The 288358-nt window shown below is 56.0% G+C and overlaps 6 protein-coding genes across 10 annotated transcripts in view; 3 read left to right on the top strand and 3 right to left on the bottom strand.

Annotated features, from left to right (window-relative positions):
* Positions 1-53917, top strand: part of LOC133345335 (uncharacterized) — a 58409-nt gene extending 4492 nt beyond the window's left edge. The window contains exons 2-13 of the mRNA XM_061556012.1: positions 1344-1429; positions 6047-6171; positions 13793-13918; positions 18532-18620; positions 33829-34036; positions 40829-40971; positions 41158-41290; positions 43679-43755; positions 44748-44826; positions 46368-46495; positions 48412-48514; positions 51145-53917. Coding sequence (XP_061411996.1) covers positions 1350-1429; positions 6047-6171; positions 13793-13918; positions 18532-18620; positions 33829-34036; positions 40829-40971; positions 41158-41290; positions 43679-43755; positions 44748-44826; positions 46368-46495; positions 48412-48510 — 1287 coding nt within the window. The 5' untranslated portion in view covers positions 1344-1349 and the 3' untranslated portion in view covers positions 48511-48514; positions 51145-53917. The remainder of the gene's footprint in view (positions 1-1343; positions 1430-6046; positions 6172-13792; positions 13919-18531; positions 18621-33828; positions 34037-40828; positions 40972-41157; positions 41291-43678; positions 43756-44747; positions 44827-46367; positions 46496-48411; positions 48515-51144) is intronic.
* A 7843-nt stretch (positions 53918-61760) lies between these two features.
* On the bottom strand, positions 61761-87632 carry LOC133345326 (zinc transporter ZIP10-like). 2 transcript variants are annotated; one of them, XM_061555997.1, is made up of 11 exons: positions 86877-87632; positions 83312-83407; positions 76204-77011; positions 74279-74456; positions 73571-73749; positions 72952-73137; positions 72118-72199; positions 71198-71410; positions 70669-70749; positions 70109-70299; positions 61761-62054 (listed from the first exon to the last, which is right to left on the bottom strand). In XM_061555997.1, the coding sequence occupies exons 3-11, from the start codon at positions 76999-77001 to the stop codon at positions 61911-61913; spliced, it is 2052 nt and encodes a 683-aa protein (XP_061411981.1). In that variant the 5' UTR covers positions 77002-77011; positions 83312-83407; positions 86877-87632; the 3' UTR covers positions 61761-61910. The 2 variants fall into 2 exon arrangements, with proteins under 2 accessions (XP_061411981.1, XP_061411982.1); XM_061555998.1 differs by lacking the exon at positions 86877-87632 and having other exon boundaries at positions 72964-73137; positions 83312-83413.
* Positions 87633-89861: 2229 nt separating this feature from the next.
* Positions 89862-202311, bottom strand: LOC133345319 (V-type proton ATPase 116 kDa subunit a 1-like). Of its 3 annotated transcripts, none has more exons than XM_061555980.1 (21): positions 120493-120628; positions 114292-114427; positions 113788-113866; positions 107450-107547; positions 105621-105749; positions 104812-104915; positions 103449-103575; positions 102789-102871; positions 101949-102042; positions 101269-101481; positions 100840-100990; positions 99313-99452; positions 98782-98939; positions 98110-98203; positions 97175-97293; positions 96475-96691; positions 93759-93866; positions 92541-92660; positions 92122-92239; positions 91642-91813; positions 89862-91139 (listed from the first exon to the last, which is right to left on the bottom strand). In XM_061555980.1, the coding sequence occupies exons 2-21, from the start codon at positions 114409-114411 to the stop codon at positions 91034-91036; spliced, it is 2550 nt and encodes an 849-aa protein (XP_061411964.1). In that variant the 5' UTR covers positions 114412-114427; positions 120493-120628; the 3' UTR covers positions 89862-91033. The 3 variants fall into 3 exon arrangements, with proteins under 3 accessions (XP_061411964.1, XP_061411965.1, XP_061411966.1); XM_061555981.1 differs by lacking the exons at positions 89862-91139; positions 91642-91813; positions 92122-92239; ... (16 more) ...; positions 114292-114427; positions 120493-120628 and adding exons at positions 132664-134670; positions 153647-153818; positions 164405-164522; ... (16 more) ...; positions 194428-194619; positions 202169-202311; XM_061555982.1 differs by lacking the exons at positions 89862-91139; positions 91642-91813; positions 92122-92239; ... (16 more) ...; positions 114292-114427; positions 120493-120628 and adding exons at positions 132664-134670; positions 153647-153818; positions 164405-164522; ... (16 more) ...; positions 194428-194619; positions 202169-202310.
* A 33216-nt stretch (positions 202312-235527) lies between these two features.
* LOC133345336 (tomoregulin-1-like) lies at positions 235528-259112 on the top strand. The gene is given in 11 exon segments (XM_061556013.1): positions 235528-236564; positions 240730-240848; positions 246273-246402; positions 248095-248124; positions 249453-249549; positions 252753-252828; positions 252830-252902; positions 255788-255844; positions 257084-257210; positions 258422-258581; positions 258937-259112. Coding segments are annotated over 11 exon segments (1257 nt in total). The 5' UTR covers positions 235528-236269; the 3' UTR covers positions 259030-259112.
* Positions 259113-266465: 7353 nt separating this feature from the next.
* On the top strand, positions 266466-276201 carry LOC133345329 (caveolae-associated protein 2-like). Its single transcript, XM_061556001.1, has 2 exons — positions 266466-267100; positions 274238-276201. Exons 1-2 carry the CDS (start codon positions 266633-266635, stop codon positions 275465-275467), a joined length of 1698 nt encoding a protein of 565 aa, XP_061411985.1. The 5' UTR covers positions 266466-266632; the 3' UTR covers positions 275468-276201.
* An 11604-nt stretch (positions 276202-287805) lies between these two features.
* The window catches only part of DPY19L1 (dpy-19 like C-mannosyltransferase 1), a 17430-nt gene continuing 16877 nt past the window's right edge, over positions 287806-288358 (bottom strand). For both annotated transcript variants that reach the window (XM_061555987.1, XM_061555988.1), the window contains exon 24: positions 287806-288358. This exon is cut by the window's right edge and continues 2725 nt beyond it. The gene's annotated coding sequence lies outside the window, so the exon portion shown is untranslated.

Genomic DNA, 288358 nt, shown 5'->3' with positions numbered 1-288358 from the left:
TATTTAACTCATGAGTAGTAAAGTAGTGAGTAGTTAAGTGGTGAGTAGTTAAGTAGTGAGTGAGTTAATTAGTGAGTAGTTAATTAGTGAGTGCTTGAGTGGAGTGGCCTCGCGTCTCACGCGGTCACGTGACGCTCGGAATTCCCCCACCACGAGGCGACCAATCGGAGCGAAGGAGAAATGATGACAGCCAATCGCGGCGAGGCACGGGGCTCGTCCCGCGCCCTGATTGGTGGCCTGGTGCAGGGGGTTTCCAGCGCGTTTGGCGCAGAAGCTGCACGGAGCCAGCCGGCAAAACGTGTCTCTCTCCTCCTTCCTGCTGCCTGTGCTGCACACACAAAGTGTCTCTCTCCTCCTTCCTGCTGCCTGTGCTGCACACACAACGTGTCTCTCTCCTCCTTCCTGCTGCCTGTGCTGCACACACAACGTGTCTCGTCTCCGTCTGTCTCTCACTTCCTCTGCCCCCTCTCCTCCCTCCACTGCACCTCACCCACGCCTCTCCCCCACCTCCCTGTGGGTCTCTCACCCTCGCTCTCATCACAGGGCGCAGGGACAGGTGAACTCATCAAACTTTATTTATGTATTCAGCCAAGTAGACTGTGCACATTCCACTCGTGGGGAATTAATTAAACACAAATCACTGCGCTCATCTCTCATTTCCCCTCCTCACTTGAGCTGCTGTGGCAAAGTCACGAAATGAGTCCGATGGCCGCGCTGCCCACGAGACGTGTTCTGGGTGAGATCACGTGACTTGACGCTCACCCAGAACACCTCCATGACGGGTCACGTTGGTCACCACAGGCTGCGTGTTACACTGGCCTAGAGGGGGTCTAGAGGGGCGTCTAGAGGGGGGCCTAGAGGGGGGGGGTCTAGAGGGGGGTCTAGAGGGGGTCTAGAGGGGCGTCTAGAGGGGGGCCTAGAGGGGGGGGGTCTAGAGGGGGGTCTAGAGGGGGTCTAGAGGGGATCTAGAGGGGGGTCTAGAGGGGGGTCTAGTGGAGGGCCTAGAGGAGGGTCTAGAGGAGGGTCTAGAGGGGGTCTAGAGGGGGTCTAGAGGGGGTCTAGAGGGGGTCTAGAGGGGGTCTAGAGGGGGGTCTAGAGGGGGTCTAGAGGGGGTCTAGAGGGGGTCTAGAGGGGGCCTACAGGGGGGTCTAGTGGAGGGCCTAGAGGAGGGTCTAGAGGAGGGTCTAGAGGGGGTCTAGAGGGGGGTCTAGAGGGGGTCTAGAGGGGGGTCTAGAGGGGGGTCTAGAGGGGGGTCTAGAGGGGGGTCTAGAGGGGGTCTAGAGGGGGTCTAGAGGGGGTCTAGAGGGGGTCTAGAGCTGTCCGTGGTGTCGCTTGTGCCTCAGGAGACGATGGCGGCGGAAGTGGAGGCCCACAAGCTGCTGGTGCGGCGATGCGTCGACGACCTCAAGAAGCTCGACGGCGCCAGCAGGTGTGTCACTGTGCACCACCACACAGTGTGTCACTGTGCACCACCACACAGTGTGTCACTGTGCACCACCACACAGTGTGTCACTGTGCACCACCACACAGTGTGTCACTGTGCACCACCACACAGTGTGTCACTGTGCACCACCACACAGCGTGTCACTGTGCACCACCACAGAGTGTGTCACTGTGCACCACCACACAGTGTGTCACTGTGCACCACCACACAGTGTGTCACTGTGCACCACCACACAGTGTGTCACTGTGCACCACCACGCAGTGTGTCACTGTGCACCACCACGCAGTGTGTCACTGTGCACCACCACGCAGTGTGTCACTGTGCACCACCACACAGTGTGTCACTGTGCACCACCACACAGTGTGTCACTGTGCACCACCACACAGTGTGTCACTGTGCACCACCACACAGTGTGTCACTGTGCACCACCACGCAGTGTGTCACTGTGCACCACCACGCAGTGTGTCACTGTGCACCACCACGCAGTGTGTCACTGTGCACCACCACGCAGTGTGTCACTGTGCACCACCACACAGTGTGTCACTGTGCACCACCACACTGTGTGTCACTGTGCACCACCACACAGCGTGTCACTGTGCACCACCACGCAGTGTGTCACTGTGCACCACCACGCAGTGTGTCACTGTGCACCACCACGCAGTGTGTCACTGTGCACCACCACGCAGTGTGTCACTGTGCACCACCACACAGTGTGTCACTGTGCACCACCACACAGTGTGTCACTGTGCACCACCACACAGCGTGTCACTGTGCACCACCACGCAGTGTGTCACTGTGCACCACCACGCAGTGTGTCACTGTGCACCACCACGCAGTGTGTCACTGTGCACCGCCACGCAGTGTCTCACTGTGCACCACCACGCAGTGTGTCACTGTGCACCGCCACGCAGTGTGTCACTGTGCACCACCACACAGTGTGTCACTGTGCACCACCACACAGTGTGTCACTGTGCACCGCCACACAGTGTCTCACTGTGCACCACCACACAGTGTGTCACTGTGCGCCACCACGCAGTGTGTCACTGTGCACCACCACACAGTGTGTCACTGTGCACCACCACGCAGTGTGTCACTGTGCACCACCACACAGTGTGTCACTGTGCACCACCACACAGTGTGTCACTGTGCACCACCACGCAGTGTGTCACTGTGCACCACCACACAGCGTGTCACTGTGCACCACCACACAGTGTGTCACTGTGCACCACCACACAGCGTGTCACTGTGCACCACCACGCAGTGTGTCACTGTGCACCACCACACAGTGTGTCACTGTGCACCACCACACAGTGTGTCACTGTGCACCACCACACAGTGTGTCACTGTGCACCACCACACAGTGTGTCACTGTGCACCACCACACAGTGTGTCACTGTGCACCACCACACAGTGTGTCACTGTGCACCACCACACAGCGTGTCACTGTGCACCACCACACAGTGTGTCACTGTGCACCACCACACAGTGTGTCACTGTGCACCACCACACAGTGTGTCACTGTGCACCACCACGCAGTGTGTCACTGTGCACCACCACGCAGTGTGTCACTGTGCACCACCACGCAGTGTGTCACTGTGCACCACCACGCAGTGTGTCACTGTGCACCACCACGCAGTGTGTCACTGTGCACCACCACGCAGTGTGTCACTGTGCACCACCACACAGTGTGTCACTGTGCACCACCACACAGTGTGTCACTGTGCACCACCACACGGTGTGTCACTGTGCACCACCACGCAGTGTGTCACTGTGCACCACCACACAGTGTGTCACTGTGCACCACCACACAGTGTGTCACTGTGCACCACCACACGGTGTGTCACTGTGCACCACCACACAGTGTGTCACTGTGCACGCCGCTGGGGTAGTGGAGTTCGATTCCCGACCACGGCCAACGCCGCTGACGATTATCTGAACCGGTCATGGGCCTCCCCTAGGTCGATTCGGCCTCAAAATTAGTACCTGGTGCGGTGTGTAAACCACCCCCCACCACCACCCCCCTCCACCACTACCCCCTTTACCCCCATCATGATATCAGAGGTAACAGCGATGACCTAGGAGTTAGAGATAACAGCGGGTTACAATTGTGTGAGAGTTAACAACAGTTACCATGGTGTGAGAGTTAACAGTTACCATGGTGTGAGAGTTAACAACAGTTACCATGGTGTGAGAGTTAACAGTTACCATGGTGTGAGAGTTAACAACAGTTACCATGGTGTGAGAGTTAACAACAGTTACCATGGTGTGAGAGGTAACAACAGTTACAATGGTGTGAGAGGTAACAACAGTTACAATGGTGTGAGAGTAAACAACAGTTACCATGGTGTGAGAGTGAACAACAGTTACCATGGTGTGAGAGTTAACAACAGTTACCATGGTGTGAGAGTTAACAACAGTTACCATGGTGTGAGAGTGAACAACAGTTACCATGGTGTGAGAGGTAACAACAGTTACCATGGTGTGAGAGTTAACATCAGTTACCATGGTGTGAGAGTTAACAACAGTTACCATGGTGTGAGAGTGAACAACAGTTACCATGGTGTGAGAGGTAACAACAGTTACCATGGTGTGAGAGTTAACATCAGTTACCTAGGTGTGAGAGTTAACAACAGTTACCATGGTGTGAGAGGTAACAACAGTTACCATGGTGTGAGAGTTAACAGTTACCATGGTGTGAGAGTTAACAGTTACCATGGAGTGAGAGTTAACAACAGTTACCATGGAGTGAGAGTTAACAGTTACCATGGTGTGAGAGTTAACAGTTACCATGGTGTGAGAGTTAACAACAGTTACCATGGTGTGAGAGTTAACAGCAGTTACCATGGTGTGAGAGTTAACATCAGTTACCATGGTGTGAGAGTTAACAACAGTTACCATGGTGTGAGAGTTAACAACAGTTACCATGGTGTGAGAGTTAACAGTTACCATGGAGTGAGAGTTAACAACAGTTACCATGGTGTGAGAGTTAACAACAGTTACCATGGTGTGAGAGTTAACAGTTACCATGGTGTGAGAGTTAACAACAGTTACCATGGTGTGAGAGTTAACAGCAGTTACCATGGTGTGAGAGTTAACATCAGTTACCATGGTGTGAGAGTTAACAGTTACCATGGTGTGAGAGTTAACAACAGTTACCATGGTGTGAGAGTTAACAACAGTTACCATGGTGTGAGAGTTAACATCAGTTACCATGGTGTGAGAGTTAACAGTTACCATGGTGTGAGAGTTAACAACAGTTACCATGGAGTGAGAGTTAACAACAGTTACCATGGTGTGAGAGTTAACAACAGTTACCATGGAGTGAGAGTTAACAACAGTTACCATGGTGTGAGAGTTAACAACAGTTACCATGGTGTGAGAGGTAACAACAGTTACCATGGAGTGAGAGTTAACAACAGTTACCATGGAGTGAGAGTTAACAACAGTTACCATGGTGTGAGAGTTAACAACAGTTACCATGGAGTGAGAGTTAACAACAGTTACCATGGTGTGAGAGTTAACAACAGTTACCATGGTGTGAGAGTTAACAACAGTTACCATGGTGTGAGAGTTAACAGCAGTTACCATGGTGTGAGAGTTAACATCAGTTACCATGGTGTGAGAGTTAACAGTTACCATGGTGTGAGAGTTAACAACAGTTACCATGGTGTGAGAGTTAACAACAGTTACCATGGAGTGAGAGTTAACAACAGTTACCATGGTGTGAGAGTTAACAGTTACCATGGTGTGAGAGTTAACAACAGTTACCATGGTGTGAGAGTTAACAGCAGTTACCATGGTGTGAGAGTTAACATCAGTTACCATGGTGTGAGAGTTAACAGTTACCATGGTGTGAGAGTTAACAACAGTTACCATGGTGTGAGAGCTAACAACAGTTACCATGGTGTGAGAGTTAACATCAGTTACCATGGTGTGAGAGTTAACAGTTACCATGGTGTGAGAGTTAACAACAGTTACCATGGAGTGAGAGTTAACAACAGTTACCATGGTGTGAGAGTTAACAACAGTTACCATGGAGTGAGAGTTAACAACAGTTACCATGGTGTGAGAGTTAACAAAAGTTACCATGGTGTGAGAGGTAACAACAGTTACCATGGAGTGAGAGTTAACAACAGTTACCATGGAGTGAGAGTTAACAACAGTTACCATGGTGTGAGAGTTAACAACAGTTACCATGGAGTGAGAGTTAACAACAGTTACCATGGTGTGAGAGTTAACAACAGTTACCATGGTGTGAGAGTTAACAGTTACCATGGCGTGAGAGTTAACAACAGTTACCATGGTGTGAGAGGTAACAACAGTTGCCATGGTGTGAGAGTTAACATCAGTTACCATGGTGTGAGAGTTAACAACAGTTACCATGGTGTGAGAGATAACAGCAGTTACCATGGTGTGAGAGGTAACAACAGTTGCCATGGTGTGAGAGTTAACAACAGTTACCATGGTGTGAGAGTTAACAACAGTTACCATGGCGTGAGAGTTAACAGTTACCATGGTGTGAGAGTTAACAACAGTTACCATGGCGTGAGAGTTAACAGTTACCATGGTGTGAGAGTTAACAACAGTTACCATGGTGTGCAGGTACCAGGTGGCCACCTTCATCCCTTCAATCCAGAAGCTCGGTGATCTGAATCTCAAGCTCCTGAGGCTGCCCAAGAGCCTCAGTGAGGATGTGGCGGACGTGATGGCACAGCAGGGAGCAGCTGGTCAGTGATACAGCTCACAGCTCACTCTCACTCACAGCTCACTCTCACACACAGCTCACTCTCACTCATAGCTCACTCTCACTCACAGCTCACTCACTCACAGCTCACTCTCACTCACAGCTCACTCTCACACACAGCTCACTCTCACTCACAGCTCACTCACTCACAGCTCACTCTCACTCACAGCTCACTCTCACTCACAGCTCACTCTCACTCACAGCTCACTCTCACACACAGCTCACTCATAGCTCACTCTCACACACAGCTCACTCTCACTCACAGCTCACTCTCACTCACAGCTCACTCTCACTCACAGCTCACTCTCACTCACAGCTCACTCTCACTCACAGCTCACTCTCACACACAGCTCACACTCACTCACAGCTCACTCTCACACACAGCTCACTCTCACTCACAGCTCACTCACTCACAGCTCACTCACAGCTCACTCTCACTCACAGCTCACTCTCACAGCTCACTCTCACTCACACACACAGCTCACTCTCACTCGCAGCTCACTCATACACAGCTCACACTCACACACAGCTCACTCACAGCTCACTCTCACACATAGCTCACTCTCACTCACAGCTCACTCTCACTCACAGCTCACTCTCACACACAGCTCACTCACAGCTCACTCTCACTCACAGCTCACTCTCACTCACAGCTCACTCTCACTCACAGCTCACTCTCACACACAGCTCACTCTCACTCACAGCTCACTCACACACACAGCTCACTCACAGCTCACTCACACTCACTCACAGCTCACTCACACTCACTCACAGCTCACTCTCACACACAGCTCACTCTCACACACAGCTCACTCTCACACACAGCTCACTCTCACACACAGCTCACTCTCATACACAGCTCACTCTCACACACAGCTCACTCTCACACACAGCTCACTCTCACTCATAGCTCACTCTCACACACAGCTCACTCTCACTCACAGCTCACTCTTCCAGACAGCTCACTCTCACTCACAGCTCACTCTCACACACAGCTCACTCTCACTCACAGCTCACTTTCACACACAGCTCACTCTCACTCACAGCTCACTCACACACACAGCTCACTCTCACACACAGCTCACTCTCACTCACAGCTCACTCTCACTCACAGCTCACTCTCACTCACAGCTCACTCTCACACACAGCTCACTCTCAGCTCACTCTCACTCATAGCTCACTCTCACTCACAGCTCACTCTCACTCATAGCTCACTCTCATTCACAGCTCACTCTCACTCACAGCTCACTCTCACACACAGCTCACTCTCACACACAGCTCACTCTCACTCACAGCTCACTCACACACAGCTCACTCTCACTCACAGCTCACTCACAGCTCACTCTCACTCACAGATCACTCTCACTCACAGATCACTCTCACTCACAGCTCACTCTCACTCACAGCTCACTCACACTCACAGCTCACTCACACTCACTCACAGCTCACTCACACTCACAGCTCACTCACAGCTCACTCACACACACAGCTCACTCTTATACACAGCTCACTTTCACACACAGCTCACTCTCACTCATAGCTCACTCTCACACACAGCTCACTCTCACTCATAGCTCACTCTCACACACAGCTCACTCTCACTCACAGCTCACTCTCACTCACAGCTCACTCTCACTCACAGCTCACTTTCACTCATAGCTCACTCTCACTCACAGCTCACTCTCACACACAGCTCACTCTCACTCATAGCTCACTCACAGCTCACTCTCACTCATAGCTCACTCTCACACACAGCTCACTCTCACTCACAGCTCACTCTTCCAGACAGCTCACTCACACACAGCTCAATCTCACTCACAGCTCACTCTCACTCACAGCTCACTCTCACACACAGCTCACTCTCACACACAGCTCACTCACACACACAGCTCACTCTCACACACAGCTCACTCTCACTCACAGCTCACTCACACACACAGCTCACTCTCACTCATAGCTCACTCTCACTCATAGCTCACTCTCACAGCTCACTCTCACACACAGCTCACTCTCACTCACAGCTCACTTTCACTCTCACACACAGCTCACTCTCACTCACAGCTCACTCACAGCTCACTCTCACTCACAGCTCACTCTCACTCACAGCTCACTCTCACTCACAGCTCGCTCTCACACACAGCTCACTCTCACAGCTCACTCTCACTCATAGCTCACTCTCACTCACAGCTCACTCTCACTCATAGCTCACTCTCACTCACAGCTCACTCAAACACAGCTCACTCATAGGTCACACACACAGCTCACTCTCACTCACAGCTTACTCTCACACACAGCTCACTCTCACACACAGCTCACTCTCACACACAGCTCACTCTCACATACAGCTCACTCATACACACAGCTCACTCACACTCACAGCTCACTCACAGCTCACTCTCACACAGCTCACTCTCACTCACAGCTCACTCACACACAGCTCACTCTCACTCACAGCTCACTCACAGCTCACTCTCACTCACAGATCACTCTCACTCACAGCTCACTCTCACTCACAGCTCACTCACACTCACAGCTCATTCACAGCTCACTCTCACACAGTTCACTCTCACTCACAGCTCACTCACACACAGCTCACTCTCACTCACAGCTCACTCACAGCTCACTCTCACTCACAGATCACTCTCACTCACAGCTCACTCTCACTCACAGCTCACTCACACTCACAGCTCATTCACAACTCACTCTCACTCACAGATCACTCACACACACAGCTCACTCTCATACACAGCTCACTCTCACTCACAGTTCACTCACACACACAGCTCACTCTCACACACAGCTCACTCTCACTCACAGCTCACTCTCACTCACAGCTCACTCTCACTCACAGCTCACTCACAGCTCACTCACACACACAGCTCACTCACACACAGCTCACTCTCACTCACAGCTCACTCTCACTCACAGCTCACTCTCACTCACAGCTCACTCACAGCTCACTCACACACACAGCTCACTCTCACTCACAGCTCACTCACAGCTCACTCTCACACACAGCTCACTCTCACTTACAGCTCACTCTCACTCACAGCTCACTCACAGCTCACTCTCACTCACAGCTCACTCTCACTCACAGCTCACTCACAGCTCACTCTCACACACAGCTCACTCTCACTTACAGCTCACTCTCACTCACAGCTCACTCTCACCCACAGCTCACTCTCACTCACCGCTCACTCACACACAGCTCAATCTCACTCACAGCTCACTCTCACACACAGCTCACTCACACTCACAGCTCACTGTCACAGCTCACTCTCACTCACAGCTCACTCACACACAGCTCAATCTCACTCACAGCTCACTCTCACTCACAGCTCACTCTCACACACAGCTCACTCTCACACACAGCTCACTCTCACTCACAGCTCACTCACACACAGCTCACTCTCACTCACAGCTCACTCACAGCTCACTCTCACACACAGCTCAATCTCACTCACAGCTCACTCTCACTCACAGCTCACTCTCACACACAGCTCACTCTCACACACAGCTCACTCTCACTCACAGCTCACTCTCACACACAGCTCACTCTCACACACAGCTCACTCTCACTCACAGCTCACTCTTACTCACAGCTCACTCTCACATACAGCTCACTCTCACTCACAGCTCAATCTCACTCACAGCTCACTCACAGCTCACTCACAGCTCACTCTCACTCACAGCTCACTCACAGTTCACTCTCACACACAGCTCACTCTCACTCACAGCTCGCTCACTCACAGCTCACTCTCACTCACAGCTCACTCACAGCTCACTCTCACTCACAGCTCACTCTCACTCACAGCTCACTCTCACTCACAGCTCACTCTCACACACAGCTCACTCTCACTCACAGCTCACTCTCACTCACAGCTCACTCACACAACTCACTCACACACACAGCTCACTCACAGCTCACTCTCACTCACAGCTCACTCTCACTCACAGCTCACTCTCACTCACAGCTCACTCTCACACACAGCTCACACACACACACAGCTCACTCTCACTCACAGCTCACTCTCACACACAGCTCACTCACAGCTCACTCTCACTCACAGCTCACACACAGCTCACTCTCACACACAGCTCACTCTCACACACAGCTCACTCTCACTCACAGCTCACTCTCACTCACAGCTCACTCTCACACACAGCTCACTCTCACACACAGCTCACTCTCACTCACAGCTCACTCTCACACACAGCTCACTCTCACTCACAGCTCACTCACAGCTCACTCACACACAGCTCACTCTCACACACAGCTCACTCTCACTCACAGCTCACTCTCACTCATAGCTCACTCTCACTCACAGCTCACTCTCACTCACAGCTCACTCTCACTCACAGCTCACTCTCACTCACAGCTCACTCTCACTCACAGCTCACTCACACTCACAGCTCATTCACAGCTCACTCTCACACAGCTCACTCTCACTCACAGCTCACTCACACACAGCTCACTCTCACTCACAGCTCACTCACAGCTCACTCTCACTCACAGATCACTCTCACTCACAGCTCACTCTCACTCACAGCTCACTCTCACTCACAGTTCACTCACACACACAGCTCACTCTCATACACAGCTCACTCTCACTCACAGTTCACTCACACACACAGCTCACTCTCACACACAGCTCACTCTCACTCACAGCTCACTCTCACTCACAGCTCACTCTCACTCACAGCTCACTCACAGCTCACTCACACACACAGCTCACTCACACACAGCTCACTCTCACTCACAGCTCACTCTCACTCACAGCTCACTCTCACTCACAGCTCACTCACAGCTCACTCACACACACAGCTCACCATCACACACAGCTCACTCTCACTCACAGCTCACTCTCACTCACAGCTCACTCACACAACTCACTCACACACACAGCTCACTCACAGCTCACTCTCACTCACAGCTCACTCTCACTCACAGCTCACTCTCACTCACAGCTCACTCTCACACACAGCTCACACACACACACAGCTCACTCTCACTCACAGCTCACTCTCACACACAGCTCACTCACAGCTCACTCTCACTCACAGCTCACACACAGCTCACTCTCACACACAGCTCACTCTCACTCACAGCTCACTCTCACTCACAGCTCACTCTCACTCACAGCTCACTCTCACACACAGCTCACTCTCACACACAGCTCACTCTCACTCACAGCTCACTCTCACACACAGCTCACTCTCACTCACAGCTCACTCACAGCTCACTCACACACAGCTCACTCTCACACACAGCTCACTCTCACTCACAGCTCACTCTCACTCATAGCTCACTCTCACTCACAGCTCACTCTCACTCACAGCTCACTCTCACTCACAGCTCACTCTCACTCACAGCTCACTCTCACTCACAGCTCACTCACACTCACAGCTCATTCACAGCTCACTCTCACACAGCTCACTCTCACTCACAGCTCACTCACACACAGCTCACTCTCACTCACAGCTCACTCACAGCTCACTCTCACTCACAGATCACTCTCACTCACAGCTCACTCTCACTCACAGCTCACTCTCACTCACAGTTCACTCACACACACAGCTCACTCTCATACACAGCTCACTCTCACTCACAGTTCACTCACACACACAGCTCACTCTCACACACAGCTCACTCTCACTCACAGCTCACTCTCACTCACAGCTCACTCTCACTCACAGCTCACTCACAGCTCACTCACACACACAGCTCACTCACACACAGCTCACTCTCACTCACAGCTCACTCTCACTCACAGCTCACTCTCACTCACAGCTCACTCACAGCTCACTCACACACACAGCTCACTCACACACACAGCTCACTCTCACTTACAGCTCACTCTCACCCACAGCTCACTCTCACTCACCGCTCACTCACACACAGCTCAATCTCACTCACAGCTCACTCTCACTCACAGCTCACTCTCACACACAGCTCACTCTTACTCACAGCTCACTCTCACTCACAGCTCACTCTCACTCACAGCTCACTCTCACTCTCACATACAGCTCACTCTCACACACAGCTCACTCTTACTCACAGCTCACTCTCACTCTCACATACAGCTCAATCTCACTCACAGCTCACTCTCACTCACAGCTCACTCACAGCTCACTCTCACTCACAGCTCACTCACAGTTCACTCTCACACACAGCTCGCTCACTCACTCTCACTCTCACACACAGCTCACTCTCACTCACAGCTCACTCTCACTCACAGCTCGCTCACTCACAGCTCACTCTCACTCACAGCTCACTCTCACTCACAGCTCACTCTCACTCACAGCTCACTCTCACACACAGCTCACTCTCACTCACAGCTCACTCTCACTCACAGCTCACTCACACAACTCACTCACACACACAGCTCACTCACAGCTCACTCTCACTCACAGCTCACTCTCACTCACAGCTCACTCTCACTCACAGCTCACTCTCACACACAGCTCACACACACACACAGCTCACTCTCACTCACAGCTCACTCTCACACACAGCTCACTCACAGCTCACTCTCACTCACAGCTCACTCTCACACACAGCTCACTCTCACACACAGCTCACTCACAGCTCACTCTCACTCACAGCTCACTCTCACTCACAGCTCACTCTCACTCATAGCTCACTCTCACAGCTCACTCACACAGCTCACTCTCACTCACAGCTCACTCTCACACACAGCTCACTCATAGCTCACTCTCACTCACAGCTCACTCTCACTCACAGCTCACTCTCACTCACAGCTCACTCTCACACACAGCTCACTCTCACACACAGCTCACTCTCACTCACAGCTCACTCTCACACACAGCTCACTCTCACTCACAGCTCACTCTCACACACAGCTCACTCTCACTCACAGCTCACTCTCACACACAGCTCACTCACAGCTCTCTCACACACAGCTCACTCTCACACACAGCTCACTCTCACTTACAGCTCACTCTCACTCACAGCTCACTCTCACTCACAGCTCACTCTCACTCACAGCTCACTCTCACTCACAGCTCACTCTCACTCAACTCACTCTCACACAGCCCACACGTAGAGCACATTCACATCGACGTCAGTCTCAGCTGCAACACAAGCAGATGGGTGGTCAGCTTACACAGACACCAAATTAACGCGCACAAACATGCACGCACACGCAACGCACGTGCAGGCACACACAGGCACCTACAGTCACGTACACAGCGGCTTGCCTCCACACGTGGTGCTCTCGTGTCCGTGTGTCTGTGTGTCTGTGTGTCCGTGAGTCTGTGTGTCTGTGTGTCTACGAGTGGGTGTGTCCGTGTGTCTGTGTGTCTGTGTGTCTGTGTGTCTACGAGTGGGTGTGTCCGTGTGTCTGTGTGTCCGTGTGTCTGTGTGTCTGTGTGTCTACGAGTGGGTGTGTCTGTGTGTCTGTGAGTCTATGTGTCTGTATGTCCGTGAGTCTGTGAGTGGGTGTGTCTGTGAGATGGTGTGTCTGTGTGTCTGTGTGTCTGTGTGTCTACGAGTGGGTGTGTCTGTGAGATGGTGTGTCTGTGTGTCTGTGTGTCTGTGTGTCTATGTCTGCACGTCTGCGTGTGTCTCTGTCTCCACACAGAGCTGCTGGCCCAGGCTCTCACGTCTCTGTCTGACAAGGACTCCCCGGTGCCCGACGCAAACACCAGACTCATCAACGCCACTGTGAGCATTCTGATGAGCTACACGGACTTCAGCCCAGCATTGGGTGAGCAACACGGAGCGAGTAGAGAGTGGTGGTAGTGGTGGTAGAGTAGAGTAGAGAGTGGTGGTGGTGGTGGTAGAGTAGTGTAGAGAGTGGTGGTAGTGGTGGTAGAGTAGAGTAGAGAGTGGTGGTAGTGGTGGTAGAGTAGAGTAGAGAGTGGTGGTAGTAGAGAGTGGTGGGGTAGAGTAGAGTAGAGAGTGGTGGTAGTGATGGTAGAGTAGAGTAGAGAGTGGTGGTTGTTGTGGTAGAGTAGAGTAGAGAGTGGTGGTAGTGGTGGTAGAGTAGAGTAGAGAGTGGTGGTAGTGGTGGTAGAGTAGAGTAGAGAGTGGTGGTAGTGGTGGTAGAGTAGAGTGGAGAGTGGTGGTAGTGGTGGTAGAGTAGAGTAGAGAGTGGTGGTAGTGGTGGTAGAGTAGAGTAGAGAGTGGTGGTAGTGGTGGTAGAGTAGAGTAGAGAGTGGTGGTAGTGGTGGTAGAGTAGAGTAGAGAGTGGTGGTAGTGGTGGTAGAGTAGAGTAGAGAGTGGTGGTAGTGGTGGTAGAGTAGAGTAGAGAGTGGTGGTAGTGGTGGTAGAGTAGAGTGGAGAGTGGTGGTAGTGGTGGTAGAGTAGAGTAGAGAGTGGTGGTAGTGGTGGTAGAGTAGTGTAGAGAGTGGTGGTAGTGGTGGTAGAGTAGAGTAGAGAGTGGTGGTAGTGGTGGTAGAGTAGAGTAGAGAGTGGTGGTGGTGGTGGTAGAGTAGTGTAGAGAGTGGTGGTAGTGGTGGTAGAGTAGAGTAGAGAGTGGTGGTAGTGGTGGTAGAGTAGAGTAGAGTGTGGTGGTAGTGGTGGTAGAGTAGAGTGGAGAGTGGTGGTAGTGGTGGTAGAGTAGAGTAGAGAGTGGTGGTAGTGGTGGTAGAGTAGAGTGGAGAGTGGTTGTAGTGGTGGTAGAGTAGAGTGGAGAGTGGTGGTAGTGGTGGTAGAGTAGAGTAGAGAGTGGTGGTAGTGGTGGTAGAGTAGAGTAGAGAGTGGTGGTAGTGGTGGTAGAGTAGAGTGGAGAGTGGTGGTAGTGGTGGTAGAGTAGAGTAGAGAGTGGTGGTAGTGGTGGTAGAGTAGAGTAGAGAGTGGTGGTAGTGGTGGTAGAGTAGAGTAGAGAGTGGTGGTAGTGGTGGTAGAGTAGAGTAGAGAGTGGTGGTAGTGGTGGTAGAGTAGAGTAGAGAGTGGTGGTAGTGGTGGTAGAGTAGAGTAGAGAGTGGTGGTAGTGGTGGTAGAGTAGAGTGGAGAGTGGTGGTAGTGGTGGTAGAGTAGAGTAGAGAGTGGTGGTAGTGGTGGTAGAGTAGAGTAGAGAGTGGTGGTAGTGGTGGTAGAGTAGAGTAGAGAGTGGTGGTAGTGGTGGTAGAGTAGAGTAGAGAGTGGTGGTAGTGGTGGTAGAGTAGAGTAGAGAGTGGTGGTAGTGATGGTAGAGTAGAGTAGAGAGTGGTGGTTGTTGTGGTAGAGTAGAGTAGAGAGTGGTGGTAGTGGTGGTAGAGTAGAGTGGAGAGTGGTGGTAGTGGTGGTAGAGTAGAGTGGAGAGTGGTGGTAGTGGTGGTAGAGTAGAGTAGAGAGTGGTGGTAGTGGTGGTAGAGTAGAGTAGAGAGTGGTGGTAGAGTAGAGTAGAGTGTGGTGGTAGTGGTGGTAGAGTAGAGTAGAGAGTGGTGGTAGTGGTGGTAGAGTAGAGTGGAGAGTGGTGGTAGTGGTGGTAGAGTAGAGTAGAGAGTGGTGGTTGTTGTGGTAGAGTAGAGTAGAGAGTGGTGGTAGTGGTGGTAGAGTAGAGTAGAGAGTGGTGATAGTGGTGGTAGAGTAGAGTAGAGAGTGGTGGTAGTGGTGGTAGAGTAGAGTGGAGAGTGGTGGTAGTGGTGGTAGAGTAGAGTAGAGAGTGGTGATAGTGGTGGTAGAGTAGAGTAGAGAGTGGTGGTGGTGGTGGTAGAGTAGAGGAGAGAGTGGTGGTAGTGGTGGTAGAGTAGAGTAGAGAGTGGTGGTGGTGGTGGTAGAGTAGAGTAGAGAGTGGTGGTTGTTGTGGTAGAGTAGAGTAGAGAGTGGTGGTAGAGTAGAGTAGAGTGTGGTGGTAGTGGTGGTAGAGTAGAGTGGAGAGTGGTGGTAGTGGTGGTAGAGTAGAGTAGAGAGTGGTGGTAGTGGTGGTAGAGTAGAGTGGAGAGTGGTTGTAGTGGTGGTAGAGTAGAGTGGAGAGTGGTGGTAGTGGTGGTAGAGTAGAGTAGAGAGTGGTGGTAGTGGTGGTAGAGTAGAGTAGAGAGTGGTGGTTGTTGTGGTAGAGTAGAGTGGAGAGTGGTGGTGGTGGTGGTAGAGTAGAGTGGAGAGTGGTGGTGGTGGTGGTAGAGTAGAGTGGAGAGTGGTTGTAGTGGTGGTAGAGTAGAGTAGAGAGTGGTGGTAGTGGTGGTAGAGTAGAGTAGAGAGTGGTGGTAGTGGTGGTAGAGTAGAGTAGAGAGTGGTGGTAGTGGTGGTAGAGTAGAGTAGAGAGTGGTGGTTGTTGTGGTAGAGTAGAGTGGAGAGTGGTGGTGGTGGTGGTAGAGTAGAGTGGAGAGTGGTTGTAGTGGTGGTAGAGTAGAGTAGAGAGTGGTGGTAGTGGTGGTAGAGTAGAGTAGAGAGTGGTGGTAGTGGTGGTAGAGTAGAGTAGAGAGTGGTGATAGTGGTGGTAGAGTAGAGTAGAGAGTGGTGGTGGTGGTGGTAGAGTAGAGTAGAGAGTGGTGGTAGTGGTGGTAGAGTAGAGTAGAGAGTGGTGGTGGTGGTGGTAGAGTAGAGTAGAGAGTGGTGGTTGTTGTGGTAGAGTAGAGTAGAGAGTGGTGGTAGAGTAGAGTAGAGTGTGGTGGTAGTGGTGGTAGAGTAGAGTGGAGAGTGGTGGTAGTGGTGGTAGAGTAGAGTAGAGAGTGGTGGTAGTGGTGGTAGAGTAGAGTGGAGAGTGGTTGTAGTGGTGGTAGAGTAGAGTGGAGAGTGGTGGTAGTGGTGGTAGAGTAGAGTAGAGAGTGGTGGTAGTGGTGGTAGAGTAGAGTAGAGAGTGGTGGTTGTTGTGGTAGAGTAGAGTGGAGAGTGGTGGTGGTGGTGGTAGAGTAGAGTGGAGAGTGGTGGTGGTGGTGGTAGAGTAGAGTGGAGAGTGGTTGTAGTGGTGGTAGAGTAGAGTAGAGAGTGGTGGTAGTGGTGGTAGAGTAGAGTAGAGAGTGGTGGTAGTGGTGGTAGAGTAGAGTAGAGAGTGGTGGTAGTGGTGGTAGAGTAGAGTAGAGAGTGGTGGTTGTTGTGGTAGAGTAGAGTGGAGAGTGGTGGTGGTGGTGGTAGAGTAGAGTGGAGAGTGGTTGTAGTGGTGGTAGAGTAGAGTAGAGAGTGGTGGTAGTGGTGGTAGAGTAGAGTAGAGAGTGGTGGTAGTGGTGGTAGAGTAGTGCAGAGAGTGGTGATAGTGGTGGTAGAGTAGAGTAGAGAGTGGTGATAGTGGTGGTAGAGTAGAGTAGAGAGTGGTGGTGGTAGAGTAGAGTAGAGAGTGGTGGTTGTGGTGGTAGAGTAGAGTACAGAGTGGTGGTAGTGGTGGTAGAGTAGAGTGGAGAGTGGTGGTAGTGGTGGTAGAGTAGAGTAGAGAGTGGTGGTGGTGGTGGTAGAGTAGAGTAGAGAGTGGTGGTAGTGGTGGTAGTGGTGGTAGAGTAGAGTAGAGAGTGGTGGTGGTGGTGGTAGAGTAGAGTAGAGAGTGGTTGTAGTGGTGGTAGAGTAGAGTAGAGAGTGGTGGTGGTTGTGGTAGAGTAGAGAGTGGTGGTGGTGGTGGTAGAGTAGAGTAGAGAGTGGTGGTTGTGGTGGTAGAGTAGAGTAGAGAGTGGTGGTAGTGGTGGTAGAGTAGAGTAGAGAGTGGTGGTGGTGGTGGTAGAGTAGAGTAGAGAGTGGTGGTTGTGGTGGTAGAGTAGAGTAGAGAGTGGTGGTGGTGGTGGTAGAGTAGAGTAGAGTGTGGTGGTAGTGGTGGTAGAGTAGAGTAGAGAGTGGTGGTAGTGGTGGTAGAGTAGAGTAGAGAGTGGTGGTAGTGGTGGTAGAGTAGAGTAGAGAGTGGTGGTAGTGGTGGTAGAGTAGAGTAGAGAGTGGTGGTAGTGGTGGTAGAGTAGAGTAGAGAGTGGTGGTGGTTGTTGTGGTGGTGCTGTGGGGAGTGGTGGTGTAGTTGTTAGCGCTACGCTGCACTACGAACCTGGTGACCTGAGTTCGATTCCCGCTCACGGCCAGTACCCAGTGACGATAATCTGAAACGGTCCTGGGCCTCCCGTAGGTCGACTCAGCCTCAACTGAGTACCTGGTGCGGTGTGTAAATATCGCCACTGGAGAGACAAAGGCGGTCGGGCGTGGTGCTGGTAGCCACCCCCTCGTGAGCTGTTCCGGCCTTCATAGGTGCTCGCTAACAGCACTTGCCCCGACAGTCTGTTACAGGCTACACGGGGGTCTTTGTCTTTGGTGCTTAGTGGTGGTGGTGGTGTTAGTGGTGCTGGTGGTGTTAGTGGAGGTGGTGGTTGGTGTTGGTGGTGTTTGTGGTTGTTGATGTGGTTGTTGTTGTGGTTGTTGACGTGGTTGTTGACGTGGTTGTTGACGTGGTTGTTGACGTGGTTGTTGACGTGGTTGTTGTGGTTGTGTCAGGCCGTGCTGTGGGTCAGTGCGGCACCATCAAACATCTCCTGGACATCCTGAAGCACCAGCCGCTGTGGGAGCGCAGCAAGACTGAGCCGGTACGGGGACACGTGGGGAGACACGGGGAGACGTGGGGAGACACGGGGAGACGCGGGGAGACACGCGGGGAGACACGGGGAGACACGGGGACACGCGGGGAGACGTGGGGCGATACGTGGGGAGACTCGGGGGGAGACACGGGGACACACGGGGAGATGTTGGGAGACTCGGGGGGAGACGTGGGGAGACGTGGGGAGACACGGGGAGACGTGGGGAGACACGGGGCGATACGTGGGGAGACACGGGGAGACGCGGGGAGATACGGGGAGACACGGGGAGACACGAGGAGACGTGGGGAGACATGAGGAGACACGGGGAGACACGGGGAGACGCGGGGAGACGTGGGGAGATGCGGGGAGACGCGGGGAGACGCGGGGAGACATGGGGTGAGTAGTAGATGATGGTGAGTAGTAGATGATGGTGAGTAGTAGATGATGGTGGGTAGTAGATGATGGTGAGTAGTAGATGATGGTGGCGAGTAGTAGATGATGGTGAGTAGTAGATGATGGAGGGTAGTAGATGATGGTGGCGAGTAGTAGATGATGGTGAGTAGTAGATGATGGAGGGTAGTAGATGATGGTGAGTAGTAGATGATGGTGAGGCGTCTGCATGTTTCATACTTAACGTCGTCATTGTTTACAACACACGCACACAGGTGAGTTACGTCAACAATTCACGTTTTATAGGCGAATGCAGTTCCACTATTCGTACTCATTCAACACAAATGATAATGGATGTTGCGTGGTCTTACCTTCACTTGTAGATGAAGTCCATTCGCCACTCCTTCTGGACAAAGATGTCAGTGACTTTGTTGTAGAAGTCCTCTTTGTTCTCTTTGAGTTGTTAAAGTCTCTCCGTCTCAGTCGAGGTGATTGCCAGGGATGAAAGTCGTCCTTGGTCAGTCCGATTCCCACTGTTTTGAGTCGTTTCACAGCAGAGAACCACGACCTCCAGCGGCCGCTGTTGCAGCTGGCGCAGCGAGCGCTGCCAGCAGCAGCTGAGTGACTCTGTCTCCTCACGAGCCGTCGGCATCAGATCATTGTGGGCCACAAAGCTGAGGAGCCGTTCGGGTGGTTTGCTTCGTTCCTCACCATTTGTGAACTATTCACTCCGACGAGGTCAGCCTTGAGTCTAACAAAGTCAGAGTTCCTCCACATTGTGATTGGCTCTGCAGTTTGGTGTCATCCAAATGTTGAGACATTTCATGAAATTTCCTGCAATCAACCAAACCGAGGAAAGTTAGCTCACCGGAATGATCAAACCTCGCTCTCACGTGAGCACTGATGTTGTCCACAATGTCATCAAACATTCTGTTCCTCTCATCTCTGATGGGCTGTCGACTTTGGGCAATGTCTGTCAGGCCACGTGCGACGCATTTCTGCTCCAATCGATCACAGAAGCTGTCAAACTCTTGTCTCTGGCGTCCCACAACTCCCATCGTGTCGCGGATTCGCTCACAGCAGAATCAGTGTCCACCACTTTGTTCTGCAGCACGCGACAGAGTGCATCGGGCTCGTTGAAAGTGCCCTCGTGTGCCACCGTGAAGAAGCAGGTTGATGCTTTTGACAGCCAGACGTCACGTCCGGCGGCCATCATGAGGGTGTCGTTGTCCCAGCCATCACCTGGAGCACGGCACGCAGATCGGACTGGTAGCTGCCGACCGTGAGAACGAGTCTAGAATCTGAGCTCCATCTGGTGGACGCTGCTCGTGGTGAACGTCACTTCACGACGTCGCCCAGGAGGTGGGGTGCACGTGGTCGACTCAGGAGGTGGGGGCACGTGGTCGACTCAGGAGGTGGGTGCACGTGGTCACTCAGGAGGGGGGTGCACGTGGTCACTCAGGAGGGGGGTGCACGTGGTCGACTCAGGAGGTGGGGGCACGTGGTCGACTCAGGAGGTGGGTGCACGTGGTCACTCAGGAGGGGGGTGCACGTGGTCACTCAGGAGGGGGGTGCACGTGGTCACTCAGGAGGGGGGTGCACGTGGTCGACTCAGGAGGTGGGTGCACGTGGTCACTCAGGAGGGGGGTGCACGTGGTCACTCAGGAGGGGGGTGCACGTGGTCACTCAGGAGGGGGGTGCACGTGGTCGACTCAGGAGGTGGGTGCACGTGGTCGACTCAGGAGGTGGGGGCACGTGGTCGACTCAGGAGGTGGGTGCACGTGGTCGACTCAGGAGGTGGGGGCACGTGGTCACTCAGGAGGGGGGTGCACGTGGTCGACTCAGGAGGGGGGTGCACGTGGTCGACTCAGGAGGTGGGTGCACGTGGTCGACTCAGGAGGTGGGTGCACGTGGTCGACTCAGGAGGTGGGTGCACGTGGTCGACTCAGGAGGTGGGTGCACGTGGTCGACTCAGGAGGTGGGGGCACGTGGTCGACTCAGGAGGTGGGGGCACGTGGTCGACTCAGGAGGTGGGGGCACGTGGTCGACTCAGGAGGTGGGGGCACGTGGTCGACTCAGGAGGTGGGGGCACGTGGTCGACTCAGGAGGTGGGTGCACGTGGTCGACTCAGTGAAGACGTCGCGAGCCCTTCGACTGTTTTAAACACGTTGACACTCAGGTGCGCATCTTGCTGAGAGCGAGATGAGCGCCAGCTTCAACTTGTGTGCGTAGCAATGTGTGAGCCTGGCTTCAGGCACCTTGTCTGTAGCCTTGGCCTGCACCCCACGAAGACCTGATGCCGTCACAGTCTGAGCTCCCAGCTCTTCAACGCAGTTTCCCCAACACTCACGAAACATCACCAGCCATAGCCGGTGCTGCTCTGTCATCACCGACGTCACCAAATCCCAAGAACGCCTCCCCCAGCTCACAAGTCGTCACCGCGCTTGTAGCCACAACGACGCAGCACCACAGAGGCCTGGGCCTTGTCTGTGACAGCCGTGGCCTCGTCCACTTGGAGCGCAACCAGTGGGGCTGTGTTCATCTCCTCGCTGATGTCACTGCTAACGACGTCACCGGCTGCTTCCATTAAGTCGTTCTGTGTTCTGTGTGAGGAGCCATGACACACAGCGGATGTCTCCACATGTCTCGCTAACTTTCATCCTTCTCAGCAAGAGCGTGAAACAGCTCCTCCACATCGTCACCACGACATGCTGATGGTTCCTGTCTGGCTAGGCAGCAGGTCGCATTGATGAGGCCTTTCACAACCTCGCGGTTTTCCTTTAGCTCAGCGTCGTGGAGGCTGATGTTTAATCTCCGCCGTTCATTCAAAGCCAGATCTATCCTTGAAGCTCCAGACGTTTTTACAGCAATTTGGCTTTGAATGTGAGTTGTCGATTGTTCACGTTTGTTGAGGCTCCTTGGTAGATGTTCAAGTCACAGAATCCCGCCTGAGTCCAAGCGTCGTCGGCAGTGGAGAACAGAAGTCAGGGGCAGCAGTGAAGGAGATTCACTTGGTAGCACTGCCACACGCAGCAGGGGCAGCAGTGAAGGCGATTCACTTGGTAGCACTGCCACACGCAGCAGCAGCAGCAGTGAAGGTGATTCACTTGGTAGCACTGCCACACGCAGCAGGTGCAGCAGTGAAGGTGATTCACTTGGTAGCACTGCCACACGCAGCAGGTGCAGCAGTGAAGACGATTCACTTGGTAGCACTGGCACACGCAGCAGGTGCAGCAGTGAAGGTGATTCACTTGGTAGCACTGCCACACGCAGCAGGTGCAGCAGTGAAGACGATTCACTTGGTAGCACTGCCACACGCAGCAGGTGCAGCAGTGAAGGTGATTCACTTGGTAGCACTGCCACACGCAGCAGGTGCAGCAGTGAAGACGATTCACTTGGTAGCACTGCCACATGCAGCAGCAGCAGCAGTGAAGACGATTCACTTGGTAGCACTGCCACACGCAGCAGCAGCAGCAGTGAAGGCGATTCACTTGGTAGCACTGCCACACGCAGCAGGTGCAGCAGTGAAGGTGATTCACTTGGTAGCACTGCCACATGCAGCAGCAGCAGCAGTGAAGGTGATTCACTTGGTAGCACTGCCACACGCAGCAGCAGCAGCAGTGAAGGCGATTCACTTGGTAGCACTGCCACATGCAGCAGCAGCAGCAGTGAAGGTGATTCACTTGGTAGCACTGCCACACGCAGCAGCAGCAGCAGTGAAGGTGATTCACTTGGTAGCACTGCCACATGCAGCAGCAGCAGCAGTGAAGGCGATTCACTTGGTAGCACTGCCACACGCAGCAGGTGCAGCAGTGAAGGTGATTCACTTGGTAGCACTGCCACACGCAGCAGCAGCAGCAGTGAAGGCGATTCACTTGGTAGCACTGCCACACGCAGCAGCAGCAGCAGTGAAGGTGATTCACTTGGTAGCACTGCCACACGCAGCAGCAGCAGCAGTGAAGGTGATTCACTTGGTAGCACTGCCACATGCAGCAGGGGCAGCAGTGAAGGTGATTCACTTGGTAGCACTGCCACACGCAGCAGCAGCAGCAGCAGTGAAGGTGATTCACTTGGTAGCACTGCCACACGCAGCAGCAGCAGCAGCAGTGAAGGTGATTCACTTGGTAGCACTGCCACACGCAGCAGGTGCAGCAGCAGCAGCAGTCTGGGTGCTGGTGCCACTGCACGTGACACGTGGCCGTGTTCACTTCTGGGCCTTCGTTAGAAGTCGGCCCTCAAGCTCTGACATTGCTGATCACGCTCCGTTCAGATTGAAACTCCAATTGTGAGGAATGTTTAAGGCTACAGACATAACTTCTAGATTTGAAGTTTAGAGATGAAACCTTTTACATTTTTGCAGCCGCTGGACATTGTTTTGCTCGAGCTGGCTGACGTGGAGGGAGAGCGTCAATGACGTGGGCTCAAGACACGCCCCCCTCAGGGAGGCAGATGTGATCGCTGCCTCCCGTGGTGCTTTTTCATTGCAGTTTCATGACGAGACCAGCGAGACTAAATATCTGTGTAGTTTATACACACACGTGAAGTAAGTTAGCTGGAGTATGGAAGGCGAGGACACGAGATGAAGGGGTCTACAAACATCACATTGGTGACACACACAGAGATAGTAACAGGCACGCGCTTAGTGCCCGCGCTCCATCCAGTTACTGAGGGGTTGCGCAATCACAGGGGAGGCTGAGCTCGTCGCTGCCTCACCCCTAGTCTCTTCCTGCGTTTGCAGCGGAGCTCCGCAGGTTTGGCGATTTTGACAAAAAAATGATTGGAATCGTAGAGATATTACATTTATATCATAGATGGTGAGTAGTAGATGATGGTGCGTAGTAGATTATGGTGAGTAGTAGATGATGGTGAGTAGTAGATGATGGCGAGTAGTAGATGATGGTGGGTAGTAGATGATGGTGAGTAGTAGATGATGGTGGGTAGTAGATGATGGTGGGTAGTAGACGATGGCGAGTAGTAGATGATGGTGAGTAGTAGATGATGGTGAGTAGTAGATGATGGTGGGTAGTAGATGATGGTGGGTAGTAGATGATGGTGAGTAGTAGATGATGGTGGGTAGTAGATGATGGTGAGTAGTAGATGATGGTGGGTAGTAGATGATGGTGAGTAGTAGATGATGGTGAGTAGTAGATGATGGTGGGTAGTAGATGATGGTGGGTAGTAGATGATGGTGGGTAGTAGATAATGGTGAGTAGTAGATGATGGTGAGTAGTAGATGATGGTGAGTAGTAGATGATGGTGAGTAGTAGATGATGGTGGGTAGTAGATGATGGCGAGTAGTAGATGATGGTGAGTAGTAGACGATGGCGGGTAGTAGATGATGGTGAGTTAGTAGTAGATGATGGTGAGTAGTAGATGATGGCGGGTAGTAGATGATGGTGAGTAGTAGATGATGGTGGGTAGTAAAAGATGGCGAGTAGTAGATGATGGTGAGTAGTAGATGATGGTAGATGACGGCGGGTAGTAGATGATGGCGGGTAGTAGATGATGGTGAGTAGTAGATGATGGCGGGTAGTAGATGATGGCGGGTAGTAGATGATGGTGAGTAGTAGATGATGGCGGGTAGTAGATGATGGTGAGTAGTAGATGATGGTGAGTAGTAGATGATGGTGAGTAGTAGATGATGGCGAGTAGTAGATGACGGTGGGTAGTAGATGACGGTGGGTAGTAGATGATGGCGGGTAGTAGATGATGGCGAGTAGTAGATGATGGCGAGTAGTAGATGATGGCGGGTAGTAGATGATGGCGAGTAGTAGATGATGGCGAGTAGTAGATGATGGCGGGTAGTAGATGATGGCGGGTAGTAGATGATGGCGGGTAGTAGATGATGGTGGGTAGTAGATGATGGTGAGTAGTAGATGATGGTGAGGAGTAGATGATGGCGAGTAGTAGATGATGGCGGGTAGTAGATGACGGTGGGTAGTAGATGACGGTGGGTAGTAGATGATGGCGGGTAGTAGATGATGGCGAGTAGTAGATGATGGCGAGTAGTAGATGATGGCGGGTAGTAGATGATGGCGAGTAGTAGATGATGGCGAGTAGTAGATGATGGCGGGTAGTAGATGATGGCGGGTAGTAGATGATGGCGGGTAGTAGATGATGGTGAGTAGTAGATGATGGTGAGTAGTAGATGATGGTGAGGAGTAGATGATGGCGGGTAGTAGATGATGGCGGGTAGTAGATGATGGCGGGTAGTAGATGATGGCGGGTAGTAGATGATGGCGGGTAGTAGATGATGGCGGGTAGTAGATGATGGTGAGTAGTAGATGATGGTGAGTAGTAGATGATGGTGGGTAGTAGATGATGGTGAGTAGTAGATGATGGTGAGTAGTAGATGATGGTGAGTAGTAGATGATGGCGGGTAGTAGATGATGGCGAGTAGTAGATGATGGCGAGTAGTAGATGATGGCGAGTAGTAGATGATGGCGGGTAGTAGATGATGGCGGGTAGTAGATGATGGTGAGTAGTAGATGATGGCGAGTAGTAGATGATGGCGAGTAGTAGATGATGGCGAGTAGTAGATGATGGCGGGTAGTAGATGATGGCGGGTAGTAGATGATGGTGAGTAGTAGATGATGGTGGGTAGTAGATGATGGTGAGTAGTAGATGATGGTGAGGAGTAGATGATGGTGATTAGTAGATGATGGTGAGTAGTAGATGATGGTGAGTAGTAGATGATGGTGGGTTGTAGATGATGGTGAGGAGTAGATGATGGTGGGTAGTAGATGATGGTGATTAGTAGATGATGGTGAGTAGTAGATGATGGTGAGGAGTAGATGATGGTGGGTAGTAGATGATGGTGAGGAGTAGATGATGGTGGGTAGTAGATGATGGTGATTAGTAGATGATGGTGAGTAGTAGATGATGGTGATTAGTAGATGATGGTGGGTAGTAGATGATGGTGAGGAGTAGATGATGGTGGGTAGTAGATGATGGTGATTAGTAGATGATGGTGAGTAGTAGATGATGGTGGGTAGTAGATGATGGTGGGTAGTAGATGATGGCGAGTAGTAGATGATGGTGAGTAGTAGATGATGGCGAGGAGTAGATGATGGCGAGTAGTAGATGTTGGCGAGTAGTAGATGATGGTGAGTAGTAGATGATGGTGAGTAGTAGATGATGGTGAGTAGTAGATGGTGGCGGGTAGTAGATGATGGTGAGTAGTAGATGATGGCGGGTAGTAGATGATGGCGAGTAGTAGATGTTGGCGAGTAGTAGATGATGGCGAGTAGTAGATGATGGTGGGTAGTAGATGATGGCGAGGAGTAGATGATGGCGAGTAGTAGATGATGGCGAGTAGTAGATGATGGCGAGTAGTAGATGATGGCGAGGAGTAGATGATGGCGAGTAGTAGATGATGGCGAGGAGTAGATGATGGCGAGTAGTAGATGATGGCGAGTAGTGGATGTTGGCGAGTAGTAGATGATGGCGAGTAGTGGATGATGGCGAGTAGTGGATGATGGCGAGTAGTAGATGATGGCGAGTAGTAGATGATGGCGAGTAGTAGATGATGGCGGGTAGTAGATGATGGCGAGTAGTAGATGGTGGCGGGTAGTAGATGATGGTGGGTAGTAGATGATGGCGGGTAGTAGATGATGGCGAGTAGTAGATGATGGCGGGTAGTAGATGATGGCGAGTAGTAGATGGTGGCGGGTAGTAGATGATGGCGAGTAGTAGATGATGGCGAGTAGTAGATGATGGCGGGTAGTAGATGATGGCGGGTAGTAGATGATGGCGAGTAGTAGATGGTGGCGGGTAGTAGATGATGGCGGGTAGTAGATGATGGCGAGTAGTAGATGGTAGCGGGTAGTAGATGATGGCGAGTAGTAGATGATGGCGGGTAGTATATGGTGGCGGGTAGTAGATGATGGCGAGTAGTAGATGATGGCGGGTAGTAGATGATGGCGGGTAGTAGATGATGGCGGGTAGTAGATGGTGGTGGGTAGTATATGGTGGTGAGTAGTAGATGATGGTGATTAGTAGATGATGGTGGGTAGTAGATGATGGTGGGTAGTAGATGATGGCGGGTAGTAGATGATGGCTGGTAGTAGATGATGGCGGGTAGTAGATGGTGGCCGGTAGTAGATGATGGCGAGTAGTGGATAATGGCGAGTAGTAGATGATGGCGAGTAGTGGATGATGGCGAGTAGTGGATGATGGCGAGTAGTAGATGATGGCGAGTAGTGGATGATGGTGAGTAGTAGATGATGGCGGGTAGTAGATGATGGCGAGTAGTGGATGATGGCGAGTAGTGGATGATGGCGAGTAGTAGATGATGGCGAGTAGTGGATGATGGCGAGTAGTGGATGATCGTGAGTAGTAGATGATGGCGGGTAGTAGATGATGGCGAGTAGTAGATGATGGCGAGTAGTGGATGATGGCGAGAAGTAGATGATGGTGAGTAGTAGATGATGGCGGGTAGTAGATGATGGCGAGTAGTAGATGATGGCGGGTAGTAGATGATGGCGGGTAGTAGATGATGGCGAGTAGTAGATGATGGCGAGTAGTAGATGATGGCGAGAAGTAGATGATGGCGAGTAGTGGATGATGGCGAGTAGTAGATGATGGCGAGTAGTGGATGATGGCGAGAAGTAGATGATGGCGAGTAGTAGATAATGGCGAGAAGTAGATGATGGCGAGTAGTGGATGATGGCGAGTAGTAGATGATGGCGAGTAGTAGATGATGGCGAGTAGTAGATGATGGCGGGTAGTAGATGATGGCGAGTAGTGGATGATGGCGAGTAGTGGATGATGGCGGGTAGTAGATGATGGCGGGTAGTAGATGATGGTGAGTAGTAGATGATGGTGGGTAGTAGATGATGGCGAGTAGTGGATGATGGTGGGTAGTAGATGATGGTGGGTAGTGGATGATGGTGGGTAGTGGATGATGGCGAGTAGTGGATGATGGCGGGTAGTAGATGATGGCGAGTAGTGGATGATGGTGGGTAGTAGATGATGGTGGGTAGTAGATGATGGTGGGTAGTGGATGATGGCGAGTAGTGGATGATGGCGGGTAGTAGATGATGGCGAGTAGTAGATGATGGTGGGTAGTAGATGATGGCGGGTAGTGGATGATGGCGAGTAGTGGATGATGGCGAGTAGTAGATGATGGCGGGTAGTAGATGATGGTGGGTAGTAGATGATGGTGGGTAGTAGATGATGGCGGGTAGTAGATGATGGCGAGTAGTGGCTGATGGCGGGTAGTAGATGATGGTGGGTAGTAGATGATGGCGGGTAGTAGATGATGGCGGGTAGTAGATGATGGCGGGTAGTGGATGATGGCGAGTAGTGGATGATGGCGAGTAGTAGATGATGGCGGGTAGTAGATGATGGCGGGTAGTAGATGATGGCGGGTAGTAGATGATGGCGGGTAGTAGATGATGGCGAGTAGTGGATGATGGCGAGTAGTGGATGATGGCGAGTAGTAGATGATGGCGAGTAGTAGATGATGGCGGGTAGTAGATGATGGCGGGTAGTAGATGATGGTGGGTAGTAGATGGTGGCGGGTAGTAGATGGTGGCGGGTAGTAGATGATGGTGGGTAGTAGATGATGGCGGGTAGTAGATGATGGTGGGTAGTAGATGATGGCGGGTAGTAGATGATGGCGAGTAGTAGATGATGGTGGGTAGTAGATGGTGGCGAGTAGTAGATGGTGGCGAGTAGTAGATGATGGCGGGTAGTAGATGATGGCGAGTAGTAGATGATGGCGAGTAGTAGATGGTGGCGAGTAGTAGATGATGGCGAGTAGTAGATGATGGCGAGTAGTGGATGATGGCGAGTAGTAGATGATGGCGGGTAGTAGATGATGGCGAGTAGTAGATGATGGCGGGTAGTAGATGATGGCGAGTAGTAGATGGTGGCGGGTAGTAGATGGTGGTGGGTAGTAGATGATGGCGGGTAGTAGATGATGGCGGGTAGTAGATGATGGCGAGTAGTAGATGATGGCGGGTAGTAGATGGTGGCGAGTAGTAGATGGTGGCGAGTAGTAGATGATGGCGGGTAGTAGATGATGGCGAGTAGTAGATGATGGCGAGTAGTAGATGGTGGTGAGTAGTAGATGGTGGCGAGTAGTAGATGATGGTGGGTAGTAGATGATGGTGGGTAGTAGATGGTGGCGAGTAGTAGATGGTGGCGAGTAGTAGATGATGGCGGGTAGTAGATGATGGCGAGTAGTAGATGATGGCGAGTAGTAGATGGTGGTGAGTAGTAGATGATGGCGAGTAGTAGATGATGGCGAGTAGTGGATGATGGCGAGTAGTAGATGATGGCGGGTAGTAGATGATGGTGGGTAGTAGATGATGGCGGGTAGTAGATGATGGCGAGTAGTAGATGATGGCGGGTAGTAGATGATGGCGGGTAGTAGATGATGGCGAGTAGTAGATGATGGCGAGTAGTAGATGATGGTGGGTAGTAGATGATGGCGGGTAGTAGATGATGGTGGGTAGTAGATGATGGTGGGTAGTAGATGATGGCGAGTAGTAGATGATGGTGGGTAGTAGATGATGGCGGGTAGTAGATGATGGCGAGTAGTAGATGATGGCGGGTAGTAGATGGTGGCGAGTAGTAGATGGTGGCGGGTAGTAGATGATGGCGAGTAGTAGATGGTGGTGAGTAGTAGATGGTGGTGAGTAGTAGATGATGGTGGGTAGTAGATGATGGTGGGTAGTAGATGATGGCGAGTAGTAGATGGTGGTGAGTAGTAGATGATGGTGAGTAGTAGATGATGGTGGGTAGTAGATGATGGTGAGTAGTAGATGATGGCGAGTAGTAGATGATGGCGGGTAGTAGATGGTGGTGAGTAGTAGATGATGGCGAGTAGTAGATGATGGCGAGTAGTAGATGATGGCGAGTAGTAGATGATGGCGAGTAGTAGATGGTGGCGAGTAGTAGATGATGGCGAGTAGTAGATGATGGCGAGTAGTAGATGGTGGCGAGTAGTAGATGATGCCGGGTAGTAGATGATGGGTAGTATGTGATGGTGGGTAGTAGATGATGGTGAGTAGTAGATGATGGTGAGTAGTAGATGATGGCGAGTAGTAGATGGTGGCGAGTAGTAGATGGTGGCGAGTAGTAGATGATGGCAGGTAGTAGATGATGGGTAGTATGTGATGGTGGGTAGTAGATGATGGTGAGTAGTAGATGATGGCGAGTAGTAGATGGTGGCGAGTAGTAGATGATGGCGAGTAGTAGATGGTGGCGAGTAGTAGATGATGGCGAGTAGTAGATGGTGGCGAGTAGTAGATGATGGCGAGTAGTAGATGATGGTGAAGTAGTAGATGATGGTGAGTAGTAGATGATGGCGAGTAGTAGATGATGGCGAGTAGTAGATGATGGTGAAGTAGTAGATGATGGTGAGTAGTAGATGGTGGCGAGTAGTAGATGATGGCGAGTAGTAGATGATGGTGAAGTAGTAGATGATGGTGAGTAGTAGATGATGGCGAGTAGTAGATGATGGCGGGTAGTAGATGATGGCGAGTAGTAGATGATGGCGAGTAGTAGATGATGGCGAGTAGTAGATGGTGGCGAGTAGTAGATGATGGCGAGTAGTAGATTGTGGCGAGTAGTAGATGGTGGCGAGTAGTAGATGGTGGCGAGTAGTAGATGGTGGCGAGTAGTAGATGATGGCGAGTAGTAGATGGTGGCGAGTAGTAGATGGTGGCGAGTAGTAGATGGTGGCGAGTAGTAGATGATGGCGAGTAGTAGATGGTGGCGAGTAGTAGATGGTGGCGAGTAGTAGATGATGGTGAGTAGTAGATGATGGTGAGTAGTAGATGATGGTGAGTAGTAGATGATGGTGAGTAGTAGATGATGGTGGGTAGTAGACAGAGGTGTGGACTCGAGTCATGTGACTTGGACTCGAGTCAGACTCGAGTCATGAATTTGATGACTTCAGACTCGACTTGGACTTGCATAACAATGACTTTGTCCCACCTCTGGTAGTAGATGATGGTGAGTAGTAGATGATGGCGAGTAGTAGATGATGGCGAGTAGTAGATGATGGCGGGTAGTAGATGATGGTGAGTAGTAGATGATGGTGAGTAGTAGATGATGGCGAGTAGTAGATGGTGGTGAGTAGTAGATGATGGCGAGTAGTAGATGATGGCGAGTAGTAGATGATGGTGGCGAGTAGTTTGCAAGAGCTCCGCTTTAATCTCACTAGGTGCTCATTCAGCACTGGATCACATTTTGAAAGCATCTCAACCATCTCAAGGAAGTCCCCTTCTTTCCGTGAAGATTCATCTTCCTTGTGGCCACGGAATGCCAGATTCTGCTTGGCAAGAAACAGCGTGAGATAGGAAGCGATCTGTGCAAGATGTCCCTCCACGTCTTCTTCTACGTCTCCATCACAGCAGTCGTTTCGGCGTCAATGGTTTTGCGCAGCCTCAGTCCCGCTGCCCACGTTTTACACTGTTTAAGGCGACGTCGGCGCTTTTGGGACGTCTCGTGGTTACGCACTTTCGGGCTCAGTCTCCACCGCTTGTGAGACCCCCAGTCACACGTGACGATGTCGTCGTCTCTGTGGCGCTCAGGCAAGCAGCCGGCAGCACAAACAGTGAGAATCCTCGCTGAGCGAGCGAGTAAACCAGCCATGGGCGCAGCAAGTTCTCGCCATTTGGCAGCGCCTCGTGAGACCACTCTTCATGAGGCTGGCGCACAGCTCCGTCTCGGCTTCTGCATCTCGCCTTGCCGCAACACCGCAAGAGGCCCGTCTCTGTTCTGTAAAGAAGCACTTCGCCTTTCCATGATCTCAACCCGAAAATGATCTGGAACTGGTATCTCCCAGAAAGAAACATCACGTAAAGTTAGCAAATATTTCTCCTTCACGTCACTCATCTCAGTTACAGTATCATGGCTCTGGTCACTCTCAGCACTCCTCGCTCTGCTGCAGAATGCTTGAAAGCTTTATAGGAATCGGCTTGGCCAACTGCAGGCTGACGAGCAGTGTCCTCTGGTGAGCCCTGGCCATCGTGCGGCCTTCTGGCATGTTGAAGCGTGGACACAGCAGCAAGTGTGCCGAGAGGTTTAATTCTTGCCTCTTTTGCTCTCCGTTGCTGGCAGCCACTTGGCCTCTCTGATCTGTGCACTACTCCACGTGGCGTGATAGAATATCCCTGCACAATACAACAAATAGACAAATTAGCAATATTTGAAAAAAACCAAAAAGAAAATGTAAAATGTAAATCTATTGGATATGTTAGTTCTATCAAATGTGTTTACGTGTCAACACACGTAAACACACGCGTGCGTTCATGAGAATGGTGAGGAATCAGCCCAGAACTACACGGGAGGATCTTGTCAATGATCTCAAGGCAGCTGGGACCATAGTCACCAAGAAAACAGTTGGTAACACACTACGCCGTGAAGGACTGACATCCTGCAGCGCCCGCAAGGTCCCCTGCTCAAGAAAGCACATATACATGCCCGTCTGAAGTTTGCCAATGAACATCTGAATTATTCAGAGGACAACTGGGTGAAAGTGTTGTGGTCAGATGAGACCAAAATGGAGCTCTTTGGCATCAACTCAACTCGTCGTGTTTGGAGGAGGAGGAATGCTGCCTATGACCCCAAGAACACCATCCCCACCTTCAAATATGGAGGTGGAAACATGCTTTGGGGGTGTTTTTCTGCTAAGGGGACAGGACAACTTCACCGCATCAAAGGAACGATGGACGGGGCCATGTACCGTGAAATCTTGGGTGAGAACCTCCTTCCCTCAGCCTGGGCATTGAAAATGGGTCATGGATGGGTATTCCAGCATGACAATGACCCAAAACACACGGCCAAGGCAACAAAGGAGTGGCTCAAGAAGAAGCACATTAAGGTCCTGGAGTGGCCTAGCCAGTCTCCAGACCTTAATCCCATAGAAAATCTGTGGAGGGAGCTGAAGGTTCGAGTTGCCAAACGTCAGCCTCGAAACCTTAATGACTTGGAGAAGATCTGCAAAGAGGAGTGGGACAAAATCCCTCCTGAGATGTGTGCAAACCTGGTGGCCAACTACAAGAAACGTCTGACCTCTGTGATTGCCAACAAGGGTTTTGCCACCAAGTACTAAGTCATGTTTTGCAGAGGGGTCATGTACTTATTTCCCTCATTATCCTGCAAATCAATTTATGACATTTTTGACATGCGTTTTTCTGGATTTATGTGTTGTTATTCTGTCTCTCACTGTTCAAATAAACCTACCATTAAAATTATAGACTGATCATTTCTTTGTCAGTGGGCAAACGTACAAAATCAGCAGGGGATCAAATACTTTTTTCCCTCATTGTATTTCATAAATCTTGTGTTCGGTAATTTCGGTTATATACCTTTCTGTTTCGGTCTCGGTCGAAAGTGTAGTTAAACTTTCGGTCTGGTTTCGGTTTCAGCCGAAACCAAAAATTCAGTTTTGGTCGGCCTTCTACTGTGCACAGACCACCGACGCACGGCCGCTCACCGCACTGGGAGACATTCGCACCGACAACAACAATAACAAGCAGCCTGACGCACCGACAACAACAATAACAAGCAGCCTGACGCATCGTCAACAACAATAACAAGCAGCCTGACGCACCGTCATGTGCACCTCCATCGGTGTTTACGTGTCAACACACGTAAACACAAGCGTCAACAAGCATGAAAACACACGCAAACAAGCGTGTAAACAAGCATGTAAACACATGTAAGTAAGCATGTAAACACATGTAAACAAGCATGTAAACACACGAGCGTGTCCCCATGGCAGCGTGGAGCGCTGGTTGATGAAGGGATATGAAGGCGGTGACGTCTCCGTGTCTCTCCCCGTGTCTCTCTCCCCGTGTGTCTCCAGGCCATACTCAGGCTGCTGGTGAACACCGTCTCTCTGCTGGGGAACCTCTCCCGCGAGCCAGAGAACCGCGCCTGCTTCCGCCAGAGCAACGCGGTGCCCGTGATGCAGGAGATGCTCAAGAAGGACAACGTGGAGGTCAGGTTGGCTGCCCTGCAGGTCATCGCCCTCGTGCTGGAGGAGAGCGACTGCGACCCCCTGGGAGAGACGAGTAAGCACCTCTCAACGCACGAGCCGACCGTTCCTCGCCCGGCGCACGCACCCCGCACGGACCGCTCCTCGCCTGCAGGACTCGGCCCTCGCTCGCCCGCCGCTCGCCTCCCTTGCGCAGCTTTATTCAGATGTCAGATGAGGGGTGTCAACGCGACCGTTTCCGCCTTGTTCAGGATCGAGAGGGATTCATACAAATCTCCTGGAACGATTGGGTGGGTTGTGTTCCAGGATAAGTGATGGTGAGTGACGGCTATTTTCGTGATGCCAGTCTCACTGAAGTGTACAGAGTCTGAAGAATAGTAGAGGTACTATATTCTCGTCAAGGAGCATAAACCATCACACAAACTCCGGCCATCCTCGCAGCGGCTTTTGCTTTAACACGTAGGCTTTCGCAGCTTTTGGCTCACCATCGAACAAAGACGGTGGTGACTGCATCGCGCACTTTCAGATGTGCTTTTTTGGCCGTCTGGAATGCTCTTCCCATATTAGAAAGCCACTGGAGCTATGCAATTCTAAATCATCATCTAGATTTAAACTTATTTCTTGAGAACTGCTTTTGTGTTGAGTTTGTTGTCCTTCCCCCGCACCTCCGATTAGCACGGTTGGCTACGTACGGAAAGAACTTCAGCATACATAAAGGGTTAAAGATTGTGTGTGGAAGCAGCTTTAGGCCTGAGAGTCATCAGGCTGCATCAGTAGGTGTGTGCTTGTATTCCCGTGTGTGCCCACAGAGCTACACAAGTAGTGTAAACACAATGGAGCATAGCTAGCACAACGTCTCTACACGTATACCACCATGTGTACACTCGGTCCTAGTCATTAAGCCACGCGTTTGTGTGATCACTGTCACGTTCCTGTGTGTGTGTGTGAGATCACTGTTATGTTCCTGTGTGTGAGAGATCACTGTTATGTTCCTGTGTGTGTTTTGTTGTATATGTCGGGTTATGAAATTTCTATATATAAAAAAAATTAATAAAAATTAAAAGAAGATTCGAAAAATACGCAAATCTAGGAAATGTGGCTAATGTATGTAGTTATACGCATCAATTATGATAATCATAGAGATAATCGTATTAATTTATGCGAATGCTTGCGATTATGTTAATGTGGGTAGTTATGATAATTAGGCTTAGCTTCGCTGCCCAGTGTCGTATCAATCAGGATAAAACAATTATTCTTGCTTAAAAATGTATTATCTCTTGGTGTGCTTATGTTATGTTAGGTCTCCAAATTCATATCTAAACGCAGGATACAGTTCTCATAATTAAGATAGTTATGCATGGACTTGGAAAGAAACACTCAAACACTTCTGTGTTAAGCAATTTTAATTGTAAACAAAAATATGACACTCTAATATGCGAACTCTCATGCTTGGAATTATCCACGGTACCATCGGGGAGATTTCTCTCAGTGAGCAACACTCTTAACCATCAATGCTGGTTTCCCTTTGGCAACCGCACATCTCATTAATTCCACCGCGCAACGAGCACATCCGGCGACAGGTAGAGTCTTTAAAACAGGCAAGCAACGATAGTCATACGAAAGGCAATAAGCAAATTATTATATCCCGAAGGCAAAAGCATACGTCAATAGATTCGTCGGCAAGATTACATTTTTTACGAAATGTTTTGGAACAATGGTGTGCGAGGGCGTGCGTGTGTACTTTATGGGAGAGCGTATCTCTGGCTCATCTTCAATTAATTCTTAAGCGAGATTTAATGACAAAGGAACAGGTTTGACACGATATTCTCTCTCTGTAAACGTGTAGATTCGTGATGAGGATTTCAAGAGTTTAGTTTGCATCGACGAATCTATTGGTCGTATATGCGATAAAAAAACGAAAGAAAACTAAATTTAAAAAAACTAAGGCACTTATAAACGCCGTATTCTAATCACGCGATGAGCCGCGATGCCTTCATGGCCAGCTGATGATTCATACTTTTATAATTAGTCTTCTTATGATTGGCTAGGGTTGATTCCATTGTGTGGGTGTGTGGGATTGTCTCCTTGGTAAATTGTTGCGTGAGTAACGCCGCGTGTTTCGTGGATTTGTAACTCTGTTTCACACAACTTCCACGTTTTTCCGTTTCTGTTTAGAAGTTAAAATGAGACTCACTTTAATTATAATATTGCTTATAATTTTGATTGTAAGTGATTCAAGGTATGTTGTGGCCGTGCTCCCAGTATTTCCGTCGGGTTTGATTTCTTTATGGGGAGATGCTTCCTTTGTGTGTGCAAATCTCGCCATCCGTGCTACGGGAAGACAAAGGCGGTCGGGGGCTCCGTCTCCACAGAGCACACTCCATCCTGCACCCCGAGCTTGCTATCTGCTCTCGAGACATTATTGTTATATATATATCCCAAAGTTCGGGAATTCGCTTTGGCCTAGGAACGACCCTGACTGCCATAGTTATTATTGTTGTTTTTTTTGATCAGGTCGCGTAGAGAATTACTAAGGTAACCATACATTAGTATTGAATTAATAATTGAGGAGTCACGACCCACTGGTGCAGACTGTAGCCTGGTCTTCAATTGGAGTGAGAATCAATAATGTGCGCTTAATCTTTGTCGCTAAGTTTCGGTTTTTCGTTATTAGAGGAAACGTGAAAAAGTTAATCAAAGCGAAACGCCTGTGTTCTCTCTCGTCGGGGGGGGGGGGCGTGTGTTTTTTTTACGACTGCCTCTTCCCTTGGCGGGAGGGGTGGGTGTGATTTTTTTATGGTTCATCTCCTGCCCTCTGGTCTCGAGTGTTAAGGGCAGCTGCTCCAGGAGGGTTGGGTGTTACATCTTTGTTTGCGCTTCCGAGTGACTACGTGAACCAAAAAAAATTATTGGCAGAATTATTCTTAATATTAATTTTGGAAAAAGGGGTACATATTCAACAGTGTGATCACTGTTATGTTCCTGTGTGTGTGAGATCACTGTTATGTTCCTGTGTGTGTGTGATCACTGTTATGTTCCTGTGTGTGTGTGAGATCACTGTTACGTTCCTGTGTGTGTGTGAGATCACTGTTACGTTCCTGTGTGTGTGAGATCACTGTTATGTTCCTGTGTGTGTGTGTGAGATCACTGTTATGTTCCTGTGTGTGTGAGATCACTGTTATGTTCCTGTGTGTGTGAGATCACTGTTATGTTCCTGTGTGTGTGTGAGATCACTGTTACGTTCCTGTGTGTGTGAGATCACTGTTACGTTCCTGTGTGTGTGAGATCACTGTTACGTTCCTGTGTGTGTGTGTGATTACTGTTACGTTCCTGTGTGTGTGAGATCACTGTTACGTTCCTGTGTGTGTGAGATCACTGTTACGTTCCTGTGTGTGTGTGTGTGATCACTGTTACGTTCCTGTGTGTGTGTGAGATTACTGTTACGTTCCTGTGTGTGTGAGATCACTGTTATGTTCCTGTGTGTGTGTGTGTGAGATCACTGTTACGTTCCTGTGTGTGTGTGTGTGTGATCACTGTTACGTTCCTGTGTATGTGAGATCACTGTTATGTTCCTGTGTGTGTGTGATCACTGTTATGTTCCTGTGTGTGTGTGAGATCACTGTTACGTTCCTGTGTGTGTGAGATCACTGTTACGTTCCTGTGTGTGTGTGTGAGATCACTGTTACGTTCCTGTGTGTGTGTGTGTGTGAGATCACTGTTATGTTCCTGTGTGTGTGTGTGAGATCACTGTTATGTTCCTGTGTGTGTGTGATCACTGTTATGTTCCTGTGTGTGTGTGTGATCACTGTTACGTTCCTGTGTTTGTGAGATCACTGTTACGTTCCTGTGTGTGTTTGTGAGATCACTGTTATGTTCCTGTGTGTGTGTGTGTGAGATCACTGTTATGTTCCTGTGTGTGTGAGATCACTGTTATGTTCCTGTGTGTGTGTGTGTGAGATCACTGTTACGTTCCTGTGTGTGTGTGTGAGATCACTGTTATGTTCGTGTGTGTGAGATCACTGTTATGTTCCTGTGTGTGTGTGTGAGATCACTGTTATGTTCCTGTGTGTGTGTGATCACTGTTATGTTCCTGTGTGTGTGTGTGTGTGAGATCACTGTTATGTTCCTGTGTGTGTGTGATCACTGTTATGTTCCTGTGTGTGTGTGTGATCACTGTTACGTTCCTGTGTTTGTGAGATCACTGTTACGTTCCTGTGTGTGTTTGTGAGATCACTGTTATGTTCCTGTGTGTGTGTGTGAGATCACTGTTATGTTCCTGTGTGTGTGAGATCACTGTTATGTTCCTGTGTGTGTGTGTGTGATCACTGTTATGTTCCTGTGTGTGTGTGTGTGATCACTGTTATGTTCCTGTGTGTGTGAGATCACTGTTATGTTCCTGTGTGTGTGTGTGTGATCACTGTTATGTTCCTGTGTGTGTGAGATCACTGTTATGTTCCTGTGTGTGTGTGTGTGAGATCACTGTTATGTTCCTGTGTGTGTGTGTGTGAGATCACTGTTATGTTCCTGTGTGTGTGTGTGATCACTGTTATGTTCCTGTGTGTGTGAGATCACTGTTATGTTCCTGTGTGTGTGAGATCACTTTTATGTTCCTGTGTGTGTGTGAGATCACTGTTATGTTCCTGTGTGTGTGTGTGTGAGATCACTGTTATGTTCCTGTGTGTGTGTGTGATCACTGTTATGTTCCTGTGTGTGTGTGATCACTGTTATGTTCCTGTGTGTGTGAGATCACTGTTATGTTCCTGTGTGTGTGTGAGATCACTGTTATGTTCCTGTGTGTGTGTGAGATCACTGTTATGTTCCTGTGTGTGTGTGTGAGATCACTGTTATGTTCCTGTGTGTGTGTGATCACTGTTATGTTCCTGTGTGTGTGTGTGATCACTGTTACGTTCCTGTGTTTGTGAGATCACTGTTACGTTCCTGTGTGTGTTTGTGAGATCACTGTTATGTTCCTGTGTGTGTGTGTGTGAGATCACTGTTATGTTCCTGTGTGTGTGAGATCACTGTTATGTTCCTGTGTGTGTGTGTGTGTGAGATCACTGTTATGTTCCTGTGTGTGTGTGTGTGATCACTGTTATGTTCCTGTGTGTGTGAGATCACTGTTATGTTCCTGTGTGTGTGAGATCACTGTTATGTTCCTGTGTGTGTGTGATCACTGTTATGTTCCTGTGTGTGTGAGATCACTGTTATGTTCCTGTGTGTGTGTGTGTGAGATCACTGTTATGTTCCTGTGTGTGTGTGTGATCACTGTTATGTTCCTGTGTGTGTGTGATCACTGTTATGTTCCTGTGTGTGTGAGATCACTGTTATGTTCCTGTGTGTGTGTGTGTGTGAGATCACTGTTATGTTCCTGTGTGTGATCACTGTCACGTTCCTGTGTGTGTGTGTGAGATCACTGTTATGTTACTCTTTGGTTCTTTCGGTAAAGTCACGTATAAAGATAAAATAATAAATTAAATACTAGCATACGACGTTTCGATTGCAACACAAGCAATCATCATCAGGTATAAATGAAATAGAAACACAAATCTAGTATACTTAGAAATGTATTACAACAGAGAGTCGGATAACATAACAGTCAACACCCTACCTGGTTTATTACATTCTTCCTGAGAATGCTAAATTTGAGAGAGAGATAAAACACAGAACCAGAGACATATAGACAGACATATAAGCAGACAGATATCACAGAGATACATAGAGAGAGAACAAACATAGGCACACAGAGAAACCACGCCTCTGTGTCGAGGCCTTAAATAGAGAGAGGGCGGGGGCGGAGAGAGAGGGAGGGGTTAGAGAAATTAGCATGTCCATGAGTGGCACGGTGAGTGGCACGGTGCAAAAGCTTGAGAGAGGGGGCGGGGGCGGAGAGAGAGGGAGGGGTTAGAGAAATTTTCTAATTTCTCACTGTTTCTAATTTCTCTAACCGAATCAGTCGAGCGGAAATATCTTTCATCGGTTATGTAACGCTATGTGGAAGCTACCTGGTCTCTCACTCCGCACGAAGCTTCAGGTCTTCTCGGCCATGGTCATTCCCTCCCTTCTCTACGCTTGCGAAACGTGGACCCCCCTAATGGAGCATCTTCGCCAGTTAGAAACATTTATGCTGGCCTGCCTATGATCCATCCTGGGTTTAACCAGGCTGGATTGTGTGAGGAGCTCACAAATCCTTGAAAGATCTGGGCAAAGTCCCATCGGTGAGCTCCTCCGGCAGGCAAGGATGCGTTGGCTGGGTCATGTAGCCCGCATGCCCAGCCACCGCATGCCTAAACAGCTTTTGTTCGGCCGGATCGAGGGGGCTAAACGGGCGCGGCACGGGCTAGAGAAGAGATGGAGTGATGTGGTACAGGAGGACGTGGAGCTGAGTGGACTTGCCGATGACTGGTACCAGCGGTGTCAAGATCGGCCTCTGTGGAGGAGGCTCGTGAAGGACGCTACTGGGCAGTTGGAGGCAGTCGCCCTCCAACAACAACGGAGGGCGGAGGAGCGACGCTCACAACAACGAGCGGAGCGCCGGGTGGCTAAAGCACAGCAAGTTGGCACAGTAGGGGGCACAGGTGGTGCATCAGCCAGTCATCTCGGTCATCTCAGTCAGTCGACCCGTGGCACCTGGGTCTGCCCCTTGACCTCCTGCCAGCGGGCGTTCCACACTTCACGTGGCCTCAAGGTGCACATGGCCTGGCACAAGCGTCGTGGTGACGTCACCGCCACTTAGTGGCGAATGGCGGTTGTTGTTGTTGTTCCGTTCCTGTGTGTGTGTGTGTGAGATCACTGTTAGGCAGGCCTCTCATGATGCCGGTGTGGGTAACAGAGTATGGTCCTATTTGATGGGCTGCGCGTCTCATTACAGACACCACTAACGAGCTGCTCCAGGCCATCAGTCGGCCCAGCGTGTACGGCCGATACAAGTCGGTGGGTGTGATCATATACCTGACGGAGGAGCTGCTGGAGATGCTGGCCATGCTGTCCGTGTGCTGGCCGGTGCGCAGGAAGGTGAGCACTCGCACCGCACCACCCACGAGGCACCGCACCACCCACGAGGCGCCGCACCACCCACGAGGCACCGAGTCGGCCCTCGGCGCCGTGCCGGGCGTCGCGCGCCGCCATCGTCGCTTCCCCGTCGGGACGTCGTCGCTTGGTCGTGAATCCGTGACGCTTCTCGTCCGCTTCTGTCGTCAGATCTACGAGGCGGGCGCCGTGGCTCCGCTGGTGCAGAGCCTGAGGCAGGGCCGCTCCGTGGAGAAGCTCCACGCGGTGACGACGCTCAGCAGACTCAGCCGCGACCCCGGCACCTGCTCCCAGATGAGGCAGGGTGAGGAGCAGGAGGGGGAGGGCGGCTCTCCCTGCACACTCAGCAGCACGTCACACACACACACTACATATATAAAAAAACACACGCATATATACCCTTACTAGCTTTACTACCCGGCTTCGCCCACGACTTGGATTCTTGTCTTGGATTAATACACGGCCTACATGGAGGGTGGGGGGGGGGGATGCGTGATGTCAGCAGGCACACTGCCGTGCAAAATATATCCATTATTGCGCCCCCCCCCCCCCCCCCAAATACAAAAGTATTTTAATAATTTCGTATTTTGTACAGTTTGGAAACTACCCACATGCCAAATTTCAAGTTTGTTGCGGGAAGTATGCTAAACATTTCGAACAGACACACATATTCACAAATTTCCCTTTTATATATATAGATATATACTATATATACACTATATACACACACACTACGTATACTATATACACTACGTACATACACTACGCATATGTGTGCGGTGAGTGTGGAGTGTGAGTGGTGAGTGAGTGAGAGGTGAGTGTGTAGTGAGTGAGTAGTGAGTGTGTAGTGAGTGAGTGGTGAGTGGTGAGTGAGTGGTGAGTGAGTGAGTGGTGAGTGAGTGAGTGTGTATAGTGAGTGAGTGGTGAGTGGTGAGTGACTGGTGAGTGAGTGGTGAGTAGTGAGTGAGTGGTGAGTGTGGTGTGAGTGAGTGGTGAGTGAGTGATGAGTGAGTGGTGAGTGGTCAGTGAGTGAGTGGTGGGTGAGTGGTGAGTGAGTAGTGAGTGGTGAGTGAGTGGTGAGTAGTGAGTGAGTAGTGAGTGAGTGGTGAGTGTGTGGTGTGAGTGTGTAGTGAGTGAGTGGTGAGTGAGTGGTGAGTGTGTAGTGAGTGAGTAGTGAGTGAGTGTGTATAGTGAGTGGTGAGTGAGTGGTGAGTGAGTGGTGAGTGAGTGAGTGAGTGGTGAGTAGTGAGTGGTGAGTTAGTGAGTGGTGAGTGAGTGAGTGAGTGGTGAGTGAGTGGTGAGTGAGTGAGTGAGTGGTGAGTGAGGAGTGGTGAGTGAGTGAGTGGTGAGTAGTGAGTGGTGAGTTAGTGAGTGGTGAGTGTGTGGTGTGAGTGTGTAGTGAGTGAGTGGTGAGTGAGTGGTGAGTGTGTAGTGAGTGAGTAGTGAGTGAGTAGTGAGAGAGTGTGTAGAGTGAGTGAGTGAGTGGTGAGTGAGTGGTGAGTGAGTGGTGTGTGAGTGAGTGATGAGTGAGTGGTCAGTGAGTGAGTGGTGGGTGAGTGGTGAGTGAGTAGTGAGTGGTGAGTGAGTGGTGAGTAGTGAGTGAGTAGTGAGTGAGTGGTGAGTGTGTGGTGTGAGTGTGTAGTGAGTGAGTGGTGAGTGAGTGGTGAGTGTGTAGTGAGTGAGTGGTGAGTGAGTGTGTATAGTGAGTGGTGAGTGAGTGGTGAGTGAGTGGTGAGTGAGTGAGTGAGTGGTGAGTAGTGAGTGGTGAGTTAGTGAGTGGTGAGTGAGTGAGTGAGTGGTGAGTGAGTGGTGAGTGAGTGAGTGAGTGGTGAGTGAGGAGTGGTGAGTGAGTGAGTGGTGAGTGAGTGGTGAGTAGTGAGTGGTGAGTTAGTGAGTGGTGAGTGTGTGGTGTGAGTGTGTAGTGAGTGAGTGGTGAGTGAGTGGTGAGTGTGTAGTGAGTGAGTAGTGAGTGAGTAGTGAGAGAGTGTGTATAGTGAGTGAGTGAGTGGTGAGTGAGTGGTGTGTGAGTGAGTGGTGAGTAGTGAGTGGTGAGTGTGTGGTGTGAGTGTGTAGTGAGTGAGTGGTGAGTGAGTGGTGAGTGAGTGGTGAGTGTGTGTGTGTTGAGTGTGTGTAGTGAGTGAGTGGTGAGTGAGTGGTGAGTGAGTGAGTGGTGAGTGAGTGGTGAGTGAGTGGTGTGTGTACTGAGTGAGTGGTGAGTGAGTGGTGAGTGAGTGAGTGGTGAGTGAGTGAGTGGTGTGTGTAGTGAGTGAGTGGTGAGTGAGTGGTGAGTGAGTAGTGAGTGAGTGAGTAAGTGGTGAGAGAGTGGTGAGTGAGTGAGTGAGTGGTGAGAGTGAGTGAGTGGTGAGTGTGAGTGAGTGAGTGGTGAGTGGTGAGTGTGAGTGAGTGGTGAGTGTGAGTGAGTGGTGAGTGTGAGTGAGTGGTGAGTGTGAGTGAGTGTGTATAGTGAGTGAGTGAGTGGTGAGTGAGTGGTGAGTGGTGAGTGTGAGTGAGTGGTGAGTGTGAGTGAGTGGTGAGTGTGAGTGAGTGGTGAGTGTGAGTGAGTGGTGAGTGTGAGTGAGTGGTGAGTGAGTGAGTGGTGAGTGAGTGGTGAGTGTGTATAGTGAGTGAGTGAGTGGTGAGTGAGTGGTGAGTGAGTGAATGGTGAGTGACTCTGAGTGTTTGTGTGTCTCAGAGGGACAACTCCACTGCCCCATATGGAGCACGAACCAGAACCAGCTGAGGGAGAGAGCGGCCGTCTCCTGGGGCAGCGTGAGCACCTCCACCTCCTCCTCCTCTACACCTCCTCCTCTACACCTCCTCCTCTACACCTCCTCCTCCTCTACACCTCCTCCTCTACACCTCCTCCTCCTCCTCTACACCTCCTCCTCCTCTACACCTCGTCCTCCTCTACACCTCCTCCTCTACACCTCCTCCTCTACACCTCCTCCTCCTCTACCACCTCCTCCTCTACACCTCCTCCTCTACACCTCCTCCTCTACACCTCCTCCTCCTCTACCACCTCCTCCTCTACACCTCCTCCTCTACACCTCCTCCTCTACACCTCCTCCTCTACACCTCCTCCTCTACACCTCCTCCTCCTCTACACCTCCTCCTCTACCACCTCCTCCTCTACACCTCCTCCTCTACACCTCCTCCTCTACACCTCCTCCTCCTCTACACCTCCTCCTCCTCTACACCTCCTCCTCCTCTACACCTCCTCCTCCTCTACACCTCCTCCTCTACACCTCCTCCTCCTCTACACCTCCTCCTCCTCTACACCTCCTCCTCCTCTACACCTCCTCCTCCTCTACACCTCCTCCTCCTCTACACCTCCTCCTCCTCCTCTACACCACCTCCTCTACACCTCCCCCTCCTCTACACCTCCTCCTCCTCTACACCTCCTCCTCTACCACCTCCTCCTCTACACCTCCTCCTCTACACCTCCTCCTCTACACCTCCTCCACCTCTACACCTCCTCCTCCTCTACACCTCCTCCTCCTCTACACCTCCTCCTCCTCTACACCTCCTCCTCTACACCTCCTCCTCCTCTACACCTCCTCCTCCTCTACACCTCCTCCTCTACACCTCCTCCTCCTCTACACCTCCTCCTCCTCTACACCTCCTCCTCCTCTACACCTCCTCCTCCTCCTCTACACCACCTCCTCTACACCTCCCCCTTCTCTACACCTCCTCCTCCTCTACACCACCTCCTCTACACTTCAGTGCTCGTGTAGTGACACCCCCCCCCCCCTGTGCCTCAGGTCGTGCTCCGCGCCGTCAAGGGCTTCATCTCGTGCTGCTCCTCCTCCAGGTCCAAGGAGGTGCAGGCTCGCCTCGCAGGTAACGGCATCCCCTAGGCAACAGCAGCCCCTAGGCAACAGCAGCCCCTAGGCAACGGCAGCCCCTAGGCAACAGTAACCTGGCAACGGCAGCCCCTAGGCAACGGCAGCCCCTAGGCAACAGCAGCCCCTAGGCAACGGCAGTTCAGGGGACATGAGAAGAGACACGGGGCAGCTGGGTGTTTGTGGCACCGAGTTGCAGGATCCCCGTCAAGTTGCTCGTCTTGCTCACGCCGAGTCCCCCGTGGTTGCCCACGTCTGTTGCCCACGTCTGTTGCCCGCGTCTGTTGCCCACGTGTGTTGCCCACGTGTGTTGCCCACGTCTGTTGCCCGCGTCTGTTGCCCATGTGTGTTGCCCACGTGTGTTGCCCACGTCTGTTGCCCGCGTCTGTTGCCCACGTGTGTTGCCCACGTGTGTTGCCCACGTCTGTTGCCCACGTGTGTTGCCCACGTGTGTTGCCCGCGTCTGTTGCCCACGTCTGTTGCCCACGTGTGTTGCCCACGTGTGTTGCCCGCGTCTGTTGCCCGCGTCTGTTGCCCGCGTCTGTTGCCCACGTGTGTTGCCCACGTCTGTTGCCCACGTGTGTTGCCCGCGTCTGTTGCCCACGTGTGTTGCCCACGTGTGTTGCCCACGTGTGTTGCCCGCGTCTGTTGCCCGCGTGTGTTGCCCACGTGTGTTGCCCGCGTCTGTTGCCCGCGTCTGTTGCCCACGTCTGTTGCCCACGTGTGTTGCCCACGTGTGTTGCCCGCGTCTGTTGCCCACGTGTGTTGCCCACGTCTGTTGCCCACGTGTGTTGCCCACGTCTGTTGCCCACGTCTGTTGCCCACGTGTGTTGCCCACGTGTGTTGCCCGCGTCTGTTGCCCACGTGTGTTGCCCACGTCTGTTGCCCACGTCTGTTGCCCGCGTCTGTTGCCCACGTCTGTTGCCCACGTGTGTTGCCCACGTGTGTTGCCCGCGTCTGTTGCCCACGTGTGTTGCCCACGTCTGTTGCCCACGTCTGTTGCCCACGTGTGTTGCCCACGTGTGTTGCCCGCGTCTGTTGCCCACGTGTGTTGCCCACGTCTGTTGCCCACGTGTGTTGCCCACGTGTGTTGCCCACGTGTGTTGCCCACGTGTGTTGCCCACGTGTGTTGCCCGCGTCTGTTGCCCGCGTCTGTTGCCCACGTGTGTTGCCCACGTCTGTTGCCCACGTGTGTTGCCCACGTGTGTTGCCCGCGTCTGTTGCCCGCGTCTGTTGCCCGCGTCTGTTGCCCGCGTCTGTTGCCCGCGTCTGTTGCCCGCGTCTGTTGCCCGCGTCTGTTGCCCGCGTCTGTTGCCCGCGTCTGTTGCCCACGTGTGTTGCGCGCGTCTGTTGCCCGCGTCTGTTGCCCGCGTCTGTTGCCCACGTGTGTTGCCCACGTGTGTTGCCCACGTCTGTTGCCCACGTGTGTTGCCCACGTGTGTTGCCCACGTGTGTTGCCCGCTTCTGTTGTCCACGTGTGTTGCCCGCGTCTGTTGCCCACGTGTGTTTCCCCGCGTGCGCCGCTCGCCGTGCCCCCAGGCGTCCCCAAGTGGCAGGAGGGTGACGTGCAGGCCTGGCTGGAGGAGAGCAGCCTGGGCGCCTACTGCCCCAACTTCACGCAGATCGACGGCCGCATCCTCCACTCGCTCCTGGAGATCCGCCAGCAGGTGGCACGGGGACACCACGTGGGGACACCACGTGGGGGACACCACGTGGGGGACACCACGTGGGGGACACCACGTGGGGCACCACACAGCACCACGTGGTGTCACCACACAGCACCACGTGGGGGACACCACACACAGCACCACGTGGTGTCACCACACAGCACCACGTGGTGTCACCACACAGCACCACGTGGTGTCACCACACACAGCACCACGTAGTGTCACCACACACAGTACCACGTGGTGTCACCACATAGCTCCTCCCCTCCTCACCCAGCTCCTCCCCTCCTCACCCAGCTCCTCCCCTCCTCACCCACCTCCTCCCCTCCTCACCCAGCTCCTCACCTCCTCACCCAGCTCCTCACCTCCTCACCCAGCTCCTCACCTCCTCACCCAGCTCCTCACCTCCTCACCCAGCTCCTCCCCTCCTCACCTCCTCACCCAGCTCCTCCCCTCCTCACCTCCTCACCCAGCTCCTCCCCTCCTCACCCAGCTCCTCACCTCCTCACCCAGCTCCTCACCTCCTCACCCAGCTCCTCACCCAGCTCCTCCCCTCCTCACCTCCTCACCCAGCTCCTCCCCTCCTCACCCAGCTCCTCACCTCCTCACCCAGCTCCTCCCCTCCTCACCTCCTCACCCAGCTCCTCCCCTCCTCACCTCCTCACCCAGCTCCTCCCCTCCTCACCCAGCTCCTCACCCAGCTCCTCCCCTCCTCACCCAGCTCCTCACCTCCTCACCCAGCTCCTCCCCTCCTCACCTCCTCACCCAGCTCCTCACCTCCTCACCAGCTCCTCACCTCCTCACCCAGCTCCTCACCTCCTCACCCAGCTCCTCACCTCCTCACCCACTCCTCCCCTCCTCACCTCCTCACCCAGCTCCTCCCCTCCTCACCCAGCTCCTCACCTCCTCACCCAGCTCCTCACCTCCTCACCCAGCTCCTCACCTCCTCACCCAGCTCCTCACCCAGCTCCTCCCCTCCTCACCTCCTCACCCAGCTCCTCCCCTCCTCACCCAGCTCCTCACCTCCTCACCCAGCTCCTCCCCTCCTCACCTCCTCACCCAGCTCCTCCCCTCCTCACCTCCTCACCCAGCTCCTCCCCTCCTCACCCAGCTCCTCACCCAGCTCCTCCCCTCCTCACCTCCTCACCCAGCTCCTCCCCTCCTCCCCTCCTCACCCAGCTCCTCCCCTCCTCACCTCCTCACCCAGCTCCTCCCCTCCTCACCTCCTCACCCAGCTCCTCCCCTCCTCACCCAGCTCCTCCCCTCCTCACCTCCTCACCCAGCTCCTCCCCTCCTCACCTCCTCACCCAGCTCCTCCCCTCCTCACCTCCTCACCCAGCTCCTCCCTCCTCACCCAGCTCCTCACCCAGCTCCTCCCCTCCTCACCCAGCTCCTCACCTCCTCACCCAGCTCCTCCCCTCCTCACCCAGCTCCTCACCCAGCTCCTCACCCAGCTCCTCCCCTCCTCACCTCCTCACCCAGCTCCTCACCTCCTCACCCAGCTCCTCCCCTCCTCACCCAGCTCCTCACCCAGCTCCTCACCTCCTCACGCAGCTCCTCCCCTCCTCACCCAGCTCCTCCCCTCCTCACCCAGCTCCTCATCCAGCTCCTCACCCAGCTCCTCACCTCCTCACCCAGCTCCTCACCCAGCTCCTCACCCAGCTCCTCACCTCCTCACCCAGCTCCTCACCCAGCTCCTCACCCAGCTCCTCACCTCCTCACCCAGCTCCTCACCCAGCTCCTCACCCAGCTCCTCACCTCCTCACCCAGCTCCTCACCTCCTCACCCAGCTCCTCCCCTCCTCACCTCCTCACCCAGCTCCTCACCTCCTCACCCAGCTCCTCCCCTCCTCACCCAGCTCCTCACGCAGCTCCTCCTCGATGTCTTTGTCTCACATCTCCTCTTCCTGCTCTCAGGCCCCGGAGTTCTTCGCCATGGTGGCACGGGAAGTGGGCGGCTTCCACCGCCTGGAGGACTTCCTCAAGTTCCTGGATGCTGTGGAGAAGCTGCACTGATGAGGTTCACTGTCCACTCACCATGCACTACCACACACTCACCATGCACTACCGCACACTCACCACACTCACCATGCACTACCACACACTCACCACACTCACCATGCACTACCACACACTCACCACACTCACCATGCACTACCACACTCACCACACTCACCATGCACTACCACACTCACCACACTCACCATGCACTACCACACACTCACCACACTCACCATGCACTACCACACACTCACCACACTCACCATGCACTACCACACATTCACCACACTCACCATGCACTACCACACATTCACCACACTCACCATGCACTACCACACATTCACCACACTCACCATGCACTACCACACACTCACCACACTCACCATGCACTACCACACATTCACCACACTCACCATGCACTACCACACACTCACCACACTCACCATGCACTACCACACATTCACCACACTCACACTCACCATGCACTACCACACACTCACCACACTCACCATGCACTACCACACACTCACCACACTCACCATGCACTACCACACATTCACCACACTCACACTCACCATGCACTACCACACATTCACCACACTCACCATGCACTACCACACATTCACCACACTCACACTCACCATGCACTACCACACACTCACCACACTCACCATGCACTACCACAAATTCACCACACTCACACTCACCATGCACTACCACACACTCACCACACTCACCATGCACTACCACACACTCACCACACTCACCATGCACTACCACACATTCACCACACTCACACTCACCATGCACTACCACACACTCACCACACTCACCATGCACTACCACACATTCACCACACTCACCATGCACTACCACACATTCACCACACAGTGAACACCACCACACTCACACTCACCACACTCACCATGCACTACCACACACTCACCACACTCACGATGCACTACCACACATTCACCACACTCACACTCACCACACTGTGCACTCACCACCGTCACCATCACCACTCTCACACTCACCACACTGTGCACTCACCACCGTCACCCATCACCACTCTCACACTCACCACACTGTGCACTCACCACCGTCACCCATCACCACTCTCACACTCACCACACTGTGCACTCACCACCACCACCCATCACCACTCTCACACTCACCACAATGTGCACTCACCACCGTCACCCATCACCACTCTCACACTCACCACACTGTGCACTCACCATCACCACCCATCACCACTCTCACACTCACCACACTGTGCACTCACCATCACCACCCATCACCACTCTCACACTCACCACACTGTGCACTCACCACCGTCACCCATCACCACTCTCACACTCACCACAATGTGCACTCACCACCGCCACCCATCACCACTCTCACACTCACCACACTGTGCACTCACCACCGCCACCCATCACCACTCTCACACTCACCACACTGTGCACTCACCACCACCACCCATCACCACTCTCACACTCACCACACTGTGCACTCACCACCACCACCATCACCACTCTCACACTCACCACACTGTGCACTCACCACCACCACCCATCACCACTCTCACACTCACCACACTGTGCACTCACCACCGTCACCCATCACCACTCTCACACTCACCACACTGTGCACTCACCACCACCACCCATCACCACTCTCACACTCACCACACTGTGCACTCACCACCACCACCCATCACCACTCTCACACTCACCACACTGTGCACTCACCACCACCACCCATCACCACTCTCACACTCACCACACTGTGCACTCACCACCGTCACCCATCACCACTCTCACACTCACCACACTGTGCACTCACCATCACCACCTATCACCACTCTCACACTCACCACACTGTGCACTCACCACCACCACCCATCACCACTCTCACACTCACCACACTGTGCACTCACCACCGTCACCATCACCACTCTCACACTCACCACACTGTGCACTCACCACCGTCACCATCACCACTCTCACACTCACCACACTGTGCACTCACCATCACCACCCATCACCACTCTCACACTCACCACACTGTGCACTCACCACCACCACCATCACCACTCTCACACTCACCACATTGTGCACTCACCACCGTCACCCATCACCACTCTCACACTCACCACACTGTGCACTCACCACCGTCACCATCACCACTCTCACACTCACCACACTGTGCACTCACCACCGTCACCCATCACCACTCTCACACTCACCACACTGTGCACTCACCATCACCACCCATCACCACTCTCACACTCACCACACTGTGCACTCACCATCACCACCCATCACCACTCTCACACTCACCACACTGTGCACTCACCACCGTCACCATCACCACTCTCACACTCACCACACTGTGCACTCACCACCGCCACCCATCACCACTCTCACACTCACCACACTGTGCACTCACCACCACCACCCATCACCACTCTCACACTCACCACACTGTGCACTCACCACCACCACCCATCACCACTCTCACGCGCTGCCCTGTGTTGTGGTCTCACAGGACGTTCCGCTGCACCTTTCTCTGCTGCTGCTGTTGCTGCTGCTCCTGCTGCTGCTACTGCTGCTGTTGCTGCTGTTGCTGCTGCTGTTGCAGGTGGCAGAGTCGAGGACAGAGCAGCTGATTGGAGCTCAACCACACAAACACAGCACAACCACACACGTGACGACAACCACACACATGACAACCACATGCCGTACAACCAGACACGCCGGGACTGCACCTACATGCAGCCGAGCACCAGTGACTGCCATGCGCACTTGAACACCAAACCTCGAACTCTACGCTGATAACTCCATGCCACGCCATTTCTACCACAGCATAACTGCAATCTCTGACAGCCACTCACGCCACACAGGTGACACAGGTGACGCAGGTGACACAGGTGACGCAGGTGACGCAGGTGACACAGGTGACACAGGTGACACACACCCAGCACAGCCTACTGGGCTCGCTGACGACCGTGGGTACTGGACCCTGAACAGGGCTTGGGCCCACGGCCGCACTCACTCACACACTCACTCACTCACACACTCACTCACTCACACACACACTCACTCACACACTCACTCACACACACACTCACTCACACACTCACTCACTCACACACACACTCACTCACACACTCACTCACTCACACACACACTCACACACTCACTCACACACTCACTCACTCACACACTCACACACTCACTCACACACTCACACACTCACTCACACACTCACTCTACACTCACTCACACTCACTCTACACTCACTCACTCACACACTCACTCACACACTCACTCACACATACACTCACTCACACACACACACTCACTCACTCACACACTCACTCACACATACACTCACTCACACACACACACTCACTCACTGACACACTCACTCACTCACACACTCACTCACACACTCACTCACACACTCACTCACACACACGCTCACGCACTCACACACACACACTCACTCACACACACACTCACTCACACACACTCTACACTCACTCACACACTCACACACTCACTCACACACTCACTCACACACACGCTCACGCACTCACTCACACACACACTCACTCACACACACTCTACACTCACTCACACTCACTCACACACTCACTCACTCATGCACGGCCATTCACACTGCATGCCCGCAGACGATGACGGTGGCTTCTTTGAGGCCTACAGAGGCCAGCACGGCGCTCACACTGGCACAGGCTCTGTGATGCTGCTGCTGCTGCTTGCAGGCAACACCGAATGCTCTCAGACGCCCGTGGCCCATGGCCACCTGTGGACGTGAAGAGGCCATCCACTGCCCCAATCAGCTTCTTGTCTCTGGGTCTCCGGGTTTCTTCTCTTTGTTATCATGATTCTGTTTAACACGCAGCAGCAGCAGCGGTATTAGTAGTAGTAGGAGGAGGCTTTCGTGACCAATATTATCCATGAGAGGCTTTTGGGTTAAATTGCGTGAATATAAAAGTGTCGTTAAACCCCCCACCACCCAACAGCTAATTAGTCGGGTTTGTCACGTAAACAAAACATTCCAATTAGTGACGAGTACAGCACTAAGCGGCTGTGTGTTGAGAGTAAACCCACTACAACATCTACAACTCGAGTACGCCGTTTCGCCGGTAATTACACCCGGCCTGATGTCCATGTCAGGTGGTGGCGGGTTTGACGACACATCTACACAATCTAACCCACAACAAGCCTCTATTGTCGATGTCACGATCCTCCTCGTCAATCGCAGTTAATCCGATGGGTGTCGTTGGACCGGGCACCTCGTAGTGACCGAGCGAGGTGCCCGGCTGGGATTCGCGTGAACGCAGCGGCGGCTCCGTGTGCACGTCAACGCCGGCAGCAGCGGCAGGGACGCGGCCAGGTGGGGGTGGCGGTGTGGGAATGTGCAGCGAGGGCGGGAGACGGCTCCACTGGCGCGGCGTGCGTGGTAGCCGGCAGGGCCCCGCCTGGAGGGGAGAGGCCCCGTCGCGGGGCGGTGGGCCCCTGGGTCCGGGTTGGGCAGCAGGAGGAGGGGCAGTGCCGTGGACGTGGGCACTCGTGGCAAGTGCAGCGAGTGGAGACGGAGCCTGGTGGAGGCGGCATTTCATCTCGTAATCTTTTGCTTTAATTTTAACATTTTACACGATAAAGTAGATTCTAGTGCAACCGTTAGGGTTTGGTTACGATGGTCCGAGTGCGATTCCATCCGGCAGAGCGGCCCTGGCCGCTGTTCACGGTGGGGGTTCTCCACTGTAGCTGTGCTGCAGGTGCCTACGAGCGAGGCCGTGGATAGCAGCGCGGTGCGGAGACGACCAACGAGTCGGCGTGGAAGAGCCATCGGCTCCAAGGGCCACGAAGCCCTGGCGAGTCGTGATGAGGAGTGCAGCAGCAGCAGCAGCAGCTGCAGCAGCAGCAGCAGTAGCAGCAGCAGCTGCAACTGCAGCAGTTGTAGCTGCAATAGCTGCAGTAGTAGCAACAGCGAGACCATCGGGGCTGCAGACCCCAGAAGGCCGAGAGCGTCTCTGCTCCTCGTCACCTGCCTGCCGTGGTGGACTCGATTAGCACCATCGCAATCAAACACAAAGTAGAACCTGGGCTCGTGCTCATGAACAGTAGAAGACGGCGTTAGGTTCTAGTTGAGCGTTGGGGTGAGGTCGTCCCGCCAGCTCTACCGCTCGCCTGGGAGGAGCCATAATCCCACTCCGCAAGAGCCTCCCAGGTGCTGCTGTAGACTTGGCGGCTAAGGGATGAGGTTATTAAAAGGCATTCTGCATTTTCTTCACGGTGATCATTAACCATTATAAGTCGACGTGATTGTCATGTAAAACCCGCTGCTTGCTGATTGCTCCATTAAACATCTACTGCAGCCCTTGCCCGAGTCTGTTGGCAGTGCCTCGTGCTGTGGGTGGTCTCCGTGACCACTTGGTGACGACAGCAATGAGGTCACCGCGTGTTTGTCCACGCCCCGCCCCCTGGAGGCTCCGCCTCTGGTGACGACAACAATGAGGCCCATAATCTTTGTCTTTTTTTTGGTAAAGTGACGTCGGTAAAAAAAGGAAAATGAATTAAATGACGACGTTTCGGAGGCAACACAAGCTCCGTCTTCAGGTGGAACCGTCACAGCAAAATTGCTGTATCAAGTGAAGAGAGCTCTAAGAGACACGAGATTATATATACAGGTTCAGGAGGGGGAGGAGCCAGGATGGGCCGTGGGGGGGCTAAGTTAACCCGCCTTTAGTGATGCCGCAGGGGATGAGGGGGACGGAGAGAGCGCCGTGTGCAGGCGGTGACAAGTGGTTGAACAAAGTGAGACACATGAACAGGAGGCAGTATCTAAGCTGACAAACTGGTTGCCTTGCAGTATACTGCAGTAAGCTATAAGGCTGCTAAAGTTTAACTTGGTTTAACTTGGTTACAAAAGGGGCTAATCAAGCTGGGAATAGAAAACAACTGGAAGAAATGGAAACGGCTGTACAATTATAAGGCAGCTCATGTTTGACTTGGTTGATGACATCTTTCCAATGATTGCTTAATTTGAAACCATCCTCTCGGTTGAAGTTGTGTCTATGTTTGTATATCTGGATGGCTTCATGGACAAATCTTTGGTAGTATCCGGGAGGTTTGCAGAGTACTTTGGTATCGGAGAAAATGAGAACCCGCTGTGTTGAAACAATGAGCAGCTACGGCCGAAGAATTCGTTCTGCCGTGTTTCAAATCTGACTTGTGCTCGCGAATTCGGTCAGAAACGTGTCGTTTCGTCTCCCCGATGTAGCAGTCACCGCAGGTACAACTCAATTTGTAAACACCGAGCTACTGTAAGTCAGGAATGACATCCTTTACGGATGGGATCAGATCACGGATTTTGTGTACTGTATTGAACCGGACCTGGATCTTAGAAGACAGTGGGCCTCACCCGTAGACGTTTGGAACTTTGAGATCACTCCAGTCTTAGTCTCGGGTGGCTGAGGTGGGCGCCCAAGGAAGCATGGAGAGAGCTGCTCACGTGCAATGGCAGCGAGGGACGTCAAGAGGAGCACGTGGAAGTCGAGGGCTCCAGACGCACGCGGCGAAGAGCTGCGGGCACGTGCGCAGCGTCTTGCCCGGTGCCGAATCAAAGTCGTCCAACCACACATTTGAAACTGCCGCATTTCCACGAGACTCTTCAACTTTATCTTCTTGGTTCTTTCGGTAAAGTCACGTAGAAGGGAAATAATAAAATAATAAAATTTAAACATAATAAAATACAATTCTCACGACGTTTCAGCCACAACGCAAGCAGCCGTTGTGGCCGAAACGTCGTGAGAATTGTATTTTATTATGTTTTATTTGTATTTCCCTTCTACGTGACTTTACCGAAAGAACCAAGAAGACGAATCCCTGCAGTCACGAAAGCTTTAAATCAAAACTTCAACTTTACTGAATATATATGTTGAATGATGCCTCTGCCGTGACCGCTGCGGTCAATTGACGAGTATCTTGACTCCAAGCTTTCGTCACTGCAGGAATTCATATTCTTTGGATCTTTCGGTAAAGTGACGTAGATGGGTTCAAAAAAGTAAATAAAATAAAAAAAGTATGCCCCCCCCCCTTTTTTCCACCTGATAACGGTCGCTTGTGTTGCGATCGAAACGTTTTTATTTTTTGTCCCCATCTACGTGACTTTACCGAAAGACCCAAAGCAGATGGATGAGTCTCGTTGATCGAGACGCGCACACGGCAGCCGCGGGCTCACGGCGGGAGGGAGCGCCGCCAACCACCAACACACCCCCGCGTCTCACCGTGGCAGAGCCGAGCAAATGTCCAGCCCCTTCTGTGACATTCGCCCCGAGTCTCAAGTGGCTGCGCGAACACGTACACTCGAGATACAAACACTGTACCGAAGCTCTGTGCTGTCTTTATTCGCATCGCAAAAACTCTGCACTACCCGCAGGAAATATTCTGCGAGCAGAGCCTATCCTGTCAGTATCCAATTCCCCAAATATGTACGCGCCCTGTTATGTACCTCGCAGCCGTTCTCACGGCGTCGCATGGACGCGGAGGGACGGAGACGGGAGAGAACCTCGCCCATCGCTGTCTCGTAGCGGCACTCGCTCGCGTCTCACGGACAATGCGAATGGCTCGAGGAGGCAGGCAGGGGGAGTCGGTCCCTACCGCCAAGCGGCTGGAGATCAAAGACCCTTGAACCGTTCCGGGTTCCCCCTGTTTATGCCCTGGGATTTCGAAAATCCAGGGTTACATGACGTTATCCTGCGCAGCCAATCGTGCACCTACCTTTTGATTTTCAAAAGTTTCGCTGCCGTTACCTCGGGCATCACGCTACGCTATCCCCCGTACCGTTGTCTCCACGCCCACATTCCTTACCCCTGACTCAGCCGGTTTACCCTGAGCGGCCGCCCGGCTGCCGAATACAAACCCGCGGTGTGCGCAGGGATTTCCTTCCCACCACCTCGTTTGTGCTGCTCGCGTGAGCTTCTGTGCACCCAGACAATTTTAAGCCAATTTGGGGGCCGCAATGTAAATTGTCCTGGGGGGGGGGGGGGGCGGCCAATCTCCTGGCACCGGGAAACCGTGGGACTTCCCCTCTAGGGGCTCTTTGGATGAAAACCCGCGGTGCCAGGCGATCCCCCACCGGGACACTACGTATGTGGGCGGCGTGTGTGCGGTGTGTGTGTGCGGCGTGTGTGTGTGTGTGCGGCGTGTGTGTGCGCGGCGTGTGTGCGTTCAGGGCGGGGTTAGGGGGGGAATCGCCTCTGCACGTGTGGTGTCACACGTGCAGAGGAATGTGCGGCCCGCACGCAAACCACCCTTGCACCCACGCAAACCACCCCTGCACCCACACAAACCATCCCGCTCGAAGTGTCGCTCAGCGATTCCCCCAACTGTGTCCACTCTGGTGCACGACCACCACGGAATCGCACCCAGCACGGGCTGGGTTCTAGTATCACAGGCTGGGTTCTAGTATCACAGGCTGGGTTCTAGTATCACAGGCTGGGTTATAGTGTCACAGGCTGGGTTGTAACATCACAGCCTAGGTTCTAGTATCACAGACTGGGTTCTAACATCACAGCCTAGGTTCTAGTGTCACAGGCTGGGTTCTAACATCACAGGCTGGGTTCTAGTGTCACAGGCTGGGTTCTAGTAACACAGGCTGGGTTCTAGTATCACAGGCTGGGTTCTAGTATCACAGGCTGGGTTCTAATGTCACAGGCTGGGTTCTAGTATCACAGGCTGGGTTCTAGTATCACAGGCTGGGTTCTAGTGTCACAGGCTGGGTTCTAGTATCACAGGCTGGGTTCTAGTATCACAGGCTGGGTTCTAGTGTCACAGGCTGGGTTCTAGTGTCACAGGCTGGGTTCTAGTATCACAGGCTGGGTTCTAGTATCACAGGCTGGGTTCTAGTGTCACAGGCTGGGTTCTAGTGTCACAGGCTGGGTTCTAGTATCACAGGCTGGGTTCTAGTAACACAGGCTGGGTTCTAGTAACACAGGCTGGGTTCTAGTATCACAGGCTGGGTTCTAGTATCACAGGCTGGGTTCTAGTATCACAGGCTGGGTTCTAACATCACAGGCTGGGTTCTAGTATCACAGGCTGGGTTCTAGTATCACAGGCTGGGTTCTAGTAACACAGGCTGGGTTCTAGTAACACAGGCTGGGTTCTAGTAACACAGGCTGGGTTCTAGTATCACAGGCTGGGTTCTAGTATCACAGGCTGGGTTCTAGTAACACAGGCTGGGTTCTAGTGTCACAGGCTGGGTTCTAGTGTCACAGGCTGGGTTCTAGTATCACAGGCTGGGTTCTAGTGTCACAGGCTGGGTTCTAGTATCACAGGCTGGGATCTAGTATCACAGGCTGGTTCTAGTGTCACAGGCTGGGTTCTAACATCACAGGCTGGGTTCTAGTATCACAGGCTGGTTCTAGTGTCACAGGCTGGGTTCTAGTATCACAGGCTGGGTTCTAGTGTCACAGGCTGGGTTCTAGTATCACAGGCTGGTTCTAGTGTCACAGGCTGGGTTCTAGTATCACAGGCTGGTTCTAGTGTCACAGGCTGGGTTCTAGTATCACAGGCTGGGTTCTAGTATCACAGGCTGGGTTCTAGTGTCACAGGCTGGGTTCTAACATCACAGGCTGGGTTCAAGTATCACAGGCTGGGTTCTAGTATCACGGGCTGGGTTCTAACATCACGGGCTGGGTTCTAGTATCACAGGCTGGGTTCTAGTAACACAGGCTGGGTTCTAGTAACACAGGCTGGGTTCTAGTAACACAGGCTGGGTTCTAGTATCACAGGCTGGGTTCTAGTATCACAGGCTGGGTTCTAGTATCACAGGCTGGGTTCTAACATCACAGGCTGGGTTCTAGTATCACAGGCTGGGTTCTAGTATCACAGGCTGGGTTCTAGTAACACAGGCTGGGTTCTAGTAACACAGGCTGGGTTCTAGTAACACAGGCTGGGTTCTAGTATCACAGGCTGGGTTCTAGTATCACAGGCTGGGTTCTAGTAACACAGGCTGGGTTCTAGTGTCACAGGCTGGGTTCTAGTGTCACAGGCTGGGTTCTAGTATCACAGGCTGGGTTCTAGTATCACAGGCTGGGTTCTAGTGTCACAGGCTGGGTTCTAGTATCACAGGCTGGGTTCTAGTGTCACAGGCTGGGTTCTAGTGTCACAGGCTGGGTTCTAGTATCACAGGCTGGGTTCTAGTGTCACAGGCTGGGTTCTAGTATCACAGGCTGGGATCTAGTATCACAGGCTGGTTCTAGTGTCACAGGCTGGGTTCTAACATCACAGGCTGGGTTCTAGTATCACAGGCTGGTTCTAGTGTCACAGGCTGGGTTCTAGTATCACAGGCTGGGTTCTAGTGTCACAGGCTGGGTTCTAGTATCACAGGCTGGTTCTAGTGTCACAGGCTGGGTTCTAGTATCACAGGCTGGTTCTAGTGTCACAGGCTGGGTTCTAGTATCACAGGCTGGGTTCTAGTATCACAGGCTGGGTTCTAGTGTCACAGGCTGGGTTCTAACATCACAGGCTGGGTTCAAGTATCACAGGCTGGGTTCTAGTATCACGGGCTGGGTTCTAACATCACGGGCTGGGTTCTAGTATCACAGGCTGGGTTCTAGTAACACAGGCTGGGTTCTAGTAACACAGGCTGGGTTCTAGTAACACAGGCTGGGTTCTAGTATCACAGGCTGGGTTCTAGTATCACAGGCTGGGTTCTAGTATCACAGGCTGGGTTCTAACATCACAGGCTGGGTTCTAGTATCACAGGCTGGGTTCTAGTATCACAGGCTGGGTTCTAGTAACACAGGCTGGGTTCTAGTAACACAGGCTGGGTTCTAGTAACACAGGCTGGGTTCTAGTATCACAGGCTGGGTTCTAGTATCACAGGCTGGGTTCTAGTAACACAGGCTGGGTTCTAGTGTCACAGGCTGGGTTCTAGTGTCACAGGCTGGGTTCTAGTATCACAGGCTGGGTTCTAGTGTCACAGGCTGGGTTCTAGTGTCACAGGCTGGGTTCTAGTATCACAGGCTGGTTCTAGTGTCACAGGCTGGGTTCTAACATCACAGGCTGGGTTCTAGTATCACAGGCTGGTTCTAGTGTCACAGGCTGGGTTCTAGTATCACAGGCTGGGTTCTAGTGTCACAGGCTGGGTTCTAGTATCACAGGCTGGTTCTAGTGTCACAGGCTGGGTTCTAGTATCACAGGCTGGTTCTAGTGTCACAGGCTGGGTTCTAGTATCACAGGCTGGGTTCTAGTATCACAGGCTGGGTTCTAGTGTCACAGGCTGGGTTCTAACATCACAGGCTGGGTTCTAACATCACAGGCTGGGTTCTAGTGTCACAGGCTGGGTTCTAGTGTCACAGGCTGGGTTCTAGTATCATGGGCTGGGTTCTCGTGTCACGGGCTGGGTTCTAGTATCACAGGCTGGGTTCTAACATCACAGGCTGGTTCTAGTGTCACAGGCTGGGTTCTAGTATCACAGGCTGGGTTCTAGTATCACAGGCTGGGTTCTAGTGTCACGGGCTGGGTTCTAGTATCACGGGCTGGGTTCTAGTGTCACAGGCTGGGTTCTAACATCACAGGCTGGGTTCTAACATCACAGGCTGGGTTCTAGTGTCACGGGCTGGGTTCTAACATCACAGGCTGGGTTCTAACATCACAGGCTGGGTTCTAGTGTCACGGGCTGGGTTCTAACATCACAGGCTGGGTTCTAGTGTCACGGGCTGGGTTCTAACATCACAGGCTGGGTTCTAGTGTCACGGGCTGGGTTCTAACATCACAGGCTGGGTTCTAACATCACAGGCTGGGTTCTGGTATCACGGGCTGGTTTCTAGTGTCACAGGCTGGGTTCTAGTATCACAGGCTGGGTTCTAGTATCACAGGCTGGGTTCTAACATCACAGGCTGGGTTCTAGTATCACAGGCTGGTTCTAGTAACACAGGCTGGGTTCTAACATCACAGGCTGGGTTCTAGTATCACAGGCTGGGTTCTAGTATCACGGTGTGTTCGTTACGCGATGGTGGAGTAGCACACACAGCGCGTGGATACGTGACGCGTCATTGAGTTTTAATTGTCTTAGGCATCAGGCCCAGGTACATATCCGCTGCATCTGAAAGACGGCAATGACTCATTATAATCAGCGTAACGTAGACGGTAAACATTGTGAATTGAATTATTTTGAATTGAATTAAGGACAATATAAAAACACCATGGCTTTTCTGTTTGTGTGTAAATCTCACGACCACAATCTTGGAATAGCAATGTTAACATTAATACTTAACAAGTGATGGCATCATTAAGCTAAATTAAACGTGATACTTCACCATTATCTTCAATATAATGACATTGCTCAGCTGCATAAAATGTTACGTAAACAATTTTCTCGGCGAGGCTAAAAGGAACGGGTTGCCGCGATTTGACAGCAACTGCAGCACCCGAAATACTGTCAGGTGCACACACAAGAAAGAGACACAGATGCCCGTACAGCCTTTCACAGACTGCTGGGGCAAATGCTGTTAGCGAGCACCTATTAAAGCCGGATCGGCACGCAAGGAGGTGGTGAGGCCAGCACCAGTGCTGATGTTTACACACCGCACCGGGTTTTCGTTTAAAGTTGAGTCGACCTAGGGGAGGCCCAGGACGGACAAAATTTTCACCACCGTTGTCGGTCGTGAGCGAGAATCGTGCTCGAGTCGCCGGGATCGTAGCGCAGCGCGCTAACCACTGCGCCACCGCTCTCCACGTGGGCACATATTCACATGCGCGCTCACACGCTCGTGCACGTGCTCACGCACTCACTCACGCACTCACACTCACGCACTCACACTCACACACGTGGACGCGCAGTCACACTCACACACTTTCACGCGCTCACAGACCTCCAAGGGAACACAGGGTTCAAAGGTCAGGTGGTTGGGCTCAGCCGGTGAGATGAAGGGCAACAGAGATGGCAGCACGTGGCGCGCCGCTCCCCCCCCCCCCCCCCCCGTGAGCGAGCGAGCCCCACTCTCTCGCCGCGTGCCGCACCAATCGCTCCCTCAAGTTGCTCTTGAGCGTCCACCGCGATCTCGCCGCGAGGCGGCGGCGCCTCGTGCCGCTGGGACGCCGACGGAGTCACGCGCCGGTCGCCCGCGTCCCACAGGCGTCACGTGACACTCGCGTCCCACAGGCGTCACGTGACGCCTTCTGCGTCCGAGGCTCGAACGGGGCTCGGCCATTCGGATACCGCCGGGGTGCGGTCGATGGGATGTGTAACACCCGACAACAACAACCACGACAACAACCGCAACAACCACGACAACAACCACAACAACCACAACGTGCGTTGCCGATGTGCAAGCGAAGGCGCTCCCCGGCCCCTGCTGCCGCTGCGGCCTAGAAGCTGAGGCTGAGCGCGATGCTGTCCTCGAAGAGGGCGATGAGGAACATGATGGCGAAGCCGAGGAGGAGGCCGGCGTTCTGCAGCAGGAAGTGGCCGAGGCCCCTGGGCCCGCGGCCGTCGGCGCGAAGCTCCGGGAGCTGCGGGCGGCGGAAACGAGAGGGGGGGGGGGGTGAGGGGGGGTAGCAGCGGCGGCAGCGTCAGGGCGGATGACCTCTCGCTGCAGCGAGGAGCTGCCGTGGGCGTCGTCGTGCAGAATAAAAGCCACAACATTCACGAGCAGGCAAGACGCCCCCCCCCCCTTCCACGCGGCCTTCTGGGAGCGCGTCGGTGCAATGCAAACTACGAGCCGGTGTCGACATTCGGTCTCTCAGCATCAGCATCAGAGTCGGCCTTTGCCGGGGCCATCGCGCCTCAGTCACGAGCCGTAGACCCTCTCTGCGACCTCACCAATAACTGACCCCCCCTGTCCCACAGCGGGGCCTCAGCTGTGGCGCTGGTGGGAACTACAAGGTCCCCAGGTGGCATCGCCCACTCGGGGTTCCGGGGTCACCCCCCGGCACGGGGCGCCGCGTCCTTGAGGCGGTCGCTCCGACACGAGGAGAGTGGCAGGCGGAGCTCCGTCCGACGCGCGAGTCACCGCCGGCGTCTCGGCGAGGACGACGCGACACAAGAAGCAGCAGCAGCAGCAGCTGGGAACATCCTGCAGTTGATCAAAACTAGGGAGCACAACTTGAAAGCAACAAAAACAATCTTCTTCATCACAGAGTTTGTCAAGGCCTTGTTATACACACACACACGAATGTGATGGAAGCACGTGGTGCTTGCTGGAAAAAGAGATCCAGCCCCTAGGGCTCATTACAGCCGAGTCCAAGCAATGCGCATTCATTGTACAAGAGAACGCGCCATTCCGCTCACCGTCGCGAGATCCGAAGACCTGGACCGGAGTGGACGACTCCCTAGGCAGAGGGGGGAACCACTGAGTGGCACGCAGGGGGAGCGGGAGCTGTGGGTACACGGTGCAGCCCTCCCCAGAGACCCTGGCTGACAGAGGAGGTGGTCAAGCTTCCTGAGAAAAAGCGACAGGCCCACTCTCATCGGCTACAGCATCCCACGTCGGAGAATGAGGATGCTTACCGCAGCCTTCGCTCGGAGGTTCGGAGAGCCATGAGGCGCTACAAGGATGGGTGGTAGTCGCGGGTTGCTGAGGACATGGAGTCTGCCTCAGTGGCCCGTGATCACAAATCGCTCTTTAATTCCATCAAAAAAGTAACCTGCAGCGCCACACCTATTACCATCATGAGGGGAAAGAACGGTTATCCAATCTCCGACCTCCAGGAATAGGTTTGCAGATTTCCTGAGCATTTCTGTGAGGTCCTGAGGGAGGGGAAAAACCTCAGCCAGGAAAACAACATGGGACAAAGTGGGGATGACCCTGCTGAGGCTGCGTTGCCTCAAATATTGGAGGAGGAAGTCACCATCTGTGAGTGGCTGGCTGAGGTGCCATCTGTTGAGGAAATACTGAAGGCGATCCAGAGTCTGAGACCAGGAAAGGCACCGGGCAGAGATGATCTCCCAAGCGAAATGCTGAGGGAGGGTGGCGTTTGTGTACAGACTGCCCTACATGACATCATAACAACAGTCTGGACCACTGGACAGGTTCCACAGGATTGGAAGGATGCCCTGTAACAACTACAGGGGCTTCTTACTCCTCAGTGTGCCGGGAAAGCTCCTGGCAAGGATTATTCAACATCGCCTTGCTAGCCACGCTGAGGAGAGGCTTGCGGAGCCCCAATGCGGTTTCAGGAAAGGGTGGTCCTGCACAGATGCCATATTTTCTGTCCGTCTGCTACAGCAGAGGTGTAGGGAATTCCAACAAGACCTACATCTCTGCTTTATTGACCTGGTCAAGGCCTATGATACCATCAATAGGCCTGGGCTCTGGGTTGTTCTTCATGCTTTCGGAGTCCCTGACCCTCTGCTCACGATCATTAAGGACCTTCATGATGGTGAGCGGGCCTGGGTAAAACTACATGGCCGGGAGTCAGAGCCATTCCCTGTACACCTTGGGGTGTGACAGGGATGTCCTCTGGCTCCCACATTATTTAACATCTATTTTTACCACGTAGTTCGTGAAGCCTTTAATAGCTGTAACAGAGGAATTTCCATTTGGTACAGATACAATGGGAGGCTGATCGATGCCCGGGTGTGGTCAAGGGATGGCTCCCTGCAGCTCAACCACGTTATGTATGCTGATGATCTGGTAATTGCTGCTCACTCAGAGGATGAGTTGGAAGCGCTGCTGCTGAACCTGGAGCTTGCCACCAAGAGGTGGGGCCTTACCATCAGCCCCACCAAAACTAAGCACCTGCCTCGGTATTTTGTACCATCGGACACTCCACCCCCACAACTCCCAATTGCTGATAGGGCAGTTGTGGAGAGAGTGCAGAGTTTCCCATACCTGGGCAGTGTGCTCATGACCGGCTCCGGTTTAACAGCAGAGGTCTCACTCCGAATCAGTCGAGCGGCATTATCTTTTCATTGGTTGCGTAACGCTGTGTGGAAGCTACCTGGTCTATCACTCTGCACGAAGCTTCAGGTCTTCTCGGCCACGGTCATTCCCTCCCTTCTCTACGCTTGCGAAACGTGGACCCCCCTAATGGAAGATCTTCGCCGGTTAGAAACATTTAGGCTGGCCTGCCTACTATCCATCCTGGGTTTAACCAGGCGCGGCACGGGCTAGAGGAGAGATGGAGTGATGTGGTACAGGAGGATGTGGAGTGGACTTGCCGATGACTGGTACCAGCGGTGTCAAGATCGGCCTCTGTGGAGGAGGCTCGTGAAGGATGCTACTGGGCAGTTGGAGGCAGTCGCCCTCCAACAACAACGGAGGGCGGAGGAGTGACGCTCACAACAAAGAGCGGAGCGCCGGGTGGCTAAAGCACAGCAAGTTGGCACAGTAGGGGGCACAGGTGGTGCATCAGCCAGTTATCTCAGTCAGTCGACCTGTGGCATCTGGGTCTGCCCCGTGACCTCCTGCCAGCGGGCGTTCGACACTTCACATGGCCTCAAGGTGCACATAGCCTGCACAAGCGTCGTGGTGACTACACCCGCTACTTAGTGGCGAATGGCGGTTGATGTTGTTGCATGTGCGTGTTTGCGTGTGTGCGAGAATGTGTGTGCGTGTGTGCAAGAATGTGTGTGCGCGTGTGAGAATGTGTGTGCGTGCACATCCGTGCGTGCGTATGAGAGCATGTGAGTGTGTGTGTGAGAGCATGTGTGTGTGCGTGCGCGTGCGTGAGAGAGCGTGTGTATGAGTGTGTGTGTGTGCGAGAGCGTGTATGTGTCTGTGTGTGCGTGTATGAGTGTGGGGAGCGGTAGTGTAGTGTTTAGCGCGCTGCGCTATCATTGTACAATAATTGTACAATCATTGTTCAATCATTGTTCTCACGTGGAGTTACATTTTCCGACTGGGGTTCCAAGTTCGTTGCAATAATAATAAAACAATCTCCCGAGCACGCGGCTGATCTTGCGCAATGACATCACCTTTCCGCTCGCGAAACTGTCGCCACCTGTAAACACAACTCGGGAGAACACGCGGCGAGTTTCCCATTCTTAGTGTCCCGGCGGGGACCACCTCAAGCAAAACAAACAACGCGGACATCGCAACCCCCCCCCCCTCACCAACCCCCCACACCCCCCCCTCACCAACCCCCCACACCCCCCCCCCCTCACCAACCCCTCACACCCCTCACCCCTCCCTCACCAACCCCCCTCACCCCCCCCTCACCAACCCCCCACACCCCCCCTCACCAACCCCCCACACCCCCCCCCCTCACCAACCCCCCACACCCCCCCCTCACCAACCCCTCACACCCCTCACCCCTCCCTCACCAACCCCCCTCACCCCTCCCTCACAAACCCCCCACACCCCTCCCTCACCAACTCCCCACACCCCCCCCTTACCAACCCCTCACCAACCCCCCTCACCCCCCCCTCACCAACCCCTCTAACCCATCCCTCCCTCATCCAAACCCCCTCACCCCTCCCTCACCAACCCCCCACACCCCCCCCTCACCAACCCCTCACCAACCCCCCTCACCCCCCCCTCACCAACCCCTCACACCCATCCCTCCCTCACCAACCCCCCTCACCCCTCCCTCACCAACCCCCACACCCCTCCCTCACCAACCCCCACACCCCTCCCTCACCAACCCCCCACACCCCTCACCAACCCCTCACACCCATCCCTCCCTCACCAACCCCCCTCACCCCTCCCTCACCAACCCCCACACCCCTCCCTCCAACCCACCTCCTCAACTCCCCAAGCAGCCCCCGCCAACCCCTCCCCCACCACCCCTCCCCCTGCACCCCCCCTGACCCCGGGGCGAGCCGCGAGGGCCAGGGGGAGGGGGCGGCTCTGCTTGGGGTGGGGGGGCTCAGTGGGGGGGGGGCTCAGTGGGGGGGCTCAGTGGGGGGGCTCAGTTGGGGGGGGGGCTCAGTGGTGGGGGGGCTCAGTGGGGGGGCTCAGTGGGGGGGCTCAGTGGGGGGAATTCAGTAGGGGGGGGGACTCAGTAGGGGGGGGGACTCAGTAGGGGGGGGGGGCTCAGGGTGAAAGTGGCAGCAAGGCGGGAGGAGGCTGGCAAGGGTTGGGCAACTCGTGGTGCGCACCTCCCTGCCACCGTCACCCGCCACGAGCCGGGGGTAACCCCCAGCGAGGTGAGCGTGAGAAGGGCGAGGCGAGCGTGAGAAGGGCGAGGTGAGTGGCAGAGTGGACATGGGAAGGCCCACACCCCCAGTCTGTGTTCGAGGCGGGTCTCGCTGCGGCTGAGATGTGTGGCCATCACCGCCGCCAAAAATTGCGCGTTTCTAGCCGCGGGTGGGAGACAAGCGGAGAACCCGGAGAGAACCCCCCACTCGGAACAGGGGGCGGAGAGAGACAGAGAGAGACAGAGAGAGACAGAGAGAGACAGAGACAGACGTCCATGCTGTGGCACCGACTCTTCTCCCTGCACCCCCCCCCCCCCATGAGCCTCGTCAACGCGCTTCAGAAGCGAGTCCTCGACTTCTTCTGGTCGGGCGGAGGACACCGGGTCGCGGCTGGGGTCCTGGCGCTGCCACTGGACGAGGGCGGTCACGGGCCGCTGTGCGTGCGGAGTCAGCTTGCCACCTTCCGACTGCAGGCCGCACACAAGTTCCTGCACGCCGCCCCTGCGCCGGCCTGGAGCGTCACGGCCTCCTTCCTCCTGAAACAGCTGGGGGGTCTGCAGTGCTCCAAACAACTATTCTACTTGGACCTGCAGGGCCTCCCACTGGGACAGCTGCCATCTTTCTACAGGAGCGTCCTGCAGACATGGAGCTCCCTCGCCGTCAGGAGGCTGAACCAACCGCGATCGGCCGAAGATCTGGTCTTCGAACCGATCCTCAGGAACCCGCAGACAAAGCTGCCATCCACCACCGCCACCCCCGGCATGGAGAGGCGCCTCAGCAATGCGCGGCTCACCAGGATGGGAGATCTGGTGGAGCCTGGAACACGGGGCCGGTGGCTCGGACCAGCAGACATGGCCGCAAAGACGGGGGGCTGCAGTCACTCCGGGTGGCTGCCCGGATCCTGGCCGAAGCCAAGGGAGCCTTCTCAGCGGCAGCGGGGAGAACACCCCCCATCGGCGTTGGGGATGACGAGGCCCCTCTCGGTCCCCCTCCACCGGAGCTCTCCATTGTGCCACTGCATCGCCAATGCCGACAAGCGAAGGCGGATCACAACCTGTGCCGGCTGAGAGACCTACTGGAGGTGGCCTTCGCAAATGTAAAGAGAAAGGTGCTCTACTCCTACATGGTCCGGTTTCACCAACAGGACACCCTGAGGAACCACAAGGACCATGCCTGGAGGAAAGCCCTGCCCTGCATCTCTCCGGAGAGGCCTCGCTGGAGGCAACTCTACTCAAGCCCGACGTACAACCGCATCGGTGACCTCAGCTGGAGCATTGCCCACGGCACCGTCACCATCAACGCCTCCCTGGCGCGCTTCACCGACACGTCCCCGGAGTGCCGGTTCTGCGGTAAAGTGGAGACGGTGGCGCACCAATACGTGGAGTGCAAGAGCCTGGACTTGTTGTTCAAGGTCCTCAAAAACATCCTCCTAAGGTTCAGCCTCCACTTCTCCCCGACGGTCCTCATCTTGGGATACCAAAAGGGCGACGGACCCCAACATCTTCAGGGGCTGGTCAACGTGCTCGTCGGCTATGCCAAGCTCGCCGTATACAGGGTGAGGAAGGTGGCCCTGGAGGGGAAACGACCGGCCAGCAGCCTGGGCACCTTCTGCGCTCTGGTCGGAGCCAGGGTGTGGCTGGAGTTCCGCCATGCGCGGCTGACCCACGCCGTGCCGGACTTCAAGGAGCAGTGGGCGATGGAGGAGGCCATGTGCTCGGTGGCAGATGATGGGGAGCTCTGCATGCTGACATGAGCTACCCATCGGAGGCCGTTGGACTGCGAGAAGGGCTGCGTGCAGAACGAGAGAATGAGCGAGAGAGTGAGCGAGAGAGTGAGCGAGAGAGTGAGCGAGAGAGTAAGCGAGAGGTGGGGGTTTACATAAAGCAAAGCTATAAAAAAAAAAATTACGAAATGATGAACGAAGCAAAGTGCCGACTACACCGAGCATCTTCTTGTTTCCACTGATCGTAAAAAGAAAGAGAGAGAGACACAGAGAGAGAGACAGAGAGAGAGAGACAGAGAGAGAGAGACAGAGAGAGAGAGACAGAGAGAGAACGCACAAACTCCGCAGCGAGACATTCGCCCGAGTGGGGGGTGGGGGGGGGGTGAGCGATCTCTGCACCGCGCCCCCCCCCCAAGCTCCGCGTTTCTCGGCAAATATTTCAGCGCGACGGATTCGCGGCACCGTCTCACGGCGGTGGAATCTCACAGGGTGGGGGTGGCCGTGAGAGCGGGGGGGGGGGGCAGGGATTTGTTGCAGCTGGGGTTGCCACGGAGGGGGCCACGGGAAAGGGAGAGCCAGGGGTGGGAGGGCTGGGAGCGGGGGGGGTGGGAGTGGGGGGGAGAGATCCGTGGGGCCGCGTTGGATCTAAGCCGACGGAGAATTCGCAGGGCAGCCGGCAAAGAAAACAGGAGATGACACGCGCCGATTCCACCAAAGTCACGCTAGGAATGCTGTTTTGTACCAACAGGGCGCTGTGTTTTGTACCAACAGGGCGCTGTGTTGTGCTCGCGCGAGACGTTAGATGGCGCTGGAGGTTCACAGTTGATGGAACGGGGCCCGCTCCCCCCTTTGCGGCTCTCCCTCACGTCCACGCCGAGGGCGCGTGGTGTATCCACGATGAACCGTACATAGCCATACGTGTTCTCCTCTTCCGCACGGGTCTCTCCTCTGCTTCCCTACCCCCACAGCCAAAGCATGCCAGCTGCACTAGAATGTTTGACCAGGTAAATAGGTCATTGTTGTTGCCGTTATTGTTGTTGTTATCAAGTGAACGGCGTTTTTCCATTTTGGCCTCTCTCGGGGTGGTGGCCCGGCAGCGTGGCCCAGCGGCGTGGCCCTGCGGCCACCGCCTCGCGACGGCCGCCACGGCACGAGCCGCAGTCCTGCCGGTCTGGCTACGGGGGCGGCACTTCACTGCCGCCTTCGATCGTCGTCATTCGTGCGGCGACGATATGACGGCGGTGCGACGACGATAGGAGCAGTGACAACGCCGTCGTCCCCTTCCCACACGGCGGCGCGGGAGCAGGCGGCGACCGACCACAGCAACAGCTCGCTCCGCGCCAACCAGGCGGTGGCAGGAGCTCCTGCTCGCGCTGCCCTGCCGGTCCCACGACAGGACCCCTGCTGCACCGGGGTCGGGGTGGGGGGGTATCCCTGCTCAGGGTCCAGACATTGGCGCTCATCTCCTGCTTTACAGCCCTGCAGACCCAGTGGTGGGAACTCCACGTTGCTATGGCAGAGGCGAGTCTCTCCGTGGGACGACCGCTCTCCACGACGTGGTGCTCTCTGACCAGGCGAGAGCTCGAGAGAGACCGGAGAAGTCTCTGGCGAGGGTGACGCGGGGGACGACGATCGACCGAGTCACCCCGCCCCCCCTCCCCCCGGCCAGGATGCGAACTCACGACCTTCCGACCTCGAGCCGCTCGCTCTGCCGCCGCGAGCCGCCCGGCCACCGCCCCCCCCCCCCCCCCGAGCCCGTACCATGCTGACGAGCGCCACGTAGAGGAAGCAGCCCGCGGTGAGCGCGAAGATCCAGAGGGTGAAGGAGTGGAGGTGGCGGCCCACGGCCACGCCGATGGCCATGCCCAGGTAGCCGAGCAGCGCCGACAGGAGGTTGTAGGAGACCGCCCGGCGCAGAGACATCCCGGCCCGCAGCAGCACCGCAAAGTCACCTGGGGGGGGGGGGGGGGGTGATGACGAGGGGGGGGGTGATAACGAGGGGGGGGCACATAGACAAAGAAGGTGGAGGAGGGAGTTCCACGCTCCGTGAGCGGCTCAAGGACGCCGGGGCCTGCAGGGAGAGAGGCGCGAGAGGGCCGAGGAGCCCTGCTGGGGGGGCTCGAGTTGGGGTGACGAGGTGGGGAGTGGGGGGGGTGGGGGGGTGGAGAGTGCGGGGAGTGGAGGGGGTGTGGGAGGGTGGGAGGGTGGGGGGGGCGTGAGAGGGTGGGAGGGTGGGGGGGGCGTGGGAGGGTGGGGGGGCGTGGGAGGGTGGGAGGGTGGGGGGGGCGTGAGAGGGTGGGAGGGTGGGGGGGTTGTCTCACCGAGCTCGTGGGGGACCTCGTGGCAGAGCACGGCGATGGAGGTGCTGAGCCCCACCGTGACGCTGCTGCTGAACGCCGCCCCTGCCAAGGTGCGGGCACCACGTCAGCCACTCGCACAGCAACGACGACGACAACAACGACAACAACGACAACAACGAAGACAACGACAACAACGACGACAACGACGACGATGACGACGACAACAATGACGACAACAAGGACGACGCCAAGGACGACGACGATGGTCGCCATTTGCCATCGAGCCGTGGCGAAGTCACCACGGCGCTAGTGCCAGGCTAGGTGCGCTTAGAGGTCACGTGAAGTGTCGAAGGCTTCGCTGGCAGGAGGTCACGGGACAGACCCAGGTGCCGTGGGTTGACCGAGTTGACTGGCAGATGCACACACCCACGTAAGTATGAAGGGTTTACCCTTTATGGGAATAAAACAGCAGGTGTTAAGATATTCAAACACCAAATAACATGTTCAAACACTCACGTGCACACACACGCACACACACGCGCGGACGTACCGATTGCGAGGCCGTCGGTGAAGTTGTGGAGGCCGTCGCCCATGATGACCATCCAGGCGATGTTGCCGACGTGTCCCGCCCCGCCGGGGGGCGCGTGCGAGTGCCCGCGGTGCTGACCGAGGCCCCCGCCGTGGGCACGGCCCTCGTGGCGACGGTCCGGGTCCCGGTCCTCTCGCGACACCTCCTCCGCGTGGCCGCCGCCCGACTGGTGCGCTGGGAGATGCGCCGGGGATCAGAGGTGGCCGCGTGCGTGGCGCAGGGCCGAGAGCGGCGCCCGGCGCAGGACGGAAGCGACGGAGCCACAAATGGAATGACCGCAATGCAGTTCTTGCGCAGCGGTGGCTTTGCGCACGGCCGAGAGCCGTCGCCACGTGCAAGGGGGGCATCTCTGCGTGTTGGTAATCTGATCGGCCGCGGGGACGTTTTCGTTGCTCAGCGGGACCTGAATACAATTCATAATTGGTTTCTTTTCGATCAGATCCGGTCCGCACTACGCCTATTCGTAACCCTGACCCTCACCTCCAGCGCCCCACACAGCCCAGTGAACCGAAACGTCACGCGGGCACAAGCGCCCGTTGCATATTTCCCGGTGTGTTTGCAATCACCGGCGTGAAATGAAAGGGAATATTTCTGATTTAAAACACCTGGCTGCAGATCCAAAGGCCCAAAACGTCAGGCCACCAGCGACAATCGGCACCGTCAAAGTCGTACGTGGATGAGGGGCATAACGCTTTGTTGAACCGAGCAAGAAACTCGCCCACCGCCACCATCACCAGCCCACCACCCGCCCACCACCCGCCCACCACCCGCCCACCATCACCCGCCCACCACCCGCCCACCATCACCCGCCAGCCGCGGTACCGGCCACCGCCATCATTCCCCGCTCACCACCATTGGCAGCCTCCAACAACTCTCCTCACCTGCGTCAACTTTGAGCTCCAACTCCTCGCAGGGCGGCGCCTCCTTCTCTCCTCCCTCGCACGCCTCCCGGGCCTCTCTCTTCTGCAAGGACACAGCGGCGGCGTCATCGCCACGACGTCATCACCACGACGTCATCACCACGACGTCATCACCACCGCGTCATCACTACCGCATCATCACCACGACGTCATCACCACGTCGTCATCACCACGACATCATCGCCACGACGTCATTATCACGACGTCATCACCACGACGTCATCACCACGTCGTCATCACCACGGCGTCATCGCCACGGCATCATCACCACGACGTCATCACCACGACGTCATCACCACGACGACATCACCATGACGTCATCACCACGGCGTCACGTCATTACCGTGCAACCCGGCTGTCTACACGTTCCCTGCCGCCAGGCAGGGGTGAACTCCGGTGCCATTATTCACGACAACATAAATAGTGTCACCTTGTAAAAAAGCAAACTTGAGCAACACGCCGCCTCGGCACAGGGGCCTCTCCACGAGGACCCACATCCACTCGAGAGAGCGTCCTCGCCTATCAGCAGCACTGGTTCAGGCAAGCCTGACTGCTGATGAGACGCCGAATGTTGAAACTGGTCCCGACTTGAACCAATGCTGCTGAAAAATGTCACTCCCAGGAGGCCATGTGGCTGACGGGATGCAGGGCCCCCCTGAAAATAACCTCTGGACTCGGCGTGGGTACATAAGTAATTATTATTATTGCAACAGGCGTGTCCCCAAACATGCACGCACGTGGGACAGACACGCGGCACGGACCCGCGGGACGGACCCGCACGACGGACGCGCGCACCGGGTGGCTTGCCTTCTGTCCACGCCGGACGCGCAGCAGGGGCAGCAGACTCTCGAGGAGGAACATAAGGTAGACGCCTCCGAGCGCCACCATCCCCTTGCCCAGCGGCAGCAGCCGCTCGACCAGGCCGCTCGCCCAGTCCCCGCCGGCGCCTCCCGGCTCGTGGCCGTGTCCTCCGCCCTGCGCCTGCAGCCCCGCAGCACCGCGACGCGCCGCCTTCAGGGAGGCGCTCGGCTCGGTGCGCGACGGCGTCGGGGAGGAAGGGACGCCGGCGTTTTGCCAAGCCCCAGTCGGGGATTCGAAGCCCCGAGCCAGGATGGTGGCCGGGCGACTCGCAGCTAAGTGCTCCGAGCCGGTCGTGCTCGGAGCTCGCAGGAGGGACTTGGCCTGGGTTAGGCCGTGACCCGGGCGACGTTAAGCCTTGATCGCAGCTACCGACGATCACGGCTGCGGAAGGTCATCGATGCGATGCGACCGTCGGTGGGGACTGTGTACGTGGAGAGGAGAGAGGGATAGGGGGGTAGGGGGGGCGGGGGTGGGGTAGGGGGAGTAGGGGAGGTGGGGAGGGGTGGGGGGGCAGGGGGGGTGGGGGGGGGTAGGGAGGGGGGGGGGCCCTCACGTGGGGGAGCAGGTGCAGCAGGGCGTCGCCGCTCAAGGTCCCGACGGCCAGTGCCACCAGGAAGCCCAGGATGCTGGACAGCGCGTCGGGTGACAGGGCCGGGATGAAGGCGGCGGCCAGCAGGGAGAGCAGCGAGATGGCCGTGATGGCCAAGAAGCCCCAGCCCCAGGCGGCCGCACCTGCCCCACCGAGCGGACGTCAAACGCGGACGCGTCGCTCTCCCCACTGCTCTCCCACCGCTCTCTCCACCGCTCTCCCCACCGCACTCTCCACCGCTCTCCCCACCGACCGCTCTCCCCACCACTCTCCCCACCGCTCTCCCCACCGCTCTCCCCACCGCTCTCCCCACCATGCTCACATCGCACCGTCGCCCATGACCGCGTCGACTCCTCGTTCCACTTGAGCAGCACCCGAAAGCCTCGCGTTGCCTTGTAAGCGACGCTCACGCCGGCACCGTGCCAGCGGAGTGCGCCCGGAAGCCAAGCAGGCCCGGGCCTGGCCGGCGTGTGGACGGGCGGCCGCCAGCCATGAACACGCACACACTGGAGGCCGGCGCCGCTGCGCTATCTTGTCAGGAGTGGGGAGCGCAGTAAAACTGCACGCCGTTGTACTGTTCTATGCACCGACAGCTATGCTCCCCACCTTCACCGACACCAGCGTGAAGCACGGTCAAATAAGAATCTCTTCCCGTAACGCGCCGCTCCTCACCAGTGTCGGGCGCGGTGGCGGCGCCGCTCGTGCCGTGGCGGTCGTGCTGCTGCTTGACGCAGACGCGGCTGTCGATCTGGTACAGCATCGCCGGGCACAGGAAGATGAACTGGTCCTGGTTGACGCCGGAAGCCGACGACATGCCGTAGTTCCACAGCAGCGTGGTGATGTTCATGCACTGCAGGCGCACGCGAGATGCCATGGCGAGGCCGGGTCACGTGAGACACCACGGCGAGGCCGGGTCACGTGAGACACTGTGGTGAGGCCGGGTCACGCGAGACACCACGGCGAGGCCGGGTCACGTGAGACGCCGCGGCGAGGCCGGGTCACGCGAGACACCACGGCGCGCACCGGTGGGAGGCGGTGGCGGCGGCGTGAGAGCCGCCCTCCGACTCGACGGCACGCGACCTCGACCGACGATGGGCGAGCGCGACCTCACTTTAGTTAAATACTTAAAGATAATTTTGTAAGGTACTCTACGTAACGCGATTTGCTGCCGCTTGTTTTCCTGCATTATGTATTTCCTTTAGTTATATTTTTCTCGCGACCTGTTATGTACGTTACGTTTGCCGGGGAAGCAATGCTTTTGTTGGTGAAACACCGATTCAAGAGCTTCTTCTTAGCTCACAGGGTACTTCACAATAAGCTGAACTGAAACTCAACTGACCCATCACGACCACGACGGAGCCACGCGCGCTCGTACGCCACGTGACCGCGTGCTCGGTCTGCCCGTGTCGGGCGGTGAAGGGTCTACCCGACAGACATCGTCTTGGCCGGATCATTACGTGGCCCAACCCAGAGATCAATTCCGAACGATAACGACGAGTCGCACGCGAGTGACGAGTCGCACGCGAGTGGCGAGCGGTGAATAAACAACAGCAACGGGAAGCTTGAGGGCGTGAGTTCGGTACGCGTACCAGGAGCCCGATCGAGGGTGCCTCGCCGTAGTACACGCAAGCACGTGTGTGCATGTGTGGGAATTTGGGAAGCGGTAGCGTAGCGGTGAGCGCGCTGCGCTACAAAGCCGGCGACCCGAGTTCGATTCCCGCTTACGGCCAACACCGGCGACGATTAGCTGAACCGGTCCTGGGCCTCCACTAAGTCGATTCAGCCTTAATTGAGTACCTGGTGCGATGTGTAAAAATATTGCCACTGGGGAGACAAAGGCGGGCGGGCGTGGTGCTGGCCACTCACCACCTCGTGTGCCGTTCCAGCCTTTGTAGGTGCTGCTACTCGCCAACAGCACTTGCCCCTACGGTCTGTAACAGGCTATACGAGGGATCTTTGTTATCTTTGTGGGAATGAAGCGTCTCCATAGCAGTCGGGCTCTGAAATGCATGACCCTGACCCATGAACTCGGGACGCGGCAACTCATGAGACCACGCGGAGATCATGTGAGAGCATCGCGACCGCCGCGTGACGCGTGGCCTCTGTGGGAATGCGTGCTGGCCAGCGTTGGTTCGGTACTCGGTGGCCGCGAGCTTGCGGGAAAACAAAGCTTCGCCCTCACTCGAATTCTTTGTTGTTGATTGCAGGAGCAGTGTCCACAGCCTGCACAGAAAGCCTCTCTGTTCTGCGTTCCCCAGCAGCCAGGCAGCGGAGGCTCACCATGATGAACTCGTGTGGCTCACGGACTCATTGACTCGTTGACTCGTGTGACTCGCGGACTCGTGTGACTCACTCACGACAAACTGCGAAGGGTAAAGGCGCAACCTCGTAGTAACTCGATCGCTCCACTGCTGGTGGGGGGAGCCCTGGAGAGCCCCTCTGGGGAAAACAAAATGGTGGGCCTCCTCTTCCACGCTGGCCAGATGTGTTGGAAGAGGTGGGAGTACCCACACGTTACCCCGCCACGTGCGACCTGCCGACACACTAACTGCGGTCTACCCCTTTGTGTGGCGGGGGAGGAGGGGATTCAATCTCACCTCTTCGTGAATGTGGCCGTGATCTCCCGACAAGCCCAGCGACGCGAGGTAGTCCTGGACCGCCGTCCGGCTTTGCCTCTCCGCGGCTCCCCACGCCCCGCGGCCGTGGGGCACCTCCCGGGCGCTGCGGGCGCCTCCCGGCGCGCCTCCCGGCGCGCCTCTCGGGGGCCCTCGCCAATCCCCGGCGCCGCCCGTGGGGGCCGCGGTCCGTGGCCCGACGTCCCCCGCGCCGTCGGCGGAGCTCGACGAGCCGCCCCTGCGGCGGCCTACCGGCCCGGGGAGGCGGTCGTGGCCAGCTCGATGCCCGGCGTCGCCCTCGTCCCGATCGCGGTCGTGATCGCGGTCGTGGTCCTGATCGCGGTCGTGGTCCTGATCGTGGTCGTGGTCCTGATCGTGGTCATGGTCCTGATCGTTGTCCTGATCGTCGTCCTGATCGTGGTCCTGATCGTGATCTTCATCGTGATCGTGATCTTCATCCTGATCTTCGAGCACCCGGATCTCACCGATGCCCAGGTTGACGAGCAGCTTCTGCAGGGCGTCGAGGGAGAGGTGCCCCTCCTGGCCGTAGCGCGTGAACAGTCTCTGCAGGTAGTACTTCTGCTCGTACACGGCCATGGGCAGCTCCGGCGCTGCGGCGGCGGCGATGGTGCCGACCTCCCCTGGGCCTCCCGCGCCCACCGAGGACGTGGGCCGCTCGCGCGGAGCGGCGCAGCGTGCCGGCACGCCCTGCAGCAGCAGCAGCAACAGCAACGGCGGCACGACCACGGAGCGGAAGCCGCTGGCCGGAGTCTCCTCCATGTTCGCGGCACTGAAAGCAAAACACAGGGCGGGGGGAGAGACGGCGGGGCGAGAGACGGCGGTGGATACGAGGGAGATGGGCGAGAGGCAGCTGCGACTGCAGACTGAACACCTGTGAACCGTGGCCCCTACAACGCACGCGTGCGATGTAGGGGCCACGGTTCTCCGTTTTTCTCGTCAAGGAGCATTAACCCATCGTCGTGCAAACTCCGGTCATCCTCGCAGCAGCAGCGGCTCCTGGCTGGCCATCAAACTAAGATGGTCGCCGCGTCGCGCGATTTTAGATGCCCTTCTGCGGCCGTCTGGAACGTTCTTCCTTCCGATATTAGGAAGCCACTGGAGCTGTGCACTTTTATATGATTGTCTAGATTAAAAACTAATTTCTGTAGAACTCTATTTGTGTTTAGTGTTGTTCTCCTTCCCCCGCGCCCACGATTAGCACGGTTAGCTGCGTAAGGTGCAAAAGAAGTTCAACACACACACAGAGAGAGAGAGAGAGAGACGACTCTGCGGGAAAGGAAGGCACGTTGCCAGGCCAAGTGTTTAGTCGTCTGGTGGTGAGAGGTTTCCTCTCAGTCGCACTCCTTCGTTGTGCACCGCAAGGCCGTCACTGCCGACCCGGGTGGGTTTTCAATCGCAGATAAAAGTGTCCGTCCAGCGGCGTGCCGCTCAGCACGGGCTGCCCGCGCGCGCGCGCCCTAGTAGCCCGTCCACGCGGGCACGGTTCACCCGCAGTTCACCCGCGGTTCACTCGCGGTTCACCCACGGTTCACCCGCGGTTCACCCACGGTTCACCCGCGGTTCACCCACGGTTCACTCGCGGTTCACCCACGGTTCACCCACGGTTCACTCACGGTTCACCCGCGGTTCACCCACGGTTCACCCACGGTTCACCCGCGGTTCACCCACGGTTCACCCGCGGTTCACTCACGGTTCACCCGCGGTTCACCCGCGGTTCACTCGCGGTTCACCCACGGTTCACCCGCGGTTCACTCGCGGTTCACCCGCGGTTCACCCGCGGTTCACCCGCGGTTCACCCACGGTTCACCCGCGGTTCACCCACGGTTCACTCACGGTTCACCCACGGTTCACCCGCGGTTCACTCGCGGTTCACCCGCGGTTCACCCACGGTTCACCCGCGGTTCACCCGCGGTTCACCCGCGGTTCACCCGCGGTTCACCTGCGGTTCACTCGCGGTTCACCCGCAGTTCACCCGCGGTTCACTCACGGTTCACTCACGGTTCACCCACGGTTCACCCGCGGTTCACCCGCGGTTCACCCACGGTTCACTCACGGTTCACCCGCGGTTCACCCACGGTTCACTCACGGTTCACCCGCGGTTCACCCGCAGTTCACTCACGGTTCACCCGCGGTTCACCCGCAGTTCACCCACGGTTCACTCACGGTTCACCCACGGTTCACCCGCGGTTCACTCACGGTTCACCCACGGTTCACCCACGGTTCACCCGCGGTTCACCCGCGGTTCACCCGCCGCACGATCCGCTAGTCGATACTCCTGGGACTCCCAGATGGGGCCGCGTGTGCGGCCGATGGGTTGTCTCGGAAACCCTTGGTAATGATTTGTGCACGCGGAGAGAGGGATTTGTGAATGAGACGACGAATTATTTGGCGAGGCTAATTAAGACATTTATTGTTTTGTTGGGGTAAAGCAAATTGGACATTTTTGCCAAATCAGGATATAATTAAGTGAGTATAATTACGCACTTTAGCGTGGGCAAAGCGCAGAGAAGTGGCAGAGTGGGGAGCACAGTCGGTGCATCTGCCAGCCAGTCAACCCAGGGCACCTGGGTCTGTCCCCGTGACCTCCAGCGTGGCCTCAAAGTACACCGAGCGTGCCCCCCCCTCCCCCACGTTAACAATGGGCAATCAGTCTCACAGTCCACGGTAAACGCACTCAGTCCTACAGTCCACGGTAAGCACAAGGTAAACACACGCTGTCTTACAGTCCAAGGTAAACACAGTCTTACAGTCCAAGGTAAACACACTGTCTTACAGTCCAGGGTAAACACACTCAGTGTTACAGTCCAAGGTAAACACACTGTCCTACAGTCCAAGGTAAACACACTCAGTCCTACAGTCCAAGGCAAACACACTGTCCTACACTCCAAGGTAAACACACTGTCCTACAGTCCAATGTAAACACACTCAGTCTTACAGTCCAAGGTAAACACACTGTCCTACAGTCCAAGGTAAACACATTCAGTGTTACAGTCCAAGGTAAACACACTCAGTCGTACAGTCCAAGGTAAACACACAGTGTTACAGTCCAAGGTAAACACAGTTTCACAGTCCAAGGTAAACACACTGTCCTACAGTCCAAGGTAAACACAGTCCTACAGTCCAAGGTAAACACACTCAGTCCTACATTCCAAGGTAAACACACTGTCCTACAGTCCAAGGTAAACACACTGTCCTACAGTCCAAGGTAAACACACTGTCCTACAGTCCAAGGTAAACACATTCAGTCTTACAGTCCAGGGTAAACACACTCAGTGTTACAGTCCAGGTAAACACAAGGTAAACACAGTCTCACAGTCCAAGGTAAACACACACTGTCTTACAGTCCAAGGTAAACACAAGGTAAACACAGTGTTAAAGTCCAAAGTAAACACAAGGTAAACATAGTCTCACAGTCCAAGGTAAACACACTCAGTCTTAGAGCCGTAAATAAGGTGCAGGGGTGGCGGGCCCGAGTAATCTACACTGACCAATGTGCGGAATGTTGGGAATGTTGTCCGGCGAAGTCTTCAATTAAAAACACAAACAACACGTCTTTTGTTTTTTGCTCTAAACGCAGCCTCCGCCGGTGTCCATTCCCGCCCTCTTACCGAGCATCAAGAGACCGCGCGAGACTGAAGCACTTCGAGGCAGCTCTTGGCATTGCGCAGAGGGGCGATTGATAAATGCTGACGACGAGAGGCATCAAGTCGGGCTGACGATGGGCAAAGTCGTCTCTCACGCACGGCAGTCACCGTCTTTATTGGGGTGGCTGGCTCCTCGCACCCACCGCACACGTGGTCCCACAGACACTCATTCACAGACACTCATTCACAGACAGGCCAATCCACGACCAGGTGGGTGTCCACTGCACAATGTTCGTCTTTTGTTTCCACTTTCCGCTGTCTTGTGCCAATATTCTCAAGCGGTGGCCACAGCTCTCTGGCACCAATCACTGCTGACGTCGTCGTCAAGCCATTCTCTGTGAGGTCTTCCTCTCTTTACGGTTTCTTACTTTTTTGTGAGCAAGTTAGTTGGCCGCTAACACCTGCATACAGAGAGGACGCCAGACCTTGGGGGCACCGGCTGCCCGCCTGGCCGCTGCCTTTCCGCCCGCCTGCGGTTCCACCGCGCGCCTCTGGGCCATTCTCGTACGTACGGTGAACTTCTTTCGCACCGTACGTAGCCAACCGTGCACATCGGAGGTTCTCGCTCTGGCACAGCGAGCGAGTGCGGTGCGGTGGTGGAGGTGGCGCATCCCAAGTTGGCGTGCTTGTTGATGGGTGGTTGTGAGCCTCGTGGTGCCCCCCCACCCCCCAACACACGCGGCTACTACGCCACACACTCGCCGTTCCACCCGGCTTGAGTGGGGGGGAATGGCTCGCACAGCGGACACAGCGGGCACAGCGGGCATGGCAGGCACGTTGGGCACGTTGGGCACAGCGTGCACGGCGGCCACGCGTGTCTTCCGCCTCTTGCCCCCTTCTCACCGCTGTCAGAATCAGAGAGAGTTCGTCTGCCTTCAACGGTTTCCCGAACGGTGCTGGTGTAATTATATGTATGTATTCATGCTCGTTGACCCAGGAAAGCCTCCAGACTTTTTCACGAGGGCCCTGCCAAGCTCTTGCAATCGGTGGGGCAATTCTACTGCTGCTGCTGTTGCGCGTGATCCCAATGGAGCAATTTGCAGGTAAATCTTCAGCTTTGGGATGTGTGGCCACTGGCGCTCACACTATGCGTGTTCCATTAGCTATGGGAGGAGCACATGGAGAAACAGGAGAAAGTCCATGCAGGGGGCAGGGGGAGAGAACACACAAACCCCACGCAGAAAGGTGCCCGAGCCGGGAATCGAACGCAGCATGTTTTTGGTGCGAGGCACGAGCGTTACCACGGGGGGTCACCCACCCTGACGCCCAGAGGTCCCTGCCCCGTGGCCGAGGTGGGCGGTGGAACGGAGCGGCTGCCACGCATTTCGTTTCAAAGTAAAACGCTGCGAGAGGCGCGGAGGGTCCCCCCCCCGCTCACGCCGGGGCCCGCAAGAGCCGCAGAGTTCATCCTGGAAGCTCAAATCCGGCTCGCGGGAGGACGGCGGCTCGCGGGAGAGGGGCGAGCGCCACGGCCAACGTGGCCTCGCGCCCTGTCTCCAGCAGGGACTTTGACTTGACTCGGATTTGGGTTGAGAGTTCCACAAACCGCAAAGAGCCGGGGCGCGTCACGGCGGCCCGGTGCCAGCACGCCAGGCGCCCTGGGCTCGCTCCTCGTGAAACCCGCCCGGTCTGCCTCTCTCGCCGGGCCTTGGACAAGTCTCGGGCCAATGTGAACACGACACAGAATTAGCTACATATTTATCGGGCGTCTCACCGTCGGGGACAATATCTGTTTGCCTCTATGTCCTCGGCGCTCAAAGTGCAAGAACTATCATTTATAATCACGTGAAAGCCAAACAGCATGGATTCCTGCAGTCACGAAAGCTTCAAATCAGGAAGTGAAAGCCAACTGCGATAGTGTCGGCCTTGTAAGGGAGACAGATAACGACACTGGAGATGTACACGCTACGGCCGTGTTCGTAGCGATAAGAGTGCGAACAGGAGAAGACTGGCCTAGATCTCCCCCAGGTGAAGGAACCCTAAATAGGTCATCGCTGGCGCGCATTGTCTGTACGGCTCGTCATGCCCAAAACTCTTGGTGCTTTCTCGTCGCCGCGGGAGGGAGGGTGCAGGTCACTCACTGCGGTCTCAGGCCAGTGTGGGACAATCTTGATTTGAATCTTTCGTGACTACAGGGATCCATACTCTTTGGTTCTTTCGGTAAAGTCACGTAGGTGGAAAATAACAGATCACGACGTTTCGATCGCATTAGCGCGGTCAAGTCTGGGCCAAACACCCGCAGCGCCTCGCGGTAGAAGCTCGCATCCAGCAGCGGATTGCCAAGGCGGCTGCACGGTGGGTTTTTTTGGTCGTTTTACCGACCAGTGGCGCAAGACGTCCACGCAATCCGAGTTGTAAATCAACGACGTCAAACCCACTGGAGTGGCTCGCCAAGGGCACTTTACCCGTGGGTGGTGATGGCCAGAATGAGCGAGGGAGGTGTGGTGTTTATTAACTGTAAGTTTGTTTTGCCGTGCGTGCAGATCTAGTTGTAATTCGGTGAAGGCGGCGAGCGTCTCGGTGGCAACGCAGAGACCGCCCATCGCTGCCGCCAGCCTTGGCCACGTAGAGGAACAGCTCAGGGCCGCGGTCGACGCGATCCCAACTCGCAATCCCACCAGGCGACCCCACGTCTCAATCACACCTCGCAATCCCACCGGGCAATCCCACCGGGCAATCCCAGCGTGCAATCCCAACGTGCAATCACACCTCGCGATCCCACGGTGCAATCCCACGGTGCAATCCTCCACTCTCCATCCCCCCTCACAATCTTCCCCTCTCAATCCTGCCTTGTAATCCCACCTCTCAACCCCCCCCCGCCCTCTCCATCTCACCTCGCAATCCCATCCCCACCCACTCCCTCTCCTGCATCAAGCCATGGCTCTATCATTTTCGCGTGTTCCCCAAACCGTCTGAACGATGACCGCGAGTCTCCGGGTGCGCGTGTGATGTGGGTAGCGGTAAGAGGAGTGGGCCCAGCGACCCGTGTGGGATTCCCGCTCACAAACAACGAGTGACGGCGATCTGAACCGGTCCGGGGCCTCCCCCTTGGTCGACTCAGCCTTAAAACCAGAGTGCGGTGGTGGTGGTGGTGTGTGCGGACAGCAGCACTTTGGAGACGAACGTGTCCGGACGGGCGCCGGTGCACGAGTGTCTACCACGCGTCCCTTCGCGCGCCGCCCCGGCCCGACTACACACAGGTGGCCCGCTAACAGCACTTGCCCCGGCGAGCCTGTGTGGACTACCGGGGGATCTTTGTCTTTTGTGTGTGAGCGGGGTACCTCGTGGTGGGTGTGTTCGTAGTCGGGCGCGGTGTGCGCGTAACGTCGGACATGGCGCCGAACAATAAAAAGCACGCGGGCATCGACGCAGAAACCCGCACGCGCCGGCGAGCGGCATGCGGGCGCTCGGTGGGCCGTCTCTACCTGTCGGCGTTCACTTGTCCTGGCACGGCCGCCACCACCTTCACCTGGGCACCTCACCTGGGCACCTCACCTGGGCACCTCACCTGGGCACCTCACCTGGGCGGCAGCGGAGACAGAGAGACGACGACGCGGTTAGCGCACGGGAGGAGCGAGTCGGCGTGCACGTGGAGACACGGAGAGCACGAGAGGAGGAGCGAGTCGGAATGCACGTGGAGACACGGAGAGGCTCTTCTTGGGAGTCGTCTCTCGTCAGAGCCGTCGCTCGCGAGATACGCAACAGGTCGGAGCAGCCTGCAGCAGCAATAGCAGCAGCAGCATGCATGCCTGCTGCAGCAGCAGCAGCTTGCTGCAGCAGCAGCCTGTATGCCTGCAGCAACAGCAGTAGCCTGCAGCAGCAGCAGCCTGTATGCCTGCAGCAACAGCCTGTATATCAGCAGCAGCAGCAGCCTGTATGCCTGCAGCAGCAGCCTGTATATCTGCAGCAGCAGCAGCCTGTATATCTGCAGCAGCAGCAGCCTGCATGTTGACTCTACCCCCCGCGGGTCACGTGCACGGTGTCCGGCACCGTCTACGGTCGCAAACCACCAAACTCCCCCTCCCCCCGCCACCACCACCACTCGTCATTGCAAGCAGACCGACGTTTCGCGCGACGCCCCTGGGTGAGGGAACAGCGCAGGGGTCCGAGACGGAGTGCGATAAGTTCCTGGGCTGCTCTGGACGGAGCTCCCCTCCCCCCGACCCCGAGCGCACCCCGAGAGCGACGTCGCTGCGACGTTCACGTGGTGCTTGAGGGTCGATGCGAGCGGCAGCGGTGGAGAGTCGCGCCGCTTGTGGCCCCGCGGCCTCCTCTGGGACATCGCCGGGGGCCGCTCGCGAGGCCACGAGAGGCGAGGGCCTCGAGAGGCGAGGCCGTGCGCCCAGACTCGGACGAGGCGCGGGCAGGGGGGGGGGCTTCAGTCCAGCAGTGGATAGACAATGGCTGCTGATGAGTGGTAGGGATTGTTGGTGGTGGTGATGTTGAGAATGGTGGTGGTGATGGCGGTGATTGTTGATGGTCGTGATGTTGATAGTGGTGGTGGTGATGGTGGTGGTGATGTTGGGAGTTGTGGTGATGGTGGTGATGTTGATGGTGATGTTGGTGGTGATGATGATAGTGGTGGTGATGTTAAGAGTAGTGATAGTGGTGGTGATGTTGATAGTGGTGGTGATGTTGATAGTTGTGGTGATGGTGATGTATGGTGGTGATGTTGGTGGTGATGTTGGTGGTGATGTTGATAGTTGTGGTGATGGTGGTGATGTTGGTGGTGATGGCGAAGTGGAACTTTGCGAGACGCCACAGAACGCCGCGCAGCGCCCCGACGGCCGCGTGGACTCTGAACCCCGCGACTCGAACAGCGGTGGCGGCGGCAGCAGCGGGGTCCCGTGACGATGACGATGGTGACGGATGGTGATGGATGATGATGATGACGATGGATGATGGTGACGATGACGATGATGATGGACGATGATGATGATGGATGATGGATGCCGATGACGATGGTGACGATGGATGATGATGATGATGATGGATGATGATGATGGATGATGGTGACGATGATGATGATGATGATGGATGATGATGGATGACGATGATGATGATGGTGACGATGATGATGATGATGGTGACGATGATGATGACGATGGATGAGGATGGATGATGGATGATGATGGTGACGATGATGATGATGATGGATGATGATGATGGATGATGAATGATGATGGTGACGATGATGATGGTGACGATGATAATGGATGATGATGATGGATGATGATGATGATGATGGTGATGACGATGATGGACGATGGATGAAGATGATGATGGACGATGATGATGTGGCTCGTCCCCGCACTGCCCCCTGCCGCTCCACTGCTGGACGAGGGCGACCACCCCAGCGCGCACCGCGCTGCTCTGCGTGGGTCGCTGGGCACGGGCCGACCGGGGCCGGTTCGTCACTGCGCTCGCCACTGACGTTAGCCGGGAGTGGGGGGGGCTAGGGGGGGGTCGATGTCGGCTTTGCGCACCCAAATCGCCGCGCCGCCGCTCCCCGTGAGGACGCGGCCACGGCACGGGACGCAGGATGCTGCTGCTGTTGTTGTTGCTGCTGCGGCTGCTGCTGCTGCGGCTGCTGCTGTGGCTGCTGCAGGTGATGAAGCTGCTGCTGTTGCTGCTGCAGCTGCTGTTGTTGCTGCAGCTGCTGTTGCTGCTGCTGCGGCTGCACCGCGCTTCTCCGTGTACGAGGCGGTGGCTGCCGCCCAGGCGGCGTGCGAGGGAGTCGCGGGACAAACGCGACAGGTGACACGTTGCAGGACGCGGCTCCCGCAAACTGCGGCGCTTCCACTTGGCCGGGACAGCGGCGACCTCAGGCAAAGGCCCCGCCCGGGGAGCCTCGACAGACTACACACACACACACACACGTGTGTCTAGAACACACGTGTGTGTGTGTGTTCTAGACACACGTGTGTATTCTAGACCACACACGTGTGTGTGTATTCTAGACACGTGTGTGGTCTAGAACACACACGTGTGTGTGTGTATTCTAGACACGTGTGTGGTCTAGAACACACACACGTGTGTGTGTGTGTGTTCTAGACACACGTGTGTATTCTAGACCGCACACGTGTGTGTGTATTCTAGACACGTGTGTGGTCTAAAACACACACACACACACGTGTGTGTCTAGAATACACACACGTGTGTGTGTTCTAGACACGTGTGTGTATTCTAGACACACGTGTGTGTGTGTATTCTAGACCACACACGTTTGTATTCTAGACCACACGTGTGTGTGTGTGTATTCTAGACCACACGTGTGTGTGTGTGTATTCTAGACCACATGTGTGTATTCTAGACCACGTGTGTGTGTGTATTCTCGACACACGCCATCGTCAACACGGCTCCCTGGCAGTTCATTAATTTCCACTGCCTTTAAACAAAGGGGCACGCGTGCTATGAAGAAGGGACATTGCCCGAAACGTCGCCGACTACATTTACATATTAAAGGCGGCACATTCTCAGCAGCATTGCACGACCGCTGCGTGTACACGGGGCGATCCGTATCCAGACGGTCCCCGAGAGAGCAGAGAGAGAGAAGAGATTGTGAGCGCCCTCGGGGCGTGCGTGTCCACACGTCCCGCACCGCCCCCAGGGCGCCCCATCCCCCAGGTCGCCACCAACCCCCAGGGCGCCCGGAGGGTCGCGAGACACCGGTGGGGTGTCTGTTCATGGATCGCCCCCTCGCTCTTCCTACAGAGCCCCCCCCCAGCCCCTTCTAGGCCGTGAGTTCAGAGGTCGGCAGGCTGCGGGGGGGGGGCAGCGCGCAGGGGGGGGGGTGGCCCGAGGCCACGTCTTGGCCGCCTTTGTCTCCCCACCAGTGCTGATGGTAACACACCGCACCACGTGCTCAGTCGACCTATGGGTCGGACAGGTGTGTGTGTATACAGATACACACAATGTTTGTGTATACACAACCAGGCGCAAGCAGCTTGGGGTGGCACAGTAGCAGCAGCTCCATCTCCCCGTGTTTACCTGCGGGGGGGGGGGCGCGTAGGGGGGGGTCCAGGTGTGTGCCGGGGGGGGGGGGGGTCCAGGTGTGTGCCGGGCAGCGCCACTCGCGACGACACCCGCGGCACAATCCCGGGGCCGCGGCAGCAACTCTGAGACGCAGCTCCGAGCGTGGACCCTGGCCCCCCTCCTCCTCCTGCTGCTCCTGCTGCTGCTCCTGCTGCTGCTCCTGCTGCTGCTCCTGCTGCTGCTCCTGCTGCTGTCCTCTAGCAGGGCTGGGGGCCACCACGTCGTGGGCTCGCCCTCGCAGGCGGCCACCCAAAGCCTGGGCGCTGCTTCTTTGTGTCGCTGTCGCGCCCGCCGCCTTCGCCGGGCTGAGCAAGCAGGAGAAACGCGCAGAGCGGAGTGCTCGAGCCCGTCCGCGCGCGTCCACCCCGCCGCCTCTTATAGCCGCGGCCTCCCACGGAGAGCCGCGCGGGGCCCCGGCACAACGCGCCAGTGGCGAGCGGTGCCATCCGCGGGTCACTACAGAACACGCGCGTGTCCGTGTGTATGTCCGTGTGTGTGTCCGTGTGTGTGTCTCCGTGTGTGTGTCTCCATGTGTGTGTGCGCATGTCCGAGTTCTCTATCCAAAAGAGAAGACAAAACGATCTGTCTCGCGCACAGTGGACGCCAGTGTTGTTCGCCACGGGGCACGGTGCAGAGGTCGCGACTCGCAGCGAAATCACGAGTGGCGAGATCGTCACCACCACCACCACCGCCACCACCCGGGCCCCGGTCCCGGCTCTCCACAGCGGAGTCCGCGCGACTCCTTCCCCAGCGGTCGAGAGGCGCTGGGCAGCTCCAGGGCCGCACCGCCACGTGCCCCCCCCCCCCCCCGCGTTCATTGGGGGGATTCGCGTCTTCATATAGACGGGCACTGCCTACTGGCTACCAGCGGACGGGATGCCCACGCGCGTCTCCACGGAACGGAAGGGCCCCGGGAAGGGAGGGGAGCCCCCCCCCCATGAGGAGCCACCATGAGCCCCCCCCCCCCCGAGCTCTCCCCCCCCCCCCCCGAGCCCCCCTGCCGAGCTGCGGGTGTCCTCTGCCAACTCTTCGCTCTCTCTGGCTCATCAAAGCCTCGCGGCAGCAGCAAGCGGCGGGGTTCCGTGGGTTTCCAATTGCAAGTTGAGTTTCGCGGAAAGTACAAACTACTCAAATAAACTCGGAAATCACAGTCAGTGAACATCTCTGCATGGATCAATTAGTCGCCGTTGCAAAACCTCCACGGGTTTTTTTTGTAAATTAAATTGCTGTTTAAGAATCACAAAGCAACGTTGCCATTTTTGGGTTTACGAAACGCAGAGATCGTGTGGCCGTGCAATGTTGAACAGCCCACGTGGTTGAGCGGTTTGCATTGCGTTCTCTAAATAAAGACGACATCCGGGCTCCAGCAGGGGTGCAGGCATTGGGTGTGCAGGCGGTGCAACTGCACAAGGGCCCACGAGGCGGATCGGGGACCCGAGGCCCCAAAGTTGACGTTCATGGGACATCTTTGCCCGTATCAAAGTACGAATAATAAGACGAGGTTTTACCCGTTCTGGCAATAACAACAGGAGGTGTTAAGATATCTAAACAACAAATAGAAACCTTTTTTTGCAAGGAATCAAGTCGGCATGAACCACGCGTACTTGTGGCGAACATGTCAACGGAGATGCTTTGATGATAATCACTCACAGGGTGCTTCAAACAAACGTCGACACTTGAGACAATTTGCAACAACACCACAAGAAGCGTGGCTCACGGTTCTGGAGACCACCTGGGGAAGATGCCAGCCTACTTGACGACCACGACGGCGAACAAGTGGAGACTCGATGACTTCCGGAAGCTATTACCATTACATCTGTCATCATGTTACAATGTATTATCCGGTTTTTCCCATTAAAAACGATAGTCCCATAATAAGCGTTAACATTTGTTTGAAGCACCCTCCATATGCATCGTCTCTGATGGAGGCCAATCAGTTAGCGAGCACCTCCGAAGGCCAACTCCCAGGCACACGAGGGGGTGGACGGCCAGCACCACCACGCCCGACCCCGCTTCGTCTCCCCAGTGGGGATGTGTTTACACACCGCACCGGGTATTTATCTGAGGCCGAGTCGACCTAAGGGAAGCCCAGTACTGGTTCTGAAACCCGTCATTGGTGTTGACCGTGAGCGGGAATCGAACTCGGGTCTCCGGGGTCGTAGTGCAGCGTGCTAACCGCTACACTAACATGTTCCGGACACACGTGTACACACGCACACGCGCACGTGTACACGCGCACGTGTACACGCGCGCACACACACACACACACACGTGTGCATACACACACACGTGTGTGTATGCATACACACACACGTGTGCACTGCTGTAGAGATTACCCTGCACCACACACCGCGGGGGGGGGGGGGTGCGCCGGGGGGGGGGGTGCGCCGGGCTCCCAAGGGGGGCGGAACGGGGGGTGGGGGGGTGGAGCCATCAGTCCCCCCCGTGTCCCCGGTGCAACGCGAGGAGCATCGAGGGTGCATCGTGCACCCCCCCCCCACCCCCTCCCTGCCTGCAAGCTGCACAAACCAAACTCCTGATGGGGCCCCCCCCCGTGCCCGCATCGACGGCGCCCCCCTCGCACTCCCCCCTCGCACTCCACCCGAGGGGGGAGTCTCACCCGCTCCGTCCTCACGGCGCACGAGGCGAGGAGCCGAGGGACTGCGGCGGCGCCCCCCTCCCGACGAGGAGCTGCGCGCTCGTGGACTGCGCCTGGCAGCGCCAGCGCGCCCCCGTGACTCGAGCTTGGTGGGCGACGTAGGGTGCGAAAGAAGTTCAACGCGTGCAGCGTGCACAGCTCACACGGCACGAGGTGCAGTCATCCGGTTTATTCAAAATCCATCGACCAATTTACAGTCGCAGAACTCGCTTCAACCTTTGAGCAACTTGTGATATCCCACGCCCCGCGCCCCCCCCCCCCCCCCCGCGTTCACTGTTCCCCGAGGCCGACAACTGCGGGTTTATGGCAACAGTTGCTCGCGACGGCACAGCCTCGTACAGCGCCGTGACCCGAGCGGTGGGGTCCCAGTCGATGCCATCGGAGAGACGGCAACGGGAGGCACGGGGCACGGGGCACGGGGCACGTGGCACGTGGCACGTGGCACAGGGCACGAGGCACAGGGGGTACGAGGCACGGGGCGCGTGACAACGCAGCCGGCGCCGAGGGTACCGGCGATGCACCGGTGCCGGCCCTCATCGGAAATGCAGTCGGACCACCGACTCCAACGCTCACGGAACAACCGAAAGCCTCAAGGAGGATTTTCTTTTCAAAGAAAAATAATTTCACAAAAGCGCGGCCACTTGCGAGTAGGAGTCACGCATCCTCTTTGGTTCTTTCGGTAAAGTCACGGAGTTAGAAATAAAATAAAACAAAATAGTGATTTGTTTTATTTATTTCTACCTACGTGACTTTACCGAAAGAACCAAAGAGTATGGATTCCTGCAGTCACGAAAGCTTCACATCAAGATAGGAGCGACACACGCGGAGAGCGGCGCGCCGTGGGACGCGGCAAGCCCTGCTCGGGGCTGCGGCCGGGAAGGTGCCCAATGCGTTCAAGGCGTCTGGTCAACGGGGGAAGAGGAGACCACGAGCCTCAAGGTCTCTGCGGCGGAGGAGGCAGCAGAGCGGAGTGGGGACCGACACGACTGCGATCGCCCCCATCAATCCGCGTCGTCTTCAACTTCGTTTCACTACAAACGCTTTTTTTGTAATACATTTTTAGTGATTTTACCGAAGACAAATTTCGTTGCGGGAAATCAACTTCAATCGACGTTGATCTACGTTTGTGACCCGTCCGGAATTTCTTCCCCCAACGCCGCTTGCGTTTTCACGCCGACGTCTATTGGCTTCATTGCTCACGTTGTGGCTTTTGTCGCTTCCGTGACCTAGGCCGCTCTGGCATCATGACACTCTCACCACCTGGTTAAACACAAAACAAAAACACTCACTTTGAACTTTTTACGATTATCTCCGCAAAGCGGCCTACGCGAAACGGGGCCTTGAAACGCAGCGACGCCGCGGAGCGCCGGGGGTGGCGCGACCGCTGGGCCGCAGCAGGGAGGCCGCTGCGTAGAAGGCCCCGGGACAGGCCCCGTCAGAGGCTCCCCCGGGCCTAGCTCTCAGAGTCCCCGCCGCCGCCGTCCTCCAGCATGCTCTCGAAGGAGTACGGCGTGAACTTGACGCCCGTGCCGTGGTAGAACTTGTTCTGGAACTCCACCCTGGCGCACGACGGGAGGGGTGGAAGAAATAACCGGAGGTTGACTCGCGGCCACGGCCGTGGTGCGGGCGGCTCGCGACCGGCGAGCCGGGTGTAGTTGTTAGCGCTACGCTGCGCTATGAACCCGACGATCCAGGTTCGATTCACGCTCACGGCCAACACCAGTGACGATTATCTGAACCGGTCCTAGGCCTCCCCTAGGTCAACTCAGCCTCGAATGAGTACCGAGTGCGGTGTGTAGTAAACATCGCCACTGGGGAGATAAAGGCGGTCGGGCGTGGTGCTGGCCACCCACCCCCTCGTGTACCGTTCCGGCCTTCGTAGGTGCTCGCTAACAGCACTTGCCCCTACAGTCTGTCAAGGCTATATGGGGGTGTCTTTTGTATGTGTGTGTATCTGTGTGTGTGCGTGTCTGTGTGTGTGCCTGTGTGCGTGCGTGCCTGTGTGCGTGTCTGTGCTCGTGTGTCTGTGCGCGTGTGTCTGTGCCGGTGTGTGTGCGTTACCAGTGCAGGCGCAGCGCATGCAGGAAGGCCGAGAGGCCCTCCATCACGAGCAAGATGGCCACCGTGAGGACGGCGAAGGCGGCGAAGATGAAGAAGACGATGACGAGGCCGGACCACTGCCCGTTCTTGAGGCTCATCTTGAGCACCATGGTCCACAGCACCTCGGACAGCTCTGCTCCAGGGGACGGCAGAACGCGTCAACCCCACGCGAAGAGTCAACCGCACGTGGCGTGTCAACGGCGCGCGGCGCTCTCTGAGGCGACCGAGCGGGTTTCGGCAAAAACGCAGCGCGCCCCGACAGGTGTCCGTCAAAGCTCGGCTATCGGCAATCGGCGACCCTCCCCGCCCCGCGAGAGACCCCAACGGATTCTTCTTCTCGTGACGACGACGCGACGCCGACAGCGGGACCCAGATATAAACACCGTGGGGAGATCGCAGCTACGACAAAGGGGGGGGGGGGGTTGGGGGGGGTGAACTCACGGGCGTGGGCCAGGCTGAGGGCCCAGAGGCGCAGGTAGGAGGCCGTGTTGGAGATGCAGCCCAGGCAGTACTCGATGGTGTGGATGGCTTGGTGCACAAACACGTCCCCAAAGTCAAACTGAAAACGGCCACGAACAACACAAATTCGACCGTCAGGGACTCGTTGCGAGGGACCGAGGAGACGCTCGTGAGAAAGTCCACTATTTTTCGATTTAAAGCTTTCGTGACTGCAGGGATTCATCTTCTTGGTTCTGTCGGTAAAATCACCTAGAAGGGAAATAATTAAATAACACAAATAAAACATAATAAAATAATTCTCACAATTATTTTATTATCCTTTATTTGTATTATTTTATGAGTCCACTATTTGTGGAGAGTTTTTTTTATTATAATTTTTATTATTTTCTGCCCCCGGTCACCTCTCCGTGGTCTCCGTGGTCACCGTGAGCTCCGCCGCCGTGATCCGCCGGCTCAGGCGGCGGCTCCCTCGCGACCTCCGCGTCGTCCGTGGAGCCGCCGTTGACGTACGAGTTCTGGAGCTGCGGCGGCACGAGAGCGGCTCCCAAGTCACACCCCCCGCGCACGACGTCGCCTCCTTCCCACATCACATCGTCCACCCCCTGCGAGTGCATCATCTCAGCGGCGGTCGTTAAACACAAGCAATGTGGTTGAGGGGTTTTGTAGTCGGGCTTGACCCAATCCAATGCTGGCGACCCGCCCGGTGTTTAAAGGCGAGAGCCCTCCCCGTGATAGATCCCCATCGTACCTCGATCCCTCTTACACGCACTGTCACCCCCTGCCCTGTTTAGACTCCCCGCACCGCTCATTCAGTCTCATCGCCACCACCACCACCATCACCGCTGCCATCACCGCTGCCATCACCAACACCGCCACCAACCCCGCCGCCATCACCACCGCCACCGCCACCTCCACCGCCATCACCGCCGCCACCACCACCTCTGCCTTGTTGGCTTCGGGGCTTCCCCTGTGATGCCGACCTCTGGGAGCCTCTGCCGTGCCCGGATCTTCCGACATCACAAACACTCAGCACCTCCGCCATTTACCCCGTGTCCCTGAGAGGAAATACGTCTCCAATAGTTGACACTGGGCAATGGCTCTTGTTGGTGGCACGCGGTCCGTTGGCCACAATGGGGCCTGTTCTATATATATATTTATAATGTGTTATGCTCTGTGGTGGTGTAATTGACGAAGGTGTTGAGTTCTTCGTCGTGCACCACTGCAAACGCAGCAGCAGCAAATAAAATGTTTAATCTCCACCCCCCCCCCCCCCACGTGGCTTACGCGCATCCAGTGGCCTTGCCGTGCATCAGTAGCGTGGAGGTTTATAACAACGTTAGCACACACACACACGCGCGTTCTTACGTCATCACAGAGGGATTCCACCTTCGGCGAGCCACACGGCTGCGAAATTCATCTCAGGTGTTCATCTCGGTGTTCATCTCGGTGCGTGCCCAGCAATGGCAGCACACACGCACGCACGCGAGCACATGCACGCTTGCGCACCCACCCACACACACACACGCGAGCGCACACGCACGCGGGGCACTGTGTACTAGGGTGGCGATGTGTGGAGCGCAGGGCGCAGGGCAGGCGGCCGCGTGGGTCCCGGAGCTCACCAGGCGCTGCGAGCGGCGGTGCTTGGAGCGCAGAACGAAGGGCTTGAAGAAGAGCATCCAGGGCACGGCGATGAGGGCGAAGATCACCAGGAAGGTCTGCAGGTCTTGCTGCGGTGGAGACACAACATGGCACGTCAAGCGGTGCATCATCATCATCGTTGTTTATTGTCGCTGTCGTCCTGCGCTCGTTTACCCAGGAAAGCCTCGCCGAGTCTCACGACTATTCTCCAGGAGGGCCCTGCTGAGTGTCCGCAGTGGGGGGGGGGGGGGGGGGGGGGGGGTCGATGATCGCTACGTCTTCATCCCAGTCGAGGTCACTTGGAGGCGATTGTTCAAATTTAAACCGCGATGGTGGCGCACGACGGCCGACTCGAGGGGATATTTTAGGTCCACTGCGAATCAGTCGGCGTGGAGTAGAAATAGTTTTATTTTCACGGTTAACGCACCGGCAGTGTTCATTTGGGGTGGCTGCGAGGCCGCGTCACTGCGCCCCAGTGGTGGCGCGTTACCAACGCTCGTGGTTCAGATCCAGAAGCCCACCCCTGGTTAATAGCGCAGGCGCGATAACATCAAATACTACACGCCCCGTGCTTCTCAGTGGACGTTAAAGCACCCACGAGGCGAATCGAAGAAGAGATGGCAATTATCTGCCGGAGTTCCTGGTCAAAACTTGCCAAATTTCAAAAAAAAAATCTCAAATTTGGAAAGTTTGGAGAAGTTTACGAAATTTGACTTTGTTAAGAAACGAACAGCCACCGTGTCCCCCTACGGAAAAACGTGGCAGGGCCCAAAAAAGTCTCGATACTCGGTGGCGCTCTCCTGGGTGAGTGAAGGCACAACGATGACATCACGAGCCAACGATGACATCACGAGCCCTTCCCATTCGCGGAGACGCCGAGAGCGCTGCCGGGCACCACGGAGAGAGGACGCTCGCAGAGCGCAGGCGGTGCAGCTGCGCCGGGGCCCACAGGCCGGGGCAGGCCAAGCCCAGCGCCGCTAAGCGGGGGCAAGGCGAACACAGGGCCCTCTTATCGGAGAGAGACGGCACGGCCACACAGCGAGGAGGTGAAGGAAATGGCCACAACCTCCAACGGCTCTGAAGGCGGCGGGGACGAGGAGGAGGACCAGGGGCTCGTGCCGGCCACGCCAAGCCACGCCGGGCCACGCCGGGCCACGGCGGCCCCCGCCGGCTCCACCGCAAGCGACCGCGCGAGCGCCGCAGTGGCCGTGAGGGTCGCGCTGCCGAGAGACGCGGCGGCGTTCGCCATCGGCCGTGGCCACCGACGCCCTGATCTCGCACTTAGTCTGCCTCGCGCGGTGTCAAGGCGCCATCATCGTGAGAGGCAGAACTTTGGTGGATCCGAGCGACGCTGCTGCACTGCGGTAAAAACGCCTGCCGGGCAAACTCCGGGCGTTTGTTTTATTTTGCGTGCGGTGGTTTTACTGCGGGCCCGCCGATTGCCTCCAACCTGGACTGATCACAGCTCCACTGCCAGACTGCCCACGGCCGCGTTGAACAACTGCCCTCGCCGCCTAACACACCGGCGACGCAGCTGCGGGTGTCGTGCAGGCTGCACGCTCGATGAGAATGCCGGCTCCCCCGCGGCGCGCACAATGAACGCTTTCTGCCTGTCGGCGATGCACGTCGGGACAGCTGTGATCAGGGAGCGAGTGCTTGGGCACACATGTAAACTGCATCGTACACGCATGAAGCCATACACACCTCGTGCTAATTGTTAACGATAATCAGCGGTAGAGCGAGCGGCTCACGTCCAGGAGCGCGCGAGTTCAAATCCTTTTTTGGGGTTGACTCAGCCTATCATCATCCCGCCAGGGTCGTTAAATTACTACCACTTTGTGGACAAGTTCTATGGAGAGACTCACCCCTACCCTAGGAATGTGGAATTTCTACCACTGGCACAGAATGGCTCTAAACTAATTTGAGCAGCAGGAACTCACCTTGACTTTTATAAGAGGACGACATTTTATGGAGGCAATTCCCACAACCTTTAAAGCCATAAACCCCACGGTGCGCGCCGAGGGGGTGCGGCACGGGGAAGGTGGCACCCACCCCCCCCCCCCCCATGGCAGCACGGCACGAGGGGGCCGCTACGACCTCCGTGGACTTTGGATTCGGTGAACTTTGCGCACGGCGATCAGAGGCGAGATTAACTCCGACAGTGTTACAGCCGCGCACACGCACACGCGTGCATGCAAACCCACAATACAGTTCTGCGTGTCCGTTGCTTTTGCCGGATCGGCGCGTGGGTGGCGGAGACGCGGTAACGCGTTTGCTGCTCGTCGCAGAGGTCCGCCCCCGGTCACTACGGCGGTCCGCCCCGGTTCGATACGGAGGTCCGCCCCGGTTCACTTGGCGGTTTGTATTCACCCAAACGTCGCGAGCGCCGTCTGCCTCGCGGCGGACGTTCAAGATCTCGTGGCCGCGTCACAAACGGATTTGGCCATCGTGTGCCCACGTCAAAGTCAAAAACGTCGCCGCATTTGCCAAACGACCTCGTCGGGAAAGGCGTAGCCATCGCCGCAGCCTCCTGCGGGACGGAGCCGGCCCCTCCTACGCAGAGCAATGGCGGCGGCGCTTGAACTCCCCGATTTAAATCCCAGCCCAACGCTCGCACCCCACCCCCCCGAGCCGCGGCCACCTCGGAGAGGCCCCCCTCTTGAACCGACGGCGGACTGGGGGCGGGCAGGCGGTTACCTGGAAGCTGTAGAGCGGCGCGTTGGTTTTGTCGCCGTAGTTGAAGAGGAACATGTTGATGAAGTGGATGAGGATGCTGGGCGCGTGCCAGGAGGTGGCGGCCGTGTACATGACCCACTTGTAGATGATCATGACCACCAGGTAGCCGAAGAGGCACAGGATGAAGATCAGCTGAGGGATGAACTCCAGGAAGATGCTCTCCGGCTCGTGGAAGTACCTGCACACCACCCCCGCGTGAACGCCGCGTGAACGTGGATTGGCGACGCGAGCCGGCCGCACCTCTGGGCCCCGCACGGTGCGAGGACGCGGATACAGACAGCCCCCCGCTGGGCGAGGGCCTCCCCACGCCCAGTGGGGGGGCCGGGGGTTGTCTAACCATACTTCACCGTGCCGGCGAGCGCCGGCTGCGCTTGGTGCAGCTCACAGCCGCAGCCTGTAGCACCTGTGATGCACGAGGCATCGCAGGCGCTACAGGCTGCCATTCTCGTGTGGATATAAATTTAGACGGGATTTGTTTGTTGTTCATGTACAGCATGTTGAGATGTTTCGATCAGGCGCTGTACCACTAAATCATCATCATCATCATTATTATTATTATTAAACACGAGCACCGGGCGAGGATGGGAGCCGGAACGCCGAGCTCGTCGATTCATCAATGAGCATCCGAGTCGGTGACGTGCGGCGGACGGCGTGAACGTACGTGTGGTTGAATATGCCCAAGATGACCCCGAAGATCATGTGGATGATGCCCACGGTGACGGACATCTTCATCTTGTACGAGTTGAGGAAGGTCAGCTTGTTTCCCGCTATGTTCCAAATCTGGGGGTGGGGGAGGGCAGAACGAGAGTGGAACCTCCATGTATACAGCAGGCATCGTCAGGGTCGGGATCGAACCCACGACCTCCTGCATACCAGGGGAGGGAGTAAGCATCTCGTAGTCACCGCAGCGCCCCTAAACGTGTAAAACGTGGAGCGTGCGCACAACGTCGGCGCCTCACGCCGCCCTCTCCACGGAGCGCTCCTCTCCGCCGTAGGGGGCAGCTGCTGCCACCGCACTTTGCTTCCGTTCACCGTGAGATCGGTAACGAGCACGCGGTGCACCGCAAGGGGGGGGCACGTTGGGCTGCGACGCAGCGTAATCCGCCTCGGGAGGCATCAAGAAGCCTGGGTTTTGTTTTCGGTGCCAACCCGTCTGCAGCTCTGAACAATCGTCGCTGCTGCTGCTGTGCACGGAGCGGGGGGTGGACTCCTGCCGCCGCTGCCAGCGCTGCTGCTGCTGCTAACGCTGCTGCTGCTGCTAACGCTGCCACCGCTGCTGCTGCTGCTAACGCTGCTGCCACTGCTGCTGCCACTGCTGCTCAATCACCCACCCACTCACCCGCTCGCCACACTGCAGATCACTTCTCTTTCCGCTGCTTCCCTTGCACGGCTCCACTTTGGAATTCCCTCTCCCATCACCGTCTTCTCGTCTCCCCGACTTCATCTAAGATCCCTGCTCAATTCAAGGGCGGCGTGAACCCCGTGCCCACTGCGGCATTGACGGTGCCGTCCGTTGCCGGCCCCTTGACGCCCGGGGCCTGCGAGCCGGAGCTCGGCACGTGCCGCTCGGCAAGGGCGCCGGGTGGCGCTGCTTACGGGGTCGATGCCGAAGGGGTAGGGGTTCCCCGAGAAGACCCCCGTCACGTTGGGGTCTAGCTGCAGCAGCGAGTTGAGCTGCAGCGTTTCAGCGCTGAGGAACGGAGAGAGGCACACAGGGGAGAGCGAGAACACAAACAGAGAGAGAGAGAGAGAGGGAGAGAGAGTGAGAGAGAGTTGCTTTGGGTTTCACACACATTCATCCCCCGTCAGAACATTCCCACGACCATCATCCCGCACCTCCCATTATCAAGGTTGGCTACGTACGGTGCGAAAGAAGTTCAACACACATACATTGTCATCTTCTTTGGGTCTTTCGGTAAAGTCTCGTAGTTAGGTTCAAAGAAAATAACATCGTCAGCCACGGTCAATCCACACCGCTGGACGGAGGCCTCCCCAACCGCCGGCACCACCACCGCCAGGTCGTGCCACGGCAACGACCCGTCCAGCGACCGCACAACGCGGATCGGTTCCACCGCTCCGTCTCCCACGCGACGTCACGACGCCACTTCCGTTCCGCCACGGAGCGGTGGAGGGACGCTCGCTCGCACGCGGACTGCCGCACCCTCACAGACACGGCCCTCCTCTCCACCAATGTCTCTCTTGGCAGAGGTTCCGCGCGGTGGGCCACATGGCCGCGGATCGCAAGTCGCCCCAAAGCCGCGGCCTCACCTCCACACGCCCTGCTGGAACATGGCGCGCACGTGCCACGACGAGCCGAAGATGTTGACCGACTTGGAGAAGCAGTCGTTGTAGATGAGGCCCGTGTAGATGGAGAACATGGCCATGAGCAGGATGATGTAGCGCCCGCCGAAGAACGTGTTCCAGATCTGCCAGCGCACGCACGGCACAGCTCCATGGAGGGAACGATTTCACGGTGGGAACGATTTCACGATGAAAATGATTTCACGATGAAAATGATTTCACGATGGGAATGATGTCACGATGGGAATGATGTCACGATGGGAATGATTTCATGATGGGAATGATTTCACGATGGGAATGATGTCACAATGGGAATTATTTCACAATGGGAATGATTTCACGATGGGAATGATTCCACAATGAAAATTATTTCACAAATAAAACAATGTCATGATGAGAACGAATTGGCTCGGAGCTCTGGCACGCCATCATCGACAAGGGCGCGTTTGTAAAAGGAGGAGCGAGTGGCGGCGCTGTGGTCGTCATGGTGGTGGTCACCTCGTTGTCGCTCTTGCTGGCCAGGAGCTCCCTCTCCTTGAGCACCATCCACACGGCGAAGCAGAGCATCACCAAGCCGTGGCCCCAGTCGCCGAACATGACGGCGAAGAGGAACGGGAAGGTGACGATCGTGTACGGGGCTGCGGTCAGCACACACGCACACGCGCACACACGCACACGCGCGCACACACAAGACAAAGGCTTGTGAATTGACCATGGCCCATGGTGATAAACCCCATGGGTAAGTTTGCAACTAAAGCCACGCCCCCCCTGTGCATTGCTAGCGGCCGGCAACAACGAGGGCCAATCACAGTGCAGCGCTCGGCATTGTGGGGTGCGGGCAAGGGTGACACGGCCGAGGGAAGGAGCCGACCTAAAGGGCTTCACCGAATTCATGCCGGGGCCACTGGAGCACGGAGGAGAGTTGTACGCCGCTCGTAGCCACGGCCACGGAGCGAGACGCATCCTGGATGTGGTGTGCCGGGTCACGACACACAATCTGGGGTTGCCGGGAGACCAGGAGGCGGCACGCGACTCGTTGCCGTGGCTACGGAGGGCGATGTGTACTGGATGTGGCGCGCTGGGCGCCGAAATAATCACCCAGAGGCCGAAAGTATGCCGTGGACCTCTACGCAGGAGGTGCGGGAGGTGCGGGGGGCGGCCAAACTTGACAATCTCGCGGCCCCGTCTCGTCAATGAGCCAGGGGAGGAGAGTCCACAGTGCACTCACTGGGGTTCATCTCGCGGTATCTCCCCACGCCGTGTGGTGCTACTCACTGGGGTTCATCTCACGGCATCTCCCCATGCCGTGTGGTGCTACTCACTAGGGTTCATCTCACGGCATCTCCCCATGCCGTGTGGTGCTACTCACTGGGGTTCATCTCACGGTATCTCCCCATGCCGTGTGGTGCTACTCACTGGGGTTCATCTCACGGTATCTCCCCACGCCGTGTGGTGCTACTCACTAGGGTTCATCTCACGGCATCTCCCCATGCCGTGTGGTGCTACTCACTGGGGTTCATCTCACGGCATCTCCCCATGCCGTGTGGTGCTACTCACTAGGGTTCATCTCACGGCATCTCCCCATGCCGTGTGGTGCTACTCACTAGGGTTCATCTCACGGCATCTCCCCATGCCGTGTGGTGCTACTCACTGGGGTTCATCTCACGGTATCTCCCCATGCCGTGTGGTGCTACTCACTGGGGTTCATCTCACGGTATCTCCCCACGCCGTGTGGTGCTACTCACTGGGGTTCATCTCACGGTATCTCCCCATGCCGTGTGGTGCTACTCACTGGGGTTCATCTCACGGTATCTCCCCATGCCGTGTGGTGCTACTCACTGGGGTTCATCTCACGGTATCTCCCCATGCCGTGTGGTGCTACTCACTGGGGTTCATCTCACGGTATCTCCCCACGCCGTGTTGCCACTCACTAGGGTTCATCTCACGGCATCTCCCCACGCCGTGTGGTGCCACTCACTGGGGTTCATCTCACGGCATCTCCCCACGCCGTGTGGTGCCACTCACTGGGGTTCATCTCGCGGTATTTCCCCACGCCGTAGGCGTCCACGATGTTCTGGAAGCCCGACGTGAACTTGTTGGTGCGGTTGAAGGTGGGCGGCGGCAGCGTGGTGAACGTGCGGTTGAGGATGGGCGGCACCGTGGAGTCGCTCTTGAGCTGCAGGGAGGGACACGGCACAAGTGGTGGACGCTACAGGTGGTGGACGCTACAAGTGGTGGACAACGCGAGAACGCCGCGATGCTCGTGCACTACAAAACACGACGGTGACAATTTACATCGCTTTGTCATTTTCCCACCATACCGAGCGTGGGGGACGTTTCACCTTACTTGACCACGCTGGTCAGCGCAGGTTGGCAAAGGGTGGTGGGGGGGTGGGGGGAAACGGTAACAAAATGGCTTGGGGCACCGCGCCGGATGCAACCCTCGCGGCTCACCGTGCCGCGGTGGAGGGCGCGCTGGATGGAGTCCATGTCCTCCACGGGGCACCACACCTCGGCGATGAGGCACTTCTGCGTGACGTCCACGTTGCACAGGTTGAGCGCGTGGTAGATGGCCTTCATCTTGCGCACCCTGACGGACCAGGCGGCCGAGCTGAGCGCCGCGTTGGCCAGCACCCGCCGCTGGTGCTCCTCCGTCTCGCCCAGCACCTGCGTGCGGAGCGGAGCGCCGGCGGTGTCGGGAGGGAGGGAGGGGACGCGACCGGAGTGGGTGTGAGCGAAAGGGCCGCCATTGGAGACGTCGCCAGGGCTCCTCCGGTGGCGCGCCGATGCTACCGGCCGTTGCCCTGGTTCGCTTGGGGCCCCTCTCCTCCCTCCCTCTCCGCCTTCAGCGCAGCGCCTGGGCCCCTCTGGCCCTTGGCTCCCAGTGCGGTTGCACCGCTTACACCGCTATTATCTGGGCAGACCGAGCCCAAAGGGTGTTTCTGCCTGGGTACCGAGCGCAGGCGTGATTCTCTTTGGAGTCAAGCCACCACGTGCGGACCCTCCAGCTCAGAGCAAACCCGGGTCCGAGCCACCAAAAAGATTGTTTTGTTATGGATATTTGCCCGACTCTGGTGGAGCGGCGGTGGAAGGGAGTCGTGGAGCGCGGGGAACTAGCGGCGCCGGCCGCGTACCGTCTGGATGTCCTCCAGACGCGTGGTCACGCCCTCCATCGTCTCCCTGCGCTCCTTCGGGGACTCCGGGCACGGGTAGACGGTGGCGCGGAACCTGGCGGTGAAGACCACAGCCAATCACACACGAGAGGAGCCCACGAGCCGGATCGCATGTCTGGATCCCACGACGGAATCCCACGAGCCGAGGTGCAGCCCTGCAAATGCTCGTTCAGGCCACTGCCGGTCGGAGCGTTCGTCGGCCAACTCGTCCACGCTTTGCCAGATGTATTAAGGAAAGGGGACGGCACGACGGCAAGAGACGCGACGAGAAAAAGGCCTCCTCAGCGCCGTGGAATAAAGAAATGTGATGCACGAGGACACCTGTGCTGTGCAGCACATCACGCAGCGGAAAATATACCGATAACAGGTGGATGAGCGGACGGTTGGATGGGCGGGCGGTTGAATGGGTGCGTGGGCGGGAATGTGAGCGGGCGCGTGGGTGGGTGGGCGCGTTGGTGGGTGGGTGGGTGGGTGGCTGGGTGGGCGGGCGCGTGGGTGGGCGGGCGCCCGGGTGGGCGGGCGGGCGTGCGGGCAGACGTGGGTAGGTGGGTAGGTGGGCGTGTGGGTGGGTGGGTGGGCGTGTGGGTGGGCATGTGGGCAGGCGGTTGGGTAGGGGCGTGGGTGGGCGGGCGCGTGGGCAGACATGTAGGTGGGCGTGTAGGCGTGTGGGTGGGTGGGTGGGTGGGCGGGCGCGTGGGTGGGCGGGCGCCCGGGTGGGCGGGCGGGCGTGCGGGCAGACGTGGGTAGGTGGGTAGGTGGGCGTGTGGGCACGTGGATGCGGAGGACTGTCTCACGTCTCACCCCTCGCAGATCTTCTGGACCTTGCTCTTCAGTTGATCTCCTTGGAAAAACACGATGAAGACATCTTTCTTGAGAGGGTCACCCTGAAGGATAAAAATTAAAAAAGCATTACACCGCCATCATCACCATCACAACATCACCAACATCACCAACATCATCAACGTCGTCAGCCATGGCCATCCACTGCCGGATGAAGGCCTCCCCAAGCCAATCGAATGTAGCTGCTACACACGAGCCGATTCTGGCACTCCGTCTCCACGGCGGACGCCCCACACGTCCCGCCCCCTCGCTCGCCCTGCCGCTCGGCGTCTCCCCCAGCGTCTCCCCCCGCGTCTATCCCACCACCTCTCCCACTGTGTCCCCCACCGCGTCTCCCCCCGCATCTCCCCCCGTGTCCGCCACCGCGTCTCCCCCCGCATCTCCCCCCGTGTCTACCCCCGTGTCCGCCACCGCGTCTCCCCCCGCATCTCCCCCCGTGTCCCCCACCGCGTCTCCCCTCACGCTTCTCGACACTTTACACAAGAGCGAGGAGCGGGCGCACAGCGCGGCGCAGCGCGGGCCCCACGCGGGGCCGTGGGCCATGAGGCCGTGGGGTTATGGACGGTGGGGCCCGCGCTGGGTGGCGGGGCCACTGGGCCGCTGGGCCCGTGTGAGGCCTACCGAGACAGGGTCCTCCAACTCCTGTTCGATCTCCGAGTGGCGCAGGAAGACGTTTCCCCGGCAAACGCGCCACAGCATTCGCTCAAACGGCGGCAGCCGCTCGCGGTTGATGACGCCCGCCACCGAGCTGCGGCCCGGAATTGGTGGGGGTTGGGAGCAGAGCGGAGAGTGGGGAGCAGAGAGCGGGGAGCGGAGAGCGGAGAGTGGGGAGCAGAGAGCGGGGAGCAATTTATGGATTAAAACAACAACTGTGCATTGTGGCCTCCGGGTGCAAGGTGCGATGTTTATATGTTGAACTTCTTTCACACCATGCGCAGCTAATCCGAAGTGCGGGGAAAAGGATAACAAACTAAACAGAAGTGTAAATGATCATTATTATTAGCCCTTAACCATCAGTGTTCTAATTATTAAAACAACTCCTGCAACAGCACAAAACATCAACATCAGCACCACCGTTTTGACACCCTCTATTTATTTTGCGCGCTGTTGCAATTTACTCTCAGTCGGTGCGAGCCGCTGAGGGCGTGACGCGTCACTGTCTCCATTGCTGTGACCACACCGTTCCTGTTCTGCTGTAATGTACACCGATGCGAACTTTATTGAGGGCGATATTGGCACGTAAAATAAAGATCGATCGACCGACCCTGGACGCCCTTGCTAACGAGTTGTTTCCATCCCATGGAGCTATGCAGGCGAGGAAGTTTGAGAAGTAGAAAACTGTCCAACGCCTCGCTTGATGAGCCCGGTGACCGATGAAAGGAGATCGTCTGCCTAGACCGAAAGCTGGGATCTAAGAACAGCAGCAGCAGCACGGAGCCCTGGGCAGAGAGCGATCATTCACCCCGGACAGCCTCACCCAGTCCCGAGACTTATTGCCAGGTGCTCGCAGGAGGGGCCGTGCGCCTCCCAACCGAGTCATCGGCAGTGTCAAATTGCAAATGTATCAAAATATCACTCCAGCCGATATATCATCGCACGTGTGAAAGGGCACTCCCGGCGGCGGCGGTCTCGAGGTGATGTAGCACGTGACCTACAATCGGGCAGGAGTCGGCCAGCCGGGGACGATGATCGCCGCTCTGTGCGTCATCCCCAACAGTCGTTCGGGAGCGTTGACTTTTGTTATTTTGGCCATGACGCCGGTCGGTCGTTGCGGTGCCTTGAACCCGTCTTCGAATGCCATCTCGGGATCTTTAACGGCCGCCGAGAAGTGGCCGGCGTTTGATGACGTCACGGTGCCTGCCGCACCGCAGCATCCACCAGGGCACTCCGTGCAACGGGCCGCGAGCGACGAGCGTGACACCGTTGAACGCGAACGAGCGATTTTGCCGAGAGAAGGAAGCGACGGCTCTCGGGGGCCTCCTACCCGAGTTTGAGTCCCGGGGCGGCAGCTGCGGCGGCGGCGGCGTTGGCGTTAGCCGGGTCGATGAGCATCAGCGTGTCGCCCGACAGGAAGTCCCTGGACTCCCCCTGGCGCACACCATGACCCCTTCATGATTAGTGACCCTGGAGGAATCCGACGAGCTCCGAAGCTCTTTTTTCCAAGAGGTCCACCGCCGTCCAGCCCCGTGTGGGAGCACCATCGCGGCGATCCGTTTACAGATACCCCACATACCGCCAACGACCCCCGTCCCCGTCCCAACGGGGCGATCAAGCGTCGTCAGCGGGGAGGGGCAGAAGGAAGGCGGTGGGAGGGGTGGCGAACGTGGGGAAGAAGCGTGGCCGATTCCAACGTCGTTTTCTCCGAGGAGTTTCCCCGACGAGCGTGGTGGGGTATCTATAAATGGGTCACCGGAGCCTCCACGCGGCTGTGTACAAAGTCGCCCGTTTCGAGAGCTTGCAAAGACGTCGTTTTCATCACGTAATAATGATGATATTGTCATTGCACGCATCTAAAAAATGTTTTACTTAAATTATGATTCATTCTTCCCAAATGTCCCTTATAAAAACAAGCTCAGCAATGGTCGTCGAGCGGCCACCGGCACGAACTCGCTCGCTGACCCCCAACCTCATGGGGCCGCGTGGCTCGGCGGGAGAGCTCGGGGTCAGTGGGGGGTCGCCCTCGGGGTCAATGGGGTCGCCCTCGGGGTCAGTCTCGGGGTCAGTGGGGTCACCCTCGGGGTCAGTGGGGGGGTCGTTATTAGGGTTGGTTCGTGGGAAGTGTTGCTGGCTCACCGAGGCGAAGTACGGCTCCGTGTGGTGAAGCATGTGCCGCAGCTCGGTGAGCTCCAGGAAGTTCCGGCGCAGCGTCACCTTGTTGGTGCCGATCTCCTTGAGCTCCGTCTCCAGGCGCTCGAACGTCACCTGCGCCCAGGCACCGCGGCGCACGCTTTGCCTAAGGCAAAGCTCCCAGGGTAGCCCGCACGGACCGATGGGGCGAGTGCCGCTTGCGAGCGACGGCACCCACGGAGGCCGGCACGGTGTATGCACACCGCACGGTGTATGCACACCGCACGGTGTATGCACACCGCACGGTGTATGCACACCGCACGGTGTATGCACACCGCACGGTGTATGCACACCGCACGGTGTATGCACACCGCACGGTGTATGCACACCGCACGGTGTATGCACACCGCACGGTGTATGCACACCGCACGGTGTATGCACACCGCGGTAGATACTCATCTGAGGCCGAGTCAACCTCGGGGAGTACCGCGAGTGGTTCACGAATTCATCGGTGGTATTGGCCGCGAGCGGGAATCGAAGGCGAGTCAATGGCGCAGTGCGCCAACCTATCACTAGTATTATTGCTGCTGCTGCTGCGAGGCTGTGCCGAGTGGCCCTCGCTTAGCTGGGACATGCAAACTGTTTTGCCCACGGACACAATTGAAGTCATTTGCAGAATAATTTAGACAATTTGCCAAATTTTTACCTTCTCATCTTGTTTTCATTTAAGACGCGCCTTGACCAAGGTGCTGAACAGAGAATGAACTATTTGTACAGCAGAATAGTGTGATGGGATGATGGGACGATGAGAAGGATGGGAGTTCGTGATGAATATGAGTGGTTAATGACGAGTGAGTGTGATGATGAATAGGTAGGGGAGTTGGGAATCGGGATGGAGATGGAGAAGGGGAGTTTGGGGAAGCGAGGAAGGAATTGGTGCTTTAAGAAAAGAACTAAAAACAGATGCCCATTGTTTAATGAGTACTACCACTCGACCACTCACCCCAGGCGCGCCTCACCCCAGGCGCGCCTCACCCCACGCTCCGAGCGGCAGCGACCGCAGACGAAGGCGAGAAGAAGAAATAAAGAGGAAGAGCTGCTCGAGAGCGAAACCCGGACTCGTTTGTCATTTTAAGCTTTTCTTTCGCCGTTCTTTCATTTCCCTCTTTTACTCTGAAGAAAATTGCGCAGCTGCGTTCACTCGAAAACGCCAAGCCGGGCGGAGAAGAGAGAGAGAACGAGAGAGAGAGAGGGAGAGAGAGGGAGAGCTGATGGCCCAAATGTGGGCTAATTGAAAAGAACTGCGAGCCGTGGTTGCGTTAAGGTCCGCGTGTGTGTGTGCGCGTGCGCTGCGATGTACAAACTATTGTTGACAACCCGTGCCGTGTCTTCTCTCCGCGGCAAGTTAAAACAATCGTTCCTTAAAAATCCCGTGCCGCCACACAACCTGCGCGGCTCTTCAAAGCGTAGGAGTGCAATAGTTTAATCGCCATCGGCACCGCACACATTGGAGATGTGGCGTTTACCCCGTAGGGTTAGGGTTTTGTCGGTGAACATTAGGCTTTATCATCGCGTTTTGAGTTTGGACACATTTTGAGCCGGACCGAATATGTGTCGTCAAAGTCCCTCCACCGCCCGACACAGCCGATCAGATTAAACTGACACGTGCACGAGCGTTTAACAAAGCGACAATTTGTCCTGACGATGAACGATGCAGTTTAAGCGGGAGACGCAATCGTTGCGAACCGTGGTCACGAGACTCGCCCACCAGGGCTCACAGAGTATCACGAGGCCTCGCGCAAGGCCCACGGCAGGCCTGAGCAGTGCAAGCTCACCTCCAAGTCAATCATGACCTTGGGGAGAGGGGCTTCCTGGTCCTGGTCATCGGGCACCGCCTTCACGCCCGCGGCGGACATCTGCTTGTCCAGGAAGCCTGTCACGTACGGTCAGAGCACAAACGTCGCACGTGGAGACGTCGCGCCTGGCGACGAGGGCCACGCTCCCTGCCGCTCGCCGCCCTGCTCGGTACGACGGGCAATAAGCCATCGTCAGTGCGAGGGCCTCCACACGTTTGAAACCATTGGGGGTTTGACAGCAGCACGACGACGATGATGGGGGGGGGGGGGGGGTGTTTCACTTGTTGAGTTGTCAGGGGCTGTACATCAGGGGCCGCACTAAAGGCCACTGGGCTACGGCATCGGGCGGCCAAGGCGACCCCCTCCCCCAGCGGACCCCTGCGGCGACCGTGCACCGAGGATGCGTCGTTCCTTTCCTCGCGCCCCAACCTCACATTTACACTGCCCCGCTACTCCTGCCCAAGTGCAACACACCCAGCGTGCCCGTGTTGACACACGCACACAACAACAACAACCGCCATTCGCCACTAAGTGGCGGTGACGTCACCACGAGGCTTGTGCCAGGCCATGTGCACCTTGAGGACACGTGAAGTGTCAAACGCCCGCTGGCAGGAGGTCACGGGGCAGACCCAGGTGCCACGGGTCGACTGACCGAGATGACCGAGATGACTGGCTGATGCGCCACCTGTGCTCCCTACTGTGCCAACTTGCTGTGCTTTAGCCACCCGGCGCTCCGCTCGTTGTGAGCGTCGCTCCTCCGCCCTCCGTTGTTGTTGGAGGGCGACTGCCTCCAACTGCCCAGTAGCGTCCTTCACGAGCCTCCTCCACTGAGGCCGATCTTGACACCGCTGGTACCAGTCATCGGCAAGTCCACTCAGCTCCACGTCCTCCTGTACCACATCACTCCATCTCTTTTCTAGCCCGTGCCGCGCCCGTTTAGCCCCCTCGATCCGGCCGAACAAAAGCTGTTTAGGCATGCGGTGGCTGGGCATGCGGGCTACATGACCCAGCCAACGCAGCCTTGCCTGCCGGAGGAGCTCACTGATGGGACTTTGCCCAGATCTTTCAAGGACTTGTGAGCTCCTCACACAATCCAGCCTGGTTAAACCCAGGATGGATCGTAGGCAGGCCAGCCTAAATGTTTCCAACCGGCGAAGATGCTCCACTAGGGGGGTCCACACGCACACACACATGCGCGCACACACACACACGCACACACACACACACACGCTGCTGCGGTTTACAGTGAGCCGTGCTTAATATCATCATCGTCAGCCAGGGTCAACCCGCTGCTGGATGGTGGCCTGCACAATCCGCCGCCGCCGCCGCCCGTTTACGATCTCGCGACGCAATCATCCACCCAGCGCCACTCTGTGGGGCAGGTCACCAGGGGTTGTCCTACGGATGACCTCGCCCAGCTACAGGAATGTGGAATTTCCACCGCCAGCTCGGGCCTGAGGACAGTTTACCAGCACCACCTCCATGCTCCTCGAGCAAAACAATCATTTTGACTGGACCGGCACACAAGCGGATTTCATCGCTCCATCTCCCCAGTGGACGTAGGTACTAAGAACTGGGGTACTCATTTAAAATTGTGCCGTGACGGTCGCCGTTAATGTATTTTACTTGAAGGGTCTTTGTTTTCTTTGGGTCTTTCGGTAAACATCTACACTATGGGAACCTCATTTGCCAGTAAAAATATGATAATTGGTTTTTTACCCTTCTATCTGGCAACAAAACTGACACCTTTTTACAAGGAGTCATGTTTGCATAGACCGCAATACCTGCAGTCATAATACAAACAAAAGAACATAACTCTGATAATGTGCACTGTCCTTGAAGTTGATTGGTCCACACCCGAGACAGCTTTCCTTCGAGCCTAGTCTCACATGGGTTGGACCAGATGACGCCAAAAGGCGCACAACTCAAAGACAATGCACCATCAGAGTATGAGAGCTCGGGGCAAGCATCTACACTATGGGAACCTCATTTGCCAGTAAAAATATGATAATTGGTTTTTTACCCTTCTATCTGGCAACAAAACTGACACCTTTTTACAAGGAGTCATGTTTGCATAGACCGCAATACCTGCAGTCATAATACAAACAAAAGAACATAACTCTGATAATGTGCACTGTCCTTGAAGTTGATTGGTCCACACCCGAGACAGCTTTCCTTCGAGCCTAGTCTCACATGGGTTGGACCAGATGACGCCAAAAGGCGCACAACTCAAAGACAATGCACCATCAGAGTATGAGAGCTCGGGGCAAGCATCTACACTATGGGAACCTCATTTGCCAGTAAAAATATGATAATTGGTTTTTTACCCTTCTATCTGGCAACAAAACTGACACCTTTTTACAAGGAGTCATGTTTGCATAGACCGCAATACCTGCAGTCATAATACAAACAAAAGAACATAACTCTGATAATGTGCACTGTCCTTGAAGTTGATTGGTCCACACCCGAGACAGCTTTCCTTCGAGCCTAGTCTCACATGGGTTGGACCAGATGACGCCAAAAGGCGCACAACTCAAAGACAATGCACCATCAGAGTATGAGAGCTCGGGGCAAGCATCTACACTATGGGAACCTCATTTGCCAGTAAAAATATGATAATTGGTTTTTTACCCTTCTATCTGGCAACAAAACTGACACCTTTTTACAAGGAGTCATGTTTGCATAGACCGCAATACCTGCAGTCATAATACAAACAAAAGAACATAACTCTGATAATGTGCACTGTCCTTGAAGTTGATTGGTCCACACCCGAGACAGCTTTCCTTCGAGCCTAGTCTCACATGGGTTGGACCAGATGACGCCAAAAGGCGCACAACTCAAAGACAATGCACCATCAGAGTATGAGAGCTCGGGGCAAGCATCTACACTATGGGAACCTCATTTGCCAGTAAAAATATGATAATTGGTTTTTTACCCTTCTATCTGGCAACAAAACTGACACCTTTTTACAAGGAGTCATGTTTGCATAGACCGCAATACCTGCAGTCATAATACAAACAAAAGAACATAACTCTGATAATGTGCACTGTCCTTGAAGTTGATTGGTCCACACCCGAGACAGCTTTCCTTCGAGCCTAGTCTCACATGGGTTGGACCAGATGACGCCAAAAAGCGCACAACTCAAAGACAATGCACCATCAGAGTATGAGAGCTCGGGGCAAGCATCTACACTATGGGAACCTCATTTGCCAGTAAAAATATGATAATTGGTTTTTTACCCTTCTATCTGGCAACAAAACTGACACCTTTTTACAAGGAGTCATGTTTGCATAGACCGCAATACCTGCAGTCATAATACAAACAAAAGAACATAACTCTGATAATGTGCACTGTCCTTGAAGTTGATTGGTCCACACCCGAGACAGCTTTCCTTCGAGCCTAGTCTCACATGGGTTGGACCAGATGACGCCAAAAGGCGCACAACTCAAAGACAATGCACCATCAGAGTATGAGAGCTCGGGGCAAGCATCTACACCAGGGGTCGGCAACCAAAATAACAAGAAGAGCCATTTCTTTCCAATTCGGTACAAAATTCAGTATTTCAAGAGCCGCAATGCATCTGAGTACATATGTACATATCGTCAAGAAGCAGCCCGCAAAGAGCCGCATGCGGCTCCGGAGCCGTAGGTTGCCGACCCCTGATCTACACTATGGGGGTAAAAAACCAATTATCATATTTTTACTGGCAAATGAGGTTCCCATAGTGTAGATGCTTGCCCCGAGCTCTCATACTCTGATGGTGCATTGTCTTTGAGTTGTGCGCCTTTTGGCGTCATCTGGTCCAACCCATGTGAGACTAGGCTCGAAGGAAAGCTGTCTCGGGTGTGGACCAATCAACTTCAAGGACAGTGCACATTATCAGAGTTATGTTCTTTTGTTTGTATTATGACTGCAGGTATTGCGGTCTATGCAAACATGACTCCTTGTAAAAAGGTGTCAGTTTTGTTGCCAGATAGAAGGGTAAAAAACCAATTATCATATTTTTACTGGCAAATGAGGTTCCCATAGTGTAGATGCTTGCCCCGAGCTCTCATACTCTGATGGTGTATTGTCTTTGAGTTGTGCGCCTTTTGGCGTCACCTGGTCCAACCCATGTGAGACTAGGCTCGAAGGAAAGCTGTCTCGGGTGTGGACCAATCAACTTCAAGGACAGTGCACATTATCAGAGTTATGTTCTTTTGTTTGTATTATGACTGCAGGTATTGCGGTCTATGCAAACATGACTCCTTGTAAAAAGGTGTCAGTTTTGTTGCCAGATAGAAGGGTAAAAAACCAATTATCATATTTTTACTGGCAAATGAGGTTCCCATAGTGTAGATGCTTGCCCCGAGCTCTCATACTCTGATGGTGCATTGTCTTTGAGTTGTGCGCCTTTTGGCGTCATCTGGTCCAACCCATGTGAGACTAGGCTCGAAGGAAAGCTGTCTCGGGTGTGGACCAATCAACTTCAAGGACAGTGCACATTATCAGAGTTATGTTCTTTTGTTTGTATTATGACTGCAGGTATTGCGGTCTATGCAAACATGACTCCTTGTAAAAAGGTGTCAGTTTTGTTGCCAGATAGAAGGGTAAAAAACCAATTATCATATTTTTACTGGCAAATGAGGTTCCCATAGTGTAGATGCTTGCCCCGAGCTCTCATACTCTGATGGTGCATTGTCTTTGAGTTGTGCGCCTTTTGGCGTCATCTGGTCCAACCCATGTGAGACTAGGCTCGACGGAAAGCTGTCTCGGGTGTGGACCAATCAACTTCAAGGACAGTGCACATTATCAGAGTTATGTTCTTTTGTTTGTATTATGACTGCAGGTATTGCGGTCTATGCAAACATGACTCCTTGTAAAAAGGTGTCAGTTTTGTTGCCAGATAGAAGGGTAAAAAACCAATTATCATATTTTTACTGGCAAATGAGGTTCCCATAGTGTAGATGCTTGCCCCGAGCTCTCATACTCTGATGGTGCATTGTCTTTGAGTTGTGCGCCTTTTGGCGTCATCTGGTCCAACCCATGTGAGACTAGGCTCGAAGGAAAGCTGTCTCGGGTGTGGACCAATCAACTTCAAGGACAGTGCACATTATCAGAGTTATGTTCTTTTGTTTGTATTATGACTGCAGGTATTGCGGTCTATGCAAACATGACTCCTTGTAAAAAGGTGTCAGTTTTGTTGCCAGATAGAAGGGTAAAAAACCAATTATCATATTTTTACTGGCAAATGAGGTTCCCATAGTGTAGATGCTTGCCCCGAGCTCTCATACTCTGATGGTGCATTGTCTTTGAGTTGTGCGCCTTTTGGCGTCATCTGGTCCAACCCATGTGAGACTAGGCTCGAAGGAAAGCTGTCTCGGGTGTGGACCAATCAACTTCAAGGACAGTGCACATTATCAGAGTTATGTTCTTTTGTTTGTATTATGACTGCAGGTATTGCGGTCTATGCAAACATGACTCCTTGTAAAAAGGTGTCAGTTTTGTTGCCAGATAGAAGGGTAAAAAACCAATTATCATATTTTTACTGGCAAATGAGGTTCCCATAGTGTAGATGCTTGCCCCGAGCTCTCATACTCTGATGGTGCATTGTCTTTGAGTTGTGCGCCTTTTGGCGTCATCTGGTCCAACCCATGTGAGACTAGGCTCGAAGGAAAGCTGTCTCGGGTGTGGACCAATCAACTTCAAGGACAGTGCACATTATCAGAGTTATGTTCTTTTGTTTGTATTATGACTGCAGGTATTGCGGTCTATGCAAACATGACTCCTTGTAAAAAGGTGTCAGTTTTGTTGCCAGATAGAAGGGTAAAAAACCAATTATCATATTTTTACTGGCAAATGAGGTTCCCATAGTGTAGATGCTTGCCCCGAGCTCTCATACTCTGATGGTGCATTGTCTTTGAGTTGTGCGCCTTTTGGCGTCATCTGGTCCAACCCATGTGAGACTAGGCTCGAAGGAAAGCTGTCTCGGGTGTGGACCAATCAACTTCAAGGACAGTGCACATTATCAGAGTTATGTTCTTTTGTTTGTATTATGACTGCAGGTATTGCGGTCTATGCAAACATGACTCCTTGTAAAAAGGTGTCAGTTTTGTTGCCAGATAGAAGGGTAAAAAACCAATTATCTTTCGGTAAAGTCACGTAGATAGGTTCAAAGAAAATATTTTCTTTGAAATCTAGCTTTGTGACTTTACCGAAAGACCCAAAGAATTTGAATTCCTGCAGTCACGAACGCTTTAAGTCAAGGGTCTTCGTTTCCTCTACCCGGTAACCGCCATGGTGACATCAGCGTGGTGCGGTGGCGGCAGTGAACTCACGCAGGATTCTCTCGAGCTCCTCGCAGCGCTTCACCTCGTTCACAAACTTGCGCTGGAAGGCGCTGACGCGGCCGTTGAGCTGCAACGCACAGAGGGGAGGGCAAGGGCGGTTGCCAGGCGGACGAGCGACGGTTCGGTACCATCACCGGAACGAGTCGCAGGAGTTGAGCACATGGACACTTTTTAGTAGCTCAATTTGGATCTCCACAGTTTTATTTTGATATTTTATAAGCAAGTTTACGAGAATGACCATCGGAGAACACCGCATTGTGATGACGCAATCAATTACGATTTTGCTTCCAAGCAGGAGCACGAGCGTTTGTGGACCCGGCAGCCTCTGGAGAGATGCCCTGGAGCCCAGACGGAAGGACAGACCGGTAGGGTAGCGGGGGAGGCAATTGTGATGGGCGCTTGAGCCACAGCGACCAACGAGCCAGCGAGCCACCGAGTCACCGAGTGAGCCATCGAGCGAACCATCGAGGGGGGGGGGGCTGGGAGTCTCACGTCTCGGAACTGCACAAGGCCCAGCTCCCCCAGCTCGCTGATGCAGCAGTAGGCCGACTCGTACTGCAGGTAGAGCTGCGCCAGGCACATCTCCTCGCTGCGGAACAGCGAGCCCTGCATGGCGGCAGTGGTGGATCTGCAGGAGACACCCGGAGGAAGTTTTACCGACTCACCGCTCCTCTAATTTGGTTAGAAACTGTTTGCGCAAAAGATAACGACCAATAGATCCGTTACGTCCTGTCCACGATGACATTCGGAATGCGGCAAACTCGCGCCAAGTCAACAAAGGCTGCGGGTGACGGACTCGATCCAGTTAGAGCCGTCATCTGGCCTCCAACAAGCACAGACAAAGCACGCAACCACTCCGGTGGGAGAGGCGAGGCGCAGGCACGGGCGTCTCTCTCGCGCCACTGCACCTCCGATGAGCATGGTCGGCTACGTACGGTGCCAAAGGAGTTCGACGTACGCACGACAGCCTCCAGCAGGGGGCGCTTTGGAGAGCCCCTGTCGACAGAGGGGGCTTGGGCCACTCTTCAATACCGGGCAGATGCCTTGGAAGAGATGAGAGCACCCACACTTCACCGCACCGCGCGCCACCCGCCCACTGGCCGACTGTGGCGTACCCACTGATACTGCTGGGTGGACAGAGGCCGTGGGGGTGAGGTGGGGGGGGGGGTTTAAGAAACTTGCGGCGTTCCACGGCCGCAGCAGCAGCAGCAGCCGCAGCAGCCGCAGCAGCTGCAGCGCCTTCGTCGGCGTGTGAACGCGGCTGGGGCGAGGAGCGTCGCGGTGGGCGACGCGGAGCGAGGAGCGCCGCCCTGGCCACACGGCGCTCCGGATTGCGCTACGCGGTGCCAGACATGGGTCCTCGTGGTGTGCGGGAGACTGAGCACGCGTGTCAGCGTGTGAGCGTGCGAGTGTGCGCGTGTGTGTCAGCGTGTCAGCGTGCGTGTGTGCCCGGCAGGGTTTCCGAGACGCGCTTCGTCCTCAGCGCGCGTGCTGCCCCCGTTCGTCACGAGCGGCGCTCTCTGAGGGCTCCGAGGCAAGGCGGCGGTGCGAGTCTGGGGAACCGCCGCCCTTCGTGGCAGCAGCAGAACGAGACGTGGTGGTGAGCCTGGTGGTGGTGGTGGTGAGCCTCGTGGTGGTGGTGGTGAGCCTCGTGGTGGTGGTGGTGAGACTCGTGGTGGTGGTGAGCCTGGTGGTGGTGGTGAGTCTGGTGGTGGTGGCGAGCCTGGTGGTGGCGAGCCTCGGCAAAACCGCACTCCGCCTTCTCGCTCGTACGCAACGCGAGGCCTCGTTTCGCTTTAAGCCATCAGCACCTCGATAACGAATCGCATAGCCACCGAGGGGAGGGGGGAGAGACCATCAGACGCTCGCAGCACACGCGCCGTGCACCCCACGGCAGCCCAACACCAGTCACGGACGTTGCGGCAACGTTGCAGCAGCACGGAATGAGGCTCATAGAACACCGAATGCTGTGCGCTGTCTATCCGGTTGTCTCTGCTGCGATGTCTGTCTGGTTGTCTGTGCTCGGATTTAAACAAAGGAGTAATTGTTTTGTTTTAACACGAAGGCTTTCGCGACCAATATCATCCAGAGGTTTTCTTGAGGTTAGATCGCGTAAATATTCACGCGATCTTACCCAAAACAACCGATTGTGTGTGTTTTGTCGACACGGATTGCTATTTGCCGTTTGCTGTACAACAGGCGACCTGAGACTCTCCTCGGGGGGGGGGGGGGGTCTCTTGAATTCTCACTTCGGCCAAACGAAACAGACGGCGTCACCTGACCCCGCTGGCCCAGGCGGAGTCCGCGTGGGGAAGAAGTCGCCGGCACAACGACACGGGGAGGGGGGGGGGGTGACGCGGGCGGTGGTCGATTTCTTTATAAGGCGACCTCGCGACAACAACAACAAAGATCATCATCACAAATTTGGACCGCGGTCCGGCCTCGCTGCGTCTCTCTAGCGGCCACGTGACCTCCAAGCGTTTCGTTCGCGGCCACGTGACCTCCCCACGCTCACCACACCATGGCCACGACCTCCCCACGCTCTCACCACACCATGGCCACGTGACCTCCCCACGCTCACCACACCATGGCCACGACCTCCCCACGCTCTCACCACACCATGGCCACGTGACCTCCCCACGCTCTCACCACACCATGGCCACGTGACCTCCCCACGCTCTCACCACACCATGGCCACGTGACCTCCCCACGCTCTCACCACACCATGGCCACGTGACCTCGCCACGCTCTCACCACAGCACGCGGCCACGTGACCTCCCCACGCTCTCACCACACCACGCGGCCACGTGACCTGGCCACGTGACCTCCCCACGCTCTCACCACAGCACGCGGCCACGTGACCTCCCCACGCTCTCACCACAGCACGCGGCCAGCTGGAGGCGGGCGACGCGGATCAAAACGCCCAACAGGGCGGGATGTTGTTATTATTGTTATATTGTGATGCATTCTTTTATTTGGGTCTTTCGGTAAAGTCACGTCGACAGGTTCTAAGAAAATAACAAAAACTACGTTTCGTCTTCTGAAGAAGACGACCGCTTGTGTTGCGATCGAAACGGAGTTTTTTTGTTATTTTTTATTATTTTCTTTGAACCCATCTACGTGACTTTACCGAAAGACCCAAATAATATGAATTCCTCCAGTCACGAAAGCTTTAAATTAAGATTACGCATCATCTTTGAGATAAAACGTGCGGCCGAATCGCCGTCACTCGCGGCCACACAAAGCAAATGTCGAAGACGACAACCGAGAGGGAGGCGGAGAGAGACCTGGGGGGCTGTCTGGGTACGAATGTTGCGAGTTGAGTGCGAGAGGCGACTTGGTCGCACGTCTGCAAAGGACGACGATGCCCCTTGGGGCCTGACGCAGCTTGCTGGGGGCGAGGGCTGTTAGCGAGCACCTATTAAGGTTCGGCACGGTGCACAAGGGGGCGGTTTGGCCAAGGACCACGGCCCGGCCACCTTTGTCTCTCCCGCACTGATATTTACCCGCACCGCACCCCGATACACATTTAAGTCGGAGCTAACCTAAAAGGAGCCCCCTCGACTTATTCAAACACCACTTGTCCACCCCCCCTCCCCCCCCCATGTCAGCCGCTGCGAGGGATTGAACCGAGGCCTCGTGCAGCTCCCCTGGGTGTCCGTGGAGACGCACAGAGAGAGAGAGAGAGGCACACAGAGAGAGACACAGAGAGACGCAGAGAGAGACAGAGAGAGATGCACAGAGAGAGACACAGAGAGAGGCAGAGAGACACACAGAGAGAGACAGCAGCACCAGCAGCACCACCAGCAGCAGCACCACCACCACCACCAGCAGCAGCACCACCAGCAGCACCACCAGCACCAGCAGCAGCAGCAGCATCACCAGCACCAGCAGCACCACCAGCAGCAGCAGCACCAGCAGCACCACCAGCAGCACCACCAGCAGCACCACCACCAGCACCACCACCAGCAGCATCACCAGCACCACCAGCACCAGCAGCACCACCAGCACCAGCAGCACCACCAGCACCAGCACCACCAGCACCACCAGCACCAGCACCACCAGCACCAGCACCACCAGCACCACCACCAGCACCACCAGCAGCAGCACCACCAGCACCAGCACCACCAGCACCAGCACCAGCACCACCAGCACCAGCACCACCAGCACCAGCACCACCAGCACCAGCACCAGCAGCACCAGCACCAGCAGCACCACCAGCACCACCAGCACCACCAGCAGCAGCACCACCAGCAGCAGCACCACCAGCACCACCAGCACCCGCCATTCGCCACTAAGTGGCAGTGACGTCACCACGACGCTTGTGCCAGGCCAAGTGCACCTTGAGGCCACGTGAAGTGTGGAACGCCCGCTGGCAGGTCACGGAGCAGACCCAGGTGCCACGGGTCGACTGACCGAGATGACTGGCTGATGCACCACCTGTGCCCCCTACTGTGCCAACTTGCTGTGCTTTAGCCACCCGGCGCTCCGCTCGTTGTTGTAAGCGTCGCTCCTCCGCCCTCCGTTGTTGTTGGAGGGCGACTGCCTCCAACTGCCCAGTAGCGTCCTACACAAGCCTCCTCCACTGAGGCCGATCTTGACACCGCTGGTACCAGTCATTGGCAAGTCCACTCAGCTCCACGTTCTCCTGTACCACATCACTTCATCTCTTCTCTAGTCCGTGGCTGCGCCCGTTTAGCCCCCTCGATCCGGCCGAACAAAAGCTGTTTAGGCATGCGGTGGCTGGGCATGCGGGCTACATGACCCAGCCAACGCAGCCTTGCCTGCCGGAGGAGCTCACCGATGGGACTTTTCCCAGATCTTTCAAGGATTTGTGAGCTCCTCACACAATCCAGCCTGGTTAATCCCAAGATGGATCGTAGGCAGGCCAGCCTAAATGTTTCTAACCGGCGAAGATGCTCCATTAGGGGGGGTCCACGTTTCACAAGCGTAGAGAAGGGAAGGAATGACTGTGGCCGAGAAGACCTGAAGCTTCATGCGGAGCAACAGACCAGGCAGCTTCCACACAGCGTTACGCAACCAATGAAAATATATTGCCGCTCGACTGATTCGGAGTGAGACCTCCACTGCCAAATCGGAGCCGGTCATGAGCACACTGCCCAGGTATGGGAAACTCTCCACTCTCTCCACAACTGCCCCATCACCGATTGGGAGTTGTGGGGGTGGAGTGTCCGATGGTACAAAATACCCTGGCAGGTGCTTAGTTTTGGTCGGGCTGATAGTAAGGCCCCACCTCCTAGTGGCACACTCCAGTTTCAGCAGAAGCGTATCTAACTCCTCCTCTGAATGAGCAGCAATTACCAAATCATCGGCATACATAACGTGGTTGGCCAATAGGGAGCCATCCCTTGACCGCACCTGGGCATCGATCAGCCTCCCATTATATCTGTACCAAATGGATATTCCCCCGGTACAGCTATTGAAGGCTTCGAACTACGTGGTCAAAATAGATGTTAAATAATGTGGGAGCCAGAGGATATCCCTGTCGCACCCCAAGGTGTACAGGGAATGGCTCTGACTCCCAGCCACGTAGTTTTACCCGGGCCCGCTCACCATCATGAAGGTCCTTAACGATCGTGAGCGGAGGGTCAGGGACTCTGAAAGCATGAAGAACAACCCAGAGCCCAGGCCTACTGATGGTATCATAGGCCTTGACCAGGTCAATAAAGTAGAGATGTAGGTCTTGTTGGAATTCCTTACACCTCTGCTGTAGCAGACGGACAGAAAATATGGCATCTGTGCAAGACCGCCCTTTCCTAAAACTGCATTGGGGCTCCGCAAGCCTCTCCTCAGCGTGCCTAGCAAGGCGATGTTGAATAATCCTTGCCAGGACCTTTCCCACCACCAGTACCACCACCACCAGCAGCGCAGAGGACACGCGATCCATCCATCTCTGGCAAAGGGGCCTAAACTCTCACAAACACGCGGGAGGGATGGTGTGTGTGGGTGGTTGTGTGTGTGTGTGTGGTTGTGTGTGTGTGTGGGTGGGTGGTTGTGTGTGGATGTGTGTGTGTGTGTGGATGTGTGTGTGTGGGTGGTTGTGTGTGTGTGGGTGGTTGTGTGTGTGTGTGGATGTGTGTGTGTGGGTGGTTGTGTGTGTGTGGGTGGTTGTGTGTGTGTGGTTGGTTGTGTGTGTGTGTGGATGTGTGTGTGTGGGTGGTTGTATGTGTGTGGGTGGTTGTGTGTGGATGTATTGGTGGTTGTGTGTGTGTGTGGTTGTGTGTGTGTGGGTTGGTGGTTGTGTGTGTGTGGGTGGTTGTGTGTGTGTGTGGGTGGTTGTGTGTGTGGGTGGTTGTGTGTGTGTGTGGGTGGTTGTGTGTGTGTGGGTGGTTGTGTGTGTGTGGTTGGTTGTGTGTGTGTGTGGATGTGTGTGTGTGGGTGGTTGTGTGTGGATGTATTGGTGGTTGTGTGTGTGTGGTGTGTGTGTGTGTGGTTGGTGGTTGTGTGTGTGTGTGGGTGGTTGTGTGTGTGTGTGGGTGGTTGTGTGTGTGTGTGGGTGGTTGTGTGTGTGGGTGGTTGTGTGTGTGTGGGTGGTTGTGTGTGTGTGGGTGGTTGTGTGTGTGTGGGTGGTTGTGTGTGTGTGGGTGGTTGTGTGTGTGTGGATGGTTGTGTGTGTGGGTGGTTGTGTGTGGATGTATTGGTGGTTGTGTGCGTGTGTGGACGCGTCGTTACCTTCGACGGCGCAGGGGAGTAGCGGCCCGTGGGGAGGGTGGTGGTGGTGGTGGTGCGGACCGTGGAGGCAAGCGGCGGTCTCACCCTGGAGATGTCCCTCTCCCTCCCTCTCTCGAGCTCTCTGTGCGCCACGAGGCAGCCAGGAGGCCCCCTATAAATACATCCACGTGGTGCTCACCACGTGGTGAGCGCGCGTGGCTGGCCGGGGCGGTGCTGGCCACTGCTCACCGGATCGCTCGGGCGCTCGCAATGCCCGTGGTGGTGGTGTTGGTGGTGTTAGTGTTGGTGGTGTTGGTGTTGTTGTTGTTGGTGTTACACCCCCCCACCCCAAGCCACCAGGATCCGGCCACACCGGCTCGCGGAGGGGGCCCCGGCTGGCAGCCGCTGATAGGAGGCACCGCACGCGTCGAGTCCCCACACCAATTGGGCCGGGCGCGTTGATTGCGTAATCACACCCCCCCCCCCAGCGCCTCCAATTCATCATCCGTGGCGAGAGAGCGAGCGAGCGAGAGATTCAAACAATGACACAAGCCACGACCCACACAATAACACAAGACACAAGACACACAATGACACAATGACACAAGCCACTACCCACACAATGACACAAGCCACTACCCACACAATGACAAGACACAAGACACGACCCACACAATGACACAAGCCACGACCCACACAATGACACAATGACACAAGCCACACAATAATACAAGCCACACAATGATACAAGCCACGACCCACACAATGACACAATGACACAATGATACAAGCCACACAATGATACAAGCCACACAATGACACAAGCCACGACCCACACAATGACACAATGACACACTGATACAAGCCACGGCCCACACAATGACACAAGCCACACAATGACACAAGCCACGACCCACACAATGACACAAGCCACAATGATACAAGCCACACAATGACACAATGATACAAGCCACGACCCACACAATGACACAAGCCACACAATGATACAAGCCACGACCCACACAATGACACAAGCCACACAATGATACAAGCCACGACCCACACAATGACACAATGACACATTGACACAAGCCACGGCAGTGGCCGCTGTGGCCATGCAACCCACACTCGGTGCCAGGTCGTGAATGTTTCGCTGCAGTCGTCTGCGCTCCTTCAACGGAGGATTAACAGCAGCGCCACACGAACTCGCGCTCTCTGTGTGTGTGCGTCTCTGTGTGTGTGTGTCTCTCTCTCTGTGTGTGTCTCTGTGTGTGTGTGTGTCTCTGTGTGTGTGTGTGTCTCTGTGTGTGTGTGTGTCTCTCTCTGTGTCTCTCTCTGTGTGTGTGTGTCTCTGTGTGTGTGTGTCTCTCTCTGTGTCTCTCTGTGTGTGTGTGTGTCTCTGTGTGTGTGTCTCTCTCTGTGTCTCTCTCTGTGTGTGTGTGTCTCTGTGTGTGTGTGTCTCTCTCTGTGTCTCTCTGTGTGTGTGTGTGTCTCTGTGTGTGTGTGTCTCTCTCTGTGTCTCTCTCTGTGTGTGTGCGTCTCTGTGTGTCTCTCTCTCTGTGTGTGTCTCTGTGTGTGTGTGTCTCTGTGTGTGTGTGTGTCTCTGTGTGTGTGTGTCTCTCTCTGTGTCTCTCTCTGTGTGTGTGTGTCTCTGTGTGTGTGTGTCTCTCTCTGTGTCTCTCTGTGTGTGTGTCTCTGTGTGTGTGTCTCTCTCTGTGTCTCTCTCTCTGTGTGTGTGTGTCTCTGTGTGTGTGTGTCTCTCTCTGTGTCTCTCTCTGTGTGTGTGTGTCTCGTGTGTGTGTGTCTCTCTCTGTGTCTCTCTCTGTGTGTGTGCGTCTCTGTGTGTCTCTCTCTCTGTGTGTGTCTCTGTGTGTGTGTGGTCTCTGTGTGTGTGTGTGTCTCTGTGTGTGTGTGTCTCTCTCTGTGTCTCTCTCTGTGTGTGTGTGTCCTCTGTGTGTGTGTGTCTCTCTCTGTGTCTCTCTGTGTGTGTGTGTGTCTCTGTGTGTGTGTCTCTCTCTGTGTCTCTCTCTGTGTGTGTGTGTCTCTGTGTGTGTGTGTCTCTCTCTGTGTCTCTCTCTGTGTGTGTGTGTCTCTGTGTGTGGGTGTCTCTCTCTGTGTCTCTCTCTGTGTGTGTGCGTCTCTGTGTGTCTCTCTCTCTGTGTGTGTCTCTGTGTGTGTGTGTCTCTGTGTGTGTGTGTGTCTCTGTGTGGTGTGTGTCTCTCTCTGTGTCTCTCTCTGTGTGTGTGTGTCTCTGTGTGTGTGTGTCTCTCTCTGTGTCTCTCTGTGTGTGTGTGTGTCTCTGTGTGTGTGTTGTCTCCTCTCTGTGTCTCTCTCTGTGTGTGTGTCTCTGTGTGTGTGTGTCTCTCTCTGTGTCTCTCTCTGTGTGTGTGTGTCTCTGTGTGTGTGTGTCTCTCTCTGTGTCTCTCTCTGTGTGTGTGCCGTCTCTGTGTGTCTCTCTCTCTGTGTGTGTCTCTGTGTGTGTGTGTCTCTGTGTGTGTGTGTGTCTCTGTGTGTGTGTGTCTCTCTCTGTGGTCTCTCTCTGTGTGTGTGTGTCTCTGTGTGTGTGTGTCTCTCTCTGTGTCTCTCTGTGTTGTGTGTGTGTCTCTGTGTGTGTGTGTCTCTCTCTGTCTCTCTCTGTGTGTGTGTGTCTCTGTGTGTGTGTGTCTCTCTCTGTGTCTCTCTCTGTGTGTGTGTGTCTCTGTGTGTGTGTGTCTCTCTCTGTGTCTCTCTCTGTGTGTGTGTGTCTCTGTGTGTGTGTGTCTCTCTCTGTGTCTCTCTCTGTGTGTGTGTGTCTCTGTGTGTGTGTGTCTCTCTCTGTGTCTCTCTGTGTGTGTGTGTTGTCCTCTGTGTGTGTGTGTCTCTTCTCTGTGTCTCTCTCTGTGTGTGTGTGTCTCTGTGTGTGTGTGTCTCTCTCTGTGTCTCTCTCTGTGTGTGTGTGTCTCTGTGTGTGTGTGTCTCTCTCTGTGTCTCTCTCTGTGTGTGTGTGTCTCTGTGTGTGTGTGTCTCTCTCTGTGTCTCTCTCTGTGTGTGTGTGTGTCTGTGTGTGTGTGTCTCTCTCTGTGTCTCTCTCTGTCTCTCTGTGTCTCTCTCTGTCTCTCTTTCTATGTCTCTCTCTCTGTGTCTCTCTCTGTCTCTCTGTGTCTCTCTCTGTCTCTCTGTCTGTGTCTCTCTGTGTCTCTCTCTGTGTCTCTCTGTGCCTCTCTCTGTCTCTCTGTGTGCCTCTCTGTGTCTCTCTCTGTCTCTCTCTCTGTGTCTCTGTGCCTCTCTCTGTCTCTCTGTGTCTCTCTCTGTGTCTCTCTGTGTCTCTCTCTGTCTGTGTCTCTCTGTGTCTCTCTCTGTGTCTCTCTGTGCCTCTCTCTGTCTCTCTGTGTCTCTCTCTGTCTCTCTGTCTGTGTCTCTCTGTGTCTCTCTCTGTGTCTCTCTGTGCCTCTCTCTGTCTCTCTGTGTCTCTCTCTGTGCCTCTCTGTGTCTCTCTCTGTCTCTCTCTCTGTGTCTCTGTGTCTCTCTCTGTCTCTCTGTGTCTCTCTCACTGTGTCTCTCTGTGTCTCTCTCTCTGTGTCTCTCTGTGTCTCTCTCTGTGTCTCTCTGTGTCTCTCTCTGTCTCTCTGTGTCTCTCTCTGTCTCTCTGTCTGTGTCTCTGTGTCTCTCTCTGTGTCTCTCTGTGCCTCTCTCTGTCTCTCTGTGTCTCTCTCTGTGCCTCTCTGTGTCTCTCTCTGTCTCTCTCTCTGTGTCTCTGTGCCTCTCTCTGTCTCTCTGTGTCTCTCTCTGTGTCTCTCTGTGTCTCTCTCTGTCTGTGTCTCTCTGTGTCTCTCTGTGCCTCTCTCTGTCTCTCTGTGTCTCTCTCTGTCTCTCTGTCTGTGTCTCTCTGTGTCTCTCTCTGTGTCTCTCTGTGCCTCTCTCTGTCTCTCTGTGTCTCTCTCTGTGCCTCTCTGTGTCTCTCTCTGTCTCTCTCTCTGTGTCTCTGTGCCTCTCTCTGTCTCTCTGTGTCTCTCTCTGTGTCTCTCTGTGTCTCTCTCTGTCTGTGTCTCTCTGTGTCTCTCTCTGTGTCTCTCTGTGCCTCTCTCTGTCTCTCTGTGTCTCTCTCTGTCTCTCTGTCTGTGTCTCTCTGTGTCTCTCTCTGTGTCTCTCTGTGCCTCTCTCTGTCTCTCTGTGTCTCTCTCTGTGCCTCTCTGTGTCTCTCTCTGTCTCTCTCTCTGTGTCTCTGTGCCTCTCTCTGTCTCTCTGTGTCTCTCTCTGTGTCTCTCTGTGTCTCTCTCTGTCTGTGGTCTCTCTGTGTCTCTCTCTGTGTCTCTCTGTGCCTCTCTCTGTCTCTCTGTGTCTCTCTCTGTCTCTCTGTCTGTGTCTCTCTGTGTCTCTCTCTGTGTCTCTCTGTGCCTCTCTCTGTCTCTCTGTGTCTCTCTCTGTCTGTGTCTCTCTCTGTCTCTCTCTCTGTGTCTCTCTGTGTCTCTCTCTGTCTGTGTCTCTCTGTGTCTCTCTCTGTGTCTCTCTGTGCCTCTCTCTGTCTCTCTGTGTCTCTCTCTGTGCCTCTCTGTGTCTCTCTCTGTGCCTCTCTCTGTCTCTCTGTGCCTCTCTCTGTCTCTCTGTGTCTCTCTGTGTCTCTCTCTGTGTCTCTCTCTGTGTCTCTCTCTGTGTCTCTCTCTGTGCCTCTCTGTGTCTCTCTCTGTGCCTCTCTCTGTCTCTCTATGCCTCTCTCTGTCTCTCTGTGTCTCTCTCTGTGTCTCTCTCTGTCTCTCTCTGTGCCTCTCTCTGTCTCTCTGTGTCTCTCTCTGTCTCTCTCTGTGTCTCTCTCTGTCTCTCTATGCCTCTCTCTGTCTCTCTGTGTCTCTCTCTGTGTCTCTCTCTGTCTCTCTCTGTGCCTCTCTCTGTCTCTCTATGCCTCTCTCTGTCTCTCTGTGTCTCTCTCTGTGTCTCTCTCTGTGTCTCTCTGTGCCTCTCTCTGTGTCTCTCTCTGTCTCTCTGTGTCGCTCTCTGTGTCTCTCTCTGTGTCTCTCTCTCTCTCTCTCTGTGTCTCTCTGTGTCTCTCTCTGTGTCTCTCTCTCTGTGTCTCTCTGTCTCTCTCTGTCTCTCTGTGTCTCTCTGTCTCTGTCTGTGTCTCTATGTGTCTCTCTGTGTCTCTCTGTCTCTCTCTCTGTGTCTCTCTCTGTGTCTCTCTCTGTGTCTCTCTCTGTGTCTCTCTCTGTGTCTCTCTGTGTCTCTCTCTCTGTCTCTCTCTCTGTGTCTCTCTCTGTGTCTCTCTCTACGTCTCTCTGCTGAAGTCGTCTCGTCGTGGCCAGCAGCGCGACACGAGGCTCCGCAAGGGTCGTGGCTGTGGCCGTGAGGCCCAAGGCGAGGAGAACAACGTCACACGCAGCGTCGCCTCCTTCCCCTTTAACAAACAAAAACCCCGATCCCATGAGGCGCGCATCATTGAGCGGCTGATGGGTTCTCGGGATCGGTTGTAGCGCAGCCACTGGCGGCGGCGTCTCGAACGCGTTCGTGACAACTTCCGTGACTCGCAAACAACGAAACTGGAGTTGGCGGAACGGGCAAAGGTGCGGCCCGGCAACCTCTCGCTCACGCCACTGATGGCGGAAGGACGTCGAGAGAGCCAGGGTCACTGCGGAGCCCCTGGGGAATTCCACCAGAGGGTATTTGGCCTACTCTTCCACCGCTGGCCAGACGTCTCGGATAAAACAAAAATGAAGCGAGCGCGCCGCACGCTTTACCGCGGCGCACGCGGATGGCGACCTGACATTCACACGGACAATCGGCAAACCGCAACGACCTGGCCGAGCTTGAGTGGCGTTCGTGCGTGGAGTGAACGGGAGCCGAGCAGCGAGCTCACGGAAACTCGGAGTGGCGGGTTCCCACCCGCGCGCTCCGCTTATCGCGCCATCGCAATGCATTGAAACGACCGCCAATGAAGGCAGCGTCTCGCGTGGCGGAGATTCGAGTGGCCCGGCGCCGACATTTTTGGCTGAAAACGATCGGCGAGTCAAAATCGAAGAGCGAACAGCAATTTAGAAAAAAAAACGGAAGAAAAAAACGACCGATGTTTTTTTCCGGGGGGTTAGATCGCGTAAATATATAAATGTGTCGTTTAAACTCAGATTGTGAATAGGCCCCCGCTGGGCACGGCAACGACGTCTCGGTGGTCGTGGGGGATGCACAGACGGGCAACGAGTCGGGGCTCGCGCGCTGCCCCGAGCCGGCGGTGGAAAGTCCACATTCCCATGGCAGGGGCCCGTCTCTCAATGGTTACAATGAACGTCGTTCCCGTTACTATCCAGGCAAGGATCGGCGAGTTTCGGCATCGATTTGAGGACGGTCCCGCGCGAGGGATGTTTGGCGAGTTTAATGAGTCCGCGCCTGTGCTGTGGGAGATAAACCCACGTGGGGGGATAGCGCTCGGAGATCCACACAGATGGATTCAAGGCTCCACTGCGGCGCTGACATTCCCCGGCAGTGTCCCATCCAGGCACTGGGCAGGCGCAAGCATCCCGCTTAGCTTCTGAGTCGACTGAAAAAAGCGTTAAGCACATTGAGAGCGAGCGAGAGAGAGAGCAAGAGAGCAAGAGAGCGATGTTGTTATTTTGGTGGCGGGCCCCGGACACGGCTCGCCCTTGCCGTGACCTCCCGCCGCTGAACGGACGTCGCGTTGATCGTGACGGATCGACGCGGACGACCCGAGGCCACGGCCGGTCCCTTCGCAGCGGCGACGAGGAGGAGGATGATGATGATGATGATGGATCGCCCTCGAGTGTCCGCCAGGAACGGCGGGGCCGGAGCGAGTCTGCGCTGGTGGCGAGCGACTCCCCGCGGACGCCTCCGACTGGCTCCTCGTCACCGGCGGCATCACGCACGAGGCCCCACACTCGCGATGTGCACCGCGGCCGAACCCATCGCGGCGCGCAAGAAGCGCCGATGTCGCGCTCCAGTCGCCGCTCGGTGGCGGTGATGTCACCGCGCGGCGCCTGTGCCAGGTCAGGTGCACTTTTGAGTTCCGCGTGAAGAAGTGTCGAAGCGTCGCTGGCGGGAGGAGGTCTCGCGGGACGGCAAGAGGCCCCAGCACGCACGGACACACACGGCGAGCAAGTGAAAGCCCGACCGGCAAAAAGGAATGAACCAATGAAGAAGATGTCAGCTGATCTATCGCGGCGTCCTTCACGCAAATGGAACTTCGCGACGGCCATCGAGCCGGGAGGCAGCAGCCACGCGGCGAGGAGCCGGGCGGCACCACCGCGCGTACACGCGAGAGAGAGAGAGCCCTGCAGGTCGGGCGGCCTGGGGCCCACTGGTGGAGGGCACGGGTTGGGGCTCACTGATAGAGGGCACGGGTTGGGGCTCACTGATAGAGGGCGCGGGTTGGGGCTCACTGATAGAGGGCGCGGGTTGGGGCTCACTGATAGAGGGTACGGGTTGGGGCTCACTGCTTGGGGGTATGGGTTGGGGCTCACTGATAGAGGGTACGGGTTGGGGCTCACTGATAGAGGGTACGGGTTGGGGCTCACTGCTTGGGGGTATGGGTTGGGGCTCACTGATAGAGGGCACGGGTTGGGGCTCACTGATAGAGGGTACGGGTTGGGGCTCGCTGCTAGATGGTACGGGTTGGGGCTCACTGATAGAGGGTACGGGTTGGGGCTCACTGCTTGGGGGTACGGGTTGGGGCTCACTGCTAGAGGGCACGGGTTGGGGCTCACTGCTTGGGGGTACGGGTTGGGGCTCACTGATAGAGGGTACGGGTTAGGGGCTCACTGCTTGGGGGTATGGGTTGAGGCTCACTGATAGAGGGCACGGGTTGGGGCTCACTGATAGAGGGCACGGGTTGGGGCTCACTGATAGAGGGCACGGGTTGGGGCTCACTGATAGAGGGTACGGGTTGGGGCTCACTGCTTGGGGGTACGGGTTGGGGCTCACTGCTTGGGGGTACGGGTTGGGGCTCACTGATAGAGGGTACGGGTTGGGGCTCACTGCTTGGGGGTACGGGTTGGGGCTCACTGATAGAGGGTACGGGTTGGGGCTCACTGATAGAGGGTACGGGTTGGGGCTCGATGATAGAGGGCACGGGTTGGGGCTCACTGATAGAGGGCACGGGTTGGGGCTCACTGATAGAGGGTACGGGTTGGGGCTCACTGCTTGGGGGTACGGGTTGGGGCTCACTGCTTGGGGGTACGGGTTGGGGCTCACTGATAGAGGGTACGGGTTGGGGCTCACTGCTTGGGGGTACGGGTTGGGGCTCACTGATAGAGGGTACGGGTTGGGGCTCACTGATAGAGGGTACGGGTTGGGGCTCACTGATAGAGGGCACGGGTTGGGGCTCACTGCTTGGGGGTACGGGTTGGGGCTCACTGCTTGGGGGTACGGGTTGGGGCTCACTGATAGAGGGCACGGGTTGGGGCTCACTGATAGAGGGCACGGGTTGGGGCTCACTGATAGAGGGCGCGGGTTGGGGCAGTCCGGGCGGGATGACATTGTCACGCTGTGGGTTGGGTCACCTTCCCGCCCTCTGCAGTGTTTAGCCAACACGAGGACACGCGCACGTGTGTGTGTGTTGTGTGTATGGATGTCCGTGTGTGTGTGTTGTGTGTATGGATGTCCGTGTGTGCGTGTTGTGTGTGTGCTGTGTGTGTGCATGTCCACAGAGCTCGCGTGCCCCGAGTGGCGGGTGGCGATGGGGCTGGAGGTCTCGGCAGGGGCTCAGGCCCTGAGCGAGAATCTCGCCAATGCAGGCGGCAGAGCTTTTCAGAGCAGCTCCGCGTCTGTTCTGGGGTTGGCCAAACGCGTCCGTTTCATTGTCAACGTTCAGGACTTTAGTTTAACACCGAGTAGCAGTGGTAGGAGGAGGAGGCGGCTTTAGCGACCAATATCATCCATAATAGAAGGGTTTTTTTGTAAGATCGCGTCAATTTAGACGTGTCGCTAAACCCGCCACCATTGTACTTGAACTCTGAGACACACGAGTGTGGAGCCGCGCGCGTGTTCGACGCCGCTCCGACCCAGACAACGCGAGGCATCTTCGTGTTGACGACGGCAACGCGGGCATCCAAGTGGAGGCCAAGCAGGTCACCACTGCCAACCCCCCGCGGAGGTGAACACGCATTTTACTTTATCTTAACTTTGTGTTTTTATTGTGCTCACCAACGCCCTGTCCAGGCTCGGACCAGCTGAGCTTCCCAGATCTGATGATCTGATCCGGTTCCAGATGTCACCGCTATTGGCCAAAAAGCCAAATGCTGAACTTACGCCGCAAATGACAGGCACCTCTCGATTAACGAGAGGGATGCGTTCTTAAAAAAAAAAAACCCACGCGATTTATCGAAATGGGAACGGCTTTACCCTTTAATTTGGAAACAAAAGATTCGAGATGTGTTTCGGACATTACACCTCTTCTCCTAACCTAAACATGTCCACCTACTGCTGTATCACTCTTCACAACACAAACAAAACAACAACACAACCACTAAAACTCCCGAATAGTAATTCCTTTAACAAGAAACAAGATTGGCCTCTTGTAGGGAACTCGCCACAAGCCGAGCTGGACGTAGGCGGCCGTCTCGCGGGTGGCTTCTCGTTTGGCATCTCGCGCCGCGTAGCCCCAGTGAAACTTCGTCTCGCGCGGGAAATTCGATGTCGTGAATGGAACAGGCTCCACAAATTGTCAATGGCGCTCACGCGAAATGTCGTGAGCGGTCCGAAGTGGCGGGATACCGGCAGGGTTCCCGTGTGGGGGTCACACAGAGCGCGGGCAGGACCCTCGTGCAGGAGCCCCGAGGCATTCCAGTGCGAGCGAGGACCGGGGTCGTTGCAGGCGATGTGGCGTGGAACGCGCCCACGGCTCATTCTGCATCGACTCCCCGTGGGTCACGACGACAATCACTGCCGATGCGTGAGCACGCGCACAACGCACGAGCCAAGAGCAAGTTTAACGTTTCATCAAGTCACCATATCCAGCGTGCCGGAGTGCAAAGGTCATGCCATTGTGAACGCGCAGTAGAGTTATCAATGAATGCTAATCGATACGTTGTGCATACGTGCTATTTATGTATGGATTATGTATCTCCCTCGATGCCCGTGTTGATGAACGTCGCACCCCGTCCGCCCGGCCATACATCAACCCCCGCAGCGCTCGCCGCCGGTGGCGCCACCGCGGGCATCACCCCGCGTGGCGCTCCGTGCGCGCCACGCGGGGCCCTCTGGGGTGCGAGGGGGGGGCAGCGTCACGGGCCGCACGGGGCGAGAGAGGAGAGAGGAGAGAGGCGGGCGGGCGGCGAGAGGCCGCGGTGGAGAGCCACCTCGGCATCGTGTTCGCCGTCACGTTCAGCGAGCGCGGGTCGAGCGGAGGAGGGACGGGGGCAGCAGTCGCCGTGAACGCGGCCGCGTGGCTCGCGGCGAGCGGTGGGGAGGGTCGAGATTGTCCACGTCCTGGGTGGGGTGGGGTGGGGGGCGGGTGAAGAAGACGTCCCTGGTCTCGACTTGTCGCCTGCTTACAGAGAACTACAACTCCTGGGTCGATACAATAGACACCAGTTTATGGGGATGTCAGGAGTGGTTGTCCTATGGATAGACTTGCCCCCGCTATAGGAACGTGGAATTAGCATCATTGGTTCAGGGCTGTAAACGGGAGATGAGCAGCAATGCCTCGTGGCTCGCGAGAGCAGCAAATCGCAACTCCCAACTGCGGCACAAGACGCGGGCCTCCAGGACGCGTCCACCCAGAGTCGTCCCTAGGTGGGGACGACTCTGGGTGGACGACTGGAGGTGGACGACTCTGGGGGGGGGCGACTCTGGGTGGGGACGACTCTAGGGGTGGACGACTCTGATCAGCAAGTCGCGCTCAGCCGTCCTGTACAATGAGATGCGATGAGTGCAAAGCTACAAAGTTCCCCCGTGTAGCCTCAACAGGCTGTTGGGGCAAGTGCTGTTAGCGAGCAGCACCAATGAAGGCCGGCATGGTACACGAGGGGGTGGGTGGCCAGCAACACGCCCGGCCGCCTTTGTCTCCCAAGTGGCGATGTTTATACACCGCACTAGGTACTCATTTGAGGCCGAGTCGACCTAGGGGAGGCCCAGGATCGGTTCAGATAATCGTCACCCGGTGGCGTTGGTCGTGAGCGGGTTCGTGGCGCTGACCGCTGCGCTCCCCACACATTCAGGTTTAACGCGTAACCACCGCACGGCCACACTCTGCGACTGTCGTGTACACCACGAGGCTTCGACAGCTTCCCATCGTGAGACGTTGTCTCGCGTGCGCGACCGCTGTGCGCGACGACTTGCGAGTCGGCGGTGGCGCGTCCACGTTCAGAGGCGACAATGAAGGACGCGGGGGGGGGCCCCCCTCCTCGGATGTTGCTTTTGCTGAACACATTTATTACACCACATCCACGGGTACGCCACATAGCTGGGGGCAGTACTCGCACACGGCACGGGACACAACCACGGCACGGAACCACGGCACAACCTGGGGGGGGGGGGCTTGAGAGCTCGAAGCCGCAGAACAAGTCACGTCCAAGTTGGCAGAAGGGGGCCCAAGCGCGCTCCCAGCGAGATTGAAATTCACGTGGGGGGGGGGCTCCCATCGCCACTGCGAGCGAGGGGTCGACATCGTAGAAGGCTGCCGATGTCTGCGGTACCTTGAACCGTCGATGGCTCCACCCCGAGCGACAGCGGCACGCACGACGGCGCGTCAACTACGAGGACTGCGACTGAGGAGTGCACAACAACCACAACAACCACCACCACCACCGACTTCAATGTCACAGCACGAACTTCAAAACACGACACACGTGCAGGGAGGGTCACGGATATTGAAAATGCCTTCTCTTTCACGTTCAATGCCGTCGCGCCGTTTCGCGAGGCAACCTACAACAGTGAAACGGTAGCGCGTCGCTTGTAAACGAGAGATCCAGTTCACGCCAGAGCACTGCAGCGCGTCCGCCACCACGACGGCGCGGGGCGGATTGGGGCGGCCTCCCCCCCGGGGGTGTCCGGAGGTCACCGGGCCAGGAGCCAGAGACCCCCCCGACGGCCTCCGATGGAAGACCTCTCCCGGGATGCCAGTCAGAGCTCTCGGCGGCGAGCGGCTCGCAAATCGGCGCCTGTCCACGCGAGCAGTCGGCTTCGTCGCACGCGGCGCCTTCTCTTCGCCTCCCACCTACCCTAGAGCCCCCCCCCCCATCCACCCACACACCCCACCCACCCACACACCCCACCCACCCACACACCCCACCCACCCACACACCCCACAAATTCCACAGCTGTGTACGCAACACAAGCAACGGACCGGCAATACCCGGCAGTGACGCGGGCGCTATTGTAAAAGGGTGGAAAATATCGAGCTGTTAAAACCCGCGTGGTGTTTAAGTAACTCGCCACATTCATTCCAGGCATTTTAAATGCAGTCAATACTTATCAAGTGGAGTTTGCACTTTCTTGTTGTTGTGGGATATCGCACGGAGCCGTCCTGCCGACGTGCACGAGCTCTCGTAAACCCGAAGCAGCGCGGTCAGGGTCGCCATCCTTGATACATCTGGGACGGCCACGCCGCGTCCCGCACGCCGGGGCGGGCGTCACCGCGCGCACCTCCACAGCGGGGACACAAGCTCGGAGCGCACGTAACATTAACCACTTGTTTATAATGCTGTCCGTATATAGATATGCAACGTATAATGGATTAGCCCACGCAAACACCTATATTATATATACCAATGCATTCATTAGCTACTTACTATTTGTAACATTGACGCACACACAATCACAACACAACGAGCACACCGACTGCTGGGGTCGACACGAACCGCGGCACAGAACACCACGTGGACGTCCAATGCCTCGCCCCCCCCCGTCACGTGGCCCTGCCAGTCCCACGGCAGGCCTCGTGCTCTCCGCGCTGCCCCGCCGGGGGAGGAGGGGAGGGCGCTGGGGCGAGAGGCCCCCCCACCCACCCACCTCGCTCGGGGGCTACCACGGAGCTTGCGCTCGGTAACCACGTCGCGGTCTGTCGGAAGGACGCTCGCTCGCGCGCCGGTCGAGGAGACCGGGCGGGCCTGGATCCGTGAGAAATCCGCTGCTGGATGACGGGCCCCCCACGCCGTGCGGGCCCGCTGGGGCTCGTTTAACCATACTTCGCCGCCCTGGTCACTACGAGTTGTTGGCGGAGGCAGGGGGGGGAGCCCATCGTGGCAACGTAGCGCAGTACGGAATCCGCAGAGCTACTGGGTTGTGCACGGGGCGCCGTTTTCTTTGAAATTTGGCCAATGGTCAAATCGACGTCAATTACTCAAAGCGAGTTTGGCCGTTTGCTGCCCACATTTGGCGGACGCAAACCGCCCGTCCGCCCGTCCGCCAACGAACCGAGCGCGGGCGCCGAGACGCGCGCTTTGCAATCGTTTGAAAGAAACATCGCAAGGTTCGGCCGTGAACATGATCGGTTTAGTTTCCCCGCGACGGCACAATTCTGGCTGCGCTGGCAACGGCGCGGCGAGCACGTGGCACGAGCGACGTGACGGGGCCCAGGGCAGTGAAACGTTTATTGAAGCAGGGAACAAACGTCCGAGCGAGCGACGGGCCGATCGGAGCACATCACAAAGTGTAATATTTGACGAGCTGACGCGAGATCTTTTCTTTTTTTTTTAAGCCGTCTATCTTTATAATCCTTTCAGCGAGACAGCTTTGTCAAGTTAAAAATCTATAACGCGCACCCGCAACTGATATCGACATTGTTACGTGGAAAACATAATCAGCTTCGAGAGGAGTCGATCGCCGGGAATATATTGTCGTTGCAAAAAAAAAGTAAATCGTTAAAAATTCATTTAAATAATTTATTAAATAAAACCAAAAAACCCCTAATGCTTGTTGAGCGAAGCTACGCGCGCGTTGTAATGCGCGCGCACGCACGCAGGCAGGACAAATGAGTGAAAACTGCTTGTTGTTGTTGTTGAGCGTTGTTGTCCTTCCCCCGCACCTGCGATGAGCCACGACCGGCCCGTGCGGCGGAAGTCCAAGGTACAGCAACACGGGACACACCAAGGGGACGGAGCGGCCTCTGCGACACGAGCGCACGCTGGGCTCGGAGGCAGAGCGCCGCCGCGGAGGGGGGGGGGCACCCCAGCGCCCCCCGCAGCTCATCATCACTCTTCCAGCTGGCTCTCCAGGAGCTGCTGGAAGGAGAAGGGGGCAAACTTGTAGCCCGTTCCCAAGTAGAATTTGTTTTGAAACTCCACCCTGCGGAGGGAAGAGAAGAGTGGGGGGGGGGGAGGGAGGCATTAGCACAAAACGTTGTTGACTCGGTGGGAATTCGTTAAAAAACGAAAAATCCATCCGACACCGAAAACAGAAGCGTCTCCGCTGTAGGGGTCCGGTACGCGGCGTGAGGGGCGGCACGAGGGCCCGGCTCAAGCGGGCGGCGAGGCGGAGCTCACGTTCTCCCTTTCACAGCCCTCGGCCACCAGTGGAAATTCCCCGTGACGGTGGCGGGGGCGGTGGGAAGAGTCTGTCCACGGGACAACGGCTGTCGACAACCCACAAAGTGGTCGCTATTGATTCGACCCCGGAGGGCGGCATTGATGGGCCGAGCCGAGCCGCGACCGGGACGTGAACTCGGAACGTTGCGATTGCGAGCCGCTCGCGATTCGTACGAGGAGGAGGCGGCCAGCAATGACTTCGGACGAAACCGTTTACTGGCGCAGTCGCGGCAATTAGATTCCACGCGGAACGCGAGCGGTGTTTCTCCCATGATAATGAAACAGCTCTGTGACCTATAGCTCCTGTTTGCTTAAATGAGATTTAAACTGAATTTGCTCAATTATAGCATATTTATTTGACATGCCTGGGAAACTCTGCCACACTATCACCAATTCCTATTTTTCATGCCAAGACGAAACTAAATGAAATAAAAGATAGAACGGTGTCCCTCAAACGCCTCGGGAAATCAAATGAGAGCAGCCAGCGCCAGCCGAGAGAGTGCACGGGGGCGACCGTGATGCAGGCGAATAACGGGCACCGTCACACGATGTCACGGGCACCGCACCACCACGAGGGCACCGTTAACATTACGATGTCACGGGCACCGCACCACCACGAGGGCACCGTTAACATTACGATGTCACGGGCACCGCACCACCACGAGGGCACCGTTAACATTACGATGTCACGGGCACCGCACCACCACGAGGGCACCGTTAACATTACGATGTCACGGGCACCGCACCACCACGAGGGCACCGTTAACATTACGATGTCACGGGCACCGCGCGACCGCGACGGCACTGTCAACGTGACGATGTAACGGGCACCACACAACCACGAGGGCACCGTCAACGTAACGATGGCGACGAGCGCTTCTTCAAGACGGAGCAGCATACCTGCGAGCCCACGCATCATTTTCACTTTCGAGGGATTCCGCCAAAAGCAAAGGGGGGTTTGCATTCCATAAATCATCGCGGTTGCGGTCATCTCACTGACGACGGGCAGCCAGAGGTCGCAATCGGGTACCCGATACCCGTACCCTACCCGTACCCAGCCGGGTACGGGTACCCGTTTGCAACCCTGGTGCGGCCGGGTACGGGTACGGGTAGGCCGTGAGTCACTGGTGATAAACCGTTTGTCACTCATTTCGGGTAGGGTACGGGTAGGGAACGGGTACCCGTACCCGGCCGGGTACCCGGCCGGGTACGGGTACCCATTTGCGACCCTAGTGCGGCCGGGTATGGGTAAGGAATCAAAACCCGTTTGCGACCTCTGCGGGCAGCCCCATGCCATGCACACTGTAGGAGAGCCTCCATCTCACCGCCTGCTGCCATTGCCCACAGCCCGTCCTCGTCAGTGTCGCGCAGTGCCAGGCCGTGCCCTCGACGGGAACCGCGCGCATCACCGAGGGCCACGGCCGTACCGGCGCAGCACCGTGGCAAGCGCGATGCTCGGCAACGCCGGGGCGCCGCCCAGCGCTGCATTTAGAAATTCGAACGCGCAGCTCCACTTATGGTTATAAATCAGTCTGCAGTGTTGAAAATAAATAAATAAAAAGTATCCAATCAGTACCACTTAATTAACCGTGCGGCGCATTGCGCTAATAACGCGGCCCTCGAAGAGAAAACAGTGCTGAGTGTGGTCGTTAAGCACGAGGTTGGCATCGGTGCTCATTAAGCATGTGGACTGTACGCTCACACCGCACACCTGGCAGCTCGTTTGTTTCCCCGAGATGCATCAAAGGCCAAACGTTGGAATTCAGCGCATTCGTTAAGTTACGGCTTTCAGGGTCAATCCTTTGAAAATAATACATCGGACGGGCGCAAACGGAACATATTCGCGTTGAAGAATGTAATTTTCTGAGTTGGTGTTTCATCTCCTTAAGAAGTCTACTTCAACGAACCGCAGAATGCAGGTTTATAAAGTGCGTGTGAAGGCTGTGCAAACGGCGAGTGTGCACATCAGCGTCATTTGTAGAATCGGTGGCTTTTTGAACTCGGCAATAGTGGCAAGTCTCACAGATTCGTAACGGCGTACTCGATCACGCAACAACGCGTAGGTGAGCGGGGTACAAACGTACGTAGCATGATGAACAAATACATACGATTGTGTGCCCAACAGACACAGTGGATTATTTACATTTCCACGTGCTGTTCCGCCACAGTTAAGCGACTCTTCAAGCTGGCCCTCTAAGGATCATTGGTCGGGAGCCAGGTGCTCCTGAATGCTCATGCCAAGACAGCGCCATGCACGCAGCTTGACCCGGCACCTCACCGTCAGTCACAAAAATAAAAACATTAAAATCTCAAATTTCTAAATTGTAACCTCCCAACAGAAGGCCACTGAGAGGCCGTCACGAAACATCCTAGCGCCAGGTACTCCGACATCTCGGCGGCCGTCCTCCGCCCCGGCCTGTCCTCCCGTGAGGTGCAGCAGAGCGCCGGACAGCACTGCCCATGGCTCTCACAGCCTCCGTGCTCCCAGCTCCCAGCAGGGCAAGCCGCTGACGCAGCCGGGGGAGCTGCGGCGAGCGATCCCCACGAGCGAACCGGAACAGCTCAAAGCGCAAAGATGTTCAACGTCGACACGGGGTACACGTCCAAGTAGCAGCTTTGTAGACGTGGTCACCTTGTCGGGGAGTGGAGGCTTCATGGAAAGAACGACGTCATAATTACCACATGGCCTAACGCAAGCAGAGATCATTGTGCATTGCCGACGAAACTCGTGAAGGGCCAACACGGCCACACGGCCACACGGCCGCTCGGCCCCCCGCGTGGTGGAAGGCCCTACGGGGGGGCGGGGTGCACCCCGCCGAGTCGCCGACCCCCCCCCACCCCGGCGGCCGGCACGAGCCCCACGATGTCGGGCTCGTGCGTGGAGGCCTAATTAGCGGCAATTATAGAATCAGAATGAGCCTAATTAAGAGAGAGACGGAGCGCATCACCTGCGTACTAACGAGATCCCGGAGCCCAAAGAAATATCAAGATGCAGAAGGACGCAGCCGGGCTGGTGCGTAGAATATCCGCAAACCGTCGGGGGGGGCAACAAGAAAAACCCAACGACTCGGACGAACGCGAGACCGGTGGCGCCGAGCCGATGGCAGAGACTGGAAGTGGGCGTGCGGCCGGTGACCAGGTTGTGGTCCCGCTACGGAGTTCGTGTGGAAGTGGTGCTTCCAAGAGGAGTTCCACCTCCTTCCACGTGCTCCCGGAGGTCGCGGGGGAGACCCGACGCATCACGTCCCTGTCGCACCGCCGGTCTGTACCCCATCTCTGCTTTATTTACGTCGAAATGAGACGGTGGGAAATGGAGGTCTAAAATTTCGGATGTTTACTTTTGCGGCCGTCGTCGAGGAGCGTGGCGAGCCGATGTTGTTCGGCATTACCACGACAACACATTTAGTCGCCAACACACCGAACCCACATCGACCCTTGGGATGGAACAAATCGCCTGTGGAGCTATCCGTGTGCGCACTGCGTGAGCATTTCAAGCACGCGTTAATAATCCTGACGATCCAGGGAGGTTCTCGGCAAGAGTCCACGATCGCAAGTAGATTGAATGCCGTGCGTGTCAATCCCTTGGACGCGTCACATTGCCGTGTCAAGATGTGTCTGTGGACACTCGACAACAAAAACAGTGACTTTGCAAAACCAAAACCCCCTCCCTTCTGCTCCTAACTCTGTGTGTGGGCTTCACCGACAAGCAGGCACGTACAGCATCTATGGAACAAAAAGCAAATAAGAATTTTGTACATTTGGAATTGACGCCATTCTTACAGGGCAAAGCACTGTGTTGCACACAGTCTGCGGTGGTTTTGCAGGAGGGGGCGATGACCGCTCCGTCCACTCCAACTGAACAGTTTGGAGGTCATTGATCAAGTTGGAGAATGTGGACCGCGACGCCGGCACACGAGGAGGGACGACACGAACGTCAACCGCAAAGGAGGCGCCGCCGAGAATTTCTTCCGGCGAATGCCACACCGCAGCATTAACCAGGGTGGGCAGCCAGGTTCGAGCCGCGAGCCTCTGCAACGAGCGGCGGACCGCACGACCGTTGCGCCAAGCCTTCATCGTCCCAGACGCACAGAGATTTGTCCGTTACAACGGAGCACAAACGCACGGGCAAATTAGTGCCAGCGTTTTACACTCGGCGATAAACAACGATGCAAAGTGGACTTGAGAAGGGAAACAAGCAGCGAAGTTGTCGATAACCGCCGTTAATAAAAAAAAATAACCTGGACGCTTCAAGTCTTTTTGCATAATTAATTACTCGTTGAGCTGAACGGTTCATTTAAAAGTCTCCAGCAGCATCGATCGTTCTGAACATTTCAAACCAAATGGACGGGGCCTCAGCCCCGCCAAACAACTGAAGATTACCAACGTTGCCGCAGGGATCGACAGCCGATGGGATCGGAGTGACGGGACGTGCGGGGATTGCGAGCCCAGGGCAGGATGCTCGGCTCCGAGGGGGAGCAGGGGGGGGCCGCTCCCGCTACGCTTTGTGTTCGGGCGCGCCGAGGTCCTCGCTCGTCACGGCACAGCTCGGCGTTCCGGTGAGAACGGTTTAGGAGGGAGCCAGGCTTCGCTATATTAAAAGCAGCGTCGCGCGGTTCCGCCTTATAAATCATCGCATTTAAACGTTTTTGCTTAAATCCTTTTCAAAACATTAGGGCGGTGAAAACACAAACTAAAAAGCCAAAGTAATTCCAAATCATTCGCAAACAGAATGCCGGAAATGTATTGCTCAATAAAGGGAACGGATCGGTAATCGAGTGAGCAACGCGGACGTGCGCAGAGAATGCTCGAGCGGGGCCTGCCGCGGGGCGGCTGCCGTCACGCCGGGTGATGGAGGATGTTATTAAAGCCGTGTTCCCCGGGGAGCGCGAGCCACATCTCATCAGCTCTGTTTAGCATCCCGACTCGCCCCGGCGAGCCAGACACGGTTAATGAGCCAGCGCTGGTGGCAGGCGAGCGGGCGGGCGAGCGGGCGGGCGAGCGAGCACCGATAGAACCGGGGGTGGGAGGACCGTCTGCGCGCTTGCAGATAAGCCCCCGCTGCTTAAGGACGGCGCTGACAAGCGCGAGGGAGTGCGGCGCGCGGCGCTCGCTGTATTATTTCCGACAAATTACATCTCGGTCCCCGAACTGCGCGGAGTGAGGCCTGGCGCTGCCGGGACCGACAGCGATCGGCACGGTTCTGCCTCCGAGGGATTAATTACTGCGCAGAGCCGGCAGGTGGCTTGCAGGGCGGCTCGGCGCAATGAATGACAATTCAATGTCACGCGCATCCGGGACGCGATGCGGCAGCCGCGGCCGCACGGCCCTCGCCCGCTAGCGCTCGCCCGCCAGCGCTCGCCCGCCAGCACTCGCCCGCCAGCGCTGTGGCGACGATGACGAGGAGGAGGCGGCGGCCCCGGCCTGCCTACTAACACCCATCTGGACTCTACCTATGCGACTGCGAGACACCGACGCAATACAGCGAGCATTAAGCATGCACTGTGGAGATAAAGATACAGAGTGGCTCTCCGCACTGAATAAAATACGTTAGTTTTAGAGACTCATTTATACTAATGGGATAACAACAACAATAATAATAATAATGGTTGTGACGCCGCGCCGCAGTCATGAGCGCACTGCGCCGGTGAGCCGAGTTCACTTCCCAGCCACGGCCGAGAGTAATTACATGTTGGCAAGCAACTTTATTACATTTTAATCAAAATATCCACCTATCATATCGATGTCCGTTTTCACGTTCCAAGATGTAAAAAATACAATTAAATGGACGGCTATAAAGAGAGAAGCGGGTTAGGTATTAAAAAAATAAATTTCAAATCCATCCCCCTTTGGTCACGCGGCTTAAAATAACATCGAGTGGCCGGCAATGTGGAAGGAGCGGTGGAGCGAGAGAGGAGGCGCAATCGATGGCACGCACCACGGCCGCGGGGCGTGCAGCGGCAGCGGCGGCGGCATCGCCACGAGACACTCAGGCTCCCACATTACGCCCCAAGACGCCGGCCATTTGCCGGCAAGTGGACCGGCTCTCTTAAATATTGATTGGATGGCATTTAAGCTTTAATGGTAAGCACGATAATGAGACTCGTTTTCCATATTTTGCGGAGCAGCTAAAATAATCCAGTTCAGCCCATTGTGTCCTTGACCCTGGAGATGCTTGACGCGTTATTTATTTATTTGCTCGCTTGCGCATACAAGGAAATGGCCGCAACCACCACAACGCAAGAGCCATTACCCTCGCGTGCCCAGGAAAGGGTGAGCTATCAATCAGGGCACGGCATTAAGGCAAAACGTGGCACTGCTCCGGCGTGTCCCGAGCGCACGCCTGCGGCACCAGGCCGGGGCTCGGAATGCCGGCCGATTCAACCATCCGGCCGCTTGCGTGACGGTGGCAGCCGCGAGGGCCGAGCAGCTCGCACGTACGCACGCGCACACGCACGGGCGGACGCACGCACGCGCGGGCGGACGCACAAACGCGCGTGCGCACGAAGTGGGCGAGGAGAGCCGAGACGCGGCACCCTAGCGCAGCCGTCCGTGCAGGACGACCGCGTCACCCGCGATGGGGGAACAGCTGAGCTGCGGCGTCACGCGGCCTCCAGCCAAGAGGAGCAGACGAGAGGCGCCGAGAGACGCGCTCCGCCGCTCGGCACAATTGCACGGGCAGATTGGGGACGTCTCTGAAACGGCACCGCAGCCCTCGTTGTTTGGCATTGAGGATATTACACTGCCCAACGAGGACGTGCAATGCAACGTACACACAAAATCTGGCATTCTTTGTTACGTGCCCAACCCACGTCATTTTGGCAAATATATTTGGAATGATATCACCTTCACGCAGTATTTGGCATCCATTGCAGGTCGATCCGAATTCGTTCCACCAACTCAATAGGCGACGGGCAACCGTAGATTGTAACGTTCAGGGGGCTACTAAAGCAAGGCGAGCCGAGCCGAGCTGAGCGCGGTCGCGTGACCACAGCGGCGGCGACGGCAGCCTTGCCGCCTGGTGAAGGGCGACCACGTTTTCCTTGTTGCTGCTGCTGCTGCTGCTGCGTTCTGCACGCGAAATGACGCCACGTAAAATAAATTCGCTTTTTCCCCTCCCCAGAGTTTGTTTTCCCCTCGGCTACCGATTTGGATAAAACGTACCAGGCCGCATTGTCGTGTTGATTTCCACCCCGCACCTTGCGTGTGGGTTCACGTGATAAATCTGTCACGCAGGGGGGAGGCGGGAGGGGTGGCGCAGCGGTTGGTGAGAAGACCCCGCGGAGCCCGGGCGGGGCGCCGAAATCCTCCGTCACCGACACGCGGCGGCCGGCGTGGGGACGAGCGCTCAAACAACTGCACGGCTGACACGGCACAACGGTGGGGGGCGCCACCCAGCAGCGAATTGACACGGCGCTGCAAATAGCAAAGAGGTCTCCCGCGAAAGGGACTCGAAGGGCTTTTGTTGTGCGCTTGCGGCCTCATACTTAGCCAGTGCTCATTTGGTCGTTTGTGAAGTATTGCGTCTTTGCTCAGTTGCGTCTTTAAAAAACAGGATTGTAATTGATGTGAAGCTGCGTCAAATATAAACGAATTTACGCCCAAGATAAACTAGGTATATTCTGTGTGTGACGACGGACCGGGAGAACATAAAAGCACGATATATATCTTTGAGTTAAATACATATACTGAAACTCTGTAAATGCTTCTACATGGATAAAACTTATTGCTTTCAATTCAATCTAAATAAACACGGTATGCGCATTTCAGGCACGCAGCGTATTGTCGAGGCAGGAATAAAAATGGCCCCGCGGAAGTGTTGAGTTAAGGGGCCGTCGCGCGCCATTTCACCCAATCGGGCGTGCTCGCGATCCCCGTCGCCGGCGACGCGCTGAACACGCAGGTTTGTATTCAGACCGGGCGTCGGGCGCAACAACACGGCTTTATCTCGGCTTACACGCGGCGCACGAAACAAAAGACTCGGCGACGCAACCCGCGCCGCTGGAGCGCCGCCCGCGCCGCCGGAGAGACGACGGCGCTGAGGCACCCGCGGCGGCCGCGTGCGCCTCAACGCCGCGGCTAAACGCCGGATTTCCACGCCGTCGTCATTATTATTATTCACGCCGTTGCGGGCGCTCGATCGTGGACGGCCGCAACGGCTCGAGGTGCCGCGGGCAACCCCCCCCCCTCCCGCCCCAACTCCGACCACGAACGGCTGTCGCGGGTCCCTTTGTGCGAGCGAACCGGCATCGCGATGATTAGGGGCCGGCGCCTGCCCGGTCATGTCACTCCGCTCGGCGTTCTGCGCGTGACGAGGCGAATTATTGGCGAGGCCTTCTGCTGCCGCCGCTGCCGCCGCCGGTGCCGCCGAGTGGTGGTGGGCGCCGCGCTCGCGAACCGCGCGGCCCGGCTGCGTGCGGTGCCACCGCCCGCACGCGACGCTGCTCGACGCGCGTAACGCCGGTTTTTGCACGTGGCCATAAATCCGCTGCCAATTAAGTGGCAAAGTGTTTTTTTGACCTTTGCGTTACACGCACACACACACACAGGCGGGGGAAACATGCGCGGTGAACGCCGAGCCAGGTTCACTGCAGGAATGTGAGCAGATGCACGAGTCCATTTTGAACCCTGATTTTCACAGCACCATTGTCTTTATTTGTATTACTTTTCTCCTTATTTTTTGCTATGCGATGCTTATATCTTTCGTAGCCGTGTACCCAGCCTATTCAAGTAAACACTTTATAGACTGTAATGGATTTCTGCACGCAACAATGAAAATTTGTAATGGATGACAATTTTTTGTTTCACAGGAACAGCTTTAAAATACACGCCCCTCGCTCAACGTGATGTACAATGCACGGTGCACACACACACACGTTGCACACACACACACGGTACACACACACGGTGCACACACACGGCGCACACACACACGGTGCGGACACACGCACACACGGTGCACACGCACACACTGCGCACGCACACGGCGCACACGCACACACGGCGCACACGCACACACGGCGCACACGCACACACACGCACACACGACGCACACACACACACGGCGCACGCACACGGCGCACGCACACACACGGCGCACGCACACACACACGGCGCACGCACACACACACGGCGCACGCACACACACACACGGCGCACACACACACGGTGCACACACACACACGGTACACACACACGGTGCACACACACACGGTGCACAGGCACACACACACGGTGCACACACACACCGGTTGTGTGTTGGAGAGCACACCCACAACATTTACAATCTGAGTACTGTGCTGTGCTAGTAACGAATTGGCGTGTTCTGTTTACGTGACAAACCTGACTAATTAGTCGTGTCGGGTGGTGGTGGGTTTAACGACACATTTATATTTACGCGATCTAATATAAAAAACGTGTATTATGAAAAAATAAATCATGATTTTCCATAAATATTGATTTGAAAAATAACACCGATCTGCCTTTCACTGTACGCCTTCAAATCCTCCATTGTTCATTTTCGGAATGTTCCAATTACACTGAAAAACAAAAACCCAACAGGATTCCTTTTTCCATTTTCCCTGAAGCTATTCGGGAGGGCGGGGGGGATGCGATCAGATAGCACGCTGTCGACACAATATCACAACACATATTCCTCCCCCTTTTCAGTGCAGCCAACACAGTAGTGGCGTCGTCGGCGTTGTTGTTGTGCCGGTTAGAAACGGCTCGCAATGCAATTTTGTTTGCAGACTGGGAAGCGCGCGTGTGTTTGTGTTTACGCACCAATAAAATCCAGCAAGGCTGACAGTCCCTTTGTGGCTACCAATAACGACCACCACCACCAACACCACCACCACCACCACCACACCGCGCTCCGCTGGGGGGGGGGGGAGGTTTGCACCAATGGAGATCGCGCGCCCCCATTCATTTGCATTTCTCACAAAGGCAAAACAAAGACAAAGGTCCCCCGTATAGCCCTCGGCCGTTGGGGCAAGTTGCTTTTTTATGGGCGCCGATTAAGGGTGGCACGGCACACGAGGGGGTGTGGGTGGCCAACACCACGCCCGGCCGCCTTTGTCTCCCTCCCCAATGCCGACGGTTTACTTACCACTCCACGTCCCCGTTTAAATGCGTGTACTTATGTTGAAGTTTTTCTTTCACACCGTACGTGGCCAACCGTGCCAATGGGAGGTGCGGGGCACGAACTAAACACAAAATCCAGTCCCAAAGAAATCCGTCTGAGGCCGAGTCGACCTTGGGGAGGAGGAAGAGACACGAACCGTTACAAACGTCCCCACGCTGTGATTTGGTCGCGAGCGGGAATCGAGCCGGGGTGGCCGTCGGCTTCGCGGCCAGGCGCCCCCCCCCCCCCCGGCATCGCAGCGCCTGGCACGCGGGCGCACGCCCCCCCCCTCCTACCCTCCGCACCGCGCCACAATCCCAGCGCGCACAGAAAGCCCTCGTAAGCACACATCAAAGCCAGCCGCTTAGCGGGGGGGTGGGTACGGGGGGGGGGGGGGTCCCGCTCATTAATATGCGGCTACACGGCACGCTCGGATACTGCTCCCGCGCTGAAGGTCACGGCAAAAGGAGGGCTGCTGCTCGTGGAGAAGGCCCGGGCACCGCACGGGACTATTCTCTCCGTACCCTGGCTCATCGCAGGCACCTATTGTCCTCGCGTGCTTAACGCGCAAGCGCACGTACCGTGATCGTTTTTATAAGCCCTGCCCTTCCCCTAATCCTTGAACACTTGCGGCTGATGGCTCGGGCTGTCCAGACAGCTTGCGTCCCCCCTCCTTGTGTGGACAATAAACTTGATGTGAATTTCCCGGATATCATTATTCGACATTCAATTAGTTGACATCGGCAAACTTGGGCACTGGGCGAGGCTGCTGCTGCTGCTGCGGCTGCTGCTGCTGCTGCTGCTGCTGCTGCGGCTGCTGCTGCTGCTGCTGCTGCTGCTGCTGCTGCTGCTGCTGCTGCTGCTGCTGCTGCTGCTGCGGCTGCTGCTGCTGCTGCTGCTGCTGCTGCGGCTGCTGCTGTGGCTGCGGCTGCTGCGGCTGCTGCTGCTGCTGCTGCGGCGGTTCCCTTCGTAAACCGGTGACGTTTAAAGGACAGCAGTGGACATTTTAAGTTGAGTGGAAACTCAAAGACCGGCGCAATTTCACAATTTGTAGAGCTTACCACGTCAACATTGAACATTTGTACAAAGCAATGACATGATCACGTTCCTGGGTTAGTCCTGGGACGGTATCTGTCTGACAAAATCAGAAATGAAAAAAAAGGAAATGGAACACACAGTAAAGGAAACGAAATGAAAAGGACAATGAGCATCTGACAGCGTCTTGCTCAGCGGTGGAAATTCCATATTCCTACAGCAGGTGCCTGTCACTGCATATTAAAATGTTATCTTCACACAAAGTGCTCCTCGGTTTTTTTTACCCTGCACATACGGTGACCTCAATGAATCCGACACAAAGAACAGAGCGACGCGCAGGGCGCGCTTCGCCTAGTGGTGAATAGGCAGCGGCCCCCCACTTTGGAAGACTTATGGCCAATCTTCCATGACATTGCAACGATCTTTTCCCGCAAAGGAACAATTACTTGCAGCAAACTGCCCTCCCTCCAACATGAATAAGCCAATTAAAAAACACCCGTTCACTGCTCTCAAGAAACGTTTGTTTTATAGAGAAGCGCTCTGCTAGTTACTTAACATTCTGCGACTTGGTCTCCTCGTGTCCCCAACTTGCAATTAACGCTTTGTGCAGGATAAATAGCTCAACAGCTCCCTCGATTATCGACCAGAGCGCAACGTAGCGTACCCACCACGCGTGCTGCCTACGCGAGCGCCGCTAGCGCATGCGCCGTGACCGCCACACCAACCCAGCTCCGGTAAGCGCGCGAGCGCGAGTCGGAATTCAAGAGGCATCGCCCCTCTCCCACTCGAGCCCAACAACAACAACAACAGATGGCGACCGGCGCTTGGACGCGGCCACACGCCGCCTCGCGCTTCATCATTGTCACGCGCGCAATTGTCGACTCGTTCAGAGAGCCTCCCCGAGTCTCCCATCGACAAATAACAATTACGCTCGCCCCTCAAAAGCCGGACAACGCCGCGGGCGATCGGTGCACACAATCGGGGACGCGCGAGACCCGGAGACTCGCACAAGACGACGGGGTTGGAACCCCTGGCCGGGCCGGGCCGGGCCGGGCCGTCCGCCCGCGGTGGCCCCCCCCCACACGCGCGCGCAGATGGGCAGGAGGCCACCGCAGAGCGAGGGCAGGAGCGGCCACCTGGCGGCGTGACGCCCCCCCCCCCCCCGCCGGGGCCTGCCGCTGCCCACGCACGCAGGCGGGCACCTGGCCGCGGCCCCGTCCCCGACGTGGCACTCGTCGACTTGTCGGATCCGAGGCGGCCGCATCGAACTGCGGCCCGTCCCGTCTGTACGCCGCGGCGGTGGGCTTGAGACGTATCGACGCGGGGGGGGGGAGGTGGGGGGCGCAGGGGGAGCGGCGCGGTGCCAGCGCTGGGATGCATCCAGCACAACCAGAGCTGCATCTGGGCGAGGATCGCGGAACAACGCGGAGTCGTACGTCTCGCCATTTGGTGGGGGGGGGGGGGGGGGGGGGGGGCGTGGGAGAAAGGACGGCAGGGACTGAGGTGGTAAAACTTGGGTCGAAGAGGAACACTGGTGGAAGCAATGGAGTCTTTTTTTTCCCCCCTTGAAAAACGACAACACCACCAAATTAATTTTGGCAATTTGTCGCAACTGTGGAGGCAATTCTTCTCTAACGCGTAAAAAAAACCCTCAATAATTGCCGCCGTAATATAAATATACGCTTGATAATGAAAGTGCGGCAATATAAATTACACGGGTTGATTATGTAGCTATTTACAAATAAAGGAGCTCCGCTCTATTGAAATATGTATCACCATGTGTCTTGACGTGAGCCTTCAAGCAGCTCTATCGGAGCACACGTTGAACAATGCAACGAGCTCCAATCACCGAAAATATTCTGAAACCTCCACAGCACAAATGCCGATGCTCTCATGCAGAATTAATACAATTTAGCTTTTAGAACTTATCACCACAGAGAATCAAAAATGTTTAAATTAATTGCCGCTGAGGCCTCCCTCCAACATCCCGGGCATCTCCCAGGCCATCCAGAGAATTACAAATTAACGGGCAAGATTTCTTAACTTCAGAATACAACGATAAAGTATGCCGCAAAATTTTCGCCACAATCTAAGGCACGAGCGAGCATCAGCCAGGCCACGTTCAGCTCCCAAAAAAAACGACTTCACGCGATAGGTCACCCAGAGAGCCGTGTCACCCGTGGAGATTGTTTCCACCATACTTCACCATGCTGGTCTACGCAGGTTTGTGAAGAGGGAGCGAGGGTGGGGGGGGAGAGGCCAGGACCAGCTCCGATATCACTCGCCATCGCCGCTGGCTGAGAATCGAACTCGGGTCACCGGGTCCGGAGCGCGGTGGCGCCGGTCATGCCGGCACCGTTCTCAACCCTTCCCGCTCCGACTCGCCAGGTGCAAGCGCTGCAGTGAGAGCGGCGGCGCAGCGGTTAGCACGCCGCGATCACGGCCAACACCAGTGGCGATTATCTGAACCGTTCCCGGGCCTTTCCTAAGTCGACTCGGCCTCAAATGAGCACCTGGTGCGGTGTGTAAACACCGCCACTGGCCAGACAAAGGCGGTTCCCGCGTGGTGCTGGCCACCCACTCCCTCGTGTGCCATGCCGGCCTTCATAGGTGCTCGCTAACAGCACTTGCCCCAACTGTCTGTCAAGGCTATACTGGGGGGGGGGGGTCTTTGTCTTTGTCTAATTCCCCCTGCCGCGTGCGTACACTCGGGCGTCGTCCCCCACGTCGCTCCCCCACGCTCGTCTCTAAGCAACGGCCTAGCTACCCCCCCCCGGCACCTCCTCGACACGGCGTGCCGCTGTTACCCGCACCGCCGGCTCGCCGCCCTCGTCTTTCCACCGCCGCATTTTTGCAAACTACAAACAGAAAGACGGCAACCATTTACACAATTGCAACGACGGCTCGGGCCATTTTCTCTTTCCCCACCCAAGGAAAATGTTGCGAAAGTGCCCACCACATCGCCGTTGCCCAGACGGGTGGACCGACACTCGGACCAGGTGGACACTCGGACGCGCAGCGACGGCAACTCTCCAACCGTTCAGAAAGAGATGAAATATGAATTGAAATTGTTATTGCTAATTAATGAGCAGCAGATGGTGAACATAGACACATCAGAGTTGTGGGTTCGCAAGGGACAGCAGTGCGTGTCTGTGGCCCCACAGTTGTCCTCGTTACATCGCTGCGTTGGAGCACACAAATATCATGACAACGCTTCATGGCAAAACAAACAGCTTGCCCAACCAGTTTCAATATCAAGCGCTTATTAATAGTTGTGCGTTTAACATCGCGTTATTAACTGGTTGTTTTAAAGAGTTTCTGAGCAGCGGCCCAAAGGCCCCGAGCTTTAAGCGGCTGGCAACAAACAGCAACCACGAGGCTTGTAAAGACGAGCCAACACGCTTCACCAATTGAGGAAGGTATTCACAGGCGCTACGAGAAATGTGGTGATTGTGCGAGTGTTGCGTTGTTGTGACCTGCAGTGTGGCGAGTGTGTGGGTTGGTGAGGGTGTTGTTGGGGTGTTGTTGTGACCTGCAGTGTGGTTGAATGAGTGGGTGAGCAGGTGAGTGAGAGGGTGAGTGCGTTGTTGTGAGCTGCAGTGTGGTGAGCGAGTGGGTGAGCGAGTGGCTGAGTGCGTTGTTGTGAGCTGCAGTGTGGTGAATGGGCGAGCGTGCGAGTGTGTCGTCGTGACCTGCAGGGAGTGCTGTGGCTCAACAGTGTGGATGAGACGATACAGTGAGGTCTGGTAGGCCGTGTCCTCAACGCGGTGGGCTCAGCGTGTCCTACTTACGCGTGAAACCTCGCGACACTGCACGCGCCCTGACAGGTTAGGGTTACAACGACAGCGCTGACGGATATCGCGTGCCGCACATATCGTCTTCCTCCCAAGCCATCAAGGGCTCGCACTTCTGTGCCGCCACGTAACGCGCGACGCTCGGCCTGCTCAAGAAAACAAGCTCCTGCCGCCATCGCACGCTCGCACGCGGCCACGGGGCAGCGTGCGTCTGCGCGACGGCCACCGCCCCCCCCCCCTCCCGGCCCCCCCCCCTCCCGGCCCCCCAAACGAGTTGCAGGGCGCCGTCATTCACCACCGCCGCGGCGCGCTGCACGGTGTTGCCGCCGCCGCTGCTGCTGCTGCACCGGCCGCCACTGCGATGAAGTCATAAGGCGTGCGGCGTTGCGAGGAGCTCAACGTTAACCGATCTCGCCCCGTTCGGATTTCACCAGCAGTGGCCTCCTCTCCCATACGAAGTGTTCGCTGCGTATTGATCGCCTTACGACAAACAGACGACCGGCGTGCCGTCACACAGCGATGGCGACTGGATTGCAATGCCCCGGGCCTCATGTTAGGGGCTGCAGACAACGTACAATGGCTATTTATAAGCTCACTGTGCCAGACACACACTAAGCTTATGGGCAAGTTGAGGTATATCCCGGTTGAATGTGTTAGAAAATGGACAGATGTGCAATAAATTGACGAAGAAACATAAATGTACACAATTTAAATCTCCATAACCACGGTCGCATAACGCATGTACAGGAGGCACCGGGTTGATGAAATGTTAACGACCTCGCCTAGTATACAGGAGGTCGTGGGTTTAATCCCGACCCAGACGCCTGCTACCGTATATTTGGAGTTTGCGTGTCTCTCCCGTGGTCGCGTCAATTTCTATCCAGGCCCTCCACACTTAGAGACACGCGATTAGAGCCTTGGGCTGCTATACATGTCAACATAAGCCACTTCTCGTTGGGCTATCATTGTGACCAGGTGACTTCTGAACAAGAGCGAAAGAGCTCAGTGGGCTTTACCTGTTAAATTTGAATCACAGTTCCTATGATCACTGTTACATTGTCTTTTTATGGTTTAGCAATGTTTGTTTGTTGAAGTACAGAGTTAGCCTGATAACTTGAATCTAAATTGTGTTATGGTTGTTATTGTTTGACTTGCATCCCACTGGGATTTTTGCACACAGCGTTGATATACGGTGTTTTTTTCTGGAAGACTTTGCTGTTTTTTCCTGTATGTTTCTGTTGCGTGTAGTCACTTTAAGATGTTTCTTGTTCATATTTTGTTTGTTGCGGTTGATTTTAGTTTACATACTGGAACGTAACGTAAAAATTAAAGAAAACTCCGGAAGAGTCATTAACATTTGCCATACACTAAACATCCTGAGATAAAGGCACCACACACTGTGATTAGAAATAAGCAAAACATGTCTTTGTTCAAATATTAATTACAAAGAAATGCAGTATTTTTTTTACTAAAACTGATTGAATTAAAAGAAAGCAATCAATGCTCTTTATCCAGCTACTCCATATGTCAAATTGCATTTAATATTAATTCCACCAATTATTTAAAATGCAAACACGTAATTACTCTAACACATTTGGCAAGAGGCTTTAGATACTGCTGCCCGTGTGTACGGTGTGTGTGTGTGTATTGACGTGCGGGTAGCAGTGGCTCAACGCACTGGCGACCACCCAGGTTCAACGTCCGCTCACAATCGAATTACGGTGGCGATCAACTGAAGCGGTCCTGGGCCTACCCCTAGCTTGGCTCAGCCTTAAATGGGTACCTGAGGAGGTGAGTACACATCGGCACTGGGGAGACAAAGGTGGCCGGGAGTGGTGTTGGCCACCGACCCCCTCGTACGCTGGACTTCAAAGGTGCTCGTAAGACAGCACTTGCCCCAACGGAGTGTAGAAGGCTATGCGGTGGATCTTTGTCTGTTTGTGCACCGTGGTGGCGGCAGCGTGAAAGGAGCAACGGCAGAGTTCCTCAGCAGACACGCCGCACGCTCCGGGCATGTCAACGCCGTTATCGAACCGCGTCCGCGTGAAATGGGCACTCATTACATGGCAGCGCCGGCATTCACCCGTTGAGAATCAGGGTCGTTTGCCGGAGCCGGCAACGATCGCACGCGGCGGGGCCAAACGCATCGGAAGCTGTCGATTGAAGGCGGCGGCGGCTCTGTTTGACGGTGGCACCGGCTCTGTTTGACGGTGGCACCGAGCAGAGCAACCGCTTTGGCGGGCGCATCGCAAGCGCTGTCCGTGTCGTCAGGATGAAGAGCGGAGCGGCGTTTGCTCCAAAAGCCTTTCAGTGATCGTCAGTTTCAACTTGCCATTTGGAATATTTTAAGCGGCTGTCACATCTCTGCGTTTAACATACATCACACCGTGCCAGCACCGCGCCTGTGAATAACGACGTCTTGTGACAATGGGTTTTTTTTTAGTCCTCCCACCGCCTCAGCTATAAGGAAGACCGCGGGGTGTTCTGAACAAATGCCAAATGCCAATCTATACGGACTCAACAGAGGGTGTCGCATCTTCTCTGGATATTAAAAATATGTTCATACAAGCTGCCAACACTGCTTCTTTACACATTCACGAATCACTCACCACACGAACACAGCGATGACACCACAGACGTCGGGCTTCGAAGCACAATTAAACCGGTTACGCAAATGTCATCAGTCGATCTCATTCCGCTGCCCTGCGTACGACACCACGGCCCTAGACGAGCGCGCACAGCGTTCCTGCACTCAGGGAATGAGTGCCCCCAGGGGGACGGGGAGGGGGCAGGCTGGGCTTGCGCGACCCACGGAGACGCCCCCCCCCCCCAGGACTCGGGCTCACGGCACGTGCCCGCGGGGGGCTCTCAAACGCAACGCCGCGCTCACGGTCAGCCGCGTGCCCCCCACCCCCCAACCACGTCACTCGGCGATGCGGCAGGGAGGCGGCCGTCGCCGTGGTCTCCCTGCGCTCACGTGGGAATCGCCACGCACACACACACACACGCACACACACAGGCACACGCGTGCGTGCGTGTGTTTGTTTGTTTGAAAGCAGCGCAATACCCCGTGGCCGGGCGACCAGTCAACGCCGATAATTAGTCACACGGCTCACATTTTAAGAGAAACCTCGCAGCACCGACTGAAGAAAATCCGACCCCAAAGAAACAAAGAAACGATAAATAAAAGCAGGTGGCTGAATGAGATCTCTTCCATTCCTCCGCAGGGAAGCATTGCACCACTGCGTAGATATTCAGCACACACACGGAATTTCACACACACAGAGTTTCGCACACACACACTCACAGAGTTTCACCCACACACACACAGAGTTGCACACACACACTCACAGAGTTTCACCCACACACACACACAGAGTTTCACCCGACAAAACAAATGCACATTTGAGCCCAGATCGCGAAGGGGAACAGGGTGCACATTCTCCCGCTAATGAGGATATGATCGTGGAACATTTCCTCATTAAATAACTGAACTCTGCTAATTGGAGCAGAGTAATCACTCCTGGCATTACCATTTTGTAATAATTAAGGGCAGAATGTACCCAGAGAGGTTTAGAGAGGCAAGCAGTATGCTTGGTCCGGGGAGGCCAAGCGTGAGGCCACGCGTCTGTGCATGCGTGCGTGCGTCTGTGCGTGCGTCTGTGCGTGCGTGCATGCGTCTGTGCGTGCGTGCGTCTGTGCGTGCGTCTGTGCATGCGTCTGTGCGTGCGTCTGTGCATGCGTGCGTGCGTCTGTGCGTCTGTGCGTGCGTGCGTCCGAGCGCTCACCAGTGCAGGCGGAGGGCGTGCAGGAAGGCCGAGAGGCCCTCCATGACCAGCAGCACGCTGACGGTGAGCACGGCGAAGAAGGCGAACACAAAGATGAGGCCAAAGAAGCCGGCGTAGCTGTTCTGGCTGAGCCCCGTGTGCATCACCATGCCCCACAGCACCTCGGAGAGCTCTGCCAAGAGAGGACGGACAGACGGACGGGTTGGTTCGGGCACCGAGGACCAATAGGAGCCAAAACTGACAACACCTCTGTGGCATCTTAGTTGCCCGCTGTTCTCAAGAGTGCACACTTGGATAACGTCTTCATTTGCGTGAATTTGGGAAAAATGCAACGGCGGAAAAACAGTGTGTTAATTTTAGGGGTTTTGTGTTGACCGTGCAAGTAAGTTATATAGACTTTAGAACACGTGACTGTTTACGTTCACCGAGCGCTTCTTTTTTAACCGAGTGAATTTGCTTGAGCTCGCACGAGAGCGAAAGCGCTCCCGATACAGCGCAGTGTAGTGTCTCATAATTGGTTTAATTGTTAGCCCCGTCGGCAAAGGACAAACACACTGCTGAGACCGCACGGTCACACGCATCAAAGCCAGAGCCGTTTACCACGCGCCGCTTGATGGGACTCGGGGCGCAATGGGAACCCACGCCGATGCAAAACAACATCGGTGCCCCATGATACGCAATTACCATAATCGCTTACTTTAATATAAGCCGCCAAACAATTAAAGTTCAGATTTTGTTATAACTCCACCTGCTAGTGCGTGTAAATATGTCACTTGTGAAAAGAGACACATCTTTCACTCGATTCTAATGTTTACGCATAAATGGGCTCGGGACGTCTGGAGGTGTGCGCTGGTTTCGCGATGCTCCTGCGATATCTGCCGTGAGCAGGGCGTCTGCACTGCCCTGGTCTAGCGGGAGGAGCGCCCATCTGCACGACAAAAAATTGTTACGTTTGGCAGATGGCAGCGGCAGAGACGACGCGGTATGTTAATACGGTTCCCTTCAAAAGGGCACTGCTTAAAATGCAGCAGTTCTCACACTGAAGATGCAGACAGGGGGCGTGTACACGCACACCCACGGTCAATATTGGAGAGGGAAAGTCGCAATGGCGGTTTTGTACTCTGCTCACACTCTGGAGGGGCCACACTTCATCTCAACGGCAGCAACTAGTCTGACTCGTCAGTCGCACTCGGAAGATAAATGCTTCGGCATCTCACCAACGAGAAGACAAGATGAATTATTTGCCCGTATACATCTGTCGGCAGACGTACGTTACAACCGGAGGAGTGGTCTCTCCTGGCGAAGAGCGATCTCGAGAGAGCGAGTGGGTGAATGTTCCCAGGCCTCCGTGGAGAGGGGGTCCGTAACTCATCGCGTGAAGCACAAGGACCTGCAGCTGCCGGCCAGAGTCTCTCCACAAGACAGCCACTTGTGACTTCCCCACAAAGTGTAATCCATGCCATCTACGCTGCACATCGCTCCGAGCCTGGGCACGATTCACCACAGCAACACACTTGATGTCATGCTGCAATGTTATCGCTTTATTGATATGGCAATGACTAATTTCAGTATTCCCACAATAAATATGAAATACGAGGTCTTATTTGGTGATTTTTATTTATGCTGCCACGCCGAGTTTTCATGCCCACGAATGGAATAAAAATGGTGCGTGTACAAATAAATAAACCGCACACCAAGTACATGGTCTGACTTGCCCGAGTACCTCACAAAATAATGCAGCAGGCAAGACGCCTGCTTCACGTATCCGCCTTCACATAAACAATTACGAGATTGATAATTGTTTTTTTACCCTTCTATCTGGCAACAAAACTGACACCTTTTTACAAGGAGTCATGTTTGCATAGACCGCAATACCTGCAGTCATAATACAAACAAAAGACATAATTATATTCTTAGGTTTTTTTGGTAAAGTCACGTAGGTAAAACATTAAAATTAATAAAAATAAAAATCACGACGTTTCGTGATTTTTATTTTTATTAATTTTAATGTTTTACCTACGTGACTTTACCGAAAAAAACTAAGAATATGAATCCTTGCAGTCACGAAAGCTTCAAATCTACAAAAGACATAACTCTGATACTGTGCACTGTCCTTGAAGTTGATTGGTCCACACCCGAGACAGCTTTCCTTAGAGCCTAGTCTCACATGGGTTGGACCAGATGACACAACCCACCAGATGCACGGCCTTCTGGGAGTGCGCAATTTCAGCAGCACCCATTTCAAGACAAGCAAACTCTGCAGCAGCTTCGGCATACAGCGTCTCATCAGCAGTCAGGCTTGCTGAAATCAATGCTGGTGAACTTCGAGCCGTACTGGCAAGGACTTTACCTAATATATACACAAAGAAGGCCAGGAGGTCATCAAGAGGTCATCAAGCACAATGCCACGATGTCACTCCCTGCCAACCAAGTTCGCGAGTTCAAATCCTGATGAGGGGTTGACGCAGCCCATCATCCCTCTAAAGTAGATAAAACGAATACCACTTTGGACGGACAGGTTCTTGGATTATTGGAAGGAAGCGGCTTGTCCGATTAGTTACTGTGACTTATATTGTCCGCACCAGCGTTACTCATTTAGAACGCAACATGCGTGTGCCATGTGCTACGGCGGCCAAAAAGGTGACTGAGTAAGGCCAGAGCATCTTTAAATATGAAGAGACGTACGCATTCGTAGAATTCAGTTACAAGTCAGTTCACATTGTGGGATCTGGGATTAAATACCAGCAGTGTGCTCGAGTAATTAGCACAAAGTGCATCAAGGGCTAAGTCTGCACATTCAACAAATTGAAACGAACTTAAATAGAAATGAAAAAGAGCCATCGCTTGTGCTGGAAAGTTTTTCTGTGGAGGCTTTTTGTTTGGATTACCGTTGGGGCTATCTAGCATTTTTAATTTCCCCCAATTGGCGCAAAGAGACGAATTGCCCCGTAGCCAACGTTCATGAGCAGCGTACGAGAGGTTACAAATCTCCGTTGTGCCCACGTCAAATATAACGATGAGTTGCCATGCACATTTTCCTAGCAATAAAAAAATGGAAGTTTGGTGGTGCCGGAGGAATACAATTACAAACGAGCTGGTGGCAGCACTTTCTACCGCGGAGTACGAGCACACTTAACCCTTGTGCGGAACCACGCTCAGCTGCATGCCGATAGCCACCGCATTTCCCCAAATCCTAGACGATGACACTAAATAGAGACTTACACTTACACCATCATTCATGCGAACTTGCATTCCCAAACCGTTTCTCCACGCAGGAGAGGAAAACCACACACAAGTGGAAATGGCAACCAGGACTGGTGCTACTGCTCCAAGCTCTGCAGCCCTATAGCGGAATGTCTGGCAAGAACAATGCTGCAAACGCTCGACGTTTTCAACATCTACATTTTGTGCCACTCCGCACACACAGAGTCTACGTACTTCAAGATAGAGAATGCAGACTTCGCTCGACACACAAACGACGCCAGATGTTATTTATATGATAATGATTCAAAACAATGTACGATACCAACATGGCCAGTACGTTATTTATTTCAAGTTATTGGCGTTTTTGCAACGCTTTAAAAAAAAAACGAATAGTATGCATTGATGTTCAGTCTGATGCAATAAAAAGAATATTCTACAGCCTGCTCGTGAAAGGAGCAACCATCCCCGCTGTTGTTTTCTTCAGAGAAATCAATCGAGACGAAACACCGCACGTGCACGGTGGTTTACAGTCTGGGATTTACCGGCAGAACGCACACTCGCAATGTACGTACTTAAAGAAGTTGTCACTCATCTGCTATATTTCCTTATCGAGCCTTGTAGTGCCCATTAGCTGTGCCCGACCCATTAAATCCTCCAGCCATAAGCTTTTTTAAGTAGCCGTCATTAAAAGTATATTTATAAACACAGTCAAGAGCCACCACGGGTTTTTTTCTTCTCCTTTCATTTGCACCGTTTCACACGAGGTCACAGAACCGCTGCTTCTGGCACTGAAACGCATCGGCCGCAACACGCCGGGGTAAGGGTCCCGCCCCACCGTCAGTGCGACGGAGCGAGCCAAGCGCCGGACGCAAATTCCTCGGCGTGGAAGAGGAAAGGGCAGCTGCCCGTCGGCGCTCAAGGCCCAGCGACACGTGGGAGCCGCATCGCATTCACTGCCATAGACGGCTTGGACATTCAGGCCTGCGCCGCGAGCAAGCACTCGCAGCGCGCCACCGGGCGTAGGCAGCACCGGGCGTGGGCGGCACGCGCGCTCGCTCGCTCGCACCGAGGGCGCGCAGCGCAGGACACGAAAGCAAAGCGTGGAGCGTTCGGCGCGAGGCAGGGGAAGAGTGGCTCGGCGGGAAGGCGAGCGGATCGCAATCACGAGGCTGCGAGTACACATCCACACGTTGGGGCTTGAGCGAGCCCATCATCTCTCAGGGGTGGGTAAAATAGGCACGACTTGTTGGGGAAGTTAACGGTGGTTGTCCTCTCGATATAAAGTGTACTTTCCACTCGCGTCTGGAGACTGTAAATACGAGATGAGCGCCAATGGCTCCAAGCTCATTTTTAGCATGAAATTCCCTGCTCACCGTAGAGATATCCGAATGGACACACGGTGGGATTGTGAACGCTTTCATCGGAGAGCAACATCGATTTCATTAACCGCCTTGGTCTTTAGAGCCGCACACTGCGAGGGGCTAAATATATGAAACGTGTGAAGGAGTGTGCTTCTATGTATGTACGTACGTGTGTGTGTGTATGTAGGGGGGAGCGGTGGTGTAGCGGTTAGCGCGCTGCGCCACGAACCTGACCACCCGAGTTCGATTCCCGCTCACGGCCAACACCGGTGACGATTATCTGAACCGGTCCTGGGCCTCACCTAGGTCGACTCAGCCTCAAATGAGTACCTGGTGCGGTGCGTAAAAAACATCGGGCGTGGTGCTGGCCACCCACCCCCTCGTGTGCCGTTCTAGCCTTCATAGGTGCTCGCTAACAGCACTTGCCCCAACAGTCTGTTAAGGCTATACAGGGGATCTTTGTGTATGTACGTACGTGTGCACGTACATGTGTATGTACGTACGTGTGCACGTACATGTGTATGTACGTACGTGTGCACGTACATGTGTATGTACGTACGTGTGCACGTACATGTGTATGTACGTACGTGTGCACGTACATGTGTATGTACGTACGTGTGCACGTACATGTGTATGTACGTACGTGTGCACGTACATGTGTATGTACGTACGTGTGCACGTACATGTGTATGTACGTACGTGTGCACGTACATGTGTATGTACGTACGTGTGCACGTACATGTGTATGTACGTACGTGTGCACGTACATGTGTATGTACGTACGTGTGCACGTACATGTGTATGTATGTACGTGTGCACGTACATGTGTATGTATGTACGTGTGCACGTACATGTGTATGTATGTACGTGTGCACGTACATGTGTATGTATGTACGTGTGCACGTACATGTGTATGTATGTACGTGTGCACGTACATGTGTATGTACGTACGTGTGCACGTACATGTGTATGTACGTACGTGTGCACGTACATGTGTATGTATGTACGTGTGCACGTACATGTGTATGTACGTACGTGTGCACGTACATGTGTATGTACGTACGTGTGCACGTACATGTGTATGTATGTACGTGTGCACGTACATGTGTATGTACGTACGTGTGCACGTACATGTGTATGTACGTACGTGTGCACGTACATGTGTATGTATGTACGTGTGCACGTACATGTGTATGTACGTACGTGTGCACGTACATGTGTATGTATGTACGTGTGCACGTACATGTGTATGTACGTACATGTGCACGTACATGTGTATGTACGTACATGTGCACGTACATGTGTATGTACGTGTGTACGTTGAACTTCTTTCGCAAGGTAGGGAGCCAACCGCGCTAATCGGAGGACAACAAACAAAACACCGACAGCTGTTCTAAAGACGAGTTTTCAATTTAGATGTAAGAGTGCTTGGCTCCGGTGGCTTCCTAATAAAAGCCCAGCCGTGGTAACAGTCTCCGTGTTTCCCCGCGTCCCTGTCAGGGTGCCGGCCTGCGACGATGCCCTGGCCGCCACCAATCTCTTTAGACATGTGACCTTTCCGATCCCCCCGTGCATTCAACGTCTCCGCTCCGTCATGAGAGCAACGGCAAAATTACATTAGACACCTTCCCTCCGTTAAATTACGCGAAAAATCATTCACTTAAATCGCGATAAAAGAACGATCAAAATAATAAAATAAAGTGCTACATTTTGTTAACAATTAAGAAAGTCGGCTGGACAACAGGAAATTAAATTAGATTTTTTTTTCTTCCCACTTGAATGGCAACCCCAGGAGAATGACTAGAAGCTGCTCGGCAGGAACGAGGTTAATCAGTGAATCATCAGCGCATTGCGACCCAATAACCCTGCTCCTGATTCCATTTTATAAGATGACACTGCTGCAAGTCATCTCCAAATCTATACAGTATCACACACACACACACCTCGTGCGGCCCCACACGCCTCATGCAGGCATTCATTTGAGAAAAAAATTCCCATCACACTCATCTTTGCAATTCTAAGGGGAAGATTAACCAAGGGCCTTGGACACTGTATATATATTTTAAGACTTCCGGAACAAAAGCATTAAAAAAAAAACTACCTGGGCTGTAACCGCTTAGTCACGCACGTTGGGTATGCAAGATTATGCAGCAATGCGGCTATCACCAGCAGAGTTATAAAAAAAGAAAGTGTGCCGAAATATCACAGTTCTGATAGTAATGATATTAATGATAGTGTGAAGAGGTTTGCTTGTCCACACGAGTGATGGCGGACGTTAATGAACCATGAAATACACGTGGGGTGGATCGTGCCCGAGAGAACGTCAAGCGTGGAGATGGAGCGATGGGATCAGCTGGTGTGCGAGGTGCCAGGGCAACTAGCACTGCGAGAGACGGCCCAGGCTCGGAGCAGCCTTCATCCAGCAGTGGAGAGACCGTGGCTAATTACGACGACGACGACCATTATACGTGTGCGTGCATTTATATGAGCAGGCCATAGCCCAATGAGACCATCAGTCTCCATTACAAGGCAAAAAATGTTAACAAAAAAAATATATAATTTAGAAACGTAATTAAAAATCAAAAATTTGACGCAGCAGCTTTAAATGAGCCAGCATGCACGATGATGATCTGGCTCCCGGCCAGTGGCATGCATCTCATTGGTGGCGAGTGCCTGCGCCCAATGGCCTGTGCATTTCAAATCCTTCCTCCACCTCAGATTTGTGGCGACGCGTTTGCCATTTCCAGCGGCAGTAAAAATCGCTAAAATGATACCAGCATTCTTTATGTATTTATCAAAAGAATTATTCACAATCCGCACTTGCAAATAACTCGACGTGTCACGGTATTTCAAAGCCGTTCAAATGTTATCATTCGCTGGTTAACGGGACACCTATTTCAGTTTGACAAATTGACACTCACATTCTAGACAAAGCGCTCCTTCGTCATGTGTCACATCCTCAAAATGGAGAACGTCTGACGACTAACACGTTACAGAAAACTGGAAAGAAACCCAACCGCTTTCAACCAAACGTAATTAATATAACAAAATGCAATCGCAACTACGTGGGCAGCTCTTTGGCAGCGATAGTGGCAAGAACAAAAAGAGAAATGGGACGCCAATGGAGCTAGAAAATAACAAGAAACTATTTTATATTTAAAAAAATGACCAGCACCCACACTTGCTTGCTAAAGTAGTTAGAGAACCCATCAGAAAGGACCTTGAGAGGTGAACAGATGGCTCGAAGGTGGAGGAGGAATGGCCAAATTGGGTCGTTTCCAGTTCAGAATTGTAGCCGAGCGAGAGTGCTTTAGTGCCGCTGGGAGGAGAGGCGTCATTTTGTTTCTGGCCAATGCACGGGGTCGTGATGAATGTGCGCACCGCCTTGTTGCAGGATGCCGATGGCTGAAGCCAGACGTGATGGATGACTGGGAGGGCTGAGGGCGTTGTCAAAAACACTCGGGGGGGTTCAAAGGTCATGCCGTAGGGTACCGCTAAAATGTGGACATTCAATTCGATTCGTGCTTTCGTGTCAGAAAGAGGCACGTGCTTTTGCTTAATTTGTTCACTTGTTACATCATTGCCACACGTGATGAATTTCTTATCGTCAGCGTACGGGCACTGTTAATAGCGTAATGAGTAAAAAGCAAAAAACAGCAGATATAATTAATCTAACTAATGACGAGGTCACAGCATTCCACCGCCTGCTGTTTGATACCGTTATTTTGATTCGATGAAAGCAATACACGCTCGACTGTGAACACAGGAGCCGAGCGTACGAGTTTCCACAACGTCAAAAACCATCTCTGCCAGTCTCCCGCACGGGAGACGCATCCATCCCAGCTCCAGGCTATTATTGCCTTGCGCGCAAGCAGCAGCAGCAGCCTGCCGCGTGAAGCCGCTGTCCACACTGATGGGCACCGATATTGCACCACGGCAGCGTGGGGAATTGCCGAGCGGCGGACGTTTCTCCCGCCGCCGGGGCTCGCGCCCGTGAACGAGCGGCGGGTTATTATGATGGCGAGGCCGGCTCCCATCACGCCGCAATAAAATTGGTATCCCCTCCATAACCGCTTTCACTCACGCTCCACTTGGCCACCGGATCGCGGCCCTCCGGTCCGCGAGCGCCCGGTAATGGATACACCGCCGGCTCATTTTACATGCAGGTCAGCGCCGGGACGGCCGTTATTTACCACCGCTCGCACGGCGATGCGCTCAACACAGATTTACACCGTTACAGTGGCTCCAGTTACAGCCGTCTGCGAGCGCGCGCGCGCGCGCGCTACACCCATGCGTGGAATTTTCATTTTCACCGAATCGCGAGACAAATGCAAATGAAATACAGATGAGCCCCTAATGAAGTGCGCGTAGATGCGATCTCCTCATTAGGCTGCGGCACACTCACCGGCCGTGCAGACACAGATAGATTGGCAAAGCAGGAAATGCAATTTGCACATTCTGCCTCAAAACAATTGCTGCAGGCAGCTGCGATAGCCTCATTAATTACCAGCGTGTCGCCGTGGCTGCGAGCTAATGGAAGGCTTTCAAAAACTGGCGTGTGATTAAATGCAATGATGCTGCATAGGAGGGAACCGATGAACCTGAAATGCTTAAAAATAACAACTGTCAGCTTCCAGGAAAACTCAGTGCCTCTGTGGTAGCAGAAACAACCTGCAAAGAGTGCAATTGAAATGTATAGATTAAGTTGTTGTTGTTTTGCTGGATGCTATGGCAAAATATATGTATGGCGATCGCGCTCTGAAAGGTTTTACATCTTCCAGCCAAGTGGCTCAGCAATAGAGCGAGCGGTTCGCAAACGGAAGGTTGCGAGTTCGAACCCTGGATGGGGATTGGGTCAGCCCATTATCTCTCTGTGATCAATGAAATGAGGACCACTTTGTGGCGGTGGTAGTCCTCATGGATAGACTCGCCCCGGCCATACGAATGTGGAATGTCTTGCTCTGGCTCGGGGCTGTAAAGGGAAGATGAGAACTGATGACGCCTCGATGCTCATTTTGGGCACGATATCCCTTTGATTTTTGATCTTCAAAAAAAAAACGTCGTCCGATTCGATTACGTTCCGTCTAAGTTATCAATGCGGCACGATTGCTGATTAGCTCATTTATATTCGCATGCGAATCCCCGTGTGTGTGACAGCTGCTGTCGAGAGGCAGGCACGGAGAGCTCCGTCAGTGCGCGGTGGCTGGGGGTGCGCATCTCGGAAAAGTGGTGGAGGAGGCTTAAAAACCGCTTCGTGCTGAATGTTGCCTATAAAATAGCGTAGGTTTGTTGTCCCCGTTCACGCTCGCGAAGTACTGTTATGAAAATAACCGTGTGTTTCTCCAGGGTAATGTGTCGTGGAGTTGAGTGAAAATTGTCCAGAGGGCCACCACGGCAGCCCGCTGCTCTCTATTTTCACGCACAGTGTTTATACATTTTCATACGGAGGCCTTTCACGCCCGATGTTCATTAATTATTCATCGCTCTTCACGTTACATCGTCGCGGGGGTACAATGTACATCGTTAACGGTGACTCGACAGAGCAAATCAAATCAAGTCGTCACATCGTGGGTGAACATGCCAATGCATTCGTAATTTGTAAGCGAAATGCAGGAGGAGGAACATTGAAAAGCGACATTTTGACAATTTCACGTCGTATAAAATCGTCAAAATGCCGCTTTGCTTTTTAACAATCCTCTGGTTTCGCTGAAAAACCAAAATCAATTGGCATATTTACCCACGACGCGACAACGTGATTGGCTCTGCTGCGCGGCGGAGGGTCGCATATCTTATTGGCAGCAGCAGAAATGTGTTTTATTGAGCACGAAGGTTTTAGCAGCCAACATTAAGATCGTGGACGCTGTCGCAGTTAGGCCACGTGAATGACTGGTCTAAATTTTGTGTCATAAAGCCCCTCCACCACCCGACAGGGGGAAACCGCCGAGGTGGCCACTCACGGCGTGCGGGCGCGTAGCGCCGCGACAATTCACGAACGCTGCAGCTCGCCCGACCCGTGGAGCCGCAGAACAATCCTCACAGCCAAATTGAGCGGCGCTTCGATTAGCGACGATCCACTCGCGACTGCATCATGGATCCTCAGGACGAGATGCAGGAAGTCGGGACCGTCGTGGATTGTTACAACGACAAAGGGGCGAGAGAGCGGGGGGGGGGTTGGGGGGGGGAGTGAACTCACGGGCGTGGGCCAGGCTGAGGGCCCAGAGGCGTAGGTAGGAGGCCGTGTTGGAGATGCAGCCCAGGCAGTACTCGATGGTGTGGATGGCTTGGTGCACAAACACGTCCCCAAAGTCAAACTGCGGGAACACACGACCCGACCTTCCACGTCACGCGGTTTCGCGGCAGCGCCAGTCCCGCTGTGCGGGGCTACGTAGGCGTTCTGTTTCATGATACGGGAACTATATATATACTAGATACCGCTGAATGTTTTACTCACAATTGGAATGTTACAAGTTCAAAATCCAGTTTGAGATATACTCAGCTCGTCATACTGCTAGATCATTAAATTCAGTAATACTGCGTGGAAAGTGAATGGTGTCACCCTATGGATCAGCTGTCACTCACACACACGTGGAATTTACACGTTTGGCTTACAAGGTGGGCAACGCAGATGAACGCTGCCCCAATCCTCTGCTTGGTAAAGAAACGCTGGGATTTTCCTTTAATATCCTTCAAATATTGCCAGCGTATTATCACAGAGTAGCTCCAAATGCGATCCTATCTATCACAACGTGTGCAAAATATAAACCACATCAAATCTAAAACATACCGAGCAATTACACTTTATGATTAAACCAGTAATTTAATGATTCGACGTTTTGTTGTTAAGTGCAAACCTCCACCACCAAAAATCAGAGATCACGGGTTACGAAATCATCAAAGATTGCATTTGTGAGAGGCAAAGGGGGGGAAGCGAAGAGAAGCAGCGCCGCCTGAACCTCGACAACATCGTGACCGTGGGGTGGTGGGGAGGCAGGGAGGGCAGTGGGGGGAGGAGGAGGAGGGGCTGTCTGTCCCCGTGAACGCCGCACATTTGCATGCGGTTTTGCCCACGCAGACGTGTCGCGGGAGTGGAACAGCTGGAGTTAAACGTGGAATGTCTGAAATCACAACGAGGTTCAATTCCTTCCCACCCGAAGCCCCACCCGCTACCCCACCCGCCACCCCACCCGCCACCCCACCCGCCACCCCACCCGCCACCCCACCGTTTCCCACACGACCGCCATTAGGGTCCCTGCACGTGATCTACGGGGTGTCGATGGCCCGCGACGCGCGCAGCGTCAAGACAGAATCTCAACCGCGACGGGACGCCACGCGACGACTTGCGAAAAGCACGCGCACACGTCGATGTTACACGCGGAAAGCGAAGCGTGCGGAGGGGGCGTGCGGGGGGGGGGGAGCTGCACCAAACCAACTCACCGGCGGCTCCTTCTCCGCAGGCTTAAAAACGTTACGTTCCATTGTCAGACGCGAAGTGGACGACAACAAAAAACATCGGTTAATTAGCGACAAGGCCAAAGAAAGTATAAAGAGAGTCAACCCTCGTGATTGTCAGACGTCACCTTTGTGCGAGGCGTTTCTCGTGCTCTCATTCATGGGAAAAGAGCGGCAATCGTGCCACCGTGAGGAACATTAATTTACAGATATGTACGTGTCAAAAGATATTTGCCTCAAAATGTACATCGCTGAATATTTATTGCATTGTAGAAAGCGTCGAGCTCCGTGTTATGACGTGGGACACTGCCGTGCCATCACCGTGCGCTGCGGCGTCGGTTAAACGGTTTCAATTAACTCCGTTTAAGAATGCTCCCACGCAGAGGCGATATTACTTCGGCAACCCGGCTGAGAGTGGCGCGGCCATGCAATCACTACAGCCAGGAACGCCAACCAACCAACCACACAGCAAAACACAAAACTGCTTGCAGAAAAATCATAATCCGCAGCTGGTATTGCCGAAAGGTCACGTTTCTTACGATGCGCGCGGGGCTTAAAAACTAAAAAAGAATTCCACGAGTGTCAAGGCGTACAATTCCCTGCAGCACAACGCGACTGTGGCAGCCGCCACCACTACCACCACCCTCGCTCTTCTTGAAGAACATGACACAGGCGACCGCGTGAGAAGGCTCACATGCTGCTGTCATGCTCTACTCCGGCAAATCCCCGAGACTGTCGCAAAGCATGTGGCACATCGCTGGGGATTAATACAGCATCTCCTCCGGCCGCCGGGGTTCTGTGGAAAGCTCGCAATGGGGCACATGATCAAGAATTTTGTGCAAAATGACCCGGGGGGGCATTTGCATGAGCGAGCGTACGGCTCGGGTCATACGGCCCTTAATATATATACACGGCAACGGGGCGAGGCATTAATCTACTTCTCGTCCTTGCTGCAACTGGCAGCGCGATGGAAACAAAGCTGCTTCCGCTGCCCTCGCTGGGTTTTGCGAGCGTGGGCAAGGGCACCGCGCTCCAGGGAGCGGGGGGGGGGGGTGTGAGCCGGTCGGCTCGGCAACAGGGGGGACGCGGAGGGGGGCGGCGGTCTTACCGGCTCCTCCTCGTCCGAGCGGTTGGACAGCTGGTCGTGGTCAATGATGCCCGCGTCCTCCTCTGTGGGCCCGTTTCCCACGCGCACGCCGGCGAAATTCGTGGTTCCCTGCGACGGCACGCGCGCCGAGAGAAAGCACGCGGTGAGCGGCGCGAGCGGGCGCAGTCGCACGCGGGCCGTGACGGCCGCCGGGGCCCAGCGCGGCCTCCCCCTCGTGGCCACGGCGACACTTGGACGCACGCGGCCCCAACGGGAGGCACGAGCGCCTGGCTGAGCGCGCACGGCCAACGCGTGCCGGTACGGTGCACGGTGTTGACTGCACCTTGCTCGTCTTGCCCACAACTATTTAGTGACACGTGACAATGTAGCAGAGCGGCTGCGTCGTTAATGGCATAAATTGTCCAGAATTCAAACGAGTCGAGCCGGCAATCACGTTTGATTTGCCACCCTGGTTGGTATTTTCCATAATTTATGGAACGATGTGCATGCTGCCCAGCTCTGTTTTCGGTGTCTTGTGGTATTCTGAGATGAGCGCGGTTGGCTAGGTACGGTGCGAAAGAAGTTCGACGTACATAAATACACGCGTCATATTGATCACGTGCATCCTGGCTAAGTATTGATAAATAGCTAAAATGTCAAAATATGATAATTACATGGGTGTGGAAAAAGAAAATGCAATTAAAATGAAATTCTGTACATGGCTCCCATACGCCTCTTTATCCATACAAAATATATAAAAGCAGAAAAGGGCACAATTTGAAAGTGTGAAAAATCTGCATATTATTCCCATTAAAATAAAAAAAATTGAAATTGCAGGAACGAGGCACGCGCACAAACAGATGTGCACGGGTTGTTTAGAAGATCATTAAATGGGAATTTGTGCTTGCGGCATTAAAATTGGCGCAGGCGCCCGGCAACCCAGCTGGAGATTGCAATTTAAGGCCATCCTCCCTCATCCTCCCGCAACAGCTCGCTAACGACGAGTAACGACCTCGCGCGGCCAACGACAACGCCGACCTCCGCTCGACGACATTTTGCGCTGAGGTGCGACGATTCAGGAATCGCACAGCAGAGGCAGCGGTGGCAGAAGCAGGGGCAGAAGGAGCCCCGGCGGCGTGGTCTGGAGAAGACGGGCCTGCGTGCCGAGGCCGCAGTCTCACCAGGTGACGGCGCCTCCGGTCCTCGTACCACAGCACAAGCGGCTTGCCCGCCAGCAGCACGGGCACACACAGCAGCGCCAGCACCACCAGGAAGGACTGCAGCCCTCGCTGCACGCAGACAACGCTCGTCAGCGGTGGCAGGAGCCGCTCGCTTTCAATCTCTGGCGACGGCGAGGGCTCCCAGGTGCGCTTCAACTCGGGCAAACGAGCGCCGTTTGTGCCACCGAATTTCACCAATGTCGTAGATTGTGGCAAACGACTTCAAATTTGTCATAAAAGTTCATGATTGCGTGGGATTTCATGTTATTCTTTGCACATTAAACAAGCAACACTGACGATTATAAATTGACGAATGTTCCATCAATCAATCAGTGCCCTAATTGCAACCACACAAACCTATCAAAATACTATATTTATCTTCCGCTAACGAGGCCTTGTGGAAAACACGGCGCAAATATTACGAGCAACGGTAATAAATACAAATAAAACTGACAATATAATTCAGCGGCAGCTACGTAAACAAAATATGGAATACGTGAGCACCATTCGTGTGGCAATCGGTTGCAGCCGTCGCGTGGCCACTGTCTGCAGAGAGAGCGGCCACACCAACGCGGATTATAACCGCGTTTGTAAAAAGTAGCATCAATCATTCTAAAAACCATTACCTCAAAAGTAACGTGATACCACGATCGTTAACAGAGATGGGACAAATCCATAGAAGTATATTGCCGTGAGGTTGGTCACTCGCCCTGGGAAGGTGCCCGGGCCAGACATGCCCTGTCAACATCGCCTCGCGCTGAAACTACCCGATACTGCGGACAGAATGTGTAAAAACAAGTTGCTTGTAATCGTGGAAAGGTGCTCATCGAGCATCACATTCATCAGATATACAAACGATTCACGATTACTGCCAAACCAAACCCCCCCCCCCCCCCCAGTACGTACACCAATGGATACCCATTGAAAGCTTGGCATGCACACACTGCCCTCTCACTCACACACACACGGCACCGCCCTCTCATTCACACACACACTCACACACTCACACACGGCACCGCCCTCTCATTCACACACACTCACACACACACACACACCGCCCTCTCACTTACATACTCACACACACACACCACACACACACCACACACACACACTGCCCTCTCACTCACACACACACACACGGCACCGCCCTCTCATTCACACACACTCACACACACACACCACCCTCACACACACACCCACACACACACACCACCCTCACACACTCTCTCACACACACACACACCGCCCTCTCACACACACACACACACCACCCTCTCACACACACACACACACCACCCTCACACACACACACACCACCCTCTCACACACACACACACACCACCCTCTCACACACACACATACCACCCTCTCACACACACACACCACCCTCACACACACACACACACACCACCCTCTCACACACACACACACCACCCTCTCACACACACACCGCCCTCACACACACACACACCACCCTCACACACACACACACACAACCACCCTCACACACACACAAACACACCACCCTCTCACACACACACCGCCCTCTCACACACACACACACACCGCCCTCACACACACACACACACACCACCCTCACACACACACACACACACCACCCTCACACACACACACACACCACCCTCACACACACACACACCACCCTCACACACACATCACCCTCTCACACACACACACCACCCTCACACACACACACCCACACACACACCACCCTCACACACTCTCTCACACACACACCGCCCTCTCACACACACACACACACCACCCTCACACACACACACACACACCACCCTCTCACACACACACACACACACCACCCTCTCACACACACACACACCACCCTCTCACACACACACACCACCCTCACACACACACACACACCACCCTCTCACACACACACACACACCACCCTCTCACACACACACACACCACCCTCTCACACACACACACACACCGCCCTCTCACACACACACACACACCGCCCTCACACACACACACGCCCTCACACACACACACCGCCCTCTCACACACACACCACCCTCACACACACACACCACCCTCACACACACACACACACCACCCTCACACACACACACACACACACCACCCTCACACACACACACCACCCTCACACACACACACACACCACCCTCACACACACACCACCCTCACACACACATCACCCTCTCACACACACACACACCACCCTCACACACACACACACCCACACACACACACCACCCTCACACACTCTCTCACACACACACCGCCCTCTCACACACACACACACACCACCCTCTCACACACACACACACACCACCCTCTCACACACACACACACCACCCTCTCACACACACACACCACCCTCACACACACACACACACCACCCTCTCACACACACACACCACCCTCACACACACACACACCACCCTCTCTCACACACACACACACCACCCTCTCACACACACACACACACACCACCCTCTCACACACACACACACACCGCCCTCACACACACACACCGCCCTCACACACACACACCGCCCTCTCACACACACACACACACCACCCTCTCACACACACACCGCCCTCTCACACACACACATACACCACCCTCTCACACACACACACACACCACCCTCTCACACACACACCGCCCTCTCACACACACACACACCGCCCTCTCACACACACACACACCACCCTCTCACACACACACCACCCTCTCACACACACACACACCACCCTCTCACACACACACACACCACCCTCACAAGACACACACACCACCCTCTCACACACTCACACACACCACCCTCTCACACGCACACACCACCCTCACACAGACACACACACCACCCTCTCACACACTCACACACACCACCCTCTCACACACTCACACACACACCACCCTCACACAAACCCACACACACCCACACACACCACCGGATTGTGAATCTGCTGTTGACAAGAGCGACAATCACAGGGACAACTGAAGAGTATTTTTCTTCGACAACGATGAAGTGATTTATAAACGACAAACAGTAACCTTCTCACGAGGTGTTATCGAAAAAAACTGCCATTATTTCCAACTACAGATGTATGTGGATACTTCTAATGACAAGAGAGTTGAGAAAATGCAAAAATTCAACGCGTAAAAACTTTGTTGGTCCAAACAAAGTCTGCCAATGTATTCTGTCGGTCAACGCAAGTGCACGTGTGGAGAGAGCCCATTTGACAAACCACAGCGGGATGAAGTTCTCCCCCCGGGGCCGTGAGGGATTATTTGACCATACTTCACCACGCTGGCCAGGAGCGGGGGTTGGTGAAGACGGGGAGCGCAGACCTTGTGGGAGCGCGGAAGTCCAGTTGCACAATCTACCTTGCCGCACTCCTCTACCCGCCACGTAGGTCGGCGGCGGCGGCGGCCTACAACGCCTGTTGTGAATGGTGGTTACCCATCCAAGCACAGTCCACGCTCAACGCCTGCTTAGGAGCTTCCGAGATGTCACCCAACCGGGAGGGAACATTCCGGGACATTGGTCACGGGCTCGAGGCCGTTGGGTGCCCGACCTTTCTGGACTCGCAAGCCCCCGCCAACCCTTTGGTGAAAAACGCCGCGGCCCGCCACGCAGGAGAAAACGCGGCGCTTTGAAAACTAAAATCGAATCTGCCACAGTTGGGCGGACCACCTCCCGCCGCCACGGGGCGAGCACCAGCGCCAAGGGGCGGGCACCAGCGCCAAGGGGCGAGCACCAGCGCCAAGGGGCGAGCACCAGCGCCACGCGGCGGGCACGGGGCGAGCACCGCCGCGCCGGGCGACGCCGGGCGACGCGCCTACTCCCCTCCTGAAAACATTCAAACAGCCCGAGCAGGCGCAGAGAGCGTGCTGACCTGTCCCGTGTAGATATTAGGGCCTGAGTCGCTGTATGTGAAGAGGAACATGTTGATGAAGGCAATGAGCAGGCTGGGCGCATGCTTGGACTCGTGCACCGTATAGTTGCACCACTTGTAGAAGATGAGAATGACCAGGTAGCCAAAGAGCGACAGCATGAAGATCATCTCTGGGATGAACTGCAGGTAGATGTTCCACTTCTTCTGGAAGTAACTATCAAGGGCATTTGGGAAGGAAGCCACAGTTAAAACACACGCATTTCACCCGCCATACACCTCGCGATAAAACTGCGAACAGCTGACGGACAATCCAAGTCAAAGTGAGTTCCCGCTGCTCGAATGAGCCTGGAGGCTGCAGAGCCAGCGGTGCATATTCCATATTCCTATGGCAGGGGGCTCGTCTATCCAGAGGATAACCAGTGTGGACTTCCCCACAAAGTGGTACCTATTTGATCCATCCTGGAGTGATGATGGGCCAAGGCAACCCCTCACCAGGTTGTGATCTTGCAACCCTCCGTGAACCACTTGTCCACCCTCCAATCCACCAGGCCGGATTAGGGCATGTTCGCCGGCTCAATGTACGTTGAACAAATCGCCCAAAAATAAACCGGCAGTCTAGCAGCCAATCACGTGATTGGGAAATGAATCACATTACAGATTGAGCATACGAATGGTAGTTTACGAAATAGCGGTTTCTGATTAGTGTGATGATGGGTGTGTTTATTACGCACAGTGGCACAATAACATTCCCATGTTCGCACGAGATCGTGATTACGTGAGCGTAAGAATATTCCAACCAAAGCAACGCGCGGGACATTCATTAATTCGAGCTCGGCGTGTTGACGAGAGCAAGGCACGCGCGTACATGTGGTTGAAGAGGCTCAGGACGACTCCGAACACCATGTGGATGATGCCCAGGGTAACCGACATCTTCATCTTGTACGAGTTGAGAAAGGTGAGGCGATTGGATGCGATGTTCCAGATCTGCAAGAACCGCGGGCAATCGTCAAAAATCCAATTAGCGCGGAGACAAGAACGCCGCGAAACTACGGCCGCCCCCCGGCCACGGCGATGGACGCGCGCAAAGTTCACGCACCCAACCGTGACCAACCACGGCTCGGCTTACGTAGTCACTAGAAAAGCTTGAAAATGGCAGGAAATCCGTGGCGAGAAACAGCACTCGTCAAGGTCAGGAGGCCGGAGGTATAGCGGGCGGCAGTTTAATTGGCATACAAACTGCTCAATTATGCAACGTAATGGAAATGCTGCAGCTTTGGTGGAGGAATGTTAAGTACTCACGGGGTCGATCCCGAATGGATAAGGACCGCCAAACACGTTGGGGACAGCTGGGTCGAGCTGCAGGATGGAGTTGCCCTTTAGATCCGCAATCCTGCAATTCGACATAGAGCGGAGTAAACATTGCCAGCTGCTCACGAACACCGCCCGTCACGCTTCATACCAAACTGCACAAAGCAAAGTGCCCATTTAACAAAATAATGCACTTGATCGGAAATCTACTCTGTAAGACTCTGGGAATGCATTGTTTAACAGACAGTGATTTCTATAAAACACCTCTCTAATATACGGTTACAATTTCAGCCAATAGGACGATAGGGATCAGAATATTTCTTTAACTAAAAAGATTAATAAGAATTGTATTTTCCAAAACAAGCACCCGTGTTCCGATTGGCTGGTTGTGATTGGCTCCTTCCTCCCTGACGTCACACAGCGCAAGTGGGATGGGCGTCGCCTAGCGACCGTTACGTCCGTTGTTCAGTACATGTGGCGCTCACGTCATTCTGACAGCGCAACGTTTAACACACAAGTGCCGTCTTTCACAGACGCAGTGTTCAGTAGTTTCGCAGTGGGTAGCAACGTTGCCACGTGCGGTCCAAATCGAGTCATTTCCAGGTAATTATCAAAGTTCGACAATGCGGACCATGACGCCCGCACACAATGGCCAACTCTATCCGAACGACGTCACGTGATCTCTCAAGTCCACTGTAGGAGCAGACGGCTATTACTAGCCCGCAGTATTAATCAGGGCGGCCCGCCAGTTTCAAAACACAGACGTCCACAACGTGCGGCGAACGCGCCACAACTGGGCTTCGTCACCGCCACGAATGACGAAAGGTCACGACGAGGGGAAGCGTGCGAGCTGCCATCTCCGGACACCGATGTGAATGTCTGCCCCTAGAGAGAAGAGGGAAGCACGCACGTCCAGTTCTTGGAGGTGAACATGGCACGGGGACTCCAGGAGGATCCGAACAGGTCCAGCGACTTGGAGAAGCAGTCGTTGTAGATGAGGCCCGTGTAGATGGAGAAGAGCCCCATGAGCAGGATGATGTAGCGCCCGGCGAAGAACGTGTTCCAGATCTGCCGAGGAGGCGGGGAGCACAGATAAGGCGACGGGACGACCTCCGCATCGTAAACTGTGGACAACATTTTTGATGACGTTGCGGCTGCCACACGCTGGCGGTGGTGCACAGGCACAAAAAAAAAAACTGGAAAAAATTTACACATTCGTAAATAACGACACTGTGTGGCCCTCTAAGACAAACAGCACTGAAGGACACTGTGTGCTGGCATAAAATGGTTAAAATTAGCCAAACTAAAACAATTCTACCACAAGTTAGTTGATGGGGAAACGTCGCCAGGACTAGAAGCAATAGATTAGGATCCGTGCCGTACTCGCCATGTGTCGATTTATCCCTTAATCTTTCAAGAACCCATTACATTGTGTACTTTTTGATGCAAGGAGAAAACATCACATTCTAATGTGAATCTCGTTGGGATGCACAGCCTTCAACAAATAATCGTAATAATGATAAAAGGGGTAAAATGAAATAAAAGGCAACGTTTCGGACAACATCTCCTGCTCCAGAGCACGTGCATTCTAAGATTCCCGGGGAGAAACCTGCCGCTTTCACAGCCGCCCCCTTTCCGTGCCCTCTCTGACGACAGCCGAAAAGGGCGGAGCTTTGATGTTGACAACACAAACGCGTTCGTTCAACAACCACGCACATCGACAGGCAGCGAGACACCTCGTCGTAAATACTGCGGGGAACCGGAGAGTCGTGCACGGGTCACAGAAACCGAACACGACGACGAGGGCGACGACGACGTCCATGAGCGGTGCGCCCGACACGTAACCGACGTCTCGCCCGGAAGCGAAACGGCCAAGAGAGCAATGACCGGCACGCGCAGTGCGGGGGGGGGGGGGGGGAGTTGGGGGGTGTGCCGGCACGCAGTCACCTCGCTCTCGATGCGCTGCGCCATGAGGCGGCTCTCGCGAATCACCATCCACAGAGCAAACGCCGTTATGAGCGTCCCGTGGCCCCAGTCGCCGAACATGACGGCGAACAGGAAGGGGAAGGTGATGACGGTGTACGGGGCTGCGGACACACAACACCAACGGGTCAACGGCGGCGGCGGCGTGCACAATATCAGTCGCAATGTTGCCAAGCGGACAAAATGCCTCCTTCACATCCACGTCGCATCGGCCGCGAGGCCTTCTTCCTAGCAGAGCGGCATTGGTGCAACGCAAGCAAGCTCTGGACCGGTGTCGCCATTCGGTGTCTCGTCAAGGGGCAAACACAGATGTTCAATGCAGAGCCTTTCCAGAGGAGAATATTGTCAACAGATGCAATATGGCTGGTAACCCTAACCAACGTCCCCAGTTTTATTGCACATACATCGTGTCGCGAGGCAGTGTCTATTATTCAAAACTCTCACGCGGCAATGTATCACGTCGTGTTCGAGAACGACCCGCAGATGGGGATATCACAGAACTGCCTACAAAGAGAATAATTCTTCGGGCTGGAATTTTGCCAAATTCCATGACATGTCTAAATTAACACCGTGGGATGTTTGAGCAGGAGTCGGTAAGTGGGCCGAGACCGGCTGAGACTGGCTTCTTCACTGGTGGCTTGCTGGATTGAAAGGAGAATCTCTGCTACAAGCCCTGAGCCCACAAGTCGGCTGGACAAAGATATTACTGTACAGACAGCCCATGTCAGATGTGGAAAGAATGTGCAGCTGCGCATCAGCAAATATTTGAAAAGTAAGCAAAATGAACCACATCCAGTTTACAATACAACCCCAAACATCAATAAATGACATATCATGTGACTTACAATTGTAAATGAGAACAACTAATGCATAAATATAGACAAAACCAGCAACGATACTTTGCTCAGCGCAGAAACTCATTGTGGTGCAGCATGTGGACACGAGAACCCAGCACACGCGCTGTACATTACACATCCCGACTGTACGTTAGACATCCCGAGTGCTCGCTCAGCAAGCGCATCTGTCTTCTTAACGGAGACGCGGCTTCGATCTGGCGCAGGAGCCGCGGACGTTTGGAGCGACGTGCGCGTGTGTTCTTTACACCGTGCGGCACTCTCTGCCCGCCGATCGGGGAAAGCCAGGCAAACACGCGAGGGCCTTACACCGCAAGGTTCAGATTAGAAGGCAATTCTCTTGTTGCATTAAAAAGTACAAAGTGTAACCGGCTCTTGAGAAATTAATGGGTAAATCAACACTTGCTTAGCGTGAAATGGATAAAAATCTAAAGCTTCGAATTTTAATTTGCACATGCCTATGTTTTACATATATATATAATCCCATATACACATATTTACACAACTGCGCAGACATTTCACACACACAACAAACACGGTCCCTTACACACCAATTTCAATTCTCAGGACAAATCTGTATTTTCATTTGCCCCAGTTTCCATAACATTTGTATCATAACTCCTGGCAGGATAATTGATTTGTTACCCTTTTATCTGGCAACAAAACCGACACCTTTTTTGTTACAAGGAGTCATGTTTGCATTGACCACAATACCTGCAGTCGGAATGCAAACATGTATGCACTGTCCTTGAAATTGATTGGTCCACACCCGAGACAGCTTTTCTTAGAGCCTAGTCTCACATGGTGTTGGACCAGATGACGCCTTTTGGCGTTGTGTTTTTTGTTTGCATTCCGACCGCAGGTATTGTTGTCAATGCAAACATGACTCCTTGTAAAAAAAAAGGTGTCAGTTTTGTGGCAGATAAAAGGGTAAAAACCAATTATCATATTTTGCTACTGGCAAAGGAGGTTCCAATGGTGTCCTGGCAGGATAACGAACTTCTACAAGGCACAGTGACATCAAAGCTCGCACCACACATTCCGTAAAACAAATCGATAATAACACGAGCATCTGCAGCAGAGTGCAACATTCATTTGATGAATATTGGCAGCAACGCACCCCGAGCGATAATGACTTCAGTCTGAACATCATCCGACAGCCGCGACGTTGAGCTCTCTCACCGGCCTAAAGACGCCGCCACCGCATCAAGAGGGCCAACGCCGGCCAGGCAAAACAATTATTCCTTAAATTGATTTGAAATTCAACAAAGGAGAGGAGAGACCTCGAGGGGAGAGGCCTCGAGAGGAGATCCACAATGGGAGAGACAATTGCCTTGACGAATGCCCGGGACGCGAGGGTCTCGTCGCATGCAAACAATCGCTCGCCAGCCTCACTGGGAAGAGAGCGATGGACGATGTGGAGGCCAACCGACCCCACGTGATCAACGCTGGGATCAGGAACCGTTTCTCGACAGTTGACCACCGTCCCCATGTGCGCCGTGCCCTTCCTCAAAGACGTCGGAGAGATCGAGGCCTCCCTTTTATTTTGACTCTGTCCTTGATTTTAATCAAGATGTCTGCATTGAATTCTCTCAATTGCATCCAGTTGTTCAAACTACTAAATACACGCAAGCAAGCAGAGTGTGGAACACAATGCGTTACCTGTAGCTCGAATTAGTTATGATTATCAAGAAAACAACAAACCAATTGTATTCAAAGAGAACGTGTTGAGTCCTAGACGTTACCTGCAAATTACGTGTCATTTGATGAAGACAATTAAAAAAAAAATCTGAAAAGGGCAGAAAAAAGCAAGGGGAAGTGCGCGATTGTAATTAGCGAGAGACAGAATGGGGAAATCGTGGATCGGAGTGCACACGCAAAACAAGACGCACATCTTACTGAAAAAACCTAAGAATATGAACATCTCACTGACGGCTAAACCCAAGTGGGCAGGAGGAGTCCCTAGAGGGGATGCTGGCCGGTGGCCGACACAAATAGTGGAGCGGCGGTCACAGGATGGAACGTGCCAGTGGGGTCATCCACCACCACCACCGCGGAGATGGAGCGGCGAGATACAACGTGCGCAGGAGTGAGATGGAGCGTCGCATCGCGAGATCGGTGGCTCGGGGGAAGCCTTCATCCGGCAGTGGATAGATGAAGGCTGATGATTTCTACGAGGTGGTTATTGCTCATTGAAACCTGCAAGTCGGTAAAGCGCCTACACTCGGTTACAAGCTGTTCTTGTTGTTCAGATATAAAAAATGTAAGAATATTTCTGAACACATTTGCAAAAATTAAACACGCACTCAAAGCGTGAACACGACGGCTGCTACGGTGATTAATATCGCCCACGATGCGGCACTAAAGTGCTCCGGTAAGCTTCTTTAAGTCTTGACTTTTGTACAAAAACACGTCCCCACAAAACCAAAACACATTACGGCGCCGGAGGGCATCGCTGATCCATGGCTGGAACGAGCCGATGGCCACGTGTCACGGACGCAAGAGTGCGTGCCGTCTCTCCCGCTACGCTCACTACGCTCACTACGTGCGCTACGCTCGCTCCGTGCTACGCTCACTACGCGCTCCGGGCTACGCGCTGCAGCCTGCGAGGCACAACAGCGGCACATGGACACAGTGCCAAGACAAACATGGAAACATTCTAATACGATTTAAAACTTAATCGTTTTCTGACTTGAAAAGAAATTAATCGTCGATTCATAATGCTTCGTCGCCAAAAAGGAAGCTTTACTCTGCAAGCGTTATCACTGGCAGTCTTGGACAATTATGGTTGGTGAATAAACTAAAATGAAATGTATTATTGATGTACACAAACAAAAGACTTGTTTATATATGTATAGAAAAACTTTGGTCGTTTTACTGCACGAATATTATGCACCAGCACCAAATATAGCGTTTAATAATACATTACTAGATTGTGTCCACTTTATAATGATTGCTTTATTTTACATTGCCAAACAGATTTAATTAACACCTTCACTCGCTATCTTGAATAAACACAGACCGCCGCAGAGTAAAGTAGACTCGTGCCCTTTCACATGGCGAGAGCGCTGCATGCACAGCTGTGGATGCAGTCACGGTGCGTGCGGTGGTTCCAACACGGCGCTCTGTGAACCTCTGCCAAGCCCCACTTCTGCAGACGAGGGCCTCCCCACGCCGTGTTGTTGGGCACGGCAGACGTTTTGACCATACTTCACCGATGTGGTCACTGCGGCAGGCCAGAGAGGGACCCAGGACCAGTTCCGCCCAGTTTAGAGATCACTCGCCAGTCGTGCGTGACTCTGGCCAGGAATCAAACTGGGATCACCGGGGTATAGAGCGCGGCGCACTCACCGCGGCGCACTCACCGCGGCACACTCACCGCTGCCCCGCCAGGCAAGCTTCGCGTTACCGGAGATGGCATCCTTTATTACGGCTCTCGTGGGATTCTGCACAATTACGTTCATATATAAATTGGTCGGAGCAAACCGTCGGTTCCGGTAAATTTGATGCAATTAATATTCGTGTATGTATAATTTTATGCAATTAATATTCGTGCATGTATAATTTGATGTAATGAATATTTGTTGATGTGGAAGCAGTATTTCCTACGTAGTCTGTAACGCGTTTGTTGTTACCCATGTCTATCCGGTTGCCTCTGCTCTGTCCCCTTGGCTTCACTGCCGTACGCTCCGTTTCATGTCTTCTGCTTTTGTCGCACAGGGGACCCGGCTCACCCTGGGAAATGTCGCTCTCGTGGCCTCTTGACTTCTCGCCAGGTTACAGAAAACAAACGTGAACTTCAAACTACCTGCCAATCAATTAAATTCGCGCGAGGGTTCGCCGCGTGGCGCGAAGAGGCCGGCTGTGCGCACGCCAGCAGCGGTTGACCTCGTCGGGCAATTTTGGCAAACTCGAAAATTGCCCCCCCCCCCCCCCCCCCCCCCCGCAAAAAATGACCCTCCTGATATAATACGCGTGGCGATCACCGCCCCCCTCCACCGGAAGACTCATGCCACTTTACTGGCCGGGAGCCGAGTCACCTTTTGCCCACAGGGACAGCTACGACCGGGGGTGCCCCTTTCAAATGCGTTGACACGAGGTGCCATGTGAAGCGCTCCGAGACATCTCGGCGTGTCGGAGGGCGACTCTCAAACACAAAACGAGTGTCATCGTCGTCGTCGTCATCATAGTCGTCGTCGTCATCGTCGTCATCATAGTCGTCGTCATCATCGTCATCGTCGTCGTCGTTATCATAGTCGTCGTCGTCACGCACCTGGGTTGATCTCGCGGTAGTTCCCCACGCCGTACGCGTCGACGATGTTCTGAAATCCGGCCGTGAACTTGTTCGTGCGGTTGAAGGTGGGAGGCGTCTGTTTGGTTTGCATCCGGTTCAAAATGGATGGAACGGTCGATCCACTTTGCTCCTGGAATAAAAAAGATTGTCAAGAATAAAATAATCGCAACAGCAGCAGCAGCAAAGCAGCTCACGCTCAGAGGTGGCAAAGTCACCCTGAAGCTGGCTTGCTCGTCGTAAAGCCCGACACTGGAATCCTCATCCCTGCTGCAGGAGCCTAAACTAGAACACTAAACTATTTATTTTACAAGGCAAGGCCGACTGAGCTATATAGCTCTTTTTCAGAAGCGACCTGGCCACAAATGATAGCGCAACTAAATGACTAATCGTGTGGAAATTTATAGCAGCCAAATACTCTAAACGCGTGATTCTAAATGTGGAGGGAAAACACTGGAGGACCTGGAGAAACTCCACACGACCACGGGGAGAGACATGCAAACTCCAAATGTGTCAGGGTCCAGGGCTTGAACCCACGACCTCCTGTATACCAGGCGAGGTAGTTCACATCTCGTCATCATGGGTCAGCGTGGTAGGTGCATAAACAGAGGGCACTACGCACTATTCTAAGTAACTGCTAAGCCAATGAGTCTGTCCACTAAGTGGCACGATCACTCCAGACTGGTCGGCACCAACCGTACCCAGGTGAACACTGAGACAGGAGCAGACAACTTCTATCAACTCAGCTCTGCGTGATCTGACACAGCTGGCCTGCGGAGTAATTATAGTAACGAAAACGACCAAATCGCAAACATGCCAGGTCAATGTCACACACATCACGTTCCTATCGATTTTACTGTAAGATGCTCGTGATTCTACAACCCGCAATCACAGTGCAGCACAAGGATGGGCAACACGGCAATAAAACGGGGAAAAATGATCCCCCTCACAAAACACGAGGCTGCTTGGGCATGTGGGCTGTGACCCGGCTGGCAAGCAGAGACCAAAACACATGGAATGCAATTATCGGTTGGTTGCGATTACTTGCTGGATGTCCACATTTATCGACGGCCACTTACAATATTTTTCAAATCCTCAAACTACCCTTGCTTGACTGACACATTCATGGTTAGTTTTAGGGTCAGATGGTGCGTGTACAAAGTGTGCCCCGCACCCTCCTCCACCCGACTTGGCCAAATGATCAAGTTGTCTTCGTGATGAACAAACGTGCCAATTGAGCAGCAGCACCAGCTGTTCTGGAGAGCGGTCTCACAACATGTAACACCTTGGAGTGGACGTGGTGCTCGTAGCGGTAGCCAGCATCAACAGGCAGTTGCCAGAATCGCCGACACGCATATTGCTCTCACGCGATCAATCTCAAAAATCAATTATGACTCGTAATATTGGTCCTGAAGGCCCGCCATATGTGAAATACACCGACACGTTTGTTTTCATCACCGTCACCGCGCGACTGCCGACGTAATGGCAGTTGCCCGTCAGTCATTCCGGTCTCAACTCGAGATTCCAAAGTGCCGGGTTGAGCCGACGTGGTCGCGGCACCCTCCTGAATTTCCCGGTCTTCAAATGATGCCTCGGTGCTCATCTGCCATTTACAGCCCTGAGCCAGCGGTGAAAATTCCTCATTCCCATGATGGGGGGCGAGCCTATCCACAGTACAAGCACTGTGGAGACTTATTTTATCGACCCCGGAGGGATGATGGGCCGAGTTAACCTCCAAACCACGATTTAACCTCGCGACCTTCTGGCTGCCGGAATCCATCACCACCCCGGTGAATACCAACAGGGCCTCTGGTGAGCATGCAGAGCGAGCCGCAGCGTAGGGGGGGGGGGTCACGGGCGCGCGTGCCGAGCCGGACGTACCGTCCCCCTGCGCAGGGCGAACTGGATGGAGTCCAGGTCCCCGACGGGACACCACACCTCGGCGATGAGGCACTTCTGCGTGACGTCGATGTTGCACAGGTTGAGTGTGTGGTAGATGGCCTTCATCTTGCGCACCCTGATGGACCAGATGCGGATGTTCTGTGCGGCCGAGGCCAGCACGCGCTGACGGTGGTCGTCCGTCTGGTTGAGCACCTGGAGAGGCACAGAGACACCCGGGTCCAGCGGCGCCTCTCGGTCAAGTTTAAATCTATTTATTTATTTATTTTCTCGGCATAATTTCTACAATTTTACAAACTGCGGACAGAAAACACGAATGCGATGACGTATATTATTCACGCGTTTGTTATTTATTTTCTCTGCAACGATGCTAATGACTACATTGTGCTATGTATTGTATCGTCTTTTGTACAACGGAGGACACATATCTTAGAGAGAGGGTCCTTGCGTATAAAGATCTGGCAGTTCACCAACACGATTCAAGAAAGCCCGACTGCTGATGAGACACTGTGTGCTGAAAACAGTCCAGAGTTTGGCGTGCACCAAATCAATGCCGATGATAGGATTTGTAAACGTGCTGAGAAAGCACTCAACCTCTGTGGCCTCTGAAGTAGGGCCGTGGTCCGGAACGTTGCCGCAGTGGTTTTGTGCATTGTGCTTGTGCACCACTGCCAATGAAGTAACACCAAACACAATGAAGCCATTACGAAGGAGACATTTTGGCTGCTCGTCTATATTCTTAATTATAATCCTCAATGATTATTTTGAGTTCAGTTTGGGGTTAACTCAACATTAATTCGACAATGAAACGTGAGCAGTGTCAAGTCATTGTACACCCGAGGGGGGCTTGTCCAGCTGCCTGTGCAGAAGATACATGAGCGAACGCTTACAAGTCTTCTCTGAATTCAAATCACTTCACTTTTCACTCTCCATTAATCTCACGCACCATCATCCTTCATATTTATGCAATGCTTACACAACTTTATCCTCCTCCCCCACTACATGCTCTCTACATGCTTCTGTGCAACTAATCCTTCGCATATCCATCCGTCCACGTGAAAAATCCAAGTACCTTGTTTTTTTTGCACATCCCATCAGCGGCCACGCGACCTTTTGGGAGTGTTACTTTGTTTTCAGCTGTTCAGCTTTTCATCGGCTCGACACAAACTAAACTGTGGACCGGTTTCAACATTCATCGTCTCGCCTGCAGAGGCAGAATCTGTTTCAATCAAAGCCGGTGAACGGCCAGATGTTTGCAGGCAAGGGCCCTCTCTGTTTGACACGTCTCCCCGTGTAACGCAAGCTGTACAGGCTTGGCGATGCGTGCTCACGACCACACGCCTGAGTGCCACGGCCAGGACGGGTGGTCTTGCTGTGAGGCGCAACCGACTGTAGAGGGATCCAAGGCTTGCCATGAATCACAGCTTCCTTTGGCACTTAAAACCCGCAATGTGAATGGTAATTTTCCACTTTAATTCCCACTAATGATGCAAAAAACAGACGTCAAGGACACTTAGCAGATTGCTGCACAGATGCTTAACCTAATAATAGGCTTAGTGTCATGATTTAATTATCGTGCCACACAAAGCATTTCTTTGGAACGAAGCGAAGTTCCACTAGTTCAATCCCAAGTCACCAACACAACACGCACGCACATCAGAGGTTTACAGCCCCACGAGCCGCACACTCACAACGCGAGTTGTCTACACGAGGTGCGAGTATGGATTTAAAGTGGCAGAGCTTAGTACCGTCTGTAGGTCATCAATACGGTTATTGACTCCCGCCTCCATTTCCTTCCTCTCCAGAGGCGTCTCTGGGCATGGGTAAAGCGTCGCACGGAATCTGCAAACAACACAGCGCAGGCCTCTTATCCAGCCGGCAGGCATTCTACACTGGGCAGGGTGGGGCAGGGCGGGGTGGGGCAGGGCGGGGTGGGGCTGGGCTGGGCAGGGCGGGGCGGGGCAGGGGGGGGCGGGATGGGGCTGGGCTGGGCAGGGCGGGGTGGGGCGGGGCGGCGGGGTGGGGCTGGGCTGGGCAGGGTGGGGTGGGGCTGGGCAGGTCGGGGTGGGACTGGGCAGGGCTGGGTGGGGCTGGGCAGGGCGGGGCGGGGCGGGGCAGGGGGGTTCCCCGCCCTGCCGCTGGATTGTGGAAAGCTCAGCGAGCAGCAGCGGCCGGCGGCTCGAATGTTTTGTGGGGCGGCGGTGACGCGGCAGTAGCGGGGGGGGGGGGGTTTACATGAATTCTGTACCGCGTTGCTAATGGATTGTGCGCCGCATGCACGCACGCGAACGTGTGTGTTGAGCACGGACGTATTCCGGCGTTACGCCGAGTTGATGCCACCGACGAATGAGAGTGGCCCAAGCGTGCGTTGGGAAGCGAAGGGCGACGTTCTATTTAGGAAACGCTTCACTGCATTGGGTATAAATTCTGTCAAAACGAGTAAAAATGCTGCTGAAAGATCGCGGGCTGTGCCCTTCCAATGCTGCAACGTTGGCTCTTAGCGCAATGCACGTCATCAGCATTATTTGAAACCGCTGAATTCCAGGTAAAGGCATGGATTTTTTTTGCCAGCCTGCGAGACCCCGAGCCGTGCGCTCACCTTCAGCGGTTGCACGCGAAATTAAACGATTGCACGAGTGTCAAATTGCTCGTGGCAAGGCGTGCGATTGCGTAGATACGTTACGAGTATTATTCAAATCCGCGGTGGATATTACACATCCCCATGGGGAGAACCGGTCCATCCAAGGGGCAATCAATGTCGACTTCCCACAAATAAGGATCTCATTTTATTGACCCTCGGAACGATTACTAGCCGAGTCAACCCAACACGAGGATTTTAACTCATAAACCTCCAATAATGAGTCGCGTCCTCTAAACAGAGTGGCACACAGCCCAGATGGACACGTGCTGCCGTATAAAATAAAAGTAACGATGAGGTAGAGGCTCTCGTCAATCCCCTGCGGTGTGCGGGCCTCCCCACACCGTACGGGTCACGGGTGCCAATTTGACCATACTGCTTCACCACCACGCCGGTTGGTGGGGGCTGGTGAACGGGGGCGGTGGGGCAGGGGTGAGGGGGTGTGGACTTGGCGGCCACCGATGTTAGCCGTGGCGGGGAATTAAACTCAGGCGGCACAAGCTCGTCGCGCAAGGCTCTAGCCACTGCGCCGCCGCCACCGCTCCACCCCCAGCGGGATTCGTCGCCACGTGCAAATGTCGGCGTTGGTCCGTCCCTATTGAGCTGGGGGAGGGAGGCAACTCGGCGGTCGTCGACGCGCGAGCGAGGGCTCACCCTTCGCAGATCTTCTTCACGCGGTGCTTTAACTGGTCACCTTGGAAAAAGATGATGAAGACGGACTTGTGGACCTGGTCTCCCTGGTGGAAACAGCGCGCGGCACGATTTAGGCAGCGCCGCGGCATCAGCACAATTTTATCTGAGCGCGCGGCTGCATGCCTCGATGGAGGAAACAAAGCGCCGCGATTTACTGAAATTGCCATCGTTATCACTAAACGGCACCGTACAAGCGGCGAAACAAACGCGATACTCATGTTTGGACAATAGCTCTTTCAAGGCAGCCCACGCAACTTCTGAATATATATACGCGTTGTGTTTTTCCAATGGCCGTATATTTATGCCGTTGCTACAAATGCACAGGAATAAATCAATGCTAAGGTGCTGTGAGCAGCCGACCAAATTCTACGACGCGTTTTAACTTATTTTTGCCATGCGGTGCTTATGCCAAACATGTGCAATATTTTTAGCAAATCGTCATCGTTGCCACTTTGTTCACGGGGCTCAAGTTGAAGCATGGCAATACCGGTGTCTAATTCAATACATCAATAGCGATACACGAGGACTGGCCGGGAAACGGGGGGAAGGGAGCGAGCGGCAAAGATCTTTTGAGGACCGCTTCTGTCTGCATGAAATTGCATGCGGTGAAATGTCAGGACGACATAAGGCGATGGCTTTCGTAATGGATTAAACTAGATGGCACTTAATGTAATAAATTGGCGAGCACAAGCTTGTTCAGTTGATCAACTCCCTGGAATGCCAGGAAGGATGATGCATCAACGTCTTGCTTGCACAACCTTTTTTGTAACGACCTTGGGCAATAACTTCTCGAAAGTGATCGGGGCTCATGTGTGAATTCACACAGTCCATGGGTAACGACGAGGTTGTAATTAAACAGCACGGTGATGATGATTCGCGACGACTGCAATCATGGGTGATGACTACGATTACAATACAAAGCTCTGTATGCAATGTCACAAATATGACCCTTTAAAGAAATAACATTTTTAATAATTGTCAGAATTATCACGCGAAACAATGAGCTGCCATGAAGAGAGGTCTCTGCTAAAAACTAACGCGGCAGCGCGAAGTGCAACGCCAGATGAGCGGCTTCCTCCCAACACGGCTGCCGCTTCGTCGCCCCGAACACGGCGCTTCACGCGCCCACCGCGGGGACGGTGAGAATCCTCAAACAGCGGCCGCGGTGTCGGCACGACGGTGAAGCCGGGGGGGGGGGGGGGGAGGGGGGGGGTAAAGGGCCGCGTGCGGCGTGGGCACCGTGGAGGGGTCCTCCAGGGGACTGTCGATGTCGGTCTGACGCAGGAACACGTTGCCACGGCACACGCGCCACAGCATCCTCTCGAAGGTGGGGATGCGCTCCCGGTTGATCACGCCTGCCACGAACCTACGCAAGCAGGCGCAGCAGCAGCAGCACGGCCAGGCAGCGGCGACACCGGCGTTTTTTCACTCCAAGGCAGCCGTGCAAACGTTCTTGTCGGCCGTGCCTCGCTTGCATGTCGCGCGGCTATTTGCGGTTAGTCGTATTTTACGCTTTGTTTTGTTTTTCTCGCATTTAGATATTTCACCTGCAAAATCCCTTGAGGTGCAACGTCTCATTTGCAAGGGCGTGCAGCAGGGTGAATTACAATTTTTCCATGACCTCTATTTGCTTAATCTAGTCGCTTGCCTTTCCATTAATTAATATGCATTCATTGCATATTGATCTTTTTTTAAGTGCACATCACCTTTTTGTTTGGCCTTATACACATATTTGCTGTTGAAGTTAGCTTACATTTGTTACATTGAAATGCTTTTTAAAATACTGTGCACTCAAATCCGTTCCATTGTAACCCAGGGTCACTCTTGCAAGAGAGCCGCAGTTGCTTCGTGGCGTCCCCATGGGCCAAAGGGGACTGCCCGACAAGCACCGACGTGTCCGCGTGGTAAAGTCACGTAGAAAGTAAATCATAAAATAATTTTTGTATTACTTTCTTATTTCCCTTCAACGTGACTTTACCGAAAGAACCAAGAATATGAATCCCTGCAGTCACGAAAGCTTTAAATAAAAATTTAAAGTATAAATGTGTCGCAACCCTCCACCACACACACAGTTATATATTCGTGTGCCCACAACGGACGTCGCTAAAATTAACGTTGCTTCTTACAACACATCGCGCCTATTAACGACACACAACAGCAAAAGCAGCGGCGGCGGTGGCTAAATGGGGACCGGTCTGCGGCAGCGGTGTGCAACACTCAATTGTAACAATAGACCGCTCTCCACAGATTATTCCCAGCGCATCACGAAGCTGCATGTTGCCCAGTACGGTACGTAAAAGTTGTCAGCGTTAACTAAGCAAGGTTCCATTACTCCTAAGGATTATTCAGTAAATCAAGCCTCTCCTCGTAACGGCCCATTGTGCCAGCACAGGATTAACAGTGACCCCTGCCTCGACGGTTATTACGGAATGTGTGCAGATTGTCAAAAAGTGATTTCCTGCTCCAATGAGCATCGCATGTTTACGGCCAAAACGGTGGTGGAAATTACAATCATATGGTGGCGGACAGTCTATTCATAGGATAACCACTATTGACTCATCCACAAAGTGGTACGATTTTATCCACCCTGGAAGGATGATGGGCTGAGTCAACCACCAACCAGGGTTTGAACTCGTGACTTTCCCACTGCAAGCCACCCACTCTACTGCTGAACCACTCGGCCAGATTGCAGAGTGGAAATGGCAACTATGTGGAATGTTAGCAAAATAAAACTCGCTTAAAGCTGCTCCGACCTATAATGAGAGGAGCAAATGCAGCATAGTCGCGGGTGACATGAAAGTGGTGGTGAGTAACGTGTCCGTGAGCGAGCAGCAGAGCTGGCTGCCAGCAGGTGCGCTGCAACGGAATTATAAATACATCTCACACGCTCGGTGGGACTCCGCATTGTCAAAACACAGTCGTGCACCAACGATAATTCACGAGACACATCGGAGCAATGCACCTGCCGAGTGTGAAACACGACGCACATTTGCGAACTTAACGCCAAGGTGAATGCAAACCCAGGAGAGCCTAAATGTGAGCCAAGATGGCAGCGATGATGAGCAGACAATTGCCAAATGCCCTTTGGTTCCTTCGGTAAAGTCACGGAGGTATAAAATGAAATCACGACGTTTCGGGCGCAACACAAGCGTCCGTCATGCTGCTTTCCCACCCGATGACGGACGTACGGATTCCTGCAGTCACGAAAGCTTCAAATCAAAATTGCCAAATGGCCGCACGTTTTTTTACAGAACATATCGGGATTCCAATTGATCATTCAGTGATGTGTAGGGGCAGAGATGGGGGCAAGTCCCTTATGCAGGGCCCACAGCGGTATGCAAATCGGACGGCTGGGCTGCCGTGCGGACAGCGAAGTGCAAATGTTATCAAATGGCCAATTGCTAAAATGCAAATTAACTCCTTTGGAGATAAACTCGTGGTGGGATTTGCATCTCTGCAAAACGGCGGTTGTGAATGCCGCACGTAGGGAGAGCGTCGTCGCTGTTTAGCCGCGCGCCAGAACGCCATTGTTCACGGGGGAGCGGCAACATGGCGGCACCGGACGCATTGCCGGATTTGCTTTCATCCTGAAGAGGGAAAAACAGCAAGCATCCAACACCGCCTCCTCTAAGCTCTCAACACTCCCACGTGCAACAAAGGGAGCCACCGTGGTGCTGTGGTTAGCATGCTGGATGCGAGCTCGATTACACCTTCCAGAGCATAAGCCGATAAATGATAAACCGTAAATACTGCTTTATATGCATCGACCGTTATTTAATGTAACGCAAAAAAACATCTGCCTAGCTATCGGTACCCCTGGTTGTCATTACCTGGCAGGTTGGTCATCATCCCCCCACTCACCCACCGTGTATACCATCACGTCTCGCTGATTGACTACGTTGAGCGCCACACGAGGCCTTCCCGGTCCAGCACCGGTCCAGGCACCCGCCTGCCCCGCCCTCCCTCCCCTGCCCTCCCTCCCCCTACCCCACCCTCCCTCCCCCTACCCCGCCCTCCCTCCCCCTACCCCGCCCTCCCTCCCCCTCCCCCGCCCTCCCCCTCCTCCCCCGCTCTCCCCCTCCCCCCCCGCCCCCCCCCTCCCTCGCCCCCCCCCCACCGTGGGTCTGCAGGGTCATCAACCCACGCTGCACAATGTCGCCGCTCACATAACAATCAATCACATGGTCCCAGCTAAAAATTACGAGAAGTGGGTGGCATCTGTGTGTGTGTGTATGTATGTAGAACTTCTTTCACACCGTACGTAGCCAATCGTGCTAATTAACCTCGCCCTTCTTGGCCACGAGCCAGATTCAATGTCTTGTGAGGCCAATTTCATCGTTTGGTCCTGGCTCGGTTTGGCAAACAGCCAGTGAAAAATCACCCGTGTCGTGACGGAACCGCGTTGGCGTGGTCGGAACGTGCCAGCGGAAGAGGGGTAATTCAACGCACGGTTCGCTGGGCTGAGATTCTGCGTCAAGGCACCGTTACGGAAACCTCCTCTGCGTGACGAGGGCTCGGGGCCAAAGAGCCGGAGAGGGCGGCCACAGAGAGGCGCGAGTGGGGGGGGCTCACCCAAGGCGCAGTGGCGCACCGCGGCCGATCTCGCTGGGATCCAGGAGAGTGGCCGACTCCTCCAACAGCTCTGGATCTGCCATCTGGTGGTGACGCAATTCAACCTGAATTAACAATCGACGACGGGAGGGGGTGGGGTGGGCGGGAGGGAGGGAGGGGGAGGCAAGGGGGGGGAGCGACGCCACCACAACCACGCCATTAGCAGCGTGCAGGGCCCAGGGAGACCCGGCCCGCGGCGCGGTGACCTATCGACCCTCGGTGACGATGGGCGGCTACGCCCACCTTCACTCGGGGAGCCGTACACACGGCCGCGACAGCAAAGGGTCTCGATTCTCTTCCATGGAACAGATGTTTACACGCGGAGGGTACAAATTACGAAAATGAACGGCAGTGTGGTCCATTTAAAGATTTTTACGTAAACGTCAAAATAATTTATTTGGTCGTAAAAAGATTATTACGGCAAGTGAAAAATAAACATCGATTTTGTGTTTATACATGCGATACAATTGCATTGACGATAATGCTCTTTTCTCTACATTTTATTAAAATGCGCTTTCCTTGAAGTATCGAGAGCAATTATTCACATCTTAAAAAATGTTTCTTAATTATAGGAAGTGGCCCATTGGGACAGTGCATTACAGAATGTGATTTTTAACCATTAACAATTAGATTTATTTCCAATAACGATCATTAATCAACGTGAAAATAATAAACAAATGTCCAGGCTTTACTACTGCATGCAAGTGTAAGGCTTGGAGACCGTGTGCCAGGGTGTAGCTGGGTCCTGCATGCTCCTCCACTCGCGAGCCATTCCTTGAGCCTTTCCCCAACCATCGGAGCCTCTGCCACAGCAAGAGGTTCGAGTGTACGCACAGGAGGCACGCAGTGGGCCTACGGGGGCACTACCAGGGCCTTTTTAAAGAGTACCAATCCAAACAGCCGAAACGGTCAGACGCGAAGCTGCACGATCTGATCGACACGCTAAGATATGATGCCACCAGTCTCACCTTATTAACACCTTTAATTAAAACACTGGCACAGCATTTACAACTGTGACAACTAGAATATATTTAACATCAAGTGGCGGTGTGCACCACCGCTATATATATATTTGGCTGAGTGCGAGATTCCTTTTATAAATGCATACTCGTACAAGTTACAGATGTAAAATGTTTGCATATGGGTCGTTACGTTTGAAAAGTGTGTGTCAATCGAAACCCCGGATTAACCATAGCCCAATATTTTAATTAACAAATGAATAAATAAACAGCCAGGGCCTGTACCCAGCTTTGGGGACATCGGGCACCTTGTCCTTGGGAGTCTGGACTAAGGTGGAACACCTTGCCGTAGTTTGGGTGAAGTCGTGAAAGGCTTCAAAGCCAACCCGAGCCATGCACTCTCACCCTGAAGGAACCGTGATAGCGGAACTGGGCAGGTCACTCCAATGTTGCAAATTAAACCGCCACAGCCGAACATGGGAGTTGACAAAAATCAAGCTGGCACATGACCACACTGGCAATATTTGCAATACATTTTAGTGCTGAGAAACACTGCAAACAAATATTTTTTTAAAATAAGGAACTACAATTTTTTTGTATCAATTACACAAAACTGAGATTTTTTTTCTATTGGCAAGTCACAATTGCGTTTGAGAAGAACGGCAGAAGTAATACGGGCATTAATTTCGAGCGCATCTCTATTTCCTGCTTCGATGCCTGTAATCTTCGCTCCAGTCAGCTGCCCAAACACGAGATAATATAAAATCGATAACTCATACGAGCGTGCTGCACGATAGCTCTCAGAAGCCCACACACGCCGTGGAATAATGAAGGCCCTTGCTCTCTCGTTGTTGTAGGGACCCTACGCCTTTGAATTCCCCCCCAGACATGCGAGCGGGGTGGCGTTGCTGAACGGCAACGACATCCGCCGTCGCGTCTCTCTCTCTCTCCCCCCCTCTCTCTCGTCCACAAGACTGGCTACGTCTATTTACAACGTATTTGGCCTCTTGGGTCCAAGCCTCGTTTTCCTCACTTAACTAATATTAGCAGAACCAGATGTACCCACACGTGTGTTTAAATTGGATGGTACTCTGCCCGACGGTACAATAGCGGGTGTTAAAAGCTATTAGGTGCTCCGCCGGTGAGAATATTTTACGGTGTTGACACAGGCTCCGATTTCTTTGGGAAAGGGAAAAGGAAAGGCTCGCAGCGCGACATTCACTCTTAGCTGCCTTCGGCGAATCATTCTCATGAAAGCGCCGAGCTTTCCATCCCGACGAGGGCTTGTTTGGGAAAGGGAGGGGGAGATAGCATTAATCAGACAAAAGAGATCTCAAGACATTTTCAACAATAGCCGTTTGCAATATATACGACACCGTGGGAGCGATAATTCCACGCGGCAATCCACTGTAATTGTTTATTCGTGTAATGCAGGACACGGAGCTTGCCCAAGTGTTCCATCCATCCATCCCCTGCCATAATAGAGCAGGAGGGTACATGCGCTCTAATCAGTGTAATGACTGGTGTAATTTAGAACATCCCACGCTGCCTACCGCAAATTATAAAAGTACCCCCCCCACCCCCCACCCCCCACACCCCCCACCCCGTGATTTGCCGAGTGGGCTGCGCGTTACTGAAACGGCGCACTGGGGGCCACTCCGTCAGCCTCCGCTTAGCCCAAGAAAGGTCCAAAATAGTTTACCCATATTTTATTTGATAATTGCTGATGAATTCTCTCCCAACAAGAGCGTTAATCACCCGTGCCTAATTTAATTAAAACAATAACACAGATGCATTCACGTTCCGTTCTTACCCGGCGACAGACGGGCCATTCCGCCCGCCGTGAAAACGAGCGGCGCGGATGTATGTACGTTGAACTTCTTTCGCGCCGCACGTAGCTAACCGTGCTAATCGGAGGTGCGGGGGGGGGGACAATCGATACCTCGGATAAAAGCGCGTGGGAGCGGGCGGTGGTGCTGGTGGCGGAGCGGCAATAATCTGCACCGCCGCGGCGACGATCCATCGCAAAATCGGTCGGTCAAAACTGTCAGGCAAAGGTGAGATGGGAATAGAATAGAAAGGCGCAGCCGTGTCTCACCTCCTCGAAGAATTGCTGAGTTTTGTCCAGGATGTGCTTGAGCTCCGACAGCTCCAGAAAGTTGCGCTTAAGAGCCTCCTGGTTCGTGTTCACCTCCTTCAGCTCATTCTCCAGTTTCTCAAAGGTGGCCTGTGCACGGATACGCGAGGGTTGTTGAGGCTCACACCACAATAAAGCAACAGCTGCAGGTGGGGTCCCTGAGATTAATTTTGCTACCTGTTAAAAACTAAAAAATAACCACACGGAGCTCTCCGAGATGACGTCGAACACAAAGACGCTCACCTCCAGGTCGATCATGTCCCTGGGAAACGGCACCTCGGGGTTTTCACCATTGTCCATGATCTGGATGTCTGCCCGCTTGATCTCCTTCTCAACAAATCCTGGCGAAGCAAACAGGCGCAATCGGGCAAGCGCGCACGAGTTCCGAACACCAGAGCCATCTACGAGCAGACTGAACCAAGGGGAGATGCGGTGCAGCGCGGCGATCAGGCTCACTGAGTTTCCGCTCCATCTCCTCGCATCGCCGCACTTCGTTGACAAACTTGCGCTGGAAGACGTTGACGTCCGGGTTCAGCTGCAGAAATGAGAAAAGTTTGTGAAAACCAATCCAGGGGACACTCTGTAGCCAGATAGCAGGAGTGTAATGGACTCATACAAGCTCAATGTGATGACACAAAAGACATTTTCGTCTGTGCTCGTGACAATCGAATTTTGAGTTCAGATGCGTGATTTAGCTGGGGAAACATTCAAAGTGAAGTGGTTCATACCCCGTCCAGAGCAAGGGTGGCTGAGACATGCAGGGAATGTTGTGGCAAGACAAGGAAAGGCAATGCACATGGCAGGCGAGTGCTGGGGAAAAAACGTCTGCACTGGGTGGGGGGACATCTGCAGGATGGGGCACTGTGATGGCCTCCATGAGTCCAGCGACCAAAGAAAATAAAAGACCTTGGAAACAAATGTGGAATCATGTTCGGCCAGATTCTCAGGGTCGGGTGGCGACTGTTCAACAGCTGCAGGATCTGGCCGAGCGTAGAGAGCGTTGACGAGGTGGTGGTGGTGGTGGCATCCACGGCTTAGGCCACGACGGCATCTTGATCTTGAGACATTGCACCGTGAATCGGAGGCACAACTGGGGATCTCTGCCATCACAAACGTGGCGCTCCGGCTACGCGAAGTGGTTCCCCCCCCCGTGCGCCATCCGGTGTACTCACGTCACGGAACTGCACCATGCCCAGCTCCCCCAGCTCGCTCACGCAGCAGTAGGCGGCCTCAGACTGCAGGAACAGCTGAGCCAAGGTCATTTCATCGCTGCGGAAAAGCTCGCCCATGGTGGCGGTTCTGTGTCAGGGCCCCCGGAAACAGCCACGTACGCACGCACGCTCGAGACGTCTCCACGGAGTGTCCTGCAATTAGAAGCGAGGTTCGTGAACGACAAGTGCCGCCGGGCCGAGGTCTGTTTCCTGACAAATGTAAAACCACTCTCTGGACTAGCTCTGGCTGCAGAGGACACTCCAGCACAGACCGACATTGTAGACATTATTACATTCCATCCTTTATCATGCCTAATAAAATATTTATGGTTTTCTGGGGACTGAAGCCCGCACAGTGCACTTGCACGACCCGCCTGCGTAGTATGGAATGCATAAGAGGAGCCCGATGATTAATTTAATCGTGCGTCTTCCCAAACTCACCTCTTTATAATTCATTACCATTAATATCCCGAGGACGGTGTGCAAAACTAAATAACTCCCATTTTTAATAAATTTTTAAAACACGTAAGAGTTGATTAAAATTCCACTTAAAAAACAGGCTGCATTAGGGTATAATTTCGTGAACAAAAACACATCTTTGTCATATTCGCTACAACGTGTTGAAAATCTAACACTTCTAACATTTTAATTTCTTACGTGTACACGCTACGGGCTTTAATTGTAATGGAAATCCATACCATTACCGTATAACAACACAACCCACGCTATTTGGCGAGAAGGCTTGGGGCCCGATGCTGCCACAGCGTAATGGCCAACCCCACTGTACGCAGCGACACCAGAAACACATCCTCGGACACAGCCCAGACGAGCGTCAACAGCAGCCAGCGCCGTTCCGTAATGAACAGCCCCCGCTTTCAATCAACACTGTGCACACTTCCTGGCAGAAAGTAAACGTCCTCCAAGCAGGCCAACCTTGAAAACATAATCCCACCTCTGTTAGGAATGTAAAAAAAAAAATTCCCTCTTCACGCTCCACATTGACACAACAAGCCCCTTAACACTTCACACGCCAGCTGCAATCGCCCACGAGTTAAAATGTCTCCGCGCTCGGAGCGCCGCGGTGGTATCCATCTCGACGGGCAGCGTCTACATTCCTATTACCAGGGACAGGCCCTTTGCACAGCATCACCATTTTTGACATCGCGAAACCGTGCCCATAATTCTGTACGACCCTGCGTCATTCCGTGTGACCAAGGAGCTCTGCCGCTTGTCGTGCTGCTAAGGCGCGAGTCAATCATGTGTACGCTCTTCGGTGGAATTAAATTATCGAACCCATTTACCGAGGAAAGAGCAGCAAAACCGAAATGGTAATTCGAGTCACCCAAGGGCATTTACTATGCTCTCATCAAGGCTATTCAGCACAACATTCCAAACTATATTCACTAAATTATACTGACAAATGAAGGTGTAAATTTCAAAAAATTAAGTAGAAGCCATCTGACGTGTGCATACAAGTCGCTGTATCAACCAATGGAAGTGATCTACAGGAAAGGATTATGTAAGGCTGCAAATCCTGACTCAAAATAAATATGGGAGCAGAACGACATAATGTGCAACCCATTGCATCGAAGTAAATAAAAGATAATGTTCCATGGTCACAACAAAAACACAGAGAATGTATATTGCGAGCGCAAACGTTGGAGGCGGCAGGTTTAAGAGTTAATAATGAAACAAAGAGGCTTCCAAGAGGGGTCCCCTTGGGAATCTGGACATGACTACGAACAGCACCAACGCGGCTGACGAATGCACTTTGCAGTCAGTGGACAACGGTGGATATTAAACACGCAGCGAAAACGTGGATACTCGAAGAAAATTGAACGAAATCTGAAGAGAAAAAAATGCTCACAAAAATGCGTGGAGAGATGCACACTCAAAATTCCTCTCAGAGATGCGAACACGGACAAACGAATCGGGAAAGACACACAAATCAAACGACGCAATGGCCGATCAGAATGGTGCGCAGGCTTCGGCAGAAGAGTTTGTCGCAAGAAGGGATGATGCCAGGTGGACAAGACTGGCGACAGAATGGCAGCCAAAGGCGCGTGGGCACGCAGACACAGAATGATGACGTTTGTTCAAAACGCAGAGATTCAATGGACTGCAACGATGCAGAACTGTGTAGAATGGCAATATATTGTGGATACCCACATCAAGGCATGCTTTACAATTAGCTGCATATGTGGCCGTCTCATAATTCTGCATTCTACAAACGAATCTCTGAGCCAGCCACCTTCTCTGGCAGGCACAGATCGAACATGATAGGGAGTAAGTGTTGTGTCAATGTTTTCCCACGTGGGTTCACGTTTTAATAGGCCGTGATGTAATAACCCAGCGTACCTAACAACATTCGCAATGTTCCACGACAAAATTATCAATGACCAACGAATAGATAACCGCCGCTGCACAACGCGTACTCTCACGGTGACACTTCTGACAGCACTGAGCGAGCGTCAGGAGCTCCGAGTCGCAGGCGATTGGTAAAGTAGCAACAGACGCAGAGCGCCAGATGTACAGGTCCAGCCAGTCGAGTGAAGAAGCATCGGCATTGTAACGCCACGAAAAGTGGCCAGAAACATTTTACATTCTGAGTCACAGGGGAACAAACGATTATTTCCCTCGTGTGCTCGCCGGAGCCACACGCAGTGATTCAGCAAACACACCCGGAGGTGAGATTTGTAAAATGGTCTTCGACCTACACACACACACACGGTGTCACCGCGGCATCTACGCGCATGTTTCACAGCGTCAGTCTCTCTGTGCACGCTTTAGCAGCGTGTGCTTCGTTAACTACGTAGTGTCTTGCACCCTGCACTGTGTAAACAGTAAGTGCAAATGCACCTCACATTATCGCATGTTCCTGTTGGTGCATATGCACAGCTGATGGGCAACGTCGTTTACTGCTTGCCTAAGCTTGCTGGAAAGATGTGAACCTAACCAGTGACTCGTCACCCAAACCAGTGTCACCCTGACCAGTGACACATCACCCTAACCGGTGACACATCACCCTAACCAGTGACTCGTCACCCTAACCAGTGACACGTCACCCTAACCAGTGACTCGTCACCCTGACCAGTGATACATTAACCTAACCGGTGACATCACATACAAGCACCGCCAATAGAAAGTGAAGGGACTTTCTCCTTTGCTTTTAGTCAACATAAGCCTGATATCATAGAGCATTACACGCTGCTTATTTTACAATGATACAAGTATTAGATTTTAAAAATATTTATTTCCATAAGAGTACCGCATGTAATCCAATAATGAAATGCCGGTGCCCTTGTGTTGAGTGGACAAGGAACACAGAGGGTTTTAATCTTCTTAAACCAATCAAATATCCTGACCGCAGGCAGGCGAGGCTCGCTTTAATTTGCCTGCTCAGCCCTAAACAAATATGATCACCTGTGAGCGTGCGGGGACCAAAAAGGCCGCGCCGGTTTTTTTTGTTGCCAGAGAATCTCTCCACACCGCGATCCTTTTGCCGAGACGAATTCCGCTTGCAGCAGCAGCAGCAGCGGTGGCGACGGTGGTGGTCAGCCTTCGCACAGCCACCAGAGACACTGCATCGTCACGTGCCAAGTCGGCTGCCCGACTGCCCCGGCGTTTCACGCGTCCATCAATGTTCATGTGTTGTTTTTGTTTGTGCCAAGCACCGCGATGAAGTGGCACACCTTGCATCTGTGCTCGTCCCTTCATTTAAATGGTGACAAACGCGAGCGGCTACCCCCTCCTCAACGGCTTAAGATGGCGGGTTTATCCGGGGCTCGTCACGATTTCGCGTTACAGTCCGGTGCAAATGCTTCTGCGAGGCGACGCATTTGCGGCGGGGAGGGGGGGTCACCGTTGTTGGATGCGCCTCCGATTAGCAACGCTCGGCCTAGGTACCGGGTGTGACAGACGTTCACCAGGTGCAGCAGCATCCCGTGTAGGCTTAACAGACTGTCGGGGCAAGTGCTGTTAGCGAGGAGCAGCACCTCTGAAGGCCGGCACGGCACGCGAGGGGGTAGGTGGCCAACACCACACCCGGCCGCCTTTGTCTCCCCAGTGGTGATGTTTACACACCGTACCAGGTACTCATTTGAGGCCGAGTCGACCTAGCAGAGGCGCAGGACCGGTTCAGATAATCGTCCCTAGCGTTGGCCGTGAGCGGGAATCGAATCCGGGTCGCCGGGTTCGTAGCGCAGCGTGGCGCTAGCCGCTGCACCACCGCTCGGTAACAACAACCACGCGCACACGGAGTTCAACAACACACGCACACACACGGAGTTCAAAAACACACGCACACACACGGAGTTCAACAACACACGCACGCACACGGAGTTCAAAAACACACGCACACACACGGAGTTCAACAACACACGCACACACACGGAGTTCAAAAACACACGCACACACACGGAGTTCAAAAACACACGCACACACACGGAGTTCAACAACACACGCACGCACACGGAGTTCAAAAACACACGCACGCACACGGAGTTCAACAACACACGCACACACACGGAGTTCAAAAACACACGCACACACACGGAGTTCAACAACACACGCACGCACACGGAGTTCAAAAACACACGCACACACACGGAGTTCAACAACACACGCACACACACGGAGTTCAAAAACACACGCACACACACGGAGTTCAAAAACACACGCACACACACGGAGTTCAACAACACACGCACGCACACGGAGTTCAAAAACACACGCACGCACACGGAGTTCAACAACACACGCACACACACGGAGTTCAACAACACACGCACGCACACGGAGTTCAAAAACACACGCACACACACGGAGTTCAACAACACACGCACACACACGGAGTTCAAAAACACACGCACACACACGGAGTTCAACAACACACGCACGCACACGGAGTTCAAAACACACGCACGCACACGGAGTTCAACAACACACGCACACACACGGAGTTCAACAACACACGCACACACACGGAGTTCAAAAACACACGCACACACACGGAGTTCAACAACACACGCACGCACACGGAGTTCAACAACACACGCACGCACACGGAGTTCAACAACACACGCACACACACGGAGTTCAACAACACACGCACACACACGGAGTTCAACAACACACGCACGCACACGGAGTTCAAAAACACACGCACGCACACGGAGTTCAAAAACACACGCACGCACACGGAGTTCAACAACACACGCACGCACACGGAGTTCAACAACACACGCACGCACACGGAGTTCAACAACACACGCACGCACACGGAGTTCAAAAACACACGCACGCACACGGAGTTCAACAACACACGCACGCACACGGAGTTCAACAACACACGCACGCACACGGAGTTCAACAACACACGCACGCACACGGAGTTCAAAACACACGCACGCACACGGAGTTCAAAACACACGCACGCACACGGAGTTCAACAACACACGCACGCACACGGAGTTCAACAACACACGCACGCACACGGAGTTCAACAACACACGCACGCACACGGAGTTCAAAACACACGCACGCACACGGAGTTCAAAAACACACGCACGCACACGGAGTTCAACAACACACGCACGCACACGGAGTTCAACAACACACGCACGCACACGGAGTTCAACAACACACGCACACACACGGAGTTCAACAACACACGCACACACACGGAGTTCAACAACACACGCACGCACACGGAGTTCAAAAACACACGCACGCACACGGAGTTCAAAAACACACGCACGCACACGGAGTTCAACAACACACGCACGCACACGGAGTTCAACAACACACGCACGCACACGGAGTTCAAAAACACACGCACACACACGGAGTTCAACAACACACGCACGCACACGGAGTTCAACAACACACGCACGCACACGGAGTTCAACAACACACGCACACACACGGAGTTCAACAACACACGCACACACACGGAGTTCAAAAACACACGCACGCACACGGAGTTCAACAACACACGCACGCACACGGAGTTCAACAACACACGCACGCACACGGAGTTCAAAAACACACGCACGCACACGGAGTTCAACAACACACGCACGCACACGGAGTTCAACAACACACGCACGCACACGGAGTTCAAAAACACACGCACGCACACGGAGTTCAAAAACACACGCACACACACGGAGTTCAAAAACACACGCACGCACACGGAGTTCAACAACACACGCACGCACACGGAGTTCAACAACACACGCACGCACACGGAGTTCAACAACACACGCACACACACGGAGTTCAACAACACACGCACACACACGGAGTTCAACAACACACGCACGCACACGGAGTTCAAAAACACACGCACGCACACGGAGTTCAAAAACACACGCACACACACGGAGTTCAAAAACACACGCACGCACACGGAGTTCAACAACACACGCACGCACACGGAGTTCAACAACACACGCACGCACACGGAGTTCAACAACACACGCACACACACGGAGTTCAAAAACACACGCACGCACACGGAGTTCAAAAACACACGCACACACACGGAGTTCAACAACACACGCACGCACACGGAGTTCAACAACACACGCACGCACACGGAGTTCAACAACACACGCACGCACACGGAGTTCAAAACACACGCACGCACACGGAGTTCAAAAACACACGCACGCACACGGAGTTCAACAACACACGCACGCACACGGAGTTCAACAACACACGCACGCACACGGAGTTCAAAACACACGCACGCACACGGAGTTCAAAACACACGCACGCACACGGAGTTCAACAACACACGCACGCACACGGAGTTCAAAAACACACGCACACACACGGAGTTCAAAAACACACGCACGCACACGGAGTTCAACAACACACGCACGCACACGGAGTTCAAAAACACACGCACGCACACGGAGTTCAACAACACACGCACGCACACGGAGTTCAACAACACACGCACGCACACGGAGTTCAAAAACACACGCACGCACACGGAGTTCAAAAACACACGCACGCACACGGAGTTCAACAACACACGCACGCACACGGAGTTCAAAAACACACGCACACACACGGAGTTCAAAAACACACGCACGCACACGGAGTTCAACAACACACGCACGCACACGGAGTTCAAAAAACACACGCACGCACACGGAGTTCAACAACACACGCACGCACACGGAGTTCAACAACACACGCACGCACACGGAGTTCAAAAACACACGCACGCACACGGAGTTCAAAAACACACGCACGCACACGGAGTTCAACAACACACGCACGCACACGGAGTTCAACAACACACGCACACACACGGAGTTCAACAACACACGCACGCACACGGAGTTCAACAACACACGCACGCACACGGAGTTCAAAAACACACGCACACACACGGAGTTCAAAAACACACGCACGCACACGGAGTTCAAAAACACACGCACACACACGGAGTTCAACAACACACGCACACACACGGAGTTCAACAACACACGCACACACACGGAGTTCAACAACACACGCACGCACACGGGGTTCAACACACACACGCACGCGCACGGAGTTCAAAAACACACGCACGCACACGCCCACGGAGTTCAATGGAAAAATCCCACAAGAGCTGCACGGTCACATGTCGTGCTGAAAAACGGTGACCACAGCGAGACCGCAAACACAGCAGATTCCCCACCACGATAACAACGCTTCGCTCCGTGGCATCGGCAGCACCGCATCTTGTTTCCGAGGCTTGCCACGGAAGGCCCTTGCCAGCAAGATGATATTTTATCAATTACGGCAACCGTGGTGGGCCCCAACGGTTGGTCGACAGGTTTTCTCCGAACGTCCGAAAAGAAGAGTCCGCGTAATAATTGCGGCAGTTGGCTCCCAAGTGGCCGCGAGATGCCGTGCCACGGAGGGCACCAAATGGCTCCTGTTGAAATGCAGGAAATGAAACGGCGCATCGCGACGCGCACGTGCAGAGCCGCTTTTTCCTCCGTGCGAACGGATCAGACGGCCAGTTCGTAATTCGGCATTAAAAGTCTTTCAGCGGCATTAAGTCTCAAGAGTTTTCCTAATCACACGCGCGCTAGAAGAGCTTTCCCTGAGCAAGTAAAATGTCCTGAGGGGGCTGGACTAGGCACGGAACTGCATCAGGGATGCCCTAGCAAACACATTCCTGCGGAGGGAGCTGGTAGGAACGTTGGGTTGCTCGGTCAATGGCCTGCAGGGTCAACGGCGGCGTAGTGTATTCCGCAAATATGCCCGACTGTGAGGGCAGGCACAAGCCGTCGTGAGTAGGTTAAACGTTGAGTTTTATAAGGGCACCACGGGTGACCAGCCCCTCCCCACCCAGCCCCACCCCTCCCACCCCGCTCCACCCAGCCCCTCTCCACCCTCCCCACCCAGCCCCTCCCCACCCAGCCCCTCCCCACCCAGCCCCTCCCCACCCTCCCCTCTCCACCCAGCCCCACCCCTCCCATTTTTGGATGCACGACGGACGGACACAATAATCCCGTGGGCTGGTGTAACCAGGAGGTTCCTACCAGTAAAATACCTTGACATGGTGCAATCAGTACTACTGGTAAATCCGACTTTGCCGTGGCATTCGTCACGACTTGCCACAAGGAAATATTCATGTAAAGTCATAATAAAATAATGTTCCGCACAGCACACAGGCTTTGATGAGAAGGAACAGCAGTGACATTGCTCGATTACGTCAAGGATCACAAAATACTGAGCTGGCATTTGCAATGGAGACTGCAATTACAAGCGATGTCCATTCTGATTGGAACGATTTTTCTCCTGGAGAAAATCGTAGAAATAAATATTTGACGTGTCCGTACGGAATTTCAAATCAGCGAGCAGTAGTTAACAGAACATTGAACCTCTGTAGAACAGAACCATTCCGTAATTTCATTTTTAAAAATCCCATCATCAGCCACTGTTGGATGATGTTTTTTCCCCTCCCCCCCCCCCCAGTCGTTGCCACGTCTCGTGGACTTGCAGTGAACACACCGCACGCAAATTTAAATAAATTTCAAACTTAAAGCAAGAAGTACATTATCATAATGGCAATGTCCTCCTCGTGGTTCATGCGGCATGACGCGTGGTCGCTGCGTGAGCAATACTCATCATACGTGTTGCTAAAGATATCGGGGAGAGACTCAATTCGCTTGGAAACTAATGAGGCTCACGTTTCAGACGGCAGATCTCTTATATATACCCGCATGTGCCAGGGGAATTATTCTGTCGTGTGACCTTGACACGATGACGCCTAGTAAATCAGGGATGCGATTCAATCAAAAATACATTACTTTTGCCTAATTTTTTACCATCTTTTTGTATTGTTTCTTGATTCCGTCTTGTTTGAGACACGTTTTGTCTCCAATGCCTTAAACACAGCATGTACATGGAGAGCCCTTGTGTCAATCCAATGCTGGATGAGGGTCTCCACATAAATGTTGAAATAAGTTCAACATACATACAGGGCACATGACAGTACTGTAGATTCATGGCAATGCTGTGCGATAATTACAGGACTACAAAACCACACTGTGATACTGATCAATTGTGGGTTCACGACCCTCCAACACACCGATGTGCTGAAGTGGTAACACGAGTTGGCACATTCTGTTTACGCGACAAACCATGAATAATTGGCCGTGTCGGGTGGTGGCGGGTTTAACGACACATTTATATTTATGGGATCTAACCCAAAAAAAAACTTAATTGTGGATATTATGCTCTACTAATGACAGTACACTGACAGTAGAGTGACAGCATACAGTAACAACAACAACCTCCATTCGCCACTAAGTGGCGATGATGTCATCACGATGCTTGTGCCAGGCTATGTGCACCTTGAGGCCACGTGAATTGTCGAACGCCCGCTGGTAGGTCACGGGGCAGACCCAGGTGCCGCGGGTCAACTGACTGAGATGACTGAGATGACTGGCTGATGCACCACGTGTGCCCCCTACTGTGCCAACTTTCTGTGCTTTAGCCCCCCGGCGCTCCGCTCGTTGTCATGAGCGTCGCTCCTCCGCCCTCCGTTGTTGTTGGAGGGCGACTGCCTCCAACTGCCCAGTAGCGTCCTTCACGAGCCTCCTCCACAGAGGCCGATCTTGACACCGCTGGTACCAGTCATCGGCAAGTCCACTCAGCTCCACGTCCTCCTGTACCACATCACTCCATCTCTTCTCTCGCCCTTGCCGCGCCCGTTTAGCCCCCTCGATCTGGCCGAACAAAAGCGGTGGCTGGGCATGCGGGTTACATGACCCAGCCAACACAGCCTTGCCTGCCGGAGGAGCTCACCAATGGGACTTTGTCCACATCTTTCAGAGATTTGTGAGCTTCTCACACAATCCAGCCTGCAGGTTAAACCCAGGATGGATCGTAGGCAGGCCAGCCTAAATGTTTCTAACCGGCGAAGATGTTCCATTGGGGGGGCCCACGTTTCGCAAGCGTAGAGAAGGGAGGGAATGACCATGGCCTAGAAGACCTGAAGCTTCGTGCGGAGCGATAGACCAGGTAGCTTCCACACAGCGTTACGCAACCGATGAAAAGATATTGCTGCTCAACTGATTCGGAGTGAGACCTCTGCTGTTAAACCAGGAGCCGGTCATGAGCACACTGCCAAAGTATGGGAAACTCTCCACTCTCTCCACAACTGCCCCATCACCGATTGGGAGTTATGGGGGTGGAGTGTCCGATGGTACAAAATACCCAGGCAGGTGCTTAGTTTTGGTGGGGCTGATAGTAAGGCCCCACCTCTTAGTGGCACGCTCCAGTTTCAGCAGCAGCGCCTCCAACTCCTCTTCTGAATGAGCAGCAATAACCAGATCATCGGCATACATAACGTGGTTGACTAATAGGGAGCCATCCCTTGACCGCATCCGGGCATCGATCAGCCTCCCATTGTATCTGTACCAGATGGAAATTCCTCCGGTACAGCTATTGAATGCTTCGCGACCTACGTGGTCAAAATAGATGTTAAATACAGTAACTCCATCACACACAATAGGAATGACAGCACCGATATGACACACTGACAGTATAGGCTACACTACGTCATGACAGTACATACTGTATTACTGATGACAGCACTAATCACATCACACGTTAGAGATGACAATACACACTGGCAGTACACACAGTACACTGACAGTAGCATGTGTAGGTGGACAGGATTCAATGGCAGTACACACACCACACAGTTCACAATGACGACAGTACAATGAGGGTACCCACTCCAACACAAGGCAGCACTGATGACAGCACGAATGACGTCACACGTACATGACATTACACTACACACCACCGTACAATCTGGCAGTACACACGGCTGCTGTGCCACAGGGTTCAATGACAGCACACACCACGACAGTACACAGCAGTGCCCACGACACGCCGGCAGTACACGGCCACAGTACACGGCCACAGTGCACGCCGACAGTACACACGGCGCTGACAGTACACAGCCACAGTACACGGCGCTGACAGTACACACTGACAGTACACACTGACAGTACACGGCCACATTACACGGCCACATTACACGGCGCTGACAGTACACGGCCACAGCACACGGCCACAGTACACACTGACAGTACACGGCCGACAGTACACGGCCACAGTACACACTGACAGTACACGGCCGACAGTACACGGCGCTGACAGTACACACTGACAGTACACGCTGACAGTACACGCTGACAGTACACGCTGACAGTACACGCTGACAGTACACGGCCACAGTGCACACTGACAGTACACGCAGACGCCAGCTGCCGCCGGCGTCTGCGTGGTCCCCGCAGCCTGCGCGGTAGGCCGCGCGGCCCGCACGAACGCCCCGGGTGGGGGCGGCTTCACTCACTCACGACAACAACAACAGCAGCAGCGGCGGCAGCGGCAATGCCTCTCCCCTCTCGGCACTAGACGGATCCGCATTGCCGCTTCCGCCACCGCTCCGTGTGTACACAACAAACACAGCGAGCGAGCGAGCGCGCTACCTGGGGGGGCTGCTGCTGCTTCTCGCTCGGCGCTCGCTCACTCCGCCATCCGGAAACAGAGGCCCACGTCCCGGCGCGCTGACGTCATCATCTCATGCGGCGTGACGTCACGCATCGGCCGCTGCAGCGGGGTGACGTCACGCATCGGCCGCTGCAGCGGGGTGACGTCACGCATCAGGCGCTGCAGACCGGGTGACGTCACGCGCTCTCCGGGCCATTGCGGCATTTTTGTTTTTGACGCGAACCGGGTGGGGGGGAGGGAGTTTGGCTTCGAAGTGCACCTAGCCTGGCACAGGGCGCCGTGGTGACGTCACCGTCGCTTCGTGGCGAACGGCGGGGTATTGGTGTTGGGTGGGAGGGAGGGGGGGCGGTGATGACGTCACAGGCCATCACCAGCTGTGTCACGTGGTGATCTTCACCAGCCACCACGTGCGGGGGAGCCACTCACACGGTGACGAAGCCAGAGAGAAGGACACGTGACGTGTGGTGTGGGACCTGAACAGTGGACACGTGACGTGTGGTGTGGGACCTGAACAGTGGACACGTGACGTGTGGTGTGGGTCCTGAACAGTGGACACGTGACGTGTGGTGTGGGACCTGAACAGTGGACACGTGACGTGTGGTGTGGGACCTGAACAGTGGACACGTGACGTGTGGTGTGGGACCTGAACAGTGGACACGTGACGTGTGGTGTGGGTCCTGAACAGTGGACACGTGACGTGTGGTGTGGGACCTGAACAGTGGACACGTGACGTGTGGTGTGGGTCCTGAACAGTGGACACGTGACGTGTGGTGTGGGACCTGAACAGTGGACACGTGACGTGTGGTGTGGGACCTGAACAGTGGACACGTGACGTGTGGTGTGGGACCTGAACAGTGGACACGTGACGTGTAGTGTGGGACCTGAACAGTGGACACGTGACGTGTATAGTATGGGACCTGAACAGTCGGACACGTTTCCACTCAGCGCGATGGGAAATGCCTTCGCAGGCGAGGCTCTGCACGCTTCGTGTGAGAGTGCGTGGCGTGGCAGATGCCCCTCCTGGCTTCGCGAAACAATTCGAGGCCGTCGTCCAAAGAGCCAACACTGACCGGCGGCCACGCGCTGTGGGCCAACGCTCACGGCCATCGCCTCGGGACCAGCTTGGAACCTTCGGCAGGCCAGCGAAGAAACAGGGGCACAGTTAAAAAACCTGGAGCCAAATCCTGAAAACCACATTCTGACATCTGCCACAACAACAACAAAATCAACATCTCTAAGGGGTATCGGAATAGCTACACTAGAATTAGTGACTAAGATGGGGGCACCGCACTACTGGAACCTTCGGTCCCTGATAACCGGCAGAGCACAGGCCGCCAACAACCACAGCGAAGGTCGTGGCTTCCCACGCGCTGGTGTCCTTCTCAAATGCACCAATGGAGACAGCTCACGTGACAAGCTGCCCGGAAACAACCCACCATCGCTACGACCGCACACAGGAGGAGATCGAGCAACGGAAGCAGCCCTCGCAGGCCACGGCATTCAAGAGGCACCGGGATGTGTGGTGGCCTGTGTCCTGAGTTCCTCAAGTGTCCGGGACTATACATGGACAATGGCTTGCACCCCTCTTCATCATCATCACACACAGGACAGGCACAATCCCGATATGATGGGAGCAAGCAAGAGTCGTGCTGCGGGTACAGTGATGACGCAATGAGGTGGCATCAACACAGCCAGACTGGGCCAGTGGCACTCAGCGGTTAATGAGACATTTCTCACACTGCCAGTGAGTCCACAGTCTTCTTCTAGATTTGAAGCTTTCGTGACTGCAATGAATCATACTCGTAGGTTTTTCGGTAAAGTCACGTAGGTAAAAAAATAAAATTAATAAAAGTAATAATAGAAATAAAATAATAAATCACGACGTTTCGGAGGCAACACAAGTCTCCGTCATCAGGTGGGACCGTCACAGCTACATTTACTGTATCAAGTGAGGCAAAACATTTCAAGATACAAGTTCTTAAATACAAGTTAAGGAGGGGGGGAGGAGCTTATCTGAGTGTGGTAGCCAATGAATGGAACGTATTGGAGGGGGGGGGCGGGGCTAAAAGAGAACAACAGGTGCACATGCTAAAGGTCACAGTGTTCTTGCCAACGACAACCACCTCCAGCCATCGTCAACAAACACCTCGACAACGCTCCTCGACTCGAGTCCTGATCCCCCTCCTGGGATCACGCTGCTGCTGCTGCTGCTCTCACCATCCTCGCACTCCACGTGTCAAATTCCCCCCCCTTACCCCCCCCCTCTTACCTCACCCCCCTTACCCCACCCCTCCAGGCCGTCGGCTCCGGTGCAGTTGCACCGCCTGCACACTCCATGGCTACGCCACCGCGGCTGCGTTCACGGGGCGCGGTGTTGCAACGCGTCTCACCCAACACACAACCAGGAAGACGACGACACTCGCAGAGCCCCAAGGGCCCTCGCCCACGTGGCATCTTGCAGTCGAAGCATGGAGGAGGGGCTGGGGTGGAGAGACCGGTCGTGCTGCTTCAGGGAACGACCACCTCGTGGCAAAAAGCTCCAGGCGATGCAAACAGGAGGTGTGATACGTCACGTGATGGTGGAAAATCCTCATGCGTGGCGACGTTGGAGCTGAATACGTTTGCCAGGGCAATTTGGTCAATTTCACTCCCGCTCGTTTGATTTAAACTCAGGGGGGAATGTGCTCAGATGGGCACAAAAGTCACAAACAATTGTTCTACCGAACTGCCATTCGAATCACGATGACACTTTGAGGCCGTGCGAGTTGAGATTGTATCATTCAGTATCGAGCATCATCGGACATGCTCAATCCACTGCTGCACGAAGGCCTCCCTAAGCCGCTGCCGTTTGACGCAATCCTGCGATGCGGTAATCCTGCACTGGAACTGATTTCATCGCTCCATCTCGCCGATCGATGTCCTGTCAGACGCGCTTCCATTCCGCCCCTGACAGTTGTTATTGTTGGCCACCGGGCATCGTCATCATCATCGTCATCTTTGTTATTGTTGTGATGATCATTCCCTCACCTCGCCCACTCGCTCTTCTCGACTGCGTGAAACATTGCACGTCAATAGCAGCGTGTGCACAGGATGCACGCGAATAACAACGTGGACACGTGTACACGTGATGAACAACGTGGACACGTCATGGACAACGTGTACACGTCATGGACGACGTGTACACGTGATGAACAACGTGAACACGTCATGGACAACATGGACACGTGATGAACAACGTGTACACGTGATGATCAACGTGAACACGTCATGGACAACGTGTACACGTGATGATCAACGTGAACACGTCATGGACAACATGGACACGTGATGAACAACGTGGACACGTCATGGACAACGTGTACACGTGATGATCAACGTGAACACGTCATGGACAACATGGACACGTGATGAACAACGTGTACACGTCACGAACAACGTGAACACGTGATGATCAACGTCACGTGATGAACAACATGGACACGTGATGAACAACGTGTACACGTCACGAACAGCGTGCTATTCACAGGGTGTGTTATTAACTGCTTGCTGTGCACGACTTGTTCCGTATACATCGTACGAGCTGATTGTTTAACTGCGTCCTGCGCAACGTGAGGCTGATGAGACCGGCACAGGATATGAGAGGGACGAGTAATTAATGACATTCGAACAGATTCCGCAGATATAGAATACGTGCCCGGTTCTATAAGTCAGGAATGTATTTGCATTCACAAGAGTGCGTGGGGCTTAAAGCTTTCGGGACTGCAGGAATTCATATTCTTTGGGTCTTTTTGTAAAGTCACGTAGATGGGTTCAAAGAAAATAACAAAAAACGACGACGTTTCGATGGCAACACGAGGAGGAAAACGAGGGGAGAAGCTGCTCAGGCAGACGGCCTCAGCAGCTTCCCCCCTCGTGTTTTTCCTCTTGATGACGACCGCTTGTGTTGCGATCGAAACGTACGTCGCTTTTTGTCGTTATTTTATGTGAACCTGTCGACGTGACGTTACCGAAAGACCCAAAGGGATGCGTGGGGCTTGTTGAGTTTTTGGCGGGCGGGAGCGACAACACGCGCGGTCTAACGGTCCGGCCACTCCGAATGTGAAACCCACCTCGCCCTGGTGTTACGAGACACGTTAAAAATCCCTCCATTCCCTGCAAAGTCTTTCAAGATGTTGGCCGGGTGCTCGAGGCCAGGCGGTGACCAAGTCTCCTCTCGAACGCGACGCCCTCGTCTCGGAAGCGAAGCAGACTTTGAGCCGTGCGATCAAAACGCGACGGAGTTTCATTCGGAACGTTGCCGGGACGTTCTGTGGCCAAGTCCGCGTGTCGGCACCCTCCGTGGACGCCGTGCAGGGGGGACTGCCCTGATCCTCCTCCTCCTCCTGCTCCTCCTCATCTTCTCGACCGCACGGTTGACCTCGCCGCTTCGACATTTGCCGTGCAGTGCTAATTGTAATATCGCACGCTCCTGTGAACCGCTTTTAGATGAAGCACACGCGTTGTAAATCAAATTAAAGGACGTGTTAATCTCTGCTTAAGTATCCAGCTGCTTTGTTGCATCTACTGGTTTTATGTTTATATATATTTTAAAATATTCGTGACACTTGATGGCCTACGGTCAGTTACCAACAACAATGCGTCAGTGAAGGGTGCACAGAGCTGGCATGACATGAGCGCCTGAGACCTCTGAGACCGCGGCCGAGCACCACGTGTGGAGCTCTCGTCCACTCGCCCCCCCCCCCACACACTTCCACGATTGCCTTGCTGAGCTGCCCCCCCCCCCCCCGAGGGCAGCGATGATTGGATGGGCGACCACCACGACCACCACGGCAGGGGCGGTGGTGGACGTGGTGGGCACGGCAGGGGCGGTGGGCACGGTAGTGGTGGACGGCCACGACAGGCTCGGGGAGGGCCTCCATCTAGCGGTTGATTGAACAAATCGTCTCCCTGCGCACGTGCGGGTGTCAACCGCACCCCGCGCCCAGCCTCCTCGGGGCGAGGGAGGGCGAGGGGGGGATGTTGACAGTGGAATTCTCCCTGCACGGGGATGTGCAACTTGAAACCTCCTGCACCCACACGCTCACTCACGCGCTCACCCACGCGCTCACCCACGCGCTCACCCACGTGCTCACCCACGCGCTCACCCACGGATACCACCTGTCATCATCAGCCGCGATCTGTATCCACTGTCCGTGACGCATCGAGCCATCTCGCTCCGGCCCCACGCGCCGGCCCCATCGCTCCCTTCTCCGCGCCAGACGCCCTCCTCTGGCACGTGCCCTCCCTCCCTGGGCTGCCACTCTGCCGTGAGTCTCGACCATTCCCTCCGTGCCCTGGCACGAGGCCGATACCGTGAAGGCGAACCTGGCCCCCCTTGTGCGTGATGGAGAACACGTGTGTACGCCCGCTCGTTTACAATCACAAAATACTCCAAATAGCTCATTGCATTCCACTGTTTTAAACGGATTCCTTCCCAGTCAGCGTGTAATGGAAAAAGAGATTGATTTGTCTGTTGGTCGTTACCAATGTAATTGCTTTTGACCTATTTCCTATTCCATGGCTAAAATTTTATTTTTTTATTGCGAAATAAGTTATGTGTTGGAAGCTTTTTACTGTGCTGCATCATTTTTTATGTCACTGTCATTGTTAATTCGCTTTGAATTGTTGTTCCAATGCTCATTGTTCATGTTGATAATAATACCCGCGACACAATATAAGACATTTACATTGTTTACAGGTTTGCGGTAAAAATTGTTTATATCGGCTGAAGTTGTGCTCCCATGCTTGCGTTTAAATACAAGAGGGTGCGACGGGCTGGAAATTGTTCAACATCTTTGCGAGTAGCACGTCAGAAGTTCAGAAGTGCCACGTCCACGGGCTATTGGCAGGGGCGCGTTACGCGGGCCGTGCCTGTGAGACGAAGAGCGTCTTGATGCTGGGGACAAAGTTGATGTTTCTCATACTCTTTGGTTTTGTCGGTAAAGTCACGTAGGTAACAAATAATAATCACGACGTTTCGGAGGCAACACAAGCTTCCGTCTTCAGGTGGAACCGTCACAGTAATTTTGCTGATTTTTTTTTACCTACGTGACTTTACCGACAAAACCAAAGAGTATGCACCCTTGCAGCCACGAAAACTTCAAATCTAGAATTGATGTTTCTCCTCTCCGCCTCGAGCCGGTGGGTCCATGCGGCACGGACTCGCGACGTTCGAGGTGGCGTCTCCACTCATCCTCCTCTTCTTCGTGCGGCTGATGCCGATGGAGAGCAACAGCTGTCATTCGCATCGAGATTGCAGAGCCGGACTATTACATCAGGAGTCGGGCATTGGTGCCCGAGGATGCCTGCTGCACCGTATTTGTGAATGAGGCATTGCGTCGCTGTCTGCTCCACAGTTTGTTCTGGGTGACCGCAGTCACCGCACAGCGGAGAGGTTTTTATTTCCCATTTGTCCCTCGAGTACCCTCATGTGATGCTGCCGTGGTCCGCGCGGACGGAGTTCGGAGTTTGTGGACCACGAGCGTCGCGGAAGGGAGCCTCTCTTGGCGTCAGCTCCTTCGCCGGCTCGCTGAATTGCGTCTTCTCATAATCGCCGTGCGGACCACCGTTTCCCAAATGCCACCGAATCTTCCCACGAACCGTCCCGCATTTCTGGGCGCAGTTCATCAGAAGTGGCAACCCCCGTGCAGGTGCCTCGTGAGGTAGCAGCCGACACGTGGCGCCCCACCGCTGCAGCTCAACCCCCCCCCCCCCCCCCACACCTTTTGCGTGCAAAACACCGACTTGTGTGTCACATCTGCGAATGGGTTTACAAACAACAAGAACAACAATGGCAACTTATACATCGCACGCCACCGCTCGCTCTCGACAAGGGAGGACAGACTCAGGGGTGCGAGGAGGCAGCCACCGACAAGCGGGAAGGCGGCCACGCGGCGGGCCGACGGCAAATATTGCCCAAGCTCTGCTGCCCTCTGTGTATAACGGCGGTGTCATCGGCAAATCAATGAGCCGGGGCACCCGGAGAGACCCCCACGGTTGTGAGGGGCAACGCGCCACCCCACACAGGCGGGACAGGCGGAGACGAGGAGGGGATTCACAACATCCGTGTGTGATCCACCAACCTCCTCGCTACTGCTGCAGCAGCAGGGGCAGCAGGGGCAGCAGGGGCAGCAGGGGCAGCAGCAGCAGCAGGGGCAGCAGGGGCAGCAGGGGCAGCAGCAGCAGGGGCAGCAGCAGGGGCGGCAGGGGCAGCAGGGGCGGCGGCCTCCACCGCTCGCCTATAAATTGGAGTTGGGGGGATGTGGGGGGCGTGGGGGGGGGGGGCCGAAGATGTCGTGTCCTCGAGGCCCGGAGTGTTCCCATCAGCGGCTCCGTGTGGGGGCTCCGTGTGGGGGCTCCGTGTGGGGGCTCCGTGTGGGGGCTCTGTGTGGGGGTCTACGTGGGGGCTCCGTGTGGGGGCTCCGTGTGGGGGCTCTGTGTGGGGGTCTACGTGGGGGCTCCGTGTGGGGGCTCCGTGTGGGGGCTCTGTGTGGGGGTCTACGTGGGGGCTCCGTGTGGGGGCTCTGTGTGGGGGCTCTGTGTGGGGGTCTACGTGGGGGCTCCGTGTGGGGGTCTACGTGGGGGCTCTCTGTGGGGGTCTACGTGGGGGCTCTGTGTGCGCAGGGCGCGTGGATGTCGCACGGCAGTCGCCTTCTTGTCGACGAGGATGCAGCGCTTCGCGCGTCAATCGCGCGAGAAGGAGGAGAAAAGGAAGAGAGCCCCCCACTAAAACAACAACAACAACAACGAAAGCGCCGCGTTCCACAAATTCTCCACAGCGCAAAAAAGAAAGCGCGGAGCGCGGCTCTGGGGCGCAGCCCGCGAGTGAACGGCGCGGCCGGGCGAACAACAAAGACGACGGCGGCGCTTCTCGTGGCCCCGCGAGGCGCTCCGCTCCTCGCGGGCCGCGACTTCTCGACGCGGCGGCGGCGACTGGAGCGCGTTGAGCGACCTCCCGCCTGAGGGGCCTCCCGCCCCGTTGTGGACTCGGGGTTCCATGCAGAGCGCGCAGCGCCAACCTCGCAGCGGGCGTCTCGCGATGTTCCACGGAACCCCCCCCACCCACCACCACCACCCCCACCAACCACCCCCAGCATCACCACCCCCACAACCACCACCCCCACCCACCACCTCCACCACGACCACCCCCACCCACCACCCCCACCAACCACCCCCAGCACCACCACCCCCACAACCACCCACACCACCGCCCCCACCACCGCAACCACCCCCACCCGCCACCCCCACCACCACCCCCACCACCACCCCCACCCCTCGCCGTGCGAACTGGACGCGTAGCGCGCGCGTTGACGCGGGGGGACCGGGAGGGCAGCTGCTGCTGCTGTTGATGTTGCTGCTGCTGTTGCTGCTGCTGCTATTTCTGATGCTGTTGCTGCTGCTGCTGTTGTTGCTGCTGCTGCTGTTGCTGCTGCTGCTCCTTCTTCAGCCGCTCCCGACCCCGCAGTGTGTGTCAGTTTGAGCGGAGCAGCGATCGGCCAGGTCGAGGCAGCGACAGATCCGTCGCGAGCCCCAGAAGTGGCCCCAGAAGTGGCCCCAGAAGTGGCCCCAGAAGTGGCCCCAGAAAGTGGCCCCAGAAAGTGGCCCCAGAAAGTGGCCCCAGGAAGTGGCCCCAGAAAGTGGCCCCAAAAAGTGGCCCCAGGAAGTGGTCCCAGGAAGTGGCCCCAGAAAGTGGCCCCAGGAAGTGGCCCCAGAAAGTGGCCCCAGAAAGTGGCCCCAGGAAGGCGGCGAAGCGAAGCGACGCGGGCGAAACCTCGGGGCCGCCTCGGCCCCCAGAGGGCACATGAGGCCCGCTCGTTGAAGGCACGTGTGTGTGTGTGTGTTTAGTGATTCCTTAGCCAGCCGTGCTACGTGTTCTTTGGTTCTTTCGGTAAAGTCACGTAGATAGAAAATAAAAATGAAATAAAATTAAAAATAAAAGAAAGAAAAAACACGACGTTTTTATTTTTAATTTTAATTTTATTTTCATTTTTTATCCACGTGACTTTACCGAAAGAACCAAAGAATATGAATTCCTGCAGTCACGAAAGTTTCAATTCAAAATGTATCCATGTTACGATTCGCATGTCATGCACGGCAGGGCTTTCTTCTGAATGTTGTCTCTTTCTTGCCCCTGTCAACATCTGTGCACCGTGAACCCCCTGCGTTGCTGACTTCAGAACTCCATCAGGGAGACAAGCATTAGGGCATTACAACATCAGACAACGGGTATTATAACTCCAGCGCTGTGTTCAGTATAATTCCTCATCATTATCATACCGAATTTACCCATGAAAAGCACATTGATCCCGCGTACTCATTTTCAGGAGGGTCCTGCCACATTGTGAAGGTTGGCCAACACCGGTGACGGATTGTGTTGTGGGCTGAGCTATGTAAGGGAACTTGAGAACCCAGGGGACACCCGCTGCGGGACGGGGAGAGAATTTACAAACCCTGCCCGGACAGACACCCCGCGTCGGGGGTCGAACCCATACTCTGTCTCTCCTGGAGGCGCAGCGTCACCACCGCGCCACTCCGCCGCCAACTCGTCATCATCCGCTGCTGGGTGAAGAAGACCCCCGCCCTTCACGCAGCAGAAACAAACTCGACGCGCTCGTCAGCAACACTGCGGCCTGTAAGTGAATATGTGTTTGTGTACTGGGCGACGTTTCCTCACAGCGCCTGCATGGCCGACAAGGGTTGGGGACTGCGCTCAATTGCACCACGGGGCCCGAAGAAAAGTAAAAAAATGTATGCTTTCTGATGGCCTCTTTTTGAATGGATACATGTATGTATGTTGAACTTCTTTCGCGCCGTACGTGGCCAACCGAAGAGTGGCTGGTGAGCACCAGACCGAGCCCTTACGGAATCCAAAATTGTTCCTCAACCGGCTGAACAATGTACGCGGTGTCCGCCGCCCGCTTGCTCGGCCGCGGCAACCAGAAGCCCCGCGGCGTCGTCCACCCGCCACGGGCCGGGGACGACTCCCGCGGGGACGGCTCCCGCGGGGCCGGCTCCCGCGGGGACGGCTCCCGCGGGGACGGCTCCCGCGGGGACGACTCCCGCGGGGCCGGCTCCCGCGGGGGCCGCTCGTCACGAACCTCGCGCCCCGCGGCCCCCAGCACCGCGGCCCGGTCGACTCTGCCGCTCAAGAGAGGTCGAGGCCCCCCCCGCCCCCCCCTCGCTGTTGGGGGGCTCGCACGAGCCGTGCCCCCCCCCCCGGCCTCTCCCTGTGTCGCGCAGCCGGCAACGTGGCGGCAGGCGAGAGACTCCAGCCGAGATGAGCATCACGCGCCAATGAGCATCGAGGCTTTGGCGCTCATGCTCTGTTTATATCGCTGAGCCGATGGTTGCAATTCCACGTTCATGTGGCGGGGGCGAGTACATCAATAGGACAACCACCTGTTATGTCCCTCCCCCCCACACACACAAAGGGATGCGCATGCAAATGAGCGCGTTGTGTTTATCCGTGCGCATCTCTTCAACAATCCACTGCTCGACGAAGGCCTCCCCGCGCTGTGCGGTTCGCCGTCTCTGTGTGGCCATACTTCCCCACGCTGGTCGGCGCGGGTCGCTTCTGTGGCTGGGAATACAATTCATGGCGGAGCGCGCATCCACAGCGCCGACCCATCGTTTGTGATTATGCGGAGATGCAATGGTGCACGACAAATACACGATTGCTGTAATGGCCGTCCGGCATGCTAATCTCGTACATATCTGTATATATATATTTTGGATATGTCCCGACTGCCCATCGTGTTGGGCACACGCCCAGCCTACTCTACATCTCAACATTGCCTCCTCACTCACATCACATCGCCTGCGTGTAGACGACGCGTCGACAAGGACAACGATCCCCCCGTAGAGCCGTAACAGACCGTAGGGACACGTGCTCTGACCGAGCAGCACCTATGAAGGTCGGCACTACGGCACACGAGGCAAATGCCACGCGCAGCCGCCTTTGTCTCCCCAGTGCTGATGTGTACACACCGCACCGGGCGCCCATTTCAGGCTGAGTCGACCGAGCGGAGGCACGAGACCGCTTATAATATTCGCCGCCGCTGTTGTTGTTGTTGTGGGTCGCGTGCCGGCAGCGAGACTCGAGCCGCCGGCTTCGATGCTCGGTGCGCTGACCGCTGCGCCACCGCTCCGCTAACCCTTTACACACAAAGACAAATATCCCCCGTATAGCCTTAACAGACTGTAGGGACAAGTACTGCGAGCGAGCAGCACACCTATGAAGGCCGGAACGGTAAACGCGGGGGTGATGTTCACGCACCGCACCAGGTACTCATTCGAGGCTGAGTCGACCTAGGGGAGGCCCAGGATCGGTTCTGATAATCGGCACTGGTGTTGCCCGTGAGTGGTAATCGAACCCGGGTTGCCAGGTTCGTCGCGCAGCACGCTAACCGCTACACTATCGCACATACACATACTCACTCTTACAACAACCGCCATTCGCCACTAAGTGGCGGTGACGTCACCACGACGCTTGTGCCAGGCCATGTGCACCTTGAGGCCACATGAAGTGTCGAACGCCCGCTGGCAGGAGGTCACGGGGGAGACCCAGCAGGTGCCACGGGTTGACTGACTAAGACGAATGGCTGATGCACCACCTGTGCCCCCTACTGTGCCAACTTGCTGTGCTTTAGCCACCCGGCACTCTGCTCGTTATTGTGAGCGTCGTTCCTCCGCCCTCCGTTGTTGTTGGAGGGCGACTGCCTCCAACTGCCCAGTAGCGTCCTTCACGAGCCTCCTCCACAGAGGCCGATCTTGACACCGCTAATACCAGTCATCGGCAAGTCCACCCAGCTCCACGTCCTCCTGTATCACATCACTCCATCTCTTCTCTAGCCCGTGCCGCGCCCATTTAGCCCCCTCGATCAGGCCGAACAAAAGCTGTTTAAGCATGCGGTGGCTGGGCATGCGGGCTACATGACCCAGCCAACGCAACCTTGCCTGCCGGAGGAGCTCACCGATGGGACTTTGTCCACATCTTTCAAGGATTTGTGAGCGCCTCACACAATCCAGCCTGGTCAAACCCAGGATGGATCGTAGGCAGGTCAGCCTAAATGTTTCTAACCGGCGAAGATGTTCCATTACGGGGGTCCACGTTACGCAAGCGTAGAGAAGGGTGGGAATGACCGTGGCCGAGAAGACCTGAAGCTTCGTGTGGAGTGATAAACCAGGTAGCTTCCACACAGCGTTACGCAACCGATGAAAAGATAATGCCGCTCGACTGATTCGGAGTGAGACCTCTGCTGCTAAACCGGAGTCGGTCATCAGCACACTGCCAAGGTATGGGAAACTTTCCACTCTCTCCACAACTGCCCTATCACCAATTGGGAGTTGTGGGGGTGGAGTCTCCGATGGTACAGGCAGGTGCTTTGTTTTGGTGGGGCTGATGGTAAGGCACCACCCTCTTGGTGGCAAGCTCCAGGTTCAGTAGCAGCACCTCCAACTCCTCCTCTGAGTGAGCAGCAATTACCGGATCATCGGCATACATAACGTGGTTGAGCAATAGGGAGCCATCCCTTGACCACACCGGGCATCGATCAGCCTCACATTATATCTGTACAAAATCTGCAAACCTATTCTTTGGTTCTTTCGGTTAAGTCACGTCTAAAGATAAAATAATAACTTAAAATAAAAGCATATTACGACGTTTCGATTGCAACACAAGCAATCATCATCAGGTAAAAAAGAAAAAGCAACAAAAATCTAACTAGAAAACTATAGACAGACATACAAGCAGACAGACATCACAAGGACACACAGAGAGAGGACACATATCGGCACAAAGAGAGGGGTCGTTTCTGTGACGGTCCCTTAAATATAGAGAGGGGGCAAGGACGGAGAGAGGGAGGGGGCAGAGAAAATTAGCATATCAATGAGTGGACTGCAAAGTGCTGCTGCTGCGCAAGTAAGATGACGACGTGGCACGGCACGCAAGCTTGTAAATTAGGAGAAAGGCACACTAAAATTATTTTGCGAGGTAATTTAATTTTAGTGTGCCTTTCTCCTAATTTACAAGCTTGCGTGCCGTGCCACGTCGTCATCTTACTTGCGCAGCAGCAGCACTTTGCAGTCCACTCATTGATATGCTAATTTTCTCTGCCCCCTCCCTCTCTCCGTCCTTGCCCCCTCTCTATATTTAAGGGACCGTCACAGAAACGACCCCTCTCTTTGTGCCGATATGTGTCCTCTCTCTGTGTCCTTGTGATGTCTGTCTGCTTGTATGTCTGTCTATAGTTTTCTAGTTAGATTTTTGTTGCTTTTTCTTTTATACCTGATGATGATTGCTTGTGTTGCAATCGAAACGTCGTAATATGCTTTTATTTTAAGTTATTATTTTATCTTTAGACGTGACTTAACCGAAAGAACCAAAGAATAATTCCTGCAGTCACGAAAGCTCCATAATTAAGATCTGCAAACCTGTTCCTGGGGGTCGAATATTGGATCACCGTTCTTTCCCCTAATGATGATAATAGGTGTGGCGCTGCAGGTTACTTTTTTGATGGAGTTAAATAAGGATTTGTGATCGCGGGCCATTGAGGCAAACTCCATCTCCTCATCAACCCGCGACCACCACCCATCCTTGCAGCACCTCACGGCTCTCCGAACCTCCGAGCGAAGGCTGCGGTAAGCCTCCTCATTCTCCGACGTGGGATGCTTAGACGACTAGAGTGGGCCTGTCGCTTTTTCTCAACCATCCTGAACACCACTGTCAGCCAGGGTCTCTGGGGAGCAGCCATTGCCGCTGCATGAGTTACAGTCCTAAACCTCGCCCATCTACCCTCGACATCAGGAGGAGTGGGGAACGATGCCAACCCCAGCCGCAAGCGATGATGAAATTCTCGCTTGCAACTTCCATCAGCTAGCTGAGACCAGGCCACCTTAGGTTGGAATGGGGTCCTGGGTGTACACCCACCACCGGAGTGGAAGAATGGCAGGCGCATCTTACAGATGACAAGTCGATGGTCAGAGGGCAGATCAGCTCCACGATAGGTCCTGGTGTCAAGGACATGGGCCCGCATCCGCTAGTCCGTCACTATGTAGTCCAGCAGATGTTCTTGCTTGGACCCGGCATGCATCCATGATGTTGTGTGGATGCGCCGATGCCGGAACAGCGTGTTGGTAATTACAAGCCCATGGGCTGCACAAAAATCTAGCAGCCTCCTACCGTTGTTATTGAGCTGATCTGGCCCATGCCTTCCAATCACTCCAGACCAGGTGCCAGCATCATGACCAACTCGGGTATTCAAGTCACCCAGCAAGATTACTCTATCCCGAGGGGCCACCGGACCTCCTGAATGCCTCAGAGATCCAGGCGGTACCGGTCCAACTCCCGACAGAGGATTGGCAGCCTCTCCTCCGCAGTGAGCGTTCAAACATTCCACGTGGCCATCCGTAGTGGCTTTTTGTTGTTCCTGGAGGAGCCCCGAGGGTAAAGATTCAATCTCCTGGCTCCGCCAAATGGGGTTTGGCCAAGAGACGTCATAGACGCCCGTCCTCCCGGGGCCTCCGGCACAAGCTTACACACTCTTACACACACTCACTCTTACACACTCACTCTTACACACACACACACTTTTACACACACTCACTCTTACACTCACTCAATCTTAAACACACACTCACTCTTACACACACACACTCTTACATACACACCCACTCTTATAAACACTCACTCTTACACACACTCACTTTTACACACACACACTCTGATACACACGCACGCACTCTTACACACACACACACTCTTACACACACACACACACACTCTCATACACACTCACTCACTCTGATACACACTCACTCACTCATACACACGCACACTCTGATACACACGCACTCACTCCGAGGCATACGGACAGAGGCTCCGCGTGCACAACGCAATGACCCCCCCGTGCAGTCGCGCGGTGCGTCGACTCGCACGTGGCGGAGCGTGGACGCAGCGCGTCATTACGCAGCCGCTGCATTCGCTTCTTCCCGGGATGGGGGGGGGGGGCGCTGGGGAAGGAGGTGGGTGGGTAGGGGGGGTAGTGGGGAGGTTCGCTTAAAATGCGACATCCCGCTCTCTCTCGCCTTTACTCCTCGCCACCGATAATGACGTGAGGCGTGCCGGGCTGCCCGCGTGCAGCGATGATCCGTCGAGCGAGAGACGCGGAACGGTTCGGGGGTGGGGGAGTGGGGGGGGGCGGTGGGGGTGGGGGGCCGTGCAGCATCCTCGCAGAGCCCGGCCCCGCTGTTCCGTCTCGATGGCGATCGGGAATTCGTTTGAAGATTTGGAATCAATTCTAAAGGCTTCGCCTCTCCCACCATCTCGAATCCCCGCGCCGCGACCCCCCCCCCCCAGCTCCCTCCTCGCCAGCCCGTGCCCCCCCCCCCCCCCCCCCATAGAAGTCGGCCCGTCTCCTGGGCGGTCTCGGGCCGACAAGAACGGCACCGGGCGGCCGTCTCCTGGCAATGGCGAGCAGGCGGAATGTGAACAATTCACCGTCTGACATTTCGGGTTTGAAAAAAGAAAAGGGGGGTGGGTGAGTCGGAGGGGGTCGTTTGTCACAAATTATAGATGGGGCCGTTTTAAATATGAATACCGCGTTGTCGCGAGTGAAACAAAAAAACACAACCCCCCCCCCCCCCGTGGATGAATGAATTCCCTTTAGTTCCTGGCAGCTGGTGGTGGAGGCGAGCTGGGGCGTCGGACAATCGTCCGTCGTGAGAGAGACTGTGAGTGAGACTGTGAGTGAGTGAGACTGTGAGTGAGGAGTGAGACTGAGTGAGACTGTGAGTGAGACTGTGAGTGAGGCTGTGAGTGTGACTGTGAGTGAGACTGTGAGTGAGGAGTGAGACTGTGAGTGAGACTGTGAGTGAGACTGTGAGACTGTGAGTGAGGCTGTGAGTGAGGCTGTGAGTGAGACTGTGAGTGAGACTGTGAGACTGTGAGTGAGACTGTGAGTGAGACTGTGAGTGAGACTGTGAGTGAGGAGTGAGACTGTGAGTGAGACTGTGAGTGAGACTGTGAGACTGTGAGTGAGGCTGTGAGTGAGGCTGTGAGTGAGACTGTGAGTGAGACTGTGAGTGAGACTGTGAGACTGTGAGTGAGACTGTGAGTGAGACTGTGAGTGAGACTGTGAGTGAGACTGTGAGTGAGGAGTGAGACTGAGTGAGACTGTGAGTGAGACTGTGAGTGAGACTGTGAGTGAGACTGTGAGTGAGACTGTGAGTGAGGAGTGAGACTGAGTGAGACTGTGAGTGAGACTGTGAGTGAGACTGTGAGTGAGACTGTGAGTGAGGAGTGAGACTGAGTGAGACTGTGAGTGAGACTGTGAGTGAGACTGTGAGTGAGGAGTGAGACTGTGAGTGGAGTGAGACTGTGAGTGAGACTGTGAGTGAGACTGTGAGTGAGGAGTGAGACTGAGTGAGACTGTGAGTGAGACTGTGAGTGAGACTGTGAGTGAGGAGTGAGACTGTGAGTGAGGAGTGAGACTGTGAGTGAGGAGTGAGACTGAGTGAGACTGTGAGTGAGACTGTGAGTGAGGAGTGAGACTGTGAGTGAGGAGTGAGACTGTGAGTGAGGAGTGAGACTGTGAGTGAGGAGTGAGACTGAGTGAGACTGTGAGTGAGACTGTGAGTGAGACTGTGAGTGAGACTGTGAGTGGAGTGAGACTGTGAGTGAGGAGTGAGACTGAGTGAGGCTGTGAGTGAGGCTGTGAGTGTGACTGTGAGTGAGACTGTGAGTGAGGCTGTGAGTGTGACTGTGAGTGAGACTGTGAGTGAGGAGTGAGTGAGACTGTGAGTGAGGCTGTGAGTGAGGAGTGAGTGAGACTGTGAGTGAGACTGTGGACACGTCAGGCGTAGTCCGTGAGTCGGGGTTGCGCTCCCGGACCACAGCATCAGCACCCGGAGCAACCGCAGATGATCGACGACTCCCAGCGAGACTCTCGCGGTCACAATCCGTCAAGTTGTGCCGACTCAACATTGTTGCCTCCATGCAAATCACATGCAAGCGATACGCACGTTTTAACAAAAAACAACCCTCATCTTAGATTTTCCGTGAAGGAGGCCGATCGGCACAAACCCGGCACGAGATGCCGCTACATTGTGTGCATCTTACAGTGCCTCTTGTTTTATTCATGAGATCACGGAGGCAGCCGCTCCACCCCCGTGCACCACGCGGGCGACTTGCGCCGAGCTGAGCCGGTCGCGGGTTCTCAAATCGGTTGTGCGCATCCAGCAAAGCCGCGCTGACCAAATGCGGTGAAGTATGGCCAGACGGCCTCGGCCCATCCCCGGCACGGCGTGGCGGGCCGAGGGGCTTCACCCAGCAAGGGGCGGCGTTGGCTTCCAGCTGCTGAAGCAATCACAACGAGACGATGATCCCATTCGCTGCGTGGTGCCCCTGCGTGTGGACGTGATCGCGCTGCTGCTGCTGCTGCCGTCCCCAGCCGCGAGTCTCTCCCAGGTCCGGAAGACGCCGTGCGCGCAGTGGAACGACGCGGACGTCCACAATGAACGCCGCAGTCGAGACCCAAACACCGCAACCTCCTGGCTTTGACATGGCTCCTCAAGGACGCCGGTGGTGGAACCATCAACCGCATCATCGGGACGTCACACAGGCCGCTGTGCACATCTCCCTCGTGGACGTGGAATTCAAGACAAGCCACGGTGGGGCGTGCGGTCGTGGCCATGCGGCCCAAACTGTGGCCCTGGGAGTGAAGCAATGTGGTCTGCCGCTTCTTGCACGGAGGAGGAGGAGGAACAGCGACACGACACGAACTCCCCTCTCTGCTGAAGCCCTCTCGTCGTGGCCAGCAGCAGCGGACCTCGACATTGGCATCGAGCTCCTGGACACGTGGCTGGAGACGTTGCTGAACACGTGGCTGCCATAGGCAAGCACAGAACCACGACAAAAATAATCTCACATCTCGTTCCATCATCCCCTTGACTCTTTGGCCTTGTGTTTGTCAGCGGCGTTTGTTTACTGAGTCTGTCTCGGAGGAAGCGTTGACTGACAGACTAAATTGTTATAACAACATACATGAGAAGATAATTCGCCTGCTTTCCAGATCCGTCCCTCCACATACAATTTAAAGTGTTTATTTTTACACATGCAATCAGTCGCACGGCCTTCTGGGAGTTTCTAATTCGCAGCAACATTATTTCAACACAAGCAAAACTATGGGCCGGTTGCAACGCTCAGCGTCCCGTGGGCAGTGCCGGGCTTGATCCAACCCAGTGGTTCGTAACCTTCACTGCGCCCTTGTACCCCTTTGGGTCTCAATCGTAAATAAAAAAAAAATGTACGTTAACAAGTAGATAGGCTTGATGAAACAAAGTAGTTGTACGGACGTGCCCGTGCTTATATTTGCGTTTAGATTATTTACCTTCTCAAAAAAGCTGGTCACGTCTCGCACCCCCAGAAAGGGCATCTCGCACCCCCAGACGATGCGGCGTGCCCCCCGGGTTAAGACGAAGGACCACTGCCCTAAGCTCATGCACCCCCAAGACCACTGCCCTAAGCTCATGCACCCCCAAGACCACTGCCCTAAGCTCATGCACCCCCAAGACCACTGCCCTAAGCTCATGCACCCCCAAGACCACTGCCCTAAGCTCATGCACCCCCAAGACCACTGCCCTAAGCTCATGCACCCCCAAGACCACTGCCCTAAGCTCATGCACCCCCAAGACCACTGCCCTAAGCTCATGCACCCCCAAGACCACTGCCATAAGCTCATGCACCCCAAGACCACAGCCCTAAGCTCATGCACCCCAAGACCACTGCCCTAAGCTCATGCACCCCCAAGACCACTGCCCTAAGCTCATGCACCCCCAAGACCACTGCCCTAAGCTCATGCACCCCCAAGACCACTGCCCTAAGCTCATGCACCCCCAAGACCACTGCCCTAAGCTCATGCACCCCCAAGACCACTGCCCTAAGCTCATGCACCCCCAAGACCACTGCCCTAAGCTCATGCACCCCCAAGACCACTGCCATAAGCTCATGCACCCCAAGACCACAGCCCTAAGCTCATGCACCCCAAGACCACTGCCCTAAGCTCATGCACCCCCAAGACCACTGCCCTAAGCTCATGCACCCCCAAGACCACTGCCCTAAGCTCATGCACCCCAAGACCACTGCCCTAAGCTCATGCACCCCCAAGACCACTGCCCTAAGCTCATGCACCCCCAAGACCACTGCCCTAAGCTCATGCACCCCAAGACCACTGCCCTAAGCTCATGCACCCCCAAGACCACTGCCCTAAGCTCATGCACCCCCAAGACCACTGCCCTAAGCTCATGCACCCCCAAGACCACTGCCCTAAGCTAATACAGGTTAACTGCCAGCTGATTGTGGGCTAGAGCCCTGTGAGACGTGGTTCTTAGTTCGACTCAAAACAAATGTCATCACAGCACAATGCGTGTGCCACCTCAAACCCTTTCTGTCAATAATTGAAGATTCAGAGGAAGGGAGGCGCAGTTTCCCACAACGTCCACGCTTGTGTTGTCGATTTAAGCATCTGGTGATGGATGCTGCTTCTGCGTTGGCAGTGGTGCACAGGCACACATCTACATAAAACAAAACCGGAACGAGTCCTTCAATAACACCGTGGCTTGAAAAGGGAATGCGTATCATAGGCGACGTCTCAGGCAATGACCCTTGCCCATGGAATGGTTTCTGTGCACGAGCGGTGGATGTCGCGTGACGCGCAAGGCAGGATGGGAGCACCGTCCCGATGGTGCTGCCCGGAGCTCTTCCCCGGCGTTCTCGTGTCACGTGACGGGAGGGGCTGACGCTGGGACGTCCGGTTTGACGATCCCACTCAGTGGCCTCCCGGAGATGTCGAGTCGGCCTCCCCTAGGTCGACTCAGCCTCAAATGAGCACCTGGTGCGGTGTGTAAACATTGCCGCTAGGGAGACAAAGGCGGTCGGGCATGGTGCTGGCCACCCACCCCCTCGTGTACCGTTCCGGCCTTCATAGGTGCTCGCTAACAGCACTTGCCCCTACAGTCTGTTAAGGCTACACGGGGGGTCTTTGTCTTTGTGTGAGTGAGTGTTTGAATTTGTGTATTTGTTGCCGCTGTTTCTGTCCCCGCGTCGTGAGATGCGGTGACACCGTCGATGCCAGCTACATCAACGTCGCTGCTGCTGCCGCTCGTCGTCGTTGTTGTTCTCAAGACTTGTGGATTCGGGTTCGTTTGTTTTGATCGAAGTTATTTGTGTTCATCAACCGAGTACAGATGTGTCCCTGGCGTCATCCATCGCGCGAACTTAGCGAGTCGGTCCCCAGCCTGGTGGGGGGGGGGGGGGTGCTGAATGACAGCAGCCCGGAACGAGCGACACGCACGGGCTTCCAGCTGCAGCAGATTACACAGAGAGCGGAGAGTCTCGTCACGCCAATGATTGTGATGCTGCTGCTGCTGATGATGATTACAGAGAGCGGAGAGTCTCGTCACGCCAATGATTGTGATGCTGCTGCTGCTGCTGATGATGATTACAGAGAGCGGAGAGTCTCGTCACGCCAATGATTGTGATGCTGCTGCTGCTGATGATGATTACAGAGAGCGGAGAGTCTCGTCACGCCAATGATTGTGATGCTGCTGCTGCTGCTGATGATGATTACAGAGAGCGGAGAGTCTCGTCACGCCAATGATTGTGATGCTGCTGCTGATGATGATGATTACAGAGACATCGGCGTCGACCTCAATTACACTCGCAACCTCCACTCACTCACTCACTCTCACTCACTCACTCACTCACTCACTCTCACTCACTCACTCACTCTCACTCACTCACTCACTCTCACTCACTCACTCACTCTCACTCACTCACTCACTCTCACTCACTCACTCACTCTCACTCACTCACACACTCTCACTCACTCACTCTCACTCACTCACACACTCTCACTCACTCACTCACTCTCACTCACTCACTCACTCTCACTCACTCACTCTCACTCACTCACTCACTCACTCACTCTCACTCACTCACTCACTCTCACTCACTCACTCACTCTCACTCACTCACTCACTCTCACTCACTCACTCTCACTCACTCACACACTCTCACTCACTCACTCACTCTCACTCACTCACTCTCACTCACTCACACACTCTCTCTCACTCACTCACTCACTCTCTCTCACTCACTCACACAATGACGCCACGTGTAGCCTGAACAGACTGTAGGGGCAAGTGCTGTGAGCGAGCAGCAGCAGCACCTATGAAGGCCGGCACGGCACACGAGGGGGTGGGTGGTCAATACGACGCCCGGCCGCCTTTGTCTCCCCAGTGGCGATGTTTACACACCGCACCAGGTAATTATTTGAGTCTGAGTAGACCTAGGAGAGGCCCATGACCAGTTCAGATCATCGCTTCTTTACCCAGAAGAGCTTCACTGAGTCTCAAGGCTGCTGGGGGCGCCTGCTAAGCTCCACAGATGGGGGGCGACTATTACGATTCGATTTGTGGTTGAGTATTGTGATTTTGTGCGTGTCTATATGTGTTTCTCTAAAAATACATTTTGTACCATGGCGACCGGCACACAATGGCCTAACCACTCTCCCTCCAATGGCGTCCGACGAGTACCGTTGGCTATGTACGGCGCGAAAGAAGTCCAAGCGCGCACATACGCACACGTGGTCAGCGGTCGCTCCAATTCCATCGCCGTGGTCTCGTGGGCGTGACGCACGTGCCGTGCCCGGCAGTCGTCACGTGGAGACGTCCATCCGCTGGAGAGTGCGGTACAGCAAGCAGGTTGAGAACAGGAGGGCTTCTCCACGAATGTGGCTGTCCGCCTGATGAAGCTGGCTGTAATTACCGGCGAAACGTCGTACTCAGATGGTAAATGTTGTGGCGTGGCGCTCCAACACACCGGTGGTGCTGGACTAGTGACGAATTGGCACGTTCTGTTTACTTGACGAACCCTGGTAATTGGCTGTGTCGAGTAGTAGCAGGTTTAACGACACATTTATATTTACGCGATCAAACACAAATGAACCCCCCCCCCCCTGTATTTTGAGATTGTTCTGTGCGGATATTCAAAGTCGTCTTCTGTCCGTTTCCAAACGAAGGTGAGAGCAATGCCGAATGACTTCCTGGCGCTCTCATGGGCATTGAGGCGTTCGCGCTCATCTCCCGTTTACAGCCCTGAGCCAGTGGTGAAACTTTTCCACATTCATATGGCAGGCGCCAGTTTATTCATAGGGCAACCGCTTATGACATCTCCACAAAATAGTACTCGTATCGACCCCAGTGGGATGATGATTGGCTGAGTGAACACCCCCAACCAGAATTTGAACTCGCGACCTTACTGCTGACACCACCTGGCTGGTGATTTAAAAGCAGGTTCTAACAATTTAACAAAAAAGCCAAGAACGATCTCTCTCCTCGGCTTGCCGCAGGCTGTAAGCCACCTGCAGGGAGCGGCCCTGCTGTGTGAGCGGCGTTCACGACTCGTGACCTGCAGCCGCGTGGCCACCGCGCAGAGAGATGGTGTCTCGTGGCTCGAGCGCACGGACGCCCCCGGGTTCACGCGAAGAAGTGCCCCCAACATGAAAGCCGTGTCACCGATCTATCACAAGCGCTTCTCTCTTTCAATTGAGTGGTGTTTTCTATTTTTTTCGTGGCACGTAAGGTCACAAGAATTTAAAATAAATGTAAAATAAATATATATAAACAACGCTAACAAAGTGTCCGTTTGCTCTGCGGGTTTGGTGGCGCGTGGTTCCACGCCGCGCCGCGCTTGACCCGTGACCTCTGCGAGAAATAGCCACGCTAAGGTCCCATTTGTAAATGAACAGCGTGAACCCGCGCGGCACGGGGAGCCGTGGCGCAGTGGTTAGCGCATCGCGCTACGAACCCGGAAAATCCCGAGTTCAGTTCCCGGCCGCGATTGATATCCGAACCGGGCCCTTCACCAGAAGCCACACGGACCGCCCCTATGGTCTCACTACCCGCCTGGCTGGCAGGGCGTGGGCAGACCTCGTGTATGGAGAAACAGATGCCAGTGAGACAAAGATCCCCCGTATAGCCTTGACAGACTGTTGGGGCAAGTGCTGTTAGCGAGTAGCACCTATGAAGGCCGGCACGGCAAACGAGGGGGTGGGTGGCCAGCACCGCCTTTGTCTCCCCAGTGGCGATGTTCACACACGGCACCAGGCACTCATTTGAGGCTGAGTCGACCTAGGGAAGACCCATGACTGGTTCAGATAATCGTCACTGGTAGTGGCCGTGAGCGGGAATCGCGCTCAGCGGCTTCACCGCCGCTCCCACAAGCGAAGATCCACGCGCTGTCGGGCTGCAAGTGCCATGTGGGAGGAGCCGCGCCTACTACGAAGGCCGCCACGTGGGCCCACGAGAGGCGAGCTGGCGGCCTGGGCAGGGCGCTGCGTTGGGGAGGGAGGGCGGCGGTCCCCGGTCGACACCCACGACGGCGGAGGAGGTGGGGAGGGCCGCCAAAGGAACGAGCGACCGGCCGATGGGGCCGAGGAGACGGAGCGGTGGCGGGATCGGAAAATGTGCAGCACGAGGCCGGGCGGATGGCCGCATCGCATGGCCGCGAGGGGTGACGACGGCTTCTAGCAGTGGGTAGCTCGTGGCTCGTGATGACGAGAGAGAGTGCACGGGTATAGACGAGGGTGGGATGGCGTTCGGAGCCATGCAGACGCACAGAGCCCTCACACGCACAGAGCTCCCAGACGTACAGAGCTCTGAGATGTACAGAGCGTGCAGAGTGCATGGGGGAGAGAGGCAGCCTAGAGCAGACACGTCGCGTGGAGTATGAAATGGGCATTGTTTATCAGATGGTAATTAATAATATATCATGCTTCGTTACATTACTAAAATATATAACATTTAAATGAATTATTCAGCCAACTCAATAAAATCCCAACAACGAGCTCTATAAATAAGGAGGCGCATGTTTATTGTTGGAATGTGCCACGCATCGATAACGTGAATTAAGAAAAAAATAATTTGAGAAAAATTCACAAATTTGCCGTGTGGACCGACTGTTGCCCAGTAGCAGCTATTGAAGCGAGCAAATCTCTGCGCCGATTTCGACCCAATGAGCCCTCGTCAGCGCGGCGTGGCCTTCATAAAACGTTGCCACCGGGTGTCCCGCCGCCGCTGCTGTTGTTGTTGTTGCTGTTGTTGTTGTCGCCAAGGGCTGTCCGCCTGTCTGCGGGCACCGCGAGGAGCGCGACGCGGAGCGGTGGGCTCCGGCGGCGTCGTCGGCGGTGGGCAGCGGCGACACCGACGGAGACAGCGCGCGGAGAGCCGCAGGTCCCAGCGACAGCCTGCGGGAGTGCTGTGCGTGCTGCGTGCGTGTTGTGTGTGTGTGTGTATCGCCACGTCAATTTAATGCGTGTGTGTGTCACGGTGTGTGTGTGGGGAGCGGTTGTGTAGCGGTTAGCGCTACGCTGCGCTACGAACCCGGCGACCCGGGTTCGATTCCCGCTCACAGGCCAACACCAGCGGTGACGATTATCTGAGCCGGTCCTAGGGCTCGCCTAGGTCGACTCTGCCTCAAATGAGTACCTGGTGCGGTGTAAACATCGACACTGGGGAGACAAAGGCGGCCGGGCGTGGTGCTGGCCACCCACCCCCTCGTGTGCCGTGCCGGCCTTCAGCACATGCCCCTACAGTCTGTTCAGGCTATTCGGGGGATCTTTGTATTTTTTTCCCCTGCATCTCCGTGGACCCCGGCCTGAATATGTGCTCGCTCACAGCACCTGCCCGACAGTCTATAAAGGCTAGACGGGGGATTTTTGTCTGTGTGTGTATACTGCACAGTGTGCGTTCAGCCACACGTGCGCGCGCGTGCGTGAACGCAGTCGTGAAAATAAAAATTAAAAAATCCATCACGCGCACCCTGCGGCATTGTTGGCGCTGCTGGGATCGACACCGACTCCTCCATCTCGACGTGCGCCTCCAACGCCCCATCGGACTCCACTCCGCGAGCCGAGTGGCGAGTCGCTGGGTCGCCCGCCCCTCCGAGTCGCTCTCGAACCGGAGCAGCCACCGCCGCCGCCGCTGCTGCTGCTGCGGCAGCTGCGGCGGTGATCGTCGCCGCGAGATTCCCGCAAATTCCCCGATTCCCATGCCCGGCCGCGTTAATTAGCGGAGCGAATCGCGTGCGGACGGCTACGCGGATCTTGATGTGAGGGTGCTTAAGGATCATTCATTAAAGGCGTAATCGATTGTTGCGTTTGCGGCCCTGTCCCAATGAATGCGCGCGCCCGTGGAGGAACAATGGGGACGACGACGTCGGTGGGGGTGATGGAGGGAGCCCCCCGGTGTGGGCGCGCAACGCCTCTCTGATGCTGCTGCTGATGATGATGCTGATGATGCTGCTGGTGCTGCTGCTGATGATGATTCTGTCTGGTGCTGCTGATGATGCTGATGATGATGCTGATAATGCTTCTGGTGCTGATGATGCTGCTGATGATGCTGCTGCTGATGATGATTCTGTCTGGTGCTGCTGATGATGCTACTGATGATGATGATGCTGATGATGCTTCTGGTGCTGCTGCTGATGATGCTGCTGATGATGCTGCTGCTGATGCCGTCTGGTGCTACTGATGATGATGCTGCTGATGATGCTGTCTGGTGCTGGTTTAACGACACATGAATATATTCACGCGATCAAACCCAAAAAGTACCCTCTATTATGGATGATATTGATCGCGAAAGCCTTCGTGTTAAAATGACATCTCCTTAATTTTATTTGTATATTTATCATTTGTATATTTTTTATTAGTATATATTTTTTATTTGTATATTTTTATTTGTATATTTTTATTTATTTCTATATTTTTAATTTGTATTATTTTTTCCTCGAATTTGTCGCCCCCACTTAACTTGGCGCCGTAGGCGACCGCCTCGGGCGCCTCTCAGGACAGGTGGCCGCCCCTGATTGATGATCGTTATCGCCACCGTCATCACCACCACCACCGTCATCACCACCACCGTCATCACCACCACCACCGTCATCACGATCATCATCACCACCACCACCACCGCCGTCATCACGATCATCACCACCAGCACCACACAGACAATGACAATCTCGTCAAAACCACTGTGAACAAGAACGCGCAATTTTTTGTTTTCTATACAGGGTGCAAATTTTTTTTCACTTAAATGGGACTATCGTTTTAAATGGAAAAAGAACGGATAATACTACATTGTGACATGACAACAAATGTCATGTTAATAGCTTCAAAAAGTCAAACAGTCTCCACGTGTTCGCCATCGTTGTCAACGCGTTGCCCGGAGTCTTCTCCAGGTGGTCTCCAGCGCCAGGAGGCGGCACATTTCACGTCGTGTTTGTTGCAAATTCTCAGCAGTGGCAACATTCTTTGAAGCGCCCTGTATTTCATAGGCGACGTTTCAGGAAATGACCCTCCTTCGGAGCACATGGATCAAATGGTAGACATCGCCGTGCCGGGTTCGTGTTGCGGCAGTGTCGCTGTGAGCGGCTAACGTCAGTGGCGAGTGGTGTCTGGGCGACTCGCCTCGCATCAACCCGCGGTGGCCGACACGTCGCGGGGGTAGGCCTTCATCCAGCAGTGGATTGAGAACGGGCTGCATATTAACTTGCTGAACGATGATCGTTACCGGCAGGGCAAGACGGCACGGCACCCATCTCGCACTCGCATCACCCAATTCCCAAGTTCCCGTTGTGGGTGGGGTGTATAAGGGTGTCGATTTTATGGTGAATTCTCCGCTCAGATATCCACTCGTGTCATCTACGTTACTCCGTCCGTTGGATCACTTAGCGCGGATCCATGCGCCCGCGTCTCCGTGTCAACAGAGCGCGGAAATCTTTAGAAATTACCCGTGAATGGAGGAGATGCCACGGGCTGACCGCCCACGCGCGGAGCGGAGTACGGGAGGCTGGGAACGGAGTCCCAGACCCGCCCGGGCCAATCCCGTGCCTGTCGCACGAGATCCGGCTCGTGAAATCCGCTCCAGAGTCAGCTCGCTTGAACAAACCCTGCCGAGGTAACGCTGCCCTGCTACGTGAAACGCCAGCAGGCTCAGGGACCGGCATCGCGTTCCGTCTGCCCGTGCGGTGCCCGTGGCACGCGCTCGAGGCCACCACCACCACCACCATCCACCACCACCATCCACCACCACCGCCGCCACCGCCACCACCACCGCCACCACCAACGCCACCACAGCCACCACCAACGCCACCACCACTGCCACCATCCACCACCACCGCCACCACCGCCACCACCACCCACCACCGCCACCACCGCCACCACCACCATCCACCACCACCCACCACCGCCACCACCGCCGACGCTTCGGTCGCCCTCAACAGATGGCGACTCGCGGCTCGCGTTCGGCGACACGCAGATGGAGAAGAGGGGTCATGGGGTCACCCTCACACCCGCGACGACATCAGGCGCCGTTCGTCACTAAGTGGCACTGACGTCACCACGGCGCTTGTGCCAGGCTACGTGCACTCCGGGGCCACGTGAAGTGTGGAAGGCCCCGCTGCTGGCAGGAGATCACGGGACAGAGCCAGTGGCCGTGCGTTGGCTGAGTGAGATGGCTGCAAGATGCACCGCATGCGCTCCCCACTGCGTCAACTCACTGCGTTTTATTCGCCCTGCGCTCCCGTTCGTTGTTGTGAGCTTTCCTCTTCCATTGTTGTTGGAGGGCGACTGCCTCCAACTGCCCAGTAGCTTACCTCACGAGTCTCCTCTGCACACACACACACGTGTACACACACACGTGTACACACACGTGTACACACTACACACACACACACGTGTACACACTACACACACACACACGTGTACACATACTACACACACACACGTGTACACACACACGTTCACACACACACACGTGCACACACACGTGTACACACACACACGTGTACACACACACACACGTGCACACACACACGTGCACACACACATACGTGCACACACTACACACGCGCACACACACGCGTACACACACACGCGCACACACACACACGTGCACACACACACGTGTACACACTACACACGTGCACACACACACACGTGCACACACACACGTGTACACACACGTGTACACACACACACGTGCACACACACACGTGCACACACACACGTGTACACACACACGCGTGTACACACTACACGCGTGTACACACACACACGTGTACACACTACACACGCGCACCATGCGGCGTGAGGGAAGGAGCGGGCACGGCGCGTCGTGCTCGCAGGAGGATGCTGCTCCTGATGCTGCTGATGATGAGAAGGAGGTAGTTGTATCTGAGTACGAGAGAGAGAGAAGTTACAGAGAGGAGGGGACTATGAGAGGGGAGACTTGCGAAGTGGATCAAGCATCACGCAGGCAGAGGGGCCGGGGGGGTGCGACAGGGGCATGGCGGCGTGCCGGCGAGCAGCTCCCGCAGAGCGACCCCGACTCGCTGGGGCAACTCCATCGACGCCAGCCTCGGGGTGGGCAGAGCAACCGGATGCTCCCTCAAGGAGCTTCGATGACCGAGATTGTGCTTTGATAAAACACGTCTGTAGGCAGCTCCCTGCAGAGAGAGAGAGAGAGACGCGCGCGTGATGGAGAGGCGCCTCCAGACCTCACGGATCCACCCGCGCGCAGAGCGAGGCGATAATCGCGATGTGGAGATCGCGATGAGAGGCGCCGCCTTCAGACGCCGCTCCGCGTCCTCTCCGCCCTCCATCCCTCCCGCCCTCCATCTCTCCCTCTCTCGCCCTGGCAGATTTCACATCGCCTGCCGTTCCCCTCCCCCACACGCATTCAGCCAGCCCCCCCCCTCCTGCACCCCACAACCCTCACCCACCCTCACATCCCTCCCCCTCCTCCTCCTCCATCACCCACCTACCTCCCCCAAACAAACCACCTCACCAGCCCATCATCATCATCCTCCACCACCACCCCCCTGCTCCTCCTCCTGCTGCTGCTCATTCTGCACCTCCCCCTCCTCCTCCCCCATCTCCGTCCGCTTCCTGTTGCTGCTGTTGCTGTAGCTGCTGTAGCTGTAGCAGCAGCAGCAGCTGTATGAGAGCGGGTTTCTCCGGCGTTTCCCGAGGGAACGCGAACTCGGGCAGCGGCAGCAGCAGCAGCAGCTCCGATCCCGCGCTCGCCGGGCTCAGCGATTCCTCCTCCTCGCCGCCGTCGCTGTGATGAGCGGCTCGCTCGCTCGCTGCCTCCTGCTCCTCCTGCTCCCCCTGCTCCTGCCGCTGCTCCCCCTCCTCTCGCCTTTGTGCGCCGCTCCGTCACCGAGGCGCGGACCGAGCGCCACGGAGCGCGTCCATCCTCGCGGCTGACGCCGCCCGCCCCTTGCCGCCCCTTGCCGCCAGACGCCGCGGTGTGCGCTGCGAACCTCAGCCGGGCGATGTCTTCTCCCTTTCTCCCTCATCCTCATCCTCCTCCTCCTCCTCGCCGTCGGCCCGCTCCTCGTGGCGATCTGCAGCGCGTCCGCGCGTTCCTCTGACGACGCGCGGCGGCTTTGTGATAAAATATTTTTGTAAAACATAGAGAGCGAGAGAGAAAGGGTGAGGCACGGGGAGCGAGAGGAGGACGAAATCGAGAGGCGTCGGTGAGAGCGTCTTCATAGAGGGCGGGGATCACGCACGAGTTGGCATCCTCGAGATATTGGGGATTTAACAACAAGGGGGGAAAAAACGCACAAAGGCGCGCCCCGATTGAAGAGTCGCTCTTGATGATGGTCAGCGTGCACACTCGCCAGCAGCAGCAGCAGGAGCAGCAGCAGCAGGAGCAGCAGCAGGAGGAGCAGCAGCAGCAGGAGGAGCAACAAGAGGCACAGAGGCATCGCCACGAGCGCCGCAGGCGGCAGTGGGTGGTGGGGAAGGCTGCCATGGAGGGAGGCCTCCCGTCGGCGCTGTGGCGAGCGGCTCTCCTCGTGGGCGCGCTGGTCGCGGTGGCCGAGGCGCAGGGCGGACGCGGCTCCTCGTCCCCCGGCTGCAGGGGCAAGGGCAAGCACGGCAACTGCGCAGGTGAGCGGCAGGGGTCTCTCTCTCTCACCGCCACCCCGACCCCGCCACACCGCGGTAGCGGTCGGGCTTTGTCCGGGGTCTGGCGCGGGGTGAAGGCGGCGGCGGCGGCTCTCGGCGTCTCCACTCGACCCGGGGACAATTCGGGAGGCGAGCGATGCAGAGAGAGAGAGAGGCGAGAGGGTGGAGGTGGTAGTGGAGGTGGAGGTGGTGGTGGAGGGGGGAGGCGAGTCGAGGTGACCACGGCGCGATCGTGGAGCGAGGGGGTCGTTCCGCGCTCCGCGCTCAGAGGCAGCGCGCCCCGGGACGCGCGCCCGGCAGACAAAAGCGTCTTCTTGTTGATTCGTGGCAAGGTGACGACACCTGGGACGGCGGGACGCGGCGAAGGGGGGGCGGGGGGTGGAATTGGCACGGGGAGCGTGATTGCCGTGCTTACAATGCCGCGTGCATTCACACTCACACTCTCACTCACACTCTCACTCACGCTCATTCACACTCACTCACACACTCACGCTCTCTCACACTCATTCACACTCTCACTCTCTCACACTCACTCACGCGCTCACACTCATTCACATTCTCTCACACTCTCACGCTCTCTCACACTCTCTGGCCATTTGGCTGCGCGTGTAGCCGTGTCAAGTTGCACATCGACGTCGATAGCCGCGTTCGAGGCGCGCCAGTGATTTATTTGTTTCTGAGCGCGACTCGCAAACCCCGGAGCGGCGCTTTCACGTCGCGCCACTCGGAGGGGCCGCGAGGTCGAACGTCGGACTCGGCCTCGCGGCAGCCCCAGAGGAGGCCGTGGTGGTGGCGGTGACGTGTTGCTCTCTAATCACCCACCGGCTGCTGGGAGATGAATGCGCACGGCGCAGCCGCTGCTGTGATGTCGCCTCCTTCCCAAGGCGCACCCCCCCCCCTCCTCCCCCCCTCCTCCCCCCCTCCTCCTCCCCTCCTCCTCCCCTCCTCCCCCCTCCTCCCCCCCTCCTCCTCCTCACCCCCTCCCCCTCATCTCGCCCCAAAGCACCCCGCAGCGCCCCCCGCCCCCCGCCCCCCGCCCCCCGCTCGTCACAGCCGCGGTGTCAACGGCAGAAGGACCGTGAAAAATAGGATTAGCGGACGGATACACACCCACAGACACACACACATACACACACACACGCACACGCACATATACACACGCATATACATACACACACAGATACACATACACGCACATATACACACGCATATACATACACACAGATACACACAGACACACATACACGCACATATACACACGCATATACATACACGCAGATACACACACACAGATATACACACACACAGATACACACACATACACGCACATATACACACGCATATACATACACGCAGATACACACCCACAGACACACACACACAGATACACACACATACACGCACATATACACACGCATATACATACACGCAGATACACACACAGATACACACACACAGACACACATACACACACACCCACAGACACACACACATACACACACACAGATACACACACACACATATATACACAGATACACACACACATATATACACAGACACATACACACAGATACACTCTCATACACACACACAGATACACACAGATACACACAGATACACACACACAGATACACACAGATGCACACACACACATATACACACAGATACACACATACACACACATACACACACAACAGATACACACATACACACACAGAGATACACACACACAGATACGCACATACACACACACAGATACACACACACAGATACGCACATACACACACACAGATACACACACACAGATACACACATACACACACAGATACACACACAGATACACACACACACATACACACACTCACACTGAATGCCCTCCATTCTGCGTGACCAGTAGCGTGGCAACGAGGCAGAGGGAACGCGCGCGCGCGCGCGAGCGAGAGACAGGACAAAGCTCCCCCGTGCAGCCTCGACAGGCTGTAGGGGCAAGTGCTGCTAGCGAGCACCAGCTATGAAGGAGGCCGGCACCGTGGCCCACGAGGAGCTGGCTGGTCAGCGCCAGCAAGAGATGGAGAGAGGTGGGGGGGGGGGCTCGAAAACCATCGCGACAAAGGAGGAGCGGCGATTGACGAGAGGAGAGAGAGCTGGGGGGGTGGGGGTTGATTTGATGCGGGGGAGACCAGTGGCGCTGTTAGCGAGATGCTGCGGTCCGACCTTGTGACCCCCCCTCCCCCCCGGAGCTCCACCACCCACACGAATCGAGTTTTGGCTCTCAAATTACACGGAGCGAGAGGCGCTCCGTGCAGATGGCAGAGAGAGAGGAACGCGCGGCGTGGCGTGTGCCGTGCTTGCGACTCGCTACAGCAGCACTTGCCCCAACAGTCTGTTGAGGCTACCCGGGGGATCTTTGTCTACTGTGCGAGGCTGTAGGGGTGCATGGGGGCTGTGAATCGAGGGGATAAGGGGGCCGAGTGGCGGTGTTGGTGGCAGGGCTCGTAAATCCCGCACGGCGCACAGATAATGCAGCAGCAGCAGCAGCAGCGGCTCAATGCGGCGGCGTCTCTGGAACTCGCCCCCCCCCTCGCTCCCCCTGCCCCCCCCCTCCCGCTTTGTAGGGCTGCGGGATCAATAGAGGAGGGTGGGGGGGGCCTACAATGGGGGCGCGAGGAGACTGCGGCTCTCGCCTTTGTGCGGCAGGCGCCGCGTTAATGACGCGCGGCTCGGGCTGAGAGATCCCCCCCCGCGCGCCCAGCAGCAGCAGCAGCAGCCCCCCCCCCCCCCCCCCCGTCCGCTTTGTCTCTCTCCGCCGTTTGAGTCGAGCATGGACATAAAGAAATCCGCTCTGGTGGTGGTGGTAGCGGTGGTGGTGGCGGTGGTGGCGGTGGTCACCTCTGTGGGCAGCAGCGTCGCCTCGAGATGCCCCCCACCCCCCACACCCCACTCCCCCCCTCACTCACCACCCCCCACTCCTCCTCACCCCTCCTCTGTGTGTGTGTACCGTATGTGTTGTGTGTGTGTACTGTGTGTGTGTGCTGTGTGTGTGTACTGTGTGTGTACCGTATGTGTTGTTTGTGTGTACTGTGTGTGTACTGTGTGTTGTGTGTGTGTGTACTGTGTGTGTACCGTATGTGCTGTGTGTGTACTGTGTGTGTGTACTGTGTGTACTGTGTGTGTGTACTGTGTGTTGTGTGTGTGTGTACTGTGTGTGTACTGTATGTACTGTGTGTGTACTGTGTGTGTGTACTGTGTGTGTGTACTCTGCGTGTACTGTGTGTGTGTGTGTACACAAACACACAGACACGTGTACACACACAGAGCCGCAGTCTCCTCTGTGTGTGTGTGTACACACGCGTCTCTGTGTGTGTGTACACGCGTCTCTGTGTGTACACGTGTCTGTGTGTGTGTACACATGTCTGTGCGTGTGTGTGCACATGTCTGTGCGTGTGTGTGCACATGTCTGTGTGTGTGTGCACATGTCTGTGTGTGTGTGTACACAAACACACAGACACGTGTACACACACACACAGACATGTGCACACACACACAGACATGTGCACACACACGCACAGACATGTGCACACACACGCACAGACATGTGTACACACACACAGACACGTGTACACACAGAGACGCGTGTACACACACACAGAGACGCGTGTGTACACACACACAGAGACGCGTGTACACACACACACAGACACGTGTACACACACACAGACACGTGTACACACACAGAGACGCGTGTGCACACGCACAGATACGTGTACACACACACACAGAGACGTGTATACACACAGAGACACGTGTACACACACACACAGACGCGTGTACACGCACAGACATGTGCACACACACAGACACGTGTACACACAAACAGAGACGCGTGTGCACACACAGAGACACGTGTGTACACACACACAGAGACGCGTGTACACGCACCGAGCGGGCTGAGCGCGTGTCTATGGAGCAAGCCGTGGTGAATAAATCCCCCCAGCCACTCCACCCCACGGATGTTGAATTTTTCCATCCTCCGCTGTGCACTCAGCCGCGGCGCTCGGCCTCATTAATTATTCACTCCCCCTCGCCCCCCCCCTCCTCCTGGCCCCCTCCCCCTCGCCCCTCCCCCTGCCCCCCTCGTGGCCCGCAGACTACAACGAGCGGGAGGGGGGTGCGGAGCTGTCGTCGTGCGACGACTCGTCGTGCCGCTTCGGCGGCGTCTGCGCCGAAGTGGGAGACGCCGTCGCCTGCGTGTGCAGCGCCTTCCAGGTGAGCGGGGGGGGGGGGGTGTGTGGGTGAGCGGGGGGGGGGTGTGTCTGGGGGGGCGAGTGTGTGTGTGTGTGGGTGGGTGAGCGGGGGGGGGGTGTGTGTGGGTGGGAGACGCCGTCGCCTGCGTGTGCAGCGCCTTCCAGGTGAGCGGGGGGGGGGCGAGTGTGTGTGGGTGGGTGTGGGTGGGTGCTCGGGGGGGGTGTGTGTGGGTGGGTAGGTGTGTGGGTGAGTGGGTGTGTGGGTGAGTGAGTGTGTGGGTGGGTGGGTGAGTGAGTGTGTGTGTGGGTATGTGGGTGAGTGTGTGGGTGGGAGACGCCGTCGCCTGCGTGTGCAGCGCCTTCCAGGTGAGCGGGGGGGGGGGCGAGTGTGTGTGGGTGGGTGTGGGTGGGTGCTCGGGGGGGGTGTGTGTGGGTGGGTAGGTGTGTGGGTGAGTGGGTGTGTGGGTGAGTGAGTGTGTGGGTGGGTGGGTGAGTGAGTGTGTGTGTGGGTATGTGGGTGAGTGTGTGGGTGGGAGACGCCGTCGCCTGCGTGTGCAGCGCCTTCCAGGTGAGCGGGGGGGTGAGCGGGTGGGTGTGGGTGTGTGGGGGGGGGGGGGTGTGTGGGTGGGGGGGTGTGTGGGTGGGTGTGGGGGTTGGTGGGTGGGTGCGTGTGTGGGTGTGGGTGGGTGTGTGTGGATGTGATCTGGGAAAAGTCCCATCGGTGAGCTCCTCCGGCAGGCAAGGCTGCGTTGGCTGGGTCATGTAGCCCGCATGCCCAGCCACCGCATGCCTAAACAGCTTTTGTTCGGCCAGATCGAGGGGGCTAAACGGGCGCGGCACGGGCTAGAGAGGAGATGGAGTGATGTGGTACAGGAGGACGTGGAGCTGAGTGGACTTGCCGATGACTGGTACCAGCGGTGTCAAGATCGGCCTCAGTGGAGGAGGCTCGTGAAGGACGCTACTGGGCAGTTGGAGGCAGTCGCCCTCCAACAACAACGGAGGGCGGAGGAGCGACGCTCACAACAACGAGCGGAGCGCCGGGTGGCTAAAGCGCAGCAAGTTGGCACAGTAGGGGGCACAGGTGGTGCATCAGCCAGTCATCTCGGTCATCTCAGTCAGTCGACCCGTGGCACCTGGGTCTGCCCGTGACCTCCTGCCAGCGGGCGTTCGACACTTCACGTGGCCTCAAGGTGCACATGGCCTGGCACAAGCGTCGTGGTGACGACACCGCCACTTAGTGGCGAGTGGCGGTTGTTGTTGTGTGGATGTGTGGGTGGGTGAGTGTGTGTGTGGGTGTGTGTGGGTGGGTGAGTGTGCGGGTAGGTGGGTGTGTGGGTGTGTGGATGTGTGGGTGTGTGGGTGTGTGTGAGTGAGTGAGTGTGTGGGTAGGGGTGTGTGTCTGTGTGTGGGTGTGTGTGTGGGTGTGTGTGTGGGTGTGTGTGTCGGTGTGTGTGTGTCTGTGTGTGGGTGTGTGTGTGTCTGTGTGTGGTGGGTGTGTGTGTGTGTTAGTGTGTGTGTGTCTGTGTGGGTGTGTGTGTCTGTGTGTGTATATCTCTGTGTGGGTGTGTGTGTAGTAGTTGTTAGCGCGCTCCGCCACGAATCCGGCAACCCGAGTTCAATTCCTGCTCACGGCCAACACCACTGGTGACGATTATCTGAACCGGTCCTAGGCCTCCCCTAGGTCGACTCAGCCTCTAATGAGTACCTGGTGCGGTGTACAGTAAACATCGCCACTGGGGAGACAAAGGCGGTCGGGCGTGGTGCTGACCCCCCCCCCCCCATCGTGTGCCTTGTCGGCCTTCGTAGGCGCTCGCTGACAGCACTTGCCCCTACAGTCTGCCAAAGGCTACATGGGGGATCTTTCCCTTTGACGATAACAATACACATCTTATTTATCCAGGAAAGTCATGAGACTCTTTTTCAGGAGGGTTTTTATTTTACGATGTTCTCAGCCCAGCAATGATGAGTTCTTGTTTAATATTCGCGTGGGAGGAAGCCGGAGCACCTGGAATAAAAAACCCATGCACGCGAGGGAGCAACGCTGTATCCCCGTACAAGATAGAACCAGCTGGCGAGAGTCCACTTGCTCTGCCGCCTTCTCCTGGCGAGCCACGGTACACGGGTCCTCCTCGAGCCTCGCGCACCCTGTGTGCCGGTGATCCACCAACCATCACTGCTGCTGCCTCCACTCAGTGCAGGGCTACAGGCAGCCGTGCGCAGCGGCGAGGGAGGGTGTGTGGGAGGTGTGGGTGTGGGGGTGTGTGGGGGTGGGTGGGTGTGAGGGTGGGTGTGAGGGTGGTGTGTGTGGGTGTGTGTGGGTGTGTGAGGGTGGGTGTGAGGGTGGTGTGTGTGTGTGGGTGGGTGTGAGGGTGGTGTGTGTGGGTGGGTGTGGGTGTGTGTGGGTAGGTGGGTGTGAGGGTGGGTGTGAGGGTGGGTGTGAGGGTGGGAATGAGGGTGGGTGTGTGTGGGTGTGTGTGGGTGGGTGTGAGGGTGGTGTGTGTGGTGTGGGTGATGCGCTGCCACTGGTGGTGGTGGGGCACGGGCACACCGCGTGGTGGCGACACGCCGCGTGGTGGCCGTGCAAGCGACGAGGAGAGAGCGCGGGGGAGGTGACGTCGGGGCCAACGTCCCTCCGCGTCGTTGCACGCAGACGGCGACGATGCAGACGAGCCCACCACGAGTCATGTTGGTCACTACCACCGCGGGAGGCACATGCTACCAGTGTCCACCACGTGCAGTGTCCACCACGTGCAGTGTCCACCACGTGCAGTGTCCACCAGGGGCAGTGTCCACCACTAGCAGTGTCCACCGCGTGCAGTGTCCACACTCCATTGGGAGTGTGATCGGTTCGAGTGAATCGCCTTTCTTGAACAGAGCAAGGTCATTGTTGTTGTTGTACGAGCTTGGGAAATGAGACGGCGCGAGAGAGACAGAGAGAGACAGAGAGGGGGGGGGGGGGATTCCACAGTGGAGCCGTGCGAGAGGAGACGCAGGGAGAGAGCGAGGCGGCCTGCGGTGTGCTACTGCTGCTGCTGGTGGTGGTGGTGCTGCTGATGCTGGTGGTGGTGATGGTGGTGCTGCTGCTGCTGTTTGTGGTGGTGGTGCTGCTGATGGTGGTGGTGGTGGTGGTGCTGCTGCTGGTGGTGCTGGTTGTGGTGGTGGTGCTGCTGCTGGTTGTTGTGGTGCTGCTGCTGCTGCTGCTGATGTTGCTGGTGGTTGTGGTGGTGGTGCTGCTGCTGATTGTGGTGGTGCTGCTGGTGCAGGTGCTGCTGCTGGTGCTGCTGGTGGTGGTGGTGCTGCTGCTGGTGGTGCTGCTGGTTGTGGTGCTGCTGGTTGTGGTGGTGGTGCTGCTGGTTGTGGTGGTGGTGCTGCTGCTGGTTGTGGTGCTGGTTGTGGTGGTGGTGCTGCTGGTGGTGGTGCTGCTGGTTGTGGTGCTGCTGGTGGTGGTGCTGCTGGTGGTGGTGCTGCTGGTTGTGGTGCTGCTGGTGGTGGTGCTGCTGGTGGTGGTGCTGCTGGTGGTGGTGCTGCTGGTGGTGGTGCTGCTGGTGGTGGCTGAGCACAGCTGCATGAGACGAGAGTGCGGCGCCGTGTCGGGCTGGCTGCTCCACGATTGGCTGCCGCGCTGCACACAACCGCCGCCCGCGCCGTCCGCGCCAACCGCGCCGTCCGCGCCGTCCGTGCCGCGGGGTGGCCAGCCGTACGGCCGCGTCATTAGCCCCCCACGCCCCCCGGCCCCCCTGGGAGTCCCTGTCGAGCCCCCTCCCCCCTCCCCCCGCTCCTCGTGACACCGGTGGCCGCGTCTGCAGCATCTGGTGTCACTGGGGGCTCGGCCGTCGTCAATCAGAGAACAAAGCGGGGGGAGGTGGGGGGGGCAGCGGTTAGCCCGGCTCGTGGGGTTGGCGGCTCGGCCAGGGATAGGCAGGGGAAGGAGGGGGCCTCGTGCTGGCGGCGAGGTGACCCTGGGGCGAGGTGACCCCGGGGCGAGGTGACCCCGGGGCGAGGTGACCCCGGGGCGAGGTGACCCCGAGGCGAGGTGACCCTGAGGTGAGGTGACCCCGAGGCGAGCCCCGGCCACGCGGCGTCTTCACTTCCCACCGCGTCGCCCCCGCGGGCATCGCGAGGTTCCCCCCTTGGGACGCGCCAAACTTCGACGGCGACAAAGAAGCGAACGCGCTCGGCCTTTTAAAAGTCTCCTTCTTGACTAAAAACCTCGGAGCTCCAAAATCTCAAGACGGAGTCCGCCCCAGACGCTCGGCGTGGGCGTCGTCACCCCCCCCCCCTCCCGCACCGGGCGCGGTTGAAGCGGCACCGCCTGGCGGGCACGGCGGGGCCGCCCGACGCGGCCACGGCGTCGCCGCCTCTCGACGCGCGAACAAAGGCGGCTCCGCTGCGGTCCCTCTGGGCCGGGCACCGCACGGCGCCGCTTTGAGCGCGCGACGTCTTCGTCCGCATCCAGACAAAGGGCGACCGGAGCGCGGTTGACGCACGCTGCTCGGACATGGCAGGCGGCGTCGCAGATGCCGTCGTGGCCACGCAGAGTTCTGCTGTGCGCGTATGTGTGCGTGCATGCGCGTGCACGTGTGTGTGTGTGTGCGTGCGTGCGTGTGCTTATCTCGATAGCGATCATCGTGCAATTGAATAAGCCGGCATCTTCCGATAAGAGCCGGCTAATTGATTCGTGCGGGGCCGCGGCTCCCCTCCCGTGCCCTTCAAGCGCGATCCACGCCGCCTCCGAATTCCATCTCGCGTCCCCGACCTTCCGTGGATTATCCCAAAAAAATAAAACCCGTTTGAGTGACTCTCTCGTGGGTTTGTCTGCAATTAGCCGCTCCCTCCGCGTGGCTAAGTTGCGGTGCCGCTCGCCGTCGCTGCAGTCCGCGGTTCGGTTGAGTCTGCGTTGATCCCGCCGAGGGCCAGAGATGCGTTGCTCAATGTCAGTGTTGCATCGGCGCGTTTACAGACAGACCAGTTTGTTGTCTTTCCCCCGCACCTCCGATTCGCACGGTTGGCTGCCTACGGTGCAAAAGAAGTTCAGCATACTGTGTACATGCAAGGATCTGTCTGTTTCATCACCAATAAGTAAATCTATTTATAATCCAGCAGCGTTTGTTGAAGCGGTCCAACTCTGGATCAGCACCAGAAAGTTGCTTTTCATAAAATCAGGTTAAGTGAAAATAAAAATAGAAACGTGGCCACAGTCGGGGAGCCAGAGAGGGATCGGCCTGCAGGCGATAGGCGCACAGAGCGGGGCACTGAGCGGCGCACAAAGCGGGGCGCTGAGCGGGACGCTGAGCGGGGCCGTCCAATCACGCGCTCCGCCAGGGCGATGCACGAGAGGCGCTCTCTGGGAGACGCGCCGTGCCTTCCTCGTCCTGACCGTCCCTCCCCCCCCCCCTCGTCCCCCCCCCCTCGTCCCCCCCCCGCCCCCCTCCGTGTCGCCGCCCAGTGCTCCACGGAGTACTCCCCGGTGTGCGGCTCCAATGGAGACACGTACCAGAGTGATTGCTTCATGCGCCAGGCGGCCTGCAAGCGCCAGGAGGACATCAGCGCCGCCACGGATGGGCCCTGCTATGCCGGTAAGCAGCGCCGGGTCAGATGCGGCGCGGTGGCGGCGGTGGTGGTGGCGGCGGTGGTGGTGGCGGCGGTGGCGGCGCTGGCGGCGGTGGTGGTGGCGGCGGTGGTGGCGGCGGTGGTGGTGGCGGTGGTGGCGGCGGTGGTGGTGGCGGCGGTGGCGGCGGTGGCGGCGGTGGTGGTGGCGGCGGTGGTGGCGGCGGTGGTGGCGGCGGCGGTGGCGGCGGCGGTGGCGGTGGCGGCGGCGGTGGTGGCGGTGGTGGTGGCGGTGGTGGCGGCGGCGGTGGCGGCGGCGGCGGCGGCGGCGGCGGCGGTGGCGGCGGCGGTGGCGGCGGTGGTGGCGGCGGTGGTGGCGGCGGTGGCGGCGGCGGCGGCGGCGGCGGCGGCGGTGGCGGCGGCGGCGGCGGTGGCGGCGGTGGTGGCGGCGGTGGCGGCGGCGGTGGTGATGGTGGTGGTGATGGCGGTGGTGGCGGCGGTGGTGGCGGTGTTGGCGGTGGTGGTGGTGGTGGCGGCGGTGGTGACGGCGGTGGTGGCGGTGGTGGTGATGGTGGTGGTAATGGTGGTGGTGGAGGTGGTGGAGGCGGTGGTGGTGGCTGCGACTGTGCAGCGCGCACCGCTGGGCCCCGCTGGGCGAGGTTGGATCCTGGTCGAGGGGTCGATAAAATGGACGCTAATTTGTGGCCCCTTCCATGAGAATGTCGATTTTCCACCACTGGCTCTGCGGGGCTGTAAACAGCAGACGAGCACCACTGCCTCCGCTTGGCTCATTGTGGCTCGTTTGAGCGGTGAGTTGCTGTGCGTCTCTCCGTGAGCATCGCCGTGAGCATCGCCTGACCTCGCGCACTCGGCGCCTCCGATCCGCGGCCTGTGCACACTGCGGTCTGGAGCCCTGTCCATTTTAACGACTGCGTCGTTATTTGTGCGAGCGGTCCGTGACAAATGTTTGACGGTGACGGGGCGGGTCCAGGAAGGGTGGGAGCCACCGGCCTGGTGGAGCTCCTTCCACCGTGGTTATCGTCAGCGCATGTCCGCAGTGTTAACCCGGGCGGCCTGCCGCATCCAGACCACGAACCTCTGCGGCGAGCGCCCTGGGCTGTGGCACCGCGGGATTTTTTTTTTTAAAACAACACGCGACGCAAATCGACGTGTTCGCCACGCAGCGGCACCCGTCACTTCCTCCGCTCGCGAGGCGTCTCGAGGCGTCGCGTGGCCGCGGTGAATCAGCGGCTCGTCGGGTCTGGCGAGGGTGGCGAGGGCCACGCTCGGTCCGCGGCGCGGACGACCGCGCAGCTAAACGCGCAATTAGCGCCGGCGCGCCCGGCCCTCGCTTAAGTAACACGAACCCCGCCTCTGGCGCCGATTCAATAATGCACGCCGCCCTCGGCAGTTGCCGTGGACGATCAATACGCTGATATTTGGGATGATCCATCACTCCGACTTATGCCGGCCGTCCGTAAAATGCGCCGCTTGCGATGAATTATTCACGGCGGAGCTCGGCCTCCACTCACCGCGGCGGCGGCGCTGGACGCACGGTGGCTCCGTCACCACTGAGTCACCGCCACCACTGAGCCACTGCCACCACTGAGCCACCGCCACCACTGAGCCACCACTGAGCCACGGTCGGCAGCGAGTGCAAGGTCGTGCCGCGTGCTCCTCTCTTCCCGCTCTCACGCAGCTTCTTGCTTCTCTCATTGCAGTGGAGACCGGATCTGGATCGGCGGACGGAGGTGAGTGGCTCCTGCAGGCCGATGGTGCCGCACGCACGTGGCAGCGACGCCACCCGCGTCGCGTGCTCTTAGTTGTCGTTGTGGGGCCGATGGTGAGGCCTCCCCTCTGAGAGGCAAGCTGCTGGTTCAGCAGGCAGTGTCTCCAACCCCCTCGTAGAGTGAGCAGCAATTAGCAGGTCGTCAGCGTACATAACGCGGTTGAGCGATGAGGAGCCATCCCTCGACCGCACCCGGACATCGATCAGCCTCCCACTACACCCACACAGACCCCCACTACACCCACACAGACCCCCACTACAGCCACACAGACCCCCACTACACCCACACAGACCCCCACTACACCCACACAGACCCCACTACACCCACACAGACCCCCACTACACCCACACAGACCCCACTACACCCACACAGACCCCCACTACACCCACACAGACCCCCACTACAGCCACACAGACACCCACTAGGCAGGGCCGGATGAAGGTTGTTGTAGGCCCTAGGCTCTTCTGCTTCGGTGGTAACTCTCTGCAGCTGCTACTGGCCGCTGCCGCATGGTTGTATTTGTTTTATCATACCAACAACAAAAACACGGTCAACATTAGTTTCCATAGGCCATAGACACAGTACCTATTGTGCCTATTGGATACTAGGGCCCTGCCACGAGGAGTTAATTCATCCCTCTGGGGTCGATAATTGGCAGGCTCCTTTGTGGGGACGTCAACAGTGATTTGTCCTTTGGATAGACTCGTCTCCGACATGGGGATGTGGAATGGCCACCGGTGGCACTGCAGGCCGCAAAGACGCGTCTGTGCGCTCACGATTCGTGTGCAGACATCGTCGCTTATTGAGCGTTTCTCGCCAAGTGTCCGCACGCACTCACACACACACGTGTGGTGTGTGTGGTATGTGTGTGTGGTATGTGTGTGTGGTATGTGTGTGGGTGGTGTGTGTGTGTGTGGTATGTGCGTGACTGTGTGCAAGTGTGTTTATGCGCGTGCGTGTGTGTACGTGCGTATTACTGTCAGTGTCGCGGTTAGCGTATTGGGCTACGAACCCGGAGACCCAAGTTCAATTCCCGCTCATGGCCAACGGCAGTGACGATTATCTGGGTCTGGGCCTCCCCTAGGTCGACTCAGCCTCAAATGAGGACCCGGTGCAGCGTGTGGTAAACATCACCACTGGGGAGATAAAGGCGGCCGGGTGTTGTGTTGGCTACCCACCCCCCTCGCATGCCGTTCCGGCCTTCATAGGTGCGACTCGCTGACAGCACTTTCCCCGACAGTCTGTTCAGGCTACACGGGGGATCTTTGTCTTTGTCTGTGCTCGCGCAGATGCGGAGGGCTCGGGCCGCGGCTCCACTCGCCGCACCGGCAGCTGCTCACGGTGCCGCTTCGGAGCCGAGTGCGATGACGACGCCGAGGACGTGGGGTAGGAGTCCCACCCCTCCACCCCCTCCACCCCCCCCCTCCTCCTCCATCTCCTCTACCCCTCTCCACTCTCCTCCTCCACCACTCCGCGCCACCCTCCTGCCTTTCCACCGCAGTTCTCAGGGTTCCGCTCTCTCCCCACACCCCCCGGGCCCTCCCTCTGGCACAATGCGTGGGTGGCACCGCGTGAGTGGGTGGCACCGCGTGTGTGGGTGGCACCGCGTGGGTGGGTGGCACCGTGTGGGTGGGTGGCACCGCGTGAGTGGGTGGCACCGTGTGTGTGGGTGACACCCCGTGTGTGGGTGACACCCCGTGTGTGGGTGGCACCGTGTGGTGGGTGGCACCGCGTGGGTGGCACCCCGTGGGTGGGTGGCACCGCGTGTGTGGGTGGCACCCCGTGGGTGGGTGGCACCCCGTGGGTGGGTGGCACCGCGTGTGACCCGTCACTGCTGCCGCCGCTGCTGCGTCCGGAGGAATCGCTCGCGTAACGGAATGCGCGGCAAAATGCGAAAGTTCCACCGCCGAGATGAAGCGAGGTGGCTATTTATTGTACGAACTTGTGTGCGTTGCTGTTCTGCCGTTTGGCTTTTGGGCAAAACCCACGGTGGGTTTTGGCTCGGTAATCACCCCCGGAAGCTTCTGGCACGGCGGGCGCATTGCCAGAATGCGCTGGGAAGCGGGCTCAACATCGTCCCAGCGATCGCGCGCCGCTGCCAAGTGCCGGCGTACGAATGCCGGGCCTTGCTCGTCATTCACGTGGACACAAAATATTCCGGCCGCTTTCCCCGTTACCGGCCCCGCAAGGGCCCCCCCCTCTCAGTGTTTTAATGCGCGACTCGCTTGCCTCGAGAGCCTTTGAGCTTCCATTATTCACGCTTCCCCGTCTCCCGCGCCGCCAGAGAGAGGCCCGGGATGCGTGGGGGATCGAATGTAATGAAGTCTCACTGCACCCACTGCACCCACTGCACCCACTGCTTTGCCCTTGAGTGGCGCGGGACGCCCTCGCAGAACAACGCCCCTGAAGAGCGAGCGCGAGCGCGTCGAGCGTTCGTCACGGTGCCCGACGGGGGCTGCCGCGTCCCTTTCGCGAAGATGTGCGCACGGACGGCATTTTCGTTAATCCACTGCTGGATGAAAAACCAGACTAAATGGGAGGTACAAAAAATGTAAATCTCAACTTCAAAAGGAATTCATTCTGGAATCAAATGGCACACACGGATCGTGGAGATCCCATCACTGTTGGTGGTGTGGATCGCTGCATGTGCAGTGTCACTGCTGATGGTTTGTGCACAAGGCTGAGCGATCTGTACACGCTCGTGTGTGTGGTAGTGTAGCGGTTAGCGCTACGAAACCGACGACCCGAGTTGGATTGCCGCTCACGGCCACCAAGATCGGTGACGATTATCCGAACCGCCGAACTGGTCCTGAACCTCCCCTAGGTTGCCACAGCCTCAAATTAATACCTGGTGCAGTGTGTAAACATCGCTACTGGGAAGACAAAGGCGGCCGGGCGTGGTGCTGGCCTCCATAGGTGCTCGTTGAGAGCACTTTCCCCATCGGTCTGTTGAGGCTTCATGGGGGATCTTTGTTTTGCTCGCGTGCATTTACAGTGGCCACGCAATGATTCACTGCCCCAGCAACCCCAATGAATCACGTCGCCATTTAATTCTCATTTTGTAGCCCTCCGTGTTACTGTCCACTTTGTACAATTTTAGTTCGGCTCAATGTAAGATTAATAGCATCTCGTTTGCGATACAATGGTTTGAGAGTCGTCCATACGATTTGAAGTGTTTGAAAATGTTATTTCAATTCTTCTTATATATTCGTCATTCGTTTGCACGATTTAATTTGAGCGTTCTTAAATACAGTAGAACCTCTGGTCACGACCATAATTCGTTCCGTAACTTTGGTCGCAACCCGATTTGGTCGTGACTCGAACCTAATTTCCCCATTGGATTGTATGTAAATACAATTAATCCGTTCCAGACTCCTACGAACTGTATATAAATATTGTTTTTTTAAGATTTTTAAGTACAAAAATAGTTAATTATGCCATATAATTCACTTTGTAATAGTAAACTAAATGTAAAAACATTGAATAACACTGAGAAAACCTTGAACAACAGAGAAAACTAACATTGCCGCGTCAAGGTTTAGCATCGTTCAACAAGATGATTGTTTCGTCTGCTACATCAGTCGGTCGATTCTGAGACAGAAAGAGACAGAATATTCGTATGAGCAATTCATGTTTCTATTGAAAGTAAGTTAGCAGTAATATTTGGGTACAGTATTGTTTTTAGAAGCATTCACCATAATATCGTATGAACGTTTACATCACCGCATCATCGTATGAATGATGCGAGAAGAGATTAACGGGTTCTTATGTTGGCGATTTACATACTCAGCGCTTTCGCTCTCTAAATTACAGGCTTGAATGAGTGGGGAGGGGTATGACTACGCTCACAAAATTAATATCTTACTAGGAATTTTATATAACAAAAGTTATATACATAACTGTTACGCTTTGTGTTGTTTGTAAATAAACAACAGGAAATTTGGCGCTTACAAATAAAAATGGCGCGGAAGGGGAAATCGGCCACGGCCGTGTTTGATCGCCACCCGAGTTTGTGTTCGTGACCAGATTAAAACATTTTGTGCATTTTTTTGTTCGGAACCCGATTTGGTCGTGGTCAGAAGCGTTCGTGACCAGAGGTTCTGCTGTATATGCGAGTGTTGTTATCGTGGCCCAGGCCGGCTGGGCCAGGATTGAACCGTGACGAGTGGCACGGAACTCACCCCCACTGTAGATCTCTCCTCGAGCTTCGTAAGAATCGGCTTCAAGCAATGAACCATCACGACGATGGCCGGACGATTGAGCAGCTCCCGGGAGTGGCTCATTATTATTTAATTTAAATACTTCACCTGCCGTAATCCCTCCAGGCGGGACATCCCGTCTGCAAGGGCACCCAGCGTGCGTCCAGTGACACACGCGGAGCAAACACGTGATGACATCACTTGCACGCACGCAGTCAAATAAATAGACAACGAATCTGTGAACAGGCGCCGCGTGTCCTGCCTCTGGCTGTGTCGGCTGGGGGTGCTGTGAGTGCCTTTTGGGCGAGGGGTTGCCGCGTGGCGCTACAGCGGTGTGCCGGGCTGTGACGCGTGCTCTGTGGTGCCCCAACCCCCCCCTTCTCCCCACAGCTGCGTGTGCAACATCGACTGCACGGGCCACAACTACAACCCGGTGTGCGCGTCGGACGGCAACTCGTACGACAACCCCTTGCCTGGTGCGCGAGGCGTCCTGCATGCGCCAGGAGCTCATCGAGGTCAAGTACCTGGGCCGCTGCCAGGGTGAGGAACGCCGAGTCGGAGATCCCCCGCGAAGCCTTCACCAGGCCGCAGGGGCGAGCGCCGTTAGCAGCGATGCACCTCTTAAAGAATGGCGCGCGAGGCGGTGGGTGGCCGGCACCACGCCCGGTCGCCTGTCTCCTGAGCGGCGAGGTTTAGGCAACGCACCGGGTACTCATGTAAGGCTGAGTCGACCTAGGGGAGGACAGGGAGTGGTTCAGATATTCGTCGCCAGATTTGGGCCGCCGGGTACACAGACACGGACAACAACAACAACAACCGCCATTCGCCACTAAGTGGCGGTGACGTCACCACGACGCTTGTGCCAGGCCATGTGCACCTTGAGGCCACGTGAAGAACGCCCGCTGGCAGGAGGTCACGGGGCAGACCCAGCAGGTGCCACGGGTCGACTGACCGAGATGACCGAGATAACTGGCTGATGCACCACCTGTGCCCCCTACTGTGCCAACTTGCTGTGCTTTAGCCACCCGGCGCTCCGCTCGTTGTTGTGAGCGTCGCTCCTCCGCCCTCCGTTGTTGTTGGAGGGCGACTGCCTCCAACTGCCCAGTAGCGTCCTTCACGAGCCTCTTCCACAGAGGCCGATCTTGACACCGCTGGTACCAGTCATAGGCAAGTCCACTCAGCTCCACGTCCTCCTGTACCACATCACTCCATCTCTTCTCTAGCCCGTGCCGCGCCCGTTTAGCCCCCTCGATCTGGACGAACAAAAGCTGTTTAGGCATGCGGTGGCTGGGCATGCGGGCTACATGACCCAGCCAACGCAGCGTTGCCTGCCGGAGGAGCTCACTGATGGGACTTTGCCCAGATCTTTCAAGGACTTGTGAGCTCCTCACACAATCCAGCCTGGTTAAACCCAGGATGGATCGTAGGCAGGCCAGCCTAAATGTTTCCAACCGGCGAAGATGCTCCACTAGGGGGGTCCACGTTTCGCAAGCGTAGAGAAGGGAGGGAATGACCGTGGCCGAGAAGACCTGAAGCTTCGTGCGGAGCGACAGACCAGGTAGCTTCCACACAGCGTTACGCAACCGATGAAAAGATATTGCCGCTCGACTGATTCGGAGTGAGACCTCTGCTGATAAACTGGAGCCGGTCATAAGCACACTGCCCAGGTATGGGAAACTCTCCACTCTCTCCACAACTGCCCCATCACCAATTGGGAGTTGTGGGGGTGGAGTGTCCGATGGTACAAAATACCCAGGCAGGTGCTTAGTTTTGGTGGGGCTGATGGTAAGGCCCCACCTCTTAGTGGTACGCTCCAGTCTCAGCAGCAGCGTCTCCAACTCCTCTTCTGAATGAGCAGCTATTACCAAATCATCGGCATACATAACGTGGTTGACCAATAGGGAGCCATCCCTTGATCGCACCCGGGCATCGATCAGCCTCCCATTATATCTGTACCAAATGGAAATTCCCCCGGTACAGCTATTGAAGGCTTCACGAACTACGCGGTCAAAATAGATGTTAAATAATGTGGGAGCCAGAGGACATCCCTGTCGCACCCCAAGGTGTACAGGGAAAGGCTCCGACTCCCGGCCACGTAGTTTTACCCGGGCCCGCTCACCATCATGAAGGTCCTTAATGATCGTGAGCAGAGGGTCAGGGACTCCGAAAGCACGAAGAACAACCCAGAGCCCAGTCCTACTGATGGTATCATAGGCATTGACCAGGTCAATAAAGCAGAGATGTAGGTCTTGTTGGAATTCCCTACACCTCTGCTGTAGCAGACGGACAGAAAATATGGCATCTGTGCAGGACCGCCCTTTCTTACAGACACGGACACACACAGACACACACGCACACAGACACACACGCACACAGACACACACACAGGCACCTACACAAACACACACGCACACAGACACACACGCACACAGACACACACGCACACAGACACACACGCACACAGACACACACACAGGCACCTACACAGACACGCAGACACCTACACGGACATGCACAACAGTTAGAGATGGAGTGGCACCGTGAGCTCACGACGTCCTTCCCGTTGCTACTGACCGCTGACTACCTCCGGTCATGGCCACCCTCGTCCGTCCCGGCCACGGGTTCCGCGCTCCCCACCTCAGCCTTCCCGGTTTCATTCAGAGTGATTGGAGCGCGTTCCTGTCTATGCGTTGAACTATAGCTGTGTACCGACGTATAGATAGACGCTCCGCCGGCACCGCTGCCGCCGCCGCATCGCGTGATGGTTTTGCACCCCCGCCGCCGACACCGCAAGCCGCTCGTGGGGCCAGTGAAGCAATTCGGAGAAGATAAAATGGTGCTGGAATGGGCAATGAGGCGCGCAAACGCGAGCACAGCACGCGGCGTCCTGGTGGGGAGTGGGCGGCGGTGTGAGGGGCAAGGTGCGAGTTTCGTCTCACCAGGAGAGGACGCACCGAGGCTATGGATGTGTCCGCTGTTACGACAGGAGAATTGGCCGCTCGCTACAATTTCTTGCTTCGCTGACGAGGTGGGCAAAGCGCCGACTAATTATTCCGCGCATTCGTTAATTCCCCCTCTCACCCACGGTCCGATCTCATCATCGAATCAAAGGCATCATCACGGCTCAAGGCGCTTGGAAAATCAGGGTGCTCTTACATCAGTGCGTGTGTCAATGATGCGTCCCTCCCTCCCGCCCGCCCACTCCCCCTCCCTTCCTCACGCACGCAGCAACAGCGGCATCAACACAGCCGTCACATCTATCTCCGGGATGTTTAATATTTCAGCACGAGGTAGTTCAATTGCACTCACGGAGGCTGTGGCACAGTGACGTGCGGGGGATGGAGGGGGGGGGGGTGTGACCCGTTTTTTATTTGCTGCATGAAGCCCAAACATCGACTTGGCGTATTTGTGATTTTCTGTTCCAGTGGAGACGCCAGTGAGGAAGCTGGATGAGAACCATCGATACAACCCCGAAGTGAAAGGTACGGTCACCCAGACACCGTGACCTATCGTCAGCCACGGTGACCCACGGTGACCCACCGTGACCCTCCATGACCCATCGTGACCCATCGTGACTCTCCGTGACCCAATGTGATCCATTGACCCATCGTGACCCTCCGTGACCCATCGTGACCCTCCGTGACCCACCGTGACCCACCATGACCCAATGACCCATCGTGACCCACCGTGACCCACTGTGACCCATCATGACCCATCGTGACCCATCGTTACCCTCCGTGACCCATCGTGACCCAATGACCCATCGTGACCCAGCGTGACCCACCGTGACCCATCGTCACCCACCGTGACCCATCGTGACCCTCCGTGACCCACCGTGACCCAATGACACATCGTGACCCATCGTGACGCATCGTGACCCACCGTGACCCACCGTGACCCAATGACCCATCTTGACCCATCGTGACCCACCGTGACCCACCGTGACCCATCATGACCCAATGACCCATCGTGACCCATCGTGACTCATCGTGACCCATCGTTACCCTCCGTGACCCAATGACCCATCGTGACCCTCCGTGACCCATCATTACCCAATGACCCACCGTGACCCAGCATGACCCACCGTGACCTATCGTGACCCACCGTGACCCATGAAGGTGGTTTACCCAGGAGACACTCACGTAGTCTAAAGCCTCTTTGTCAGGAGAGAATTATCGCAGTAGGGGGGAGGGGGCAACAACTGGAAGTATTCGTTTCATATTTAGTCAAATTTGTCACGGGATAGTCGCACCAATCGCGCCGTTCACGTAAAATTGACACGAGGTCTCTAGTGGATAGCGAATCCGGCCAAGCGATCTGATAGAGCCGCACGTTTTAACCCGTGAAGGCATCTCTCTAAACTTAACGGAAATAATTCAGGCACGGAGGGCGAGACGCTCCGCTGACAGCGCTGTCGGGGTTAATACAGAGATAATCATAGCAAATGACGACGATTGTGATATGCAGAACCCTGTCAGTTTACTCACGGGTGACGGCCTCCACACGCCATGCTGGTCACGGGGAACTTTTGACCGTACTTCACCATGCCGGCGAAGAGAGGGCCCAGGGCCGGTTTAGATATCACCTGCCGCTGACGTTAACCGACTCCCGCAGTCGACCGAGGCGGCAGGGTCGGTGACACCGCGGTGCGTGAAACACCCCCAGCCCCCCCCCTCCCCCGTTGGGACGTAACGACGCGGCTTGGCATCCGCTGCTTGCAGGCAACAAAGACGAGCGGAAGGAGGAGGTCTACAAGAGCCCCCAGGCGCCGTGTCCGGACAAGTTCAAGGAGTACTGCACGCACGGGAAGTGCGAGTACACGTACTCCCTGCGGGAGGCCACCTGCCAGTGAGTGAGGCGCCACCGCATCGCACCGCGCTCCTCCGCCGCGTTACCCACGCGGCCTTCGACCCGCCGCACGCTCCGCCGTGTCGAACGTCGCCGGTGTTTTTACCGCACGTCGCCGTCCGGGTTGGGTCGCGCGCGGCGAGTTCCTCGTTTCCGTGACTCGTTTGGTCGAGACGTCACGGTGCCCTTCGACGTGGTGCTCGTTTTGCCGAGCGTGTTTGGGGCGAGCGGTCCGCAACGTCCCCCGCGTGGTGACCGCGGCTCGCGGCTCCGGCACGGCGGAGGGCCGCGTCTGTCCCGCACTCCGCCGTTACGTCGGGCGCGAGCGCAAAAAGAGGCCGCACTGTGACGGCGGTCGCGAGGACCGGAGGCGAGGAGCTCGCGCCTCGGGGTAGCTGCGGCGACGCCACTGTCAAGGAGGGCCCTGGCCGGGGAGCTTGGTGCACGCTCACCGCGAGAATTCTCGTACCGTAACCCGCGAGTTGCCATCACGGACGCGGCGATCGTGGCGCGGGACAGCCACGCGCACAGCCGGCGCGGCTCGGCGCTGTGTCTGAAGGGTTTGCGCACGCCGCCCGGTTCGGCGCGTCGACGCTCGGCTGGGTCGTCGACCAGGGCTCGGCGTGGAGAGGCTCGAGTATCCTGTGCGGCCGCGGGTGCAGCCTGGCGGTGGCTGTGACGACCGCGCGGCTGCCGTTATGAATGGCGCGTTCTGCTTGCGCTGTTATTGCGGCTGTAATTGTTTTCTTTCGGAGTCTCGGAGGGCCAAAGGGGCGATAAAGCCTGGTGCGTCGTGCGTAACGGCTCCGCAAAGCGCAACCTTTTTTTACACGCGTCTGAATTGCGCGTTTATTGCCGGCCGATTTCATCAACGCGCGCCGCTGTTGAAGCACCGGGGCGGGAAAGCGGGCGAGGGTCGCGCTGCCGCGGCGCCTCACACGCAGCGGCGTCGCCACGGAGTGCACAGGCGGCGCAACCGAACTGGGGCCCACAACCGCACTGGGGCCCACAAACGCACTGGGACCCACAACGGCCCGAGGGCCGGAGGCACCCAGGTGGCCGGGGACACGAAGAAGGGTGGGGAGGGGTCCTGTCCCGTGCCCGGCACCAGGGCCCGTGCCACCCACGCTGTGCCGCTGCTACCACGACTCGGCGTTGGGTGCCGAGGGAAAGAGGCGATGACTCGTGTCGCCCCCCCCCCCTCCCCCCAGGTGTGACTCGGGCTACACGGGCCACCGCTGCGACAAGGAGCTCAACATCCTGTACGTGATTCCCAGCGGAGAGAAGCTGCACTACGTCCTCATCGCAGCCATAGTGGGCGCCGTGCAGATCGCCATCATCATCGCCATCGTCATCTGCATCGTCCGGCAAGTAGCGCTCGGGAGAGGGGAGCGGGGAGAGGGGAAGGGGGAGAGGGGGGGGGAAGGGGGAGGGGGGAGGTGTTGACAGGGGATGGAGTTGATGCAAGGGAGGTGAAATGATCATGATTACATTACCGCCCTGGGCACAAATGAGGCCGTGCCTCCACACTGCGCTTCTGCGTGTGGCCGGCCCCCCACCCGCCCGCTCGGCTACTATCGGCACGGCCACAGCCAGAGCCCCGTGTCTCTGTGCGGAGTGCGTCGGTGGCGTCGCGATTCGAGTCGACGTCTTGCGCGTCGCGAGCATCGCCACGCTCCCTGTGCTTGACGCGTCTCTGTGCGTCGCTCCGTCGGCCCGCAGGAAGTGCGGGAAGCGCAAGCGGGGACGGCCGCAGAAGCACAGCCTGGGCCACTTCAACTCGGACTGCGGCACCACCGCCTCCTCGCTCATGATCTGACGCCGCCGACGCCTCGAGCCATCTCAACGACCCGACAATAATTTTTAATATTTTACATTTTTGTTGGGGCTGGGGGCGGGTGGTGTGGGTGCTGTCGGGGGGGGGGGGCGTGGGAGGGGGCGGAAAGGGCGGGGTGGGGTGGGGTGGGTGGGTTTACTCGTCTTAAAAAATTAACTAAAAAATGTGTAGAAAAAATAAAAAAAATAGTCTTGTAAAAAGACATAAACATGGGGGGGGGGGGGTGGGAGTGAGTAATGGAGACGACAGTCGCAGCGATGCAGGGGGGGGGGGGAGCACTGTCACGGAGCTTCCCAGCAGCAGCAGGAGCTGCAGCAGCAGCAGCTGTAGCAGCAGCAGCTGTAGCAGCAACAGCAGCAGCAGCTGCAGCAGCAGCAGCAGCTGCAGCAGCAGCGTCACTGTGGACCAAACGGAGGTGGTGGACTTGGGGGAGACTCGGATCGTAGCTTGAGGTTTACACTGTCGAGTTGAGAAACAACAACAACAACATCAACAACAACATGTTTGTACCTGTATAAATTGTTCATTACCGTGTGTGTCTGATTTTTCCAAAGTTTGTAATTTATTTAATTCTTCGGACATAGTCACGTGCATTTCAGCGCAAGCGGAGCGGGCGAGGGCTGCGCCCGCGCCGCGCCGCGTCGTGTCTCCGTGTGGTGTCTCCGTGTGGTGTCGTCTCCGCCGTGCCAGTAGTGTCCGTGAGCGACGACGACGACGAGGAAGAGGAGAGCTTAGAAGCAATTTGTATTGTAATTAAACGTTCACGATTGCATGACCAAGTAAATAAACCTACACGGCTTTTAGAGAAAAAAAAGCGCGCGGCGAGCGCCGGGGGGTCGTCGTGGACTGCCTCCTCGCGGTGTCTCTCTGTGTGTGTGTAGGGAGTGTCTATCTGTGTGTGTGTAGGGAGTGTCTATCTGTGTGTGTGTAGGGAGTGTCTGTGTGTGTGTGTAGGGGGTGTCTGTGTGTGTGTAGGGAGTGTCTGTGTGTGTGTGTAGGGAGTGTGTGTGTGTAGGGAGTGTCTATCTGTGTGTGTGTAGGGAGTGTCTATCTGTGTGTGTGTGTGTAGGGAGTGTGTGTGTGTGTAGGGAGTGTGTGTGTGTAGGGAGTGTCTATCTGTGTGTGTGTGTGTAGGGAGTGTCTTATCTGTGTGTGTGTGTGTAGGGAGTGTCTATCTGTGTGTGTGTGTGTAGGGAGTGTCTATCTGTGTGTGTGTGTGTAGGGAGTGTGTGTGTGTGTGTAGGGAGTGTGTGTGTGTAGGGAGTGTCTATCTGTGTGTGTGTGTGTGTGTAGGGAGTGTCTATCTGTGTGTGTGTGTGTGTAGGGAGTGTCTATCTGTGTGTGTGTAGGGAGTGTGTGTGTGTAGGGAGTGTCTATCTGTGTGTGTGTGTAGGGAGTGTCTATCTGTGTGTGTGTGTAGGGAGTGTCTATCTGTGTGTGTGTAGGGAGTGTCTATATGTGTGTGTGTGTAGGGAGTGTCTATCTGTGTGTGTGTAGGGAGTGTCTATATGTGTGTGCGTGGACGCGCTCCCACGGTGGCGCTCGGAGTCTGCGCACCGTTGGGAGGCAGCGTGAGAGCCGCCACGGTGGGAAGGGGGCCACCTCTAAGCCCACCTCTAAGCCCACCTCTAAGCCACGCTATCCCACCAGATTCTACCTTCACCACACCACAAGCCATCACCACACCACGGCCATCACCGCACCGGCCAACTGAACCCCATCGCTACCCCCCGACTCTCGCCAGGACCGCCGCTCCGACGCCATCGCCGGCGCTTCACGGCGCTCTGCTCTTCACCGCTCGTCGTGACATTGACGACGCGTGGAATGCGAGAGAGAGTCACGAGCCCTGAATTATTTTCATCGGCCATGGTCTATCGACTGCTGGATGGTCGCCCCCCACATCCTGCGATACCACAAGTCAAGATACCACAAGTCCTCTCGCTCCCCGCACGCGTTCCGCGCTCCGTCTCCACGCCGGCCGCCGTTCCCATCGCCCATCGGTCCCTCGGAGCGACGGCCGGCGCTGCCCAAGGCCCCCGGCACCTGCCGTCCCGAACGTGCGGCGCTGGCCGATGCGCGGCGCTCCCCGTCACTCTCCCTCGCGGCTCCCGGCGTGCGCATCTCCGCATTGCTCCGCGCACTTTTCAGCTTTGGTTCCCTTTTCTTTGCCGGAGATCCGTGGCTCTCGTCCGAGTGTCGCGGCAGGCCCGGGAGACGAGACAACGCGAATCGATAGCGTCGTCGATTTCACGACATTCTCGCGCTTGCCACGAGAGGGCTTCAGCAGAGAGAGAGAGTTCGTGTCGTGTCCGCTGTTACTCCTCCTCCTCCTCAATGTGGAAGGAGCGGCAGGCCACGGCGCTCCGCTGCATGGGCCACAGTTTGGGTTGCACGGCCACGACCGCGCCCCCCGGTGGCTTGACTTTAATTTTCAACTCGCGCAGGAGACGCCGCGTGGGCCGGGCATGGGCGGCGAGCAGCCAGTGGGGGGTGGCCGAGACAGAGGGGTGGCCGCGTAGCTACCGGGTGCGCAGGCGGTGCAACTGCACCGGGGTCCCACGGGCCGGGGGGGGAGGGGGGAGCCGGGCGCCGCGCTACGAAGGGACGTGGGTCCGATTTCATCCGCGTCCCATGCCAACGGCGCAGCGCCAACTCCCTGGTCCAGGGCCTGCGCAATGACCCAGCCGCGGTTGCTTAACAAGTCTGCCCCCCCCCCCATCCCTGCTGATGAGAGCACAAATGTTGAGACCGGTCCAGCGGCGTTGCAACGACGTTCGACTGCATCGCGTGAAGTGACGAAGGCCAAGCAGGCGCGATCCGGTTTCACGCTGGCGAGCGAGCGGTGGGTTGGCGGGAGGCTCTCGGCTTGAGTGTCCGCTGCTTGCTTCACGCTGGCACCGTTCACTTCCCTGCTGGATGGAGGCCTCTCCGCCCTGCGTGGTAGGAGGGGGCGGGGGGTGTCTGACCGCACTTCATCACGGTGCTGGGACAGGTTGGTGAATGGGGAGGACGATCCGATGCTGGTTTAGTTGTATCACTCGCCACTGATGTCAGCCACGGCCGGAAATCAAACCCAGGCGGGCTGGTTCACAACGCGGCACGCTAACCACTGCGCCACCGCTCCACGCACCATCCAGCCCATTTCTCCAGCCCAGTAAGATGTGGCGACCCAGCCAGCGTTTGCTTAACGAGCCTGACTCTGCTGATGAGACCCAGAAGGTCGAAACCGGCCCAGAGGTTTCCTTGCTGAAGCAAGCGCTGCGCTCGGGTTTCAGTGTGGACAGCCTCAGAAGTGTGCAGAGTGAACGCGGAGACACCGGGCGGAATGGGTCCATTTAACACGATCTGGTCTTCACCCAGAATCAAACGTGTCGGGCCCATCATCCTTCCGGGGTCGATACAACGAGTACCAAAACGAGTGCCACTTTGTGGGGATGTCAAACAGTGGTTGTCCTATTAAAGACTCGCCCCCCCCCCCCCCCGCAATAATGGGAATGTTGAATTGCCACCACTGGCTCAGGGGGTGGGGGCTGAGACGGGGGTGGGGGCTGAGACCGGGCTGGGCTGGGGGTGGGGGCTAAGACCGGGCTGGGCGTGGGGACTGAGACCGGGCTGGGCTGGGGTGGGGGCTGAGACGGGGCTGGGCTGGGGGTGGGGGCTAAGACCGGGCTGGGCTGGGGTGGGGACTGAGACCGGGCTGGGCTGGGGTGGGGGCTGAGACGGGGCTGGGCTGGGGGTGGGGGCTAAGACCGGGCTGGGCGTGGGGACTGAGACCGGGCTGGGGTGGGGGCTGAGACGGGGCTGGGCTGGGGGCTAAGACCGGGCTGGGCGTGGGGACTGAGACGGGGTTGGGCTGGGGTGGGGGCTGAGACGGGGCTGGGCTGGGGGTGGGGGCTAAGACCGGGCTGGGCGTGGGGACTGAGACGGGGCTGGGCTGGGGTGGGGGCTGAGACGGGGCTGGGCTGGGGTGGGGGCTGAGACCGGGCTGGGCTGGGGGTGGGGGCTGAGACGGGGCTGGTGGCTCAGACGGGGCAGTGCCGCCCCCTCGTGGCCACGGATCGCCGTCTCGTTCGCACCGCGTTCCGCTCAAAGACAAAGATCCCCCGTGTAGCCCTTAACAGACTGTTGGGGCAAGTGCTGTCAGCGAGCGCCTACGAAGGCCCGGCCGCCTTTGTCTCCCCAGTGATGATGTTTACTACACACCGCACCAGGTACTCATTTGAGGCCGAGTCGACCTAGCGGAGGCCCAGGACCGGTTCAGATAATCGTCGCCGGTGTTTGGCCGTGAGCGGGAATCGAACCGGGTCGCCGGGTTCATAGTGCAGCGCGCTAACCGCTACACCACCGCTCCCCACAACCTCGCGCACACAGACACATGCACACGCATACAGACACACACACACACAGACACACACAGGCACCTACACAGACACACACACAGACACACACACAGACACACACACAGACACACGCATGCACACACAGACACACACAGACACATGCACACACACAGACAGACACACAGACACACACAGGCACCTACACAACAACAACAACAACCGCCATTCGCCACTAAGTGGCGGTGACGTCACCACGATGCTTGTGCCAGGCCAAGTGCACACACACAGACACACATAGACACACACAGGCACACACACAGACACACACACAGACACACACAGGCACACACACAGACACACACACAGACACACACACAGACACACACACAGACACACACACACACAGGCACCTACTCTACACGAACACGCACGACAGTTCGCGGGAATCGAACTCGGGTCGCCGGGTTCGTAACGCAGCTTGGCGCCAATCGCAGCGCCACCGCTCCCCGCTGCTCATCGTCGCAGGGGCGTGTCGTGCTGGGGGTTTCCCTCCTTCGGCAGGGAGGGAGGGAGGGGGCGAGGCAGGGAGGGGGCGAGGCAGGGAGGCTGTGCGGGTGGCCGCTGTTTGTCCGGGACTCGAGTCAAGAGGCACAACGCAGCTCTAGGCTCGCCGCTGCTGCCGCTGCTGCTGCCGCTGCCGCCGCTGCTGCTGCCGCTGCTGTTGTTGTTGTGGTCGGTCAGGAATCCACTGGATCGGGCTCCTCGTGCCGGCTCTGAAACGCGCTTGGCAGCAGGCGGTGACGGCGAGTCCCATGGGGGAGGCAGCGAGGGGGCGAGGCAGGGAGGGGGGAGGCAGGGAGGGGGGGAAGGGCGAGGCAGGGAGGGGGGAGGGGCGAGGCAGGGAGGGGGGAGGGGCGAGACAGGGAGGGGCGAGGCAGGGAGGGGGGGAGTTTGTTATCTTCGGGAGCTGCGCCATGAATGGCCGCGGGTGTTCGTGTGTCGGCACACCACGCCGCGTCCTCCCCACGCACCTCCGACTCGCACGCTTGGCGGCGTACGGTGCGAAAGAAGTTCAACGAACAGCCCCTCCCCAGGCGCATGGAAACACAGAGGGAGGGGGTGGGTGGGTGGGAGGGGGTGGGGGTCTGCGCTCAGAGTTTCGCCGTCGCATTGAGGCTCAAGGCCCTTTACAAGAGGAGAGCTCCTGTTGCCGTTGCGATGTTTGGCCATTCCCATTCGTGGGCGTTCGGCTTCGCGCGGGAGCACTCCAGCGAGTGGTCGCCCTCTTCGTGTCAAGGTCAACCCAGCCCAGCCCGGCTCAGCCCAGCCCAGCGCAACCCAGCGCAACCCAGCCCAGCCCAGCCCGGCTCAGCCCAGCCCAGCGCAGCCCAGCCCAGCTCAGCCCGGCTCAGCCCAGCCCAGCCCAGCTCAGCCCAGCCCAGCTCAGCCCGGCTCAGCCCAGCCCAGCCCAGCTCAACCCAGCCCGGCTCAGCCCAGCCCAACCGAGCCCGGCAGGGCAGCGCTCTCGCCGATCTCCAACCGGACTCGGAGCAACAACAACAGAACAACAACAAAAACAACAACAAAAACGACCAAATCCGCGCGTGTGTGGAGGCTTAGCGGCAGAGCCCCCCTGACAATGCGGCCTCGGGACGCATCCTGCGCTGTCAGCGAGCAGGGCAGCAGCGCGTCACTCGCTCACTCACTCGTCCACTCACTCACTCGTCCACTCACTCACTCGTCCACTCACTCACTGGTCCAATCACTCACTGACTGGTCCACTCACTGGTTAACTCACTCACTGGGTCACTCCCTAACTCACTCGCTCACTGATACACTCACTCACTGGTCCACTCACTCGCTCACTGATCCAATCACTCGGTCACTGATCCAATCACTGGGTAACTCCCTAACTCACTGGCTCACTGATCCACTCACTCACTCGTCCACTCACTCACTGGGTCACTCACTCACTGGGTCACTCCCTAACTCACTCACTCACTGATCCAATCACTCACTGACTGGTCCACTCACTCACTGAGTCACTGGTCAACTCACTCACCGGTGCACTCGTTCACTCACTCTCTGATCCACACGAACTCACTCAATGACTCACTCGCTCGGGAACAAATCTGCTGGGACCCTTGGGGTCACCGCTAGGCCCAACTTCGGTCCAACTTTCCGCGTTCCGATCCCGAGGGTGCGACGGGGGAAGTCAAAAACAATGACCGAAGCCATTCACAACGAGACTTTAAACACCGGCACGGCACGCGTGTCCCGCTGCCGCGTTTCAGCGTGGGGGGGATGCGTGCCTCGAATTGCATCGAGACAGAAATAGGGGCGCGTGGGATTAGGAGACACAGGCGGGCAGGTTCATGACATCGCTCAATCTGCTGAGAGAAGCTGGCGCTTGGGCAGGAACCCGTCGCGGCTGGACGAGGGTTTGATGGCCGAGGCTCGAGACGAACAACGGCGGATCACCGAACCAAGGAATGGGACGCGGCATAGAGAGCCCCACCGCCGTGGAGACGGAGCGATGATCACGGATTGTGGCGTGCAAATGCGGCGAGGTCGCACGGCGAGAACCCTCGACCCCCCCACCTCGACCCCCCCACCTCCCCCCCCCCCCACCTGCACCCCCCCCCCCCACCTGCACCCCCCCACCTGCACCCCTCCCTCCCGCTTCTCTGAGAGGTCAGCGTGGAGTGGCGACTTCGCTCCAACTCGCCGTGCGCAACCTCCTCGCCGCCCCCCACCGCGAAGTGGGGAGACAAAGGCGGCCGGGCGTGGTGTCAGCGACGCGGCCACTCCCTCGTGCGCCGCCCTGGCCTTCGCGGCCTGCGTGGGGGCAGTGACAACTCCGGGGCCAGGGAGCGGACAGGGGAGCGCGGGGGAGGGGAGGGGAGAGAGGAGGATGCCACTGAGAGGGGGAGGGGGGAGCGGGATGGGGTCGCGGGGGGTGGAGGGGCGGGGTGCGAGTGGGGGGAGTGAGCGCGGCAGGGCGGGCCGCTCGCTCCGCCAATTGGCGAGAATCCGGGGGTCCACGGCGCTGCTGCTGCCCCCCCCCCCCCGCTTTAAACCCCCCCGCACGGGGGTCCCAATCCAGAGCGCAGGGCGAGAGAGCGCGCACGGCAGCGGCGGCAGCAGCAGCAGCAGCGGTGACATCAGCAGCGCACGCAGCAGCCCCTCGCCCTGACCCCCTCGCCGTGACCTCTCCGCCCTGACCCCCTCGCGTTCATTCCGAGATGGCGACGTTAGCAGCAGCAGCAGCAGTCTCCTCGGGGAGCCTCGACTCGGTGCCTCTGGGCGGCGGGGAGAGCCGCGCGCCCGAGTCCCCCACGGGCACCCCGCGACTCCGCGCCGACGAGATCCGCCCGGGCCCCCAGGCGAACGCGGTGACGGTGCTGGCGCTGCTGGACCGCCTGCTGGGCATGCTCGAGGGCGTGCAGGAGGCGCAGCGGCGCCTCGAGGAGCGCCAGCGCGCCACGGAGGGCGTCGTGCGCTCCGTGGCCGGGGAGCTGTCGCGCATGGCGCGCAGCGGGCAGAGCACGGACGGGGCCGTGGCCAAGGTGCTGGCCAAGGCGCGCACGGTGAGCGCCAACGTCAAGGACGTGCGCGAGAGGCTCGAGCGGCAGGCGGCGCAGGTGCGCAAGTTGGACGCCAAGCACGGCGACCTGCTGCGACGCAACAACTTTCGCATCCTCATCTTCCAGGTGAGGAGGAGCTGCTGCTGCTGATGCCACTTGTCGCGGCAAGTGCTGCTCGCGAGCCGCAGCTGTGGATGTCGTCACGGCGCGCACGGGGGGGGGGGGGTTGGGGGGTGGCCGGAACCACGCCCAGCCACCTTTGTCTCCCCAGTGCGGATCGCAGCAGAGAGTCGTTTTTAAGGCCGAGTCGATCCAGGGGAAGCCCAGGGCTGGTTCAGATAATTGGAAGTGGTGTTCACCGTGAGTGGGAACACGTGCACACGCGCACGCTCATGACCACTACACGCACACAAATAATAAAACACGTGTCTTTTCTGCCCAACTCAGGATTGAGACATTGGTTACAATCTTCTGCCAATTATACGCAATTCCACATTCACATGGCGGGGGCATGTCATTCCATAAGGCTGTCACTTTTGACTTTTGCAACAAAGTGTTACCTACTTTTGCGACCTCGGTGGGGTGACAATGATGGGCTGAATCACAACGCAGCCAGGATTCGAACTCGCGCGCCCTTCCACGTGAGAGCCGCTGGCGTCTCGTGGCGCGGTCCTCAACATTCGACGAGCTCCGCGTGCACTCCGCTCATCGCCTCGCTGCAGTCCTCCTCTTCACGCCACTGAACACGCGTCCATCCCATCGCGGATTCCCCCTCCCGCTCGCCCCTCCTCGCCCGTGTGCCGCTGCGCAGAGTCGCCCGCGCCCAGCGGTGTCGACTCGAACTGGAGAATGTTTCTGTGTTTGTACCGGGCGAGGAGGCCCCACTGAGATGCCCCGTAGCTCTTGTTCAGAAGCGACCACCTGGCCATCGATAATGATAGCTCAGCGAGGTGGCTCATCATCATCGTCGTCGTCATGTGGACATTTATCGCAGCCAACATGCTCGAAACGCATGACGTTGATTCGGAGCATGGGGAGACACAGAGAGAGAGAGACACGCAAATTCCAAATATGCAGTAGCAGCAGGCGCCGTCAGGGTCGGGATGGAACCCACGACCTCCTGCGTGCCGGGCGAGGGAGGTAACAGCTCGCCAGCGAGCGCACGGGCGACTACGAGCAGCTCCGTCTCGACGGCGCTCACGCGGGGAACGGTGGCGCAGTGGTTAGCGCACTCAGCCATGGAACGCAGCGAACCCGAGTTAGATTTCCGCAGCCTCAAACGAGTACCTGGTACGGTGCCTAAACAACATCGGAATTGGAGATGCAAAGGCGGCCGGGCGTGGTGTTTCCAACCACCCCCTAGTGTGCCGTGCCAGCCTTCAGAGGCGCTTGATTAACAGCACTTGCCCCAACAGCTTGTTAAAGGCTACGGGGGGGATCTTTGTCTTTGTTTGCGGCGCTCACTCCCACAACGCTGCTGACATTTACGAACCGTGGCGACCTGGAGCCCTGCCACGGCGTGCGCCCCCCCCCCCCCTCTTCTCGGCGCTTCCCCGCGTGGCCGCCACACCCGGGGGGGGGGCAAGCGGGGGGAGGCAAGTGGGGGGGCGGCGAGTGGGGGGGGGCCAGTGGGGGGGGGCGAGTGGGGGGGGGGGCGAGTGGGGGGGGGGGGCGAGTGGGGGGGGGCGTGGAACTCGCTGCGCGCAGCGAGTTCCCGGGTCCCCCGCGTCCCCCCCCCCTCGCGTCCCCCCTCCCCTCCCTCACCTCCCCCCCTCCCCTCCCCTCACTGTTCGCTCCACGCAAATGGTCCCGATTAGCTCATGGGAACAACGCACAAACACGCACTCGGTCAACACCGCGGTGGCCTCCAACGATACATTATACAACATCGGCGACGTTTCGGGCAATGGCCCTTGCGCAACAAAGGCCCCATCGCCAGTAACGACGCCCACTGCAGGTTTTCAATTCACAGCGCAGCGCGCTAACCACTGCGCCACCGCTCCACCTCCCCGCCTGTTGTGAATCAATGGCCAGTGCCCTTCTGCGCACCAACACAGTGGGCAGCGGTGCTGATTCTGGGACACGACGCGATGAGAATCGGAATCTGGACTTAGCCCGGAGGAATCCGCCGGCGAGGCTCTGAAGCTCTGAAGCTGCGTCACCGATGCACGGCGCGCGCAGTCGGCTCTGGGCACAAGCGTGACCCCCCCCAAACCTCCACCCCCCCCCACCATCCTCCACTTCCCCCCACCATCCTCCACTTCCCCCCACCTTCCTCCACCCACCGGCTGTGTACAGCGCAGGGGCTGTCTTCTCGAGTTACGGAATCCAAGAAACTTTCTATGTTTGACGGCAACGCCCTGCGCGAGGATGGCCGCTCTCCCTCCCCCATCCCCGCTATCTCTACCCCCCACCCCTCTTCTCCCCACTCCTCCCCCCTTCTCCCCACTCCTCCCCCCTTCTCCCCACTCCCACCCCCCCTTCTCCCCACTCCCATCCCTCGTGGTCGAGATAGCGGCGTTGCCTGCTGCCTTTCCCGTCTCACTGCCGTCGAATAGCAACTCGACACGATCGTTAATGACAATCAGTGTGGTGGCCCTGAAAACAACAACAACAACAACGACGACGACAAAGTTATAAATATCTGGCGACCTTTCGGGCAATAGTCCCCTCTTCACGTTGCGAGCGCTGGTGCTCTTACTAACCACGTGTCGCGTGTTATTCCCTTCTGATGTCCGCCGTTTCGCTCCACGTGTTCGGAGTTTTCTTCGGAATTTGAGGTCAGTTCTTTTTTAAGGAAGTTTCCAGCACGCGCAGCGAAACGTCGGACATCGACACCGAGCACCGCGCTCCACAACGCGAACACGCACACGTGGGGAGAGCTCGCAGAGCTGCACAGCGGGGACAGTCGAGGACGAGGCGGCGGTGGTGACGGTGTGTGACAGTAACCAGCACCACGTGACGGTGTGTGACTGGTAACCAGCACCACGTGACGGTGTGAGACTGGTAACCACCACCACGTGACGGTGTGTGACGGTAACCAGCACCACGTGACGGAGTGGGGCCGGTAACCAGCCCCACGCGTGGCACGGACGCAGCTACGAGGCGGATCCAGGTCAATGGAGACGCGCCACGGCGGCCAGGAGATGTTGACTACCTCGCCTGGTACGCAGGAGGTCGTGGGTTCGATCCCGACCCTGACGCCTGCTGCTGCTGCTGTATATTTGCAGTTTGCGTCTCTCCCTCTCCGTGGTCGCGCGGATTTGTCTCCGGGTCCTCTTGTTTGCTCCTCCACATGTGGAATCGACGTCACGCGTTCAGACGATTTGGCTTTGATAGATTTCCACGTGACAAGCCACTTCGTTGAGCCATCATTTGTGATTTGCCAGACCGCTTCTGACAAATAGCTCAGTGGGGTCTTAAATGAAGGTGAGCGAGCTTCCTTCCCGGGGCAGGTGAGCCCACGGCCCCACGGCCCCACGGCCCCACGGCCCACGGCCCCACGGCCCCACGGCCCCACGGCCCCACGGCCCCACGGCCCCACGGCCCCACGCCCCACCACCGGTGGCCGTAATCACCGTGGCGGGCTTTGCCGCTTTCCCCGCGCAGTGAGGAGCAGTAATGAGCAGTGCCACGACTGCTCGCCTGCTTAACGCGTCAATTATCAAATTCGTGAGTGAAATGAGTCGAAGATACACATTTTGCCGGCGCTGAAAAAGCCAACGACCTTTCCGGATGGTGGTTGATCGATCGTTGACGATGGATTATATTGATGGTGATCATTATGCCGATGTATAATTGATGAATTACGATGATTTGGGTGGATGAAGGTCGAGCGTTAATGAGCTGTGGTGGGTTCGTGACGGCTGGACGGATTTGACGGCGGCGGCAATGGATGGCTGACGATCGGTGTGGGTGTGCGCGTCGATGATGCTGACGAGGGACGAGTGAGTATCGGCGGCAGTGATCGATATCCGTGGCCATCGTCGGCTCGTGCACACGCGCAGGCGGCAATACCCATCAGGTTTTTGTTAATGAGGGACGGAATACCTCGTGCGGGGGGGGGGGGGGTCGCCCAAGCGGGTCTCGGTGTCCGACTCGGGCTACGGTCGCCGCGGAATGCGGTGTCCGGAGTGAAGGCTGGACGTGGAAGTTATTGAGGAGCAGGAGGAGGGGGGAGGGGGATGAGGAGGAGGAGGATGAGGTGCTGCTGCTGCTGCTGGCGGTGGTGGTGGAGCCGGCGCCGCGCCCATTGCGGGGCGAGTGTCACGAGGAGCTGCGCGCAGCAGCTGCGCTCGCCAGCTACGCGGCGGTGGCGACGCGCGTATTTATAGCGCGAGCTCGTTAACCCCCCCCCCCCACTCACCAACCCACTCACCCACCCACCCACTCACCCATTCACCCACTCACCCACCCACTCACCCACCCACTCACCCACCCACTGACCCACCCACTCACCCACCCACTCATCCACCCACTCATCCATCCACTCACCCACTCACCCACCCACTCACCCACCCACTCACCCACCCACTCACCCACTCACTCACCCACTCACTGACCCACTCACTCACCCACTCACTCACCCACTAACCCACTCACTGACCCACTCACTCATCCACTCACCCACTCACCCACCCTCTCACCCACCCACTCACCAACCCACTCACCCACCCACCCACTCACCCACTCACCCACTCACCCACCCACTCACCCACCCACTCACCCACCCACTCACCCACCCACTGACCCACCCACTCACCCACCCACTCATCCACCCACTCATCCATCCACTCACCCACCCACTCACCCACCCACTCACCCACCCACTCACCCACTCACTCACCCACTCACTGACCCACTCACTCACCCACTCACTCACCCACTAACCCACTCACTGACCCACTCACTCATCCACTCACCCACTCACCCATCCTCTCACCCACCCACTCACCCACCCACTCACCCACCCACTCACCCACTCACCCACCCACTGACCCACCCACTCACCCACCCACTCATCCACCCACTCACCCATCCACTCACCCACCCACCCACTCACCCACTCACCCACCCACTCGCCCACTCACTCACCCACTCACCCACACTCACCCACTCACCCACACACTGACCCACTCACTCACCCACCCACTCACTGACCCACTCACTCACCCACTCACTCACCCTCCCCACTCACCCACTAACCCACTCACTCACCCACTCACCCACTCACTCACCCACTCACCCTCCCCACCCACTCACCCACTCACTCACCCACTCACCCACTCACTGACCCACTCACTCACCCACTCACCCACTCACTCACCCTCCCCACTCACCCACTCACTCACCCACTCACTCACCCACTTACCCACTCACCCACTCACCCACCCACTCACCAACCCACTCACTCACCCACCCACCTACTCACCCTCCCCACCCACCCACCCACTCACCCTCCCCACCCACTCACCCACTCACCCACCCACTCACCCCCACCCTCCCTACCCTTTCCACCCTCCTCCCCTCCCCACCGCTCACTCGGTGGCCTTTTCGCCACAAACCCGAGAAATATCGCAGGGTGAACAACACACACTGCCATCATGCTCCTGCTGCTCCTGCTCCTGCTGCTCCTGCTGCTGCTACTGCAGCAGCGGCTAAGAGGACAACACGAACCCAGTGACTCACCCTAGCCCCGAGCCCTCACCATATCCCTAGCCATAGCCCTCACCATAGCCCTAGCCATAGCCCTCACCATAGCCCTAACCATAGCCCTCACCATAGCCCTAACCATAGCCCTAGCCATAGCCCTCACCATAGCCCTAGCCATAGCCCTAACCATAGCCCTAACCATAGCCCTAACCATAGCCCTCACCATAGCCCTAACCATAGCCCTAGCCATAGCCCTCACCATAGCCCTAACCATAGCCCTAACCATAGCCCTAACCATAGCCCTAACCATAGTCCTCACCATAGCCCTAACCATAGCCCTCACCATAGCCCTAACCATAGTCCTAACCATAGCCCCAACCATAGCCCTAACCATAGCCCTAGCCATAGCCCTAACCATAGCCCTAACCATAGCCCTCACCATAGCGCTAACCATAGCCCTAACCATAGCCCTCACCATAGCCCTAACCATAGCCCCAACCATAGCCCTAACCATAGCCCTAACCCTACAGGTCAAATTGATACTGATCCCAAGCCACATCCAAAATACTCGACCTGACCCCGACCCCATGCCACACACGAGCCCTCACCTCACCCGAACCCAACCCACGGACCTCGCCAAAACCCCGCGGGGCTCCAATCTCAACCCCAGCACACGAACTCACGGCGGAGCCCCAAGTCCCACTCGGGGCCACAGCCCCAAGCCTGGCTGAAGCCCTCCCCCCTCGACCAATCCCCTCGACCTCCACTCTCAGCCTATCCCCGGCCGCCGTCTCGACGCGAGGCGGCCACGTGGCGATGTTGTTCTGTCCACGCGAATTTTTTTGTTTCGGTTAAAAACTCGTGACGTTAAATGTCACCGAAACAACACTCGGCTCACATGTGTCCGCGCGACCCCGGCTCCTCTCCGTGCCCCGACGCGCCCGACCCGCCTACACGCCGCTCGACCGCTTCGGGGCGCAGCTTGCCGACGCCTCTTAACATTCACCCAGGTGGAAGCTCCCACGGCCATCGCGGGCGAAGGGGGAGGGGTGCGGGGTGTGTGGAGCGGCGAGGGCTTTGAGTGGCCGAGAGGAAACGAAGGGCTCTGCCACCCTGGGCGGCCAGGCACGCGGGCAGAGCGAGCGGCTCACAAGTCGTCCGCTCGCGAGGTCACCTCTGGTTGGGGAGCGGGTTGACTCAGCCCATCATCCATCCGGGATCGATAACATTAGAACCATGTTGTCGGAAACCAAACGGTGGTTTTATAATGGATAGAATCGACCCTGACATGGGAATGTGGAATTTGCACCACTCTGTCAGGGCTGTAGACGCGAGAGGAGCACCGCCTCGATACTGAACAGGACACCACGTGTGCTGAGTTGTATGGGCAATGTGTGTGGCCACGATTGTGGGGAGCGGTGGTGCAGTGGTTCTCACACTGCGCTACGAACCCAGCGACCCCGATGTTCGACCTACACCGGTGACGAGTGTCGACACTGGTCCTGGGCCTCACCACTGGGGAGCCAGAGGCGACCGGCCGTGGCATTGGTCACCCACCCTAACGCACGACCCCCCCCCCCCCCTCTCTCGTCCTCTCTCCGCGCGGTGCAGGAAGGCAGCGAGACGCCCACGGCCGAGGCGACCAGCAGGCCCGTGGGCCCCCCGCCGGGCCCCGCCGTGCTCGTGTCCGACGAGGCGCGCGGCTCTGCGCACGCGGACTCGAGCTTCGAGGAGGTGTGCATCGCAGGCGAGGGCAGCGAAGCGGGCGACGAGGCGGCCACGCGGCCCCCGGACCTCTCGTCCGACGAGGAGTACATCCTGGAGGAGGTGGAGACCACCACCACGAGGCTGAAGAAGTCGAGCATGAAGCGCATGGACAGCCTCAAGAAGGCCTTCTCCAAGGAGAGCTTCGAGAAGAAGATGAACAAGTTCGTGTCGCCCGAGCGGCGCGAGAAGATCAAGAAGTCGCTCACGCCCAACCACCAGAAGTCGAGCGGCTCCAAGCTGGGCGCCTTCAAGGTGCCGCCGCTCAAGTTCAACGTGAAGAAGGTGCGCTCCGAGGACGGGGGGGGCACCCCCAACGAGGAAGAGGCGACCGCGGCGGCGGAGGAGGAGGATGCCGACGCGTGCGTGGCCGTCACCAACGAGGATTCCTCGGCGATCCACGGCGGCGGCGACACCGACTCGGCGCACGGCGCGGTGCAGTACGCCGAGATCGTCTTCGCCGACAAGACGCCGGCCCGGCAGGCGGCCGCCTTGGCCTCGCCGGCGGGGAAGGCCGTCGTGGCGGCCGTGGCCGCGGCGGCCGTGGCCGCGGCGCAGGCGGCCGCGGAGGCGCGGGCCGGGGTGGTGACCCTGGGGCCGGACGAGACGGCGGGGGCGGAGAAGGGGAGAGAGCAGGAGGAGGAGGCGGCTGAAGAGAAGCCGGGAGGGCGCGCGGAGGGTGCGGGCGACGACGCGGAAGCGAAGGTGGTGCTGGGTCAAGGTGAGGAGCACGAGGAGCAGAAGACGAGTGGCAAGCCGGAGGAGGAGGAGGGGGGGGAGGAGCAGCATGAGCAGGGGGAGCAGCAGCAGCAGCAGGCGGCGGTGTTCGAAGCGGCGGCGGTGGCGGCGCTGTCCGCAGGAGAGGAGGCCGTGGGGCGCCCCCCCCAGGCCGACGTCGCCCCCCAGGGCCCCCCCGCGGTGACTGTGAGCGACAGCGACGGCGGCGCTGCGGCCAACGGGCCGCTCGCGCACGCGGGGGGCCACGCGGCCGACCAGGGGCCCGAGGAGGCGGCCGTGGCGCACGGGAAGGCGGCGGCGGCTGTGGCGGGAGGCGTCAAGACGGAGCTGAGCGAGTGACGCCGCGTGGCCCCGGTGGCTCCGCGCTCACGGCTGCCACCGCTGGACCGTTCCCACACAGACAAGCACACAGACACAGACACGCACACACACGCACAGACACGCACACACACGCACAGACACGCACACACGCGCACACACGCACAGACACACAGACACGCACACATACGCACGGACACGCACACCACACACACGCACACACACAGACACACGCACAGACGCGTGCACAGACACGCACGTAAAGACACACGCATAGACACACGCACAGACACGGACACACGCACACACAGACACGCACACGCATAGACACGCACGCAGACACGCCGGCCGCTCCTCGCGTCGCGATCTGATGAACTGACACGAGGGCAGTGATTGTGACGACGATGACGATGATTGCTGTGATGACAGGCGAGTGCTTGCAATGCGACGCGTCCCTCTCCCCGGCCCGTGCGCCGCTTTGCACGGATCCTGGCGTGGAGCAGCAGTAGAGTAGCAGCAGCAGCAGCCACACGCGTGGTGGTGGTGGCGGTGGTGGTGGTGGCGGTGTTGGTGGCGGTGGTGTTGGTGGTGGTGGTGTTGGTGGCGGTGTTGGTGGTGGCGGTGGTGGTGGCGGTGTTGGTGGCGGTGGTGTTGGTGGTGTTGGTGTGCATGAGCGGTATTCCACGCGCTCCCCGCCGAGAGTACGCGGGGCGCCTCGCGCCCAGTCAGCTGTAGTAGCTACAGCAGCTGTAGCTGCTGTAGGGCAAGAGGGGAGGGGGGAGGGGGGGCGGGGGAGGGGGGGAGAGGGGAGGGGGGGCGGGGGATAGGGGGAGAGGGGAGGGGGGGCGGGGAAGGGGGGGGAGTGGGGAGGGGGGGCTTTAGGGGGTGGGGGAGAGGGGGGGGTTCCTTCACCACCGCGCTGTGGCGGCTCCCCACCTCCCGAGTTCGAGTCCCGACCGCGTCTGTCGCCAGTGTCGAGTGGCGTCTGTCGCAGGTCCTGGCCCCCCACCCTGCACCAGTCTGGGGGGGGGGGGGTGAGGCACGGGTCTCGCCACCCCAGCAACCCACGCGGTTCGGGGGAGGCGGTCACGCAGCAGGGCACCGGGAGAGGAGGAGGAGGAGGAGAAGGGCCACAAGTGAGGGATGGCGTGGGACCGCCACTGAGAACCTCACGAGAGACGTGGGGGGGGGGGGGGTCGTCCCCCGGGGCCCGGCGCTCTCGCCGTGACACGCGGAGACGTCGACTCGGGGCCACGTGACCACCGCTCCCCCCGCGCACTCCTCCGTTTGTCAATCCCATGATGATGTAAAAGCGCATCGCTCCAGTGACTTCCTCATGTCGGAAGCGAGAGCGTTCCAGACGGCCGCAGAAGCGCCGCGCTATGCGGTGACCGCCGTTGTAGAGGGAGGCCTCGCGGGGAGGCGTGGACACGGATGGGAGCCCCTGGGCCGTGGTGGGGGCCGTGGTGATGATTTACGACCTCGTTCGTTCCGCAGCCATGCGAGCGCGGCTGCACCCAACCGCGACTAACAACCCCCACCCCCACCTCCCCCTCCTCCGCATGCACCTCGAGCACCGCGTTCAGATCCAAGCGCGTGCCGTGTGGGCGCCACGGCCCTCGTCAGCCGGGGCGTAGAGGCGGCGGGGTGGATGCGACGGTTCGGGCGCAGCAGCAGCAGCAGGAGGGGCGCCGTGAGGGCCCCGCGGCAGCCGTGAAGCTCCCGGCAGCCCGTGCCAGATGCCCGACGCCAGATGCCGCCGCTGCTGCTTTGAGGATGAACCGGTGGCCGCCGCGGAGAGCGATGCAAACCTCTCTCCCGAGTCCAGTGGGGGGGGGGGGGGGTAAGAACCCCGAGTCTTGCCGAGAGGACGCACGTGGACAGGCCGGGATCCACACTGGGAGCAGTGGCAGCTGCGGCGGTGCGGTTCTCACGGCAGAGGCGGCGGCTATTCGGGACTGCGCTCCAAAGGGCACCGCTCCCACGGTGGGGGCCAGGGGGGGCCGGTGGGGGCCGTGAGCGAGACCGCGTGGGACGACGTCGACGTGCCGCGTACGCCGTCATCCATCACAGCGGGCGGCCCCGATGACGATCGTTTACCCAGGAAAGGCTCGCAGAGCCCCAAGACTTCCCTTTTCAAGATGTGCCCTGCGTTGGAATGTTGAGCCAATAACATAACAACAATAATAATAGCATTTGGAAAGAGCCTTAGAGACCCCCCCCCCCCCCGAACCATCACAAGGTCGGGCAAGTGCAGGAGGTGGCAGCTTCACAGGAGGCCTGAGCGTGCTGCTGAGGCTACTGAGGCTGCTGCTGCTGGCGCTGAGGCTACTGCTGAGGCTACTGAGGCTGCTGCTGAGTGCTGTCGCTGAGGCTGCTGCTGCTGCTGCTGCTGAGGCTGCTGCTGCTGAGGCTGAGGCTGCTGCTGCTGAGGCTGCTGCTGCTGCTGAGGCTGCTGCTGCTGTGGAGCGGATCGGACATCGCGCACGGCCTCCCCGCGCCGAGCCAGGAGCCAGGAGGGATGCCTCATGGACGAATCGATTCATCGACCCCCATTGTCGGTTCGGTTCCACGAGATCGAATAACGCAAAAGTGCGGGGCGGGGCGGGGGGAGTCTCACATCTGGTGTGCCGCTGGACGGGAGGTGACGCGCGAGGCCTGGCAGCTCAGACAGAGCCCCCCCAACACCGCCGCCACCTCGCCGCTACTGTTCAGTGCCTTACGACTACTGCCTTAACTGAAAGAGTTTTATAAATATAAATATATTTTAAAAGTAATTATATATTAATCGAATGTATTGGCAGCAACTGTTATTCTTAAAATAGGCCTCCAGTACCTTTAAAAAGTGTATACGCTTGTGTGACTCAAGGTAGATTGATGAAGGGAAACGCAAGATAATGAGCGCGGCGAAATATCGAGGGCCGGAGTTGCCGACTCTCATCGGGCCCACGTGGTCCCCTCGAGGCGCCTCTCCCTCGCCTTTGATTTCGTGTTGTTGTTGTTGTCGTCTCGCAAAGCAGCGAGCGGCCACGGTTCACATCCACACACGCCCGGCGTGCATGCCACGTGACCACCACACTGCACCTATTTACAACGCTCTCAGCCTTGCCCAAACCACTAGTAGCTCGGCAGAGCTGAGAGGGCAGCAGTGTTATTGTTGCTTAGGCCGACGTAAGCATCATCCGAAACGGGCAGCGGTGAAACAGAGACAATTGTAGGCTGGCTTCAGTCACATTAGGACTCATCGGTTGTCCATATATGGGTGCCCATCTCTCTCTCTCTCTGGACCTCACTGTGAACTCATGACCATGGGCTACCCTCGACCCAGCCCCTGGGTTGTTGCTGTTTTCATATCGCAGTGAGGGAAGCCTTCCAGCTGTGTCGCTGCGGTTTCCCTAGAGAGCCCTCCGCGTGTTCCTGCACGCAACGGCGACTCCGGCGTAAGGGATGTTACCGGGTCTGGGATATTACTGCGGGTTGCGGCCGCGTTGTTCGCGGCACGCCAGACAAATTGACGGCGGCGCTGGATTCATATCGGGGCTGAAAACGCGTTGCATGGTATTGGCCAAAGATCTCAATTCAATGTACTGCATACGGGATATTTCTTTTTTACTCAGCGAGGCTTTTCTGTGAGAATAAAGAACATTCGGAGTGATGTAAAGCCTCGCCTAAATTGGTGGTAATTCTGAGGGCATACCGGCCCCAGTGGTGGAAATGTGGAATTTTGAATGTGGAAAATGTGGAATTTCCACCACTGGGCTCTGGGCCCCCTCGAGACGGAGGGGGGGGGGGGATGAGCGCCGCCCATTGCGCGTGAGGGCGGCCCCCCGCGCGGGCGGTGATGGCGAGAATTCCTCCCCGGGGCCTCGCGCGCGAGTTTTGGTGAAAACGCGGGCGACCTTCTCCACCCGGGGCCCTGCTCGTGGCGGGGTCACTCTCCATCCCGAGTGGAACCCCTCGGCCCCGGCGCGCGCTGCGGCCGTGGCGGGGCTGTCCGCTCCGAGGCAGCTCGCGTTTCTTGTTTGCGCAACCGCGCGGGACACACACACACAGGATGCCCTTGTATCTTGTACATACATGTGGTTTAGAGTTTAAACATACATCAATAAAGGCGTAATCATTCGCGCGTGTCTGCTCGGCTCTCTTTCTCTTTTGTTTTGCGAACTCGCCGCCTCTGCCGCTGATGCCGCCGCTTTAATTTGATGCAGCGGTGGCATTTGGACACGGATGGCTCGCCCCGACTACCCGGCCCGGGGGGGGGGGGGGCACACATTGTGTGGCCCCGTGGCTCGTAATTCCGAGCCTGGCACGAGAGGCGCGCGCGGTGTCTGTACGTGTTAGGCTGCGTGTGTTTGTGTGTGTGTCGGGGTGTGTGTGTGTGTCGGGGCGTGTGTGATTTTCGGGGTGTTTGTGTCGGGGTGTGTGTGTGTCGGGGTGTGTGTGTCGGGGCGTGTGTGTGTCAGGGTGTGTGTGTCGGTGTGTGTGTGTCGGGGTATGTGTGTGTGTCGGGGAGTGTGTGTGTCACGCTATGTGCGTGACCGTGGCGTCTCTTGACCTGGTGCCAAGCAAAGCAGCAGCGCGCACCGCGCGCGTTCCTCTGCTTTAGACAAAGGCTGCGGGAGGGATGGGGGGAGGTCATTACCGGGCGAATTCGCGCAGCCCGTTTCACTCTCGTACAATCGGAGAACAATGCCGAAGGGAGAGAGAGAGAGGGAGAGAGTTTACGTTGCAGAACGCGGCTCCACAAAGCCCCGCCGGAGCGAGGTTTTTGTTTGCCCGGTGCAGGATTAGTTGTAAAAAGAGAACTCTAAAATCAACAACGTAGCTGGAGTGGGTGGGTGGTGGCGGGGGTGGTGGTTGGGGTGTTGGTGGGGGTGGTGGCGGGGGTGTTAGTGGTAGTGGTTGGGGTGGTGGTGGTTGGGGTGGTGGTGGGGGTGTTGGTGGTAGTGGTTAGGGTGGTGGTGGTTGGGGTGGTGGTGATTGTGGTGGTGGTTGGGGTGGTGGTGGTTGGGGTGGTGGTGGGGGTGTTGGTGGTAGTGGTTAGGGTGGTGGTGGTTGGGGTGGTGGTGGTTGGGGTGTTGGTGGGGGTGTTGGTGGTAGTGGTTGGGGTGGTGGGGGTGGTAGTTGGGGTGTTGGTTGGTGGGGGGTGAAACGACGCACATCCGAGTGACCACAGGCGCCGCCAGTGGCTGTGGATCTGTCCCGATCGCGGCTCGCCAAGCGGCTGCATGGGGCGACTCTGCGGCTGCTGCCCCACAGCTTCGCGAGCAGCAGCAGCAGTAGCAACAGCAGTAGAGCAGCAGCTACAGCAGCAGTAGCAGCAACATCAACAGCAGCAGTAGTAGCAGCAGCAGAAGCAGCAACAGCAGCATCAGCAGTAGTAGCAGCAGCAGTAGCAGCAGTAGTAGAGCAGCAGCAGTAGTAGCAGCAGCAGCAATGTCGAGGTCTGCTGGCCACGACGAGAGGGCTCCAGGGAGTGAGAGTCTCATCGTCATCATCATCAGCAGCATCATCATCGTCATCATCATCGTCATCATCGTCATCATCATCGTCATCATCATCATCAGCAGCAGCGGCGGCGAGCGACCTCCAGGAGCTCTGCGTGGAAATCCGCGCGGGCTCCGGCCAAGCGGCTCGAACTCCACAGCCGCGCTGCCAAACGGCGGGCTAACGAGGCGAGGGGCGGATTAACGAGGTGCGATGGGGTCACTGTGCGGGTTAACGAGGCGCGCGCGCGCTAATTGAACGCGCGCCCATTCTGACAACGACCTGGGAGCGTTATTAATGAGTCCGGAGCCGGGCAACGTTGTAATAAGCACGCGGTCTTCAGCGCCTCGGTGGGGAAACACCCGGGGCCAACACCTGGCAGGCAGATTGATCCGTCTGGCTGCGTTTGCAGCAATGCGACTCGGACCGCTTGGATCCTCCAGACCGAGCGCTTCGCGACGTCTCTCGCAGCGAGCGAGCCACCCACCCACTCACTCACTCACCACCCACCCACTCACCCACCCAACCACTCACTCACCCACCCACTCACTCATCCACATACCCACCCACCCACTCACCCACCCACTCACTCACCTACCCACTCACCCACCCACCGATTCACCCAACCACTCACCCACCTACGCACTCACCCACCCACCCACTCACCCACCCACTCACTCACCCACCCACCCACTCACTCACCTACTCACCCACCCACTCACCCACTCACCCACCCAACCACTCACTCACCCACCCACTCACTCACTCACTCACCCACCCACTCACCCACCCAACCACTCACTCACTCACCCACCCACTCACTCATCCACATACCCACCCACCCACCCACTCACCCACCCACTCACTCACCTACCCACTCACCCACCCACCGATTCACCCAACCACTCACCCACCCACTCACCTATTCACCCACCCACTCACCCACCCACTCACCCACCCACTCACCTATTCACCCACCCACTCACCCACACCACTCACCTATTCACCCACCCACTCACCCACCTACGCACTCACCCACCCAACCACCTACTCACCCACCCACTCACTCACCTACCCACCCACCCACCCACCGATTCACCCAACCACTCACCCACCCACTCACCTATTCACCCACCCACTCACCCACCCACTCACCCACCCACTCACCTATTCACCCACCCACTCACCCACCTACGCACTCACCCACCCACCCTCTCACCCACCCACTCACTCACTCACCCACCCACCCACTCACTCACCTACTCACCCACCCACTCACCCACTCACCCACCCAACCACTCACTCACCCACCCACTCACTTACCCACCCACTCACCCACCCAACCACTCACTCACTCACTCACTCACCCACCCACTCACTCATCCACATACCCACCCACCCACTCACCCACTCACTCACCTACCCACTCACCCACCCACCGATTCACCCAACCACTCACCCACCCACTCACCTATTCACCCACCCACTCACCCACCCACTCACCCACCCACTCACCTATTCACCCACCCACTCACCCACACCACTCACCTATTCACCCACCCACTCACCCACCTACGCACTCACCCACCCAACCACCTACTCACCCACCCACTGTGACCCCCGGACGAGTGACAGGGAATGAATGTGACCGCGTGCGCCCGAGGGGGTTGAGAGGGCTGGCGGTGGGGGCTGACGGCTTTCTGCTACCGTACTGCAGGGTTGCGATTTCCGCATGGAAAATGCGGAAGGAGGGTTCAAATTTTCCCGCATTTTTGCTAAAGTCAACCGCAAACGGTGGAAAGACTACTCCTATGACCGCGCGCTTTTAACAACACGTTAATGCGTTCTATTGGAAAGGATACATGCAAGGCCCAGCATCACGTAGGGCTTTGAGTTACTGATTGGAATGAATATATGATTTCCGCATTTCCGCACAAGAACCACATACTTTATTCAAATGCGGAGCCGTGATTACGAGCACATGTACTTTCACTTCTTCGCATTCTTCCAGCGCTTCATGTCGTCTTCGGCGTGAAAGATGCTGAGTTTTGGCTTGTCGCGGGCGCAAACTATAAGCGCGTTCAACTGCTTGCACGAGAGGAGCAACCACTCCTCGGGCTTGATGTTGTTTTGCAGAGAGAAAGCCCTCTCACAGCCGACCGACCTGTGCGCCAAAGTTTTAATCGTTAGCAGTTAAGTGTATATATTCGCAGGAGGTATAAAGTAGCTACGACAGAGGCAAATGAGCGTAGGCTGGACGAGGATATTACCTGAGCGGAAACGCGTGTGTATCTGAGCGTATCGAAAACAGCGTGGGTATCTGAGCGCTTGGCCAAAATTACCAGTGGATTTCCCAACGCGCTGCAATCTGAGCGACGATGAATAGTTTTGCATATCGACAGAATATGAATAAAGAAAATGCTACAGTTTTTTGTTTTTCCTTTGTCGCTACGAGTACTGCGAGGGCTCCGAATGGCAGACGCTAGGAGACATCATGGGGCTGGGCAAAAGGGCCTGAGCACAGCGCCGGGGGTTGCGTCGATCCGGAAAGATGCAACCGTAGGGATTCCTATCGGCGACAAACATGTCAACGGTGGCGTCGTGTACTTGTGGCAAGTGTGCTTCATCGACGGCATCGACAAGTACTTCGACGCACAAGAGCTCGCGGCTCTCATTGATTTTTTCACAGTTCGTGCGCACCAACAACGCTGTCTGAATGCAGGAATCCATAGTTCATATATACATATCGTTTTTTCCAGAAGTTAGCAGAGCCAAATGGGCATACGCAAGATATGTGCGCCAACCGCGCGAGTACGGCACCGAGAAAGGCGGGAATCGAAGTCACGATTTGCGGAAGTCTTCACAGGAATCACCGCAAATTGCGGAAATTTGTGCGGAAGAGGGTCACAGAAACTACCGCAAAATGCGGTCGAAAACAGCATGTTTGCGGAAATTGGTGCGGAAATCGCAACCCTGCCGTACTGCGAATGCGCGACCAATGGAGAGGGGAGGGTGGGAGGCGGCGGGGGCGGGGGGGATCGGCCACTGAACGGCACGGAGGCGAGTTCGACTGCCATTCGCTTGCGAACAGCGAGCTTCTTTCCTTTCGCGTAATTCCTTAAATGACCTTGCCTGAGGCTCCTGCATGCTTTTGTTTTAGCGCAAGTGCTGAGCACGGAGAGCGGGCGGGGACGTCACTGAGATAGATCGCTCAAATCGCACTGGCTCACAGTCTGCATCGGCAGCTTGTTACAACTGTCACGACGACGATGATGATGGTGATGATGGTGGTGGTGGTGACGATGATGATGGTGGTGGTGGTGGCGAAATGCATCACTCGTCCACCTTGGCATCCCGTAAGGAGCCTCTGTGTATCACGCACGCCTCTACACAACAGGGCGATCGATTCCGAGCTGTCGTGATACCATTGCATGGATCTCGGCATGAACATTGTAGTAGTAGGCTGCCGCGACCAATGCTCTCCATAATAAATGTTTTTTTTGTGGTTATATCGCGTGGATATTAAAGTGTCGTAAAACCCACCACCACCACCCGACACAGACAATTGTCTGTGTGCCTCAAGTAAACAACACGTGACCATCAGCCGCTGCTTCAGCGACACCGGTGTTGAGTTGGAGAGTAAACTCACAACAATTCGAGTAACGTCACAGGGGCCGTCCATAAATGACGTCACACACCTAGGGGGGGGTCAGACATTTGTGACGATGTGTGACGAGGGGGGGTTGAGAAATGTGACGTCACACCAAAATGCGCAACTTTAAAGAAATATAGACACGTTCTACTTAATTAAATATACTTTTTAATAAATGTTTTCTCCTACAACATCAGAGTGCAGCGCCACATTAAATACGCACTACAATGACAATAGTTTAAAGTGATTTGAAGCATGCTTTATTTTTAAAATGGAAATATGGTTTGGGGGGGGGGGGGCAGAGCTTTGTGACGTCATATTTGTCCAAATTCGCGTGACGTCATTCATGGACGGCCCCGTAGTGGGTTTACTCTTAAACACAGCTGGTGGTGGTGCTGCACGTTACAAATTGGCCGTGTCGGGTGGTGGCGGCTTTAACGACGCATTTCTAATCACGCGATCTCACCCCCACGCACCTGTGTTGCTGAAACTCGCGGTCTCGGCTCGAGGCGAGGGGGGCTGCCCCCTTCCCTGTGAGGCTGCTGCTGCCCCCTTCCTTGTGAGGCTGCTGCTGCCCCCTTCCCTGTGAGGCTGCTGCTGCCCCCTTCCCTGTGAGGCTGCTGCTGCCCCCTTCCTTGTGCTGCACGGCGCTCCCTGTGGCGCTTTCCTGCGGCCCGCGCCGCTGAATGGCCGGAAGCCACGCCCGCTGCTGCCCGCCACGGCTGCCCCTCTCGCTCGCTCACTCATTCACTCATTCTCCCGCTCCACTCACTTCACTCGTTCACCCGCTCACTCACTCGCCTCACTCACCTGCTTCACTCGCTCACTCGCTCCACTCACTCACGCGCTCACTCACCCACCCACTCACCCACTCACCCACCCACTCACCCACCCCCTCACCCACCCACTCACCCACCCACTCACACACCCACTCACTCACCCACTCACCCACCCACTCACCCACCCACTCACCCACCCACTCACACACCCACTCACCCACCCACTCACTCACCCACTCACACACCCACCTACTCACCCACCCACTCACCCACCCACTCACTCACCCACCCACCCACCTACTCACCCACCCACCCACCTACTCACCCACCCACTCACACACCCACTCACTCACCCACTCACCCACCCACCCACCTACTCACCCACCCACTCACACACCCACTCACTCACCCACTCACTCACCCACTCACACACCCACCCGCAGTGGCGTAGCTAGGATATTTTGCGCCCGGGGACGAACTATAAGATTGGCGCCCCCCCCCACCCCCCCCGTCTAATCACATACCAAAATGTAATTAGATGACATGTAGGCTGTGTGTGGCGGGATATATAAACTTTTAGGTTGAGGTGTAGATTTGTGCAGTAGTTTCAGGCTGCCGCGCCCGCCGCAATAAGTTATAATGTGACGTTGTAAGCCTCATTTTGGCGCCCCTTTACCTTGGCGCCCGGGGACATATGTACCCCCCTGCCCCCCCGAGCTACGCCTCTGCCCACCCGCCCACTCACCCGCTAACTCACTCCACTCGCTCACCCGCCCACTCACGCACCCACTCACCCATCCACCCACCCACTCACCCCTCACCCACCCACCCACTCACCCATCCACCCACTCACCCACTCACCCACTCATATTCCCTGCCACACGTGCACTCGACGTTTATTTTGACACGTTTTGTCGACACAGATCTCTGAGTGTGCAGATCTCTGAGTGTGCAGATCTCTATGGTGTGCAGATCTCTGTGGTGTGCAGATCTCTATGGTGTGCAGATCTCTAGTACACAGATCGCTAGTACACAGTGCATGTGTCTGTTGCTATTTCAGAATCGGAATCTTTATATTTTGTACTGGAGGAATCCGATGAGCTCGAAAGATATTTTCACAGCTGTCCAGCACCGCAACAGCTTTTTCTTTCTCTCGTGTGCCAATTGGTCGAACCCTCTTCAGCCCACGGCCGCCTCTCAGAGACCTCCGTGCCGAGCGCTCCGTCGTCTCGGCCATCGCACTCCTGGCTCCGCTCTGACCACCGAAAACTCCCTCCCGACAACTCCCTTCGTCTCACGATCCCCTGGATTGTCCTTCCCCGCAAGACCTCATGCAGGGCCTCATGATACAATATTTTGTCTCTATAATTTGAAACCTCAGACCTCCCGTCAACGCCGCACCGCCCTCTCACGCGGTCGCACCGCAGATGCCCGACTAAGCCACCCGGTCTTCTCCCTCCGCGAGATTTTGGCCGATGTCGATGCAGAGCAACGACTGCAATGTCACATTCAGGTTGTCGAGTCGGATCACCTCCGTCAGGAGCGGCGGAGTCATCGCTGTGATGACTCCTTCGTATCTGTGGGTCGGGCATTGCGTCGTTATTTGTCGTTACGGTCTGTTCTGAATGACCGCAGGCGACACACTGCTGCTCGAGGGTTTTTTTTCCATCTCTGCATCAGATATCCGCATCTCCTGCCATGGTGCGTACAGATGCGATTTATGGTGGACCATGAGCTTCGTGTAAGATGGAAACCAGAGATCTTCTGCGTTGGGTCTTCTTGTAACGCAGTCGCACTTAGCTGCCGTACCAAGCCACCCTTTGTCGATGTTGTGGGTTTACTCTCCGACACAACGGTGTGCTGAACTTGTAACGAATTGGCATATTGTTTACATGACAAACAAACCTAGATGCTGGGCAAGCCGTGGCCAACAGCCCCGCCTGCCGGTGGCGCTGCGAGCCGCTTGCCATGCGGGGAAACTCGCACCGACTCGGCACGACTTCCTCACGAGTTGGCCCACTTCACTCCGAGCGGCGTTCCGTTCTCTAAGGAGAGCAGAGCTCCAGGAGTGGAGTCGGCTCCTCCCGCAGCGGTAGAGCAGCGTGCAGTAAAGGCCTGGTGCAGCCTGTGGCAGATAACATTCTATCCAAGGGCCATTGCCCGAATCGTCGGCCCGCGTTGTATTTTCCCATGACACTGCGGTGCCAATGATGCACGTGGTGGTCACGATTGAGGAAGACGACGTTGTTGTTGATGATGGAAATGCAGCGGTCACTCCGTGGCTGCAAGGCGGGTCACGTGAACCCATCCCATGCAACACAGGAATCGCCAAAACACCGATTGTGAACGCGCGTTTGGCGACGTGAATACTCGATGTGACCGCAGTGCTCCCTCACGGGCAGCACCACCCAACGACGACACTCAGCAGGAAACATCGCAGCCAAGGGTCTCAAGTGTTTAAAAAGAAACCGCGTTTACTGATCCACACACTCGTGTCGTCGGCAGTTGAAATCAAACGTGGCTAACTCTACGCTAGGGCTGAACGATTTGGGGAAAATATCCAATTGCGATTTTTCTGACAGATGTTGCGATTTGATTATGCGATTTTTTTTAAGTCAAGCTTTAGTTCAATATTCAGTGTAATAGATTTACAACATGTGATGGAGCATTACCACATGATACCATCAATATATGAACTGCTCAAGATATTCCAATGCAAGGATGAGAACTTAAAATATATGAATTGCTTCCAACGTATTTATTAAAATGTTTTAATTGAAATAGAACAATCAAACATAGAACAGTTGTTAAGTTAAATAAATAAAGTTATAAAAATCTATAAAACAATTCCAATAAGAAAGTAATGGGAGAATAGGGTTTTCCCCTTTTTTTCTGGCAACAAAACAGGTGTTAAGTTGATAAAACACCAAACCGAAACCTTTTTATAAGGAATCATGTCGCATTAACCACAATGCTTGTGGTCAGAATGCAAAC

Source organism: Lethenteron reissneri, chromosome 21, assembly GCF_015708825.2.
Source record: "Lethenteron reissneri isolate LAM-NWPU_2019-01 chromosome 21, ASM1570882v1, whole genome shotgun sequence".
Classification (NCBI taxonomy): domain Eukaryota; kingdom Metazoa; phylum Chordata; class Hyperoartia; order Petromyzontiformes; family Petromyzontidae; genus Lethenteron; species Lethenteron reissneri.
This window is presented reverse-complemented; position numbering and strand designations above follow the sequence as displayed.

Bases quoted from the DNA above. Each gene is read 5' to 3' on its own strand.
- LOC133345329 (XM_061556001.1), top strand. From the start codon at position 266,633: ATGGCGACGTTAGCAGCAGCAGCAGCAGTCTCCTCGGGGAGCCTCGAC. The intron at 267,101-274,237 runs GTGAGGAGGAGC...CGCGCGGTGCAG, and splicing joins TTCGCATCCTCATCTTCCAG to GAAGGCAGCGAGACGCCCAC.
- LOC133345326 (XM_061555997.1), bottom strand. From the start codon at position 77,001: ATGGAGGAGACTCCGGCCAGCGGCTTCCGCTCCGTGGTCGTGCCGCCG. The intron at 73,750-74,278 runs GTGAGGAGCGGC...TCGGTGGGGCAG, and splicing joins CGCCACCGCGCCCGACACTG to GTGCGGCCGCCTGGGGCTGG. The intron at 71,411-72,117 runs GTGAGGAGAGTT...CGCATCTCCCAG, and splicing joins GGAGCTCAAAGTTGACGCAG to CGCACCAGTCGGGCGGCGGC.
- LOC133345319 (XM_061555980.1), bottom strand. From the start codon at position 114,411: ATGCAGGGCTCGCTGTTCCGCAGCGAGGAGATGTGCCTGGCGCAGCTC. The intron at 105,750-107,449 runs GTGAGCTTGCAC...GCCTGGGCGCAG, and splicing joins AGGTCATGATTGACTTGGAG to GTGACGTTCGAGCGCCTGGA. The intron at 101,482-101,948 runs GTACGCGGCCGG...CTCCGCACGCAG, and splicing joins GTCTGGAGGACATCCAGACG to GTGCTGGGCGAGACGGAGGA.